General features: G+C 39.3%; 1 protein-coding gene and 1 pseudogene across 5 annotated transcripts; both read left to right on the plus strand.

Moving 5' to 3' along the window:
- The first annotated feature begins 3826 nt into the window (after positions 1-3826).
- ReepB (Receptor expression enhancing protein B) lies at positions 3827-196891 on the plus strand. Of its 5 annotated transcripts, XM_067145669.2 has the most exons (5): positions 3838-4137; positions 4288-4441; positions 83426-83658; positions 124671-124806; positions 196217-196889. In XM_067145669.2, the coding sequence occupies exons 2-5, from the start codon at positions 4312-4314 to the stop codon at positions 196258-196260; spliced, it is 543 nt and encodes a 180-aa protein (XP_067001770.1). In that variant the 5' UTR covers positions 3838-4137; positions 4288-4311; the 3' UTR covers positions 196261-196889. The 5 variants fall into 5 exon arrangements, with proteins under 5 accessions (XP_067001771.1, XP_067001770.1, XP_067001773.1 ...); XM_067145670.2 differs by having other exon boundaries at positions 3827-4441; positions 124671-124811; positions 196217-196891; XM_067145672.2 differs by lacking the exons at positions 3838-4137; positions 4288-4441 and adding an exon at positions 48585-48632 and having other exon boundaries at positions 196217-196891.
- On the plus strand, positions 187030-188518 carry LOC137500581 (uncharacterized; annotated as a pseudogene).
- Positions 196892-278149: the final 81258 nt, after the last annotated feature.

A 278149-nucleotide genomic window follows, 5' to 3' on the forward strand; every position in this document is an offset into this window, starting at 1 on the left:
GATTTCAATATAAATCTAAAATGCTCTGTCGGCAAACACACATTTTTGTAAAACACTTGAACTGTAAAAGAAGTGGAAACCTTAAAGCTCACTGAAATGAATGGAACGTAGTAAATGACTCATCATCCACCTTCACAAACAACACGTAATCTTCCTTCACTATTGCAGTGAATGGTTTAACACATTTTTTCTCGACTTCACAGATGAATGTGTTAAAATCAGTAATTTTGTCATTTTCGCACCACTTATTAAAATTCTCCTCATCTCTCCTAATAAGCTCTTGGACCCTGTCTTCGGGATTTGTCCTTTGTTTTGAAACACTAACAGTGTGATAAGAGGGCTGATTAGGAAATCAGAAATCAGAAGTCAGTTTTGGTATTTTTCTGGGCACTCTAATGGGATCACCGTTGAGCACAAGAAAAACATCTTCGCTTATAATAAACTTAGGGTCAAAATGTTTAATGCATACCGAAGTATTATCAGTAACCTCAAAATGGTCACGATGAATATTCCTAACCCATTTGTCTCGTAAATCTTTGTCCTTAGGAAACCTAAAAGTTGTAGTATTGGAAGACCCATAATTTGATCGACAACCAGGCACAGAACATTTACGACCCATTGTACTTATCTAACACATTTATACACTCCACCAGACCAAAATCACCGAAGCAGCAGCAAATAATATACGGCACTAATAACCTCTAAAATACTAAAACTAATTCCACTCCACCAGATCAAACTCACTGAATCACCAACACATTACATACGGCCGTAATAACCCTTGAATACAACTAAAAACATCACTAGCACTTTAAAAAATAACTAGATAACAAATAAAAGGACACTGAAACATTACTTAACACACAAACATATTCGGTGGATAATTAATTTGCGAATTCCAGTAGCAAGATAACCTCAACGAACTAGACACGTGCTGAGCTTACACCAAACTGAATGTAAACATGGCCCTACATGCCGGATATGCGTAGCCCAATGCGGCGGCCATTTTGTGACGTATCGATATGTGCCTTCAGGTCTGATAATATTGTAGTTGGTCTTGATCGGGTGCTACCAACACCTCCTAGATAATAAGGCCTAACAACAGCGTAGTGACGTCACGCTACGGAGGCGATGGCAATGCAGAGAAACGCGGAACATAGTTAAACACAGACATGAATTTAATATTTTTTGCTAATGGAATAATTTATTTACTAACAAATAGCGTTTCAAATTTGAAGGGTATTGAATTATACTGTCGTTATTACCGTATTTTAGTGACTCTGCCATTAAAGATAAACAGCAGACAGTTGTAAAACACGACAGCATTTTGCAATGTTAACTCACTTAGGCCGAATTGCTAACATCACAACAGAATGTTACAAACATATTTCAATTTAAATAGGTATTACGTGATCTTAAAAGAAAACTAGCATGTATAATATTAGCATAGGCCTAACATCTAAGCTGATGTAGCATCACTGGCAGTATTTGCACATGAGCCTACAATGTTTCCTCTCTTGAAGTTCATGTATGGTTTAATGAGAATTTCACCTGCCATCGATGTTACTAATTTGTAATTCTGTTCGAAACCTTTATGTATTCCAGAAAGTATGTAAGTTTCTAACCTAATATTGGACTACCATTCGGACTGGAGCCTACTCTTTTAAAAGTATTGACATATTGTGGCAACATTAAATTGCTACTGTCTCATAAATTTGTCAAAAATCGCACGGCGCAGCAGCCCTGGCCTTGATCCTGCTCAGCCCGAAGGCCTGCAGGTTACGAGGTGTCTTGGGTTCCGCATGACGAATCCTTTCAGCCGTTATTCTTGGCTTTCTAGACCTGGGCCGCTATCTCACCGTCAGATAGCTCGCAAATGTAAACACGCAGGCTAAGTGGACCTCAAACCAGCCCTCAGATCTAGGTAAAAATCCCTGACTTGGCTTGGAATCGAACCGGGGCCTCCGGGTAAGAGGCATTATATACCCTCACCACGGGGTCGGCCATAAATTTGTAAACATGAGGAGATATCAGACAGAAGGTTGAACAAATAACAAGAAAATCATGCACATACTCCTTTATGAACTAAGAAATGTTTTAACTATGGCTATTAAATTAACTGTGGGGACATCATCCTCGGTGTCCAATTCACCAACTAGGACTAGAATTAACTTATTTATTGAATCTTTCTACACATTGTTACACTCATTCCTTGTGATGCAGCTATGATGTTTTGTAACTAAAGAATATACCGCATTTATATTAGTAATTTTGTCCACATATACATTAGAAATATTTTTACTTTAATAAAACCCGTTTAGAATAAAGGCCATGTCTTATAAGATGATTACATATGCCATGCAGTATGGTTGCCTTGATGTATCGACGTACAGAAAAATTACTTACGTTCCCTTCATCACAGTACAACAACCATCAGGTAACAACGTGTTTATTGTACTTTTCAGCTGTGTTGAAATTCTGGGTATGAGATATGTACTATCTTCAATGGCTCTGTTTATTGCTCCTTTCTATTCTACATTTTTGCCTGGTTCTTTTAACTACTCCTCTTCCAAGACCATGATTGTCAGAGACAGCAGTGGCTTATATCTTTTAACTGCCCTTCATATTTATAGTCACATTCTGGCAGGATCAGTACCAGTTACTTCCCATAAAATATCACCGACTTTGAAATGTCTGTGGCATACCTGTAAAATAATGTATCACCGTGAGCGAAATTCGTGCATTTACAGAGTGAATCGGCCTACACCAGCAGCTCCTCTAGGTGGTATGTTTTAATGCGTATAATAATAATAATAATAATAATAATAATAATAATAATAATAATAATAATAATAATAATAATAATAATAATAATAATAATAATAATAATAATAATACCGTTGAAATAATGTATCCCATGATTGTGATCTAACATAACCTTGTATCATTAAAGAGTAAATATGCCTACATATCACCAGCTGTTGCGTGTAGTTAAATACGTCAAAGGCCTATACTCATTATGATTGTGTGAGAATGTAATAATAATAGTTACTCACCATTGAGTTATTAGTAAATCTGTAGTCTTGTCTTGGAATTGCACGTAAACATATCTGCCGCATAACCTCGTCTTTCGTAAACTTAATGCATGCACTTCGTTATCACTGCCGGAATTCTCCTTAAAGTTGAGTACGCAACACACCAGTACCATTACGTACAACGGTATTAACAATTGGCACCATTAAACGAATTAAAACTCTTCTAATTTCAGCGTTACATGGCCAAACTCATTACTGTGTTATTACTGAAAAGGTTCAAGCTTGCCTCCCGATTTTGACGTCACAGTATATTCCCAGAACAGTTGTGAGGCCTTATATATCTAGGAGGTGTTGGTGCTACGAACAGCTAAAAGAGTAAGGCTGATGACACACGGAGCGGTTTTTGCCGAGTCGGCAGCCGCGTCGGCCGCCGCCTGTGATTGATACACAGAGCGGTTTTTTCCGACTGTGACGAAACCACTGCCTGCTCGAACTGCATCTGCTAGCTAAAATTACCGAAAAATAAAGGATTGTTCTTATTCTTATTCTATATGTCCTTTTACGTGTATATTATTGAATTTCAAAGATACTTACGGAGCGGTTTTCGCGGAGTCGGCTATCTTCGGCTTTGCGTGACGTCATGCCGGTGCTAGATGGCAGTGAATCTTAGGCTTCCCATTAGTTGTTGGCAACATTGTATATATATCATGGAATTTTAATAGTATGCATGGGGAGAAAATGGGCAACGTACTACTATTCTTGCATTAATTTATGCATTAATTAATGGTGTTATAATCTCTAAATTATTTCATTATAGTTGATCTTCTTTCCGAAATGCATCGAAAAATTTGATCATGATTTTATCTGCACTCTGATATACTTATACTCCTGGATAAGAGTAATGTATATTTGAAGACACTTTGCTGCTATTTGCTCCTATGTGGTTCTAATACCAGTTGTTATTACGTTTATGACTTGCAGCTTGCGGTTGTTCAAGGTTATATAATAATCGTCCCGTTCTGGCTCCCCGTAAGAAAATTCATAGCAGTGTAGCAGAATAACTAAATCAGTGCAGGTCTTGATGTCTTTCTGTTCGTTTTAGGTAATGCCCCTGTGGTTTTATGTTCCGATTCATTATTTTTGGTATTTAAAGGGCTATCGTTACGATTTGTAAAGGGAGCAACTGTCTGAGTAACCGTTTTTGAAACCGTCTTATCGATTTCAGTGTATCAGTTCAGAGTTACTGTTTTAGGGTCAACAAAAAACACCGTCCGATATGGGGTCCAGAATTACCGGCTGTAAGGAATCTTTAGATAAAGCTCTTCATGATGATAGTCATCCGTGGACTTTCGTATTTGCATGGATGGAAGAGAAGACTGGTGTTAAAAGACTGTACATTTTTCTTGGTGAGTTCTTGGCCTCCTTTTTATTGTCTATCCCCCCCGTGGAAACTATTTCAGACACCCTTGTGTATTGTAGTTTTATAAGATTTATTAGTAGACTAGTTTCGTACTAATTTGATCAAGCATTCTATCTTCGATGGAAAAAGAACCTGCCAACCTTTGTCTCGTGTGATTTAAGGGACGAGTAAATTATATTAACGTTACTCATGCTTAAATATCATAAATGCACGCGTTCCTAATCATCATTTGGTTCGAACCCCACTGTCGGCAGCCCTGAAGATGGTTTCCCGTGGTTTCCCATTTTCACACCAGGCAAATGCTGGGGCTGTACCTTAATGCCACGGCCGCTTCCTTCCCACTCCTAGCCCTTCGCTGTCCCATCGTCGCCATAAGACCTATCTGTGTCCATGCGACGTAAAGCACCTAACCCAAAAAAAAAAAAAAAAAAAAAAAAAAACTTCATTTCAGGCTGTTTGGCGCAAGTGTTCATTGTATTATACAAACTTCTGAGGATTGGTTCCACAAGCCAGTCATTCATACTTATCCTTCTATTCTGCACTTTCATTTTCCTCCATCTTACCTTAAATATATTTAAGTTCTTGGTCTTACCATTGTCTTGGGACTCTTCTTCATTTTTTGCCTTTGTTTTGTTTGTTTTACTGTCAGCCTGAGTGTATAGACCTTGAGATATTGCATTCTCAGTTGTGAGGTACTGTTATTTAAAGTTGTATTCGTTTATTTATGAAGGTTGTGTGTTTCAAGGCTGTTTGTTGTTTTCATCATATTAGAGTTTGAAGTTTATTTCCATTGTTCATACTCTGAACTTCCCAGATATATCTTGTTAGTTCCTTGTTGACTGAAGTTTTGCTATTGATGCCAAGATATTGAGATATGCTGTTGAATGGCACCACACCCTTTAATATTCTTAGCTGTAGAATTTTCTGTCGGCTATGCAAACTTAACATTATATGGGAGTTCAAATTCCTTTTACAGGGGAGATGTGTTCATTACAATGGGCAGGCATCCACCAACCTGCCCCCAGAAATACTTTTATAACCTAATTAAAATGTAGCATGCACCATTCTCCATTACTTGAGCAGTTACTAACGTTGTCATTGGCTGACTTGTAAGTTAATCGTATACAACGTAATTCCCAGCAATCAAGAGAAATACATTCTGTTACCAATCCCTGCAGAATAAAAACACAAGTAAATACAACCTTTAAAGGAAAGGGTTAGTATGAAGAACATCATTTTCTTATGAAAGTTATTCTTAATTACTTCAGCTTTTCACCACTGTCCAACATAGAATGTGCTGCTATCACCCTACAGACTGCTTGAGGCCTAACAGCCACTTTTCTGCCCTTACGCCCCAAGATCCCTTTGCTTTACCCCAGTCCAATGGTTTTGTCACTAGCCAGACCTAACCAATCCAGACCAATGATTTTGTCACTAGCTGCACTAAATCAATTGTCTTGTCCCCAATTCTTAAATTAGCAGCCTTGTGCACTATGCTATTACAGCATCCGCAAGAAACAAACAAACAACTGTCATACAATGCCTAGATGCTGTGCTGCAAGTGGTGACTACTAATGTTGCATAGCTGTTGCCTATGTGATATACAAGTCTTGGAAATGTTGGTCAGTTGATGGGGTTGCGGAGAGTTTCAGAATTCACCGCTAGATGTCATCTTTATGGGATGATCTATACAGTGCTATTAAATGGAAAATAACACACCTGATAAACTCATAAAAATGGTATAAGGATGGGAAAATTTACAATAAATGATACTTATTCCATATCTGCCAGTCTGTAATATTTTGAAGAATCGTTCAAATTTCCACATGTTCCAGTCTCTCGATTAGTGTAGCCAATGTAATTTTTTAATGTATTCCGTGTGGAAGTTTTAGGCAACCCATTGATCTAATCAAACTAATCAAACTGTAACCATTAGGTGCTTTTCTGTGCCACAAAAGTCGGGCTCGGCTAAATGGTTAGCGCGCTGGCCTTTGGTCACAGGGGTCCCGGGTTCAACTCCTGGCAGGGACGGTCATTTTAACCATAATTAGTTAATTTTGTTCACTCGGGGGCTGGGTGTATGGTCGTCTTCATCATTTCATCTTCATCACTACGCGCAGGTCGACTTCGGGAGTCAATTACATAAAATCAGCTTCATGGTCCGTATCGCACTTCAATAGATTCACAATTAAGTATTTATTTTCCACCTAGTCGATACAATGATTGCTTAAGGCAATTTTTAATGGTCAAAAGTGGTACATGTTTCGTATATTATCAACATCTTCAGCCACATAACACTGTTTAGATGAAAAATGTATAAAATTGACAAAGTAATGCTTTAGAGGAAGTGTCCTTAAAATTAACATAATATTAACAATCGTTCAAATTTCTGTCCACATAGTTCACAGATGCACTCTAAGGCTGGCTCGTGGAAGGCTTTGATTTTACACACTCGAAAGTGGAATCCGTGTACTGAGAAACGAGTTATCATATGTCGAAGTTGATAGTTGGGCGCTTTGCTGTCTGAAGATGTCATGGCTTCAGTTGTGTAGAACTCGGACCATATTTCTTTCTTGTTGGCTTGTAGCTCTATTAGCAGGTCTTGGTAGGTAGTTGTGGATGGTAGGCACATCTGTAGTATTATATCTATATATATAAAATTGGATGTTGGTATATTTGACGTTAATAGACTCAAAAACTACTGGACCGATTTCGCTGAAATTTTCACAATTTGTTCTTATTACATCTGAAAGGGATTATGAAGTGGTTTGAACAAAATCGGTAAGGTAGTTTTATTATTATGAGTAATTTTATTAAATTGCAAAGCCGCACCAAGATTGGATCGACTTGATGGGCAGATTGTTGCTAGGCGACAGCAGCTTACGCTATACCATGATAGTCCGCTAAATGAAACGGCGTATGGTTTTTAGTGCCGGGAGTGCCCGAGGAGATGTTCGGCTCGCCACGTGCAGGTCTTGTGATTTGACGTCCGCAGGCGACCTGAGCGTCGTGATGAGGATAATATTTGCTGTATATAGGAAGATGAAAACACGCCGCATTGATTAACAAAGTACCTTTCTTGATAGGAGGTGCATTCTGATGCCTATTATTTTGAAATAGCAATCTAACATGCCGTGATCGAGATGTGCTTTCATGTCATAGTACCAACATTGATAGGTCTGCCCATTTTGAAGAATGTAGCTGTGTATTAGACGTGTAAAATATTTAAGAAACTGTTAAAAATATAGAATATCAACAATGGAATGACAAGAGTAATCACCCACCCTCCTAACGAAGAGCATCTGGGGGTTCCCAACGAGCAAAGGCGAGTCTATGTAATCTATAGGTCTATAGGTGGGTATGTAGGTGTGTATGTATTGCATCTCCTCCTATACCACTCGAGCGTTTTCAACCAAACTTGGTACACTTATGACTTAGTATCAGGAAACAAACCTCGTGGGGGAAAGACACCACAAGCACCCTTAAAGGGGGGGGGGGGGGCTTGGGGGACGAGTTACAAAAATAATCAAAAATAGTGTTGAATTCATAGTTTTCAGGGTCGCTGAAATAAATAGTGACACTCCGGATTTTAAAGTCCAATTTCAGTCCCCTTCGGGGCGGGAGTGAGGGGGAGTGAGAAATAATAATAAGAAGAGAAAATAGAGCCGAATTCATCATTTTCAGGGTGCCTGTGATGAATACTGACACTCCGGAATTTGTTGAAGTTAAAGTTCATCACACTTTGGGGTGGTAGGGACGAGGGGGGAATGATATATAAAAATAATCGGAAATAGTGTCGAATCCATAGTTTTCGAGGTCGCTGAGATGTATAGTGACACCCGCGATTTTTTTAAGTCCTTTGGGATAGGGGACGAGGGGAGAGTGAGATATAAAAATAATCGGTAATAGTGCCAAATCCACAATTTTTGGGGTCGCTGAAATGTATAGTGACGCTCCGAATTTTTTAAAGTCCTAGTTCATCACCCTTTGGGGTGAGGGACGAGGGGACAGTGAGATATAAAAATAATCGGAAATAGTATCGAATCCTTGGTTTTCGGTGTCGCTGAGATAAATAATGACACTCCGGATATTTTAGTGTCCATGTTCAGCACCCTTAGTGGGGGTGACGAGGCGGGAGTGAGATATAATAATTACAGTAATAGAAAATATAAGTCGAATCCATAGTTTTCGGGGTCGCTGAGATGAATAGTGGCACTCCGGAATTTTTTAAGTTCAAAGTTCATCACCCTTTGGGGTGGGGGCGAGGGGTAATGAGATATAAAATTAATCAAAAAGAGTGACGAATCTATAGTTTTCGGTGTCGCTGAGATGTATAGTGACACTCCAGATTTTTAAAAGTCCATGCTCAGCATTAAGAGATAAGAATTTCGTAGTTTTCCCTATTGAAATGAGTTCAGCGACCTTGGGAGGGGGGGGGGGAGGTGAGACATAAAATTAATCGAAAATAGTGTCGAATCCATACTTTTCGGGATGGCTGAAATGAATAGTGACACTCCGGATGTCGTTTAAGTCCAAGTTGAGTCCCAGTAAGCAGGGTTGTGAGAAGGGGTGAAGAAAAGAAAATGTGCAAATGACGGAGATTTTGGGTGTTTGTATGCATGTTCCAGCATAGGTGTCAACTAAACTTGGTACATATATTATCTACTATCTGTAAAATATACTGTGGGGGCAAGACACCCCTAGAAGCCCTAGGGAAGGGGGCAAAATATAATTATAACTAAAAATGACCGATATTAGTGTTGAATCCATAGTTTTTTTGGACTACGGGAGAGATTTCAGCCAAACTTGGTATACTTATGGCTTACTATCGTGAGACAAACTGCGAGGAGGTATGGTAGACCTAGCACGCGAGGGGTGGGGTGGGAAGGGCTGAGATGTAAAAATAATCGAAAATAGTGTGGAGTAGTGAGACGAATATTGATACTCCGGGCGTCATTCTGTGTATGTTTCTTCCAACATTGCCCTCATACAAAATTGGTAGACATATGACTTACTATCTGAAAAAAATACTATTGGGTAAAACACCAGTAGCACTCCTCGTGGAGGTGGTGAAATATATAAATAAATGAAAATGACTGATAGTAATGTTTATGAGTTCGCTGAGTTGAACTGTGACACTCTGGATGGATAAGCCATACTTCACTGCAATTGGTATGGAGGTTGAGAAGGGATGAAAATGAATGTAAAAATAGTCAAAAATGGGTGTATGTGGATATATTCCAAAATAGCTCTCAACAAATCTTGGTACATATATGACTTAACATCTAGAAAAAAATACTATGGAGATAAAACATCAATCCCTGCTCGGGGTGGGAAATGGGAGGGCATGACATTTTCCATTATTTAAAAATAATAGGAATTAACCAATATTAATGTCGAATTCATTGTTGTGACTCCCTGAATATAGTTCAAGTCGACGTTCAGCCCCCATTGGAACGGTACACTGAAAGGGGTTTTGTAGTGAATAGTATAAAATGACCGAGATTAGCGTTGAATCCACTGCTTTTGGGGTCTCAAGGCTGATTGGTGAGAGTCTCAATGACAGTTGAAATCGTGTAGACCATATCTATACCGTGACTGATAAATACATGAAGTTATCACTTATTATCTTTTTGAAACTATCACATACTTCCCAATCAATTCGAGCTTCCACAAGGATAAAATTTTACTCAAAAATGAAATCATTTAAAACTTGAAATCAAACACATCTAAATAACTAAAACTGTATAATAGACTGTAAAAATCTATATCCCAGAAAGGAATTCTATAAAAATTCATTAACATAACTAACTCGTGATATTAATCTTAAAAGTAAACATCCAAAACCAACCGGGCTACGCCGGGTAGTACAGCTAGTCCTCTATATAAAAGGATTCTCTAGCTAATTCACAAGTTAGTTTGGATAAGGTGTATCGTGACAGACACAAAATGTTCTTCAGAAAAGTTGCCTTTGTTTTCTCAATTTCTTTTAAGTTGCTTTTGGAGAGATAGGGCCAAATGATTTGTATCACACAGGTGGTGATGGGGCTTATTTTATTAAAGATGATCTCATGGTCATGTCAATTGATAGTCTTCGTAGAAGTTTGATATTGCTCATCTCATTTACAGCTACTGTTGTCCTCTCTTTATTACATGTTTCGTGAAGGAGGTTCCGGACGTCTGCAAGGTTACCCTGAGATAGTTGAAATCATTTACAATTTTTTAGGGAGACTTGTTCAAATGGTTCATTCCACGTTAAGAAAATAGTATTGCTCTTATGACAACAGTGTTGCCATATCAAACGGTTGTGCGCAGCACAATCACGGGGAAATGGAGGCACATAAATCTGTAAAATTCAGTATTTAACTTCAAGATAATAAGTGGAATAAACTAAGCTGCAAATTATTTGTATGAACTAAAGCGGATGGGGAGTTTACAGGGGCTATTTTTGGTTTGTACAGAATCAGAGGTAAACTACGGCACATAAAAAACCTCAGCATTGAAGTGTAAGGTAAATCGACAGAGAAAATAGACAAATAATATTTTTTATGGGCTCGAAGGGTGAAGGATGCATTTAATTGAATCGTTTGTTTCAAAAACGACGCTTCTCCAACGTACCAAATTGTTCAGAAAACAGGAAAAACTGTCTGTAGTGTGTAATGTCATTTCTATCCTTCTGATATTTATTATGCTTATTCTACTGTTGAAATGACTATGACAGATAGGTTGTTTGTATGAATTAGTCCAATACGTTCCTTTACAGACTTTGTTGAAAATGGTGGAGACATGCTGTTTCTGCAACAAACACCATTAATGAGGATATAAGGAAGTGTAACATTGATTTTAACGTGATTTCAGTTTCAAAAGGAACTTTATTAAATAAAGTACAAATTTTGTGCTGAGGAAATACAGTGTTTAAACCCATTATTTAATAGTTATTTGTAAGACTTACTTACTTGCACATATTATGGTTATACCACATTGTATAGAAAAATGAACAGAAGAATACTCCTTTTATGCCCCTTTCCAAAGTTCAAAATAACACAACACAATATAATACAAATAACATGTAAGTCTCTTATCTTTGAACAATGCTTCTCACTTATATTGCGCTGATGTTGTCCATGCAAACAGTTCATTATAAAACTCATCAGGTATATAAGATTCCAACTTCTTTATGTCTGCTAATTTCTTTTCATTTAATGGAACACAGCCTTGTGGATAAGCAAGTCTAGTTGGTAACACAGGGAGACGGGTTGCAGAAATAAGCAACTTGAAAGTATGAACGCACAGTCCATCAATACAGTATTTTCCTGAGACATGATTTGCCTCATACTGAAACTCCATAAATTGATTTATATGAAACGCAACTTTTGCATCTCTTTTCACACCTCTTCCTAGTGACTCAAGTGAAGTAAATACAACACCTCTCCAGGATAAGTGTTCTTTCTGCATAAAACGGAAACTTTCATTCGCGACTGACATGCAGAGATATATGGTAGAAGTGTTTTTTCTGCACAAAAAGGTAGCCCTTCGTGCATTAATCATGACAGTATTAATAACTCATATAGTGTCAAAAAGTGGAGAAGTGCTGTTTCTGCAACAAACGATTCAATTGCATTTAATACATTTTCCCAGGTGGGCTGAGTGATTCAGACTGTTGAGGCGCTGGCCTTCTGACCCCAATTTGCCAGGTTCGATCCTGGTTCAGTCCGGTGGTATATGAAGGTGCTCAAATACTACATCTTCGTGTCGGTAGATTTACTGGCACGTAAAAGAACTCCGGCACCTCGGCGTCTCCGAAATCCGTAAAAGTAGTTAATCGGACGTAAAGCAATTATTATTATTATTATTATTATTATTATTATTATTATTAAATTTTCTCAGGCAACGCGGGGTACTGCTGTGCTGTCGTGTCACTTAACAAAAGGCAATAGTAAAAATTAAATGCGGTCTTACAGAAAACAATGGTAATTAAAATGCGCTTAAGAAATAACAGCTAAATAACAAAACGAAGCACAAACAAAACACATGTATCAGTATAAGTTATACCATGACTTATCGCTGCACTCCACAGCATTAAAATCTTCAGTAAAAACTTCTGTACAGTACAAAAATAATAGAACACACACAAATACTATGCAATATACAACCAAAGTAAAATATCTGCCATTAGACAAGAACTTAGTGGTACTCATCAAATGTTACTTTCTTGCCGCTGCAGGCTGAAGTCCTCTATCATTCTGAATCAAATGAAGATTCACTGCCTACAGCAATGATGAAGGGCTCCATTTCGTCTTGGATCAAATCAGATTTCCACATGTTTGCCTCAATATCTTTCACGTGTTTCACGTAGTTTGCCCAGTTTTTCAGTAGATACCCGTAGGAAACCTTAGATGAATTTTTCCATCTTCCTGGTTTTCAATGTGGTGTTGTTCATAGCAACATAGTGCTTCACTTGCGCCCAAACAAGTTCAATAGGGTTCAGCTCACGGTGGTATGGTGGTAAGCGAAGAACCGTGACACTACTTTCTCTTGCCATTTCATCGATTCTTGTATTTCCATCGCACACTGTTCACGAGGGTCATCAAGTCTGTTTTCAGAAAGTTCTCATCGTACACTACACCACGTTCTCGAAGCCATGACCGCATTTTCTCTTTTTTTCCATGCCCTTATAGGCAGAGCTTCTTTCTTGCGGCTGTGGTAGGAGGCATTGTTAAGAACTATGACAGAGTTTAGTGGCTGGTTCGGTAGTAGACGTTCTTTAAAATACTCCTCATAACAATTACCGTCTATTTCGTCGTGAGCATCTGTGGTATTCTTCTTGCACTGAAACACGTACTTCGCCCCTGGCACAAACCCATTCTCGTTACCGGTATGAACTAACGCGAACCGTGGACCACGACCTGTAGGTTACTTAAGACCGCAAGAGAGTCCTAACAGAAAAACATCCCATGGAGTTGAAATGGTCTTATCTTTCCATTCTTTCCCAACAGTGTGCCCTGTGTTAACCCATGACTCATCAGTGTAAAAGATGTTCCTTCCCTCGTCTCAATATTTTTTTACTGTTGACAGATACTTGTGATGCCAAGATAAACGGTAATGTCCTCTCTTTCCGTCAAACAAGCTGAATTCCCTTTCTTTTAGTACTGGAAGCTCATGTCTCTCAAAAAACGATACAAAGTTGTTCTTTTGAACTCGGGGAGTCTTTATCATTATTCACAGACTGTAGGACTTGCTGCAAGGTTGGTGGTTGGTTTTTAAGGAAAAACTTGTGCACCTTACCTCTTACACCACTGCGAACAAAATATCGAACTTGACTGACCTGCTGTCTTTCCGTGGTGCTTTATGTTCTCTTGTTTTAATCGGAGAAGCCAAAGGTCCTGTGGTGGCTGCTGATCGCACTTTAGAAACAGTCCTCGCAGAAATGCCTGTTGCTTCAGCAGTTTTTTAAACCACCCAGCAGAGACTTTTATCTGGATTCTTTCGAGAAAGGTAATTAAGTACGTTAAGCACAGTTTGCTTTTGTTTCTTTCTAAGTATCTCTCCCTGCTTATTTTTTATGGACGTTCTCACCCATACTGCAAATAAGTCACTATTAATGATCACTATTAATGTTAAAAGAAAGAGTTCACACACAAAGGCTAATCGTATAACACTCGCTCTACAGAACACAATTAGGCCTCTACTCTGATATAAACGACATCTATACAAAAGAAATCACGGTATTAATGTTAAAAGAAAGAAATCACACAAGTAGGCTAATTAATCACATAACACTCACTCACCACAAGACAAGTTCACACTGATATGAAGGCCAGAAAACAGACGCAACAAATGAATACGGTAGATGACTCTACAAAAGATCACAGTATTAATGTTAAAGAAAGAAATCACACACATAGGTTTATTCCATAACTGTCACTCAATACAAGACAAGTACAGCCTGAAAACACACATGCAATAAAGAAACATTGCACGTGACTTCACTACAGTAGTGAGCTGCCCGCAGTTCACAGATGCTTGTACCAAAGCGACATAGAAGGCAAATGAAGCAAGGCAACGAAGCGATGGCTGTTCCCGCCATTGTACTTCCTCCCTACGAATGTATTTATGAAAAATAAAATGTTATATAGTTATTTTAATATCTGATGGGCAAAAATGCCTCATCCTTTTTATCTATCTTTCATAATACATTACAAAGTACAGTATAATATCCCTTAATCACGAGGAATTATTGGTGTCTCAGAGGGGGTATGTTCACCCATAGGCCCGTAGGAGCAATACTGTTCTCTTAACGTGGAATGAGCCATAGGATAAGTATTCTGTGATGGCAACTCTGCCACCCCTTTTGAATTTCATGTGAACTGGTTCAGACCATGTTTAACTAGAATTTGTTTCTTTTTGCCCAGGATACCAGTAGATCGCAGCATTTCTGTAAGTCTTCTAAATTGGAAGAGCCAAGGGCCATACCATGTGCATAGGTTTGTAGAGGGATTTGTCTTTCAAATCTCTTCAGTATTTCCACGACGTCTGCAGTAATCAGGTTGAAAAAGAGCGGACTAATTGGGTCACCCAGTAGAACACCCCTCATCTAGATGATAGGTTGTGAGGACTGTGTGAGGTCGTGAGGACTGTGTGGAGTAACAACACCATGTTTATTACAAGCTAGTCCTTTTATTAACAATGCCCCAGACACAGACTCTACATAAATACATATACAGACGTTACAACAACCGCTAGATAACGTGTGGTATCGCCTTGAGTCTGTCACATCTCCTCCCCACCCTTTATTAATACTTTAATACTTTATTAACGGTAATACCATTTTATATAACAGAGAAGAATAAACAAAACAAAACACACTAAAAAGAAAGTTCAATGGAGTATAAGTAGAAAAATATGTACAGATATATACACAGGTTATATTACAAGCAATCACAGGAAAGTAATAGTCAAATTTGGAGATTATGTAAGTGATTTCTCAATTTTGACAATGAGCAGTTATATCAATATCCAGTTTGTTTAGAGATCTTGACATTCGTTCAATTGGCCCATTGAATGCATAGTTAGTTCTATGCCAATTTGTAGACAATGTATTCTTGAACCTTGTGCGTCTGTCTGGTACATGTACGTTAATTCTTGCAAGGAGTTCTGGACAATTCACCAAGGAATGAAGCAATTTAAAAATGAAGAGTGTATCCAATAATTCACGGCGTTGTGACAGGCTATGCATATTTAAGGACTGTTGTAAGGATGTATAATCAACATTATCATATGAGAATCCTGCTCTAAATGAATATAAATGAATTTATGTTGTACTGAATCTAATCTATGGATAGAGGTCTGATGAGAAGGCTTCCAAACAGTTGTACAGTATTCTAGTATAGGGCGTGCCATAGACACATACAGCAGTCGATAGGTAGCTAAGTTTGAAAATTCTCTAGAATATCTAGTAATGCAACGCAGTCTTCGAAATGCTTTCTTTCTTGGCTTTCCTTTTCCTACATACCATTATCTGCGTCTTCCATACATTTATTCTAAGTGCCTATCTTCTAGTATATTCCACAACCTCTTCTAGCCCTCTTTGCAATCCACTTGCTGTTAGTGCCAAGATCAATAAATCGTCTGCAAATAACAGTCCCGGTATCTCCCGTTTCCCTATTCAAGGACATTGCCATCCCTCACCTCCATATCTAATATATTATTTATAAACAATAAAAATAATATCGGTGACAGCTTACAACCTTGTCTCACACCCCTCTTCGATTCAATACACTTACTCAACCCACCCCCCCCTGTAATTTAATCATCACCATTACTTTCTCATATATTCCTTCTACTGCCATCCTCATTTTCTTCGATAACCCAATATCCCTTAATCTAGTAAATAACGCCTCCCTATTTACTGCATCGAAGGCTTTCTCTAAATCTATTGTTGCTACATATAATCTCATCCCTGCCATTTTCACATACTTCGTAATTAAAGTATCCAAAATCCATACATTATCCACCGTATTTCTCTCTTTTCTAAACCCATTTTGATACTCCGATATCTTTCCATACTTCTCTGCCCAATTTTTAATCCTATTGGCTAGAATTCCTGTATATACCTTCAACAACGAGTCAAGGAGTGTTATTCCTCTATAATTATTTGGATCACTTCCACTCCCTTTATTCTTGTCTTGTATATAGGACATAATACTCCTTTTCTCCACTTGCTAGGAAACTTTGCTGTTTCCCATATCTTGTTAAAAGATATCACCCTCAACATCGATTCATTTGCCCCTACTTCCTTCCATACCCTGTTAATAATACCGTTCGCCCCACCCGCTACTTTAGTTTTTGCTTTACTTAACACCTTAATTACTTCCTGTCTTTTCAATATGTTCATTAAACGATAGGTTATAACTGAATAAAACACCAAGGTCATTAACTTGTGAAACAGGAGTTAGAATGTTATTACTAAATTTGTACGGAAATGATATTTTCTTCTTGTTTTTAAAAAACGATATTATTTTACATTTCTCATGATTAAGTTTCAACCCATTTTGAATGCAATACTTTTCCAGATGATGTAAATCTTCTTGAAGTTTTAAACAATCAAGTGGACAATTAATTTGCATAAATTTTTTTGCATCGTCAGCAAACAAAAGCAATTCAGAATTCTTAAGTATATTTTTAATGTCATTTATGTAGAGAGTAAAAAGTAAGGGCACAAGGTGAGACCCTTGAGGAACTCCACTGGTAACAATAATTGGTGCAGAAAAATGATTCCTTATTTTAACAATCTGCAGGCGATTTTTAAGATACGATTCAAACCATGAGAGGAGAGGCCCATTAATTCCGTAGCCTGTTAGTTTTTGCAGCAAGATATCGTGGTCGACTGTCAAAAGCTTTTGAGAAGTCTGTATAAATGCAGTCCACTTGGGAGTGGTTCTCTATTGCATCCAAGAGGAACTGATAGAATAAAAGAAGATTGCTACAGGTTGACCGTCCTGAAAAGAATCCATGTTGCTCAGCAATGATGATGTTTCTAAAGAGAGGTGTGATTTTGTCAAGAATTATTGAGTCAAAAATTTTGGAAATATGAGAAGAAATTATAACTGGTCTATATTGTTTTATGTCAGTTTTATCACCATTTTTGAAAACTGGACTAACAAATCCTTTCTTCCATTCCACTGGAAAAACGCCTTGGTTTAATGATAAGTTGAACAGATAAGAGTGCTTCACATAAAATAAATGAGTAGTACTTGAGCAGGTATGTTGAAACACCATCAGGTCCGACAGTTTCCTTTAATTCCAGAGACCGGGCGAGTTGGCCGTGCGCGTAGAGGCGCGCGGCTGTGAGCTTGCATCCGGGAGATAGGGGGTTCGAATCCCACTGTCGGCAGCCCTGAAGATGGTTTTCCGTGGTTTCCCATTTTCACACCAGGCAAATGCTGGGGCTGTACCTTAACGAAGGCCACGGCCGCTCCCTTCCAACTCCTAGGCCTATCCTATCCCATCGTCGACATGAGACCTATCTGTGTCGGTGCGACGTTAAGCCCCTAGCAAAAAAATAATAATAATAATTCCAGAGATATCAGTTTGTTGTATATTTCTGCCTTACTAATGTTTATAACTGATAGATTGACAGAGAAAGTATAATCATGTGACATACTACTACTATTCTGATAAGAAGAATAAACGGATGAAAAGTGGTTAGCAAAAAGACTGACAATATTTTCTCCAGTATTGGCTGTAACTTCATTAAGATGCATTGTTGAAGGAATATTATTACATGACCTTTTAGAACTTAGATATTGCCAGAATTTCTGTGGATTGGAAGTAATACTTCGTTCACAGTTTGAGACATACATTGTATAGCAAGATTTAGATTCAGACTTGCATTCATTTAATTTCGAGAAATGCTGATAATCACTATTGAGACCTGATATTTTGTATCGCTTGTGTGCTTTCTTCTTTTCAATAATCAGGGACTTCAATTTATGATTAAACCACTTCGGGAATTTGGGAGTCTTAAAATTCCGTATAGGGATGTAAAGTTCCATGCCATAATGTAGTACTGAATAGAAGATTTCTACTGCTTTATCAATTGATACATTTTGAAACATCTCCTCCCAGCTGAACTGTGACAGATAATAATTTAGTCCATTATAGTCACCATTTAAAAAGTCAAAATAAAAACTATCAGCAGGCAAGGAATTGTATAGCTCATTTATAGGTAAAGAAATCTCTAATGCTGGATGGTGTCTATCGAGGGGGACAATGCTTTCATTACTAGATTTTACTTCAATGGAACTGGAGTTACTGAAAACCAAATCAAGAAAGTGATTTAGAAAATTTGGGATAGCATTAAACTGATTTAAACAGAGATAAGAAAAAGTGTCTATAACTAAACTGGACTGCATGATGTGGTTACCTACTGACATAAGGCCAGAAGATGTTTCTTCATTTACTATCCAATTAAGATGTGGAAGATTGTAGTTACCAACAATGAGCAATAAATGATTGTCAAGATTTGACATAATTTTTTCAACAGCACTGCAATGTTCGAAATATTTTTGGACAGGAGACTTGGGTGGAATGTATACAGCACCAATGATTAATTTTGTGGTGTTAAAAGTCAGGGACACAATCAACTGTTCAACTGTGTTAATGCATGGTATCAGAGTAGGTTTAAACCTCTTGTTAATACAGATTATTACCCCCCCCCCCCCCGTGGGATGCCTTCGTACTCGTTAAAGAAGACCTATCACATCTGAAAATTGAATACGTTTCGAGTCCGAGTTCCACATCACTAATTTCATCATTTAAGTTTGTTTCGGTTAATACCATGAAGTCATAGTCAGCTAAACATGAAGAAATTTTGAGTTCAGTTAGTTTGCTTCGAAGTCCATTTACATTTTGATAGTATCCTCTAAAGTGTTCAACTAACCTTGGTGCTTTCTTAGTATCTTGGATGTCATTTTTCACAATAGGCCTACTAGTAGATATTTATTGTTTCTACAGGTTCATTAATTTTAGTGATCTGTTAAGAATCTAACCTAGTCTGTGTACCTTGCACATTAACACTATTCCCCAATACAGTTTTAAAAGAACCTAACCTATATAGACTACCAGGAGTTTTAAAAGAACCTAGCCTATATAGACTACCATGAGTATTAATACCATTCCTCGATTCTAGCATGACAGACCGACCTATATCAGTCACTTTATCTAGTTTTTTAGAGGAATGGGATCAGGTACACATTCCACATCTTGAATTAAATTAGCAAACTCTATTATACTATTTACAACATACCTTTTCCCCAACCTATTTAGGTGCAGACCATGCCAGGTATAAAATCTTCTGGTCGATCTCCAGAGGAACAACCAGCTGCATCAGTCAACTGATTCTGGAGCCGTGTGGCTGGCATAGGATGATTGTTCAGATCTTTCCATCTCTCCCTGGGAGAAGCTCCTCTATTCTCACTTGTTTCCATACGTGTCGTGGCCTAGAGTCCTCCTGGAGGAGGGCAACGTCTCCGATCCTTAGCGAACCCCGTTGATTGTGTGGTATTTTCACCTCGTGGTAGCTTCGCAGCTAGAGAAGATACTCTGCTTTCCAACGTTTCCAAAAATCTTGAAGAACTCGCTGCCTCCTTTTAAATTCCGATGTCAAATTTTTCCGTATGGTGGGTTCTACTCCAAACGGTAATTTTTTTCCGACTAGAAAGTGAGGTGGGATTAAACATCGCCAGTGTTTGTGTCCTCGGTGATCGGTCTGCTGTTAAGGGCGGCTTGTATGCTGACAAGCGTTGTGTATAAGCCTTCCTCGTCCTGCTGTGAGCGCCCTAGAACCTTCCTCTCTCAGAATCCTCCCCATCAAGCCACCCGTGGTGCGATGAATTTCCATTGGACTCCTTGGTGAGCACAGTAATGATGCCACTGGGGTCGACCAAGACGTCTTCGAGGGTCACGAGTTCCTTATTCGCTGCAGAGAAAGTGCGTGTGTTGTCAGAGTATATGGTGTGGGGTATACCTCGTCGGGTAATGAATCTTTGCAAAGTCATCAGAAACTTTTCTGTTGACATATCGGTTGATAGTTCCAGATAGTGCGTGAGTGGAGGCACAAGTGAACAGAACTGTGCACGATTTCTAAACTTCTCTGCCCCATTTAACATAAATGGGGCAGCGAAGTCCACACCTGTTACAGAAAATGGCTCTGCAGGTTTTACACGATCAAGTGGTAGGGGGGCCTCTATCTCGCTAAAGCGAGTGTTTTGAACTATCTTGCATGGTAGGCATGAATGGAGTACTTTCTTAATTGTTCACCTAGCTTGGAGAATCCAGTATTCTTGTCATAGATCTTCTAATACGATACGAACTCCCTAAGTGGTGCAGTCGTATGTGGGTGTGTCTAATTTAGCAATTTTGTGAAGTGGTGTTCACCATGCAGTATAATTGGGTGTTTCTGCTCGTTGGTCAACTCTGCACATTGGAGTCTCCCACCTAGTCGGATTACACCTTGGTCCATGAAGGGGTTGAAGCATGCAAGCTTAGATGTATTGGGTAGCTGTACACCTCGCTGCAGTGCGCTTATCTCGGCAGGAAATTTTACTCGCTGGACGTTTTTGATCCAGTATGTTCGGGCGGTTTGCAATTCTGCGGCTGTCAATGCGTTAGAACGGGTTGTTTTATCTTTGAGAGCTTGGATGAATCGAAATACCCACGCTGTGACATGTAGTAGTTTTCAGTAAGCGCTGAACCTTAGTACATCTAGGACGGGTTCAGTAGTGGTGATTATGAACACATTTGGCAGCTTTCTGAACTCTGGTAGTGGCAGATGTTCCGTTGGTATGTCAGGTGGCCAAATGTCACTGTGAGTAAGCCAGCAGGGACCACACCACCCCATTTCTAAGGATAGTAGCTGGTCTGCGTCTATACCTCGCATGAGATAATCTGCAGGGTTTTGGTCTCCAGGACAGTGTCGCCACTGTCTGGGAGTTGTATGGCTAATTATCTCTGTTACACAATTGGCAGCGAAGGTCTTCCGTTTGTTTGGGTCATATTTTATCCATCCTAACGTCACTGTAGAGTCGCTCCACAGGGTGGCCCTGTTGAGGTCAAAACCTGTTTCTTCACAAAAATAGCGCAGGAGGTGAGTGCCTATAAGTGCGGCGAGCAACTCTAATCTTGGAAGCGTCACTTTCTTCATTGGGGCTAGTCTGCTTTTGCTGCAAACTATGCGAGCGGGTGTGGTATAGTCCTGTGTTGATGTCACATAAATAACTGCTCCGTATGCCCTCTCAGAGGTATCACAGAATACGTGCACATATGATTCGTGATTTGTCTACCCCATCCCGATCCATATGGGGATGTTTATAGATGGCAGGAAGTGAAGTTTGCTAATCCATGAATGCCAATCCTGTGCTATATCCGGAGGTAGTAACTCTGCCCAAGTTAAACCTCTAAGCCAGGTGTCATGAAAGATTAATTCAGCAACAATTCCTACTGGTGCGAAAAGACCAAGAGGCAAAAAACAATCAGATGTAAGGCTTTTCAGGCGTTTGCTATATTAACCAGCGTTTTGTCTTAGGTCTGACACTAGACTCATCAGAGTGGGATGTGTCTGGTAACTGCATATGGGAATTCGGAGAGGGAGTAGCAAGGAAGGGTGCAAGGAGAAGTGGCAGTGACGTAGAGGAGAGCGATATTACGGAAGTGAGCGAAGTCCACATCATATCAGATGCAGGAAGTAGAGAACTGCTGAACAGCAGTGCCAGCAACTAGATGGTCGGGAATGCAGAGACCTTGAAGAGCCAGCACAACGCAGAGGTGGAGGAAGCAAGTAATATGTCACGAGTGGTACGGAGTGAAGTGAAAGGTGTGAATGAAAGTAATAAGAGACAGGGTAATGATTCCTCTCCGAGTAAAAGGAACACAGAAAGTAAAATGGAGAGAAGACAGGTGCTAAATAAGGAAAGATCATTAAGTTTGAAAGATTTATGGGGAAAGAGAAAAGACGTAGGTACAGAGAAAGGGAAGGAGGACGAGAGAAAGGAAGAAGAGGAGAGAGATGGAGAAGACTTGCAAGGAAGAGTGACAAGGAGTAGGGGTGGAAATGGAGAAGCACAGAAGCAGAGAGGGGGAGGGAATAAATAACTAGATATGGCGATAGGGTTGTGGAATATTGAGGGGTTGATGGGGAAGAAATCGAGAAATTAGTAAATGAGGGGTAGAAATTGAATGGGATGGGTATAGAGTAGTCAACGTGATAAAGAAAAAAATGGGGAGGATGGGAAGAAACCCTGGTGGGATAACAGTTTTAATAAAAATGAGATAGTAGGGAGGGTAGAGAGAATACAGAATGAGGTAGAAGGGGTGGGGTGGTTTAGAATTAAAATGGGAAGTGACACAAAGGAGGCAATTTGTCTGGCTCTATTATACAATCATCCTAAGGATTCAGTTTATGCACATAACATTTTTTTTGAAGAACTGATTGAAGAAATAAACACAGTTAAAGGCTTGTATGTGGAAGATGGAATGATATTAATAGGGGATTGGAATGCAAGAGTGAGTAATAGGGTACCAGATTATGGGAGGGAGGATACAGAAGTGAGAGGGTACAGAAGAAGCAATGAAGACAAAGATATAAATAGTTATGGTGTAAGGTTGTTAGAGCTATGTGCTATAGAAAAATTATATATTTTAAACGGATGGATGAAGGGAGATAGTAAGGGGGAATTGACATTCATCACATCGAAGGGAGGGAATGTGGTAGATATAGGAGTAAGCATGGAAACAGCTTTAAGGAAAATAATTTTTGAGGTGACAGAATGTGGGACAACAGAACACATGCCCATTAAGATAAAATTAAGAGATGATAATGATGAAGTGAAGTGAGTGGTAGGAAAAAGGGTGAGGTGTAAGGAGGGATGGAAGTATATCTGGAATGATACTACGATTGAGAAATTGAGATCAGAGTTAAAAGAGAGAGGAGATAGTATAAGGGTAGAAACTGAAAGGGTGCTGGAAGGAGAGGACATGGATAAAGTTTTAAAATTAATAGAACTCCCAGTATGGAAGGTGGGAAAGAAAGTGAAGAGAAGATAAGAGAAGAGGGAGACAAAAACAGTCATGGGGTGGTTTGATGAAGACTGTAAGAGGAAAAGAGAGGTTGTAATGACAGCTCTAGCAGAGTTTAAGAAGGGAGGGAAACAAGAAAAACAAAGGGAGGAATATTGTAAATTAAGAAGAGTTTACAAGAAGTTACTGAACGAGAAAAAGAAATGCTGGAAAGAGGCGGAAACTGAAGAGTGAACAGATATTGCAAAGAGAAAAGATTTGAGAGGATTTGGGAAGCTATAAATAAGATGGAGAGAACTAGGCCTACGGGGAAGGGAACAATTATGGAGGAAAATGAGTGGGTAGGATATTTTACAGGTCTTTTGGGTGGGAGGAGAGACTGGTATGGGGATGTGGGCAAGACTTATATTGTAAGAGAATTACAAGTAGGAGTACAGTTACTAGATGAGGAGATAACAAGACAGGAAGTAATTAGGGTGTTAAGTAAAGCAAAAACTAAAGTAGCGGGTGGGGCGAACGGTATTATTAACAGGGTATGGAAGGAAGTAGGGGCAAATGAATCGATGTTGAGGGTGATATCTTTTAACAAGATATGGGAAACAGCAAAGTTTCCTAGCGAGTGGAGAAAAGGAGTATTATGTCCTATATACAAGACAAGAATAAAGGGAGTGGAAGTGATCCAAATAATTATAGAGGAATAACACTCCTTGACTCGTTGTTGAAGGTATATACAGGAATTCTAGCCAATAGGATTAAAAATTGGGCAGAGAAGTATGGAAAGATATCGGAGTATCAAAATGGGTTTAGAAAAGAGAGAAATACGGTGGATAATGTATGGATTTTGGATACTTTAATTACGAAGTATGTGAAAATGGCAGGGATGAGATTATATGTAGCAACAATAGATTTAGAGAAAGCCTTCGATGCAGTAAATAGGGAGGCGTTATTTACTAGATTAAGGGATATTGGGTTATCGAAGAAAATGAGGATGGCAGTAGAAGGAATATATGAGAAAGTAATGGTGATGATTAAATTACAGGGGGGGTGGGTTGAGCAAGTGTATTGAATCGAAGAGGGGTGTGAGACAAGGTTGTAAGCTGTCACCGATATTATTTTTATTGTTTATAAATAATATATTAGACAGACATGGAGGTGAGGGATGGCAATGTCCTTGAATAGGGAAACGGGAGATACCGGGACTGTTATTTGCAGACGATTTATTGATCTTGGCACTAACAGCAAGTGGATTGCAAAGAGGGCTAGAAGAGGTTGTGGAATATACTAGAAGATAGGCACTTAGAATAAATGTATGGAAGACGCAGATAATGGTATGTAGGAAAAGGAAAGCCAAGAAAGAAAAGAAATTTTGGATAGTAGAGCAGGAAGAAATCAGACCAGGAAAAAAAAAATTGAGTATTTAGGAGTAATAATTAGTAGTAACAGATCTTGGAAGGATCAGAACAGAAGGGCCAAATTTAAGGAGAGGGGAGCACTTGCAGCAGTGGGGGTATTAGAAAATAAATTCCCGGATATAAAGTGTACCGGGTGGTACACCTCCACGCCGCTAATTCAAACTTTGCGCCAGTTGAAACTCCTCTACTGGAGGAAGTCTGAACTTTATCTACAGTGTTAATTCTCAAGTTTCTCAGAAGATGTCCCTACTTGTAAATTTTGAAGTTTCTGAACTGGGTCGTTTTCGATGTATTTTTGTTTTGCCTGTAGTAAGAAGTGTGGACATTCTCTTCCAGGTGGCACTACTGAAGGACTACAATTATGCACCCTAGTGCGAAGTGAAAGAACTGTGTTTTTGGAGAAATTTTGGGTTCATAAGTTTGTTCTTTGTTAAATTTCTTTCAGTTATTGTGTAAGTTGGCAATATTAACCCTTTCTTTCCGCCAGTTTTGAATTCGACCAATAAGGAATTTCTGTAATTAATTTTCCACCAATAATGTGTTTCTTCTTCATCTAGTGTAGGGGTTTTCGTTGTTAGCCAATAAAATGATTGTGGGTGGGTGTTCTCATTCTTGAAACGCCTCGAACTTTCCACAAGGGTATATAAACTGCTGATTTTCGGGTCTCCGCGCCACTTCAGTAACATCTCTCAAAGTGTAAAGTACGTAGCAGGGGGCGGGAAGCACCTCTTTCTTCAGGCAGCAGTTCAACCACCAGGTAATGGCCTTTTAATAACTTCTTTTCTTGCTAGCTCAGCAGTTTAACTCTCGGGGCAGGTCCGAAGCCTTTTTACCATGTAACTTTCCCCTAAAATGTAAAGACACTTGGTATCAATTCTATCTTTTTAAACTACATATTGGGATAGAGAGTGCTTAACCCTCTCGAGCTCCCACTCATATTGCGTTGAGGTGAACTTATTTTCTCAACCGTTTCTTCCTTAATGTAATGTAAATTGTCTCCTTTTATAAGTCACCTCTTTAGTATGGGATTAGCCCTTGCATTAGAGGCCTTGCGCCTAGTAGGTTTTAATAAGGCGTTTTTGGAGTGCTGTTTCGCCTCCTCTCAAGTTGGTATTGTGGAGGCCATGTAATATTTCTGTTTCTTCATTGAATAGGCCTCAGTAGGTTGGGTATTTTTACCCCTGTGTATATGTCCTTGGAGGACAGCTTGAAGGTGGAATTTGGTGTGGCCTTTGATGGGCTGGAACTTTGAGAGCAGGTTGCTCTTCCAAAAAAATTTTGATTTCTGTGTGCCTCGAGGCGGCTTTACTGTGTAATTGGGAGCAAGAGCTCCTGGGCATGATTGGGGTCTTCTGCCCCTTTGTTGAATCTTGTATATCGTAATGTTGAGCTTATAGCGCAAGAATTGTGTGTCTGGCTCTCGGAGCCCAAATCCTGTAACACTGTAATTGTACACTCTCGAATTGGTTGCTTTGCTACTCTGTACCTGCCATTCTTGTTATTTCTTGATTTTGCAAAGAAAATATAACCTTGTTAAATTTTATCTTAACTTTAATTTCGTATTTTGAGACCTGTTCACCCCCGCACCTTCTTTCACCTCTGCACATCCACAATACTCCGTAACATAAAGTATAAAATTCAGAGAATTGTGTTCCAATCACTGGTTAAAGGTAAAATGTTATATGGGGTAGAAGTGTGGGGATTGGAGGAGAGTAGAAAGGAACTAAACCAGGTGGTGGCAAAATTTAGTAAGATTATGATGGGGGTTCCAGACTGTACTGCAAATGTGGGGACTAGATTAGTATGTAAAGAATCAATAGACATTACAATAGCTAAGAGGGTGATGAAGTATTGGATGAGATTGGAAGAAGGGAAGGGAGGGGATTTATTACAAGAGGTGTATAGGTTCCAGGAAAGTGTGGAGAATGAAGGGTGCTGGGTGAATAAGTGTAAAAATAAATTACAAAATTTGGGGCTAGGAGATCTAACGTGGGAGATGGGGAGAGAGGAAAGAATGAGTATGGAGAAGGGTTAATACGATCAATGCGGATCACGCGCTTGGCACGTGACGCTCCTTTATAAGCAGGTGTGGAGCACGCGCCTAGTGCGTCATGGGGCGGTTGCTAGGAAATGTAAATCACAGGTTTCCCGCATGGCAAGAAAGGCTCTAATTGTCATCCCGCACATCGTGTAAGTCCAGTCTACTTGCAGATTCATCCGTAGCCATATCTGTGCATGCGTATTCCGTTTCCCGCGTATTTCCTCTCTAGACTTGTCGTCATACTTCATCATTCATTTATGGGATCTCTGAGCAGCAAGACCACTTCAATTTGAGCTAAGACACTGCATTTTCTGTTTATTAATTCTTCAGGAGAATTACGAGTGGTTCTGCCTTTGAAATAAATTAATTTCACTACTGCAATATGTTCAGTAAAAGAACTGAACTCGTAATTGTTGTTTATTCTTGCATTATATATGTGTATAACACGAAAGAACTTCTAATTGTCATTTATTCCTCATAACATTTATAAGTAACTTGAAACAACGTGCAGTAATCATTTTTGACTGCGTCGTGATGCTTATGTTATCATTTTATTTATATTTTTTTCTGATGGCCGACAATGTGGTTCCTTCAACATCACGAGACCTACCCCATTAGCCAAAGTATTTCATTTTTGTTTGTCAAATTCTGTAATAGAGAAGTGTAAATATGAATATAAATATATATATTTATATATATATATATATATATATATAAAAAGCAAGATGTCCTGACTGACTGATAATCAACGCACAGCAAAACCACTTATTCACCCAGCACCCTTCATTCTCCACACTTTTCTGGAACCTATACACCTCTTGTAATAAACTGCATGAAACTTTGAGGACGTGTTCCTACCGTAGCTTAGATGCGCACTAAGAAAGGATTTTTTGAAATTCTTATTTTAACGGAGTGAAAAGGGGTGAAATGTGGTTTTTCTTTTTTGTTGAATTTCTCAGTTTCTGTGAAAAATATTGTACTTTTATTCATTCAGATATTTATTTTCATATATCATAAATAATATTTTAAAAGAAATTTTAACAATTCTGATTTTAAAGGGATGAAATGGGGTGATATGTGGTTTTACATTTGTGTCCAATATCTCCGTTTTTTAATAATATTGTACATACATATTCATTCAGTCTTCCAAATCATCTCAATAGTACAGCAAAAATCTTGCATTTCTTGAAAAGTCAATGGAAATATATTAATTTTTCAAGATTTTCCGGATGAAATACTTCCCTTGCGCGTAGGAATGTTTGGTTTTTGCCAATTAAAATTGGCCGCTGCGCTTTTCAATATATAAGTTCACGCACCAATTCACTCCGCTTCTGTGTATTTTAAGACGGTAATAAACCAAATACTTAAAGGAAATGAAATACAATTAACAGTATATAGGCCTACATATACGAATGTTTGTAAGTGAATTAATGAGATGTTTTTTTACGCTGCGCTGATAGTGCAACGGTTAAGTCAACGGACTGCAGACTGCCAAGAATGCAGGTTCGAAACTGCCTGTTGGCGGCCTTTTTTTAACACAGGAATATTGTTTTATCAAGGAGATTTATTACAGTTTTATATTTTGTTAGTGAGTTATGCAGCCGCTTACAGTTTAAATGAATTGTTTCATCCGTACAACTGGTAAAACAGGCTAGGCGAAAGCAGTACCAGTTCGGCGCGTGCATGCGTCATTAGCAAAGCTGTCTATTGTTCGAAGATACGTCACTCATGTTGACGAAGGAGAGACTGGAGGTAAGTTGCATAATATTGTCGACCAGTAATGACGTGAGTGTGATAGAACTCTTGAGCAATAAGGGTTTGAACATTGGCAATCATTGCTAATAACTATTCCTCCTCAGAAGAGTACCAACATTTCATATCAGAAGATTCAACGAAATGGTGTGTGACATTTCAAGGAGACAGCTAAATAACAGACTGCAGCGCTATAACGTCTTTTTCATGCAAGCAGCGTAATGGCAGTAACTTATCTAAACATTAATGGTGAAGTGATGCCACATAACATTGTTTCTATTGTAGGTGACGGTGCGTGTCTATTTAGATCTTTCTTACATTTTATATTCTACTCAGTTATGGCATAAAGAAGTTCGTCAAGCTATTGTTTCGTAAGCTGTCTCCATGTCCGCCTCTGTGGTGTATTGGTTAGTGTAATTAGCTGCCACCCCCGAAGGCCCGGATTCGATTCCCGGCTCTGCCACAAGACAATTCAAATGCGAAATGAGCAACATCACCCTGGGGTCCGAAAAGAAAGGAGATTGCGTCCATGTAAAATTAAGTTCTGTTCTGGGATGTCTTACGATCCTGAAATTAATTAAGAAGATAACAGCTTGATAACCACTGGTACAATGATCCATAAATGCCAATTCTGCAATGCACTCAAGTGGAAAGATGAAACACCAGGCATGTGTTACGATTCTGGCAAGGTTCAGCTGTCACCACTCTAATCTTCACCTGAGCCATTGTACAGTTACTAATGGGTGCCCATCCCAGACCATGGTCATTCTTTTGATCGAATTAGAATATATAGCAGCTGTTTTCAAATGGCATCTTTCGGTACTAAGCAAGTCATTCAACCCGGCTTTATGTCAACTTTCAAAGTACAAGGTCAAATTTAGCATTCCATAGGCAGTCTTTTGCCAAATGCTCATCAAGATCCAGGATTTTTGCAGATTTACTTTAATGAGACGGCTAATGAAATAAATGAAGCATTGCTTACATAGTTTGATGCAGAAGAAATAGAGTATAAATCGGTCGACATGGTATTACAAACGGACGGTGCTGTCAATTATCCTCTAGAATTCCTAAATCCTCCAGGATTCCCATCTCACAAACTTCGTTTGAAAGTAGGAGCACCTGTAATTTTGCTACGTAACCTCAAACCACCTAAGTTGTGCAATAGCACTAGATTATGCGTGACGGGGTTAAAATAATAATAGAAGCTACTGTTATTACAGGGTGTTCTCCAGGAGAATTTCATTTAACAGTGAACTCGAAATACACGTGCAACTTTTCAATTCCGGCCGAAGCCGTGAAGGGAAAACACACCATTTATGTTCATGTCTTATATTTCTTACGAAAGTCGATGAACGCGTAAGGTTGGTTCGGTGACCTTCTAAAGAAAATGGAAAATAAAATAATAAAATGGGACATAACTATGACGCGGGCAAAGCGCTAGTATGAATATATTTATGTCTGTAATATACTTTATGCATTTGTTTGCTCTCTGAGGTAAATAATGCACAGTAATCTACCGACGCGTGTGGCGCGTGATCCGTCTGGTGACCAGGATAACTTATCAGTTTCAACCACCGTGCGGGTCACGCACCAGGCGTGTGAGTGGGATAAGTCCACGAGTTCGATAGAACTCGTCCTACCAATGCACAAAACTTCAATAATTACAACTTTTAAAGAGTCCCACACAAATATTTTGCTCAGGTTGGCAGGTATGTCACGCACTGCTAATACGCAGTGAACGTGTTAAAGGGAGAGTGGCAGATATAGAAAGACAGAGTTTAATAATGGAATGTAGGGAAAGAGACTCGCTGTCAGTATTAAACAAATTAGTGGAAACTACGAACCCGAGAACTGAATTTGAGGGCAGGAGGGGTAAAAGAGGTTTATGCTGGTGAGTTATAGGAGTTCCAAAAAATAGGGGATGGGTAGGTCGAGAAAATAAGGTTAGATGTATTTTATGTGGGGAGGAATGGGCGGACCTGCATATATTTAATCAATGTAGTGTGTTAGAGGAGATTAAAAAGAAAGTGTTGAATAAGAAAGAGATAGAAAAAGTAGAAAAGGGTTGTAAGATGACATGGCTGTGCAGAGAATGTGAAAGAGGAACAAATATATCAAAATATTTAAATTTGGTTAGAGCTAGATTTTTAAAGAAATTAAGGGAATAATAGGTAGAATGGTGTTTCAGAGGAATGGGAGTAAACATGTAGACGAAACTGTTAGATTATATCTAGCATGCTCGGGCAAAAGAGTATAAGTCAAAAAATTGCCAAAATGAGATAAGTCCAGATTCTGTGAGGTAGAGTCGTCACACAGCTATGGTAAAAGTAATATAAGTCTGAAGAGAAGCCATGAGCTGTAAGGGGCACATGATAGAAATAGTATAACTGAGAAAGGAATTTATTTGCTTGGTCAGAACAGTATATGTCAACATGTGCTGTTTATACCACTGCCCCTTCCTAAAAGACAAACGGAGTAAAAGAGTACAAGTCATTTCTCTCCTTGATTACGATTGTTGGATATAATTCTGTGCACATATTGATGCATTAACAACACCAAATAACAATTCCGGTTATTTTTGTTATTCTTTACAGTGTTTAAAATTATCAGAAGGATTAGTTCAGCTGTGACTTGCTGCGGCAAATAAAGTAGTTTTTCCTGCTGTATGGATGGATGTTGTGTGATGCAACATGGTATCAAGAGCTAAGAAGATACTGGAGTTGGTATCTGTTCCTTTTTTAATTTTACAAATTCTTTGCCTTACATTATATGTTTAGTGACAGAATGTTGGTTGTTCTTGTCACTTCAGTTCAACATGAATCCAGTGGAGTTTTCATACCTGAACTCAGAGAAGTCAGTTCATGGTCTTCCTCGGAACTTAACTATGAACAGATGGAAATAGCAGAAGAAGTTGAGAAGCTCCTGAACAGTGACAGTGACGAACAGTGTGTCATAGAATTCAGTTCACTGACTTCGACCACTCCTAAAAAATGCCATCAATTTTTGTACAGACCTGGTTAAAAATTCTAATGAAAATCACAGTGAAATATCCGACTTCGACGATTCTAATCGTGACAAGACCTATATACACCCGAAAGCAGTGATTCAGGCAGTCCGCAAAACGAAGGCATTTCTAGCTCGCAAATTCATACAAAAAGTGAGAAATTGTGTTGCAGTGTTTTCCAGAATGCTCAGAGCTGAGAGAAAATTGAGTAGAAATACAGGAAAGGAATATGTAACCGCAAAGGGTAATGTTATAACAGCTAAGAGGTCAAAGCCACTTAAGAACTGTCGGATGAAGTGCAAGAAGTTTCTGGAGGCGATCCACAGGGAGAAACTTATCAGGGAAGAGCTGTTTGATGAATTTTGGTCTTTGGGTGACAGAAACAAAAGAGCTAATTACATCGCTCAACTCGTAGAAACGAAACAGCCGGCTACATTGCGGAAACGCACAAAGGATCCATATAGACAAAAAACTAGGAAAGCGACTCACCTGTTTCATTTCAGAGTTGATGGTGAGAGATTTAGGGTTTGTAGAGACTGCTTCATGCGGACACTTGATGTGTCACAAATGTTCGTTACAGTTGTTATCGCAAATCAAAAGGCTAGTGTGTCCGGTGTAATCCAACCAGATCGGAGGGGGCGACACCCACCAGCTAACAAACACGATGACAGTAAATTAAAAGAAGTTTAGCAGTACATCTCATCTTTCCCAGCGTACGAATCGCACTACACGAGGCGGAAAACCAGTCGTCTATATCTACCACCCCAACCTAAATATGCAAATAATGTATAAGTTGTATTGTGAGAACACATGGGACCCTGTATCCCGTCCAATGTACGAAAAAGAGTTCCATAAAATGAACGTTTCTTTCAAGAAACCCATAGTAGACACGTGCCACAAATGTGATGTTTTAAACACTCACAAAAAAAGACTTGAGGAAGACCAAGAAGAGAAATTAAAACTGGAAGATGAACTTGCACTTCATCATAAAGGAGATGCACCTTATTTAGCAAAGGACGAAGACAAACATCCGTGCAAAGAAGACCGTATAGCCTGGTGCTACTCATTCAATATGCAACAGTGTTTACCAACACCATTTCTTCAGACATCTGTTTCTTTTTATAAACTACGATTGTGGATCTTTAATCTCACTATGTACGAAACAAGCAAGAAAGATGTAACATGCTACTTGTGGAATGAGACTGAGGGAGGACGAGGGGCAAATCAGGTGGCAACCTGCACTTGTGAACAATTTATAGGCCTTCCATCAGAGGTTAAGAAGGTTACCATGTACTCGGACACATGCAGGGGGCAAAATAAGAACTCTCTTGTTTCCGCTATGTTTTTCTGTGCACTGAACGATAACAAAAACTTAGAATTGATAGATCATAAATTCATGGTTAGTGCCATAGCCACTTAGGTTGTGATGTTGACCACGGGCTCATAGAGAAGCAGAAGAAGAGCCTGCAATTTCCTATCTATCATCGCCATGACTGGAGCCAGCTGATACGTTCTGTGGGAGAGAATGAAGTTTCAGGTCATTGAACTTTCCCACAAAGACTTTCTGGATTTTGGAGGCCTGTAAAGAACTTCATTTATGCACTGCAAAAAGGATACTGATGGTATAATCCTTTCAGCTTGTGTAATGTAAAGTGGATAGGCTACGCTATACCAGGGATTGGGGTGTAGTTTACCTACTTCAGAACTACACTGAAAAAAGAGGACTCTTTTAGAACTTTGGACCTCAAAAGAAGACGGCGCATAGAAGTGCTTAGACAAGTAGGTTCTACAACGGCAAACTTCCCACTTCTAAGGAGAAGAGAAAGGCTATTTTAGACTTGCTTCCTCTTATTCCAAGTACTTTCCATCGGTTCTATAAAGATATGCAAACATCCAATATTACAGACATTTATCCAGATGGGGATGAAACGAGGATGAAGTAGCTAGAAACAAACATTATGCAGTAATACAGTGATAGCTGATGAAGGAAAGCCAGTTTATAGATCGAGTTCGCCGAATGTCTCAGAACGGTTACGGACAGCATTTTTAGCATCATGTTAGTGCTTTTAATTTCGTGACACTTTTTATATCTCTTGCTTGAAATTAGTGTAATTTCATAATTTTTATATATAGGCCTACAATTTTATGTACTTTTAGCTAGTCTGAACCTGAAAACATGAATGGTCCAAACTAGTATAAGTGAGAAACTGTAGGTAGTAAAACTAGTCTAAGTCAACAGTTTTCTAGAATGTTTCATTGAAATCAATTTTCATTTATTTTACAGCATTTAGACTAAGAACCTAACATTTTTAAACACTTACATACTTTGGAGTAGGTATAGTACTTGAATAAAGAAAATAAAATGCTTCTACTGTAAAGTTACAGTTTTTGACTTATACTCTTTTGCCCGAGCATGCTAGATATATAATGTAAATATAATAAGAGGAGATCTGAATATGCTGGAAAAGAATGTATTATAAAAGAAAATTGTAGATATTGCAAGAAGATCGTATTATGTTGTTGAATGTGTTATGTTTTAGTTAATGTAGTGACAAAAAGAAGAGATTGTACATATTAGTATTAAGAAACGAGTTTGTAATAGCTAGACAGGGACAAGAATGAGTGGATAAATGTGTTATATGATAGATAATCTAGTCACAATAGAAGAAGCCTGTAAATATTGGTAAAAGCTTCTAGTAAGTGATGAGTAGGTAATTGCTAGATAAGGGTGAGGTAGGAAAACCTTGTTATAAAGAAATTAGTTGATGGTAAGTTGAGAGAGGACCGGTAAAGAGATGGTATAATAATTGAATTGGTAATGTAAAGAAATGTGCCATAAGTGACTGGTTTTTTAGACTAAGAGACGTAAATAAGATGAAAGAACTGTGAGGAATAAGGAAATTGTAGAACTGTTGGCAAGTTCAGTGTTGTTAAAAGTGTTTAAGTATTAACTCTAGGACATAGTGGATGAAAATAAGCAAGCAGGGTGTAAATTACAGTGGATAAGTTACTATAAGGTAGATGAACAGGTGTAAGTGAGAAAGAGAGATTGAAAGATTAGGAAAAGGGAAGGGGGAAGGGGGTATAAGAGGTGGAAGGGTGGGGTGTGACAGACCCATCCCAAGGTGAAAAAAATAAGCATGTCCACACATGGAGGAACAGGAGAGTCAAAGATGGGAGCAGGCAATAGGTATGTAAGACAATTCGGATTAGCAGGCGGGACAGTAGATAAGAGCGTGACGGGTCGCACGATGGACTGGTTTCTGCCTCTGTGATTCGCCACGCAAAGAATGGGAGGGATGCACATTGCCAACGAGGTGTAGGTGGGGGAAGACATCTGACCCACAGGGTGTGGCTGATAGTGGTATCACGGGCGGGGCGGGCTCTCTCCTTACCAGGGTGATACCGCAATCAGCCAGTTGTTTTTTTTCTTTTTCTTTTTCTGTTAGTTGTAGGTAGTAGAATAAAGAGTTAGCACGTTAGAGTTGATGTAGGGGGTGCCCTAACATGCGGTTAGGAGATCCCATGTTAGAGGCAGCTCAGTAGTTCTAGTGAAGGGTGGTGCAGTGCATGGTCTGGTATTCCGCCTGTGCGGGCGCCACTAAGTTAGTTAGAGTATGTAGTTAAGTAGTTTTAAGAGATATATAGTAGATATTGTTTGTTTATTTTTTGTTCTGTGTGTTTCGCTGTCTTTATTGCCTGTAAGCCGATGATGTATACTAGAGTGGGCAATAAAGAGAGGTTCTATTCTACAAATTTTAGTGAAAAATGGAAGAGTATGTATGAGTACTTTAAGGCAGAAACAGGCTCCAAGAAGGATATTCCAGGAATCATTAATGAACAAGGGGAGTGTGTATGCGAGGATCTTAAAAGGCAGAAGTATTCAGTCAGTAGTATGTAAAGATTGTTGGTTACAAGGATAATGTCCAGATAGGGGAGATGAGTAATACTAAAGAAGTATTAAAATTTACCTATGATGACAATGACATTTACAGTAAGATACAAAAGTTGAAAACTAGAAAAGCAGCTGGAATTGATAAGATTTCTGGGGATGTACTAAAGGCAATGGGTTGGGATATAGTACTATATATGAAATACTTATTTGATTATTGTTTGGTTGAAGGAGCTATACCAAATTAATGGAGAGTTGCTATAGTAGCCCCTGTGTATAAAGGAAAGGGTGATAGACATAAAGTTGAAAATTACAGGCCAGTCGGTTTGACATGCATTGCATGTAAGCTTTGGGAAAGCATTCTTTCTGATTATATTAGACATGTTTGCAAAATTAATAACTGGTTTGACAGAAGGCAGTTTGGGTTTAGGAAAGGTTATTCCACTGAAGCTCAGCTTGTAGGATTTCAGCAAGATATAGCAGATATCCTGGATTCTGGAGGCCAAATGGACTGTATTGCTATTGACTATCTAAGGCATTTGATAGGGTAGATCATGAAAGACTACTGGCAAAAATGAGTGCAATTGGACTAGAAAAAAGAGTGACTGAATGGGTGGCTATATTTCTAGAAAATAGAACTCAGAGAATTAGAGTAGGCGAAGCTTTATCTGTCCCTGTAATAATTAAGAGGAGAATTCCTCAAGGCAGTGTTATTGGAACTTTGTTTTCTTTATATATATATATATATATCTATCAATGTTATGTGTAAAGAAGTGGAATCAGAAATAAGGTTTTTTGCAGATGATGTTATTCTGTATAGAGTAATAAATGAGTTACAAGATTGTGAATAACTGCAAAATGGCCTCGATAATGTTGTGAAATGGACGGTAGGCAATGGTATGATGATAAATAGGGTTAAAAGTCAGGTTGTGAGTTTCACAAATAGGAAAAGTCCTCTCATTTTAATTACTGCGTTTATGGGGTAAAAGTTCCCTTTGGGGATCATTGTAAGTATTTAGGTGTTAATATGAGGAAAGATTTGGGGGTAATCACATAAATGAGATTGTAAATAAAGGGTAGAGGTCTCTGCACATGGTTATGAGGGTGTTTAGGGGTTGTAGTAAGGATGTAAATCAGAGGGCATATAAGTCTCTGCTAAGACCCCAACTGGAGTATGGTTCCAGTGTATTGGACCCTCACCAGGATTACTTTATTTAGGAACTGGAAAAAATCCGAAGAAAAGCAGCTCGATTTGTTCCGGGTGATTTCCGACAAAAGAGTAGCATTACAAAAATGTTGCAAAATTTGGGCTGGGAAGACTTGGGAGAAAGGAGACGAGCTGCTCGACTAAGTAATATGTTACAAGTAACAACTCTCATTATTGTTCCGTATTGAAGATGTTAGGCATAAAATCTCAAGGATAATTTAATAAAACCACCTATTCAATACTTTCCACGTTTAATGTGGTTTCAATCTACATGAATTTACGTAGACTTATCGGGTACCTGTTTCACCCTTTATTTGGACATCTTCAGCCTGAACCTTTAGGTCAAGGTCTGGGACCTTTTTACTCTCTTAAGACTAACATGCCAGGATAATAATATAAAAAATGTGAACAATACATAATTGTGAGTAACATGGATTGATGGTTTTTAACACAATTAAAACTTGTCAGTCCTGTTCTATCTAACTTAAAAATATTTCCAAAACTAAAATGGATCTCCTCTAACATAAGTCTTGGGTAAAGAGGTTATTCATACCGTGGCTTATTTGACCCACGTATGTCATTTTCATGTTCTTGACATAACTAATGTTGAAATGTGTTGTCAACCACAAGTGGAGATATAGAACTGATTGTTATATGTGGACAGGTCAAGATTGTTGTGAAAGAAAATATAAATTAACGGTGTTTTTACACAGTCAAAACTTGTCAGTCCTTGTTGTATGTAGACTGGTCAAGATTGTTGCTGTGAATGAAACTATACGCATCTTAAACTTCGGGTCTTATGCAACGACAAGGAATTGTAGAGTACAATCTTAGGCTGTATCTTAGTTTTAGGCTGTTGCGTAATTGGTAAGGAACATCCTAGACATTTAATACAGTCAAGTATGAATATCATTCCCATTGATGTGTTGCTTGGCCTTTGGAAGGGATCTTAAGATTATTTGTTCAATTCATACTAGGTGGACCTGTCTGTTCTGGCGGCTTGCATCTGGGAGATAGTTGGTTCGAACCCCACTGTTGGCAGCCCTGAAGATGGTTCTCCGTGGTTTTCCACTTTCACATCAGGCAAATGCTGGGGCTGTACCTTAAGGCCACGGCCGCTTCCTTCCCATTCCTAGGCTATTCCTGTTCCATCGTCGCCATAAGACCTGTCTGTGTTGGTGCAACATAAAAAATAAAATAAAAAAAAAACAACAAAAAAACACAATAGTTGAGAAGCCTGTAAGCCATTAATTCTGTAATAAGTCATCTGTCAGTCATTTATTGTTTAAGAAACACAGGTGGTGTGTTCATTGTTTGATAATCCATAATACTTTCATAGCATTCTTAATTTATATTCTTCATATGAGTAGTCCAGTTAAACATGGCCACCTCAGTTTCTTAAAATTTTTCAGGAGAGGCAAAAAACTGTTTAATACATTTCTTATTTGCCTTTTGAATTACTTTTTTGACTACAGATTCTCAGCATCGTCAGAATCATATTTACATCCATATTTTCATATGCTATTCCATAGTTAAGTAGAAAATCACTGTTCAAACATGGAGTTGGCCATGTTTGTAAGTAAACAATGGAGTTGGCTATCTTTGTAACTGAACTCCACGCCTAATGCACTGATTTAACATAGTAAAATGGTTAGTAATGCTAAGATTTATGACTGTTGCATTCAACAAAAATGTAAAACTGTCAATTTTAATGATGAAAATGTGATTGAGACAAATATGAGAAAGTGGATCTTTCATACATTCTACGGTAGTTTGTGGTTTTTGAAACTACACAATCACTTCAACAACTTGAAAATCACCCTTGGTATTCTGAATGAGATATTCACAACAATCAGAATCTGCAGGTACCTCTGGCTTGGTGTCATTTTCGTCGATGATCTTTTGAAACCGTTTGTTTCTCATTTTTGTTCCACTCCTCTCCATAGTGTTTCTCAAGCAAATTTCTCACATCTTGTATCTTCAATGGCTTTACTTTGATTAGCATTAATTATGTAGGATTTACTTTTTTCTTTTCTTTAACCGACAAAGATTGCACAGTCTCAAATTTATAGTAGAGTTCCCCTACTGACAATGACTTGACTTTTTCCTGTGGCTCCTTCAGGAGTATAGGGCTTTGATGAATTTTCACCAGCGGACTCTGCTGCAAGCCATCCGACGTAGTTCTCCCCAGGTCTTTTCTGCCTCACTTGCCTCCTCCAATACGGATCTCTTCCAGGTCTGCCGCGGTCGACCCCGCTTTCGTTGTCCCTGCGGATTCCATTCCAGGGCTTGCTTCTCTATGGCTCCATACTGTTTTCTCAATGTATGTCCTATCCACCTCCACTTCCGCTGTTTGATCTGATTTCCAATGGGTGTTTCCCCAGTCACTTCCCATAGATCTTAGTTACTAATCGTGTCCGGCCAATGAATGTTCAAGATCCTGCGCAGACACCGGTTTACAAAGGTCTGCAGCATCTTAGTAATTCCTGTAGTGACTTTCCAGGTCTCACATGCATAGAGGAGGACTAACTTGACTTTACTCTTGAAGATCCTCAATTTTGTTCGTTGAGATATGGCACGGTTTTTCCACAGTGGATAGAGCTGCACAAGTGCACCATTAGCCTTCCTTATGCGTGACTTAACATCCTCTGTAGTCCCTCCTTGTTTGTCTACCATACTTCCCAGGTAGCAAAATTGGTCTACATTTTCAATTTCCTGTCCAAAACAAAATCGTTCTTGGGTGTTCGAGAACAGCCTCATATCTTTGGTCTTACTGGAATTAATCTTAAGTCATGTTTTTCGTGCCTCAGTTTCTAGCTCAGAGTTTCTCTTTCATATGCTGAAAGGTGTGTGTCAGCAAGCAAATATCGTCTGCATAATCCAGATCTTCCAGTCTCTCTAGCAGTCCCCACTGTAAACCCCTTTTTTTCTGTGTACACTTCATATCATCTATCACCAGAAGGAAGATTATAGGCAACAGAACACACCCTTGCCTAACTCCAGAGGTCATTCCAAATGCCTCTGTTAGCTTGCCTCCATGAACCACCCGACACTCATAGCCATTGTATGTCTCCTTAATCAGGTTGACCATCTTCCATGGAATTCCGTACTTCAGTAACAGGCGCCACATGACATCCCTGTCAACTGAGTTGAAAGCCTTTTCAAAGTCCCCAAAGATCATTTACATATTAGAGTTCCATTCACAACTCTGCTCAGTGATGATCCGAAGAGAGTTAATCAAATCTACACAACTGCGACTCTCCCAGAAGCCAGCCTGCTCCTTTCTTAGCTTCTGCTCAATTGTTGTTTTAGTGTGGTTGAGGATGATGCGGGTGATTACTTACTGGGAATAGATAGTAATGTAATTCCTCTCCAGTTGTTGCAGTTACTTATGTCTCCCTTTTTAGGCAGCTGAACTATGAGTCTGTTCTTCCATTCCTTTGGCATCGTTTCCTCCTGCCAAATTTTCTTAACCCGCGAGTGGTCGCTAGCCAAAATGTAATGCGAGTGGTTGCGCGTGAGACTTTCTCTTGCATTAAAATAAATGTGACATTTTTCACAGTTTTGTGGGGCGTAAGGCTGAAATTTACCACTGAAATCAAACACAAGTTCTACCATATATATTTTAGATAAAAATGAAATAAAGAAAATGAAATGGCGTATGGCTTTTAGTGCCGGGAGTGTCCAAGGACAAGTTCGGCTCGCCAGGTGCAGGTTTTTTGATTTGACTCTCGTAGGCAACCTGCGCATTGTGATGAGGATGAAATGATGATGAAGACGACACATACACTCAGCCCCCGTGCTTGTGAAATTAACCTATTATGGTTAAATTTCCTGACCCTGCCGGGAATCGAACCCGGGACTCCTGTGACCAAAGGCCAGCACACTAAGCATTTAGCCATGGAGCCGGACATAAATATGAAATGATTAGCTGTTTATTAAAGACACAAATTGCTACTTAAAATAACAGATGCAATGTACATAAAAATAACTTCCGTCCTGGAGTTGTAAAAAAATAAAATCTCACACATGCATTATATCTAGTAACATTTACGTAAAAAGCAAGGTTTCTGAACAGAATAACATTTTCAAAAACAAGAAGTGCTCATAATACAAATACTAACGTGTACAACAGGAGTAAGTTTTCCGCTCCACTTCAACGTAACACCAACGCCATTGGTCGTGCGATGAGAGAAACTCTCACACAGCGCGCACGGATACATGGGAACCTTTGTTCTGACTAGGGGACGGGGTGCTTAGCCTTCAAATGTGAATCGCTCTACTCACGCCAGTTATAAACTCAACTAGAAGAGGGAACAGTCACCTCCCTTTCATCACTATGAAGTAATATCACAATAAAAAATAATGTGAGAGAAAATCTCATATAGCGACCACTCGCAGGTTAAATAAGATATATAATGCTGCAGCTGTTACATCTATTTCAACTTTTAAGGCTTCGGGTGGAATGTTTTGTCTAGCCCAGGAGACTTCCCGCTTTTAATCTGTTTAAACGCTTTTCTAATCTCTTCTATCAAAGGCTCATCAACACAGATGCGAGCATCATCGTCCCATTTCTCTTCTTCGACTTCATCTACCTGATCATTTCCTGGTTTGAGTATTTCCTCAAAATGTTCTTTCTATCTAGCTAATTGTTCATGTTCTCCAGTCAGCATAATCCCTCCTTTACTACAAATGGGACACTTCTGCCTGTGACTCCTCTTAGATAATGACCTAGTTATCTGATACAGTTCCTTCACATCACCTCTACTTGTGGCTATTTCAGCTTGGCTTGCGTATTCTTCGACCTGCCTACATCGGTCATTGCGAGCACTCCTCTTTACTTGTCTTACTCACTGTATTTCTTCTCGAGTTCTCTTTTTGTATGCCTTGTCCTAGAGTTGAGGATAAGTTGCTTAGTCTCCCTCCATTGTTTAAACTTCTCCCGTGTCTCTTCTGACATCCAGTCTTTCTTCAGCAACTCTCCATGACCTAATGCCTCTTCGCAGGTCTCTGTTAGTCTTTTTAATGGCTTCCCATGTTTTCTCTACTCCTTCAATTGCTTCTAGGTCTAAAACTTCCAACCAGTTTTTCAACTCTAACTTAAAGTTTTCTACTGTCGGTTCCTTCTTCAGCTTGCAAATGTCATATAGTCTACTTGGCCTCTGGAAAATTCTTGTGTTTGCTGATATCTTAAATTTAAACCAAGCCATCACCAAGTGATGATCAGATCCAACATCTGCTCCTCTTATATTTCTCACTTCGTGAAGCGAGCCCCTCCATTTACGACTTACTGCCACATGATCAGTTTGATTCTCTGTGCGATGATCAGGCGACACCCATGTGACTTTGTGGCACTGTAAAGCGTCCCTCCAACAACCAGATCATGTTCTGCACACAAGTTAATAATTCGCTGTTTTCATTCTGCTCACCAAGCCCATGCTTTCCCATAATGTGTTCCACTCCATTATCTTTTCCCACTTTTGCATTAAATCTCCCATGAGCAGGACCTTTCCATTTTCTTTTCTTTAAAACGCCTGTTAATGCTGAATAGAATTCCTGCTTCACTGTCTCTTCAGACGGCTCGGTTGGGGCATAACACTGCACTACGCAGATGTTGCGTATATTACTCTGAAAACAAGCTATGGTAATTTGCTCTGATACAGGGTGCCATTCCAGGAGTCCCTGCTTTGCTCTCTTGCTCAGCAACAATCCAACACCGTCCCTTGCAACTTCTCCGTGGTCTCGCCCTGAGTATTAGAAGGTCATTCCATTCCGGCACTTCATTTCTCCAAAGTCATCCCACCTCACTTCACTTAAATCAAGAAAATCCAGTTGGTAGTTCTCCACCGGGCGAGTTGACCATGTGGTTAGGACCGCGCAGCTGTGAGCTCGGATCCGGGAGATAGTGGGTTCAAACCCCACTGTCGGCAGCCCTGAAGATGGTTTTCCGTGGTTTCCCATTTTCACACCAGGCAAATGCTGGGGCTGTACCTTAATTAAGGGCACAGATGCTTCCTTCCCATTCCTAGGCCTTTCCTGTCCCATCGTCGCCATAAGACCTATTTGTGTCAGTGCGACTTAAAGCAACTAGTAGGTAGTTCTCTATTTCTCTGATCTGTTTCAGTTTCCCAGGTTCTCTGATTGTATGAACATTCCAACATCCAAATCGTGTTACCTGTTTCGTGCTAAAGGTCGTCAGCTTTTTGTCCGTCCGGCTATTTCTCATCTCTGTTCTTTAATAGGTTTATTTAAGAGCTTACGAGTTATTGGCCCATAAACTCAGAGTGTCTTGGTGGGGCTGCCACCTTAAGGCCAAGGCACTGGCCCTTACATGGATGTTGGTGTATATACTAAGAAAGAGTATTTCCTCTCCTCTTCTTAACAGTGTATACTTCGGTTATACTGCCGGTACCCGGTCGCCATTGACCCAACATGTGATAACAGGGAGCACCACGAGAAGGTTGGGTTTGACATTTGGCTGAGAGAGGCTGTGTATTGTGCATCATCAGCCCTTGCTCCCCCACTAATAGTGACTTTGAATTCCTTGTAAGTCTTTTAATTTGTGAAATGTTAAAGTGAAGTGCTCCAGGATCTTTCACACATGTTTTAGCTTCAGTTTCCCAATCCAAATGATTCCAATGGGTTTTCAGGAGCTTCACCATTCCATGCTTTCTAAAAACTTCATGGTAGTCTTCTAGTTGAACAATTTTCTCCCTTTTCCTTAAATCTCTTTCAGTTGTTCCAAAAGCTCTTATCACTCGGCGTGTAAGAATCACCAGCGACGGAGAAAACCATTTCCATCCTCCGAACGTTTTGCAAGGTATGGGATAACTATGACAGGCACATTGTCAAAATTGTAGTGTTTTTATTTTGTCCTGGGCAGCCATCTGCAACAATATGTAGTGTATACATTATTGAAAGCACCTGAATTTGCTTTATTCTGCAGTTCATTCAACACAGCAGAAGCCACTTCATTAGATGACTTTCTCATTTTGTGCTCTGCCCAAGAATATATCGCAACATTCTATTTATTTAATGCCCATTTCCCAGTAGAATATCGAGAAACACCAGTCAAATTGCACCAGTATAGCTGCTGGGAATAGTATGCAATTTGATTATGCAACGTTGGTATGGTTAAGTTCTTCTACATGTCGAATGATATGATATACACGCTAGGGGTTTTCCGTTTTAGAAGCTTTAAAAATTCTTTAGCCTGCATTGTGTGCAACTTCGAATCAGTCTGTAGTTTCTTCAATATTGCCTCATCTTTTTCATGCTTTATTTTCTCAGTTGGTTGTAGGCAAGTAAAACAAACGTCTGTGGGTGGTGCTTTAAAACAGACATTAATTTAAATGTAACAAAAATTTTCTGGAACAGTGATTGTTTAAATTTAAATCATCAGAGACTGATTCTTGGTACATTTTCCACATTCTAGCTATGCTCAAATTAGAGTCCAAAATAATACAGGCACTTCTTGACCTACATTAATGCCATTCACTTCCTTTAAACTGTTTAATAAAACTTTTCACTGATAGAATTATGCTACTGTAAACGGTAGTCTTCCTGTAACCTCCACGGGTTTCAGTGGATGTAAGGCATCCTTCTTTCTTAAAAGGTTTTAAAACACCTTCAACCCAATGTTTTGTAATGCTAAGTACTCCTAAAAATGTTTTTCTGCAAATCTGGATTCTATTTCCTGTCATGTTCCCAATGGAATATTCAAAAGTGTAGCCTTTCTCACCCCGATCCCCACCACCTGGTCGGTTTCCAGCTGGAGAATTTGATGAACAGTACTTCATTATGAACATATCTTGACTCTGCTTTATCTCTACAGCATAAAATGCTCTCGGGAATTGCATTATGTCCATCATTCTCAGGAGACTGCAGTTCTTCTTTCCTCTATGACTATAGCTTGGAAATACTGGTAATTTCTTTGGTCCATACCTACAACAAAACTGAGTCCCACTCCCATTTGACAGGCAAGGGACTCATTGGAAACAACTTGGCGAACAAAATGGAATTCGATGGGGAGCTATCAATATTAATGGGCTCATGGAAGAAAGTAGAACTGGCCGAGTCGGCAAAGAGGATGAATCTGAATGTGCTAGGACTAAGTGATATTCGGATAAGGCGAGATAATGAGGAAGAGATAGATTATAAAGTGTACTTGATAGGTGTTAAAAAGGTAAAGCCAGAGTCTGGGGTAGAACTGTTCATCAGGAATACTACTGCATGCAACATAGTTTCCATTAGACACGTAAACGAGTGATAATGTGGGTAGATTTGGCAGTTGGAGGAATTAGGACGAGAATTGTCTCAGTGTATTCACCACGTGAGGGTGCAGATGAGGATGAAATTAACAAATTTTATGAAGCATTGAGTGACATCGTAATCAGGGTCAACAGCAAGGATAGGATAGTGCTAATGGACGATTTCAATGCAAGAGTTGGAAATAGAACAGAAGGATACGAAAGGGTGATTGGTAAATGCGGAGAAGATATGGAAGCTAATAGGAATGGGAAGCATCTGTTGGACTTCTATGTTAGCAGTTACGAATACATTTTTCAAGTAGAAGGCTATTCACCACTACACATGGGAGGGTAGGGGTACCAGATCCATAATAGATTATATCGTAACGGAGTTCAGCAAATTGTTAGGAATATACAGAATTTTGGGGGATTTTTCAATGAAACAAGCCACTATCTGAACTGGAGCGAACTAAGTATCTCTAGGCCTAGGATAGAGAAAGTGAAATTTGTCTGAGAACTAATAAGGGTAGGAAATCTCCAGGACGAGGAAATTAGACAGAAATACATAATTGTGATTAGTTAGAAGTTCCGAACAGTGGACAGTAAGCAGGTTCAGTGTATAGAAAGGGAATAGGTGGCATACAGGGATGCTGTAGTAGCAAAAGCAAGGGAATACCTAGGAACAACTGTGTGTAAGGATGGGAAAAAGCAAACATCTTGGTGGAATGATGAAGTGAGAGCAGCTGCTTGTAAACATGAAAAGAAGGCTATGGCTTGAAACAAGGGCTGATGCAGATAGGGAATTGTACATAGATGAAAGAAACAGAGTGAAACAAATAGTTGTTGAATCCAAAAACAAGTTGTGGGAAGATTTTGGTAATAACCTGGGAATGCTAAGTCAAGCAGCAGGGAAACCTTTCTGGACAGTAATAAAAAATCTTACGAAGGGAGGCAAAAAGGAAATGAACAGTGTTTTTGGGTAATTCAGGTGAATTTGGTAATAGATCCCAGGGAATCACAGGACAGGTAGAGGGAATATTTTGAAAGTCTTCTCAACGTAGAAGAAAGTTTTCATGGTGTTGCGGACAACAGAGCACACGGGGAGAAGGAAAATGATGTTGGTGAAATTCTGCTTGAGGAAGTGGAAAGGATGGTAAATGAACTCCATTGTCATAAAGCAGCAGGAATAGATGAAATTAGACCTGAAATGGTAAAGTATAGTGAGAAGGCAGGGATGAAATGGCTTCATAGAAAAGATTAGCATGGAGTGTTGGTAAGGTACCTTCAGATTGGACAAAAGCAGTAATTGCATCTATCTATAAGCAAGGGAACAGGAAGGATTGCAACAACTATCAAGGTATTTCATTAATATACCAGTCAAAGTATTCACTGACATCTTGGAAGGGAGGGTGCGATCAGTGGTTAAGAGTAAGTTGGATGAAAACCAGTGTGGTTTCAGACCACAGAGGGGCTGTTCAGGATCAGATTTTCAGTATGTGCCAGGTAATTGAAATATGCTGTAAAAGGAATAGGCAGTTCTGTTTGTTTCGTAGATTTAGAGAAAGCATGTGACAGGGTACTGTGGGAAAATATATGCACCATACTGGGGTACTGTGTGATCAAGGGTAGAGTATTACAATCAATGAAAGGCACTTGTGTTGACAATTGGGCTGCAGTGAGAATTGATGGTAGAATGACTTCTTCAGTCAGAATACTTAGAGGGTTTAGACAAGGCTGTAATCTTTCACCCTTGTTGTTTGTAGTTTACATGGATCATCTGCTGAAAGGTAGTATGTGGCAGGGAGGGTGGAAATGTAGTAAAGCAGTCTGGCCTTTGCTAATGACTTGGTCTTAGTGGCAGATTTTGCTGAAAGCCTGCAGTCTAATATCTTGCAACTTGAAAATAGGTGAAATGAGTATGGTATGAAAATTAGCCTTTCGAAGACTAAATTGGTGACAGTTGGTAAGAAATTCAACAGAATTGAATGTCAGATTGGTGATACAAAACTGGAACAGGTATATAATTTCAAGTATTTAGGATATGTGTTCTCCCAGGATGGTGATATAGTGAGAGAGATTGAATCAAGGTGCAGTAAAGGTAATGCTGTGAGCTCACAGTTGCGGTCAACAGTATTCCTTAAGAAGAAAGTCAGCTCCCGGACGAAACTAACTTTACATCGGTTTGTTTTCAGACCAACTTTGCTTTACGGGAGCGAAAGGTGGGTGAACTCAGGATACCTTATTCATAAGTTAGAAGTAACAGACATGAAAGCGGGAATGATTGCTGGTACAAACAGAAGGGAACAATGGCAGGAGGGTACTCGGAATGAGGAGATACAGGCTAAGTTAGGAATTAACTTGATGGAAGAAGCTGTACGCATAAACCGGCTTCAGTGGTGGGGTTATCTGAGGCGAATGGAGGAGGATAGGCTACCTAGGAGGAGAATAATGGACTCTGTTATGGAGGGTAAGAGAAGTGGTGAGAAACCAAGATGACGATGGTTAAACTGTTTTAACGATTTAAAAATAAGAGGTATAGAACTAAATGTCACAGCACTAGTTGCAAATAGAGAATTGTGGTGACATTTAGTAAATTCACAGAGGCTTACAGACTAAATGCTGAAAGTCATAATGGTCTATAATGATGTATGTATGTATATGTATCACAAAGTGACCTTTCGATGTATAATTAATTCCTTTTACCCTACAATAAAACTATTAACAACTGCTTCAAAATTCTAGTACAGCAGTCAGTACAGCAGCCATTCATATCACGCAGCATGAACAACAGCCACTGTTTACTCCCAGTTCCTACAAACACCTGTGCTAGTCACGTGATTAAATTGAAACTTACGATTGGTCGATGTGGAATTGGTCAATTTTGTTGGCAATGCCTTAAGGAGTAGGACGTTTCTGTAACTCAGGTTGATTTTATAGTGCTAAATTGACACTGTTATGGTTGATTTTGATACAAATTTCATAATTAATTTCCCATATATTGTACTATAAGTCAGCTATAACCCCAATTTAAAAACATTGAGTTGGCCGTGTTTGTAACTAGGCCACTCATATGTAGGGGTGTATAAATATTGATTGTTGTAAATGTCCGTAAAATTGTGGAAAGTTGCGATGGATTTCCTTTTATGGAGGTGTAATTTGTCTGTGTTATTCTCCTATGGAATGCATATATTATAAGATTGTCCTTTGTTAAGAATATTGGTGAAATCTGGTGTACTTTTTTTGTATTGCTGTTTTCTAAATCAGAGCTTTCAGATAAGTTTTGATTAATTCTACAATGAGAGCAACATTATATGTAATTAAAGATGAAAGAACTTCAGATTTTGGTGTTCAGTTTGGTGATACCCTGTTTTTAATACAGCTTTCTTGCTTCTAGGTCATGTTTATCAGTTCCTTGTTTGTGGAGAAAAAATATTTGCTCTAGCAGGTTATGTAATCTGTCCCTTGTTAATGGATTTACTCAGTTCAGTAGAGGTCTCTGTCATTGTATGGTGTTCATTATGCATAATTTGTTCATATTATTCTCATGTATGTAAAATTTAGGCAGTTAAAGAAATGTTGGAAAAGATCATAGAAATTTGGAAATGACGGAAATATATTCTTGTGGTTTGTTCAGTAATGCTCCTATGCTTATTTTATGTAGCAATTTTGTTTCAAAGTGAAGTTTTATGTCATTATACCACAGTGTATTACCACAGTGGACTTCTATTTGAAAATTAACTACTGTTCATTTTAAAATCAGAAGTGCAACATTGTTTTACATAGGCTTACTTCGTTTAGCTTCATTGAACTTAATGATAATTTAAGGTCCATGTATGATTCCATATTTCAATAAAAATAATTAAATATACTAAGTGCATATAAATCAGTTTTTGGTTATTACTGAGCTGTTGTCGAGAGAAACCGGTGTATTAGGCTACAATCTATAAAATTAAAGCTGCAGTTAGAATATAAAATACAAAGTATTACATGCATTTCTTCAGTATATGAAATAAGTTCTATATAAAATCTGTGACTATAAAACATTCTAATATTAGATTATTAGGTATATTTTTTTACACTAACTTTTATTTAAAACTTTGTCAGTACATATTAGAACACTATTTTAAAATAAAATGCACAGAAGGGAATAAATTTCTTCACTCCTGATCACAGCAGTCTCCAAAGTACAGACTTCAGGTTGTCTTCACATTGTAATTACAGTACATTTTGAGGAAGAAGTTGTTGGTTATAATGTGTAAATAGCCCAAGAAAGCTCCTTCTGAATCATCATTGTTTATGGGAGTGAAAACGGTTTGTAAGCAGCAAGAAACAAAATTTGGATAGTCTTCATCAAGCATTCCCTTATGAATTTCTTGAACTTCATCTTTCCTCATAAAACAAACATACTGGGCGAGTTGGCCTTGCGGTTAGGGGCGCACACCTATGAGCTTGCATCCGGGAGATCGTGGGTTCCAACCCCACTGTCGGCAGCCCTGAAGATGGTTTTCCATGGTTTCCCATTTTAATTAAGGCCACGGCCGCTTCCTTCCCACTCCTAGTCCTTTCCTATCCCATCATCGCCATAAGACCTATCTGTGTCGGTGTGACGTAAAGCAATTTCTAAAACAAACATTTAAAGTTAAAAACTTCATCACTGATCTGTATTGAACTAATAATTACAATGCCAAAAAGAAAGATGTTCCACCTATTCAATACAATAATGTTGTACGAATTAATGTAGTAACACATTTAATATGTTATGGGACCGGTTTCAACATATGTCCATGTCATCATCAGCCGACACAAAAATGGCAAGAAGTCAACACAATTGTAACACTTGTGACACTTTTCTTGAATTAAAAATAGAAGTTCATGTAGAGGTTCTTGAGCACTCTTCTACAGCACTCTTCCTCTATATGAACTTCTATTTTTAATTCAAGAAAAGTGGCATAAGTGTTACAATTGTGTTGACTTCTTGCCATTTTTGTGTCGGCTGATGATGACTTGGACATATGTCGAAACCGGTCCCATAACATATGAAATGTATTGCTACATTAATTCGTGCAACAATATTATTGTATTGAATAGGTGGAACATCTTTCTTTTTGGCATGTCACCATTCTCATTATTAGCTGAAGTACAAGATTTCATCAGAGTTTGAAATTTCAAGTAGTATTTATTAAATTTGGTGGAATTAATGTGCGTGTTTAAAAAAAAATGGAAAACATACTCATTAAACAGAGAGAAACTTATTGCTGGGTTGGATATTATCATTTCATTTAGTTTGGAGATAGTCTTTTCTGAGAGAGACAAAGTTTGCTTTCTCTTTTACCTGTCATTGTAAAAGCAACTTCGCAGGTCTGTTGGTTTCTTCATGCTGCAGAAATCTTTCAATCACACTGTACGCTTTCCGTATTTGAACCAATTTAGGTACTATAATACCTTGTTGGCAGGAGGAACAGCTATGGTCGACACAAAGTGGTATTTTACGATTGTGGTGTTGCACTCTGCCAGGATTTCATTGAATACCTTATCCCATCAGCATCAAGGTTTTTGAAGTAATGTACCAGGTCACATAAATATATGTTAGTGCAGATGTTACCCATGTCTTCTATCTGCTTAATATCAGAACTAGAAACCATTATGATATACAGTATTAGAACGTTTCCATTTTTTTGGTGGATGCTTCGATGTAGGCCTAAATCATATGGCAGATGCATTCACATTCAGATCCAGTGCATGCATTGTGATGACTGCTTAGTTAAAAATAACTTGTTAGAATGCATTAAACCATTTGAGGATTAATTTGTCTTTAGACAGGATGTTTTCTGTGCACATAATGAGCCATTTTTCCTGGATAAGGCCAAAGCTCTGAGTTGGTGTCTACTCTAGTATGTTTCCCAACAACTGCTACTTTTGAGGTTTTAAAAAGTGAAGTTATAAGAAGTGTATGTATTTTATTTTCAACTGAAGATTATATTCTCCTTGTTAAAGTAGAGGACAAGATGTTGGCCTTGCAGGTTGGGTCGTGCAGCTATGAGCTTGCATTCGGGAGATAGTGAGTTTGAATCCCACTTTTGGCAGCCCTGAAGATGGTTTCCCCATTTTCACTCCATGCAAATGCTGGAGTTGTACCTTAAGGCCACAGCTGGTACGTTTAATAATATCAATAATCAGTGATCTGCATTAGGGCTTTTGCCCAGGTGGCAGTTACAATCATTTGTTTACGTAGCCTTTTCTTAAATGTTTTCAAGGAAATTTATTGAACACTTTCCCTTCATAAATTATTCCAATTCCTTATCCCTCATTCTATCAATGAATAGTTGCCACAATTTGTCCCCTGTCCTCTTTAATTCCAACTTTATCTTCATATTGTGATCATTTTTAAAAATCTCTGCTCAAGCTTATTCGTCTACTGTCGTCATTGCCCACAATCCCTCCACTGACAGCTTGGACCATAACATATAGTTGAGCATCTCGTCCCCTTACTCACAAGTCTTCCCAGCCCAAAGTTTACATCATTTTCATAACACTACTCCTTTGGCTGTAATCACCTAGGACAAATTGTGCTACTTTCCTTTGGATCTTCTCCAGTTCTTGTATTAAACAGTCCTGTTGTGGATCCCATACACTGGAACCATACTCAAATTGGGGTCTAACCAAAGACTTAATTGTCTTCTTTACATCCTTACTATAACCCCTAAATATTTCTAAACCATGTGAAGAGGTCTGTAACCTTTCTTTACAACCTCTTAATGTGATTACCCAATAAAGTTCATTCCTTACATTAACACGTAGGTACTTACTGTGATCACCATGAGGTACTTACTATCACCCCATCAACACAGTAATTAAAACTGAGAGGACTTTTCCTCTTAGTAAAACTTACAACCAGACCTTTCTTCCCATTTATCGTCATACCATTGTCTGCTGTCCATCTCAAAATATATTTTAGGTCTCTTTGTAGTCACTCACAATCCTGTAACTTAATTGCTCCTCTATACAGTATACAGTGAAACCTCGGAATGTGAGTAACTTGGTCTACGAGTGTTTTGCAAGACGAGCAAACATTTTAAGTAAATTGTAACTTGATAAACAAGTGAGGTTCCGCAATATGAGCGTCACGTGTGCCTACGTTTTTCCCTTCCCCTGCCTCTCTCTTTCTTGGGCGAGTGTGTGTAATCATCTCCCGCGCTGGATGTCAGTTGGCAATGGCGTGTACATGTTTTGTTTCTTTCATTAGTGTTATAACTGTTCTGCAACAATGGGCTCAGAGAACGAAAAGAAGGCTAAAGAGGAATTTGGTCGGAAGAAGCAGATGATTACGATGGAAGTTAAGAAGGAAATGATCGAAAAGCATGAATGAGGTACGAGAGTGGCTGATATTGCGAGATTTATAACAAGTCTACATCAACGATTTGCACAGTATTAAAGAAGGGAGAAGAAATAAAAGGGGTAGATGCAGCAAAATGAGTCACAAGAGTATCGTAGCAACGACCACGTGTTCTGGAAAATGTACAAAAGTTGCTTCTCGTTTGGATAAATGATAAGCAACTAGCAGGCAATACTTTGACCGAGAATTTAATCTGCGAGAAGGCAAAGATGATGTACACCGATCTCGTAAGTAAATTACGATGTAGTACAAGTACATCAACAGAAGTCGAAGAAAGCTTCAAGGCCAGCTGGGGATGGTTTGATAACTTTAAGAGGAGAAGTGTCATCCATAGTGTTGTGAGGCATGGGGAGGCTTCCATTTTGGATGCTAAGGCAGCTGAGGCATTCACTGATGAGTTCCAGAAGCTCATTGTTACCGAGTGGTACCTGCCACAGCAAGTTTTTAACAGCGATGAAATGTGACTTTTTGGGGGGGGGGAAGATGCCAAAAGACCTACATAACAGCAGAAGGTAATTCAATGCCCAGTCACAAGCCCATGAAAAGCCGTTTAACCCTGTTATTGTGTGCTAATGTGAGCGGGGATTTAAAATTAAAGCCCCTGCTTGTGTATCATTACGAGAATCCACGAGCCTTCAAGAAATGCAAGGTGCAAAAGAGCCAGTTAAATATTATGTGGAGGTCCAACACTAAGGCTTGGGTCACTCGAATTTTCTTCATTAAATGGATGAACGAGGTCCTTGGTCCTGTAGTGAAGAAATACCTTTCAGAAAATAATTTGCCGCTCAAAGTCTTCCTGGCTGTGGACAGTGCTCCTGCACATTCTCCAGGCCTTGAGGACCCGACTTACTGGAGGAATTGCAAGTTCATTAAGGTTAAATTTGTTCCTCACAACACTACTCCAATTCTCCAGCCTGTGGATCAGCAAGTCGTTTCGAACTTCAAGAAGCTATACACCAAAGCATTATTTCAGCGATGCTTCGAAGTGACTGAAGGAACAAACCTTACCCACCGAGAGTTTTGGAGAAATCATTTCCACATCGTGAACTGCCTGAAGATCATCGATAAAGCCAAAGAACCCAAAGGTCTCACTTCCGCTTGGGAGAAGCTGTGGCCTGACTGTGTTCTTGGATTCTTGGACGTGACTTTGAGGGGATTGTTGGTGACAATGAGCTGCCGATTGTCGATGAAATTGTATCCTTAGGGAAGACCATGAGGCTGGAAGTGAATGACGTGGACATTCAAGAGCTGGTGGAAGAACATAGCCAGGAACTCACCACCAACGAACTGATGGACCGGCATCGCGAACAACAGGAGGAGGTTATGGAGGAGATCTCGTCCAGGGAAGAGGGGGAGGAAATGTCATTGAAATCTCTCACTTCAACTTAGATTCGGGAGAAGTGCAAAATGTGGGAAACGGTGCAAAATTTTGTAGAAAAACAAACACCACCCGAATATATACACAGTAAAACCTCCCTATAACGGACACCTTCGGGACCAAAAAAAATGTCTGTTATGAAGGGGTGTCCGCCCACGAGAGGTTATGAAACCGGCACCATTAAACGTAAGTTGGAACACATGTAATGTATGTGTTAACAATTCTCACAAATGTACCTTTAATTGTATACTGTATACAGTATTGTACAATATACTGCACTGTACTCACATGAGAAAGTTGTAGATGGGTTGCTGCAGCTGCGATGCACTGTATTAGAGACAAAAACACTTCAGTGGAAACCTCTATTGAGCACACTGTACACTATTACCGTGCACCATGTTAAAATTAAGAAGAACGTATGAGTTTTTGAAACTTCAAATCAGTATGTAGATGTAGCAGTATCTAGCACAGTACAGTAAAACATTAGCACTTGAAAAAATCCTTAATGTTCATTTGTTTTGTCCATTTCGGTTTAGCAATGATGTTTTCACTATGTGCAATTAAATCCTGGGTCATATTTACACCTTTTTCATCGTTTTGTTTATAATAGAATTCTTTCAGTCGCTTAACAAAGCCGAGAGCCTCATTGTACGAGGTTATTGGCAGCACATTCATTTCCGTATTTTCTTCAAAGTCGTCATTAGCATCACCTTCACTCCCGCTTTCGTCAGAATCTTCATTTTTGTCTTTCTTCCCTTGGATTGACTGAAGAATCGTTTTTGTGTCTCCACTCTCACACTCTGTTGGAATATCTGAATCAATTTCGATATAGGTGTTCACTTGTACATTGTAATCTGCTGCATTAATCAACTCTTGTGTTGTTTCCATGCTGTCAGGAAGGGTATCCGATTCTATTTCGGGATGTCCACCACTAGCGGGAAACCCAGCTTTCAGAAAGCAGTTACGAATTGTTGAGGTCGTGATGTTTTTCCATACATTGGTTATCCATGAAATTGCTTGGAGAACATTCAGCCCCTTTGTCAGTGTTTGAAGGGTTACTTCATTCCCGTTAAGTTCTGATACTGTGTGCTTCCTCACTAACTGTCTGTACATAACCTTGAAGTTCTGGATCACTCCTTGGTCAAGCGGCTGAGAAACTGATGTTACATTTGGTGGGAGAAAGACGATCTTCACATTTTGCAACTTAATTTTATCCGGATGCGATGCTGCATTATCGAGGAATAATAACACTTTTCACTCCTGGCGTATCATTTTTCTGTCCAATTGTCCTAGCCACTCTGTCATTATTTCTCTGGTCATCCATGCTTTCCTATTCGCTTTCCATTGAGTGCCAAACTTCGTAACATCCATATTTTTAAAACACCTTGGTTTTGCAGCTTTTCCTATCACAAGGGGACTCCTCCCGTTCTCCACTCATACTTGCACATAACAAGACCGTAAGACGTTCTTTTACAACTTTTCCACCAGTACGATTTCCTTGGAAACACAAAGTTTTGTCGGGTAAAGCACGGAAAAATAGTCCAGTTTCATCGGCATTCAAAATGTTTCCCGGAGCATACCCGTCTATGATTGAAGGTATTTTTTCTTGCCAGTTTTCAACAATATCCATATTAACACTGGATGATTCTCCGCAAATCACTCTGAAGTTGATACCATGTCGCTTTCTGAATCTTTCTAGCCAGCCATTCGAGGCTTTGAAATCTCCAATACCTAATTCTGTCGCGAATTCTAACGTTTTTGCTTGTATCATTGGTCCTGACACAGGGACATTCTGACTTCTTATTTTAGCAAACCACTCTAGCGTTGCCTTGTCAATGAGAGCTCCACTACCACTTTGAAACAGTTTTATGCGCTGTTCGTTGCCATTTAAATGCCATTCTTCCACTAGTTCCTCTTGCTTTTTCACAATTTCAGCTGCCTGTGTCTTTCCAATCTTAAACACTTCGGATAGTTTATGCACACCACATTCTCATGTTTATGATAGTCTATTATGCATACTTTTTCTTTTAAAGTTAAAAACTTCCTCGGAGCCATGTTTACACTAACTTACTAACGTAAAATTGAACACATCAAAAGCCCACGAGTCAATGAAAAGTAACCTGACAGTGAAGGTACGAATTCCAGCGCTGTCGAGCATGTCAGATCACACAACTTCCGGAAGTGATAGCGTAGCTTAGTGTTGCCTTCCAAGAATGTGTACAGTCTGGATCAAAAGTTACGGTGTCTGTGATTCTTGGAAGAACCGCCTGTGCAAAAAGTAAGCGAATACCTACTGTACAGGACACAAATACCGAATTTTTTGAAAAAGAAAGTGTCCGTTAAGAGAGGTTTAATTGGAGTTTCTCGTGGCTATGGTGTGTCCGTGTCCGTAATAAAGGGTGTCCGTATAAGAGGGGTAAATTATTCATACACAACATGGCATTTAATTATGGACCTAGAAAATCATCCGCCAATGAGGGGTGTCCGCCGGTGAGAGGTGTCCGTTAAGACAGGTTTTACTGTATATATATATATATATACGTATATTTTTTTTTGCTAGCTGCTTTACGCAGATAGGTCTTAACGGCGACGATGGGACAGGAAAAGGCTAGGAGTGGGAAGGAAACGGCCGTGGCCTTAATTAAGGTACAGCCCCAGCATTTGCCTGGTGTGAAAATGGGAAACCATGGAAAACCATCTTCAGGGCTGCCGATAGTGGGGTTCGAACCTACTATCTCCCGAATACTGAATACTGGCTGCATTTAAGCGACTGCAGCTATCGAGCTCACCACCCGAATAAGGCTGTAGCATTGCGAGCGATGAATCTGTTCATTGACAATACAATGTCACATTTTCGTGGAATCCTCAAAAAGAGGCAAAAGCAACAGTCATTGGACAGGTTCCTTGTTAAGGTTGCACGAAAAGAAAACAATTCCAGTCAGCTAACAGACAGCAGTGATACCGTTAGTGAAATTCGTACTACACAGTAACTCTTCTCATTTCATCTCTCGTCTCCCTCACATCAACAATGTTTCTATTGTAAGGAAAAGTGCAGTTTAATTTGTTTTAGGTTATATTTTGTTTTAGAAATGTTATGCGAATAAATATTTTTGTGTTGTGGACGAATCATCCGTGTTTCAATTGTTTCTTATGGTCAAATTTGCTTTGATATATGAGTGCATTGGATTAGAAGCATGTTGTCGAAACGAATTATGCTCGCAATCCAAGGTTCCACTGTAACATTATCTGCAAATAGCCTTATCTGTGATTCCAGTGTGTGTGTGTGCGTGTGCGTGTGTGTGTGTGCGCGTGCGTGTGTGTGTCTCTCTCTCTCTCTCTCTCTCTGCGTATGACTGCTTACAGTCTGAAACTTCGCCAGCTACGAAACACAAATCGAGACCCAGTTGCTGGAATGGAACCTTGAATATTCTAACACTGACAAATAAAACTGAAGAAATAGCTGATATGACGGAAAGAAGGAAAATTCTTATCATAGAGATGAGTGAAGGCAACAGGAGTAGGACACCTCCATCTAGACTATAAACTATACTGGTCTGGAAATAACTTGGAGTCAAGAAATGGAGTAGGCTTTATACTTCATAAAGATACTGATGTTTGTAGCCAGATTGAATTTATCAGTGATGGAATAATTAGACCGCCTGTTGCCATTTCTTGATGGATGCAGCATTTTTGTATCCGTCTCTTGACACAGGCCAGAACAAAGTGTAGCTTCCACCGAAGTCCTAGTCTCATCTATGGCTGTGACAGTATGGAAGCTGCTGGGATATGGGTGGTGCTGAGTAATGACATTTGGAGCACTAGTATCTGAGTGTTATGACAGGTGTTGCTCATAGGATCAGTCGTGCTGCAGTAGCACTTTTTGGTCCAGTGAGGAAAGCAATGGCAAACTACCTCACTCCTCTTCTAGCCTAGCACACCTCATTTGGGCTCCGCCATTGTTTTTTGTGGTTTCCCTATAACTGCATAGCCTTTGGTGGTGCTATTTGAGAATCCATCCAGCCTCTGGGCTGATGACCTAACAGAATAATTAGAGTGTCAGTAAATTGGAATGGAGACAAATATCACATAATCAGGTCTACGCTCCACAATCCAGATGTTCAAATGAAGAAAAAGAAGCCTTCCTGTCCAACTTGGAAGAACATACGGACTGTGAAAATTTGGTAGTAATGGGAGATTTTAATGCTCAGATTGGATCAGACAGACTGGGCTATGAATCCTTCATGGGTCCTCAAGGAAGGGGGAATAGGATGACAGAGGGCAAACATCATCTACATCTTTGTATGAGGAACAATATGAGTAACACTTAGTTCAAGAAAAGCGACACGCATAACATTACAAGATATAGTTGGGACGATCAATATGGAACTGTGATTGATAATATACTCGCCAACCAAGATGTTTGGAAGATTGTAAATGATGTCAAAGTAATTCCTAATGAAAATTTGGATGGAGACCACAGGCTGTTGGTTGCAGATATCACAAAGAGAAGACATCCTAAAGTCTACAACAAAAGAACACCAAAAATAAAATCTTTGAGACCTTCTGAACCAAGGGTGAAGGAAATGTTTCGAGAAAATGTTACCAAAAGAAGATCTGAGATCTGCAAATGAGGAATGGGATAACCTGAGGAGAGTATTGGTGAAGAGAGCTGAGAGAGTATGTGGAAGGCAGAGCCAAAAATCCAAATTCAAATAAACAGCATGGTGAAATGAGGATGTAAAGGCTGCTGTCAAAGCTAGAAATGGTGCAAGAAGAGCTTTGTACCGTGCCGGAGTGAGAGAAAATCCAAGTGAAATCGAGAATAAACTATCGTTTTACAGAAAAAAAAGATTACAGGTCAAAAGAATAGTTGACACTGAGAAACTGAAATGCAAACAAGATCTTACCAATAGAATAGGGCAAGACAAACACAAGAAGCACATGTACAGCATTGTTAAAAACAAGAAAATGATAATAGTACTATCACCACAGTAGAACTTCCAAACGGAGAGGTAACTAGAAATGAAAATGAAATATTACAGGAGTTCAGTAGATATTTCAATCACTTACTGAACTGTAATACATCTGACGATACAAAAGATGACCCTCTAAACCCTATAAATTATAATGTAGAAAGTTTGAGCTGGATGGAAGTGGAGACAGCAATATGTAAAATGAAAAACAACAAGTCTGCAGGATTGGATGAATTCAGTGTGGACATGACCAAAGCACTTGGAGAACCTGGAATACAATGGTGGTACAGAGTACTAAATAAAATTTGGGAAGAAAATGAAAACCCCAGTGACTGGAGGCAAGGAGTGATTATTCCACAATTTAAGAAAGGTGACCGAAAGAAGTGCAACAACTATAGAGGTGTAACCCTTCTATCTCATGGGTTAAAAATATACAAGACTATCCTGGAGAGAAAAATTAGAAAATTTGTTGAACCTAAACTTGAGGAAGAACAGCATGGATTTAGTGCGATCAGATCAACACTAGACCTCATTTTTCTGACAAGAGTGCTCTTTGAGACATACTGGGATAAGAATGGAACGGTTATAGTTGTATTCTTGGATATTGAGAAGGCATATGATCATGTACCACATAAGCACATATCGTCCCCACTCTGGCAAACTAGCGAAACTGACAAACTAAGGAATCTGTAGTTCTGAAGTTCTGGTCTAGATTTTGTTATTTATATATTGTCTACCTTCTGACAAAGTCTCACATCTGCAGCTCGCTCTGTATGCCTAACACATAAAACCAATAATAAAATATAAAAATTGATTTGACATGAGTAATCACAACTTCTTTCAGCTCTCCTAACCTTTTGACAATTTGCAGATTCGTTAGTTTGCCAGAGCAGGGACGATATGGGAATGTCTGAGACGTAAAGACGTGCCAGATGAGATTATAGCTCGAGTAAAACAACTATATCGAGAGACAAAAAGCTGTGTGCAAATTTAAGGAGGCAGGTCAAACTGTTTTGAAACCAAGGGCAAAGTCCAACAAGGAAGTTATCTATCACCACTTCTCTTCATTTCTATAATGGATGAGGTCATAAAAGCAGTGAAAATGAAGGATCAGACAACAAATGCACTTTTATTTGTTGATGATGTTATGTTATGGAGTGACACAATTAAATTGAAATATGAGACAGAAGCAGAAGTTCAAGCTAAACTAGATCTTTGGCAAGAAGAATTTGAAAGAATGGGAATGATCAACAGCCAAACTAATACCGTCGGTTTAGTGATGAGTCGAAAGCCTGAAGCAGTCCACCTGTGAGTGCAAAATGAAGAAATAGATGACATTATCAATAACTTCAAATACTTAGGGAGCTTAGTTTCTTCTGACAATACCATAAACCATGAAATAGCCAATAGAATACAAGCTGCATCAAAATTTTACCACTCCGTTCGTCAATTACTTTGGGAAGACTCATTTCCACAAGCTTGCAAGATCACACTAACACAAAACATATTTTGTACCAACATTGACTAGATCTGCACAAAGTTGCCTACAGGCCACTGAAATGAAATTCCTTCGGTCATGTCTCCAAAAGATAAGGAGACACAAAATAAGGAATGAAAGCATTCGGCAACAACTTTGATTGGACAGGAGCCTGTTAGAAACCTTAGATTGAAGCAGATTATGTCGGTATGGACATATGAGAAGGATGGCTCCAATTAGGACCCCAAGAGCATACTATGAAAGGAATGTTGTTGGTAAGAGGCCCAGAGGGAGGCCTCATGATAGTTGGGAAAAGCAAATTTTCGAAGAAATGTAAATTGGCAGCAAAAGGTCGAACATCAGCTGTGGATGGACAGGACAAAGTGGAAGAGGCTCGTACCTGGCTTGCTGGAGCGAAAAATCAATTATGATGATGATGACGACTGGAGACATATTAAAGGCAATGGGTTGGTATATAGTGCCATATCTGGAATACTTATTTGATTACTGTATGAAGGAATGGCATCAAATGAATGGAGGGTTGCAACGGTAATCCCAGTGTACAGGAGAAAGGGTGATAAACATAAAACAGAAAATTACAGACCAGTCAGCTTGACATGTCTTGTTTGTAAGCTCTGGGAAAGCATTCTTGGTGATTATATTACGTACGTTTACAAAATTACAAACTGATTTAATACAGGACAAGTTGGGTTTAGGAAAGGTTATTCCAGTGAGACTCAACTTGTAAGATTCCAGCAGGAGTTAGCAAATATTTTAAATTCGGATGGTCTAATGGACTGTATCACTATTGGTCTATTACCGATGAAAATGAGGCTACTGGAGTAGACAAAAGTGTTGTAGAATGGGTAGCTAAATTTCTAGAAAACAGAACTCCGAGAATTAAGATTAGGTGAAGTGAAATCTGATCCTATAGTCTAACGATTAAGAGGGGGTTCCCACAAGACAGTACTACTGGACGTTTGTTTTCTCAGAGAGAGAGAGAGAGAGAGAGAGAGAGAGCAGCTTCTATACTGTCACAGCCATGGATGAGACTAGGACTTCGGTGGAAGCTACACTTTGTTCTGGCCTGTGTCAAGAGATGGATACAAAAATGCTGCATCCATCAAGAAATGGCAACAGGCGGTCTAATTATTCTATCACTGATAAATTCAATCTGGCTACAAACATCAGTATCTTTATGAAGTATAAAGCCTACTCCATTTCTTGACTCCAAGTTATTTCCAGACCAGTATAGTTTATAGTCTAGATGGAGGTGTCCTACTCCTGTTGCCTTCACTCATCTCTATGATAAGAATTTTCCTTCTTTCCGTCATATCAGCTATTTTTTCAGTTTTATTTGTCAGTGTTAGAATATTCAAGGTTCCATTCCAGCAACTGGGTCTCGATTTGTGTTTCGTAGCTGGTGAAGTTTCAGACTGTAAGCAGTCATACGCACCTAGCTGTTGTCGTTGTCTTGAGTTTTTCGATCCGAGGTTCGTATTTGTCTTGAAAGCGATTATGATTACTCTCCAACTGACTTGCTAGGCCTAACGTTAGAGAAGAATTTCTGTCAGGGTTACATCCCTTAGTCTTTAGCAGCCCCTTGCCACATCTGCAAGGCAGCAGTTTCCCATTGAATTTGTGTCATTTCCTACACAAACTTCAACAAGCCTGCCCATAGCCATTGGTTCTCCCTTAGTTTGTCAGGTTTGTTAACGGCCGCCCAACCCTCGGCCAGACAGTCGCAGGTAGTGCCGTCTACTGTCGCATATGGTAGCAGGATGTACCTGACCGGACAACAATTTTGTTTTATGTTTCACCCTTTCTCCTGTACACTGGGGTTACCATTGCAACCCTCCATTCATTCCCCAGTAATTTTATCAATTCCAGCTGCTTTTCAGGCTTTCAACTTTTGTATATTTTTGTAAAGAGCTGACCCGTCCAAAAACACCGATAATTCCATACTTTAGAAACACTACAGACAGGATGGGCAAGACCATCTATAAACCACATCAGAAGTTAACCTGTCATCTGCCACCAGTGAAAGACATAATAAAATTACAGGCTCTTGGAGTCTACCACATTGAATGTTGCTGCAGGAGGTATCTGAAATGTCTGATCTCTACCAGACTTAAAGAACATATCCGTAACACCAAGAACCAAGACACATATTTCAGCTGTAGTCAAGCATTCCTACGAAACAAAGACACAAAATTTCATTTGACAGATCCAAGATCTCTGCAGCTATTCCCTGGAATCTCAAAAGGAAAATCTGTGAGGCTATTGAAATTAAGAAACACCTGAACAATATGAATTTAGACAAAGGATTCAAAATCACCAAGTCTGGATGCCTGTTATACATATATTAAAAGGTGCAGGCCACCACATGAACATACAAGATGAACTTTAAGTTCTAATTACTGCGTTGATGGGGTGAAAGTTTCTTTTGGGGATCATTGTAAGTATCTAGGTGGAAAGATCTTCATTGAATTAATCACATAGCCTAAATGGGATTGTAAATAAAGGGTTCAGATCTCTGCACATGATTATGAGGGTGTTTAGGTGTTGTACTAAGGACGTAAAGGAGCGGGTATATCAGTCTCTGGTAAGACCCCAACTAGAGTATGGTTCCAGTGTATGGGACCCTCACCAGGATTACTTGATTCAAGAACTGGAAAAAATCTAAAGAAAAGCAGCTCCATTTGTTCTGGGTGATTTCCAACAAAAAATAGTGTTATAAAAATGTTGCAAAGTTTGGGCTGGGAAGTCTTGGGAGAAAGAAGACGACCTGCTCGATTAAGTGGTATGTTGTAGGATGCTAAGTGGTATGTTGTGAGCTGTCAGCGGAGAGATGGCGTGGAATGACATTAGTAGACGAATAAGTTTGAGTGGTATCTTTAAGAGTAGGAAAGATCACAATATGAAGATAAGGATGGAATTATTCAAGAGGACAAATTGGGGCAAATATTCATTTATAGGAAGGGGAGTTAGGGATTGGAATAACTTGCCAAGGGAGATGTTCAATAAATTTCCAATTTCTTTGAATTCATTAAAGTCTAGGAAACAACAGATGGGCAATGTGCCACCTGGGCGACTGGCCTAAATGTAGATCAGGATTGATTGATTGATTGATTGATGTGACAATGTCATAATGCTTGAATTTATATTTGCTTTTTTTCCAACAATGAATGTGTAATTAGAGAACAGTTTGAACTGTTGTGTGATAGTAGTCTTAAATACTGTATCTCTTATTTGAAACCACATACATTTTTAATTGCATAGCTGGCTGAACAGATGTAATTAAGCCGTTATTATATCCCTAGTAAATCAAATTTCTTCTCTTAAACAGTATGTTGTTGAAGAAAAGAGCAACAGTTGAAGCTAAATGTTCTTATCTGTGCGACGGTTGGGACAGTTCATTTGTAAAAACATACATGTTGAAACTTGCACCTAGTATATTGAAATAAAGTTCTATATTCTACTTTCATAGAGGGTACAAGAAAGGTCCACTAAATAACTTCTGAAGTTGTGAATGTTCATTGATATAATATAAAGCTGTTTATTATATTCAAGACAGCTCAATTATACTTGTCTGTTAATACTACTGAATTCCTTCAAAACGAATTTCGACTAAATGTTCAGTATTACTGATGTATGGAATTAAACTGTTTGAGCTGTTGTGTGATAGTAGTCTTAAATACTGTAGGCCTATCTCTTATTTGAAACTGCACTCATTTTTAATTGCATAACTGGATGAACAGATGTAATTAAGTCTTTATCATATCGCTAGTGAATCAATGTTTAAATTAAATATTAATAAAAGTGTTAATTTCAGAAATTGGTCAAACTCTGCTTTTCCAGAGGTTACTTTTCCGATAACTTTCTCATCAGATTATTTAAATGCTTGATTACATACAGTCTTGGTCGACTGGTTTTAGTTACTCTAATAATGACGGCCCTTTTAAATTTCAACATAATGTATCTGTTCATAAAACAGGGGCCAAGACCGTGATGTGATGAAATGAGTGATTAAAATAGAATGACCAACCCAAAGCCGTGATATAAACCCATTTGGGCATCTCTGGAATGAATTACTACTCCAGTTAACAGGCAAAACAGACCGCCCCAAAACAACTACAGAACTGCCTATGTTGCAGGAGAAATGGAAGGAAGTACGTTTAGACATCTACGGAAACCTGGTAGAAATTCTTAAAGGGGGCTGATACACCTGGAATATGAATTCGTTTCTTGTTTTTCTTTTATCTCAAATGAAAGAATACACATTTCTTTATCTAAATCTGAAGTTTTATAGCAAAATTTCCAATTTTGACCAAGATAATTTAATTTAAATTCATGCATGTACTGAACTGTCAGCTGTGCGGTGTGGCACTTGTGCGTTCCACCAATTTTCACTGTTTTGGGATTACTGGTTTGGAAAAAAAATGGTTGACTCTTTAAGACATCAGGACAATTTAATAAATTATCCCTTGAATTGGAAATGATAGTCTGGGCTTGTCGTGCTTTGTTATTCTGTGCCTGTAATCTAACCACGAGGTTTTGTTTTGAATCGTGTCAAGTTCATAAGACTCAGACAAAAGAAGATGGCTGCCATAAAATTTGAAAATGGGAAGGGTGTTGGTGGTGCAAGTCGTCTCTCACTGGTGCTGTCATCGACAAGCTGCAGTGTTATTATGGTAATGCCATAAGGGAAAATAAAGACATCTTGGAAGACATGAGGAAGTCCATTTGATGTCTCGACTGTCATTGACCCCAACATTATTGTTGTCCAAAAGGTTTAGGATCATGGTGTGGGTGGCATCAAGCCCAGGCAAATGGAACTGAGAAGGAGTATAAGCACCCTCCCCCAATTCCAATGGCTGTAATGAAGGCAAATAAGCCAATATTCCAAGACATTGCTGGTACCGACCTTCTAAGGAGATCTCTGGAAGGTCGGACCCAAAATGCTAACGAGTTCTTTAACAACAAAGCCCTAAAAACTTAAATTCAGGGAGGATAGTTCTGACAGTTGCAGCTGCTGAAGTTGTTTCTTCTTTTAATGATGGTAATATGAGAAAACTGGAAGTGCTAGAATGTTTAGGCATCAAAGTTGGAAAATATGCAACATCTGCTGTGTTTGAACGTGATGTTCTTTGGGTCAGATTTGCTGAAAAACAGCTTCGAGTCTCTTCAAAGGAGGAATGAAGGACAAGGAGGCTGAGGATGGAAGAACATGGAGATGGAGGGTACTACATATGTAGCAGATGCCTTCTAATGTTGTATGTGTAGGTATATACTTTAATTTTTTCACACAAAAAATGCAATAACTGAAGAACTAATGGTCCAAAATGCATGGAAATTTGGAATTCCATTGGTTGGAACTAAGTTATAGAGGTTGAATCTGTTATTGAACTCCTTTGAAAAATATGTTCAGTGCATCTAAAACATCACGTGAAATTCTTAATTTTTTAAATATTCAAATGAAATAGCTATAAAAGGGTAACTTATTCTTCCAATAAGTTCATTGAGGTCTATCCTGGGTGATTTAGTGTTATCTTTAAGCAAAAAATAGTTTATGCCAATCACATTGATAGTTTTCATGGAATGTTGTTTTTTGTAAAATTCAAGAAATATATTTTAATATCTTAATTGGTAAATTTTATTACACTTGTATATAATGAATTTTAAAACTTTACACATCTAATGAAAACCCAGCATTTGCACTATAAGTGTACAAAGTTTAATTCAAATCCCTGTTATGATTCCATAGATATGGAATAATTTACAAAATGCATACATTCCAGGTGTATCAGCCCCCAAGAGTAGAGGCTGTGTTAGCGGCAAAGGGTGGACTAAGTCGTATTGACACCATAGCAGCTTCAGTTTAGCCAGTACCTATTGATATCTGGTCACAAATGGCAATGTAGTCTAGTTTACAGTCTCCCTTCTCAGGTTTTAGTCAATCATTCAATTTTTGTGAAAGCTTAAATTAAATATTAATAAAGTTGTTAATTTCAGAAACTGGTCAAACACTGCTTTTCCAGAGATTACTGGTAACTTTCTCACCAGAGTATTTAAAATGTTACTGTTTACAACAAAATTATGACAGTTCCTATCTGTGAGGTCCTTTACTATTGAACGGAATGTGTTACACGAATGCCGAGCTCCAGGTATTGTGCCAGTATTGCAGCCAATGTAAACAACAAACAGCAGCACTCCTGCCATTTGTTGATAGAATATTGAACTGCAAGATAATGCCACTGTTGCTGCTGGAAGGAAGACTAATCTGCAATGCTGGAGAGTGCATTAACTCCACATTTGTCCTTTTTGAGTTGTGCTATTATTGCAGCCCATGGGTGATATTTGTTTGTTTCCTATCCCATCGTCGCCATAAGACCTATCTGTGTCGGTGCGACGTAAAACCCCTAGCAAAAAAAATAAAATTATTTGTTTATTTATTTATTTATTTATATAAATAAATAATTTATATGGTTCATGTTTATGGGTTACTGTAGTCACGTCCTAGTTCGTGAACCATGGGCAACGGCTGAGTGGCCTAGTAAGTGGTCCTGAGAATCGGGATACCAGTTGCTATGGAATGGGAGTGGGCATCTCGGACATATTCTGAGTCGTGGCCCTCCTTGTGCTCAGGCGGCTAGGACTATACAATCCACCGGTTGTCCATAACCCGTTAGAGGAGAGATCCTCACTTGGACTATGTGCAAGTAGGGCAGCATCCCGCTTCATGAATCGACCGAACTCAGAACATTTTAAGCAAGCCTTGGACCTATGGGAGTAACGGAGTCCCACTCCCATTTGACAGGCGAGGGACTCCTTGGAAACAACTTGGCGAACGAAATGGAATTCAATGGGGAGCTATCAATATTAATGGGGCTTATGGAAGAAAGAAAGTAGAACTTGCTGAGTCAGCAAAGAGGATGCATCTGGATGTGCTAGGAGTAAGTGATATTCGGGTAAGGGAAGATAACGAGGAAGATATAGGAGATTATAAAGTGTACTTGACGGGTATTAGAAAGGGAAGGGCAGAGTCTGGGGTAGGGCTCTTTATCAGGAATACTATTGCACACAACATAGTTTCTGTTAGGCACGTAAATGAGCGAATGATGTGGGTAGATTTGTCAGTTGTAGGAATTAGGACTAGAATTGTGTCCGTGTATTCACCATGTGAGGGTGCAGATGAGGATGAAGTTGACTAGTTTTATGAAGCATTGAGTGACATCGTAGTCAGGGTAAACAGCAAGGATAGAATAGTGCTAATGGGCGATTTCAATGCGAGAGTTGGGAATAGAACTGAAGGATACAGAAAGGGTGATTGGTAAATGTGGGGAAGATATGGAAGCTAATGGGAATGGGAAGTGTTTGCTGGACTTCTGTGCTAGTATGGGTTTAGCCGTTACGAATACATTCTTCAAGCATAAGGCTATTCACTGCTACACATGGGAGGCTGGGGGTACCAAATCCATAATAGACTATATCTTAACAGACTTCGAATTCAGGAAATCTGTTACGAATGTACGAGTTTTCCAGGGATTTTTCGATGATAAAGACCACTATCTGATCTGTAGTGAACTAAGTATCTCTAGGCCTAAGGTAGAGAAAGTGAAATCTGTCTGCAAACGAATAAGGGTAGAAAATCTCCAGGACGAGGAAATTAGACGGAAGTACATGGATATGATTAGTGAGAAGTTTCGAACAGTAGACATTCAGCAGGTTCAGGATATAGAAAGTGAATGGGTGGCATACAGGGATGCTGTAGTAGAAACAGCCAGGGAATGCCTTGGAATAACTGTGTGTAAAGATGGGAAAAGGCGAACATCTTGGTGGAATGATGAAGTGAGAGCAGCTTGTAAACGTAAAAAGAAGGCTTATAAGAAATGGCTCCAAACAAGGGCCGAGGCAGACAGGGATTGGTACGTAGATGAAAGAAACAGAGCGAAACAAGTAATTGTTGAATCCAAAAAGAAGTCGTGGGAAGATTTTGGTAACAACCTGGAAAGGCTAGGTCAAGCAGCAGGGAAACCTTTCTGGACAGTAATAAAGAATCTTAGGAAGGGAGGGAAAAAGGAAATGAACAGTGTTTTGAGTAATTCAGGTGAACTCATAATAGATCCCAGGGAATCACTGGAGAGGTGGAGGGAATATTTTGAACATCTTCTCAATGTAAAAGGAAATTCTCCTGGTGGTGTTGTGAACAGCAAAGCTCAAGGGGAGGAGGAAAATGATGTTGGTGAAATTATGCTTGAGGAAGTGGAAAGGATGGTAAATAAACTCCCTTGTCATAAGGCAGCAGGAATAGATGAAATTAGACCTGAAATGGTGAAGTATAGTGGGAAGGCAGGGATGAAATGGCTTCATAGAGTTGTAAAATTAGCGTGGAGTGTTGTTAAGGTACCTTCAGATTGGGCAAAAGCAGTAATTGCCCCTATCTATAAGCAAGGGAAGAGGAAGGATTGCAACAACTATCGAGGTATCGCGCTGATTAGTATACCAGGCAAAGTATTCACTGGCATCTTGGAAGGGAGGGTGCGATCAGCCGTTGAAAGGAAGTTGGATGAAAACCAGTGTGGTTTCAGACCACAGAGAGGCTGTCAGGATCAGATTTTCAGTATGCGCCAGGTAATTGAAAAATTCTACGAGAGGAATAGGCAGTTGTGTTTTTGTTTCGTAGATCTAGAGAAAGCATATGACAGGGTACCGAGGGAAAAGATGTTCGCCATACTGGGGGACTATGGAATTAAAGGCAGATTATTAAAATCAATCAAAGGCATTTATGTTGACAATTGGGCTTCAGTGAGAATTGATGGCAGAATGAGTTCTTGGTTCAGGGTACTTACAGGGGTTAGACAAGGCTGTAATCTTTCACCTTTGCTGTTTGTAGTTTACATGGATCATCTGCTGAAAGGTATAAAATGGCAGGGAGGGATTCAATTAGGTGGAAATGTAATAAGCAGTCTGGCCTATGCTGACGACTTGGTCTTAATGGCAGATTGTGCCGAAAGCCTACAGTCTAATATCGTTGAACTTGAAAATAGGTGCAATGAGTATGGTATGAAAATTAGCCTCTCGAAGACTAAATTGATGTCAGTAGGTAAGAAATTCAACAGAATTGAATGTCGGATTGGTGATACAAAGCTAGAACAGGTCGATAATTTCAAGTATTTAGGTTGTGTGTTCTCCCAGGATGGTTATATAGTGAGATTGAATCAAGGTGCCGTAAAGCTAATGCAGTGAGCTTGCAGCTGCGATCGACTGTATTCTGTAAGAAGGAAGTCAGCTCCCAGACGAAACTATCTTTACATCGGTCTGTTTTCAGACCAACTTTGCTTTACGGGAGCGAAAGCTGGGTGGACTCAGGATATCTTTTTCATAAGTTAGAAATAACAGACATGAAAGTAGCAAGAATGATTGCTGGTACAAACAGGTGGGAACAATGGCAGGAGGGTACTCGGAATGAGGAAATAAAGGCTAATTTAGGAATGAACTTGATGGATGTAGCTGTACGCATAAACCGGTTTCGGTGGTGGGGTCATGTGAGGCGAATGGAGGAGGATAGGTTACCTAGGAGAATAATGGACTCTGCTATGGAGGGTAAGAGAAGTAGAGGTAGACCAAGACGACGATGGTTAGACTCGGTTTCTAACGATTTAAAGATAAGAGGTATAGAACTAAACGAGGCCACAACACTAGTTGCAAATCGAGGATTGTGGCGACGTTTAGTAAATTCACAGAGGCTTGCAGACTGAACGCTGAAAGGCATAACAGTCTATAATGATAATGTATTTATTTATTTATTTATTTACTTATTTATTTTATGGCCCATACAATCAAGTTGGGTTCAGAAATAAATTATACACATATTTACATAACAAGAAGACAGTGAACAAGAAAAAGCTCCCTACAACTGAATGTCAAGATCATTGATCCACTGTGTTGCTTCTGGAGTTGCCATCAGGAAATCCACTTTGCTGCCTGTGTATGCCTGCGTTTCACACTCTCTGACAATATGATGTATGGTTTGTCGTGCAGCTCCACAGTCACACGCAGGTGTCGGCAACTTGTTCCATTTAAACATGTCTCTACATCTACCATGGCCTGTTCTTATTCTGTTCAGAACAGACTATGCGTGGTAGTTGGAATCCACTACCGTTGCTGCTTCCCACCGTCTTTTCCACTCTGTAGTTGGGTTGTAGCCCCTAGCAACCATGTCTAAAGCGTTACGTAAAGTTGGATGGCGTGAACCTAATCTGTTTGGTTGATAGTTCATAGATCTTCATGTACAGGTAGATCAGGGTTCCTTAAGATTTTATTGAATTCCTTGATGAGAGCGGTGGATCTGCGTAAGTCAGATGGCATTATTCCAGATAGAAGCGGGAGCCGACGAGTTGGTGTAGATCGAATTGTGCCAGTTATTACGTGCATAGTGGAATTCAATTCAGTATCAATGAGTCTTGTGTGAGGACTCTTCATTCATACTGGAGCACAGTACTCAGCATTTGAATACACCAAGCCTAAAGCTGAAGTCCGTAAAACGCTTGCCGAAGAACCCCCGGTAGTTCCACAAAGCTTATGAATGATGTTACGTGTTTTCAGTTTCTGTGCAGAGCCCAGCAGATGTTGCTTGTAGGATAGTGTTCGGTCCAAGGTTACTCCCAAGATATTTTGGGTTCCAGTTGTGGTGAAGTATCCTGCCACAGGTACCTACATTCAATTTAGTATTTTCTAAGTGATTGTTTAAATGGAAGCAAGACACCTCCGTTTTATTGTTGTTGGGCTTAAGTCTCCAGTTCGTGAAGTAAGTTTCCAAAATGGACAAATCCCTTGTTAACATCTCTTTAGTTCTCTACAGTTCTTTGTGTTGCACAGCTAATGCTATATCATCAGCGTAGCAGAATTTCCGTGATGTAACTCCAGGAAGATCAGATATATATATGCTGAACAGGAGTGGCGATAGGACTGAACCTTGAGGCAAATCATTTTTAAGCTTCCTCTCCTTGCTCACATTGTTCCCGATGATAACCTGAAGCCTCCTATCACTCAACATATTGTTAATAAGTCTTGCTATCTTTATGCATGGTATGACCCGGAGAAGTTTATAGACCATACCTTCCCTCCAAAATGCAGCAGTTAGATCAACAAAAGCAACAGATGTTTTCAATTTTCTTTGGAACCCCATTTCTATGAATGTTGTAAGTGCCAAAACTTGATCACAACAGCTGCGACCTGGTCTGAAGCCTGCCTCATCCATGGGAATGTGCTGTAAAATAGTGCTGCTTATTCTGTTAAATATGAGTCTTTCAAACAGTTTGTAGCAACAGCTAAGGAGGGCTATGGGGCGATAATTTTCTGGCTTGTTGTTGGATTTGCCCCTTTTTAAAATCGCAATTATCTTAGCTTTTTTGAACTCCAAAGGCATGTGTCCAGTTAGTAAGATGTGTGTAAAAAATGTTGCCAGCCATTTCTTCGCATTTTGTCCCAGATTGATCAAGAACTCGGGATGAATTCCATCGAAGCCAGGCATGAATTCAACTATAGGAGAGGTACGTGATCCTAAAGGACATTTCATTATAGGTAGTACTTAGTTTCTATGACATTTTGGCATAATACCAGTGCTAAAGAGCAGGGAGTTCACAAGTCTAGGCATGGATTTAGTTAAAGAAAAGGTGCATGATCCTAAAGGAATTATTATTATTATTATTATTATTATTATTATTATTATTATTATTATTATTATTATTATTATTATTATTATTATTATTATTATTATTGGTGGTATATTAAAAATATATATTTAATACTGATATATGTAGAGTATAGAGGTAATGATAGCTATGTGAAAGGTCCTTCCTTGGGTCAGTAGTACAGTAATGGCCTCCCGATCCCAACTTGTGGGTTCAAACCTGGCAGAGGTGGTCTGATTTTTGAAGGGAGGAAGAAATTTCATTTGGTACTCCATATCATGTGATGTCAGCATGTAAAAGATCTCTGGTGGCACATTTGGTGTTTACTCGAAAAAATTAACTCGGCCATTTATTGCCCATCAGTAATCAATTTCTCCTGCCATCTGGAGAAAAACTACTTTAAAATTGACCTGCTGGCAGCTTCAATAGCATCATATTCAAATTCCTGCTTGTGGTACCTTAGGGCATACAATATTATTATTAGCTGTTAATATAACAGCTTAAGCTTTCACGGCCAGCATCTTGATGAATAAAGGAAATAATTTCTTCCAGCCTTGTAGACTGTGATCAAATTGGGTTAATAGCTCCTGTTTCATCGGAAATTGCATCTGGCATTCTAAAGAAGTCTGCTCTTTCTGCATTCTGAAATTGAAAGACTTCTCACCATATCAGTGCTTGTGGGAATTTTGAAATTAACCCTGTGGATAGAATTTCACACATAACTGTGTTTCTTCTTAGTATCTTTTTTTTTTTTTTTTTTTGCTGAATAAAGTATTAGCAGCAGTACTCTAATTCGGAAGGTTATTTTTGTTGCTAGGATTAAAAATAGGTAGTCCTTAGCTGCCATGACATTTTGGCATGATACCAGCATTAAGAAGCAGGCATGGATTCATCTAAAAAGGAGGGGCATTATCATAAAGGATTTGTTATTGTTATCCTTGCTGGTATTTAAAAATGTGTTTAGTACTAATATGATAACTTAAGACAACAATACTAATATTTGTCTTTCCAGTGGCATATTCTCAGTAAAGTTGAATCAAAACCTGGATTGGTTAATCTTCACCACACAAGTTGTAATCTTTTTGACAGGAGGATGATATTTATTAGAATGCTTTTCTTTCTTTCTTTCTTTCTTTCTTTCTTTCTTTCTCATTCAGCCTTTGCCATTGTTCATTTTTATTTTCTATATTGAATGATTTAGCATTTTTTTTTTTTTATTCTACTGGAATTAAATATTGTGCTTTGGTAATTCTAGCATAGTCAGTGTGCTGCATAATAAAGAGATTGTCTTGATTTTTGTGCCAAAAAGCAGAGTGAATGACCGAAGTGTTCAGTATTGAAGCTTAGCTTACTTCAATGTGTTTAGCAGAATAGTTTTAATGTTATGACTGATTTAAAAAATTCTATTTGAATACTGGTAATAGCAAATAACTTCATAGAGAAGCTTATTTATTATTCAGTTTATTGTGCTTCAAGCACTCAGTATATCTATTGCAAGATATAACAGTAGGTGATGTTTGGGTAAGGTTGTTAAAATAGTGTATACATTTTTTTATATTTCTTCTTCAAACAAATTTTGTTCTGGCAGTCTACTCTCACAAAGTAGTAAGTTTTTTCCATACCAATCATCTGCTCCAAATTGTTAATTAAAATGGATGCTGATATTTTACAAGTTGCTTTTCTTTAACCTTTATTCGCCTTTGATTGTATAAATAATATAGAGTTGCTTTATATTCAATGTAACATAAACTTTTCAGTCTGTCAAAAACACTAGTTAAAACATATATAACACCATAATCTATCTGGAAAAAATGAAATTACATGTCATTAAACAAATAGACATGTTGTTCTACAAGAACATCCTCAGATTCTATCAAATCACTCTAAATCGTGTGCATATATGTAAAATATTGTTTATGTTGTACAAACTGGTCAATGATAATGAATTAGTGATGTTAATGTATAAATACAAACTAGTCCTTCATTCTACTTTAGTAACTCCAGGAGGTTGTTTTGTGTTTAGCTGCTATCGTCCATTACCTTCATCATCTGTGTTTGGACTGTTTATTTTACAGGCATGTTTGTTCGGTTTTCAGCCTGAAGGCAGGTTTGATTCTCATCAGCTCCGTTATCAGCTGTCATCGATGGCCTTGGTGTCACTGAAGAGGCATACTGGGGAAATGAGGAGTGAGGTAGTTTCCCCGCTGTTTTCCTCACTGAGCCAGAAGTTGCTGTTGTGTGTCAGTCAGCCAAACCTACTGAAATGCTTGCACCAACTGACACTATGAACATTTTCACACCATTCATAACAGGGACTGGCTGCATAAGAAATGGCATTACTAGCATCACCCATACCTCAGTCACTTTCATGTTGTCAAAATCTAGGATGAGACTGAGACAGATCAATGAAAGTAACAAATTTAATAAATTTAATCTAGCCCATACCAGAAGACATAGTGCACTGTAAACACTAGATCTCGCCAGCAAAGTCATACAGGTATGTGTGTTACAGTGTTTTTACTAGTGTTTCTGGCAGGCTGAAAAGTTTTCAAGTTACATTAACCAAGTTGACACCGAAAGTATGACTTCCTTCTTAACAAAAATAACACTTTATATTAATATTTTTGTCTTCTTTCATTATTACTAGTTTCTTTTGTAGGTTAGTTGAGTCTTTCTAATCATATTTGCAAGGAAATATAACTATTTTAACCCGATAAAGCTGTCTAAGTTGAAAAACTAGTATATTGGTTGAATCTAGTCAATACATATAAGTTTATTTACAATTCAAAGTTGTAATATAAATATATTAGAACAAGAAATGTTTTGGCCACATTAGGCCATTTTCAGCCATCTAGAAATAACTTCAACTTCAAATATTAATGTATTGAAAGTTGCAAAACATGATTAAAATTTACATTCATATGGTATACTTTTAAATTAAAATAGGTGCATGCTGTAACATCATTAGATGAGTCACTTGATGTGGTAGGATAAGTCAGAATAAGTCTGGCATTGAACAGTTCTATGTAATAAATGACAATGATGAAGTTATTAAAAGTTTCTTCTGTTCCATAAAATTTGTATCACGTAAAAATATTGACAGTTTATTCATTAAAGTTGTTGTTCCACTTCATATAAAAACTTCTAGAACGTTAGAGTTTACAGATGTAGATTAAATTAATTTTAATGCCAGCCCGACCACTGAGTGGAAATGAACTGCCGTCAGGTCATGTTGTGCGATATAAAATCCAGAAAGAAAATTAAAAATTACTATGATGAATATTAAGACAAGTGAAGCTAGATGTAGGGAGAGAACTACATAGATAAAAATATAGAAAAACATATTTAAAACTCGCTTTCAACAGCTCTCTGTTTGCGTCATATCATTTCTGTATGCTGGCTAAGGTGACACTAAGTTGGTAACATGTTCGTTCTTGTGTGAGTGTGAGCAATGTCATCAGCAGAGGGAAGGCGGGAATGTAAACAAAGGGAGCAAGGTGCGGAATGCGTACACGAGACCAAAGTGTAATATGGTGTCGGCAATAAATTGAACTTATTATAAACATGTATGATTTCATCATCTAAGACATTTATTTCTTCAGAAAATTCATTGAAGTTGAAGGCTGCGTTAAATCTTTGATCCAAGTGAATATTTTCTCAGACATTGAGTAATTTGTCCTTTTACAAGATCTTCATTGTGTTTGTCATTTTCATTAGAAGTATAGGAGTGATTGAAATCTTCCAAGTGTTCACTCATGGACGAGAATCTATTGTATCCTTTTGCATTTACATGTTCTCGGTAGTGGATATTAAAATTTCAGCCAGTTTGATAACTTTGAATTATAAATAAATTTATATGCATTGACTAGGTGGAACCAGTATACTTGTTTTTCAACTTACCTGTATATAACATAATTGTCAATATGGATATAAAATGAAATTTATTTCACCAATAATGCTGTGATCCTCCTTGTGCTCAGGTAGCTTGGACTATACAATCCACCAGTGGTCCGTAAACACTTAGTGAAGGCACTTACTTGGAATATGTTATGTAGGTAGCATCCTACTTTTCAGAAATTACCAAGCACAGAACATTTTAAGCAAGCCTTGGACCTACAGGAATGACAGTCCCACTTGCATTTGATAGGCCCGGGACTCCTTGGATACAGCTTGCCAAATGAAGTGGAATTCTATGGGGTGCTTTCAGTATTAATGGGGCTTATGGAAGAAAGAGTGCATTACTGGCTGTGCCAGCAAAACGGGTGCATCTATATATATGAGGCATTCATGTTTGAGTAAGGGGAGATGACAAGAGATAGAAGATTATAAGGTATTCCGAACTTGTGTTAAAACAGGCCAGACAGATTGGAGGTTGGGATTTTTCATCAGGAAAACCAGAGCACACAACATAGTTTCCATTAACCCTTTATAGGGCAGTACTCTGGGGCCTTTCAAAAAATATTTTAGTTTTGCTATTTATCGTCTCCGGGATGTGTTGAATGTAAAATAAAGCCATATGAGATCCTGAAGGTGCCTAGTTTGATGATATGGGGTGGTACGTATATGTACCAGAGACCATTCAGTGACAAATTTACACATAGTGTTCTGTGGTACACATATGTACCACTTTCTCATGGAAGAAACAGTGGAATATAATAACTGCGAAATAATGCGCAACAACATAAAACACTAAACTTCTGTTCATTTCACAATGATCACGTTTTATAACACAATTACATTTTTTATAGAACTTTTACTTCAAGTATACATTTCTGAAACCAGATCTACATATATCATGGTTGGCATAAACAACAGCAAGTGTAAATGAATACAGTGAAGTATACACTTTTGTTTACAACAGTGAATAATTTATGACTTAGGAAAGGTACAAAACATTATAAACATAGCGCTACTTCACAGCTGGCACACGTAATGGTTGGTTTGCTCTTTCTGTGTGCTGCAGAAAGCACACCTTCTCCGTGTCCCTGAGACAGGAAGATGCTCACCAACATTTGTCAGTCTTTTACCATTTGGTAAGGTGGATCTACCATCTGGGTTGTTTCGCTTTCTTCCTCTATCTGTTTGTGACAGCGGACCTTTTTTTTACCCTAGCGCTGTAATTTTCTATTAGTTCGTCGGCTAGCACAGATCAAAATTTCAGACAAGATAATGGTTTATGTTGGGAATTGACAGCATATGACATTGTTTTGTAGAGAATATAAGCATTCACAATGCATGCATCGAGACAGTAGTAAAAGATTTTCAGCCACCACCTCTTGAGATTTCCAGCTCACATTGTAGGCTGAATGAACCTGGTCAGAATTATTCCTGTTATAAGAGTTATAGTCCTTGATTGAAACTGGGCGTGTTACAGGTTCACATTGTTCTCAGAACATGTGCACTCTGACTAGCATTGTGCATGGTACTATTAACACATACACACTTTTTCCCTCCGTCTTTCCACTTAGATATACCTATGTCACCAGTCATGACATAATCACTTTTACCCATTTTTAGATCCGTTGCATGTGTACACTCTTCATATTCTAACATCTTAGCGGCAAATATCCTGCAGGAAAGTACTTTACCACTCAAATCAAAGGTATTCAATGTACTCATATCAAATGAGATATATCAAAATGAACACTCAGTGCAACAATGCCGAACAAATATATGGCACGAAACACGATTTTTCCAAGTACGATAGCAACCTCATAGTAAAATCTCTATTTACCTGCATCCTTTGGTAACAAATCTCTAGATAGTTATGCAGCTAAGTTTATAATGTCTACAGTAATTATAAAGTAACGTACTTTGGCATGAGTTCAATGTAAATGGAGTAAAATGTATTTTAAAATCCAATGTCGGCAATGCACAACTTTCCCGCAAACTAACGCTCTCTGGTACACATGTTTACCACATTTTAAACAGATGAATGTTACAGATGCGTTCTTGCGGGAATTGTGATGATTAATGAAGAAAGCAACTTCAGACCACTAAGTCTCTCATAAAAAGACTGTAATCATGCATGTTTCAAGCACGATATGAGCCATAAAAGCTAACGGTACATATATGTACCAGTAACCTATAAAGGGTTAAGCACCTAAATTAACAAATAATGATTTGGAAGATTTAGAGGTTGGAGGAATTAGGGTGAGAAGGCATGGATGAGATATTAATTAGTAAGTTTTATGAAGCACACTGATATAACAGCACGGATAGGATAATGTTGACAAGCGATTTAAATGTGATAATTGGAAATAAAACAAGGATATGTGAAGGTAATGGGTAAATGTGGGGAAAATATGGAAGCAAATAGTAATGAGAAGCATTTTACTGGACTTATGTGCTAGTATGTAATTGGCAGTTGCAAATTTATTCTTTAAGCAAAAGGCTATTCATTGTTACACACAGGCAATCCATAAAGAACTATATCACAACTCACTTTTTTTAGTTTTTGAAATTCACTTGGCTTCTTGTCTAGTTATCTTCTCTTTTTCATCTTTTAAACATTTTGGAATCGGTGACTTTGGAATCACTGTTTTTACTTTCATTGATATTTTCTCGAGTGTCGTCTTTTTCCGGGAAGTGTTTTGATAGGAAGGTTTCCCAGTGTTAAAAGGAACTCGACAAGCTTCACTGGTGGAATGATTCCAGAAAAGATCATACAAATTCTGCCATTACTCTGCTGTAGGTTTTGAGAAATAAAAATCAAATAATTCTAAGCTATGCACCAATAATATCAGAAACTATGAACTAAACCTATTGCACAAAGTACAGTAGAAGTCAGTGATGTTTCAAATACAATCTTGGTCCTTTTTGACAGAATAATTGGTGGGGGATCTCCAAAAACGGTAAAAAAATGGAATATGAAATCAATAATATTAATTGTAGTGGAAGTGGTTTAAAGGTATTGGGAAACTAATAAATAAATTCTCTACCAGTAGTTGTGAAAAGATTACTTGAATTACTTTGTCGGATGGTTTCAAACTGAGTTTGGGTCCTTAATACGATATTTATGTTTCAGAAAAATTGACAAAAAAAAAAAAAAAAAAATGCTCTACTGCTCTTCGGTAATTGTCTGTTGAAGTCCTGATATCGAAAATGAGAAGATCACTTACTATACAGCAGTGTTCATGCCAAAGGACACAACTACATTGATTCAGTCACTTAACCAAGAGATGATTCAAGCCTTCAAAGTATATTATCATAGTAGACTCCTCAGGGCTGTGATCAATTCTGAATTACTAGTGTCGGGTTGAGTGGCTCAGACGGTTGATGTGCTGGCCTCCTGACCCCAACTAGGTAGTGTAATCTTTCCACCCCACGCCATTTGCCCCACAGAACCAAATGACTGCATGAAAATCCCTAAAATATCAGGATACCATCATATAGCACCATATGCCAAGGCGTTCGTTGGAAAGGGACCTTTTTAGCCTAGAGTCAAATGCCACCTCATCTGGAAAAAGAAAATTTTCAGAATGATGGGTGAGCAAAAGCTCTTCCGACCGTGCAAGGATCTACTGCACCCTTCCGTTCCATAGAATCGAACCACCGACCTCCCAGGGCCATGGTGCGTTTGCGGCAAAAGATCAAAGAAAATAACACCTAACTAGCTTAAAGGCATAAATGAACGGAAGGAAACTTGGGTTACAATGTTTTTCGGCAAAATGACAGGCAAACAAAAGTTTAATTAACCTATTTATTAATCCTTGATAAATCAAATTAATTAAAATTGACTCTGAATACTTATAATATAATCTTAATATAATATGCAATGTCCAATGGACTAAATACAAAATTGTGAAAAGTCAAAGTTGATTTCTCCTTTCCCTCTTTCCTCTTCCCGACATGACGATAAATATTACATTAAATTTGTATAGACGATAAATATTACATTAAAATTTGTATAACTTTTTTTTTTTTTAAATCAGAAATATCCTTATAAATGCGACGGTTATCATTAAGAACTTCCTTCACTATCAGAAGAAACAATTATCTATACAACAACAAAAAATTGAAGATAACTTGAAGTGGTCACCTAGCTAAATTAATTATATTACATATAAGTAAACAAAAGAGTAAGCGAATACTAGTCAATAAAATCATAATCATAAAAAAATAATGACCGATGTCGGGTCCAGAAGTCGAACCCACATCCCAATGAATCTAATGACAAAATAACGAAATAGAGCTCGTTTTGTCATCCAAATAAAAATGTAAAACACAATTAAAAGAACGTATAAAAGAGGAAAATATGTACACACAATTTAAAAAGAACAATTAACAATATATGCATGCAATTGGCTGCATAACAAAAAAGAAAAATAAATCATGTGACAACAAAAATCCATGGTTGCCTCAGAACTCGAACCGATGATATCCAGGATGGCATCGACAAACAGGTCTATAAAAACTCCCTTTCTTAATTAATCATAGGGTCAACAAATAAATAATAATATTGGCGTTCCAGTTATGTTATTTCATTATAAAATTAAACATGCAAAAGTTAAAAGAATCCTTTAAACTACAATCGGTTTTCTGCAGAATTCCCTGCCTCCATTCTAAGTGGAATAGCTCGAACAATAGAGTAGACAGTAACCCTTTTACAAGGGACAAGTTCTCTCGTTCCCCTTCAAGTTGTAAATCTTTCGATGTCATGCTATAACAAGTAATGGCCTGGTGTGGCAGAAAATATTTTGTTAACAGCTCAAGGCGAGACCAAGTCATCTCCCTTAGAATCCATCATTGTCAAATAATCTCATTTCAATACATATTCTCATATCATATTTCCAAAGCTCCACTGGCTTATTAGTTCACTGCCTTATCACAATTCTTTAACTCAATATCAAGCCACCTTTTATCTTCTCATATTCACATCCTTAAAGTTAGAATGACCGGGTTCGTATCCATCCGATTACAGAGGTACACAGCCTAGGTTTTCCTACATTTTAAACTCAGACAAATAAAATCAAATATGGATTTTAAACATATCCATAATGTTATTCTCATATACAGAAAGGGGAAATATTTGACATAAAAGGAAAACACTAACCTCAATGGGAGGGAGTTTGTTCGTTGTCCAGGCTTGTCACAAGTTACGCAAATAATTAATACAGCCATCTACAAATTTTATCATGCAAATTACGTGAAAATAAGAGTGCCTTCCTATCTTGATATAATGAACCGATAGTCCATTTTTGAAGAGATAATCACCATGCATTATCACAATAAGCTAGGATATCTCGTAAATAAATTATACATATCACGGTTTGGGATCAGTACAAATACAAATCTGCATATTTTTAAAAAATCTAATCTAAGCACTCTCAGACTAACTAATATTTTTCATCAAATCATGGACATGCATTACATTAAATATATATTGAAGCCTATGTAGTAGACTATTAATTCTATCTAGATGAATATAAAAGATATGAAGACCACTCATAAGTTCTCTCTCTAATTCAAGAATACATGCAATTTACATTTCTAATCTAATTTATGTGATCTACATGTTGAATAACCGCGCATTTATTTAGGAAAATTATTACATTTTAGTACTTATCATGTCGTGAAATCCAAGGCTAGAGCCCAGGAAAAGGCCCTCATTTTCTTTTTAAGCTTCCATGGCACTGACGTTGGTCACAGGTTCGTGTCCACTGCTACTCCTGCTGAGCGCGTTCATAATCCTTGGTCCTCTTCTACACTTATCGCAACTTTGATGATGTTATCATATGTTGCATCACTTTAACAAAAAAAAAAAAAAAAATACTGTAACACTTTAATGATATTAACATATATTGCATCACTTAAAAAAAAAAAAAAATACAACAAAACTGTTCTTGCTGTCACATTACATCAACCCTTTTAATACTATCATTTGTAGATAATTATAATAGTTTCGAAGATGTAAAATGTATATTTCCAGTCTGAAATACTAATAAAATCAGAACACCAGCAAACCGTGGTTCTGCCTTGAATCCTTCGCGTCAAGTAGATACTGGTGTCATCACCGCCATCCCTTTTAAAAGATTTCCCCTACTCACGCCACAGACAATGGCAAATCCCCACTACTTTTTTAAATTAATAGTTCAACATGTCGTATGACATCGGTAATGCGTTCAAACGTGTGACTCAGATTTTTAAGTAGTCTAATGGTGAGATAGCGAGTCCTCTAGAGGTTACGTTCAGTCTCTCAATCAAAGGAACAAGCATATTCATAACTCTCGCTTTACTAAAACGAAAACTTCTTTAAATTGTTGGACACATTACATTTCGACAAGATTTTCCATCTCTACTGTGTGCACAGAAAGTATCCTGTGAATGAAATGCAACATACTCTTATTCAGCAAAATCATCCTCCATCTTGCTGCAACATAAGTGAGTCACTTAAGTGTGTGTGTGGGAGGTCCACTTATAGCAATAAGTGGGACACTTAAGTAGGTCATACGAAATGAAATCTAGCTTATAAGGGGCACTTATGTATAAGTGCTGTCTATGAATTCGGCCCTTAAACTTATGCACATGTTCAATAATTTCTCCCCCTATCTTGATTGTCACTTTTTCACCTTTACCTCCAAGTATCATTTCATCAACACAGCAATTAAAACTCAGGGGACCTTTATTCTTGGTGAAGTGTACAATCTGACTTTTCACCCTGTTTATCAGCATAATATTGTCTGCTGTCTATTATTATTATTATTATTATTATTATTATTATTATTATTATTATTATTATTATTATTATTATTATTATTATTATTATTATCGTTGTTTAATACCAGTTCTAATATTCACTCTGTGAGGAATAAGAGTCTACAATATAAAACTGGGAATAGATTAGGCCTGTATGACCGGGCGAGGTGGCCATGCGGTTAGGGGCGCGCAGCTGTGAGCTTTCATCCGGGAGATAGTGGGTTCGAATCCTACTGTTGGCAGTCCTGAAGATGGTTTTCTGTGGTTTCCCATTTTTACACCAGGCAAATGCTTGGGCTGTACCTTAATTGAGGCCACAGCTGCTTCCCCCACACTCCTAGCCTTTTCCTATCCCATCGTCCCCATAAGACCTGCCTGTGTCGGTGCGACGTAAAGCCACTAGCAAAAGGCCTACATGAGCAAGAATACTGTGATGAGTAATAAAAAGAAAGTAAATTTTTCATAAATTCATTATAGTAAAACTGACTTGCCTATTTGCCAAGTGCATCTTCTGGTGTTGAGGTCAAAGGGTGTTTGCTACATTGTGCAAGGTAACTTTGTTAGGATATGCTTGTCTCTTGTACTAAATTTTGGTCGAATCCAAAAGGTTTGTTTCCTCATTTTTCTTTCCAGCAAATTATGTTTTGAATGTACTTGTATATTCTACTTAAGTTGTTCTTTGATATTTTTGTTTTATATACAAATATTGTACTTCGTTTTTCAGCTGCTATTGTCTTCACTGCCATCTATATGGTATTTGGATATGCAGCACAACTCTTCTGTGGCGTGATTGGCTTTGTCTATCCAGCTTATTGTTCCATAAAAGCACTTGAAAGTCCAGGCAAAGATGATGACACCAAGTGGCTTACATATTGGGTAGTGTTTGCTGCATTCTCCATTGTTGAATATTTCTCTGACTTCTTACTTCACTGGTTCCCATTCTATTGGCTTGCAAAGGTAAGTAATTGGTTGTTCAACCATACTTTGTGTATGGTTTAATTAGTTTAACTTTGTGAAAAGGGTTCAGGCATTTGAAGTCTGCATTCTCTATACAGTTAATATGTTAATCAGGCAATTGCAGTACTAGTATCTCTGCTAATCACTTGACAAGAAAATGTTGTTGATAGTGCTTCTGCAAAACCATTTATATGGAACGTGTGCAAATTTCTGACAGTACATACTGTTGGCCAAAAAGAGAGCAACTTGGATGTTTAAAATATATGAATTTAATGAACACAAAATTAAGTTTACTTACATTTATTAAAACATAAAGATAATAGGTTTATTGTAACTTGAATTTGAGGGAAGGATTATTTTTTATGTAAATGTTTACTTTGAAATGAAAATGAATGAGATTCATACAATTGTATGATTTTAGGGAAATTTTAATTTACAGAAGTAACATCCCTGCATATTCGGTTAACACTCTACCACACCTAACTCTAATCTTGGTTTGCGTGATTGAAATTTGGGTATGAATGTCAACTTGTTGAACTGCTTCCATTTCTCAATGACAGCTTCCTGAAGTTCATTCAGATTGTAGAGCGCTTACCATCAAACACAATGTTCAGCCATATCCCTCACATGCTCAATGGAATTGAGGTTGGAGTTCAATGTAGGCCAATCCAAACTGACAATTCCACCTCCTCCAGGAAGTCAGGTACACACTGAGCAGCATAAAGTGAAGTGTTGTCATGCATAAACATAAACATAAAATTCTTGCCAATGTGAGGAGCGTAAGGAATTGCATGTTGACTGAGAACTTACTCAATGCAGCATAACACTCTCATGATGTTGTCCAAACCCTTTCTCTCCCATCTACACTAGTGTCCAAAAGTTCAGCATAATCACTAAACGAGGCCATACCGCCTGATAGGAATGTCAGACACATTGCTGAACAAACGGAAGCTGAATTACACACCATATGTCACACAACGTGTCCAAAAAAAAAAACACACACAGCGTCAGAAAGGTTCTGATAACTAAGGTACACTTTTGACAACAACTAACAAAACTTGGCAATGTCTTCCACAACAAAATATGCTGTTAATAGGGTGTGTGGTTACCCGTAACGGCCACACATGCTTCGCAGCAACGTGGCATGATCTCTATTGGATGGTCCAAGAGCCCTTGTGGCAGTCAATCCCATTCCTCCGAAAGGGCAGTGCAAAGGTCTTGGAGGGTCCTTGGTGAAGGCTGAGGGGATGAAATTCACCTCCCCAATGCATCCCAGGCATGTTCTATAGGATTCAGATCTGCAGACCTCGCTGGCCAGTCCATGCAATGAATGTCTTCCCCAGCTAGGAATTCATCTACCAGAACAGCGCGGTGTGGTTGGGCATTATTGTCCATTAAGAAGAAGTCTGGACCAACTGCACCTCTGAAGATTCGAACATGTGGTCTCAGTACCTCATCCCTGTATCTCCGAGCATTAGCAGTGTTCCTCAGACCACCCATGAATATGTGCAGGTCTGTACGGCAATTCAACATGATGCCGCTCCACACCATGATGCCATCACCACCATCATTCTGGTCCTGTTCCATGATGTTCCTGTGGTTGTATTGGCTACCCGGTTCTCTCCAGATTAATGTGTGACGGGAATCATTCTGCAAACGGAAGCGGGATTCATCTATGAAGAGCACATACCTCCATTCATTCATGGTCCAGTTTTGATGTGTCTGTGCTAGAGTCAGGGGGTCGATGTGGTGGTGGCGTGCAGCGCAAGAGAGTATTGTGCAAAGCATAAAAGATCGATCGCTTATTTGTGAACTTAATGCCTTTAAAGACTTTTATTAAAAAATCAAAAAGGATGTTAGGTTTTTCCAAAATTTCACTAAGGTTTAGATTGGGGTTGAAAAATTGGTCCAGATGAATAAAACAAGTTTTCTGTAACATCGAGTATGGGGCCTTTGTATTCTGAAGTATTTCTAAGTCCTGATCTATAGCGCTGAAACTATGTTTTGAGTCATGAATATGTTGGCCTGTTGCCAAAAAACTGTTATACTTGATGGCATTGACGTGCTCCATATATCTAATTTTAAAGCTTCTTCCGGTCTGCCCAATATATGAAGAAAAACTGTTATTGCATTTAAAGAGATATGCGCCTTACTTTGCAAAGGTGTCAGTTTTATTTATTGACTTGGAGTTATGCACGATTTCCATATTTCTATTGTTGGTTCTGTATGAAATTTTGATGTTGTGTTTCTTGAAGACATTGACTATACTGTATATGTTTTTGTTAAAGGTGAAGGTGGAATATACGGCAGGGTTAGGTCTTTCTTTTGTTAATGTTGACTTTGGTCAATAATTTGTTCTATGAATAAGGAGTTGTATTTGTTGTATTCGGCAATGAAGCGAATGTATTAAATTCTTTCTCTCGGTTTTCTTTAGATAGCGGTATTTTTAACACTCGGTCTACCATACTGTAATAGGTGGCGCTCTTATGTATATGCGGATGAATAGAGTCCTTTCTGATGGTTGTCGTTTTTTGCGTTGGTTTTCTATAAATTTTGTATTCTAGAGAGGAAGGTAGTCTGTTTATTGTGAGGTCTAAAAAGTTTATTGATTTACTAGCAGATGTACCCGTGCTTCGCAACGGTACTCTACATTGTATACGGATATCTAAGTAAATTACTGTACATGAAGTGAATAAGATTTTTGAAATTGCATGTCTCTTGGAGTTGTCCGAGAAACAGCATTGTGAAGTCCACAGACGTTTCCATTGCACAATGTGACTTCAGGAATTGCGATGATAACGGCAGGTCCACTTGTCTACTGCAATTCACAATTCCTGATCTTCCTGACCTAATGTTGCCAAGTTTATTGAAACTTCCTCTGGGTTAGGATTGTGACTTAAGGCATCTGCCAGTACATTCATTTTACCTAGGCAGTGCTCGAAGGTTAAATCGAATTGCTGGGCATACATTGCCCATCAGGTTACACGTACACTTGTCAAATTAGTTGTTAGTACAAAGATAAGAACCTTATGATCGGTCCTGATTGTGACTGGAAATCCATAGATGTATTTCCTCCAATGATTTAAGGCTGTTGCTAGAGACATTTCCAATTCTGTTGTATATTTAACTTCATGGGACCGTAATTTCTGGCTCATGAAGGAGAGATATGTAATTTTCTTTTCTTTCTCAAGAATCTCCTGGTATAGTACCGCTCTATCCCTATCTCTGAGGCATCTGTTTGGATAATAAATTTGTGATTATAGTCTGGGTATCCTGGCTTAACAGAGTTTGCTAACAGTCTTTTAGTATTCTGAAAGGCCTGATCATGTGTTGCATCCCATTTCCACCTATTATTCACCCTCAGAAGATCTTGGAACGGTGCAACGGTCTCAGTATAAACTGGACAGTGGTCTGTGAAGAACTGGCACAGACCGAGGAACTGTCGAATATGCTTCACACGACTAGGTGTGGGAAAATTCTGAATAGCTGCAATTTTTGTGGGGTTAGGTTTTATGCCTTCCCATCAACTACATGGCCTAAAAATAATACACTTCTTTGACAGAAATGGAACTTTTCTAAGTTTGTTTTAAAGTTACTTCTGTTAAGGTCTTTCAGCAACATGTCTACCTTTCTCAAGTGTTCATCCAAGGTTTTTGAATTTATTATCAAGTTATCGACATACCGGGCAGTGAAGTCCTTTCCCTCTGGGCTCAGGTTCATTTCCAGACCACGTATAAGGGCTGAACTCGATTTCTTGACACCAGAAGGGAGCTGATTAAAAAGATACGTTTGGTTGTCGAACATGAAGCCTGTTAGCATGCTGGTTCCAGGGTCCAGAATGATATGATGGAATGACGAAGTCAAATCGACTGTGCTAAAGTACTCCATATCACCAAACTTCTTTAAAAGGTCTGTAGTAGCTGGGATGTACTCATATTCGGGTACCAGTCTACTGTCAAGGGCTCTAGCATCTAGGCAAACTCGAACCAAACCATTGGCCTTAGGCAGAGTACATAGAGGGTTTACGAAAGGGGTAGCAGTCTTAGAAATAATCCCATTCCGTTCCATGTCCTCAGTTACTTCTTTGACCTGTGGGAAAAGTTTTTCTGGAATTCGGTACGGTCTCTATTTATACGGTTCCCAATTAGTTACATTCAGATGGTACAGGAAGTTGGGGATCTTGCCAGGCTTTGATCTGAAAACGCTCATGATGTTCTAATCTACTTTGTAATTTCTTATCTTCCTCTCCAATCTTAGCCTCGGCTACTTTCTGTGGCAGTAATGTTTCAAAATTTTCTCTCTCCTCTTCATCTAATTTGGATAACATAATTTCACATTCCTTAAAGGTTTCCTCATAATTTTCTAGTCCGCATAGTGACGTTACGTCATAGTCCTTTTCTTCTTCCTCCTACATAGTTAGCGATATCCTTTCTTCAGGATGGTAATCTGTATTTTCATTCAATTTAATTTCCTCTTGTGCCTGACTGTAGTGTAACTTAATGGTATTATTTCCCATGTCTATTAGCTTGATGTTCTTGCAGAAAATCTGCTCCTAGGAGAAGATCATACTCCATCTTCGGGAGTACTACACATGGATGAGAGATGATAAAATTGCCTATTTCGATATCAGTACGAATCTGCTCCTTGCATATGGTTGTCTTGTCTGGAACCATCCCTCTAACTTTGAGCTTGGAAATTGGAATAGATGAGATTCTAGCTTTGGTCTTCAGTTTGGAGAATAATGCCTGTGAAATAAAGCTGATAGACACTCCGGTATCAATGAGGGTCCTCACGTTAAAATTATTTAGACGGACGTATATTGCAGGTAATTCTTTTGTCATCTTGACATCTATTTTAATGGGGTCCTCAATCAGATCTTCCGGCCTAATTACCCAACTATCTATAGTTACAACAGTCCACTCCTCCTCTCTGGCTCTCCCCTCGGGATTCAGGCTATCTTCTCTTGTGGACCTCTTTTTTTTTAAGCGCCCACCCCATTTGATGAATAGGCTGGCACCTGGGGGTCCAAGGTATGTTCCCCGCTCTGGTTATCGTGCCGCTGGAGTTCTAAGCTCTCAGCACCCCTACACTGTTGTCCTGTCTGTTGTATGGCATGTCTCCAAACCTCTGTGTTATCGCGCCTTTGCTCCAGTTCACTCAAATATCGGCGAGATTCTTGATTTCTTTCATCCTCACATGGTCTATAATTATTTCCCAGTTGTTGCAAGTCCTGGCTGGCCCCGTGGTGTAGGGGTAGTGCGCCTGCCTCTTACCCGGAGGCCCCGGGTTCGATTCCCGGCCAAGTCAGGAATTTTTACCTGCACCTGCGGGCTGGTTCGAGGTCCACTCAGCCTACGTGATTAGAATTGAGGAGGTATCGGACAGTGAGATAGCGACCCCGGTTTAGAAAGCCAAGAATAACGGCTGAGAAGATTCGTCATGCTGACCACATGGCACATCGTAATCTGCAGGCCTTCGGGCTGAGCAGCGGTCGCTTGGTAGGCCAAGGCCCTTCAAGGGCTGTAGTGCCATGGGGTTTGGGTTTTTGTTGGAAGTCCTGCCTTCTATTATCTCTCCACTGCAGGTACGGTCTTCGGGACTCATTTCTTGCTTTGTACCGATTTCTGTACGGCCTCCCCGATGGTCCTGGGTTGTAGCCAGGCGTGCGTCCCTCTCTTCTCTTCTTGTCATTCGTGTACCTATGCCGGTTCTACTGTCCTTGTCTTTGCTTTGATCCTGTCTGGTAACCATACCATACCAGGCTTCATCTCTGTTTTTGACTGATGTCTGTGTCCTGAGTCTTGGCTCTCCCCTCTTCTCTTCCTCCCAGGTGAACGCTCTTCCGGCATCAGTTCGATCATATGTACGGCCTCCGCATGGCGAATTCTAGGAAGATTTTGACTGGTGGTTTGATCTTTCTCAGCGTTGCCTCTACTTAGACAGCGGTATGTACGTTTGCGTCGATTAAAGTCCGCTGTACCTCAACTGGTAGTTGTTCGATGATAGTGGCAATTACCTCGTTTTCAGTTGGGGGGGGGGGGGATTGTGATCTAACTCGCGGAGCTTAATAAGCTGGGTATTGGCAGGCATCTATCGGAACATCTTCTGACCTCTTTTTAATATGGTGTGCGATGGAAGATGGATTAAGTTCAGTTCTGGAAATCGACAGTGGTGTTGCTGCTCCAAGTTTTCTAAGAAATGACCAACCTTTGTGACTGGAGTGAGTAAAATCAAGACGTTGTGTTGCTTTAGCAAGCTCTTCAGTCTATTCATTCCAGCAAGGAATGTAGTTCCTTCTATACCCACGAGGTATGTTACGTTTTGCTGTTCCAATAATTGTTCCAACAAACCGTTTATAATTCTCTAGTTTAGTTGGAATCCAGCGAAGATGAGAATCAACCTCACGAGAATACTTCATCCATTGCGCTTTCTTGAAGTTCCATCTGGGTTTCTGTTTTGTTGTAATTAATGGGGCTTGTAAACTGATGGTTAAAATAATTGGACGATGCTGGCTGCGTGGAAAACCTGATAGTAAATATCTTGTGTGAGGTAAATCAATATGGTTAGCATCCATTGTTATTAGGCAGAGATCAGAATTGGTGTCTTTACGCCATCTAGCAGAATGGAAAGATTTCTTTTGTCTTTTGCATCGTAGGATAGATGAAGTTGGTTCTGGTCCATCCAATCTGATAGCTTTTCACCGTTTTCATCATTTTTGTCTACCCCATGAAGTGTGATGACTGTTGAAATCACCGAGGTAAACACCTGGATGACTTACGTTTGGAAGTGGGGGATCTGGCCAGCGTTTCTGTGGTGGTTTGTACACTGCAGATATTGAAGTTCCCATTACATTGACAGAGATGATTTCAGTATTACTTTGTCGGTAGCAAGAAGTAACACTGTAGTCGGATATGTCCTGGCAAATGTACATGATAGAACCATAAATATCTGAACAAAGCATGCGTACAATTTTATAACCAGGTATTCTTGCTCTGGAATCTGATAGTCTTTTAGACGGGTTTCTTGTAGGGCGATGAGATCAATTTTATGTTCTTTAGATAATTTACTCCGGTATTCGCATTTATCTTTGGATATGCCTTCAATGTTCAGTTGTAGGACACGGGCACAAGGTCCAATGCATTTTGAGTTCTGTGTGAATTAGCTCTTAAAGGAGCCGTTGGGATAAGTTTGTAGATCATAAAAACAGGGAGAGATACGAGATCTAGTTCGGTTACCGTTTGTGTAGACTTTCTGCCGTCCTGCTCTTGCAGTCCGTTGCCCAGGGTACACCATTTGGAGGTTGTTTACACGTCGTACCAAAAATTTGCCTATTCTTAAGATGGCTGACAAGATGGGCAGGCTCTGTGACCTAGGCAACCGCGTCAGAAGAGAGTAGAGCGCACATCTTTGTGATCTCCATGGTAGTGATGGCAGATGAAACAAAATGGGTGCCAGTTAGGGCAAAATGTTTAAAATAGATATAACGAGTTTCCCTCTAAGTAGTGATATCTGTGGAACGATTGTAGCAGTGAACAAGATGCCAGATATTTAGGGCACAAAACCGATAATAAATATGACCCTAAAACACTATTAAATGAACGTGGACCCACTAGATAACACTAACATAAACTCAGCATCCAAAATAAAATCACAAATACCCACTGGAAATCACAAACGAAGCGCAGTTCTTCTTTACAGATGGATATCAGACGCACTACAACTACACATCTTATTCACTGGTGGCTCCGAGCTAAGCTGGGTATCAATGATCAGCTGGATGATAACCCATTTTATTCCTCTTTTTTTACGAATGCTGAACTCAATCAAGCAATTCGATCTTTGAAATCTGGAAAAACAGCTGGTCTGGATGGTATATTCCCAGAATTTGTAACTCGCTTAGGAAGTAATGGCAGGAAGTGCCTCAGGAATTTCTTCTCAGATATCCTCGCCAAAGGACAAACACCACCAGAGTTCAAAATTGCAAAAATCATCGCAATCCTTAAACCTGGGAAACCAGCAGACGACCCAGCAAGCTACCGTCCAATTTCACTCCTCAGCGTTTGCTATAAAATTCTGGAATGCCTAATCTACAACTGAATATACTGCACATTAGACAGCAGAATACCACCAGAACAGCATACCTGCCAACCCTTCCGATTTACCCGGAAACTTTCCTGTTTCTAACTCGTCTTCCGGTTTTCCGATTTATTTTTACTTCTTCCGATTTTTGACTAATATAACCTCTAGTACTGCCAATACCCTTACCCTAGAATAAAGGGTAAATTCTTATGTGCTTGTGTAATTTACGAAACCTAATTTTCAAGCGTATTTGATGCTTTATTTCGTGAGTGTTTCGTCCGTCGCCTTCGTGTATCGTGTTTGCCGCTCACCACAGCAGCGTGTGCGCTTCATACAGCTGGGGATTCGGGGCGGCAGTCGTCCTGCAAGCGAGAGGCTAGCGCGCGCTAACGACTCAGTTAATCGGGACGAAAGAATGAGTTTGTTATTGTGTTGTTCGTGCGCTGTTAACATCGTTTCTGTGCGTTTTGTCGGAGTTGTAGGCCACGTGTTTTTCCTTGCATTTCTATGCTTCCCCCCCTGTATCAAAGTCGTATGTTAATAATGTATGGGACATATTGAATTGTTTTGTATGTGGTAGTTTCGCGTATTAAAGTGCATAATTTTAATGTTTTGAATGTTTTTAAGGGGGTTGTGTCGGTGACAGTTTCTGGTATTTTCTTTTCTCGTTATGGCCAAAAAATATGACAAACGTTATCTCCAATTGTTCAGAGTTGCCTATAAATTTCCGTTCATTTTATCGGCTATTAAAGGAAACTACCGTATTTTCTCGCGTACCGTAATCGACGCCCTTGCATAATTTACACATCCCAATATTTTTGGGTCCAAAGTGGAATTTGACGCACCCGCAACTTCGAACATCCATCACTCAGCTTCGAATGCGTTTCGAAATAAAGATGCCAACTACTCAGGTAGCAGGCTTTCTATTGCAAAAGTGGGCATTCCAAATACAGGGCAACGTGCTGTATTAGCCGGCAGGAAATCCCACTGCACTAGTTTTACGAGTGTTTCGCGTACGGGACATTCTGTTATCTCAAAATTGTCAGTCCACAGTCCTCGATTAATACTGCATCATACGAACTTGCGGTGATCAGTTATGCTGAAACATACGGGAATAGAGCAGCGGGCAGCAAGTTTTCAGTGTCCAAATGAAACATGCACTACCGCGGTAACAGAAGTGCACTTCAAGCGGCCAACAAGTATCGCAAAGCATATTGCGGGCCAAAAAGCGGCAAGTTTCCGCAAGTAGAGGATTATCTGCTTAACTATATGATTTTGTTACACAATGTTGGATAAGCCGTTTCTCACAAAATGCTGCATTTTAAAGAACGAGAAATAGCCGTGGCACGCAGAATTGTTGTCTCGTATTTGAAGGTTAGCCGAGGCTGAATTAATTTTATGAAGAGAAATGGACTTTCTCTTCGACGAAGAACAACATTATGCCAAAAAGTTACGATTGATTTCAACCATTTTCATCGCTTTGTGATTGAGAAGCGTAAAGTGAAAGAATATTTGATCTCCCTTATAGGAACCGCAGGTCAGACGCCAGTCAGTTTCCATATACCACAAAGTCGAACAATCGATAAGAAAGGAACATACAGTGTAAACGCACGTGCTACTGGGAGCAAAAAACGACGATGTACTGCAATGCTTGCTGTAACAGCTGATGGCAGAGAGCTTGTACCTTACATTGTTCTAAAACGAAAACAATGCCTAAAGCAAAATTTCCGCGAGTGATCCACGTTCGTGTTCAAGAAAAAGGGTGGATGGACACGTCACTTGTACAAGATTGGATACGAACGGTTTGGGGTAATGTAACAGCTTCCCTCCTTCGATGCCCGGCCCTTCTCGTGTTGGACAGTTTTATTTTATTTTTTTATTTTTATTTTTTTTAAATTTTTTAAATATTTTTTATTTTTATTTTTTTATTTGCCGGTATGTCTTTCAGGTCATATTGTCAGCTTGTAATGGGAAGAATATTTTCCAGTGTCGGTACTTCAAACCCACGTGTCCAACTTATCTGATGTACCCTATTTGACTTTTCAGAAAAATCTCACGCCGGAGTTTTACGCCAAATGACGATAACTGCAAATGAGTTGAACCAATTGTGTTTGTATTGCATTTGATGTATCTTTTAAATGTAAATGAATTGTAAAATCAGAATTTCTTGAATCGCATCCCATTATTCATACCGGTATTTGTCATAAATGAGCGATTAGGTACATTTTCATGTAACCATTTTTATGTTTTCTTAGTTTAAGAATTTAAATTTAATGGTCAGTTCGCATTGTAACTACACCTGCTGAACTAAATTCTGTTCTACAAAGGCTTGGTGCAGAGATGAACTGATTAGTCCACAATGGCTGTATTATACCATAGTTATCTTAGGATAGGTTTATATTATAGGGCGTGTGCCTCAGTTCAGTTAATTTTTATGTGTGTGTGGTTGAGTGCAAGTATAAGTTGGCAATACATATATAGAGATATGAAACAGCACAGCTCGATAGTGCAACTGCTTGTTATGAATAAGTGTTTTTGTAAGTGTATTATGTGTGCGTCTGTGTGTGTGTCAGTGGTAGTCAGTGTAAGCATTTATCAGGATGTCGAGGTAAGTTGCATGATATTATTGTTATACTATTTCGTCAACATTCCGTTATTCAGCTGATCCAGAGCTCTGCACCTGACACTGACCTTGCCAACATCCCCCCTCTCACCCCGTCTCCACTCACCACCGGCTTGCTCCTCAAACAAGCATTATCTCCCTCTACCAACTGTTTACAGTGCTGCCATGTCAACGCACTCTCCTTGGTAGCGCACTTCGACGAAGTTCAAGCCATAGTGAGGGAAAATAATATCCATATTTTTGCTATTAGCGAAAGCTGGCTTACACCGAGCATACCCTCTGGTATGGTACAACTTGACCGGTATTCCCTCTTACGGCATGATAGATCCGATGGCAGAAGAGGAGGTGGGGTGGCCTTGTACTGCAGAAACGACTTAAAAAGCCGGGTGATATGTGTATCTAACAATGCACAGCTAGGGCCAGAATTCATGTTTGTTGAAGTCATTATTAACCAACAGAAACTCCTTATAGTTATTGTATACAAGCCGCCCAAAATAACAAATATGACTGAATTCGAAGTTCGTTTACTTGACCTACTGCCTAGTTACGAGCATGTTATTGCCATAGGTGACTTCAACATTAACCTACTTACTAAAACGCACGAAACTAAACAATTTATTGACATGTTTTCTTCCTGTGATATGACCATCCTCCATTTAGAGCCTACTAATCACATTTACACAGAAAACTACGAAACACACACGCTCATTGACCACATAGTGACAAATAACCCAAACAAAGTTATAACTCATGGCCAGTTACCAGTCCCAGCCATCTCCACTCATGACCTTATCTACCTATCCTACTCCCTTCGAATGCCAAAATATAAACCTAAGTATGTTATTTACAGAAACACAAAAGACATTGATATGGACGAGTTAAGACATGACGCTTACAATCTACCCTGGAATGACATACTCTTATTGGACGATATAGACGCGAAAGTAGACAAGTTTAACTCCCTTGTAATCACTCTGTACGATAAACACGCCCCTAAGCGACAGATAAAAGTTACTCGCCCACCTTGTCCCTGGCTAAATAATGAAATTAAAAACATGATGGCCCACCGCGATGCACTTTACCGCCGCTTTAAACGAACTCGTGACCAAAGTGACTTCGAAAATTATCGGGTCCTTAGAAATAGAGTTAAACAGTTCGTTAGAAACCGTAAATTTACTTACTTGCAAAACATGACTGCAAACATGAATTCTGGCAGTGCTTGGAACACGCTTCGTTCCCTAGGCATAGGGAAACCTCAGCAACAACCTCATGTGCCTGACATACCACTCGATAAGTTAAATGAATTTTTTACTGAAGAAAGAACACCACCTAATGTACTAAATTCCCCAAACTCAGTACCCGACTCCGTTATGAACCCTTTACCTGACCAAGAACATTTTACATTTCGCCCCGTTACTGCTAATAAAGTTAAAAAGGTATTATATTCTATCAAATCAAAAGCCAGAGGAGTGGATGATATCCCTATAACTTTCTTACACAACATTATTGGTGCTGTTTTACCCATTATTACCCACATTTTTAACTACTGCCTTAAAAATGGAACCTTTCCTTCACTATGGAAACTAGCCAATGTTATCCCTGTGCCTAAGAAGCCTGACCCCTCCCTACCATCCGACTACAGACTAATTTCTATCTTACCTGCGATTTCCAAAGCACTCGAGCGTCTGGTTCATGAGCAGGTGTTGGAATACCTAAACAACCATTCTCTGCTAGACCAATTGCAATCTGGCTTCAAGAAGGGACACAGCACAGCAACTGCCCTGCTTAAAGTGACTGATGACATACGACACGCAATGGACCAAAGACTGCTGACAGTACTTACTCTCCTCGATTTCAGTAGCGCATTTGATACTATAAACATCCAGACTCTACTAAATAAGATGCAATCTTACTACTTCGATCAACGAACTATTAATTTCTTTTCATCGTACCTCAAAAATCGCGCGCAACGAATCATAACCCTTGATAAAACCTCTCACTGGCTAACCAGGAAGGAAGGCACGCCGCAGGGTAGTGTTTTAGGCCCATTGCTCTTTATTTTGTACATAAACGACATTTCATCCAATTTAAAGAATTGTAGCTACCATCTTTATGCGGACGATTTACAAATTTATTGTCACTGTAAGACCTCTGACTTGCCTCATGCCATAACAGGCATCAATGCTGACCTTCAGCGACTTAATGCTTACTCCTTGAAAAATTCCCTCCTTCTTAACCCCTCCAAGACACAAGCAATCATTATTGGCTCTCAAAAATTGTTAGCCACACTACGGTACGAAACTATTCCTCCAGTTATACTGAATGGTAGAGTTATTCCATTCAGCCAAACTGTGAGAAATCTTGGAGTGACAATGAACGAAACATTAAATTGGACTGAATATATTAAGAATGTGTGTAAAAAAATATTTTCGATACTCCATTCGGTTAAAAGAAACAGCGATATTCTACCTTGTAATGTGAGAGTCAAACTCATGCAAACGCTAGTGCTTCCCGTCCTCGACTACTGTGACGTCATTCTGGTAGACGCAACAAAAGAGCAGACTTTGAAACTTCAGCGAGCGCTTAATTCTTGCCTTAGATTTATATACAGTCTGAGTTATGATACGCATGTCACCCCATACTATCACACTATTTCATGGCTGAAACCTGACAAACGACGAACGTATCACATACTGATACAGATATACAGACTGCTCTCTGAAGACAAACCACTATACATTTCTTCCCAGCTTAAGTATTTGTCCTCCTTTCACAGCAGTAATACCCGCTCTGGTTCCTCCCTTTCTATTCCTGTCCACCGATCCTCTATGTACAACAATTCCTTTGTTGTGGCGGGTTCTAGACTTTGGAATTCCCTGCCAGTCAGTGTCAGAAATTCCACCTCATTACCTAAATTCAAGTCTGCTTGCCGAGACTACCTGCTAAATGCAGCTGACTAACTTGTATGACTGGAAGATCGAATGAATGTGAGTTAGAAAAGTGTAATGTATTTTTGTGTAGGTTATTATTTACTGTATAATATGATGTACTCAGACTGTATTCACTACAGTGGTTAAGTGTAAGAGAGGGCCAAGAGCCCTAACTTCGCCACCTACAAAGGCATAATAAATAAATAAATAAATAAATATGCATGCCTTTTATCCTGACCTTTTTTCACGTAGACCGTGGTGAAATATATGTGATGAAATCCAAGAATTAAAAAATCTTCCTATTTTTGGTTTCTAAAAGTTGGCAGGTATGGAACAGGCTGGATTCAGGGAAAAATGAAGCTGTTGTGAGCAAATCTTAGCTTTAACATCTTTTATACAATCAGGTTTCCAAAGAGGATTGAAAACATCCGTGGATTTCGTCTACTTAACTGCTGCGTATGATACAGTGTGGATTAATGTTGAAGATAAAACAAGCACTACCGTGTAGAATACTCACAGCCCTGTTATCTACCATGTTAAGGAATCGTTATTTCAGAGTATATTCAGTGACAAGATGAGAAAGTCGTACACCATCAAGAATGGCCTTCCTCAAGGATCTGTCTTAGCCCCATTGTTCTTCAACCTATATACAAGTGATGTACCAGAAACAATGTCCCATAAGTTCTGTTATGTTGATGATTCTGCCATAGCAATTCAAACTAACCATCTTGAAGAAGAAATCCTGACACAGGATCTACAAAAACTAGAAAACTATTTCAAACAATGGAGGCTTTGCCCAAACCTGTTACAAACTGAGGTCACAGCTTTTCACCTTAACAATAGAATCTCCAAACAAGAGCTGAACGTTACATTCTGCGGAAAAAGGGTGAGAAACAATCCTAACCCCAAATACCTGGGAGTTGCTCTGGACCACTCTCTGACTTACAGAAAACACCTCGAGAATACTGCAGGAAAACTTAGGACCAGGAATAACATCATTCGCAAACTAGCCGGCACAACATGGGGTGCTGATGCAAGTACTCTTCAAATGGCAAGCCTTGCAATGGTCTACTCTGTTGCTGAATACTGTGCACCGGTATGGTATAGAAGTGCCCATGTCCACAGAGTGGATACTCAGCTCAATGAGACCTTAAGGATCCTAACGGGCACATTACGATCAACCCCTGTGCCATGGTTGCACGTACTGGCAAGTATACCTCCTCCACAACTGAGAAGACAAGCTGCTGCCCAAACTTGGAAAACTTGCATCTGTCCTGACTTTAAACACCTTCCGATTCACTCAATGCTGTGTAATCCACCAACCATGCGCCTGAAATCCAGGAAGCCTATTTGGGATGATAACATTATTAAGCAGCCAGGGCCTTTCAACATCAACAAAGTCTGGAAGAAAGGGTGGAGAGATTTTTCATCATCTCGTTAAATCCAATTAGATGACCCTTCCCAGCATGTTCCAGGTACTGATCTACCAAGAGCTTCGTGGTGCCAACTAAACCGCGTGCGAACTCGTCATGGTACACATAAAATAAAGTACAAAGGTTTAACCCACCTACTCAATACATTTACAGTAATTGCGATGTTTATAAGAACATTACAATATATTACGAGGTACTAGTTTGGACCCTGTGTGGGTCATCATCAGCCTAGCCAAGATGCATAAGGATATACTAAAGTCCCAAAGCAGAATTACATGGTGCAATGAATATAAAAGAATGAACTGAATATGTGATGGAATGATGTACATATAAAATCGTGAACAATGAACTGTTGAGGATGTGATATGTGTTATGTTTATCAGTGACAAACAAAATTTTGGATTTATGTCACATACAATTAAACTATAAGAATATTTATCATACAATTATTGCAAAGTGAGTAAAATAAGCTCTGTTGGCGAACACTCAAAAAATTGCACATTTAAAAATCTAATACGTCGGTTTTAAAGCAAAATCCAAATGCTTCTATTGAGTTTCTAGAATTTGGATTGTGTCTTCAGGTGGAGATATAAAGTTCAGCATTGGCGCAGAGGGAATCTTTCTTGCATAATATCCAATAAATCCAAAACAGAAGTTAAAGGTTGTTAAAGATTGTTCGACATTCTTGTAATATAATGAGTCTTGCTGTGCTATGAGGAATACTCCCAATTCAAGTAGGAACCAATAGAACCTTGCGTGCAATGTGAACAACCTTCCCGGTTGAGTGCAAGTAACTTGTGTCAGATAATGTAGATCATTTGTTCCATACGAAATATATATATATAAGCTGGGTTATGACATAGTCTGCGAAGCGCGTGGGCAGCGTCGCAGCATACTTCCTAGAATATAATTCCAGGCGCTAACCCTGTTGAGTAGCCAGATCCCAATAGTTATTTAGAAATGCATCCCTGAACTCTTCATACGTCTGGAAGGTATACTTAAAAGCAGTCATCCACTGTGATACTGTCCCAGTTAGAAATTTTTCAACTGTCCAGAGACGTTTCTCCTTGGAAACACGGCAGTCGTCCATATATTCTTCGATCTCCCTTAGGAATGACCTGGGCCTAATCTCTCCATTTGCGGTGAATTTCTTTGGCTTGCCTTCATTTGATCCCATTAAGTTGTATACTGGGATGGAATTAATTATCTCAGGCGTCGAACTCCGTGCCCCTGATCTCTGCACAATAGTGTGTTCATTCACAGGTATCGACTCACTCAAGTGGCCATCATCTAGCCTGTCTTTCGTAAATGTGTCTGCCTCATTACATTTTCAATTTAAGATTATCAAAATTTTATTAGTCAACCTATTCAATACAAATGATATTTGCACCATATTTCTTCAATAGTCAATCCACATTCAAAACTACAGCCAACACGTAAGAATGTTCCCATTTAACCATCGGTATACGAGCTGACAAAATCTGTACAGCGGCACTTATTAGTTAACTTCTCACAACTCCTTCAACAAAAATACTGAGACCGCGATCCCACTTCGTAAAATATGAAATTAATGGATTGATTGGACACAACTTTATAATCTACATGTGCCATACTACAGTTTCATTACGACTTTTCAACGAGAGAGGTTTTATCTTGTCTTGAGTGGCCATTGGATTCTAATTTGCTCTCCATTTAAAATCAGGTTGCTTCCAGCCGAATTTCACGCACCTTGATACGGCAACTTTAGCCATAGACTTTCTTATTATTTATTTGGTCAAGGCCTAGTTTGTACAGTTTTATAAGATCATTTTAAGATTGCTGATGTAATTACCATACCAACTCTTATTCCTTCACAAACATTTTAAATGATTTTTAATTGTCAATTGTCATTTAAGAACTCATGATTGCACATATTGTATAATATTCATTCTAATTTTTATTCTCATTTTATATACTTTTTCTTATATCGACAATCAGGATCCTGATTTTTACCTTTAGCATGAGTGTAAAGGGCGAAACAATGACCCTTTAGACCTTAGTTTAATAGGATGTAAGTCCTAACTTTGCAAATATCATTTGTATTGAATAGGTTGACTAATAAAATTTTGATAATCTTAAATTGATGTACATTTTCAATCCGGACCAAATATGAAGTTTGTAACATGTATCATTACATTTTGTCGTTACCCTTTCTTTCTTCCCTTCAGTTTCATATGAACCTCTCCGTTCCAGTTGCTGTTTCATCTGTCCGACTTGAAGGTCTAAGCTTTGGTTTTCGTCTTTTCTTTGACCCTTTCCATTTTATCGGCCATCTTTCCTTTAACAATTCTAACTTCGATTTGACCTTCTTCTCCAATAGTATAAGACCTGAGCTATTTTCATCTATTTCTTTCATTACTTCATTCAGGTCATTTGCAAATGTCTGCAGTTTCTTCTCTACCATAGCTTCATTATTACTCTTCTTTTCTTCTAGCACCTCTACTGTGCTCTTGAGAGTGACAATCTGCTCTTGTGTCTCAAATTTCATATTTGCCATTTGTTTCCTTAAATTAAAAATTTCTTAAAATTGTCTGCACTTTTCATGCAACATATGCGCACATTCTCAATCTTCTCATCTAATTCTACTAATCTCAGCTGTGTCTGGCGATTATCGTCCACTAGCTGATCTAACTTGGTGTTAGTATGTTCCTCTAATGCAGTTAGTTGCTCCTTTGTGCGAGCTTCTAAATCTGTTAATTGTTTGGTCTTGCAGGTTTTTAAGCCTGTTGTTAATTGTTCTTTCTTTTCTATTAATTGTTTTTTGCTAACTTCCGCGACCTGCGTCTTTACACCTGCTAATTCTGCCATCTGTCTCGCAGACCTTCACTAAGTCATCCTTGATCTGTTTTATTATTATTATTATTATTATTATTATTATTATTATTATTATGATCATCGTATGGCATTTACAAGCATAATGTGTAAAAATATACAATGAACATATAAATTAAATTATAGAAGTAATTATGTCTAGCTTCAACAACCAGTCAACTGCACTTGGTGTCCATTCATGCAGAGCCTGTAAACCATCCTTAAATGCTAACAGTGGGCAGCCCTCAACAACATGAAGCAATGTCTGCTTCTCAGCGCCACACTCACACGCAGCACTTTCACAATATCCCCACTTTTTCATCATATATCGGCACCTGCCGTGGCCTGTTCTGAAACTGTTGAGTTTTGACAACTCATGTCGAGGAAGATCGAAACGTGGCACTTTCTTCGTTGGGTCTTTAATCAGAAAGACGTTGGTGGGTGGACATTGTTCCCATCGCTGTCTCCATTCTGCTGTTACACTGAATTTTTCTAATTGATTATCCCTCTCTTTTGCCAATTCCTCTTTCGTGTCCTCTCTCATATTAGACATCTCCTTCATTCTTTCCCACAGTCCTTCCAAAGTTAATGCCATTCTACTATTATAGATACGCCAGTCCCTCCTGCGGAAACTCGGATCTATGTTGAAGCAACATTACGACTCGGATCTCAACGAAAATTTACCATGCAGCTTATGCTAACTTACGTTGCCTCCCGAAAAATCAATTTCATTTACAATCATCCTAAAAGCTGCATTAAAAATATTTACTTGTGCTTTTGTATTACCAGATATAATCCACAAATAATACGGAAATTCGGAAAAGATATTACTTAGCCCCAAGATTTAAATTACAGAAGTTGCTAGGCTTCTACCTCTATCACTGGGCTCGAATTTTGCTGCTAAAATACATAGCTGATGTCACACATTACTCTCAATACCAACGCTTTGAGCTATCATACTCAAGGTATTGTAAAGTGTTGGCGGGGTAAATAAGTAAATAAATGAGTACAGAACCTGGTAGCATCCTATTTCTACGATTTATTAACTAAACACTACAATTACAGATTTACACACACGATTGGCGAGCTTACTCAAGTACACGGTTACACACTTACGCGGTTTGTGCTCTCTCTCTTCCTTAGTTTCTCATGTTCCATCTACGATGACACACACAGAGAGTCTTTCATTATTTACACTACACTCACTCAGACACACTCGTTAGCGCTGTCACGGCCCACAGCCTACACGTCAGTCTTATAGCTCGGGGTAGTTTACGCTGGTCATTCAATCCGTCGAACTCCGCAGTCTGCACACGTCAGCACCCAGTGTTCTCTTCGCGCTGCTCCAGAACACCCGAGGTTCTTCTCCAACAGCCGGCCTCAAGGGTCACACACACACACACACACACACACACACACACACACACACACACACACACACACACACACACACACACACACACACACACACACACACACACACACACACACACACACACACACACACACACACACACACACACACACACACACACACACACACACACACACACACACACACACACACACACACACACACACACACACACACACACACACACACACACACACACACACACACACACACACACACACACACACACACACACACACACACACACACACACACACACACACACACACACACACACACACACACACACACACACACACACACACACACACACACACACACACACACACACACACACACACACACACACACACACACACACACACACACACACACACACACACACACACACACACGAGATCAGGGAAACAGGAACGAGCCCTCGGCTGCAACAGGCAGATGCTCCATCAGGCTGCACTCTCCCAGGCCATCACTGACTGCGCTCCAGCGAACTCAATCTCGCTCTTACTCACTAACTCTGTCTCTCACTCTGTCACTCCAAGTTACTCCTCTCCTTATATACCTGCTCTGGGCCTTCCAGAACAGTCCAGATGCTAGATGTATCCAGGAACCTCGCGAGATAGAAGACACCAGATTAATAGTCGAGTAATTTCCGTCGTCCCATGCGGCGCGTGCACGGATAGAAGAAAGAAGGGCCAGCCCAGCGCTTATGTGTTGCTCGCGATTGGTGCTGTCGAGTGTAAGGGGGGTGGGGCGATGGGTGACGAGCTCGGCCAGTAGCAAGTTGGCATGGCGGACACTATAACCATTACAGTATAATTTATCCAGCCACAGACCGCTAATATCAGTCGCAATATTAACTTTCCCTACTGTCAGAGACTGTGGTCATCTTGACATTACCAATATTTATCCTAAGACAAGGGGGTGATAAATTAATGGCTTAGTTCGTGATTATGACTTCTGAAGGAAGTCACTCTCACTACCTCATAACTGGGAAGACATTCTATTGTTCCCGACATCGATTAGATGTACTAATATTTGCCATTGCCAAATAACCTAACTAAGTTGTACAGATCAATTACCAAACTATTGGTTCCTCTGTTCTAGTCCTTATTTACTAAAGAAAATGCATGCAATGCAATTCATCGGGTTACTCGACTATTGGTCACAAAAAATATCCCGAATTGCTACAAATAGCAGTCCATTCACATTCGGGCGCAACAAATATCCTACAGTGGATATGATTAGCGTCCCCATTCGACTCAAGCCACACCCATTGGGCGCCAATAACTATACCCTATAAGGGTGTAAGTGAATGGATAAGTCGAGCAAATATAGGGGGTTCAATATCTTACCTATTATTCCTGTCCAGAATGCTCCGCCTAGCAGCCGTAGAACATGAGTAAGGGTCCGGTGGCCTCCAATTAATAACTAAAAGGGTCTATAGATCTAAATAAACAGGAATTGTGCGTTGTATTTGTGTGTAAATGAGGAACAACTTAAAATCAATCTATTTAATAAACAAAAGCACAATAAAAGGAATATTAAAATCTCGATATAATGTAAGCCAATGCACTAAAAAGCAGTGCGATGAATGCCACGAAGTAGCAATGACACAAGCAAAACATTGAATCTTCGTGATAATTACAAAACATTAATTCCTTGTGATTAAACAAACCTTGAGTCTTTGAAATATACAAAACGTTGAGTCTTTGAATTATACAAAACTTTGAGTCTTCATAATGTTACTACATTATTTGAATTTTAAGCTGGTTGTGGACATGCCCTTGATGTACAACATCATGGCATAGAAAAAAGAAATTGTAGTGTTAGGACTAGTAACGCTTTGCAGAATCTTCTCATCTAATTCTACTAATCTCAGCTGTGTCTGGCGATTATCGTCCACTGGCATTAGTATGTTCCTCTAATGCAGTTAGTTAGAAAAATCCCTTACATATGGGAATTATATACAACTGTACAAAAACACAGGACTAATTTACATCTACGAAAACACAGAATTTAATGTGGACACGGTTCCACCAAGAAGGGTAACGAACTCTTGACCCTTGGTAACTTGTGTGTTACATCACTTATTACATGGCGCACCTGAACATCACAAATAAACATACACACAGATGCCAGCAACAGACATGAAAGTAATCACCTGGAATAAACACAACAGGAACAGAACAAAATAATTCACATGCAGACATCCAAGGCGAAAAGTTCCCATGGCTGGGTGTGGGTTGTGTCGTTGACCTGCAGGGTGGTGTGAGTAGCTCTCCCCTACGACCAGAAAAAAATCTTAAATATGCCTCCTCGACCTAGGTCCACTCAGCTGATGTGAACTTGACAGGACAAGGACTTTGTCTACCGCTTTTCAAAGCGGGCATATAGGCTCTTGGCCATTCCCTGACAAATACCAGGGATCATTTACTTTCACAAACACAAAAGGCTCAATCGGCTGACTGCATCTAGGGTCTACCTCATTAAATCAGAGTACCCTCGCATACTAATTCATCTCAAACGCTAGGGTGCATCTTTCATACGACACAACATTTCATCCTGGGGTCCCAAGTTCAAGTCAAGTGCATAGTGAAGGAAACTTCGTGGGAAATTTCGCTAATCTCACTATTACGACGTTGCTACAGCTTATATGCAGCCTCACACAAATCACTGCAATTCATGCAAATAGAACATGCAGATCCCGACATAAAATTAACTAACATTTTGCTATCTTCCCAGACACCCTCTTAGATTATCAGAACTTTCCTTTGAAGACATTTACGTTGCAACAGATTATGTTAACATGCATAAAGAATAACTGGAATATATCACTAAGAACAATCCTATGTTACACCTAGCTCCCACCTTTCCCATAAACTATAACCAACTATACAAATACACCACGCAATTGTCCTGTGTAAATTACTTGCTTGCCATAAGGGCTTGCGCAAACTCATGATTATAGCATCAGGTTGCCTAATGGGCTCACATAACCTTGTAACTGTATTACACAGCAGCCTGAAGAGCTTAACTATCATAACTATATTATATGATTGCCAAAAGGGCTTAACTGAATGTTTCTAATTTAACAAATATCTATTTGTGAAAACCTTACTATCCCTAACACATGCCAAAACACTTGTCCACTTAGCTCATTACTGATGACCTCCTCGCTTCCGCCTTCGGGCCGTGGCTACTCCTGCCTAGTCCATCATCGTGAAGCTGTTGTCCTGGGTCGATCCTCTTGGTCAAGTCTCCATGGATGGCTTGTTCATATGGCCGTCTTCTTGAGGTATTGCTCGTTCATGCCACTAGGTTCTTGAAACACAGTACAGGTCTTCACTGGAATGAAATGCCTAATTATTTAACAGTACGGCACTACAGTCACTTCTGTTTACATTCACAGGCATAAATGAGTTACTGGCGATCTGCGATGTTAAAAATCATCGTTCCCCTTTAGCTGCTTAACCATGCACGAATGTGCAGGCTAATGTACCTGCAATCTGAAATTAGCAGCCTAATCTGTTAAACAAATTGTCATTATATCATATTCAACTGATTCGGACACATAAGTCTAGCGGAAATAACCCAAATGGCTTTAGTTTATACTTGCACTTCTTCCGCACTTATCTATTTGTGCGGTTACCCGTACCGCTTTGACATGAAGTCTGTGTAAGATAGGAAACTTAAAAGGGTCCACCTTTTCAATACAAATAAATGTTATAAGTTTATTTACAACATGTATTTACACTTGGAACTAGTTTCGACGCTGTTTGGCGGCATCTTCAGCCAAAATGTGGGAAATAGGCATAGGTGTAAGCATGCAGACATTTGCATTATACAAGATGTTAAATCAGTGTGATTAAATAAGAGACATGAAATAGTGAATTGCACTGTCAGTTTACAAAATGGTCATGAAGGGTGAGTCAAAATTATATAAACATGAGTTAGGGCTCAAAAACATAATCACTTAAAAAACATACAAACTGCAACAAAACCACGCGGAAGTTCGAGATGAAGTTGATCTTGGCTTTCTAGACTGGAGCTGCTATCTCACCATCAGATAGTTCCTCAATTCTAATCACATAGGCTGAGTGGACCTCAAGCCAGCCCTCAGATCCAGGTAAAAATCCCTGACCTAGCCGATTAAAAGGCAGGTACGCTACCCCTACACAATGGGGCTGGCACCTTCTAGTTTTATCTCGTCATTTTACCATCCATACCTCTGAGGAGCTTCTTTTTTACTGTCTGTGTTCTGCTCTCTTATATACAGGGTGTCCTGGGAGGAAGGGCCATACGTTAATAGGTGATAGCATTGGTCGTTCTAAAGCAAAAACGTTATATGAACATATGCTTTATTTTCAAAAGTTTGAGGTACAGACTTTATTGGGTAATTGTACTAAAGTGACCATGGCAGCCAAGCCGGTCTCCATGGTGATGTTTGTTGATAAAATTGTATGTCTAACGTAGTTGGCTTAGCGGAAAGTATCGTATTTCACAGTTTGTGCATTTCATTTGTTGCTGTGGTACAGTATCTGTCTAATTTATTCTGGACATTGTGTTTGGTGTGATGTTGCATGATCATCAATGTCACGCTGCTAGATTATTGTTTTTGGGGTTGGTTAAACAATGAAGTCTACAGAGAAAAGTGCAAACCAGGGAGGACTTGCTTGTTCACATATTAAATGCTTGTGTGCACATTGAAGAGACATCAGCTTCGTTAGCAACACAGCATCTGTCTGCACGAGTTGCAAAATCCATTGAACTTGGTGGGAGGTATTTTTGAGAATAAGTTGTAAAGGGAAATGGACAATTACACAATAATTAAACATCAGTTGCAAAGGGAAATTGACAGTAACATAATACGGTCTGTATCTCGGAAATTATTGAAAATATTATTTCGCTTTAGATTGACCGATACTATTACCTCTTAATGTATGGTCCCTTCCTCCCGGGACATCCTGTATACCTACCCTGTTCAAAAGGATGTTATTAATAGGGAGAAATGTATACTCTAAATGTATTTTGAGGAAAATAATTACAGAATCATCGTTACTTTAACCCTCTTAGTGGCATGCTGTTATGATGAGAATGTGCCAAGAATGCTAGGTTGATTAGTAGCATTTTGAAAGTCCATATTTAAAGCACCCCATAATTTACAGTTCTGAATATTTTGACTTAAAACTTGCAGGTAATGTTGAGGATGGTATGTAATTAGTAATTACTTCTGACAGTGACAATGACAAGTTTCAAAGTACATTTAACCCTCTCGTGCACGCATTTTCAATTTGAAGTGAAAAACATTTTCTTGATTTTTTTTGTTCATTGGAAGGTTACAAAATACAATCACATTAAAAAAAAGAAATAATAGTTCATTTTCTTTGAAAATTACACGGGCCTCATATGAGGCCTATGTGCACGAAGGGAGTCCCAAACACACTGCAGCACAACTGAACCAAAGAATAATTTTCTTGGGAGATACTGTGTGCTGGATGTCGGTTTTACCTGCATGTTTTACCAAACTAAATTTTGCATTAAGGAGTTGTTATTTACTGCTATGGAATTCCTCAAAACAGTCTGGGCAAAGGGATTCTTGGCAGCGACGACAAACATACCTGGTTTTCCTTGAACAACAGTTAAGGTGGCACTTTGATGTATAATCTTTGTTTTTTTTGGGGGGGGGGATAGTGAGCCCTCCCATCCTTCCTCAGCTCATCGGGAGCCTTCACTTTCAATCTTTTTTTGGTTGCTGGTGGTGTCTGTGAAGCAGGTCTTCCTTCCTTGGGTTGATGGCTGCTTCCCATGTAAATGAGAGAAGTAGCTACTGAGGACTTGAATTTTAACAGATCCAGCTTCTTACAATCTGCGTCCATCCTCGAGAGGATGCAACAGTTTACAATGGTCACATTCAGTAGATGATGGAATACTCTGAAGTACCACCTTTTGTGCCTTATGGTGTGCCAATAAAGACCAACGAGCAAGTCCATTAGATCTATGCCACCCATGTGGGAATTGTAAATGCTGATGGAATATGGTCACAGAATTTCAATGATTGCTTGCAGTTTTCGACACCATCTCTTAGCAACACCTACAGGTTCTGCTCTAGCAAATGTAGATGCTACATGTACAAAATAATTATCATGCCAGCGGGTTATTGTGATGTTGGACTGCAACGTCGTAACAGTGATTCACAACTAAGTATTTATTTATTTTCCACCTAGTCGATAGAATGATTGCTTAAGGGAATGTAATGGTTAAAAGAGGTACATGTTTCGTATATTATCAACATCTTTAGCCACATAACACTGTTTAGATGACAAATACATAAATTGACAAAGTAATGCTGTAGAGGAAGTGTCCTTAAAATTAACATAAGATTGACAACATTAAAACAAACAAAAATCTCAAGAGAAAATATATATATTATTTCTACAATTGAAAGCAGTCCTGGTTCTCCATCCATTTTTTCTAAAAGCATACGAATGTGCCGTGAAACACCAGCAGTTTGTCTTGTTTTGCATCAAAACTTCCATCAAAACACTACAAAATGGCGTGGTTTCAATTGAGGTTATGACTGTGAACCATAACCTCTTGTACATTTAGACCTCATATGAGGCCCCTATATTTTTACACATGGTAATAAATTGCATTTACAATAAAAATACTAATACCATTGGAAAGAGCATACTTTTCTACTATATAAAACATTTTTACTTACCAATTGCATATATTTTTGAAGGACGTATAAATTTCAATAATGTAGTCTGCATATGATACACACAAATAACAACAGCGCCTCAATTGCCTACATCTTCGCAACTGCAAGGAAGTGCTGCCATCTCATAGATATAGTTGTAACTAATATCACACCTCACATGAGGTCTAAAGTGAAGTGCAGAGTCATAATTTTCCACAAATTCATAACAATATTAAATAAATGGCGCACTAAACGAAAGCTAATTTAGGGACCTCATATGAGGCTTGTGCGCATGAGAGGGTTAAAAATATATATTCTCTGAATGATTTGAAAACAAAAAAAATCAAATTTCTAAATTGGCAATAAAGTAATTAAAAATTAAAATCATAGATAAAATGTGATAATCCCCCAGCGATGCAGCCATCCAAGTGAATAACCACAGAAAATATGAAAAGTATGCGGTAATAACCATTACATAACTGCCCATTGTCGCATGACCAGAAGAAACGCATAAAATTCAAAAATCCACTATGCATAAATAAATGTACAAATGAGTCTCTTAGTAATAAAATTAGAAACTACGTTTTTTACTCTATAGAAATAAAACTTAAGATATTGCCGTCTGCCTCGTTTTCATTTCCCCTTGTTCAGCTCCTGCCAGGTTGGGATGTTGATGGTAATTCTCCACCATTGCCTCTCCTTTTTGGAGGCTGATATTTACCATCACTCATTTTTAGGCTATTGTTACACTGGGGTCGTCACCCCCAAAGGCATTTTAGAGCAATTATTCGGGCCACACTTTACTTATAAAGCTTCAATATGGTTAGGTTATGAATGATGCTGTTCATAATCATGCTAAATGCAGATAGTAAGGACCATTTTCTCCAGAAAATCAACATTTATGTGAATTTCAAGTAAACAAATTCCAGGCATGCTCGAAATGTATATCCTATTAAAATCCATCACCCTCGGTTTGGATCAATCTCGCAAACCTCGGATCCAGTAGACAGACCCATGAGGATGTATTATTTGGAGATGTATTACTTGATTCTATACTCGTTTATAACATAACCTAGTTTGCGGTATGTAGTACTGTATGCATAATACTCTTCTCCCCATAGCATTAATATTTCTATTGCTGATATGCTGGCAAGAGTTAGGATGAAACATTCTTAACTATAATTTATTTTATTACTAGTTTACTAGCAAGCATGAAACACTTAATTATTTTTCTGATCCCATAAATATTAATTGATGTACAGTATATATGGTAGTATGAGTGGCTGAGTGGCTCAGACGGTTGAGACGCTGGTCTTCTGAACCCAACTTGGTAGGTTTGATCTTGGCTGAGTCTGGTGGTGTTTGAAGGTGCTCAAATACATCAGCATTGTGTCTATAGATTTACTGGCACGTAAAAGAACTCGTGCGGTACAAAATCCTGGCACCTCGGCGTCTCCGTAAACTGTCTAAATTAGTTAGTGGGACATAGAAACTATTATTTTTATTATTATTATTATGAATGGGGTGGGTAAACCCCAGTGTCGACATAGCCTATTGCTATTCGAATAGCACCCAAGGGCTCTACTCAGGGCTTAGCGTCGCCATCCGATGGACAAATTGCCAACAGCAGCATCAATGCCCTCACTCCATATAGACACGGCAGAGAGGATCGGGATTGAATCCAGGCTTTTGGCACGCAATATAGCCATTAGAAATTGTATACCACCACCTCTCCTATTGTGCTGGCCAACATTCTGATGGATTCGAACCATCTAATTACGGTTTCGGATGATGCTGACCTAACACTTTAACGACCACAGCCATCAGTCACCGCACGTAGAGCGGACATATTACACCACTTACGTACGAATATTTTTATGCTTCACATTACGGTATTCATGCCACCAGCAGTATTTTATATAATATTATAAAGAGACTACAATTTAAGGTCTGTGGTCCTCATTGTTAATGAGAAAAATGCCTGCTGCATAATATCTTAAAGCAACCAGAATCATTGTTTCTAGCAAAATAGCATTATTTCGTGCAGTTGAAGTTTTAAATAAATCCTCCTTTAATACAAGACAATCCTTGCTGTTTGCTTATGAATTATAAATCCATCAAAAAACTCTGTTACATCCGATTTTCCAAAATTGTAAACTTTTGTTGGAATGCGGTTTCTTAACCTCACTTGCATAACAGATTATTTCCTATTTAATCATAGACTTCAATAAATTCCTCCATTTTCTAATGCTAGTATTACGTTCTAATTTTAGTACGTTTTCTATTTAAGTACTGCAGTACCGGTAGTCAAAACTAACTATTCTACTAGGAAAATCACAGATACGTTAATATAATGTCAAGAAAGCTGAATATAAACAGCGGTTTAAACCTACAATATAGAAGGTTTAACTTTGAACCAAGTTTAAACTTAGTACAAAGTTTTAACCAATGCGGGGAAAATGAATGTTAGTTTAAACTCAGACTTAAACCAGATTAAAATAAACCTAGTTTAAACTCATTTGGCCCTAAGGCATGCTTTTCAAACCATGATATATTGTTGCTGGCACTTTATGCACAAGTACCAAACAACGATATATCGTCTGGCATTCTGAAGGTTATGAGTGGAGAAACTACTATTACCTTGATTATTCATAATCTGATGATTACTAATGCCCATTAATTTGAAATGTGAAAGAGATTAAAGCACACATTTCCCATGATATAATCTAGAACAGAGGTGCTCACACTGGGCATTCTGTTCCGCGGACGCCCAGCTCTGTTAGTGGGCGGGCTGGCAGGCGTTGAGCACAGCGTATCCTGTTCAACCACAGTGACGTGACTACGTCACAGGCTGTAAAGGCTCGGCGAAGTTCTCCCCGTCACTCTCGAACACTGCAGCGAGACCAGAGTTTGAAATGGAGGCCGTAAATAGTGAAAGAAAGAGGGCAGAAATCCATGTCATTTTCAATTTACGTTGTAAGAAATAAGTTATATGTTAATTACAGTTAATGTATTTTGACCAGACTAAAGAGTTGGGCCTACAACCTCAGATATTTTTATAATGTACGTAATGAATTACAATTTTTACTATTACATTCAAGAAGTGCTTCAGAAACAGTTCTAATATGATACAAAGTTACAGTGGATAAGTTGTGGCTTGTGCTTGTTTGGGTTTAAATTATCTGATAAACTTACCAACAATCCAATCATGCTTACTGGGAATAAAATTAATGAGGTTATTTATTTGAAGGCATACTGTACATCTATCTGGTAGATACCTTTTCGTTGTTGTCGTTGTACTTCAATCTTGGATAGTAAATATCCTCACTTGTGATAAAACTCCATCTTGCCATTTAGAGGCTAGCTATTATCACTGGACACCTGTTAAATTTTAAATACTATTTGAGAATTATTTATTTATCGTATGGCATACATACAGAAACAAGAAAGCAAGTACATTATATTTTAATGTCCAAAGTTGTTATCCATTCTAAAGCCTCTGTATTGGCCTCTAGAAAATCAAACCAATCTCCAGGGTAGGCTTCACGTCCGTAGGTTAAACCTTATAAAGCCCTACATGTGACCCCTGGGTGGTGCTAAGGAAGCAACAACATTGGCTGCTGCACCTATCTTCTAAAAATCTCGCAGCAAATATGCAAACTGTGTGAAGTATTTTCAGAAATTCAGTGAACTGTGTCCTACAACACTAGAACACTGTGCAAAATCATAGTTGCATTATCTGATTATATTACTTTTTGCTTAATGAATACTTCTTTAAAAAAAATTAAAATACTGTCATTCCCATCCAAGGACTTGCAATTCTTAGCTTGTATGCTTAAACCCTGTACTTTTGTAGATTATAACACAAATTATAACGTGTCGGGTTCCTTTGAATGAATAAGTATAAGAAAACTGACTTTTTATATCGAGCGCAGTATAAATCGAACTGGAATATCTTGAAGAGGTCAGTTTTTTGTTGCGATTAGAGTTTTATTTTAAATAGGCTAGCATTGATGGGCGCCCAGCTGAGCACTTCTGATCAAGTATGATCCAAGCTATCATTAGACTGAGTGGCTCAGATGAAAGAAGTGCTGGCCGTGTAAGAGAATAGGAATGTTAACCAATTTCTTTGACTAGGTAACTCTCCAAATGCAGGTATATAATAGGATAGCTGATGTACCGTTGCTTTGCTACGGAATTTTACATTGCGTACAGACTTCTAAAGTAGTAGTGTACACGTTATGAATAAGATTTTATTAAATTACATAGCTCTTAGCATTACTGGAGAAACACAACAGGATGGTCATCATACATCATTTCTAATGTGAAGACCACTTTAGCGAGTTTTCATTGTATTGGTAGGCCCTCTTGCCTTTTGCCAGTCACAGTTGAGTTGAACATTTTTCATTATAATGGCACAAAGAGCATTTTTCATTATAATGGCTTAAAGATAATTATTAGAGGCAACAGAATTGAAGAAGAGAACAAAAGACAATACACAAAGGCTTATTCCAACTAAAATAAAACAATATCAGTATTCATGTTAGAATCCAATATTAACAGACTGAAATATTGCAGTTTAAAGCAATGCTCTCATGCAAAATTAATACATACATACATACATACATACATACATACATACATACATACATACATACATCATTATAGACTGTTATGCCTTTCAGCATTCAGTCTGCAAGCCCCTGTGAATTTACTAAACATCGCCACAATCCTCTGTGTGCAGCTAGTGCTGTGGCCTCGATTAGTTCTATACATCGTACCTTTAAATCGTTAAACAGAGTCTAACCATCGTCGTCTCGGTCTCACTCTACTTCTCGTACCCTCCATAACAGAGTCCACCAAAGAGCCAGTTTATGCATACAGCTTCATCCATAGAGTTCATTCCTAACTTAGCTTTTTTCTTCTCATTCCAAGTACCCTCCTGCCAATGTTCCCACCTGTTTGTACCAGCAAACATTCTTGCTACTTTCATGTCTGTTACTTCTAACTTAAGAATAAGATATCCTGAGTCCACCCAGCTCTCGCTCCCATAAATAAAGTTGGTCTGAAAACAGACCGATGTAAAGATAGTTTCATCCAGCAGCTGACTTCCTTCTTACAGAATACTGTTCATCACAACTGCGAGCTCATTGTATTGGCTGTACAGCACCTTGATTCATTCTCACTTCCTGTATTACCATCCTGGGAGAACACACATTCTAAATACTTGAAATTATCTACCTGTTCCAGCTTTGTATCACCAATCTGACATTCATTTCTCTTGGTTTTCTTACCTACTGACATCAATTTAGTTTTGGAAAGACTAATTTTCATTCCATACTCATTGCACGAATTTTGAAGTTCCTAGGTATTAGATTGCCGGATGATTTCGGCACAATCTGCCATTAAGACCAAGTTGTCAGCATAGGCCAGAGTACTTACTACATTTCCACCTAACTGAATCCCTCCCTGCCACTGCATACCTCTCAACAGATGATCCTTGTAATCTACAAACAACAAAGGTGAAAGATTACAGCCTTGTCTAACCACTGTAAGTACGCCGAACCAAGAAATCGCTCTACCATCAATTCTTGCTACAGTCCAATTATCAACATAAATGCCTTTGATTGATTTTAATACTCTACCCTTGATCACATAGTCCCCCAGTATGGTGAACATATTTTCCCTTGGTACCCTGTCATTTGCTTTCTCTAGATCTATGAAACAAACATAACTGCCAGGCAAATTATTCACTGGCATCTTTATAGCATTTTTCAGTTACCTAGTGCATACAGAAAATCTGATCCTGCCAGCCCCTCTATGATCTAAAACCACACTGGTTTTCATCAAACTTCTTCTCAACCACTGATCACACCCTCCCTTCCAAGATGCCAGTGAATACTTTGCCTGGTATACTAATCAATGAGATACTTTGTTAGTTCTTGCAATCCTTCCTGTTCCCTTGCTTATAGACAGGTGCAATTACTGTTTATGTCCAATCGGAAGGTACCTTACCAACACTCCATGCTAATCTTGTCGCTCTATGAAGCCATTTCATCCCTGCCTTCCCACTATACTTAACCATTTCAGGTCCAATTTTTTCATCTATTCCTGCTACTTTATGATTATGGAATTTCTTACCACCTTTCCCAATTCCTAATCCTAATTTCACCACAATCATTTTCCTTCTCCCCATGAGCTCGGTTGTTTGCTACACCCACGGGAAGATCTCCTCCAGCAAGTCAGTGCTCGTTCTACATCAGACATTAGAGATTTACTACTTTGCCTGAGGTCCTAAGTCAACTTAAAGAAATCATATTATAACAAGATCATAAAGATAATTTTTGTTATTATATGTATTTTAATGTTATAATTATTCCAGCAACATTGCCTTCGTCTAGTCTACATATGTTTTAGTTATCACATAATCTGTTTAGTTTTTATTTGACTGAAGATGGCCACTAAGTGACTGAAACTGGTCCCAAGACTGATGTAATATTATTTACTTGAAATGTTGTATTGAAAAAGTGGACCCTTTTGTTAATTTGTGTTGTTGTTTGAGTCATCAGTCTATAAACTGGTTTGATGCAGCCCTCCATGCCACCCTATATTGTGCTAACCTTTTCATTTCTACGTAACTATTGCATCCTACATCTGCTCTAATCTGCTTGTCATATTCATACCTTGGTCTACCCCTACCGTTCTTACCACCTACACTTCCTTCAAAAACCAACTGAACAAGTCCTGGGTGTCTTAAGATGTGTCCTGTCATTCTATCTCTTCTTCTCGTCAAATTTAGCCAAATCGATCTCTTCTCAAAAATTCGATTCAGTATCTCTTCATTCGTGATTCGATCTATCCATCTCACCTTCAGCATTCTTCTGTAACACCACATTTCAAAAGCTTCTATTCTCTTTCTTTCTGAGCTAGTTATCATTCATGTTTCACTTCCATACAATGCCACGCTCCACACGAAAGTCTTCAAAAACATCTTTCTAATTCCGATATCAATATTTGAAGAGAGCAAATTTCTTTTCTTAAGAAAGCTCTTCCTTGCTTGTGCTAGTCTGCATTTTATGTCCTCTTTACTTCTGCCATCATTAGTTATTTTACTACCCAAGTAACAATATTCATCTACTTCTTTTAAGACTTCGTATCCTAATCTAATATTTCCTGCATCATCTGCCTTCATTCGACTGCACTCCATTACTTTTGTTTTGGACTTATTTATTTTCATGTTGTACTCCTTACCCGAGACTTCATCCATACCATTCAGCAACTTCTCGAGATCTTCTGCAGTCTCAGATAAAATAACAATATCATCGGCAAATCTCAAGGTTTTGATTTCCTCTCCTTGGACTGTGATTCCCTTTCCAAATTTCTCTTTGATTTCCTTTACTGCCTGTTCTATGTAAACATTGAAAAGGAGAGGGGACAAACTGCAGCCTTGCCTCACTCCTTTCTGGATTGCTGCTTCTTTTTCAAAGCCCTCGATTCTTATCACTGCAGACTGATTTTTATACAGATTGTAGACAATTCTTCGTTCTCGGTATCTGATCCCTATCATCTTCAGAATCATAAATAGCTTGGTCCAATCAACATTATCGAATGCCTTCTCTAGATCTACGAATGCCATGTACATGGGCTTGTCCTTCTTGATTCGATCCTCTAAGATCAGGCGTAAAGTCATGATTGCTTCACGTGTTCCTACATTTCTTCTGAAGCCAAATTGATCTTCTCCCAACTCAGCTTCAACTTGTTTTTCCATTCTTCTGTAAATAGTACGTGTTAAAATTTTGCAGGCATGAGATACTAAACTAATAGTGCGGTAGTTTTCACACCTGTTAGCACCGGCTTTCTTGGGAATAGGTATAACAACATTCTTCCGAAAATCAGATGGGACTTCTCCTGTCTCATACATCTTGCACACTAAATGAAATAACCTTGCCATGCTGGTTTCTCCTAAGGCAGTCAGTAATTCAGAGGGAATGTCATCAATTCCAGGTGCCTTGTTCCTATTGAGGTCACTCACAGCTCTGTCAAACTCTGACCTCAAAATTGGGTCTCCCATTTCATCAGCATCAACAGCCTCTTCATGTTCCAGAACCAAATTATCTACATCTTTACCTTCATACAACTGTTGGATATGCTCCTTCCATCTTTCTGCTTTGTCTTCTTTCCCTAGAAGTGGCTTTCCATCTGAGCTCTTAATATTCATACACCTAGATTTCCTTTCTCCAAAGGTTTCCTTGATTTTCCTGTATGCAGCATCTACCTTTCCTAGGACCATACAGCCTTCAACATCCTTGCACTTCTCCTTCATCCATTCTTCCTTAGCTATGCACTTTCTATCCACTTGATTCTTTAATCGCCTGTATTCTTTTCTGCCCTCTTCATTTCTAGCATTCTTGTATTTTCTTCGTTCATCAATCAGGTCTAGTATCTCCTGAGTTATCCACTGATTCTTAGTTGATCTTTTCTTCCTTCCTAACATTTCTTCAGCAGCCCTACTGGCTTCATTTTTCATGACCACTCTTCCTCTATAGTGTTTCCTTCAGCCTTTTTCATTTAGTCCTTGTGCAACATGTTCCTTGAAACAATCCCTCACACTCTTTTCTTTCAACTTGTCTAGATCCCATCTTTGTGCATTCTTTCCTTTCTTCAATTTCTTCAACTTCAGATGTCATTTCATGACCAACAAGTTGTGGTCAGAGTCCACGTCTGCTCCTGGGAAAGTTTTGCAATCCAACACCTGATTTCTGAATCTCTGCCTAATCATAATGAAGTCTATTTGATACCTTCCAGTGTCTCCAGGTCTCATCCACGTATACAGCCGTCGTTTGTGGTGTTTGAACCAAGTATTGGCAAGGACTAAATTATGATCAGTGCAGAATTCAACCAGCCGACTTCCTCTTTCGTTCCTTTGTCCCAATCCAAATTCTTCTACTGTACTACCTTCTCTTCCTTGGCCTACCACTACATTCCAGTCTCCCATAACAATCAGATTCTCGTCACCTTTTACATATTGTATTAAATCTTTTATCTCCTCATATATTCTTTCAATTTCTTCATCATCCGCTGAACTAGTAGGCATATAGACCTGCACTATTGTGGTGGGCATTGGTTTGGTGTCTATCTTAACGACAATAATTCTTTCACTATGCTGGTCGTTGTAGCTTACCCGCTGCCCTATTTTCTTATTCATTATTAAACCAACTCCTGCATTTCCCCTGTTTGATTTTGTGTTGATAATTCAGTAGTTGCCTGACCAAAAATCTTGTTCTTCCTGCCAACGTACTTCACTTATACCAACTACATCTAACTTTAGCCTATCCATCTCCCTTTTCAGATGCTCTAACCTACCACAACGATTCAAACTTCTAACATTCCACGCTCCGACTCGCAGAATGTCAGTATCCATCTTCCTGATGATCGCCCCCTCTCGTGTAGTCCCCACCCGGAGATCTGAATGGGGGACTAGTTTACCTTCAGAATATTTTACCCAGGAGGAAACCATCATCAGTACATCATTCATACAGAGAGAGCTGCATGTCCTCAGGAGTTAGTTACGGCTGTAGTTTCCCATTGCTTTCAGCCGTGTAGCAGTATCAACATAGCTAAGCCATGTTGAGTATTATTACAAGGCCGTATCAGTCAATCATCTAGACTGCCGCCCTTGCAACTACCGAAAGGCTGCTACCCCCCTTTCGATGAACCATTCGTTAGTCTGGTCTCTCAACAGATACCCATCCGATATGGTTGCACCTGTGGCTCGGCTATCTGCATCATTGGGACACGCAAGCCTCCCCACCGCGGCAATGTCACATGGTTCGCAGAGGAGGTTTGTTAATTTATTTCTTATAATTGCACGTCAATAAGGAACAAAAATGAAATTTATAACTTATAATAAGGCTGTTCTACTCTAGTAGCTAACTTCCTTAGCTCACGCAGCACGCAGAAATAATGTCATCTATCGGACATATGAGTGGCAGCAGTAGAAACGAAGCACATCACAACAAACAATTGCCATTGCAGTGTTATTGTCAAGTTTTATGGGCTTCCAATATTGTAGGCCTTCACATTTAGTTTTCTTTCAACTCTCTGAAATGAGGACATCCAATATAAAGGGAGTCCTTCTTCCTCTCATGACTTCCTCTTGTCTTATTCTTCAAGAAATCATTTCTTCGTGACTTTTTTCCTCATTTTCATAGTCATCCTCACAATTATTCTTATAGATATATTCTGATGACCACACAGCTTTTAACCATAAGAGAATCATGGCAGAAACCACCACCATTGCCAGTTAACATGATTGAACATCATCTCTGTGTTAACAGTACAAAGGGCACTAGGAAAGTTTTGCAAGATGCAAAAACGGTTGGCTGGACACCCCTGTTATGGTGAGGGATGAAGAGAGGGGTGAAAACCGGTCTACAAGACAGCAAGGCGCGACCTTCACACCGGTTACATAATCTTGTCAATCTTATGTTAATTTTAAGGACACTTCCTCTAAAGCATTACTTTGTCAATTTTATACATTTTTCATCTAAACAGTGTTATGTGGCTGAAGATGTTGATAATATACGAAACATGTACCACTTTTGACCATTAAAAATTGCCTTAAGCAATCATTGTATCGACTAGGTGGAAAATAAATACTTAATTGTGAATCTTCACACCGGTTGTTACCAAGCAGTGGGATTGAAAGCAAGTTAAGATGTCATTGTGGTCTAAAGTTGAATATTGTTCAATTATCCACTACAATTTTGCTCGTGGATTAACTGTTGACCAGCGCCTGGAGGAAATGACATCTGTGCTGGGAAACGACTGTCCATTGGACAACAATTTTCCGCTGGTACAAACAGTTCCAGAGGAGAAATTTTGGGCTTGAAGGCGATCCTCGTTCTGGGCAACCGTCTGAATCAGTGATTGAGGAAAACATTGAAGCTGTGAGGAAAATGTTGCAGCAAGAGAGGCGGTTGACGTATCAGCAGGTAGAAGAGACCCTCCACATTCCTGCACCAGCTATTCATTCAGTTCTACATGACCATCTCCATGTTAGAAAGGTTTGTTCCCTTTTGATGCCCCATTCACTTTCAGAGGAACAAAGGGCACATCGAGTAAAATGGTGCCGGAAAATGCTAAAACAGTTTGAAAATGGGACTTCGCGCGTAACGTCAATAGCATTGTTACGGGTGACGAAACTTGGCTTTATTATTACGATGTCCCAACAAAATCCCAGAACAAGGTGTGGCTGTTTGAAGATGAGAGTACTCCTGTGACTATGCAAAAGTCAAGGTCAGTGAAGAATAGAATAGATTTATTTATCATCAACAGGTTATTTTCCCAATTAAAGTTGATTCAATAACACATAATACAACAAATACACCTTAAGTAAATAACACTAATTCCTAAAATAATAACGAAGTTCAAACTAAATCTAGTGACCTTTTTATATGCATATTTACAAAACCTTAAATTAAATAAATAAATTAATCTCCTTAAATAATTGACATTATTAAACTACATGTAGTAACTTTTACATGTTTACGTACCTTAGAGATAGGATGATTGCAGTATTCTTCACTAAACGGGGCATCCTGACTTGGGTTGTGCTAGAAACACAAAGGACAGTTACTGCGAAGTGGTACAGTAAGACTTGTCTGCTTCAGGTCATCCAGGCTCTCGAGCAGCTCCATCCAAGGTCACGGATCAACACTTGGCTCTTGCATCATGACAATGCTCCAACACATCGTGCTAATTTAACAATGGATTTTCTTGCCAGATCAGGGTTGACTGTGCTAGATCACCCTCCATACTGTGACGTTTCACGCATCTCTAAGTTCAGGGTTCTTGATGTTAAAGTTACGCCTTGGCCGGTGTCGCGCGGAGATACAAGAGGTTCCACTTAAGGGACGTGAAGGTTCATTGAGTTGGGTCATAGAACTGTATGGTTGGATTTAAGTTGATTCGACTGACGTGAGAAGACTATTGCTAATTAATATCTTAATCTAGGCTATCGTCTTGACTTACCTTACACTATCAAATGAAAACACCGAAACTATAACTTTTCATGGAAGGATTTTCCATTTAATGACTTTTAAAAAATGTTTATAATATCAGCTACAATGCTAAGAAAAATAAAAAGCGACACAAATGGATGTTGGAAATTATTGAATGTTACGTTAACTAAAAAGAAACTGTAACCGGTTAACTTCAGCGGCTACAACAAACACAGTAAAGGGAGGAAAGTAAGTGCAATTACATGGTCCCTAAGACACTACACACACAAGAAAACAGCTGATGAACTACGCGGAACTGCGCCGATAACAGCACTGGTAAATATCAGTAGGGGCAACTTGACAATAAAAACTCAGGAACGTGAAAGGAGCTGTGAACCTACCAAGGGCATGGAGATGGCTTAGGTTGCAGATTCCGGAAAATCAACCCCTGATCCTTGGTTTTCAAAATATATTATTTACCAAAATATTATTTACAAAGGACTTTACAAACTAATTCCGAACAATTTCAGTCATACCGAACTTGTGAAATACAAATTACATGTTCCTTGAGACACACAAATTGGACGTTCCTTGACAATAGCTTCCTGTAAGTTCAAAGAGTCAAGCAAATACCATACATCTAATTACAACACAAGTCGTACAATACATTTTAGAATGAAGTTAAACGTACCTTTCAAAATATCTGAAAAACATAATTGAAAAAGGGTAAAATCAGAACTATCTAAACTTGGCGCAGAGGCCATTTCAACTTGGTCCCACACCCAAAAACACTTCTGATGCGGGGCAGAGGAAAAACTAGCGTACGTCAAGTGACACGGAACTACAAGACGCAAAACCCCAAGGTAAATACATAAACTAAAATTTACATGTTTAGTGAAATAAGGAAAGGGGAAAGCCTCGGAAACAAACAGGCAAGCCCAGCTGAAAAGCGAAAGCATCCGAAATAATTGAGTGGCGAGTCTGGGTGAGGTTAGAGCAAACTCTATATGAAAAAGCAAGCGAACATTAAATGAAATTTAAGGTGGAATGGAAATCGAGAGTGCTTACCCCAAAGTGGCCCATCCCGGTAGCGAGACGACGTCAAAACTTTGGACAGTCAAGAGATAGAAGACGGACAGCCAGACAGACCACGAAATGCTGCCTCGCTCTCTTTAAAAAGGAAACCCTGGCCTTGGAGTAGCCAATCAGAACGCAGGAATGCACTTATCGTCACCCAGATTCACCAATCACAACTCCTACTTCAGTCGCGAAGTTTAAATAATTTTTTTCGAATACGCACGATCGCAAATCTTTCATTTCCAGAACAGTTGGAACATACTCTCTAGAATACATAACTAACAAACGCCAATAAACCCTGTTCCAATATTCAAGGTAGAACTTTTTGGATAGTTCCAGTAAATATAGAAATGAAATCTAGTTGTTACAAATACCATATTTTACCAAAATATTTACACTGTACAGGTTAGGTAGTTACATGGAATACAAATAAAATATTTTATCACCACACTTCAGATCAATCTTAACTTCTGACTCTTGTCAATATTTCATTCACAACATCAATGGCAACTTCAAATTAATCAGAAAAATCAAAGTAAAATCAATATCACAATGCTGAAGGCTTGAAATTTAAAATGAGTCCATCATTCCACACATTCATCTTCAAACTGATGATTAAAAATCATTGATTTTTGTTGGCTTGGCACACCTATTCACTGACTCATATGGCTCAACATCCCATTATTATGTTTAAATCATCGCTTATTTTGTCAAAAATCTATCAAACAACTTGAACGCACCGGTAACCTCTGCTCATCATTATCGTTTATGTCAAGAAAATGATCGAATAACATAAGACAACATCGTAATTCTTCAAATAATAACACTGGCTATAAATAATTTTCTCGTAAGAAAGAGCCAATGCTAGCTCAGTAGATGTGTATGAGTTGCCCACAACAACATGGCACCTTTTCCAGAATATATTTTCTAAGTAGTAGTGTACTGTATTCCTTGTTTAATGATTTTTTTTTTTTTTTTTTTTTTACAGGTATGTTATAGTGTAATATTTATATTTAACTTGTGTGTTCGACAGACTGAAAAGCTGAAGTAATATAGCGTATTCAGAAGTTACTAAATTAAATCGTTTAGATAAGTTTTTTTGTACTCGCTAGTGTTTCATCATTGCCGAGGGTTTTTTCAGGCAAGTACCGGGCGAGTTGGCCGTGCGCGTAGAGGCGCGTGGCTGTGAGCTTGCATCCGGGAGATCGTGGGTTCGCTCCCCACTGTCGGCAGCCCTGAAGATGGTTTTCCGTGGTTTCCCATTTTCACACCAGGCAAATGCTGGGGCTGTACCTTAATTAAGGCCACGGCAGCTTCCTTCCAACTCCTAGGTCTTTCCTATCCCTTCGTCGCCATAAGACCTATCTGTGTCGGTGCGACATAAAGCAAATAGCAAAAAAAAAAAAAAAATCAGGCAAGTACCGTAATATCTTAGGATTTGTAATGAAATGATCAATTGCAGGTCTAATTCTGAACAGATCATAATATTCTTCTTTTCCTGTTTTTACTGGAGGTATTGTCAACTAAATGAAAAATCTGTTTATTAGCTAAACATATCATGTTTTGTCACCTAAAATAAGATCTATCCTATCCAGGATTCTGGGCATATCAGTCTATAGCAGTATTTTTCTTCTTTATCAGACTTGTACCATATTGAGGACAAGTTCAATGTAACATTTTTGCCTGTGTGTACCTATTTGTCACACCTTACAATACATTTACTAAATCAGTTTTGTTTGTAATTTTAAATGGAGGATTTCTATTTAGCTTATTAATAAATTATGACAAAATCATGGATTTGGAGATTATAACTTTGTGAAATGTGAACTTAATTATTGATTATACATTATTACAGACATATTTTAGTTCAAGTTGTAATGCAATATTTTCTTAATTTTCAGTGCCTGTTCCATATTTGGTGCTTTGTTCCCCTGGAGAGCAATGGTTCAATGGTAATATATCACCGTATCATACGACCAAAGTTCCTTAAGCATCAAGAGCAAGTGGATAACACCCTACGAGACCTGGCTGGCTCTGGTATAGTAAGCAATCTAACAGTCACAACAAGGCTGAATCAACTGACTTGTCTCATTCATTACAGTATTTCTCCTTTGTTGATATTTTCCATTTCCCCTTCCTCTGTACACTGGCATTTTACCAAATTATAGTGGTTTTTTATTAAACATGCAGAGATAGTGGGTTTGTATCCCAGTGACGGCAGCCCTGAAGATAGTTTGCCATGGTTTTCTGTTTTCACACCAGGCAAGTGCTGGGGCTGTACCTTAATTAAGGCCATGGTTCCTTTCTCACTCCTAGCCCTTTCCTATCCAATTATTGCCGTAAGACCATTTGTGTCGTGATGTAAAGCAAATTGGAAAAAAAGTATCATATGAATTATCACATCCTCAAGATTGAGTCCTGGGCAGGGTTTGTAGATCTGTACATACCTGCCAACTTTCCTGATTTAGGCGGGAGACTCCCGATTTTTGACATTTTTCCCGCCTCCTGATTATTCTATTATTTCTCATGATTTTAGCTTATTTTTTGGTGAACTTCAAACATTTGTTTTCAAATCCCACCATTTCAGCTTTGTACGCTTGTGGCCAGAAGTCCTTCACTCATTGGGCACTTTCAGATGAAATCTGGACGTTTATTAATACGAGAAATGCATGCGAATGTACGATGTTAATAAAACCTGTATATCCCAACGCGTATATCAATTGTCAATCTCTTGTTCTCGGGTGTTGTGCACAGAGCACCAATATATATGTTCGTGTTCATTCACATCAGTCTAGTCAATTCTAGACTAGCCGCTAGATTTGGAGTCTATTTTAGTAATTTAATGATAGAATTTCAAAAATAGTGGCTAGAGATTTTAGGAGCCATTTGGAGACGATTCTGACGAATTTTAATGTATTGCATTGCACTTCGCATAATCATGCGGGCGCATGATGCAATATATTAATCTATGCATATGCTAACTAATGGCATCTATTATGTTTTTCATTTGTAGTAATAATTTTAAATTGTGTTCTGCTTATTAGTTTTCTTCTTTTACTTCCTGCTATTATTGTTACTATTATTATTTTTGTTTGATGTATTTAAAGATAGTGTATATGTCATGAAGAACGTAATTGGGCTCAGCCTGTGTACCTTCGTACTATCAGATACATAAATAAATAAATTACTAAGTGCATGACTGATTCACATGTGTGGAGCATGAGTTCATACTATTTTCGGAAGGCTTATCTGAGATCGATCACCTCACTTATATAGTTCCTGTAAGCGAATAGAGATGTGTAATTTTTAGCCTTGTAGCCTCGTATAGCAACAATCGGGTTTTGAGAGAAGTGTTATAATTATGTACAATAGTACTGCTGTATTGCACAAGATATGTAGAATAAGCGGTTTTGACCAATTGTATCTCCTGATTTCTACTGATTTTCATATCAAGATCTCCTGATTTTTTTTGGTTTTGTAAAGTTAGCGGGTATGTGTGTATAGACCATTAGGAATGCAAACACTAACATTACTAGGGCGTGACATTAGGGAGACCAGAATATTGAAACTGAAATCATAGAGCTTGTCATACGTGAATCCATGGCTTTTATCATTTATTTATATTACGAATTTACCTGACCATAAGGATCCAGAATACTACAGCATATTTATAAATGAATAGCCACTGCCAGTGGCAAACTTAATGAATGAAATATAAATACCAAAGAAATTGCTATAAGCATAGTGTTAATGTGAGGTTGAATATAGATGGTGTGACATCTTGATGTATCCCTGCAGTGTTATGAGGGCAGTGGCTTGGGTAATATCTTTGCTGATTGAGTCTATTGCCTCTGGTTCCAACCAGAAATACTGTGACTTTGAAGGTTTTTAGATTACATTTATTTAGATAGTAGGTGATATGCAAGTTTTATCTTCACACTTTACCAACATTTATTTGCTCTTTTGCATCAGTGTCAGATCTGACAGTTGGATCAGTTATATACTTTTTCCATACAGAATGAGGTCTAATGAAGAGTGCTGCCAGTGGTGCAGATGCCATGAAATTCATTATTATTATTCTTTTGGCTAATGATTAGACTATTCAAAACCTACATAAATACATCATTGATATTTGGAACACGGAGAAGCATCCCGAGGAATGGAATACAGCGATAATCCACCTGCTGCATAAGAAAGGTGATCGCTCCGATCCAAATAATTATCGGGGGACATCCTTGCTTGATATTACATACAAGATTTTATCCAAGATTATATACACAAGAATCCAAGAACAACTCGACCAAGAACTTGGAGAATATCAGGGAGGATTTCGACTAGGTAGAAGCTGTCCAGATCAAATCATTAGTTCAACATGGATAATGAAGCACCAAAGAGTTCAAAGTAACGGTCTAGTCATCACGTTTGTAGATTTAAAAAAAAGCATACGACAGTATTCATCGTGAATCATTATTAAAAAGCCTTAAAGAATTTGGCTTACACCAAAAACTTGTTAACCTCATTAGTATAACTTTTAAAAATACGAAGGCAAAAGTTAAATTTAGAGGTGAATTATCAGAGTCATTCACTATAAGAACTGGACTTTGACAAGGAGACGGACTTTCACCATTGTTATTTAATTGTGCATTGGAGAAGGTTATGCATGAATGGAACAAGAAATGCCAACCATCAAGATCGGTAGAAATATTAAACTCAACTGCCTTGCTTTTGTGGACGATTTAGCATTACTTGCAAATACAATAGAAGAAGCTAAATTTCAAATTGAACAACTAGAAATTATAGCTAAAAAAATGGGATTACAAATTTCATTTGAAAAAACAGAAATGATGCCAACTTTTAAAGTTGATTTACCAGTTTTTCAACTGAACAGTAATAAAGAGATTAAAATTGTTCAGAAATTTAAATATCTTGGGGAAATAATAACATGGAACACAAATGAAAAAGAAGCAATAGAACACAGAACTAAATTTAAACAAGCACAAAGACTTACCTGGCCAACCTATTAAAAAAAAAAATCTCTTTCGTTAAACGGTAAGCTGAAACACTATAATTCCATAGTTAAACCAGAGGCAACGTATGCTAGTGAAATTTTATTCAAATTAAATGTAAAATCTACAACAGACAAATTACAGAAAACTGAGGGAAGAATTCTTAGAACAATTATTAATAAAAAACACCAAGTTGATGGACAGTGGAGATTGTTGCCTAACAACATTGCCTATCGTGAATGTGAATCAATAATATCTACAATGCGTAAAAGAAGAATTTCCTTTTTCTGTCACATATCAAGATTACCAGACACCAGGATATTGAAACAACTATTTGATTACTTTTTGAAGAATAAAATCAATAATATGGTTCAAAGAAGTTCAGGATGATTTGGAAGAATTGGGTATAACTTGGCAACAAATCAAAGACAGAAAAGGGAAGAGGATTTTGAAGAACAAAAGCATAAGTCTCAAACTAAAAACAGTTGAACAGAAACAATATACTATATCGGACACACAAAGGGCTTCCAGGTCGGAGAGGATGAGAAAGTTCTGGGAGAAGAAATTAACTCAAATGTATTGATTTCAGTGTTCCAATGTGGGCGTAAAATATGTAAATAATAAATAATAATAATAATTATTATTATTATTATTATTATTATTATTATTATTATTATTATTATTATTATTATTATTATCATCAGGGTCTGATGGTTCTAAGTAAGCTGAGCTAAATGGAGATTATCTTGCTTTTCCATCTTTCATGACTCCTTCCTTTTTAGAAGTTCAGCCTTATCTCTTCCTCCATTTAATAGTTAAGAGTAAGAGGGAATGATCTTGTTTCCCCTCCTTTCAAGCAGCAATCACCATCACAGTTTCTAAGTCCGACTTTGTAGTTGATGTGGGGTAAAATATTTGAGTGATAATTGATGGAACACACACAACAACTGTTCAGTATCAGATGTTATTTATGCCATGTTATTCATGCATGTTGGTAGCTATGTTGTTGTTTGAGTCATCAGTCCATAGACTGGTTTGATGCAGCTCTCCATGCCACCCTATCCTGTGCTAACCTTTTCATTTCTACGTAACTATTGCATCCTACATCTGCTCTAATCTGTTTGTCATATTCATACCTTGGTCTACCCCTACCGTTCTTGCCACCTACACTTCCTTCAAAAACCAACCGAACAAGTCCTGGGTGTCTTAAGATGTGTCCTATCATTCTATCTCTTCTTCTCGTCAAATTTAGCCAAATCGCTCTCCTCTCACCAATTCGATTCAGTATCTCTTCATTCGTGATTCGATCTATCCATCTCACCTTCAGCATTCTTCTATAACACCACATTTCAAAAGCTTCTATTCTCTTTCTTTCTGAGCTAGTTATCGTCCATGTTTCACTTCCATACAATGCCACGCTCCACACAAAAGTCTTCAAAAACATCTTTCTAATTCCGATATCAATGTTTGAAGTGAGCAAATTTCTTTTCTTAAGAAAGCTCTTCCTTGCTTGTGCTAGTCTGCATTTTATCTCCTCCTTACTTCTGCCATCGTTGGTTATTTTACTACCCAAGTAACAATATTCATCTACTTCCTTTAAGACTTCATTTCCTAATCTAATATTTCCTACATCACCTGCCTTCGTTCGACTGCACTCCATTACTTTTGTTTTGGACTTATTTATTTTCATCTTGTACTCCTTACCTAAGACTTCATCCATACCATTCAGCAACTTCTCGAGATCTTCTGCAGTCTCAGATAAAATAACAATATCATCGGCAAATCTCAAGGTTTGGATTTCCTCTCCTTGGACTGTGATTCCCTTTCCAAATTTCTCTTTGATTTCCTTTACTGCCTGTTCTATGTAAACATTGAAAAGGAGAGGGGACAAACTGCAGCCTTGCCTCACTCCTTTCTGGATTGCTGCTTCTTTTTCAAAGCCCTCGATTCTTATCACTGCAGACTGATTTTTATACAGGTTGTAGATAATTCTTCGTTCTCGGTATCTGATCCCTATCATCTTCAGAATCATAAACAGCCTGGTCCAATCAACATTATCGAATGCCTTTTCTAGATCTACGAATGCCATGTACGTGGGTTTGTCCTTCTTGATTCGATCCTCTAAGATCAGACGTAAAGTCAGGATTGCTTCACGTGTTCCTACATTTCTTCTGAAGCCAAATTGATCTTCCCCCAACTCAGCTTCAACTTGTTTTTCCATTCTTCTGTAAATAATACGTGTTAAAATTTTGCAGGCATGAGATACTAAACTAATAGTGCGGTAGTTTTCACACCTGTCAGCACCGGCTTTCTTGGGAATAGGTATAACAACATTCTGCCGAAAATCGGATGGGACTTCTCCTGTCTCATACATCTTGCACACTAAATGAAATAACCTTACCATGCTGGTTTCTCCTAAGGCATCCAGTAATTCAGAGGGAATATTATCAATTCCAGGTGCCTTGTTCCTATTTAGGTCACTCACAGCTCTGTCAAATTCTGACCTCAAAATTGGGTCTCCCATTTCATCAGCATCAACAGCCTCTTCATGTTCCAGAACTAAATTATCTACATCGTTACCTTGATACAACTGTTGGATATGCTCCTGCCATCTTTCTGCTTTGTCTTCTTTCCCTAGAAGTGGCTTTCCATCTAAGCTCTTAATATTCATGCACCTAGATTTCCTTTCTCCAAAGGTTTCCTTGATTTTCCTGTATGCAGCATCTACCTTTCCCAGGACCATACAGCCTTCGACATCCTTGCACTTCTCCTTCAGCCATTCTTCCTTAGCTACCTCGCACTTTCTATCCACTTGATTCTTTAATCGCCTGTATTCTTTTCTGCCCTCTTCATTTCTAGCATTCTTGTATTTTCGTCGTTCATCAATCAGGTCTAGTATCTCCTGAGTTATCCACTGATTCTTAGTTGATCTTTTCTTCCTTCCTAACATTTCTTCAGCAGCCCTACTGACTTCATTTTTCATGACTCTCCACTCTTCCTCTACTGTGTTTCTTTCGGCCTTTTCATTTAGTCCTTGTGCAACATGTTCCTTGAAACGATCCATCACACTCTTTTCTTTCAACTTGTCTAGATCCCATCTTTTTGCATTCTTTCCCCTCTTCAATTTCTTCAACTTCAGATGGCATTTCATGACCAACAAGTTGTGGTCAGAGTCCACGTCTGCTCCTGGGAAAGTTTTGCAATCCAACACCTGGTTTCTGAATCTCTGCCTAATCATAATGAAGTCTATTTGATACCTTCCAGTGTCTCCAGGTCTCGTCCACGTATACAGCCGTCGTTTGTGGTGTTTGAACCAAGTATTGGCGAGGACTAAATTATGGTCAGTGCAGAATTCAACCAGCAGACTTCCTCTTTCGTTCCTTTGTCCCAATCCAAATTCTCCTACTGTGCTACCTTCTCTTCCTTGGCCTACCACTGCGTTCCAGTCTCCCATCACAATTAGATTCTCGTCACCTTTGACATATTGTATTAAATCTTCTATCTCCTCATATATTCTTTCAATTTCTGCATCATCCGCTGAACTAGTAGGCATATAGACCTGCACTATTGTGGTGGGCATTGGTTTGGTGTCTATCTTGGCGACAATAATTCTTTCACTATGCTGGTCGTAGTAGCTTATCCGCTGCCCTATTTTTTTATTCATTATTAAACCAACTCCTGCATTACCCCTGTTTGATTTCGTGTTGATAATTCGGTAGTCGCCTGACCAAAAATCCTGTTCTTCCTGCCAACGTACTTCACTTATACCAACTACATCTAACTTTAGCCTATCCATCTCCCTTTTCAGATTCTCTAACCTACCACAACGATTCATAGTTCTAACATTCCACGCTCCGACTCGCAGAATGTCAGTATCCATCTTCCTGATGATCGCCCCCTCTCGTGTAGTCCCCACCCGGAGATCCGAATGGGGGACTAGTTTACCTCCGGAATATTTTACCCGGGAGGAAGCCATCATCAGTACATCTTTCATACAGAGAGAGCTGCATGTCCTCGGGAGGTGGTTACGGCTGTAGTTTCCCGTTGCTTTCAGCCGTGTAGCAGTATCAACACAGCTAAGCCATGTAGCTATATTACTTCTTATTAATTGTTGGAATACATGTTGTCACAGTCGTTGAGTATTAGTGTGAAGCCATGGCAGATGTGAGCAGTAAGAGTTACACAATTCAGGAGCGGTTAATGGCAAGTGTGTGGGTACGTGAATGACAACACACGGAGCAGACAATGAGACAGATTATGGGAGCATTCTAGGAAAGATTTAATAAAGCTCCTCCGCAAAAAGCAACTCTTATCGATTGCGACAGACGTGCTTTTGCCTCGGGCAGTGTTAAAGACAGACCGTGAAGAAGAAGAAGAAGGACAAGAAGAAGAAGAGGAAGAAGGACAAGAAGAAGAGGAAGAAGGACAAGAAGAAGAAGAAGAGGAAGAAGAAGAAATAGAAGATACAAGAAGAAACTTGTGCTGGAGTCGGTGCTTCGATTGAACAATCTATGAAGTCGACACGTAAACTTGCTTCAGAACTTGATATACCAAGGACAACAATGCAAAATTACATTAAAAAAGACCTTAAGTTCAGACCTTTTCGACTGACGTTTGTAAACGAGTTAGCAAATAGAGATCGGAATGAGCGGGTTTTAGCATGCCGTGCTTTAACTAAATTCCCAAATGCAATGAGCCGTGCCAAGATTGTTTTCAGATGAATGTGCTATTTATCGCAAGTCGCATGCTAGAAATGTTGTCATGTGGGCCAAAGAGAATCCTCATTACAGATTTGGAAAGGAACCTGCTTCACATGATTTGGGCAATTTAATACGCTTTTACTCACATGTACACTACTTATCCTAGAATTCTGTATACAATGTAGAATTCTGTAGCAAAGCATGGGTACATCAGCTAGTGAAGTATGAGATATGCACTTACTAATTTTCATTAATAAATTATTATAAACGTGCCAATGCTTATGACATCTGTCTATATATATAAATGTAAGTCAGTTTTGAAAATAGACATGAATTAATGAGGCACTTCGAGGCATCTTAGAAACTTAAAAACTCGCTGGGGGGGGCGGCAACTTTGGGGCTCAGCATAAGAATACATACGTAAGCATTTCTTTCACCCTGTGGGGTATATTTTTACAAAGCGATGACCTATAGGTCTCATGGGTTTAAGTTTCCTGGAAGTTCTCGTTTTTTTACTCCCCTCCCCCCCAAATCAAGATAGCGGCACAATCTGCCAGATGAGCTAGAAAATTGCAATTTAGCAAAATTATAGCTTTTAGCGTGTAACTGATGGAAAAATTCCAAGTTGTTTAAAGTTTTCACTTTTTAAGCCCGGAATATTGAAATATGGAAGCAATTTTAATGACAATACAGACCTTCGTTTCAATGTATTGGGTGGCTAAACAGTAAATCGTATCACAAAACAGATGGCACAGTCTTGGTTCAATTTGGAGTGATCTACAACTTTGGTCCTATGACTTTTTGTCATATTTCTATCCCTTATGCATTACATTTGGCTGTATTTCTCGATTTTATTTAGATTTTATACTTTTTACACATATATTTCGTATCTTAGAATCATCAAATTCGGCACAAATATCGGCCCACCCAGTGGCCATATGTGCGCCAAATTCTATGTTTGTAGCTGTCACATAAGTATCCGAAAAGTAATACAGTGTGTGAAAACTGTACCCAAATTTGCTCCTATTCTTCGTTGCTAACTCAATTTAACCCATAATTAGAGAAGATAAGAGAAAATCCCAATTTTCAAGAAAGGTGATAAGAAAGTTTTGAAGAACTACAGGGGAATTACTCTAATATCCCATGTTGCTAAGATAATGGAAAGGATACTGGAAAGTAGAATAAGGTTGAGGGTTGAGAATCAGATACAGGAAAATCATTTTGGTTTCAGAAGTGGAAGGTCAACAATAGAGCCCATTTTCATTATGAGACAACTAATGGAAAAGCATTGGGAGTACGGGAATGATATGCTTGTTGTTTAAAGCTTGTTGTTTAAAGGGGCCTAACATCGAAGGTCATCGGCCCGTGAATGCTATGGTGATGACATTCATTGACATTGAAAAGGCATATGACAGTGTCCCCAGGACGAAAGTTTGGGACAGTCTCGTGCAAAAAGGAATTTGACAGGAGAATTTAAAAAAAATGATCATGGCATTGTATAAGGAATGTTGTAGTTGCGTGTAAACACAAGTGGCAGGACAAGTTGGTTCAAAGTAACTAGTGGGCTGAGACAGGGAAGTGTTCTATCACCAATCCTGTTTACAATAGTAATGGATGATCATGAGAACAGCAAAAGCAGCATATGGAGGAAGAGAAATGAACATGATGTTATTTGCAGATGATATTGTCATTTGGGGAGAAGACAACAGGAAGGTTCAAGAACAGTTGAATGTGGTGAATGGGAAGACCGAAGAATGTGGATTGAAAATAAGTGTAGAAAAGAGTAAAACTCTTGTTATGACTAGAGGGGAGAAAGAAGGGAAAGGTCAGATTAGACTTGCAGACAAGCCCCTGGAAGTAGTGGAAACGTTTAAATACCTGGGGAGTGAATTAATGGAGAATGCTCGACTGGATGCTGAGATTAGTAAAAGGATTCAAGCTGGAAGTTGTTTCTATCATAGTGTAAGAAACATGTTATGGGACAAAGATGTGCCAACGGAAGCAAAGGATACTATGTACCAGATTTATTATGTACCCATAACAACTTAGGGAGCAGAAACTTGGACAATGACAAAGAAGGATGAGAGTCAAATACAGGCAGCCGAAATGAAGTTCTTGAGGAGCATGATACAGAAGAGTAGAAGAGACAAAATAAGGAATGAGAAAATCCAGGAAGAAATTGAAGTGGAAAAAATGAATGATAGAATAGCGAAGAGCCGACTAAGATGGTTTGGGCACATAAAGCGAATGAGCGACGAAAGAATGCCAAAAAAAGTTATGGAAATGCAAATCCAAGGAAGGAGAGGCCGTGGACGACCACGATTGAGATGGAAGGATACCATCCAACGCAGCATTATAGAAAGAAACCTGGACTGGGAGACAGTGTTGGAGGAGGAGTGGTGGAAAGACCGAAGAAAGTGGAGAGGAACCTTATTTGCCCCTACCCGGTTACAGCTGGATAAAGGGAAATGATGATGATGATGATGATGATGATGATGATGATGATGAAGAGAAAATGTCACAGGATCAACTGTGTAGATCACTAAAAGATGTGTCTTATTGTGGAATCCGTTTGTCGATATTATGTACTGTTTAGCAGCAGTTAATCTGTAAATGAAGGTCTGCAATATTGTAAACGTGCAGATACTTTCCTATATCGGTCTTATATTCATTGAAGTCGATTTGTAGTGATCTAGAAAAGGGGTGCCTGCTGTTATAATTGTTTACAAATCCATAGTAACTGTCAACAGTTGTAAACAATACTCCCCACACATCGCCTTTGACTGGCAGTAGGAAGGGGAGCCTTCTCCAACTCCTGTGTAATTGTAAGGAGGGCCTATCATTGTAATGAATAATTCCCTTCTCGATTTGACTAGCAGAAGGCAAGGGAAAGGGAGAATGCAATTTTGTTGATGCTGATGACATGGTGTCCCAATTTTGAGGTCAGAATTTGACAGCTTTGGGAGACCAAAGTAGGAACAAGGCACCTGGAATTTGATGACATATCGTCAGGATTACAAACTGCCTTAGGAGAAACCAACATTGTGAGGTTATTCCATTTAGTGTGTAAGATGTATGAGACAGGAGAAGTGCCATCCAGTTTTTGGCAGAATGTTATATCTATTCCCAAGAAAACTGATGCCGTCAAGTGTGAAACTACCACACCATTAATTTAGTATCTTGTGCTTGCAAAATTTTGACATGTTATTTACAGAAGAATGGTAAGTCTAGTTAAAACTGATTTGGGAGAAAATCACTTTAGCAGAAGCACGTAAAACAATCCTGACTTTACATCTGATCTTAAGAGAACTGAATAAAGGAGGACTAGCCCACATACATGGCGTTCGTAGGTCTGGAAAAAGCATTTGATAATGTGGATTAGACAAAGCTATTTGAGATTCCGAAGGTGATCGGGATCAGATACAGAGAACGAAGAATTATCTACAATATAAAAATCAGTCTGCACTGATAAGAATCGAGGGCTTTGAAAAAGAAGCAGCAATCCAGAAAGGAGTGTGGCAAAGCTGCAGTTTGTCCCCCCTCCTTTTCAGTGTTTATACAGAACAGGCAGTAAAGGAAATCAATAAGTAATTTGGAAAGGGAATCACAATCCAGGGAGAGGAAATCAAAACCCTGAGATTTGCCAATGATATTATTTTACCTGAGACTGCAGAAGATCTGGCGAAATTGCTAAATGGTATTGAACGGAGTCTTGGGTAAAGAGTACAAGATGAAAATTAATAAGTCCGAAACAGAAGTATTGGAGTGCAGTGAACGAATTCAAGTGATGCAGGTAATATTAGTTGAGGAAATTAAGGGTGGCGTGCACCAACCAAGAGTAAGTTCTACTTCCGAAGTAAAGTACTGTTGAAGTCAGCATTCGGCGACTTCCATACGAGAGTAAATTACTTCCGAAATATTTTAGTCCTTTCAGATACTCCTGGACTAAATTACTACAAGAGTAAAATGTTGAAGAACACCATCTTGTAGTATATTACTAAAGAAGTAAATAACGTACAAATATAGGTTAGAATTTACTCTCACGTCGTGCATGGAGTAAGCTAAGTTTAGACTTGTTGACTAATGATAATATCGTGCAATATCTGAGAGGAAAGATGTTTCAAACGTGTTTATGAATTACTTAGATTATATTGACGATCTCCACGCAGTAAACGATGGGAAATGTAATAGTGTGTAGGCCTACAGTGCGTGAAAGCCGAGAGCCGTGTAATGTAAACAAGGCGAGTTTCAGGAACGTTTTTGGTCTTAGGAAGGAATCCTTTACTTTCCTTCTAAATCTGTGACTTCCCCTCTCGGAGAACAATCATTGAACGAGAAATGCAACCATTCAAGCTAAGGGCGCCAATCTTTAAGTTGAGGATTTAAAGATAAAAATTTATAATCAAGCTTGGACGGACTCTTATCACAGGGGTGGGGTGATAGTGCACTAATCATTAAGCAGGAGAATTAGAAATCAAAAGGCTAATTAAGGCAGATTGATTAAAGTGAACTAGAAAAATACTATTTATTATATTTAATATAAATGACGACGGTTTAACGAGAACTGAATTTAAAATAGAAAATGAATTTAACAAAAAATTGAATGCCTCTACTTCGCGAAAACTTGCAATATCTTTAACTCGCTTGCTCACCATGTAGTCTTGTTCTGCTGGTCCTTGGAAAGCTTCCATCCTTGTAGCGGGAACATCACCGGTCGTCTTTGAGATCTCTTCATCTGCAGCTAAGTACCATTCCTGCCTTGCAAATTGCACCCACCACTAATTGGAAGATGACTTCAAAACTAACACTCCCTATTATGCTTTAGCCCATATATTGGAGATAAGCCCTAAGTCATAGTTAGAAGAACCACCTTGGGTTATATGGAGAGGATACTCAATTAAGAATCCTTCCAACTTTACTGAAAATGTTCTCTGAAGTTTCATTTCTATCTAGATTAATACTACCTATTGACTTAGACTGGTTCAAACCGGTCTTGTAGCCGAGCTGTACGTACTTCCTGATGAGAGTGGCTATACTCCCTTCATTCAGAATTTCTAAGTATCGAGACGAAGAATCAAGTAGAGAATCAAGTAGAATAATGTAGAATAATATCGATCAGAATCACGTAGAAGTCTCGTAGAAGATCCGTAGAAGAATATCGATCAGAAGAACGATGCCAAGAGCTCCAACACGCCCTTTTATAACCTTCTCTCGCGCTAATTACAGGTCGCTACACGTGGTCCAATCAGATGACACGTCTCTCCCCACTCTAGATATTAGAGTTGACGGGTCTTAACCCTGATATCAACTGTTCTTCTATTAGTCCTTTCACTCAGTATCCATGGCAACATGACGCTCCTTTGAAAATATAGGCGGTGATCAGTTTGAATAATTCTGGTCGAAATACGGTAGCTTACGTTAGAACGCTTGAACACGTGCTCGCTTTTCCCAGAACTTGGTGTCTAAATTTGTCCTTCCTTCTTCCTCGGTGATATGGCAAGATAGAGGAAATCTACTGCAAGTTAATTTTAAACGAATGTCGCAAGAATCTAAGTGAATATTAGGATATTCAGCCCTCGTTTACAAGTCGTAGTTACAAAGTAATGAAATGATAGTGAGCAAATGATTAAACATGAATTATAATACAATTACATACCAAGATAAATATTATGACGTTAAATTCCTGAATTAATTACACATAATAAAATTAACATAATTACACTGTAACGTCTGGAACGTTACAAATCTACTTGGAGATCACTTACAGCTGAATTCTTGTCTTAATTTTGTTGTGTCTCTCAAATTACAGTTGCTGTGTGCCCTACGAGTGTTTCGTACCGGAACATTTTGGTACAATTGCCGTTGATCTAATTAACGTTTACCGCACAACTGCTAGCCGTATCTTTCATCGCGTGGTTAAAGCACTAGTTGAGGCAAATGATGATGATCGTTTGAAAAATAAAAAGATATTCTTCACGTTGGCAGGTTTCCACACATCGTGGGTGCAATTGACTGTGACTGCGCGCATATTCCCATTTATTGCTCTCTGTGACAACGGTGAACTTTTCAGAAATCGGAAGAGGTATTTATTTTTATTTTTTCATTTTGCTTAACGTCGCACCGGCACAGATGGGTCTTATGGCAACGATAGGGCAGGAAAGGCCTAGGGATTGGGAAGCGGCCATGGCCTTAAGGTAGGGCCTACAGACCCAGTATTTGCCTGGTGTGAAAATGGGAAAATTTCGCTGTGGATGTAGGCCATCTGTATGAAGAAACCGCCATCAGTTTTAATTTTTCCCGCGTGTCCATGACTTTCTGCTTTGCTTCCGTCTTCGCTTTTAAGTCCTTCTACAGAATCTTAACCTGCTTTTCACTGCGTTTTCCGTCACTCGAAGCATTGAATTCTTTCGTCACGACTTTCCATGAATTTCTTTTCTTATCCAGCATCTTTAACGAACGCTACTTCTATAGTAGTAACTAAAAGAGTAAATTGCACTTCAATTCTCCGACTTTACTTCCGGAGTAAATAACTCCCGTAGTAATTTACTTCTGCAGTATGGACTTCTTTAGTAAACGCTACTTCCGTAGTAATTTACTCCAAGATGGTGCACGCCAACCTAAAAGGAAGTAGATGAATATTGTTACTTGGGTAGTAAAATAACGTTGGCAGAAGTAAGGAAGACATAAAATGCAGACTAGCAGAAGCAAGGAAGAGCTTTCTTAACCTCTCAGCATGGGAGGAATTTCACTACCTGGCTACCCTTTGCTGCGGGAGGAGAATAGCTATGAGTGCAGGCTTTTAGTTAATCGAGCATAACTGACGACAAATGCTTCAGTGAATTTTTCCAATATATTCAATTTGTTGTTAATGCATGAACGCACATACAACAAAAGTTACCAGAATTACCTAAGGTCAGTGGAGTGGAGGAATCTTTTAATGCTTTCAAATCGAACGAAGGAAATGGCTGAATCAAATATAGGATTAGCTAGTTCCCAGTTTTTTGAGAAATAAAAACCCAATACAGGTTTATGTACTTAACATATAAACTGCAAAATTCACATTCATTTCCTACACGGTAACTCGTACCCATTAATTTACAGTCGATCGGAACAAAAATAACATACCATGTGACCACATGTGATGTTGAGTATAAATATCTGCCTGTTCTAGTATCTTTACGAACTTGACAGTAAAAAAACAACTGAAAATTTTTCACAGGATATAAGCAGTAAATCTTTGCAGTATTGAGGCCTATAATCTGTCTTGAATATTTCCCTTTGCCCTCTGTATTTATTCATGTCTTCCCAAATAAACCCATCATCGATAACATTATGTACGTCAAATTCCCGCATATCACAAGGAACATCGCTGTCATGATCACTACTTTCACTGTAATTTTATATCCTAGTCCTCATTTAACAAATCAAAACTTTCTGTATAATCATTTGCTAAAACACCGTTAATTTTTTAATCTGCGATCACAGAAAATGTTTGGCTGCTATGGTGTCAACAACAGAACTTTTTGCTTTTTCAGACGCAATACATCATACATAATCGATAAAAACTCGATAGATATACACATCGAATGAAACATAAGTGCTTTTTCTTCAGATATATCTCATTACATTTGTAAAAATTCAAGAACTGTTTGCTAGATAGAAGCACAAAGCAGAAGCTTCTACGCATGTGCAATGCACTTCATTCCGCGACAGAGAGCGTTACGGAGTTGGTGTGCAGTGTACGGCACTCCACGTTGAGCAGTTAAGTAAATGAATTTGCTCAGTTTGAAAATTGATATAGAAATTAGAAATGTTTCTGAAGACTTTCGTCTGAGCATGGCTTTGTATGGAAATGAAACATGGGCAATGGAGGATGGATGCCTTTGAAATGTGTGTTACAGAAGAATGCTGAACATGAGATGGATACTGAATCGAATTGGTGGGAGGAAATCAATTTGGCTAAATTTACCGAGAGGAGATGGATTGGTGGGGCATCTTAAGACACCCAGGACTTGTTCAGTTGGTTTTTGAGGGAAGTGTAGGCGGTAAGAACAGTAGGGATAGATCAAGATATGAATGTGATAAACAGATTAGAGCAGATGTAGAATGCAGTAGTTGCGTAGAAATGAAAAGGTTAGCATAGCATAGGCTGGCGTGGAGTGTTGCAACAAACCAGTCTATGGGCTGATGACTCAACAACACCACATTGCACAACTCCTTACTAAACTGTGAAACTGTTGAAGCAACAGTAGGTAGCAAGCATTGAACTGCAGCTTTCTTTGATGAATGCTCAAGGACACAAGCATATGCTTCTTGTGACCAGAAATCTTATCAATTCCAGCTGATTTTCTAGTTTTCAACTTTAGTATATTACTGTAAATGTCATTATCATATGTAAATTTTAATACTTCTTAAGCATTAGTCACCTCCTCTATCTGGACATTATCCTCATAACGAACAATTCCTATATACTGCTGACTGAATATTTCTGCGTTTTGAAGATCCTTGCATACACACTCCACTTGTTCATTAATGATTCCTGGAATGTCCTTTTTGGAACCAGTATGCTGCATAACGCTAAACTGTCTTTCAGCAGATACTTTGGTTTTGCACAGCTTACAATATAGTATGCTTCCATCAGTAGAAAACACACTATCACCAAACTTGGCTACTATTTGTTTTATATGGACTGACACACGTGGTTTAATTTTGGGCATTTTCAAATTGGTACTTGAATGGTTCCAAGTACTGCACACTGTGAACTGTGTGAAATTCACGCAAGATGAGGAACTGGTAACTGTTGCTGGGATGTGTGGAAGTACGAGGAAAGGAAAAGGTAGGAAAGGGAAATGTAGAGTAAAGGATAGGAAAAGACAGGTGGAACGGGGTCATGGGGGGGAGAAAAGAGAGGAGGAAGTAGCTTCTGCAGCTGTCAGGAAATGTAGGGCTGACTGGGAGGGGAGGCAATACTGTTCAAGGAAAATCCACATCTTCCCCTTTCACCCTAACCTTTACAACTGTAAGTGTCAGAGAGGTCTTGGTGACTCCAGATAACACTCCAGACATTTCAGTCCCCCAATAACTTGTTTCCTGGAAAAGCAAGTATATAAAGTCTCTATCATGAAGGAACGGTGACAGCTGCCATCCGCTCGTGGGTGCGAAATGATTGCTCCACTCACCTCATTGTCACACCACAGACATTTTAGGCTTGTACTGGTGCACTAATTTACTGTAACCTTCTGCACCGTAAAACATTTCTACCGACAGTTACGATGTTAGCAAAATAATAATAATAATAATCATATGGCCTTAGCTACCGTGTGCTGACATTTCAACTTGACGCCATCTGGCTGTCTGCCCGTCAATTTCGACGTTCCGTTTTACTCTAGGCCCCCACTAGATGGCAGACCGAGTAAACCGAAACTCTCTTGGGCGTCTATGGCTGAGATTTAATTAATTTTGTCGGGTAAACACCAAATGTGTCACCAGAGATCTTTTACATGCCGACATCGTACGACATGGAGTGTCGAATGGACTTTTTTCCGCCCTTCAAAAATCCGACTACCTCTGCCGGGTTTGAACCCGCTATCTTGGGATTCGGAGGCCGACACTCTACCACTGATCCACAGAGGCAGCTAGCAAAATAATGATATGGTGACATTTTAATATTTGTATAACTACTAGTTAAGGCTTTCAGGTGTAATTTTGTAAAATAATATGGTAACATGACAAAAGGGACAAAATGACCTAAAGACACAAATTTCTCCAAAATATGACCGAACAATTCTCAAAAATCAAAGAAAAAGCTCTTAAAATTAAAAAAAAAAGTTTAAATAATGCAAAATGAAAAGGATATATTTCCAATCTAGGTGCCATGAACAGAGTTCGTATTTATTGGAACATTGCACCTGACCATTCAATAAAATGATATGTCACAGACATCTGGGCCCTACTTATAATTTTAGTGACTGTTTGATTGTTTTTCAGGTGTCATGATTTTTTTTAAATATACGCTGCACAAAGAGTAGAATATCAAAGATGCAATGCAATAACAAAATTAGAATGTGTTGTTTACTCTATCACAATAATAATGATATTGGCTTCACGTCGCACTAAATACTTCTACGGTTTTTGGAGATGCAGAGATGCCGGAATGTAGTCCCACAGGAGTTCTTTTAAATGCTAATTAATCTAACAACACACGGTTGACGTATTTGAGCACCTTCAATACTCCAGGACTGAGCCAGGAAGGAATCTGCCAAATTGGGGTAAGACGGTCAGTGCCTCAACAGTCTGATCCACCCGTATGCTATTGTATCACAGAGAAGCACAATGCAGAAATGTAAACTTTTACACACTTCAATGCTTTTTTTTTTTTTTTTTCATTATTTAATGCTAATAACCAGTATAGTGAAAAATTTGCCTTTGTGATTTTTAAAAAGTGAATTTTGTCCCATCTCCTTCACTCTGCCTTAGCTCAGCGTATGCCCTTCTCTGTCATTGTTCAGGTTTCTGCCATGCTGTGGCATGCTTGCAATTGCTACATTGACGTCACCTAAGGAGGTCCCATTCCATCTGGGTAACTCTAATGATGTCCGAGTGTGTCTGTAGAGAATATGGACGATCAAAAATAGCCATTTTCAATCTGTTTTTCACTGACTCACCTTCAGTGAGGATGAGTATAGTTTAAACATAGGAATTTCATTTTGTCCGTATTGAACTGAGAAAGGATGTTAGGAAAAACTTAAAACGGTCCACCTTTTCAATACAAAAATGAGTATAGTTGTCGATGAAAATGAATTCACCGTATTCATCCCAAGAATTGTATACAGTAGAACCTCGATAATTCGAAATCGGTTAATTCAAAATCCCATCTAATTCGAAGCAGCTCTCGTTCCCGGAAACATGAGATAGAGTTTTGCATGTTATTTAAATTGTTTAATTCGAAATACCGATAATTCGTAATTCGAAGTACAATGTCGGCACCATTACCGAAATTCAGACTTATAATTCGAAACTGCCTTTACATTTTAAAACAATAGTATGTTACAGAGTAATTTCAACTCAAAATTTATCCGCGTCATAATAGAACGCGTGTTCCGAAATGTGGACGGGTAGCTTTCTGCTCTTACTCACTTCATTGGCTCTACAGTGCGCTTCATGATTGCTAAGTTGAATGAAATCGGAATTCTTTTGTATTCAACCTTTTAAGGAACGCCATAATACCACGCAACAGGCAGTGTGCGGAAAAATAGAATCCGGGAACACTGGCGATGCCGACAGTTGATGAAAAACGTGCCTCATATAATAAATTCGTAGGCACCAAACAATATTGTCATTGCCAATGAAACTACATTGTTTTCTTTTAATGCAAGCCCAAACGGTCTTATGGCTTTAAAGGAGAAAGTGCCAGCCGGAAAATCGTACAAGGGTCGGGATGGGGGTCATTGTAGTGCGTTGCAAGTTGCAGTGCACATGGAAGTGAGCAACTTTATCCTCCCGTCATAGGAAAGTCTGATAAGCCACAATGTTTTAAGGGCGTCGGGCACTTTCTATGCCAGTACAAAGCATCTAAAAATGCAAATAGTACAGAAATCCAAAGAATAATGCATTTGCACAAGGGAACCAGCCTAATTTATCCTCGTCTTTGAATTGTATGATTGTTTTTCTTTCGTTGCGTGAGTTTATGTTTGTCATTGGTTTTTCCAAGTGCATTATTTGAACATTGTAAATGCACCTTGTTGGATACATTTTGGAAATAGTTTTTTCCATGGCATTTGAAAGGTTTAAACTGTGAATTGAGGTGATTGCATGTATTAATGGGTCTTAGAATACTTCGTTACACGGCAAGTGTTTACATTTCTGAAGTAAGAGAGAAGTACCATGGCAGGAAATCGTACAGGGATAAGAGAGAAGTACCATGGCGGGAAATCGTACAATGATAGAGTCATAGCAAAGTTCGATTTTAAGGGCATCGGGTACTTTCTGCGTAAATACAAGGCATCTAAAATGGATACAGTATAGCAATCCAATGAATAAAGCACATGGGAGCCAGCATAGATTTCTCCTCGCCTTTGAATCGTGCTTTTTTTTTTTTTTCGCTGCGTGAGGTTATGTTTGCCAGTGCATTATTTGAATACTGTAAAAGCACCTTCATGGATACATTTTGGAAATAGTTCTTTTCTCATGGCATTTGAAAGGTATAAAAAGGTATAAACTGAATGAAGGTTAACTGCATGCAGGAACGGGCCTTAGAATATTTTGTAACATGGCAAGGGTTGGTGCTTCTGAATTGCGAATTGGCGGTTAATTCGAAAATCACGTAATTCGAAGTCTGATTTTTGAGTCCCAACGACTTCGAATTAACAAGGTTTTACTGTAAATTGTTGAATTTCATGAGCATACCAGTTAAAAGCTGACAGAAAATGGAAGACTGGATAACAGTACTGGGGAGTGAGTGCATTTTACCACCAGGTACGGAGATTAATATGGAATAAAGATGGACCGATGAAGGCTGAAGAAATAATGTACAAGGGATATTACTTGGCTATAACGACATATGCAACAGAAAGCTGGACAATTACTCGGAGAGATGAGAGTAGAGTACAGGCAGCTGAAATGAAATTCCTGAGGATTATGGTACAGAAGACAAAGATGAATAGAGTGAGAAATGAAGACATACGAAGGGACCTAAATGTGCAAAAATTGAATGACAACCTGGAACAGAACATATGGAGGTCGTTTGGGCATGTCAAGTGAGTGAAAGAAGAAAGACTGCCAAGATAAGCAGTGGGAACACCAATGACAGGCAAGAAAGGATGAGAGAGACAAAGATTACAATGGATGGACTCTGTGAGGAACAGCATATGGCACCGTAACCTGGACTGGAACTCTGTGGAATGAGGAATTGTGGAGAGACATGATTAAGTAGAGAGGAACCCTATATGCCCCCACCCTGTGTCAGCTGGAACAGGGGAAATGATGGTGATGTCCATTTAAAAGTCATTCAAATTGGTATCAACAGCCGTGCATAATCCCAGCCTGAAACATATTACCACCGCCAAGTACAAGCACCTTTTGAACATGCTGGTTTTTTCCACAGCGTCCTTGTCTCCACACCCTTTAATCATTGTGTATCTAGCCTAAGTGATATACGTTTCATCTGCAAATACAACGTTACACCTTCTTCCATCTAACCTCCTATCAAGATGTTGAGTGGCCCCTGTTCTCTTCTCAATACGATGACGATTCTCTAGTGGAACACATCCAATCGGTCAATATGACCTTAATTAGGCAATATGAAGCTAACTGCATACAGTTTGTGCAAATTCAGACAATGGGTTGGGATATAGTACCCTATCTGAAGTACTTACTTGATTATTGTTTGCTAGATGGAGCTATACCAAATGAATGGAGAGTTGCTATAGTAGCCCCTGTGTATAAAGGAAAGAGTGATAAGACATAAAGCTGAAAATTACAGGCCAGTAAGTTTGACATGCATTGCATGTGAGCTTTGGAAAGACATTCTGTCTCATTATATTAGACATGTTTGCAAAATTAATAACTGATTTGATAGAAGGCAGATTGTTGTTAGGAAAGGTTATTCCACTGAAACTCAATTTGTAGGATTCCAGCAAGATATAGCAGATATCTTGGATTCAGGAGGTCAAATGGACTGTATTGCGATTGACCTGTCTAAAGCATTTGATAGGGTGGATCATGGGAGACTACTGGCAAAAATGAGTACAATTGGACTAGACAAAAGAGTGACTGAATGGGTTGCTATATTTCTAGAAAATGGATCTCAGACAATATTCTATAATTCTTGGAATGAATACGGTGCATTCATTTTGATCGACAACGATGCTCGCCCTCGTTGAGGTTCATCAGTGAAAAACAGGTTGAAAATGGCCATTTTTGATCGTCCATAACCTCCACAGACATTCCCAGACATCATTAGATTTACCCAGATGAAATGGGACCTCCTTCCTTACGGTGACGTCAATGTTATGATCGCAAGCATGCCACAGCATGGCAGAAACCTGAACAATGCCAGAGAAGGCCATACTTTGTGCTAAGGCAGAGTGAAGAAGATGGGACAAAATTCACTTTTTAAAAAATCACAAATGGCAAATTTTTCACTATACTGTTTATTTGCATTAAATAATGAAAAAAAAAAAAACATTAAAGTTTATAAAAATTACACTTCTCCATTGTGTCTCTCTGTGATACAATAGCATATGGGTGCATCAGACTGTTGAGGCGCTGGCCTTCTTACCCCAATTTGGCAGGTTCCATCCTAGCTCAGTCCGGGAGTATTGAAGGTGTTCAAATACGTTGGCCTCGTGTTGTTAGATTTACTATCATGTAAAAGAACTCCTGTGGGACTACATTCTGGCACTTATGCATCTCCAAAAACCGTAGAAATAGTTAGTGCGACGTAAAGCACTATTATTGTGATACAGTAAACAGCTGCAGAAGCTACTTTCTCCTTCCTTTTCTCCTTCCTATGACCCTGTTCCACCTGTCTTTTCCTATCCTCTACTCTACATTTCCCTTTCCTATGTTTTGCCTTCCTCCTACTTCCACACATCTCAGCAACAGCTCCCTGTTCCTCATCTTCCCTCTGTTGTTCTACCTGCAGTAACTCGTACCGATTTCTCACAGGCACCTGTGCTGAATTCTGATCCTGAATAGAGCCCTTAGCCTGCCATCTCCTTTCCCTTAAAACGTTAGATCACCTGTCTTCTACAATTTCCCCCTTTCCTTCCCATCCCTCTTTTACACCTACTGTATCCTGTACATTGAGGGAGGCCTACTTTCATTCCTCTCTTCTGAGAGAATCCTAATTATCTCCCTCAAACTCTCCAACTCTTCCCTCATACTCCTCAGTGCCTCGCCACACTCACAGTTCCTATACTTGCACTCCTTAACCATTCTTTAGGGAAAAATGAAAAGAAAAGAAAAAATAAAATAACTTGTTATGTGCAAAAAAATGAAAGGAAAGAAATATAGTCTATGATAGTACACAAAGATCACACGACAATAAGGTGATTGATATACTACTACACTACAATACTACTTAGTCATACTCTATTTTTATCCTAAAACACCATAGGAGGATAAGAACTGCCGTTAGTTACTGAATACCAAAAGGAATATACAAGAATTACACAATATTAAACTGCAGTTAAGCCTATCCTAATTACAACTACAGAATTCTAGTAAGAGAATTTCTACGGGTACCTCTACTATACTACAGAAATATTTTACAATAATAAAATAAGCACGCTAATTTCTAATGAGATATTACTCTTATACTACTGTACAGTACACTATAATAATTTTAACCTACGTAAAGACTTATCCTAATTACAATAATGTATGTTACTAATAAACACAAACAGAAATGAAAATTGCAAGTTTGAAATTTGCAAGAACTACTCGAAGATTACCAACAAAGTGAAATGCTTAGACAGATTATTATTAGTACTGTGCTCTAATAGATACAAGCGAAGGATACACACACAAAGATACACTATAGTTCTCAACTGAAATGTGGTTATATGATTTTTACCACTGGTGGATTATTATTATTTTCCCTACTATGCCGGACAGAGAATAAAAGTGTCCTAAATGCTGGAAAATAAGAGGTTGTCTACAATAATTTCTGTCAAAAGTACGCCGGCGGCTTGAACTGCAATATTATTAGGATATAGGAATTTGATTATTAACTTTTACTCGATGAATAAACGAAGGTGCAAAGTACAAAGTATGCCGAGAACTTGCACTACAAATTATCGGAATAAAGTAATCGTCTGGTTTTTTGTATTTGTTTGCACAGCTATCACGTGCATGTACTCGTTGATCTCGTCGGAATGCAGCAACAATCGTCAACAATCCAAAGACTGTTGAATACCGTAATTATCCAGTGAAATACCATGTATTCTCTTTAACTTCTTTTTCAATCGAAGTTTACAGGTGTATGTTGTTATTTAATTTAATAAATTATTACCTTCGTGATAGTTTGAACGGATATCTATACGGAATACTGGTACCGGAAAAGTTGCAGAAGTTACATGTCCTTATGATGATCTGCCTTTGTAAGTATTATACCAACGAACCAACAGATATTTTTAAAAAATTGTTTTTAAATTTAATAATATTATTATTATTCTTTTCAGCATTCAGTCTCCAAGCCTCTGTGAATTTACTAAACGCCACTACAATCCTCTTTTTGCAACTAGTGCTGTGACCTCATTTAGTTCTATACCTGTTATCTTTAAATCATTAAAAACTGAGTCTAACCATTGTTGTCTTAGTCTCTCTCTACTTTTCTTACCCTCCAAAACAGAGTCCATTATTGTCCTAGGTAACCTATTCTCCTCCATTTGCCTCACATGACCCCACCACCGAAGCTGGTTTATGCGTACAGCTTCATCCATAGAGTTAATTCGTAACTTTGCCTTTATCCCCTCATTCCGAGTACCCTCCTGCCATTGTTCCCACCTCTTTTTACCAGAACTCATTCTCGCTACTTTCATGTCTGCTACTTCTAATTTATGAATAAGATATCCTGAGTCCACCCAACTTTCGCTTTCGTAAAGCAAACTTGGTCCAAAAACAGACCTATGTAAAGATAGTTTCGTCCGGGAGCTGACTTCCTTCTTACAGAATACAGTCGATCGCAGCTGCGAGCTCACTGCATTAGCTTTACGGCACCTTGATTCAATCTCATTATATTACCATCCTGGGAGAACACACATCCTAAATTCTTAAAATTATCTACCTGTTCCAGCTTTGAATCACCAGTCTGACATTCAATTCTGTTGAATTTCGTACCTACTGACATCAATTTAGTCTTCGAAAGGCTAATTTTCATACCATACTCATTGCACCTATTTTCAAGTTCCAAGATATTAGACGGCAGGCTTTCGGCACAATCTGCCATTAAGACCAAGTCGTCAGCATAGGCCAGACTGCTTACTTCATTTTCACCTAACTGAATCCCTCCCTGCCACTTTATATCTTTCAGCAGATGATCCATGTAAACTACGAACAGCAAAGGTGAAAGATTACAGCTTTGTCTAACCCCTGTAAGTACCCTGAACCAAAAACTCATTTTACCATCAATTCTTACTGCAGTCCAATTGTCAACATAAATGCCTTTGATTTTAATAATCTACCCTTAATTCCATAGTCCCCCAATATGGCAAACACCTTTTTTCTTGGTACCCTGTCATATGCTTTCTCTAGGTCCACGAAACATAAACATAACTGTCTTTTTCTCTCACAACATTTTTCAGTTACCTGGCGCATACTGAAAATCTGATGCTGACAGCCCCTCGTTGGTCTGAAATTACACTGGTTTTCATCCAACTTCCTCTCAACTACTGATCGCACCCTCCCAATATGCCAGTGAATCCTTTGCCTGGTGTCTTAATCAATGAGATACCTTGATAGTTGTTGCAGTTCTTCCTGTTCCCTTGCTTATAGATAGGTGCAGTTACTGCCTTTGTCCAATCTGAAGGTACCTTACCAACACTCCATGCTAATATCTTACTACTCTATGAAGCCATTTCATCCCTGCCTTCCCACTATTCTTCACCATTTCAGGTCTGATTTCATCTGTTCTTGCTGCAGCTTGCAGACTGAACGCTGAAAGGCATAACGGTCTGTAATGATTATGTTTGTATGTTTAATATTATTACCTAAAGTATTTCCTAAACCTGAATTCGAGACAAGGTACACCTAGCTAGCCTGCTTAACCTAGAAACCGTAATCTACTGAACACCAACTGAACTACTCGTTATAAAATTCAAATAAATATCACTACTCCCAATTTCTACAAACAAGCACTAAACACATATATATAAGTAGCACTAAATGTATCTCACACGCAAAAAATTAAACAATTTCAATAGGTTTTAACTACTTTATCACTACAGTAACGTAAAGAGCACTCTGAACTGCCGACAATTCACAAGCGGCGTCCAACAATTGATCTGTGATTATTGATGGGCAGAATTGAATATAATGCATTAGAGAACTTTTGAGAATCGATACTTACATTCAAAACCATATTCTCTAGTTCAACATAACCTTTAAAAGACGATGTAGGCCTAATTTACGTGGTACAAGATTTCCATAAACTGACTACAAACAGTAAACCGGTGACCAAATTTCAATGGCAGATTAAAAAAAGGAATCTTGCCATCATTTTCGGTGCTTTTGTATCTAATGTGCTTTATTTTATTAGATTAGAGAATTAAAAACAACTTGTGGGCGATTGTTGTTTGGCTTGGCGTTACCGGTATTAGATTTTCCGAAGAGTTTGGCTGATCAGTGTGTTGAACTGAAAGAAATTTTCACGGGAAACTGACGAAGTTCTTCGGTAAAACTGAATGTAAAGTTTCAAGATTTTTAAGTCGCATTCCGGTAATTAATGTTTGAAGCCGGCCCTGCGGTCTATCTTGCCTGCCTCTTATCCGGAGGGCCCGGGTTTGATTCCCAGCCAGGTCAGGCATTTTTACTTGGATATGTGGGCTGGTTCCAGATCCACTCAACCTACGAGATTACCTTTATTTGAGGAGTTATTTAATGGTGAAATGGCGACCCTGGTCTAGAGAGCCAGGAATAATGGCAGAAATAACGTCACACTTGACCATATGTCACCTCGTAATCTACAGGCCTTCGGGCTGAGCAGCGGTCGCTTGATAGGTGGAAGGCCCATTGGGGCTGTGGTTTGGTTTGGTTTGGTTTGGTTTGGTTTGAGTATGTTTGTAAGATTATAATTATACATATTTCATTTTTATAATGTTTAGCCAAATTGAGGATGGTTCATTCGTTCCCGGATTCTCAGTGTTCCTGTGTTGTACTTTTTCCTTCCATGGTCCCTCCAACAACGGAGAATTGAGGTTCCACTGTATAGAAATATCACATTGTGTTGTTCAGTTGTTGAAGATTTGGATCCTTCTCTGCCTTCCATTACCTCCTATCACTGTGATTATATGTTCCTTACCAAATACTGTAATTGGAAATGAATATTCTTCCTTAGTTCTAAAGTAAACTTTTAGCTGAGTTACATGTATTCATTATTATTTATGCAGCGCAATCTGTAATTTACTAAATAAAGTATATTTAAATATGTTCAGTTGAATTAGCCTCTTGTTGTGTTATGGCCTGTACCTCTTCTAAGAATAAATTGTAAGAAATACGTGGTTTCCAGTTTAATAGGAAATCCTTAATACAACTGCGTAGGTGGGAGGAAGAAAAGGGGGGAGAGAGAGAGAGAGAGAGAGAGAGAGAGAGAGAGAGAGAGAGAGTGTGTGTGTGTGTGTGTGTGTGTGTGGTTGGTCGTCCTGGTTTATGCTATGTGAAGCTAGACAACGCCCTCATAAAGTTGAAAACATTGCTTTGTTTCAAAAACCCGAAGACACTCCTCTTTTTTTATATTAAACTATCGAAATTTGTTGATAAATTCATATAGTTTTTTATGTATTTTGAACCAATTACCCTATTAAATTTGGTAGGTGTAAAGTATCAACATCTTTGCATAATTAACATTTATTTTGTAACTTAGAAGAAAAAAAATTGTTTTGTTTATATGAAAGTATTCTTCTCACTGCATAGCTTTTCTTGCTACAGTAGAACCACTATTTAACATTTTTACAGGAACCTGATTTTTTAACCTTAAATGGGGGTTTACCTTAAATCTTTTCCAGATATCTTTGCCTGTATTAACATAAATTGTACCATCATATATATTTACACAGTGACAGCAATAAAACAAGGAGATATCTACCCTACACACTGTACTGTAGTTACAGTTCGTGCTTCATTTTGACAATTTTTTGTTGGTGAATGCAAAACTGCTTCAGTTTAAGGTGGTTTTATAACTAGAGCCTGTATTTCCATGCCCTATCAAATCTCAAAATATGTATGCATTCATGCACTATCAAATTATGGAACATGCACAATAAACTGGAAAATATGCACTATCAAAATTCAGTTCAACATTGTTATATTTTCACTTCCTTTTCACTTCTCAGCATCAAGTTCATTTGTTTATCTGACAGAACATCCCTGAACACAGAAAATGATCTTTCTACGTCACCAAAAGTAACAGGTTCAGACTTAAATGAAGACATTTAGGACAAAGTTTATCTGAAGTTATCTCGTTTTGAAAATTAACCTGGAAATTCCTTACCTCAGTCCTTTTAAACACGAGGTCTCTTCGTAGACTTGTAACAGATGGCATGACACCAACACTTCACAGCACAGTCCAACGCTAAATTACAATTTGAAGCATGTAAGCGTGCTGATTTCCAACTCCCTTCTTTTCTCAATTACTTTGGCCACAGATGTGTGAACAAGGAGAGTTTGGAGTTCGGGGTAGGAAATTCCAGGAAAACAAAACAGGATTTAGTGCAAAACTAAGGTTCGTAAGCTGCTGTCTCAGTAACGCGGCGTAACAGTAGTGTGATTCAAGTTTTGATTTCTTCGCCTAACATAGGCAAAAAAAACAATTATCATTTAGTAATGCAAAATTTAGGCCTGAGTTTTTTTCCTATTTGTTTTATGTCGCACAGACAGAGATAGGTCTTATGGCGACGATGGTATAGGAAAGCTTTAGGAATGGGAAGGAGACTGACATGGCCTTAATTAAGGTACGGCCCCAACATTTGCCTGGTGTGAAAATGGGAAACTACGGAAAACCATCTTCAGGGCTGCCGACTGGGGTTCGAACCCACTATCTCCCAGATGCAAGCTCACAGCTGAGCGCCCGTAATCACACGGCCAACTTGCCCGGTGTGGTTCAGTTTTTACTGGGACACCTTATTTCTAAGGATTAGAGCACTTGTCGCAGGATCTTCCCGCTTATGTCAATGTTTACTCAAGCACCAGACAAGAAAGTGCTTGGCTAACTGGATATAGGACCTCTCTGCATCTAACTTTGGTTGTCAAGTAGTACGCCAGGAATACATTTTCTTTCTCTTTCATTAATATGCAAATAACTTGGATGTACGGTCCCAAATTCTGCAAACCCATGTCAAAAAAAGGCACTATCATGCAAGTTAATTTAATATATGCGTCAAATTTAGAAGAAAAGTCATATGATCCACTGTTTCGATTACAGTGCAGTGGTGAAAATTCAATATTCATAAATGTCTGATTATTCGCTATTAAATCCAAACTTTTTAAAATAATATGCATTATGCATGAGTACGGTTGTTTGTAATTGATCAGTCACAAAATGAATATTTGCAAAGTTTCGAAACTTTAACCAGTTTATTTACGAACATGCATTTGCATGCAAGTTTATAACATTATAAATGATTTTCCATAAAATTTGGGAAAGCTACCAAACTTGCACAAAAACACGTTAAAATCGGTGTGAAACAACAATCGGTTTCTTTAAACAATTTCGTAGATATTTTCCCAGCAGCGGCTTACTCATTAGCGCGTAGTTTCTAATTCAGATTGTCTGAATACGCATATTCCGTTTCATTCTTAAGAATTGTAATAGCATCAGTCCAGAGGATTGTGGCAAACATTTCCATTTTCTTATTTCAGACGGCGTCACCTAACGTAGGTTTACCGCGCATGTATTATGAAAACATATTTCAAGTTCTCTGTAGAATAATAACATTTCCATTATAAATTTACACGAGAACAGCCTTTCTGAAATTTAACAAGGCACAAAAATGCACCTAACCTCTGAATTTAGTTATGCACACCACTGTATCTTGAGAAGGAGAAGACCGGTGTGGTTCAGTTTTTACTGAGACACCTTATTTCTAAGGATTAGAGCACTTGTCGCAGGATCTTCCCGCTTATGTCAATGTTTACTCAAGCACCAGACAAGAAAGTGCTTGGCTAACTGGACATAGGACCTCTCTGCATCTAACTTTGGTTGTCAACGGAATCTTTAACGGAGAAGATGGACTTCGGAACGGTGGAGACTGCGGAAGAGGCAGCCCTGTACTTGGGGATTAATACGAGTACAGCCTGCTGCCTTGCAGGTTGATAGGGGACTATCAAAGGCTAAGGGAGAAAACCCCGACAGAAATATCCTCTCTCGCCTTAATTGGCTCTTAAGGGGCACTCTTTTGTCCTTGAGTTGGGAAACTGGCTTTAAAGGCGGAGGAACCACAAAGGTGGTCAACGGCATAAGGATGTAGAACGCACTGGACAACGACTACGTTAAAGGCCTGATGGCAAGTCCTAGTAATCATTATGGCTATGCTCATGACGAAATTATCATCATCCGGAGTAAGTTCCTCAGTCGGATCTCCGGGAGGAACAGTAGTGAGTACAGGCATGAAGAAAATCAAGTGGCAACCTGGAATGTGAGAACAATGAGCCAAGGAGGAAAAATACATAATACGATTAAAGAAATGGATAGGATGGAGTTAGATATACTTGGTGTAAGTGAGATGCGATGGCCGAATACGGGAGATGTTTCCATAAATAAACAGAGTGCTATATTCGGGTAGAGCTGATGGAACGCATGAACATGGAGTTGGTGTAATACTTTCAGCGGAAGTAGCAAGGTGTCTCAAAAGTTTCACACCCGTATCAGCCAGAGTAATGATGTTACAGCTGAGTGCTAGGCCTATTGACATAAACATAATACAAGTGTATGCGCCTACAATGGACAAGGAAGATGAAGAGGTAGAAGAATTCTACGAAAGCATAAATGGGATTTTGAAAAACCTTAACAAACATGATCTGACAATTGTGATGGGAGATTTCAATGCGAAAGTGGGGGAAGGTAGGACATCAGACATTGTAGGACCGTTTGGACTAGGAGAGAGGAATTCCAGAGGGGATGATCTTGAAAGTTTTGCGATGTCAAATGATTTAGTGATCATGAACACTTGGTTTAAACTCCCACCTAGAAGACTATATACATGGAAGTCTCCAATGGACAAACCCGGGAAATGTGTGAGAAACCAGATTGATTTCATATTGGTAAATAAACGTTTCAGGAACAGTTGCACCGCAGTGAAAACCTACCCTGGTGCAGATGTCAACTCAGATCACACACCACTTGTTGGAGTTTTCAAAGTCAAAATGAAGAAAGTGAAGAGGAAGAACAGGCAAAACTACAATTTGAGGAAAATCAAAGACCCAATAATGAAAGAGAACATGCAAGTAGAACTTAACTTGAAGATTATTACAGAGGAAAACATCACCAGCAATAATGTCAAATTAGAATTAACTAAAGTACAAAACGCCGTTCAGCAAATAAAAGAGAAGTACATGAAACCAGAGGAGAAAAAGAGAAAGTCATGGATGACAGATGAAATACTGAACCTAATGGAGAAAAGAAGAGTCAATAAAGGAAAACCTGCAGAATACAGAAAGATAAATGCAGACATCAGAAGAAACATCAGGGAGGCAAAAGAAAAAGAAAAAGTGGAGCAATGTTAGGAGATTGAGTTATATCAAAGTAGGTATGACAGCTTCAATGTACACAGGAAAGTAAGAGAAGTAACAGGGAAATACAGGAATGGCACTGGTGGAAAGTTAATGGATGAAGCCGGAAACTTGATGGTGGATTTAGAAGACAAGAAAAAATCTGCAAAAAATATATAGAAGATTTATTTTATGACACTAGATATGCTTTTACACAAAATACAAATGAAATAAGTGGCACAGATATATTAGAAGAAGAAGTTCAAACAGCCATCAATCAGATGAAGGACGGAAAGGCAGTGGGACCAGATAAAGTAGAAGCAGAGTTCTTAAAACTGATGGATGAACATCATGTAAAATGGTTGACCAAAATTTTCAATCGAATTTATGTATCTGGGAATATTCCATCGGAATGGCTCAAATCAGAGTTCATCACCTTGCCAAAAAAGCAAAACGCAAACCAATGTGGAGATTACCGCACAATAAGCTTGATCAGTCATCTCTTGAAAGTGTTCTTGAGAGTGATACACAGAAGAATATACAGACTGTGTGAAGATCAGATAGCCCCTAATCAATTTGGGTTATTAAAGCAGTAGGTACGAGAGAAGCCTTGTTCAGTGTGCAGGTCCTCTTTCAGAGATGTAGAGATGTAAATAAGAATGTATTTGCTTGTTTAATAGACTACCAGAAAGCCTTTGACTGTGTAAAACATGAAAAATTGATGGATATATGAGAGATATTGGAATGGAGGAAAGAGATCAGCGAATCATCAAGACGCTGTACTGGAATCAAACAGCGGTGTTGCGTGTTGAAGGAGAACACACCGAAGCAGTCAAAATCCTGAGAGGAGTGAGGCAAGGATGTATCTTGTCACCTATACTATTTAATTTGTATTCAGAATACATATTTAGAGAAGCCTTGGAAGATATAGAAGAAGGAATTTTTATAAATGGAGTGAGATTAAACAACATCCGGTATGCTGATGATACAATTGTATTTGCTGATACTATCCAAGTGCTACAATCACTAATGGATAGAATTGTAAGAGTCAGCAGCCAATACGGGCTTGAAATAAACACCGCAAAGACAAAACTCTGGTTATAAGTAAGGAAAATATTTCCGGAATAAACTTGGTTATAAATCAAAAGAGTATAGAAAGGGTAAAACAATATACATACCTTGGAACCATAATAAATGAAGACTGGGATTGCTCACAAGAAGTCAAGGTACGCATTGGAAAAGCAAGAAGTGTGTTCCAGAAAATGAGTAATGTGTTTAAAAGCCACAATCTAACTTTAGGGACTAAAATCAGACTTCTGCACTGTTATGTATTTTCTGTTCTTTTATATGGTGTAGAGACATGGACCTTAAATAAAAACACAGAGAAGAAGCTGGAGGCCTTTGAAACATGGCTTTATAGGCGGATCCTGAGAATATCTTGGACCCAGAGAATTACAAACGTGGAAGTAATGAGAAGGATGAACACAACACCTCAGTTGATCAAGATAGTGAAATGCCGAAAGCTGCAGTATCTGGGACATATAATGCGCAACACAGATAGATACAACCTACTCCAAAAAATACTCCAGGGGAAAATCAACAGCAAAAGAGGTCCTGGAAGAAGAAGAATATCCTGGCTTGACAATCTTAAAGGCTGGTGTAATATGTCATCAGTTGAACTGTTCCGCTCTGCCACAAACAAGACGAAAATAGCCATCATGATCGCCAACATCCGAAACGGATAGGCACCGAAAGAAGAAGAAGAAGAATTTTATTTCAGTAGCCTACATAGTATTGATATTAAGCAATTGTTTACTTCAGTTTTAGCAACTGCTGGCATTGCACTTATTGCGAAAACACATTATCCCAATGTTTGTTTACATCACTAGGAGTAGTGATGGGTCGTTCATGAATGAACTGACTCTTTTAACACGTTCGCTGCTATTGTTACACTGTTGACATTAAACGTAAGTGCGTCACTGATGTCTCGTACCGTACTTCGCTGGTGTGCGTCATGAGGCACATGTGACTTGTCCTACGGAAGTAGTTTGCGGGCTGCCGGTAGATGGCGAAAGTATATTACTTCGAAATTGTACCAGTTGGTACACCTATACGCCGCACATTTGAATTTTCCGCCTTAAAGTACTCCTCTACAGCTAAAACTCTGAACTTTAAAACAATTCATTCAACCGTTTATCAGAAGATGCCACTGTGTTAATTTCGAATTGTTTTTGTTTACTAATTATCAAGATGTGTGGACATTCTCTCACAGATGTCTACCAAAAACTATGATCATGCACCCTGGTGCGAAGTGACGGAACTTTTCTTGAAGATATTTTATACTCGTAAGTTTTCCTATAACTAAATTTCGTTCTTTCATTTGTGGGTTGGCAATATAAATCTTTTCTTTCTGCCAGTTTTGAAGTTAGCCAATCAATAATTTCTGTCATTAATTTTCAGCCAATTGTGTCCTTCTTCCTCAATTTTTGATGTGTAAATTTTAGTTAGCCAATAAACGCATGTGGGTGTGTCTTAATTATTCATGAAAGGTCTCGAATCTTCCCCGAGAGTATAAAAACTGCTGATTTTCTTGTCTCTCGGCCACTCGTACAACATCTAGCTTAGTGTGTGGAAGTATATCAGGAGGCGGGTAGTGCCTCTTTCATCCGACAGCAGCTCTTCTACAAGGTAATGGCCTTTTAACATCTTTATTTCTTGCTAGCTCAGCAGTTTAGCCCTCAGGGAAGGTCCAAAACTTTTTCAGTGTAACCTACCTTTCGAAAAATGTAACTTAGTGCCGGCTTATGTAAAGGTTTCTTATTATTTAACTGTAAATCGGGGATAGAGAGAGCTTTACCCTCTCGAGCTCCCCTTCATTTTGAGTTGAGGTGACTACATTTTCATAACCAATTTTCTACTCTTAATGTATTAAAATTTTCTTATACGAGTCACCTTCCTAGTTTGGGAATAGCCCCTGTGTCATCGGCCTAGTGCCCCTTAGGTTTTATAAGGTTTCTTGTAGGAGCACAAGCAACACCTCCATTCCCATTGGTATTTTGGGCCATTTAATTAACCTATTATTGTTCCGTTAAGGCCCTGTAGGCTGGGTACGAGATACCCCTGTTTAATTCTTGTAAGTGGCGCCTCGATGACAAGTGATTGTAAAGCATTGTATTGCCTTTAATAGGCTTGAAAGATTGAGAGTGGGTCAGCTCTTTCTTGTGTTTGAAAAGTGCCTCTGGGAGGCTTGAGGTTAAAAGTTGGGAGCAGGTGCTCCATGTAATGAGGGGTTTTCTGCCCTTTTGGTAATATGTGGTTGTGAGCTGAGAGCTCAGGAATTGTAAAAATTAGGGCTTGTGGCCCAGATTGTTAAAGTCTCTATAAATCTCGGTTTTTTTGGTCTTGTACTTGATTTGACTTGTTGTTATTTGTTAAAATCTGAAGTTTTATGTGAAAATTGTTAAGTTTTGAAAATATAACCTTTATTGAAATTTTAATTCATCTTTCGGCCTTGTAGTTAGACCCATTCCAGCCCGCACCTTCTTTCACCTCTGCTGATCCACCAAAACATGGTAACAGAAATAATTAGATTGACAGCTGCAAGTCATGTCAAGTTCTCACATTCCTCAGCAGGAGGATCCACCAGGGCTCGGTTTAGCGGCAATAATTATTAAAGTCCACGCGTCACCAGTGCCTCGCGTAGCACAGAACAGTGTGTTAACATCCCTTTCTGCATGTTGGTAAAGGTTGCTTTACATGAGTATAAATGCATTTTTACACATTCAGTAAATGAACATATTTATTTGCTTTATAATAAAGGCACTGCATATAAAATTTAAAATAATATTTTTTTTAAAATAACACGGTTCGCTATTTGTACTCAGTTGTCTATTTCTTTTTACTGATCTCGAAATTCCCTAAACTATTTACACTCATGATCTCACTAGTTTTGTTATTATACAAGGGCAGTTTTTATTTTGAACACTAGTGATGCAAATTCCAGTACCTCTGCTAACACTGGTGTGCACAGTGTCAGTGCCAAGCGTGTCACCGTGCCAAGACACCGGTGCCGTGAGTGCCACGATGACTACTTTATTCATAGGACTCATATAAAAACTTTTATGCTTCATGTATTGAAAAAAAAAAAAAAAGGAACTACGCATAGATATACCGTAATTTATATTAATATTTACATGCAAAATACTACAAAATAACCCTCAAATAAGTTTTCCATTCACATTCAAGAAAAGCATTTTTTTCACTTTATTCGCTGATAGTCTGTTTCACCTGTTAGTCAAAATTTGCATGTAGAATACTACAAAATAACCCTCAAATAAATTTTTCCGTTCACATTCAAGAAGAGGTTTTTTTTTTTTTTTTTTCACTTTATTTGCTGACAGTCTGTTAGTGAAAATTGACCAGTTGTAGAAAACACACCTTCGGCAAGCACGGATGTTGCTACAACACACAACTTCCGGACACTGTACATAGTAAATGTTGGGATAATGAAGCTTTCTTCCCAACCACCATTTTAACGGATCTGCCTGCCTAGCTATTAAGGGGTCTTCCAGGTACAACAAAGCATATGCCGTTTTAAACATGTTATCGTCGATTTGAATGATATACAAGATTTACAAATATCTCGCTCCGCTATGTACTGGTTTTTATCTTAGTGTGAAATAGCTCCACAAAGGGCTAGATTTTTGTCTGTCTGCCAATGACATGGAATTCAAGACAATCGATAATATAACGAAAGAGAATAAAGCATTGTGTGGCACGGTCCGGCAGCACCTGATAAGACGGGGTGACCAGTAGGTGCTGTAGAAGCGATCTCTCCTGGCACCGCCACTGACACCGGCACGGATCTGAGAAGCACTGGCCCGTACGTGCTGTGCCGTTGGCACGAGGCAGTCACGTGGTTACACACAGTAGTGCTTCGTTCGGCAACAGTGCCAGCTGCTAGTGCCCACCATACTGTTCGATGTACTCATGGAAAAGCAGACTTGATTGGTGGTTCTTGTCCTTACTACCAGTATAAATAAGGTCAATATTCACATCACAAACATTTTTATTCTTGTAAATGTTTCACAGATTTATTTTTATGACATGCCACTGGCACCGGTTCATTCTAAATCGTAGCACCGTGCCTACCGTTCCGTCTCTGGCACCGGTGTCAAAGCACGGTGCCAGTGCCTTGCTTACATCACTATTGAACACAGTAAGTTCAATTTCAGCATTAATGAACCTTATAAAAACATCCAGTGCACATGACTGGTTTGTTTGGGCATTCCTCACAGTACGTTGTCACCTGCTTTGTTTTCTTGTCAGCGTCTTTCGATGTGCCACATTCTCCCTGAGATTTATAGCAAACCACACATAGTCTTAAAACTTTTCTGGCTGGTCCTTCCATCTTTGAGAGAGTGTGCGCACGTCTCCTCCCAGGACTGATGACAGGTTCTGTCTGTGGTCCAACTAGACTTCTTGCGACCTTCTCTTGAAATTGCAGTAGTGGCATTTATTTCATAGACGTCATGGTGTGAAGTATCCAAGCATTAACCAAGGCTGTTCCAATGATAAGTTCTAGGGCTACTTTCCTGTACCATTTTAAACCTTTCCATAGACCTCAATAATAGGAAGACATCTGATTGCTGAAATCGACCCCCTTTCTAGCTCCATTGTAATCAAGAATAGAGAGAGGCTTCCTGACAAGTTCACTGTCTCTGTTTTTCTTTCCAGAGTCTACCAGACAGTCACTATGGCTCGGCAGTGTTGGAAGCATTAGAACAGGTCGCTTGTCAACCCACTTGATAACTTAAGTACCGTGCTGACACATCTTACCCACCACCTCTCCCTTCTTCATTTTCTGTTTCACTAGCATCGGTAGTCTACATCTATTGCTACGAAAGGTCTCACACACAAATGTTTCGTTCCTCAGAAGTTTTTCTGCCAGAGGTACACTGGTGTAGAAATTATCGGCATATAGGATACGTCCTTCATTCAAGAATCTACATAGAAGCTCCATTACAACAGAATGAACATGACCTACTCTGCTTTCACTCTCATTGGCTTTTCCTGCCTAGATCTTCGTTCCAACAGTGTAGCCTTCTTTCGTACAGAGTTTATACACCTTAACTCCATATTTGTGAGTTTTGTTAGGAATATACATTCTGAAAACTAAACGGCCTCTCCAAGGAACCATAGTTTCATCTACAACCATTTCCTTCCCCATTGTCAAGGCATTCTCAAAATTTTGGTTTAATTTATCAAGGAGGGGTTAAATTCGATAAAGACGATCACCTGTTTGTTGATTAGCTTCATTGTCTGCGAAGTGCCAGAATCTCAAGAGAAGAAGGAAACAGTCCTGTGGCATTGCCCGTCTAATAAGGCGCACATCATATAAGTCATTCTTAGACCAGTATGAGTTAATAGGTGGGTGAGGAACAATGATAAGATGATGAACAATGAAAGATGATGAACTTGACAAAATTGGGATCCTCAATATCACTTCATCTTCATCTCCCAAAAGATCCTCAATATCCAACTCCTCTAATGGTTTTTCTAATCGAGATCTCCTGGCTCGTTGTGAAGAGTCCGAAATCCTCTAATGGTTTCTCTAATCGAGATCTCCTGGCTCGTTGTGAAGAGTCCGAACTGGAACACCCTTTGGATAGCTGGAAGTCTGCTAATTTAGGTTTCATCTGAAACAATTCACACAGATTCCTTAGCTTTCTATGCTTATATACCCCTCACGGCCTTACTTCTAAATTGAAGTTTCGCAAAACAAATGAGCGTCACCTTTCCTCTGTTGCCAGCGCGCTACGCCCGCAAGAACAGCTAATGCAATACCACCGCAGTAAACAGCCCTTGTAAAATGTAATACCGTACTCAGAAAAATGAATGATTGTGAATTGAAAACAAATTCACAAAAACTACACTTACTAACAACATCTGACACTAATAAGAGAATATATTATTAAGAATAAAAGAGAATGAGGAAATAAAACATCACTCACTGCTAATGGCTGGCACAGGAAGGAGGGGTTATGGGCTACAAAGGGAACACTCCACTGATCTTAAAGTCCCTAGAACCCTCCAACAATATGAAAAATGCACTAATTACTGAAGGAAAATGCAAAGGATTGCGAAGCATACCGAATACCATACACGCTGAGCGAGATAGGTTAACCACGTGGCGAATGTAAATATTACAGTTTCAAGATAGTGATCTGCCGATATAAATCGATGTGAATGGCAGATTGGGATTGGCTGGATGTCTATGCTTCAGTACATAACCACCAGACAGAGCCAAAATCTGACAAAACGTCAATTTAGAAGTAGAGGCATGTGGAGTATAGTTGAGAATAAGATGATGAAATATGTATATAAGTAACATTCTTACTGTGATGCTGCAAAGAAAAGATGCCCAATTGTATATCCTGTAGTTACCTCACACAATGACAAGGGTATTGACACGCTGTCAACAGATTTCCACCCGCCTACAGTGACGGCTACAGCACGATAATACTCTATCAACAATGTATAGCCCCTGTTGTCCACCACAGTTGAGCGGGACGTCTAGTAAAAATGCGAGACACTGGTGACTTGTATAGCAAATAGTTAAAGCTGCATTACATCCATGCATCACGAGTCACCCATGCCTCGTGATGTAAAGTAGTTGTTAAACGTACACCTATGCCATAGAACAACATAGATACCACATGTGACTCACTGCCGTACTTTTACGCAAAATTATCACCATAGAAACATAGGAATAACGTGTATTTTTGTCCAGCACCACATTTTTGTGCTGTACGAGTCACATGTGACTCGCAAAGCAGGGAACGTGTTAAACGACTCATTGGAGAGAGCTAGCTCAGAGCTGTCTCTCTCATTGAGAGCTGGTCATTCAAATACGAGTCGACTCTTGTATGAGCTAGCTCCCTCCTTGTTCCTTCAGAAGTAGTCATTCAATCACGAGTCGACTCTTGTGTGAGCTATCTTCCTTCTTGCTTCTTGAGAGCTAGTTGTTTATTTATGAGCAGACTCTATCAACGAGCGGACTGCACCATCAACCTCGACTCCAAGAAAGAGCTAGCTTGTCACATCGACTCTCGTTCATTTCCAGTCAGTACAATGCTTCAGATAATCACATGTCATACAGATGCTGCTTTCTTAACTACAGTGTCTAGCCTCTTACCGCACTCAGTGCACCAGGGGTTGTGATCTGTCTGCCATGTACGTTATTTGCGCCATAGTTCTGGTAGCCTACTATCTAACAAAACAATAAAATGAAATAAACAACATGTTATTGAACAATTCTTACCAATTCACTTCCTGTATGCACTCATAATCTATGAAGGATGTACTGTAGATCCAGTAGGTTAAGAGCAAATAAACAACACCAAGTTCGGGTTAACTATCCTAAACTAAGCACGAACAACAGGCACTATCCAGAATACTGAATATACCACCCGGCAAGTAGAAATGGCGTATTTTTATTTTGTCTGAAGTAATTAAGAAATGACAAATACTCACCTATTTCTTGAAGGCGGTCATAGTTATGAATCAACATATTGCCAACATCATTTGGTTTTACGGTACAGTGAATAAAATGATATACCATAGTTTTAAATTGAATGAAGGAAAATAACGCTAGTTGTGATTTTAAAATATAGGCTAAATAACTTGTGCCAAAGTGTATATTGTTGGGAGATCAGAAGAATGCACACGCCCGGAGAGGCACGGGGCAAAGGGGTTTCCACCAGCAGAGCCAGTGACACAATGGTTACCATAGCAACTCCGCTACTACCCAGACGACTTACATTATCTTCTACTGGCAACTCTTCGCTCTTGTCAGTTGTAATCCAGCAATCTGCAAAGTGTGAGTCTATGTTTTCGTGTAGCATATAAGAGCAAATAAGAGCCGATCTGTCTGTGCTTGCAGGCCACATTCCTCATTCTTGCATTCTTCTCATCTCTACACAGTACTGCAGTATATTTTCAAATAATTATTTATTGACATGTAGTCATGTAAGGAGTCAGACTCCTTAGCTGTGTACCGGTTACTACCTGTACATGCGTATTTTTTGATAGTTAATTGCATTTAATCATCACGCATAATATTCCGAACAAGCCAGGTTTGTTTACATTCGGTGGAACGAGCGAGCGAGTCGAGGACAGCTGTATGTGTGACGTAGCGGCAGGGGCAAGATAGATCACCTGCCTGACACGCCAAGTGTAGCTGGCCTGACCTGGTATGTTCTGGATTCAAGCGTCACACCTTCACGAACATTCAATTAAGAAAATTTGAAAACTCCTCTAATAATTATGGTAGCGACTTGAGCGACATGTCATTTTGAAGGGAATCACATAAACGTCACAAAGCGTGAATCTCAAGTAAATTCATGGGATAACCAGCTTCAAGGGATCACGCTATATGATGACGTAGAAGCCCCCAAACCGAATATAAGGAGGGCTCACTTTAGCCTGATCAGTCAGTCACAGCTGAGTATTCAGCCTGGCTCTACACGCTGCCATAGTTGTCAGAGGCTATCTTCGAGTAGTTACAGTCTTCATGCGAAACTTAAACCATCACGGCCATATGGGACTTATCAATTGTGCGCGCGTGAACTCTAAAATTATTCAAAGTCTTTCTGAACATGGACTTGTAATATTTGCGAGTGTTTAGGAACTATTTATTCAAAGTTTTTACAGACAGTGACTTGTAATTTTCGCCAAGTGATGAACTCTAAAATTATTCAAAGTCTTTATGAACATGGACTTGTCATTTTCGCAAGTGTTAAGGAACGAATTCTTTTAAGTCTTTATGGACAGTGACTTGTAATTTCGCCAGTGGTGAGAAACCAATTATTCAAGGTCTTTATGAACTTTGACTTGTAAATTCTGCGAGTGACGAAGAACACATTTTCGAAGTCTCTGTGGATATTGAGTCCATCAGCCACATTGGACTTAGGTGATGAGTGATTACCTGCAACATCATCAGAGACCATCGGAGATCATCCAGAACATCGGAAGTTCGAGACTTACTCATACACGACCAACCTGGGTGTTCCGGCCTCATCTTAACAGAGTATTTGGCATCTTCCGGAACGTGTTCCAGCCTGTTCGGCCTGGTGAGCTGGAGATCCGGACCATTAAAAGGACGATGTTGAAGACAACCCCTGTCTACAATGAGGTGATGTGCAATTTGATATGCATTTCATGAATAAACTCGTATTCAATTTGATTAAAATTTTTGTTGTAGATAGGACCCTGCCTCCTGTACCAAGCCCTAGCTAGTGTCTATCCAGTTTCGCCCTGAGAACTATTTCATGCTTACGTTAAAATTAAAATCTTAAAGTCGGGCTCTTTTGCTGGTACAGAGAGGAGGGTAATATACGTGGCGCCCAACGTGGGGCACGATAGCTAGGTTAACAGTGCTAGCAATTAATAGACAATCACAACGCCCTGGACGTAGTGTTGGTATTTGCAAAGTGGAACTTATGCCCTGGACGTGGCAAGTAATTTGTGTTTTATGTGTTCTTATCATATGGTTGATTTCTATGTGTTGATATATGCTGAACTGAGTGCTTTTGAACTTTTAAAGCCACTGATATTTCAATTTATGATTGGAAATTTCTAAGTGTCACATTTTGAGGTATTAAAACTTGCCATAAATATGGATAATATGAATGAGGTTAACGCAAATTTAGAGACTAGGCTTACCGCAACATGTGCTAACTTAGAGCGACGCCTCACTGAAAATAATAGCAGTCTTTCTAGCTTAGCTGAGGCTAATGTTCAAACTAATGCTAACCTTGCCAATGAAGACCAACGTTTAAATGACTTAGCCCAAACAAATGTTGAATCTAATGCCAACCTAGATAGGCGATTAGCTGAAGTAAGTGCCGAAGCTAAAGCTAATTATACCAACGTAGATAAGCGTTTAAACAATATAGCTGAATCAAATACCAAATTAGAACAGCGCTCTACTGAAATGAATGCGAACTTAGAATCTCGTTTTGATCAAGCAAGTGTTAGGATAGAAGAAAGATTCTTTGAGTCCAATAATAAAATTGATGACCGATTCACTGAAATTAATTCTCAGCTTACTCGTACCATCGAGGAGATGAGAAAAACTGTTAAAAACCAAGTCATAGAAATTGTTAAGGAGGATTTGAAGAAGGTTCTTCCTTCAGTCCAACAGCTTTCGCAGGACATTGAGGATTTCAAGGCCGAATTTCAGGAGTCACATGGTCAGCTCTCGCAAATGCAGGCTAAAAGTGTTTCTGTCCAAGATACTCTTAGGGACAGTGTTAAGAATGACATTTCCAGAGTTGGAAACGAAGTTGCTTTATTAAAAGCTAAGCAGGGCGAGTTTGACAAACGGTTCACTCAGCAAGCCGACAATACGACCACACAAATTAGTTGTATTTGCAAAGATGTTGGTGAACTTAAAACTGAATTAAAGAATGATTTCAAACAAGTTGAAGGAATAGTCCAACTCCAGTTGGGGATGTCAAGAATAATTTCGAACAACTAGCCACTAAAGTTGTTAATCTTGAATCTCGAGATACATCCAGACCTATTCATAGTTCGATAGAGGGAGTCGGAGAAACAACATACCAGACGACTGTCGTTAAAATCCAAGAGGGAAAACCTCCTAAATTCTCCGGTAAAGAAGATTATACGGCTAAAGAGTTTCTGATCAATGTAGCGGAATATTTTCAAGAGCACAAGATTAGTGAAGATAGAAAGCTAAGAACAGTTGCCCGATTATTAGAAGGCAAGGCTCTTTCCTGGTACTCCATATTCAAATCTAATTTCAAGACATACTCTGACTTTGAGAAAGCTTTAATTGAATGTTTTTGGAACGCAGAAACTAAATACCTTATCAAACTTCAACTATATTCGAGAAGGTATAACACCTCCATTAACACCTCTCGATATGCAGATTTTTTATCTCAGTTGAAGAAGATGCAGTACTTAGACCCTCCTTTGCCTGAGAAGGAACTCATACAGGTCATTACGTTACAGTATCCTTCTCACGTTCAAGAGATCTCAGTAGCAGCAAACATTAAGAACATGGACCAATTCCATGCCGTATTACGACGTCTTGATACTGCTCATGCGCAGGGAACTTTGAAACCGAGCAAGAGTAAGGACGTAGCCGCCCATCCAGTTCAGGTTAATACTTCTGAACAACCGCGACAAAGTGCTGAATGAGCGGATAGAAGGGAAGAGAGAGATACGCAATCTTCAGCTCCGCGGTATAGAGGGTTTAGGAGACGCCCATACCGTGGCCAGACGCCGTACCAAACCAAACCTACCTGGTTAAAACAAGAGAGAAGGCAAGGAGAGAGTAGAGACTCAAACAGTTCTGACTTGCACCAACGATGGAAGGAAACGCAGGACTACCTCCATCAGAAGATACAAGAGGGTCATCAACCTGGAACGACTTCTCTTGAATACCAAGAATACCCTAAAAGAAACAACACCTTTGGTCAAAATCCAGAGTCCACAGCTGCTGTTCCAAAAAAAAAAAAATTAATTTTTTTTGGAAATAAGATTGCCTGAAAATGAGGAATGAGGAGGTCGGGTCATTCCATGTAGATATAATAAATTATTGGCACATCGATGATGACTTAGTATTTGAAGACGAATTACCCATTCGTCAACATGTCCAACGAAGTTTACCGATAATCAGTATTACCATTGGGGAATTTCAAGTATCATCACTAGTGGACTCGGGAGCGCAAGTTTCCCTAATCCCTGACAAATTGTTAACATTAATCAAGGATAGATATAACATTCTCATTTTGCCGGTAGCACAAGTTAAGATCAAGGGTATTATTCCTGACAAGAATATCAAATGTAAGCAGCAAGTCTTCCTTGAGTTTGCTATCAATGAAGAAGTGTGTGAGCATGTCTTTCTGATAGTTTCGCCTATGAAATTTTACCTTATCTTGGGTTCAGACTTTCTGTCTGAATATAAGGCTACCATTGACTACTCTGCCAACACTATTCACCTATGTACAATTGGATCTGTAGAGTTGCAGCTGGTAGACGGTGAAGATCTTGGACTTCAAGGGATTGATTTACCCCGTACTCAAGTCGATGGTGTGATTGGCGATGCTGCCGCAGTCGACCAGGTACAGAAACAAGAGGGTGACCCCGAAGAAGAAGAGGGACCCATGTCAATAGAAGATGGTGATCCCAATGAGGAGGGACCCATCAATGAAATTTTGAATGACAAAGGGCCTGATTTTCTCACCTACATCTCCAGTGTAACTGAAGCCCCAGATTACCACCCTAACATAGCAGCGGCGGAGGAAGAGATATATCAGACCTATCCGGACGTCTTCGATGAAAAGCCCGGAGAGATTAAGAATTTTAAACACCACTTCAACATCAAGGATACTTTGCCCTATAAACGCAAGCCATACCCGGTGCCTATAAGATCACAAGACTAGATGGCAGCCTTGAAGGCACCTACAATGCTTCCAATCTCAAAAAATACTTTGAGTGAGATTAGACCAAAAGAAATTCCTCATAGTATTTTCTTTTCCCTGAGAGGGAGGGATATGTACCGGTTACGACCTGTACATGTGTATTTTTTGATAGTTAATTGCATTTAATCATCACGCGTAATATTCTGAACAAGCCAGGTTTGTTTACATTCGGTGGAACGAGCGAGCGAGTCGAGGACAGCTGTATGTGTGACGTAGCGGCAGGGGCAAGATAGATCACCTGCCTACGCGCCAAGTGTAGCTGGCCTGACCTGGTATGTTCTGGATTCAAGCGTCACACCTTCACGAACATTCAATTAAGAAAATTTTAAAACTCCTCTAATAATTATGGTAGCGACTTGAGCGACATGTCATTTTGAAGGGAATCACATAAACGTCGCAAAGCGTGAATCTCAAGTAAATCCGTTGAGGGATTCACGGGATAACCAGCTTCAAGGGATCACGCTATATGATGACGTAGAAGCCCCCAAACCGAATATAAGGAGGGCTCACTTTAGCCTGATCAGTCAGTCACAGCTAAGTATTCAGCCTGGCTCTACACGCTGCCGTAGTCGTCAGATGCTATCTTCGAGTAGTTACAGTCTTCATGGGAAACTTAAACCATCACGGCCATATGGGACTTATCAATTGTGCGCGCGTGAACTCTAAAATTATTCAAAGTCTTTCTGAACATGGACTTGTAATATCTGTCAGTGTTAAGGAACAAATTATTCTAAGTCTTTATAAACAGTGACTTGTAATTTTCGCCAGTGATGAACTTTAAAATTATTCATAGTCTTTATGAACATGGACTTGTCATTTTCGCGAGTGTTAAGGAACGAATTCTTTTAAGTCTTTATGGACAGTGACTTGTAATTTCGCCAGTGGTGAGAAACCAATTATTCAAAGTCTTTATGAACTTTGACCTGTAAATTCTGCGAGTGACGAAGAACACATTTTCGAAGTCTTTGTGGATATTGAGGCCATCAGCCACATTGGACTTAGGTGATGAGTGATTACCTGCAACATCGTCAGAGACCATCGGAGATCATCCAGAACATCGGAAGTTCGAGACTTACTCATACACGACCAACCTGGTTGTTTAAATCTAAGAATTTCATTTTTGTCCGTATTGAACTGAGAATGGAAGATAGGAAACTTAAAAGGGTCCACCTTTTCAATACAAAAATGTTATAGTTTATTTACAACATATATTTACACTTGGAACTAGTTTCAACGCTGTTTGGCGTCATCTTCAGCCAAAATGTGGGAAATAGGCTAGCATGTAGACATTTATATTACACAAGGCGTTACATTAAACAATACACATCTTACGAGGAGATAAAAACGGACGAAAGTAGAAACAAATGAATCATTGAGAAAGCAAAAGTTATAAATATTAAAAATAACCTTAACCACACATCTTGCAGTGCGAAAATATTTGCCTTGAATGATTCCTGAATACAAAACACATGCGCACACATTTCTGAAGAGCCAGCAGGCAGGAAGAAGTAAAGTGAAACCTTAAGAGTTCTTCTGAGAAGAGTTCATCATTTTTTCTATGTTCCGACTAACTAATGAAGTCTCCCTTGAGTTCCTGATAAACATACACAACAGGAAATTCTCCTTCACTCTCAACAATAGCTATAAAGACCAACGGTAAATTGCATTTTAAATATTGTGCAGAGACGTGAAAGCATGATCTTGAACATGATATAACTTCTTCATTTAACCCAATTTTTTAAACAAGGTGTTACATTAAACAATACACATCTTACGAGGAGATAGAAACAGGGACGAATATAGAAACAAATGAATCGTTGATAAAGCAAAAGTTATACATGTTAAAAATAACCTTAACCACACATCTTGCAGTGCGAAAATATTTGCCTTGAATGATTCCTGAATACAAAACGCACGCGCACACACTTCTGAAGAGCCAGCAGGCAGGAAAAAGTAAGGTGAAACATTAAGAGTTCTTCTGAGAAGAGTTCATCATTTTTTCTATGTTCCGACTAACTAATGAAGTCTCCCTTGAGTTCCTGATAAACATACACAACAGGAAATTCTCCTTCACTCTCAACAATAGCGATAAAGACCAACGGTAAATTGTATTTTAAATACTGTGCAGAGACGTGAAAGCATGATCTTGAACATGATATAACTTCTTCATTTAACCACCTTTTGAAAGTCTCTCTCTATATTACATAGCTTCATTAACACCACCATTCTGTAGATGCACAAAATAATCTTGTAATCTTCACAGGTCCGGTATTCAGCTCGACAAGAATATAAAATTGGTATTAAGGAATACGTTTTCTGAGAGTTTGGAGGTTGACTGTGCCAGTATTTGTGGTGTATTGTTGCAGCGTTACGTGTAGGGTGGGGGCAGGTTTCTATGTTGTTTATTGCGGGACATAAGGCGGTAAAGCTATGGCGCGAGATGAAGAGGAACAGAGCGTGTTGGATAGTTTAGGTCTGGGGAGCGGCCATTGTTGGATTAGGAGGGAAGAGGGAAGGAGCGGTAGGGGAGGAGGAGTGGAAGGAGGGGAAATATGGAGGGTGATGTTGTGAAAGTGTGTGGCGTGACAAAGTATTATGCATAATGTGAAAGACAGATCTGTTTTTCGGGATATTCATGTTTTTGAAAAATTCAATGAGAAAGTCGAATAGGATTTTTGGTTTCTCTGAGATATCATTTAAGTTTAGGTTGGGATTGAAATATTGGTCTAAATGAATATAGAGGTTTTCAGTGACGTCTAGGAAAGAACCTTTGTTTAGAATATTTAATACCTCAAGATCTTGATTTATTTCAGTAAAGTTGTGCTTAAACCTGTGAAGATTACAAGATTATTTTGTGCATCTACAGAATGGTGGTGTTAATGAAGCTATGTAATATAGAGAGAGACTTTCAAAAGGTGGTTAAATGAAGAAGTTATATCATGTTCAAGATCATGCTTTCACGTCTCTGCACAGTATTTAAAATACAATTTACCGTTGGTCTTTATAGCTATTGTTGAGAGTGAAGGAGAATTTCCTGTTGTGTATGTTTATCAGGAACTCAAGGGAGACTTCATTAGTTAGTCGGAACATAGAAAAAATGATGAACTCTTCTCAGAAGAACTCTTAAGATTTCACTTTACTTCTTCATGCCTGCTGGCTCTTCAGAAATGTGTGCGCGTGTGTTTTGTATTCAGGAATCATTCAAGGCGAATATTTTCGCACTGCAAGATGTGTGGTTAAGGTTATTTTTAATATTTATAACTTTTGCTTTCTCAATGATTCATTTGTTTCTACATTCGTCCCTGTTTTTATCTCCTCGTAAGATGTGTATTGTTTAATGTAACACCTTGTGTAATATAAATGTCTACATGCTAGCCTATTTCCCACATTTTGGCTGAAGATGACGCCAAACAGCGTTGAAACTAGTTCCAATTGTAAATATATGTTGTAAATAAACTATAACATTTTTGTATTGAAAAGGTGGACCCTTTTAAGTTTCCTATCTTCCAACCTGGTTGTTCCGGCCTCATCTTAACGGAGTATTTGGCATCTTCCGGAACGTGTTCCAGCCTGTTCGGCCCGGTGAGCTGGAGATCCGGACCATTAAAAGGATGATGTTGAAGACAACACCTGTCTACAATGAGGTGAGGTGCAATTTGATATGCATTTTATGAATAAACTCTTAATCAATCTGATTAAAATTTTTCTTGTAGATAGGACCCTGCATCCTGTACCAAGCCCTAGCTAGTGTCTATCCAGTTTCGCCCTGAGAACTATTTCATGCTTACGTTAAAATTAAAATCTTAGTCGGGCTCTTTTACTGGTACAGCTGGAATGTCAGCGTTGCGGCCTTCAAAGCAGAGGGTCCCGGATTTGATTCCCGGCAGAGTCGGGGATTTTAATCTCTTCTGGTTAATTCTTCAGGCCTGGGAACTGGGTGTTCGTGTTTTCCCCAACACTCTCCTCTTCGTATTCAGAAAACACGCCACACTGCCAATCAATCACCACAGAAACACGCAATAGTGATTACATCCCTCCTCATAGGGTTGGGGCCAGGAAGGGCATTGGGCCGTAAAATACGGTCAAATCCACATGTTCGAAGCAGTTCCCACAAGTGTGGAAAAAGCGGTAGAAGGAGAAGTAGTGTAATCGTGTAAGGAGTGCCAATATATCGAACATATACGTCTCCTATGGTGTAATCGTGCTTGAAAAAAATAAATAGAAGAGTGTATGACATACTGCAGAAAAAGAAAAAATACAGTATATAGTAAAAGTTGCTATACATGGTTATATGTACATTCGTGCTGATAGTATTTTCCATTATTTTAGTTAAAGATTGCATTTAATCAGTTATGTTTCCTACACTGCATTATTGAATGAATGAAAGAATCTCTTGTTCCAGCGCGGAGAGTGGAACGAAGAACTTTCTGTATCTCCAGTCAAAACATAATATTCTGATGAAATCTGTTGAGAGAAATATAAACTACTTGAACAGAAATGGGTACTCGTCTCGTGCTCATCTGGAAAAAAATTCCTGTAGACTGCCACAGCCGAATGGAAGTAGTGCCAATATCTCGAACATAACGTCTCGTGTTGTGCATTCAGTCTTGAAAGACATCATTTTAAGAAGAATGGAACTTACGCAGAGTAATATTAGATGTTATCCATACTGTATATTTGTGATGAGTTTCTTCGTTACTGTATATAAAGCTTTATCATTGGATTATTTGTCAATGTTGCCAGCAGTGCATATATTAATTGTTCATTTGTTTTATTCCACGACTAGCGTGCCAAGCTGAACATTGTGTTGCCATCTGTTGTGGGAAATGTATAAACTATTTGCACTATTTCATTAGTTCCTGGAAGTCATAAAGAGCGGCTGGATGAACGAACGAACAAACGAACCTGGACGCAGAGAGCAGCCTGATTTCCTCGGCTCGCTCCAACCTTTCCGCTTGCAACAGTCGATTCTTTTGTACGATTCTCAACTGGGAGCGGGAGCGAATGAGCTAGCTCCCTCGAAAGAGCTAGTTCGACCCATCTCTAGTGAGGAGACCTCAGGCTCGCTCAAGATCGACTTGCTCGCGCGGAATACCAATGTAGTTGGTCCGTTATTGGACATTATAAATTTTCCAGCTAACTCATTCCTGGTTGTCAGCGTTTCACCCCAGTGTGCTAAGTTGGGCTCATCAGTTGGTACATAGCACACCCACGAAGACGCATGGTTAGTGTATACCGTGGAGGCCACTGCGTAGGCTACTTAAGTGCCCGAGCTCTAATTTCCTTTACTGCCTTGAATCATCCTTAGCAAGGTTATGGCGTCTTTTTCATAGCTTCTTAATGTCCCATAACCAAAACAAATAGAAGTAAATATTTGAGCATTTTTAAAATTTCCTTAACGCTCTATGCGGATTTTGCCCATTTGTGAATTACATTAAATCGAATATAAAAATAGCATTGCTCTTATGGAATCATTTTCGGGACTGAAAATTTCTTCTGTTAAATACGGGTTTATGTTAAATCGAGGTCACTCAAAATTGGGGTTATACTGTATTTACTAGGACTCGTTTGAATTATGAGTCATACTGTACAAGATTGAAAAATTAAATTGTTTATGGCAGTGAAATACAAAAAGTGAGCTTGTGACACGCAGATCTCGTTTAGTTCTATATCTCTTATCTTTAAATCATTGTAAACTGAGTCTAACCATCGTCATCTTGATCTCTCTCTACCTTCTTACCCTCCATAACAAGAGTTCATTATTTTCCTAGGTAACCTATCCTCCTTCATTTGCCTAACATATTAATGAAAAAATAGTGTCCCAGACTTTCTTAAAAAAATCCAATGTTTTCCTCCAGTTTAGCAGCATTTTATTGGTGTTCATTACTGTTACGTTGCAATTGCAAGACAACCTCTGATTTTTGAAATGAAATTTTTAGAGAAAAAACTTCATCTTTGATTTGGAGAAATATGGTATTTGTTTATGCAGATCCTGATCATACTTCTTTCAATTTTGACTATTCCGTTTATTTATGCAGTGTCAGTTGTTTTGAAAATGGTTTCACTTGCGTATGTTATTTCTGGTTGTGTAACTGTTTTAGTGTTTTATTTTTGTGGCTAGTGAGAGGCCTTTTTGTAATGTATGTATTCTTAGAGATACAGTAAAACACCTATTTAGAGTTTTTACAGGGACCTGATTTTTTTTTTTTTCACCTTAGATTGGGGTTTTACCTTAAATCGAGGTTTCAGTAGAAAGCACTCCTTTTCCACAAACTTTGCCTGTATTAACTTAAATAGCATCACCATACATTATTTACATAATGACAGCAATCAAACAAGGAGATGTCTACCCTACACACTATACTCTATTTACAACTGTGTACCATTTATGGTGATGATTACTCTTGTATTCAACTGCCCCTGCTATTTAAGAAAGAGACCTGTACTGCACCATTACTAGCTTTGGCTTACATTGTTCTTTGAAAATAAATAACTTGAATAAATAAAAAAAGGCTTTGGTACAGCGTTAACAAATTTGTTCCTTTGCACTATCATCAGATTAACAGACCTGGAAGGCTATAGATGATGATCCTCAGCATATACACAGGGAACTGCTGTTCCTACATGATAGATCTCATACATACATACATACATACATACATACATACATGCATACATACATACATCTTCATTATACACTGTTATGCCTTTTAGTATTCAGTCTGCAAGTCCCTGTGAATTAACTAAGTCCTACCATAATCCTATATTTGTAACCAGCTCCATAGCCTCTTAGTTCCACACCTCTTTAAACTGATCACTTTGGCCGCCTTCTACATCTCTTAGTTGGTTAAATTGTTTGGTTCAACCCCCATTGTCAGCAGTCCTGAGGATTATTTTCCATGGTTTCTTTTTTTTACACCAGGCAAATGTTGGGGCAGTTCCTTAAAGGACACAGTCGCTTCTTTCCTGCTCTTAGCCCTTTCCTATCCTATTGTGACATAAAGCAAATGTTTTCAAAGTTATTTAGGAATATGTTCGCTATTATTTCTGATAATGGTTAATGTTAACCCTTTCTTTCAGCAGTAGTAGATTTTGTCACTGAATGTAAAACTGTTTTTGGTTAATGTTTTGCTTAGGTTATATCCAATTTTCTGTAAATTCAGAAAAGGTACTCCTTTCTCACAAAATACATTAAAATCTCTACAAAACAGCATTCAGTTTGTTCAAAACTTTTCACGGACATTTTCATACAGCGGCTTACACGTTATATTAAAAACAACCGGTATTTGACTTTTTCCAATACCTGCAAGCATGCATCTTCGGTTTCATTCTTAAAAATTCAAACAGCATCACTGCAGATATATTATGAAAAACTATTTCAAGCCCCTTGTAGAGTAATGATAACCTTTTCACTATAAATTTATGTGACAACAGCTTTTCTGGAATTTAACTAGACATGCAAGTACATAACCTAATCTCTGAAATCATTGATACATACCGCTCTATCTTGAACAGGAAAAGTATCACATTTTTATTTTATTTCAGTACCTAGTATTAAAAATTAAGCAGTCATTTACTTCGGCCTTTATTTCTAAGGAGTTAACAACAGCTGTTGGCCATGTTATTTATGCACTTATTGCATATATGTTTTCTGAACGTTTATTTACACCAGTCGGCTTTGTTGGGTATTGTTATCATAAATAGGCCAGCAGCACCTTCGAATGTCAGGGAGAGCTTACTTGTGCAAGTAGCGAGGAATCGATACAGGAGGTGATGAATGGTATTAATTATAAATGCTGGAGCAAGACAAACTACAATCTATCAGACCTTAATGCAGAATCCAACATAGCAAAAACATTCGGCCACACTGCTGCGAGACGCAGCCGGACATTAATTCCTAACTAATATAATTAACGTCGATAACGTTCATAATATTCATAAAGAAGAATCATATTTCCATAGTTTGAAAACACAAAATGGTTTAAAATTATATACCAAAATCAAAGTTAATATTCGACCAACGTACATAACCTTACACCAGTACATTTGACAATGACAAAATGTAAGTAATTAATATTCGTTGGTAAAACAACACCACACAACACATTACAAGAAAAACACACATAACAGTGAAATGACATACCACACTCAGTAGATAAGATATTCTCTAACCAAGGCTACTTTAAATATGTACATGACTTGCTAACATAACCCTACAACACCTGAATATGCCAAAATGTAACCAACATTCATTGGTAAAACAGAACAATGTACATACATCACATTACAAGAAAATCACCCCTAGCACTGAAATGGCATAAAGAAATTCAGCAACCAAGGCTCTTCAAATATGCACGTCTCAACTAACGTAACCCTACAGCAAGTACACTTGACTATGACAAGATTAAACCAACATTTGATTGTTAAACCACATAAATACAAAACATATTACAAGAAAAATGTAAATTACCCAGGACAGTGGAATAACATTCCCAACAAATATATATTCACCAGCCTACTTGAAATATACAATTAAAGGTGTATTTATAAGAAAATTAGGTTATTCTCAGTGACAATCCTCAAGATTAGAGACAGAAGTACAATATACAGTAACTAAACTGACAAGTTACCTTTTGAAGAGGATCATTTATTGCTAAGTTTCAACATGCTGCGTCCATTTGCCTTTTGCCTTCGTTCTTCATTTGCAGCATCACAGATACCTTTTTTGAAGTTTTTAGATTGAAGTTTCTTTGCAAGTTGTTTTGAGACTTCTTTCCTCAAGAACTTTACTATAAGTGTTGATGAAAACATTTGCTATCACACCCCCTGTGGGTGGGGGACGCCCCTGCCTGTTGTAAGAGGCAATTAAAAGAGGCGAGCAAAAGATGACATTAGAAGCATGAGAATACTTGTGATCATTACCATTACTTGTGGAACACCATGGGTCGACATTACTTGCAACTAGTACCCCCCTGCTAGAAAAATCATGGGTCTATGTTACATAGGAACAGTACCATAATGCGCAACACTATGGGTTTGGGCGTTTGTGTTAATGGTCATCGTGTATTCCACCGGTCGGTTCCACTGCGTTCAGAACGGGACTGTGTTACCTATGATTAGTACCACTTTATGAGAAACTCCATGGGTCTGAGTTGCCTGTGATTAGTGCCACTAAGTGAGAAACACCACGGTTTTGGCTGGTGCCCGTGATTAGTACCAGTATGTGAGTAAAACCATGGTTTGCTTTGCCTGGGAGCAGTAGTACCATTATGTGAGGAACACTATGGGTTTATGTTACCTGTGGGCATTGCCATAATGTGTGATACACCGTGGGTTTATGTTGCCTATGATTAGTACCACTATGTGAGCGACACCATGAGTGTACATGGCCTGTGATTAGTTCCACTAAGTGAGGAACACTGTGGGAATACCGGCGCCCATGATTAATCTCACTATGTAATGAGCACCACGGGTCTGCATTGTTTGTGAGTAGTGCCCTTATGTGTGAAACACCATAGTTTTGTGTTACCTGTGAGTGTTGACATTGTGTGTGTCATACCATGGGTCTACATTTCCTGTGATTAGTACCATCTTGCGAAAAACACCATGAGTCTATGTTACTTGTGCTTAGTACCACCATAGGAAGCACACCATGTTTCTGCTTTACCAGTGATTAGTGCCATTATGAGGGGCTGATGACCTGGATTTTGGATCTCTTTAGATAATACGTATCATGCCATTAAGACATTGTGAACTGGTTTCACTGATTGTTTTTGTTTCACAATAATTTTTTCATCACCATTCGTTTTATATTCTAGTCAGTGGATTCATTATGAAGTTTTAATTTTAATTTTGTTGCACCTCGTACCATTCGGGGCCGATGACCTAGCTGTTAGGCCCCTTGAAACAGCAAACATCATTATCAAAATCATCATTTGCTATCCTAACACTACCAGTGCCTCTCTTTGCTTCTGTAACTTAAATTCAGGTTCGTAACTGTCACTAATTAACACTCGGAAACTTGTGAACACGTTACAACACAAGGACATGGCCATCAATGATGGACACTTCAAACCACATCTGTTCACTAGATTAAAATACATCATTTCCCTGTCACTATCCACAAGCAATTCATTTGCAGCATGCAGCATTTTAACCCAGTCATCACACTTTTTACATAATATTTCAGTCACTTGCTAACTGGCAATACAGACCAAAATCTGTAGTGTTTCGAAGGGAACTGTGGTGTGGACTACTTCTTCTAATGTGCAGGCTGTAATGCATCTAAATGATCAATAATTCCATCATGGCTCTTGTTATGGACATTTTGGGCAAAGACTTCAACAAAAATTCACTACGTTTCACAGACCTCATCTTCAATAAAACTAACACTGGGAGCTTTGTTTCAAACTCAAGAATTTGTTCCACAGAAACATAAGTGCAACCACTCAATCTTCTGTAAGCACCAAATCTTCCCTCTAAACTGTCTGTCTGTAATTTTACAGTTAGCACATAAGACTAGTGGTACTTACTGAAAATATATTTACATTTCTATCACTGTGTTGGTTATTTTTCCCTCACTTGTCAATCTTCCTTCTTTTTGTAACATGTGCCATATATGTGTGTCTTTTTAAACATTTAAGGACCGAGTTTGATAGCTGCAGTCGCTTAAGTGCGGCCAGTATCCAGTATTCGGGAGATAATGGGTTTGAACTCCACTGTCGGCAGCCCTGAAGATGGTTTTCCGTGGTTTCTCATTTTCACACCAGGCAAATTAATTAAGGCCATGACCGCTTCCTTCCCAGTCCTAGCCTTTTCCTGTCCCATAGTCGCCATGAGACCTGTCAGTGTCGGTGCGACGTAAAGCCAATAGCAAAGCAAACATGTAAGGCTTCTTTTATAGTTACATGCCACATGTCAAGCATGTGAATTAACATTGTTTAAATGGGACCATTTTATACTTACCTGCTCACGTCTCGCGGTCCCTGGCCACCACGCCTGACATGTCATGCCACACGGGCGGGACCAAAGCGTAATGGGAATGTTTATAGTTGACGTGTCATGCTGGGCTGTTCAATACAGTTTGTGGTCTAGTGCTGACCAGGACAATGGATACTGGGTTAGATACGGAAGTGCTCATTAGCGAAGTGCAGTGTGGATCGGTATTATGGGATTGAGATAACGAAGACTACAAAAACAGAGATCTTTGGAATAAGGCATGGGAGTAAATCTGCAGAGTTATCATCCGTACATATAAGGAAAAATTCACATAATGTATACTCTCAAAACCAAACAGATTCTTGTCAGTCCCAAGTGAGTTATGTCCTCCCAAACCAACCTTCTACATCTTTGTCTGATTCAGGTCAATCCCAAATTCACTATAATCATCCACATCAGTGCCAGTCATCATCTATTTGCCTAGATGAATCTACACTTTCTTGGGAATAAGCAAGTACCAGATAGTTTTAAATATGAAGTGGCAAGTCAGCGATATACATGAATCGACAAAGGACAGTGAACATTACTTAAAGCTTATGTTACATACATAATGTTAGAAATAATTTACATTTAGTTGTTTATATGGTATTTTGTATTATGTATTTAATAAATCTGTAGATTGAAGAATTCAATTCTACTGTGTATGCCGAATGAAAAATATACATACCTCAGAGTTACACAGAGCCGCTCCATTGGATGAATGGGCATGAATTGGTTTCTTGTAATATAGAACAGACATTCTATTTTTCCAAGTAATTCTTCAGAGGATTTTGGGGTCATCTGAAAATAATTAAAAACTTTGTTTAGTCTTCTTTTAGGACAGTGTAGAGGGTTTAGAAAGCTCCTATCATGTCTCTTTGAATGTTCAGAGGATGAACACTAAAACGCCTTTTCCTCTTCTTTTCTCTCGCCATTATCTCATAGTTATGCAGCTGTGAATACTTTAGTTGTAAACTCTGCCATTGTACCTGCTCGACTATTTATTTATTTATTTATTTATTTATTTATTTATTTATTTATTTATTTATTTATTTATTTATTTATTTATTTATTTATTTATTTATTTATTTATTTATTTATTTATTTATTTATTTATTTATTTATTTATTTATTTATTTATTTATTTATTTATTTATTTATTTATTTATTTATTTATTTATTTATTTATTTATTTATTTATTTATTTATTTATTTATTTATTTATTTATTTATTTATTTATTTATTTATTTATTTATTTATTTATTTATTTATTTATTTATTTATTTATTTATTTATTTATTTATTTATTTATTTATTTATTTATTTATTTATTTATTTATTTATTTATTTATTTATTTATTTATTTATTTATTTATTTATTTATTTATTTATTTATTTATTTATTTATTTATTTATTTATTTATTTATTTATTTATTTATTTATTTATTTATTTATTTATTTATTTATTTATTTATTTATTTATTTATTTATTTATTTATTTATTTATTTATTTATTTATTTATTTATTTATTTATTTATTTATTTATTTATTTATTTATTTATTTATTTATTTATTTATTTATTTATTTATTTATTTATTTATTTATTTATTTATTTATTTATTTATTTATTTATTTATTTATTTATTTATTTATTTATTTATTTATTTATTTATTTATTTATTTATTTATTTATTTATTTATTTATTTATTTATTTATTTATTTATTTATTTATTTATTTATTTATTTATTTATTTATTTATTTATTTATTTATTTATTTATTTATTTATTTATTTATTTATTTATTATTTATTTATTTATTTATTTATTTATTTATTTATTTATTTATTTATTTATTTATTTATTTATTTATTTATTTATTTATTTATTTATTTATTTATTTATTTATTTATTTATTTATTTATTTATTTATTTATTTATTTATTTATTTATTTATTTATTTATTTATTTATTTATTTATTTATTTATTTATTTATTTATTTATTTATTTATTTATTTATTTATTTATTTATTTATTTATTTATTTATTTATTTATTTATTTATTTATTTATTTATTTATTTATTTATTTATTTATTTATTTATTTATTTATTTATTTATTTATTGTATGGCAATCTACAAAAGAAGAAAATTTATAATATATACAAAGACAAGAATGTTGGTAGCGTTCACATTTACAAATCAATGTCCAGTTGCTGTAGCCATTCTAAGAAGGAGGTGTAGCACTGATAACATCTTGGGCTGGTCCATCATACTTCTTCACCTCAATAATGTGCTGCACTGACTGGAAAGGGGCTCCGCAGGTCACAGGCAGGGGGGATTCTCGAAGTCCCCACTTATGTAGCATAGCATTACATCTAGCGTGGCCTGTTCTTAAACGGTGGAGTTTAGACCATTGGCATCTCTTCAGGTGAAATCCTAGGTGTCCAGTTGTGGGGTCTTGGATGCCTTGGTGTTTCACACATGCAGAGCTCCAGCGTTGATGCCATTTTTCCTGGATATTGAAGCCAGTTATGTCATGCATATTGGGTTCCTTGATTTAAGACGAGATGGGGGTAGGTCACTAAGGACCTCACGGATTGAGAGATTCCGTGGAGTGGTATGTTACTGATGGTATGGAGCCATGGGATTGGGATGGATTTTAGTGTGCCTGTTATGGTTCTCATACATTCGTTCAAATGGACGTCGATCTTCCTACTATGAGCGCTACGTTGCCACACCGGGGCACAATATTCAACCACTGAATAAATCATGGTGAGGGCAGTAGTGCGTAGTGAGGATGCAACAGCTCCCCATGATGTAGCACCTAGTTTCTTCATGATGTTTCTCGACTTAAGTTTCTGACTTGTATTTTCCAGGTGTTTTTTGTATGTTAAAGAACAGTCTAAGGTGATGCCAAGGTACTTGGGGTTGAAATTGTTTAATTCTTTGTTGTTCTCTTTTTAGCCAAGACACTGTCTCATTTATCTTTGTGTAATTTGCCCCGTATTTTGTATTTATAATGATAGTAATAAAGCACGTGAGAGGTCCAGTGTGATACTGGATCAATATTGGCCTTCCCACTGGGTTTAGGGAGTTCCCACTGGAAAGGTACAGTCGAATTTGGCCTCGGGGGGACCTTCTCTCTCCGGCCATCCACGGCTCTCACGTTTCTCCCTGGCCTATATAAGCCCCGGGGGAGCATGGCCGGACGAGCAGTTTGCTGGTGGCAGGAGGGAGAGGTCTCCCTCCGGCCGTATCAGTCCCATACGCTGACACGCCCGTAGGACCACCCGCATACTTCACCGAGGAGTCCATCTGCCCAAGCCTCCGGATGCACCTACTATCTTCTGAGTGACGAGGCTCTCTGATCTCATAGACCAAGTGGTGGAGGATCTTCTCTCATCTGGTATCATCAAACGGGGTGAGTGCACGTCGGCCTTTCCCCTGTCCCTCGTCCCCAAGGAAACGGGCTGCGCAGGTCATATGACCTTAGCACCTGGACGCCCTTTATTGTTCACCTTTCATTTTCTCTCCAAGGCCCAGCACAGGCTCTAACCTACATTCCGTCCAACCACCTGGCTTGCAAATTAGACTTGAAGTCAGGATTCTTTCAGATCCCGATTTCCCGCAATACCCGGCACCCTTACGGTATCTTATACCACGGGCGCCGCTATCGCTGGACCCGCCTGCCGATGGGGCACAGCCTGGCCCCATCAGTCATGCAACACTAGGCCACTGCTTTGCAGGAGCTTCTATCCCAAAAGTTCGGCATCCAGATGGTTCCCTATTTGGACGACTAGCTCATCCACAGCCCTGATCTGATCTCAGCTATCATGCTGCAGATCGACGCCTACCTGACTCGTGTCCTCAGCATTACTCCTAACTATGCCAAGTCGATCCTGCACCCGACGCCCATTTTCATCTGTCTAGGTGTAACCATAGATATTCCGAGTCAGGAGGTCACTATGCATCATGTGACGCAACAGCATGCCCTCTCCCTCGTGCACGCGCTCTCTGACCTGTCCCCGTATCAGCTCCAACAGGTGGCCGGTTACCTATCGTGGCTCAGCTGGGTCATGGGGTGGCCGCCCTTCCTGTCTCGTCACATTTTAGCAGGCGAATTCTTCTGGGTCCGACGGCTTCTCACTCTCGATTTTGTCGCATCACCTCATCATATGTACATTGGTCGGCACAGCCTTAAGATCTTCACAGATGCAACTCCACGTTCCATTGCCACCGTGTTTTCTCAACTCCAGCAGGCGTGGGAGAAGGCGTTCCAGCTCCCCTATCGAATCAACGTTGCAGTGACGGCTGCCGCCGTCGTGAGACTGCACCACCTACTTCAGGACATGGCCATGTGGCCATACGACCATTTGATTGTGTATACAGACAGCTCCGTGGCCCGGTACACCCTCCAGTCTAGCCGCGGAGGTGTTGTGCATGATAATGCCTTCTTGTTAGATTTGTATGTACAAGTAATTAATAAAGTTGCACGGAGGGGCATTCACCTCTCGTGGTGTCCCATCGCTTTGGCCGACAATCCAGCTGACGCGCCCTCCTGGGTTGTGCTGGCTTCAGTACACGAGTCTCGATTCTCTATAAAAGCGAGGCTCACCCCGGGAGGGTCGTCACTTGCGGCTGTTGGTCCTAAATGGGGCCAAACCATTCCCTCCTGCTGTGCTCCCCCAAGGCTGATAGAGGCCAGGGGGGAACGCGAGTACCGGGCGTGACCGGCCCTCTGGCCGAGCACGCGCAACACTGGCGAGAGCCGTGGGCGGCCGGAGAGAGAAGCGAGCAGGTCCCCCCCGAGGTCAAATCCGACCTTACCTTCCTGGTGGAAACTCCCTAAACCCAGTGGAAAGGCCAATATGGTGCAACGTGTAGATAACCTCCTCATGGTGTACCCTGGGCAACGGACTGCTTATGCAGGACGGCTGATAGTCTACACAAATAGGCGACCAAACTAGATTCTGGATCTCTCACGGTCAATCAAAGTTACATCAGAAGATGAAATCTGCTCAACTGTTACAAAACTATAACAGGGTCCTTTCCAAGGGCGCACACCACCTGCCTAGCTTCAAGCATGTGGCATGTAAGTATAAAAGGAGCTTAAGGAATGAAAGTTTCATGTCATCGGGCCCAGTAATTGGACTAGCATCCTCATTACTGGTATAGTTCATGGGATGCTGTACATTACAGACTGACAACCACTTTTGAATTGATTTTAGAAATTCAGTTGTGCAGCAAACTTCCACACCTTGACTTTTAAGCAATTCCAAATCAGTAACATTCTTAGGATCAAAGATCTTTACTGCTAAGGATACATTCTGTCTCTCTATTGATGTTCGATACTGAGCCTTCCTAGATAATGTGCGAAGTTGAGGTGTACCTCCCGGTACAAATAAAATTGTTTATAGCTTAGACTGTAGTTTCTTATTCCCCGACTCTATATACCGATTCTGTTAACCAATTTTCTCGTGGCTCAGCGTCGATATGGACTTGGCAACAAAAATACAAATTCATGAATATCTGTGTTATCATAGCCGGTACGGTAAAAATGTATAAGACATAAATGGTCGGAAATTTAATTCTATATAACTTTGGTTATGTAGTATTTATCGATACGACCACTACTAATATAAATATTTGAGAATTAAATTTTACGCCTTCCCCTAAACTACTATTTCATTCAGCATGAATAAAATTATTTATAGCCTAGATTTAGTGGCTCATTCTCCGACTTTGTATACCAGTTTTCAATGAGATGGAACCACTATTGACGTAATATTTAAGAATTAAATTTTAGGCCTTCCCCTAAACTACCATTTCGCTCAGTGTGAATAAAATTATTTATACCCTAGATTGTAGCGACTTATTCCCTGACTTTGCATACCGATTTTCATTAAATTCTTTTTAGCCGTTTTCTAGTGATGTGTGTACATACATACATACAAGACAAACAGAAATTACAGAAAAGTAAAAAGGGCATTTCCTTGTTACTGTGGACATAACCGATACAGAAATACCATTCTTTTCAAATTCTGAGCAATGTACAGACAAAACTCTTATATATATAGATGATACGAGTAAAGAAGGGGAATCGTAGATAAGGCTTTTTGCGGATGTTGTTATTCTGTATAGAGTAATAAATAGGGAGCGGATTTCTATGACCAGTCATATTTTTTCCCTTAACATTATATCTTATAGTCTTGTATTTTCAACACGTTTCCAAGCATGATAATCAAAATTAAACAGGTTTTATTGGGCATATAAATGCATATTTTGGCTTTCTTAAGTTTTATGGCATATTTTCAACAAAATATCATTATAACGGCATATTTTGGTAATTTTCATTTTAATTTCGTATTATAAAAATCAGAATAAGCTCTAGAAACTATTTTTCAGGATAGACTGGAATATACTACTGAAGAACCATTATAAAGTAGTGTATGGAATGTTTCTAACAGGTAGGAGCTATTGTTTGCTTGCTGGGTCAATTCCTGGAAACCGGGCTATTGTAATTCTGCAGTTATTTGTCGTTGTTCTTATCTCTCCCCTTCCCCTTCCCTCTTCCACCTTCAACACACTGAATGACCTTGGTCATTAGGGAGCTTCAGTCATTCACTTCCTTTTAATATGCCTAAAACGAAAGTCTCAATTTGTGGAAAATTGCGAAGTTTTGTTCGCGAGTTCGGTGAAAACATATTCAGAACGGATGGAGTGAAATTATTCTGTAAATTGTGTGAGGTAAAAGTTACTGCCAAAAAACGCTTCTCTGTGCAACAACACTGTAATACTGTAAAACATAAGAATTGTGTAACTAGATATTCTGCACTCGAAAATAGGCAACGTCTGCTATTCGAAACCCCGACATCAAGTTCACAGTGTTTACAATTTTCACAAGATCTCTGCAAGATGATGGTTCCGTCTAATATCCCTTTAAAGAGACTTAACAGCCGAAGCTTCAGACAGTTTCTTGAAAAATACGCAAAGCATTCTGTTCCCGACGAATCTACTCTCAGGAAGGACTATCTGACCCCTTGTTATGAAGAGATATTGGATATAATAAGGCGTGGCGTGGGAGACAGTAAGATATGGGTTTCAATAGACGAGACCACAGATGTGGATGGAAGATATGTAGCAAATGTGATCGTTGGCACGCTGAAGGAAGACCGGCCTGGAGATACGTTCCTCCTGACATGTGAAGTGCTAGAGAAGACAAACCATTCCACCATTGCAGTTCTCTTCGACAATTCAATGAATCTGTTGTGGCCAAACGGGGCAAAGAGAGAGCACATTTTTCTACTTGTAACTGACGCTGCTTCGTATATGGTGAAGGCAGCCAAGGGACTTAAAATGCTATACCCGAAAATGATACATGTGACATGTCTTGCACATGCCTTGCATAGGGCAGCTGAAGAAGTTAGAAGTAGCTACCCTGAAGTTGATAAATTAATATCGAACTGTAAGAAAGTGTTTGTCAAAGCTCCACTTCGCGTTCAGAAATTTCAATAAGAATCACCTTCACTACCTCTACCTTCCAAGCCAGTTATAATGCGATGGGGGACTTGGCTTGATGCCGCAGTGTACTATAGCAACAACCTAGATGTCGTGGAGAAGATCGTGAAGACTTTTGATCCTGCAGAACCGTCCTCCATAAAAACCACTCAAGATTTATTTTCAAGCACTACATTAAAAGCGGACCTGGCTTACATAAAGTCCGATTTTAATTCTTTATCTGGAGCAATCACGCAACTGGAAGTTTCAGATGCAGAACTAAGCGATGCACTGGATGTTGTAAAGTGCATTGAACAGGAATTAAAGAATGCAAAAGGGACAATAGCATCTAGGGTGTGTAGAAAATTAGAACATGTACTGGAAAAAAATAGTGGACTTGTGTACCTGCGTGGAATAAGTGACATTCTTTGTGGAAACCCTTCATCTGCAGATTTCCAGAAATTTTCTCCAAGTGATTTAACTCTATTCAAGTACGCTCCCGTTACATCATGTGATGTCGAAAGAAGTTTTTCTCGCTACAAGACCTTACTCAGCGACAACAGGAGGGGATTCTCATTCAACAATGCATGTGGTCATAAATTGCAACAATTCTGATAATGGAGACTAGATCAGGTATGAAAGTTCCATTCAAATAACATATGTTTTGTGTATAAATTAAAACTGATTGAATATTGAACAGTAAAACTGACTGTGGTGTTTGTCTTCCACAGAGTCCGTCCTTGCCTAGGAGTATGCAGTGTAATCTTAACGAGTTCATGAAATATTCATCATTTTAGTTGATTTTGGGTTCGAGATTTCGAAGAATTAAACATTTTTTAAACTGTAAATTAATTGCAGCCTGTAGCAATCGTAATAAAAGTGCTTCTATGTAACGTAGATGCTATTCATTAAGTCATATTTGGAATTTTATAGGTCATATTTTTATGTTTTTTAGGTCATAAGTGCATACATATTTCATACATTTTTAGGTCATATAAATCCACCCCCTAGTAATAAATAAGTTACAAGATTGTGAGAAACTGCAAAATGACCTCGATTATGTTGTGAGATGAACTTTAGGCAATGGTATGATGATAAATGGAGTTAAAAGTAAAGTTGTAAGTTTAACAAATAGGAAAAGTCCTCTCAGTTTAATTACTGCATTGATGGAGTGAAAGTTCCATTTGAGGATCTTTGCAAGTACCTAGGTGTTAATATAATGTAAGATCTTCATTGGGGTAAACACATAAATGGGATTGTAAATAAAGGGTACAGGTCTCTGCAGCAGCCCTGCGGTGTATGGGGTAGTGTGCCTGCCCCTTATCCGGAAGCCCCGGGTTCGATTCCCAGCCAGGTCAGGAATTTTTACCTACATCTGAGGGCTGGTTTGAGGTCCACTCAGCCTACGTGATTACAATTGAGGAGGTATCTGAGGGTGAGTTGGCGGTCCCAGTCTTGAAAGCCAAGAATAACTGGTGAGAGTATCCATCGTGCTGTCCACACGACACCTCATAATCTGCAAGCCTTCGGGCTGAGCAGCATTCGCTTGGTAGGTCATGTCCCTTTGGGGCTGTTGCGTCCTGGGGTTTGGTTTGGTTTTGATCTCTGCACATGGTTGTGAGGATGTTCAGGGGTTGTAGTAAGGATGTAAAGGAGAGGGCATAATATGTCTGTGGTAAGACCCTAACTAGAATATGGTTCCAGTGTATGGGACCCTCACTAGGCTTACTTGATTCAAGTACTGGAAAATGATCCAAAGAAAAGCAGCTCGATTTGTTCTGGGTGACTTCTAACAAAGTTTTACAAAAGTGTTGTAAAGTTTGGGCTGGAAAGACTTGGGAGTAAGGAGATGAGCTACTCGACTAAGTGGTATGTTACACTTTACAAACTTCATCATATAGATCCGTATTGATACAGTTTAAATTTTTAAAAAAGTCTATGTTAAAATTTGAATGACATTTCTTGAAAATATGACATGCATTGCTGGTAGCTGGTAGCTTCAGTGTACTGACTGAGAGAGATTTGAATTCTTGTCTCAGAATAGGAAAATGGGACCACATCCACACCAGAATACTTGAAAGCTTTAATTCTTATAAAAATTCCTTTCAAAAAGTAAGCTATTTCTGGTAGAAGGAATCTAATGCTTCTGAGATAGCCTGTTGTATGGCAAAGATCTGCACTGCGTGACCACCATATTGATAGCTTACTTCTTATGAATATTCCTTTCAAAAGGCAAGGTCTGGAAAGAAAGAGATACATATAATTAATAGGTTTAAAACCCTCAGAAATTTAAGAATCGAGTTTGTCACGAATGCATGATGTAAAAGCTTACCATCAAAGTTGAAATGATGAAACTGCCTATAGCTGTTTCACATCTGAGCCTCGCCCAGCGGAACTTGGCTAGGGCCAGTAGGAGGGGGAGCGATGCTATTAGCAGGGGAAGGGGAAATGGCTCTGCCTATAGGTAGAACGGGAGGGTGTATGTTTGTTTTAGAGGAGGTAACTTCAAATTATTAATTTTTCATGATAAGAGAGCAACGGTATCTGTTCATATAACAGATTTTTGTTCTATTGTTCGTCATTCAAATTTTTGTTTGCGTTAATACTCTGGTCCAAACTCATATAGTATATTGTTGTATTCATGACGAGATAGGAATGGGAAGGAAATGGCGTGGCCTTAATTAAGGTACAGCCACAGCATTTGCCTGGTGTGTAAATGGGAAATCACGGAATATCATTTTCAGGGCTGCCGACAATGAGGTTTGAACCCACTATCCCCCGAATGCAAACTGATAGTACAAAATGTATCTCCCCTAAGGATTCATAGATGGATGTCGACTCTGAAAATCACATTATTCATTTTTCTGAAGAGTTTCACACACAAACTTAAAATTTTACATGAAGGTTGGTCTTCCATGTCCTAGGCATTTAAATAAGAAATATTTTTAAAATATTCTGTACCCAAAACCAAACATTCATTCCTCCTTTACTTTTCGACGTAGAAAGTCAAAATTCCACTGGTTGATCACATCTTTGCCTTAGATTTTAAATAACATTGGGTTCTAAAACATTCCAATTGTATGGAGTTCAAATGAGTGTTATATTCGAAAATAATCATTCCTTCAAAATCATGTGACGTATGAACTGAGGGTGTATTTTATAGGCTAGTTGACATTGGACTTTCCAAAATGTAAAACTTCGTACTGTGTAAGAGAAAACTGGGGGAAAAAAAGTTTGAACCAGGACATCTACATATCTGTTAAGAAGGAAGTCATACTTTCCAGTGTCGACTTAATTAAATGCAACTTGAAAGCTCTTCATTCTGTCGAATATACAAGTTTAATATAAATATTATACCACAACTTACCTGTAGAAAAGAAACACACATTTTGGAGAATCCACTGTCAAATAGCCTTTAAAATGCACTCTCAGTTTGTACGTCAAATGATTTTGGAGGTATTGTTTATTTCTTTTCAGATCTAACACTCATTTGAACTCCATACAATTGTTTAAGAACATGTATTTTTATCCCTAGTTTGATGAGTTTTTTAACAGGTATGTTCTAGTATAATACTTATATTTAACTTGTGTGTTTGACACTGAAAAGCTTTTAGTTACCCCTGTGTGTATATATATCTCTAATTTGGGAAAATTAGAATCAAATCAAAATTGTCATAACTCCCCTTAATATATTTCACTGGAGTGAATTCAGATTTATTTACTGAAAGAGTAAAAGTAATGTCCTCGTCCTGAGGTGGTACAGCTCTTTTCAGGCAATGGAGGTGACCCGCATGTACCATTTTAACCACATACCAGCCCACCTGCCATTCTTAAATTTCTGACAGTACCGGGAATCTAACCCAGGCGACCATTGACAGCAGCTAATATTGCTGACCATTACGCTACGGAGGTGGACTACTGAATGAGTGAACTCTGGAACTAGTACAAACTTTATTATCGGATTATATTAATTTAGCGTTGTGATAAACAAGGACAAAGAACTTACGAGACTTTATTAATGTCTGTTTTAATAATGACTTTCACCACTGTCATTCTGTCCGACTCGTTGGCTGAATGGTCAGCGTACTGGCCTTCGGTTCAGAGGGTCCCGGGTTCGATTCCCGGCCGGGTCGGGGATTTTAACCTTAATTGGTTAATTCCAATGGCCTGGGGGCTGAGTGTTTGTGCTGTCCCCAACATTCCTGCAACTCACACACCACACTTAACACTATCCTCCACCACAATAACACGCAGTTACCTACACATGGCAGATGCCGCCCACCCTCATCGGAGGGTCTGCCTAACAAGGGCTGCACTCGGCTAGAAATAGCCACATGAAATTATTATTACTGTCATTCTCAAGGGGCATTGAACGCCATGTGTACGTTTGTCCGTCAGAGGTCAGCACTAATCAGACTGCGACATCCCCGGTGGAAGTGGAGACGGAGTGACGCGTCTCCCCGGCGTCAGTGAGTTACAAGACTTGAACTAACGTGGGTAATGGTGTTGAGTTTGGTGTGCTACATTATGGATCACAGCGTCCTATGTGTATATTTTGTACATTGTAATTAGTTTTGTGAATAAATTGAGGAGTTGGATGCAATAACAGCGTAAGTAGACTTACGTTATTTTGAGAAACAGAAGCTTGAAGTTTATAAATGTTCTAAGTTAAAAGTAATATTAGGAATCAACCTGAATTTCATTTAAGGAAATTTAAAAGAGCCAGGAAATGTATTTCCCTAAGAATTTGTATTGATCTGTTAGCTAATAAGAAAGACTGAGTTATTTAAAATGTCCTTTTATATGCTGTTATTGCATGAAGAGCAGGAATATTATATTTTGCCATACACCAGTGTTGATCAGGGAGTTAGGAAAGCATGATTGCCCACTATAGAGGAACAAATGTGGTAGTTTATCTCACCTCAGTTCTCCAAAATGTCTAAACTTACTAAAATTAAGAACAAATTCCTAAAAAACCAAAAATTTGTTAGCTAGAAAGGTAAAACCATTAAGTTTATTCTTTATTTAATATTCACATTTTTCGTTCTTTTTGCATAAAGGGTCGAGAGAATTTTATTACAGTGCCCTCCCCAACAAATAGTTGAAATGTTATAAAATTAGTAACATTCCTTTCTGAACAACATTTATTCCTATTTTTATTTAAAAAATGATTCTCTAAGCCTAAAAGAAAAGGAAAAAAAACAGATCACAAAGTATATAATTGGGATTTAGACATTGTGTCTCTTACTTGTTTGAATTAATACAGACATGACTTTCACATAGCACTCAACATTTTCAGTTTTTAAGTATTTCATTAGTGAAATAACATCAACCCTTTTGTCTGCTTTTACACCACACTTTCTTGCATTAAAATAATTAAAACTGAGAAAGCTATAATTCCTCTTTAAGAAGGTAAATTGCACATAGTTAAGAGTGTAGGACTATGATTCTGATACAACACCATTATGGTAATAAAGTCACACAAACTTCTGTATCATGAATCTGTTGCTTTAAGCAGGGGGCATTCTTAGAAACATAGGTCAAAGTGCTGATACCCAGTCTTTTATTAAATGCGACGCCACTAAACCTTCTCTTCCACTCGCTGACATCTTCTCCAGCCAGAGAACTGGCGGCAACTGAATGTGCCACTCGTGAAGCATGCCTCATGCAATAACAGCGTAGCGCATGGTACCAGTTGTAGTGAACTCCTGACCTTTAGGGGCATCTTAGCGAACTAAGACCTGGACTGGGTTGTAGTGAAGGGACCAGGAAATCTAAAAACAGTATTCATGCAATAACAGCATAAGTAGACTTACGCTGTTATTGCATCTAGCTCCTCAATTAAGTATGTGATGTGCGTTACGTTGGCCTTCCCTTTGCACTTAATGATGATGAAGTACATTTCGTGGACTGTGGGAAGAGCTAGGCCTCGTTCAGCATGAATGATCCACTCGAACACAAGAACAAACATGGGGGTCAATTATGTATTTCTGGTTTATTTCATGATATTCGGGTTCACTGTATATGTCCCCTTCTGAATTATGGCAGTTCACAACACAACGGTATTGTTTAGCATGGCGAGGACATTCCATATTGACTCTATATGTAAATTACATGTTACAGTATGCTGTTATACAAAATAACAATTAAATCTTCCCCTCAATTAACACCACAGTTGTGCGTTAGTTCAGCTAGCATAGACTGCACACTACCTTACCTTTTTTTTTTTTCTACCTTACTGTTTCGCTATGTTTAGCGCTAGTAGTTACTTGAACGTGCCCCATTCCTATGGCTTAGGCGTTGGGTGATTGTGCCGTCTTGAGCATTAGAATTCATTTCAAATAGGGCCTCACTCTCACAGACACTCCAGTCGCCTATACAGCATCAAATCAAAGGACCTGCACCAGTCCTCTCCACAGGCCACGTGCCATTATTATTATTATTATTATTATTATTATTATTATTATTATTATTATTATTATTATTATTATTATTATTATTATTATTATCGTTTCGGTCTTTTATGGACCATGTTATTTCAACTGCTTTCTCCTATCTTTCACGTTTGCCCAGTGTTCCCACATTCTCCTTCAGTGAGCATCCCTCTGTTCTGCAGTCCACTTCTTGTCAGTTTTCATTTTGAGTTTTGGCTGAAAACTCTGTACTTCCCCAAGTTTCTTCTTCAAAGAGTCACGTTCCAAGATGTCCTCATGTGAGATCCCCAGTTCTTGTAGATCTGTTTCCACCTCTGTAAACCAATCTCTTTGGTTTTCTTTCCCATAAAGAAGGCACAGATTCAATTGGATAATCTTCCAGAGCTCATTCATATCAAGTAGCTATGCCTTTGTTGTTGTTGTTGTTGTTGTTGTTGTTGTTTTTGTTATTATTAATTCTGACTGGGTTTTTCCTTTTTAATGAAGCATCAGTGGTTTATTCTTGATGTGTACCATTAACATTTGGCATTTAATAATAAAACTATCAATCTATTCTGTATGACAACATAACTTCCTTATGACTGACTGATGGATGTAAATTATGCCATGACTGCAATTTTTTGTATGTTGTGCATTTGTGATGTTATCGGCAGTTATTGATTATATTGTTACTGTTTATTGAGATTTAGTATTTATTGGCATAAACACTTAGCCTGTATTAAAGGATGATGTGTGGTACAGTACCAGCCCCGCAGTGTAAGGATAGCATGTCTGACTCTTACCCGGAGGCTCCGGGTTCGATTCCCGGCCAGGTCAGGGATTTTTACCTGCATCTGAGGGCTAGTTCGAGGTCCACTCAGCCTACGTGATTGCAGTTGAGAAGCTATCTGAAGGTGAGATGTGGCCCTGGTCTTGGAAGCCAAGAATATTGACCGAGAGGATCAGACGTGCTGACCACACGACGCTTTGTAATCTGCAGCCCATTGGGCTGAGCAGCGGTCACTTGGTAGGCCATGGCCCTTCGGGACTGTTTGGTTTGTCATGGTACTGTAGGTGGAGATAACTATGGCAGTGCAACACACATTGTAGGTACTGTTTTTGCTGTTCAAAATATCAGACTCCCACTCTGATGGGCCCTCTTGTAGGTAATCCATTTCTCTAGCATTTTATTGTATAGGCATTTTATTTGAAACTGACTATAATTTACATTTTTCTGCCAAGGTGTTTAAGCCAGATTATGAAAGGCTGATGAAACTTGGGGAGTCTTTGTTTTCTCTGAGCAGTTCTCTCTTCCATAAACTTTATAAACTAACAGTAATAATGGATACAATAATTAAGGTGGTAATATCAGTTGTATGCAAGAGACGTGCACTACTTGCTGAAAGATAACCTGCTAATGGTGTAGTCAGCATATTTTGAGTCGATTAATATAAAAATATTAGACTTTTTCAAAATATCTAATTAGTTTATAGAAATAATTAAAATATTTATCCACAATAAATAGTTTATAGAAATAATTCTTATGGAATGAAAATTTTAATATGAAAGCCTGTGAGGATGGAGGTACATAATTCGGTACACCTGAACCCGAGGATTTTACGTGGAATTATTTTAAATGTCTCCTTTTTATTTTCAAGCCATTGTTTTGAGTCATATTGACTTCTCTGATCTTACTCTCCTCTTCTGATCTAAAAATTTATTAATCTTGCCATAATTATTCAACAGGTCTTTAAGGTTAAATGCCATTGTGTAGGTAGTGGGAATTTCATTTTTGGACATGATACCAAAATACCCTGACATGATCTCTTGTTTCATTGTAATTCTGCTGTTCATTCTGTTTTTTGTGTAAATTGATTAAAGCTGAAATAATTATTTAAATTCTCTCTTTTCAGCAACCAAGTTAGCTGCAGAGAATCTGTTCAAGAAATCCAGTTAAATTATTCGTGTTGCAGATATCAGGGATAACTCTTCATTATTTTGGATATCACAGTAATCTACAAGTGATTACCATCTCTTGCTACAGATAGCTTATCTTCAGCCAAATTCAATGGAGTGCACAATGATGTAATTTGCTCTTATTTAAATTCCGATGAAATTATTTATATAAAATGGGTTCTGAATGAGGGATACTTACACATGTTACAAGGAAAATTTATTAATTCCAGGGGATTTCATACTCAAGCCTTCAACTGTGAACCCTGTTTTTGGTATCTCTTTTTAGCAGATGCATATTGTGGGTACTTTCTTGAGTATTATTTTGTTGTTGAATCATCGTATTGCAAGGATTTTTGTCATGCCATTTTAAGTGTACTTTTTTTCATTGTTTTGCATTTATTGCGTTTTTTCTTTGTTCATTTCCAATTCATTGTATACATACAACATTTGTAATTTAATATGAAGTGTTTTTTGATACACCTTTTATTTTATTTTTAAACCTTTCTTTGTATCAAAAGTACTCTGAATAAGATCTTTGTTATGGTTATTACTTAACTATAATTCTTATAGAATTTGTACTTACAACAGTATTTTGGCATCACAATAAAAAGAATGAAATTGAAATTGATTTTTCTCCTTCTCCTCTTCCTCTTTTTGTTCCAGACTTGGTTTTTTTTGATTTTGAATGAAAAAATATTGGTTTATAAACCTGCCTCTCATTCTCTCTGTTTTAATCCCCAATTACTGTCATAAGTGTTGCCTTTCGTATTGAATTTTGTGTACCAAAGACACTAAAAGAGAGAAGGCATTTATCAATTAGCAAAACGAAGCTAGGTTTTGAACAATTTATGTGCATGAAAGGCTTAGACATACTTGGATGGGTGGAGAGGTACTAGAGCAGAGACCTGTAGCTTACGTTGCATGCATACGCCACAGTGAAGCAAGAGAGCAAACACATTTGGCAGGGAAGTGAACCAGTGTATTTTGATTGTGACCACAAAGCTCTCCTCCACTACCCAGGGAAATGTTGATTTTGGTACAGTATTTAAAAAATGCTATAATCTCAAGAAAACAGACATTTATTTTGGTTTGATTTATACTATGCTTGATATAAAACAGTCGATTTTCTCTTCTTATATTTATACCAGGTGCATCAAATATAAATAGGAATTTAAAATTAGCAGCTGTGGTAGCAAATGGAAATGGGTGGAGCTTTGAGAGGATGTTTGTCGGAATGTCCAGAGTAGGGGTCTTGGTGCGTCGCACAAAACAGAACTACCACTTGCTTCAGTACACCATGAGCAAGGAAGAGGTACACACTTTCATTACACAGCACATCATCAATTTTCTGGCAGTAGAAGGCACCAAAGCTTTGCAGATTTTGAGAAGGCTCTGTGCTGAGTTTGGAGATGCCACACTTTCAAAGACCCATATGTATGAATGGCAAAAACAATTTTTGTCAGGACATTAAGAAGAGGATGCATCAGAAAGTTACCAATTCGGTGGCAAATTTGTGTGTGTCAAATTCAGGAGACTATGTAGAAAAATGAGGTACTTGTTTTGTATTTGTTAGTGGATTCAATAAAATTGTAAAATGTTATTCCAGTTCGTATTTGATTCGCCTAGTACATTCAAAGAAAACCGACACGTTATAATTTTTGTGTTACGATTTGCAAAGGTTCGGAGTTTAAGCGTACAAGCTATGATTTACAATTCCTTGAATGGGAATAAAAAATTTCCATTAAAAAAGTAAAATCCCTGTTATTCATTCAGCAAAATCTAATATATTTAGGCCTATATAATTCAACAAGTTTAATGCTTGATCGTGCAGTGTTGCGACTTTCCCTCTTCACTGAATTTCTGAAAATAGTATTTAAAACTTATCAGGTGTTCGATGATAATAGCTATAGGGAGTTTCATCACGAGTGAGGACATAGATATTTACTATCCAAGATTAAATTGACAAAACAAAGTAAATGCATCTACTAAAATGATATACAGTACGCTTTCAAATAACTCGACATGTTATTCCTGGTAAGCGTTATTGCATTGTCGGTAAGTTGATCAGATAATTTAAACCCATGAAACCACAAGCTGCAGCTTATCCACCTTAGCTCCATATTATATTAGAAATGTTTCTAAAGCACCTCTTAAAATATAACACCGGTATTGAAAATTGTAATTCATTACGTACAGTACTAAAATATTTGAGGTAGTTGGCCTGACTGTTAAATGTATTTGGTCAAAATACATATACTGCAATAAATAAAGAATGGCCGTAGTAGTACATATGATATACTACATTTAGAATTTGACCTATGTAGTACCACATAACCATGTGCCCAAACCAGACCGGATGAGAGCATATTTACATGGTTTTAAGCAGTCATATCACTTCTTGCTATATTCCACTATTTATCTGGTTTGGGGTTTTTTGGTTCCTCCCCCCATTTTTGCTTTGTCACACTGACACAGATAGGTCTTACGGCAGTGATGAGATAGGAAATGTCTAGGAATGGGAAGGAAGCGGCCGTGGCCTTAATTAAGGTACAGCATGTTGTGAAAATGGGAAACCACGATAAACCATCTTCAGAGCTGCCGACAGTGGGATTCGAACCCACTATCTCTTGGATGCAAACTCACAGCTGTGCGCCCCTAACTGCACAGCTAACTCACCCGGATTGGTTTTGGCATGTGGTTATGTGGTAACTTTTTCATAAAGTGGCTTTTTCGGTCTTCTGTCTGGCATCGCATTTGTTGTGTAGAATTCCATTGGTATGTCTCGCTTTTTATTCTGTAGACGATCTTGGAGCAGCTTCTCATAACTTCCTGCAGTCGATAGCAGTAGAATTATCCATAGATCGTCTATTATGAATGTTTCTCTTGCGAGCTCGCATACCAGTCTGGATTTAGTTGTCCGATACACCGAAGGCTATTTTGAGAAATCTGGATTTTGTTTTTTCTGTTTCAATTGCATGTAGTTAAGAAATTCCCATATTAGCCCAAGTCCATATGTCAGAACGGGTAGCACTTTCATTTGAAAAAGTGCCATTGCTGTTTGAAGTGATATGAAATGTATATGTCCAGTGTCGTTCATAGCTTTTATTGTGGCAGCTGTTTTTGATATTATGTACAGTCTAAAGATTCTTCCTATAACCTGTATGGGAATGCCTAAGATTTGAAATTGTTGACAATTTTTAAGTTCCTTACCGTTGCAGGGCACTTGGTCTGAACCTGCTGTCCTACCATCGTTTCGAAAAATTATCATTACTGCCTTGTCCTCATCGATTGTAACTTCACTTTTCTGGGCCCAGTCACTGCCTTTTGCTAGTTTATCTGCTCTGAAATAATTGCCATACCATCTCCACATATGTATAATTTAGCCTTTGCTATTTCTCGAATTCTATCACCAACATTATATGCGAGTACATTAAATAGGGAGGGGCTCAGGGGATTGCTTTGAAGTACTCCTTTTGCATTATCCAGCTTGAGTTTCCAGCTCCGTTGTGGACGAGCCGCTCGATTAAGTGGTATTTTCCGAGCTGTCAGTGGAGAGATGGCGTGGGAGGACATCAGTAGGCGAATAAGTTTTAGTGGTGTCTTTAAAAGTAGGAAAGATCACAATATGAAGATAAAGTTGGAATTCAAGAGGACAAATTGGGGCAAATATTCGTTTATAGAAAGGGGAGTTAGGGATTGGAATAACTTACCAAGGGAGATGTTCAATAATTTTCCAATATCTTTCTGATCATTTAAGAAAAGGCTAGGAAAAGCGACTGTCCTAAATGCAGATCAGTAGTGATTGTTGTTTTTTTGTACATGTAGTAGATTCTCTGCTGCCATGAGTGTTGATCTTTGTTTACGGAAGCCACATTGTTTTTCTGGCAGCATTGGTTCTATAATTACACTAGCTGATGCACCCGTGCTTTGCTACGGAATTCTACATTGTATGCAGAATTGTAGGTTAGGTAGAGCTCACATTGTGAGCAAGACTATTAAATTGCGTAGCTCTTAACGTTACCCTGGAAACGCGACGGAGAAACCACCAAACGTCTTTTCTCATATGAAGACTGCGTTAGGGAATTTTCATTGTAACGGTAGGCCCGACCGAGCTCGATAGCTGCAGTCGCTTAAGTGCGGCCAGTGTCCAGTATTCGGAAGATAGTAAGTTCGAACCCCACTGTCGGCAGCCCTGAAAATGGTTTTCCGTGGTTTCCCATTTTCACACCAGGCAAATGCTGGGGTTGTACCTTAATTAAGGCCACGGCCGCTTCCTTCCCACTCCTAGCCTTTCCCTGTCCCATCGTCGCCGTAAGACCTCTCTGTGTCGGTGCGACGTAAAGCGACTAGCAAAAACTGTAGGCCCGCTTGCCTACCATCAGTCACAATCAGGTTGGAGAATTGCATTATAATGGCAGACACTCCTCTCCACCTGCCTTTTTACATCCTCAGAAAAACTGTCTTGGTAGTTTTCGCAACTGAAATGATCATGGGTCGTTACAATGACGTCAGTGGGAATGGCGCGAGTAAAAGCAATATCACATGAAATACTCAAACAAATGGAAAAAAACCACATTTTATCACTTTTAACGAACAGTACTACGCTGCCGATCTAACAGTCCAAAGTTCCAGAGCTGGAATGACCAGGCCGCAGACCGCTGTGATCCGTGAATACTCTTAAACTTTTTTTTTTTTTTTTTTTTTTTGAGAGGGTTAAATAGTGGAGAGTCCCAGGTAAAAAACTGTGCCCTTTTACTAATCTGTTTCCTAGGAGTATGATACCCGATGAGTCGGAAAAATCTATCTGACTTGGAGGCAATTTTTTCCCTGAAGTCAGAGGAGAAACGCCCCTCTTCACTGCTAATTTTGAATAAAATGAATGTAGAATTTAATAAAAGTAAAGAGGAAGAAACTCTTTTTACGGAACGGCTCTTTTCAGGGTTGAATTTTGTTATTTAGTAGTGATGAGCAACGCTCTTACTCGAGACTCTCGAAACTTATGTCGCAGATCTCGAGACTGATCCTCCTGTAGTGCAAGCGTGCGACGTACCAGTAACTACGACTGTAAACTTATCGTTCCGATATAAAAACGTGTGAATTAATACACTTTGTCAAAAGCCTGGAAAAGTACTGCATGTTTAATTATGAACCCCTTAATACCATTAACGAAAGTGATAACGGAATGACCGAGCTCGATAGCTGCAGTCGCTTAAATGCGGCCAGTATCCAGTAATCGGGAGATAGTGGGTTCGAGCCCCACTGTCAGCAGCCCTGAAGATGGTTTTCCGTGGCTTCCCATTTTCACACTAGGCAAATGCCGGAGCTGTACCTTAAGGCCACGGCCGCTTCCTTCCACTTCCTAGGCCTTTCCTACCCCATCGTCGCCATAAGACCTATCTGTGTCGTTGCGACGTAAAACAAATAGCAAAAAAAAAAGAAAGATAACGGAATGTCAGTATCTTAAACTGTTCACGCCTCATATGAGGTGGACATCTGACCTGAATAACCCTGCATAATTTGTGAATAACTGTAGATAGAGTGTACACCTACTTGGATACTAGAGGCGTGCATTATTCGAACTTGAGACAGGGAAGATGTGCTTTGCTACATATGCAACCCCCATTACATATGAGTGGAACGTGTAATCTAAAATGCCCGACTTTGCTCCAATTCTTTCAGCAGGGATGATGGGCAACGCTCTCGAGAACGATTCTCGTGTGCTGCGAGCTTTGCGACGCGACGTCCCAGTAACTACGAGTGTAAGCTTGGTAGTTATCATCAGCAGTTCTCATATGGAAACGTGTGTGACGATAAATTTTGTCAAAAGCCTAGGAAAGCTCTGCATGCTGAACTATGAGCTCCTTAATACCAGATACATACTAGTATCACAGATCACAGTCCTATTTTTCTGATACATAAACAAACCCAGAAACATCAAATGCCACAAAAGGAAGGAAAAATAATGAACAATGCCAGAATAGATTATGAAGCTTTAAATAAAGCCTTAAAAAAGGAAAATTGGGAATCTGTCCTGAATGAACATGATGTCAACAAAGCGACCAGTAGTTTTATGCAGCTATTAACTCAACATATCTCTGAACACTCTACTAACACAAGACATGTAAGATCAAAATTCAGAAAGATAACACCATGGATCACAACTGGAATCCTAACTTCCATTAGAATAAGGGACAAATTACACCAGACAATTGTAAAGCAAAAGATGAGGTCCTCTAATAATGTCGAGATCACAAACACTATTAAGAAACATAAAACATACCGAAACTGGATAAACAGGCTCATTAAAGTAGCAAAACAGAAGTACTATTCTAATAAAATTATGTCAAGCTCAAACAATACTAAAATCCTATGGAAAAACATAAATGATATAACATGTAGAAAGGAGAAAAGAAATTCAGATATAGACAGCATAAATCTTACAGACTCACAAGAAACAACCCAACCAACTATCATTGCAGACAAATTTGTAGATTATTTCAGTGGTATAGGTTTAGAACTTGCTGACAAAATAATGAATAGCAGCGAAGAACCTAATGACACATGTATGATATTCATGCAATACCTCAACCACAATCAATGTTTTTTCTTCCCATAACAGAAACAGAATTAATGAATTACATAGCTGCACTAAAAGATGACTCAGCCAATGGCTATGACAATATCTCAAGTAAAACACTTAAAACAATTAGTTCACATATTCTACACCCTCTGCAATATATTTTTAATCTTTCACTAATGAAAGGACAATTTCCAGACCCATTCAAAATTGCTATCATAGTCCCAATCCATAAATCAGGCGATAAGAGAGAATTAAACAATTATCGCCCAATTTCTCTCACAACCCACATTTCAAAATTACTAGAGAAATGCATTAAAACCAGATTACTTAATTACCTGAATAAGTATAACATATTGTCTCCAAATCAGTTTGGTTTTAGACCAAAAATTAGTGCTCAAGATGCAATATTCTCCTTAACTGATTATTTGTATAAAACCATTGATAACTCCAAAAGGACTATTTCTATATTTTTGGATTTAACAAAGGCATTTGATACCGTAGATCACAATATACTCCTTAGAAAACTTGAAAAAGTAGGCATTCGTGGAATTCCTCAAAATCTAATTAAAAGCTTTCTTTCTAACAGAATACAAAAGGTAAGAATCAAGGATACTCTAAGTAAAAGTGCTCAAGTAAAAATCGGAGTACCCCAAGGAACAGTATTAGGACCAATTCTTTTTCTGTTATATATCAATGATCTGTGTGAGCTAAACTGTAATGCAAAAATTAACTCATATACTGATGACACGGTAGTCACAGTCACGGGTGAAACTTGGGAGGACACCTTCAACAGAGCTCAAGAAACCCTAGTCATAGTTCAGAAATGGCTAAACAACCACCTACTTACTTTAAATGAAAATAAAACAAAATTCCTCTGCTTCTCACATAATAAAACAATGCAACCCTCAGACAATCTAACACTAAAACTCCACATACCAACTTGCAAAAATACTGAAAGCTGCAACTGTTATACTTTACAGAAATCAATACATGTTTCATACCTAGGGATAATTATAGATAGTTATCTGAAATGGAATTTTCATGCATCAAATTTGATCATTAAACTTCAGAAACTTATTTATATATTTTACAGAATTAGAAATGTTATTTCAACAAAAGCCTTGAAGTCTGTATACTTTGCCTTAGTTCAATCACAACTGCAATATGGAATTAACAGTTGGGGTGGAATACTTGATTCACACTTGGCTCAGGTAAATACATGCCAGAACTACATACTGAAAGTCATGTACAAAAAGCCAGTGATGTTTCCAACATACGAACTGTTCCAGCAAAGCATGGTACTTAACATACGGCAGCTATTTGTACAGTCAGTGACCCTATACATGCATAAAAATTTAAAGCTCTTCTGCAAAGAACACAAGCCAAAAATTTGCACTAGGTTGCAAGACACAACTGGAGTAAGTATACCACGCCGGAACACTTTACTTGGACAAAGAAATCTAAGTTGTCTAGGACCACGGATATACAATGCATTACCTGTGGACGTGATCAGTGGCAATCAGAATACATTGAAGAAAAGGCTATTCACATGGCTCATTAACAATTATTACAAAGTAGATCAACTTATAAATTTCCATTATAATATTTAAATCAACGAGCACACTATTCCTCTCTACTAAGAAACCAACCTTCTCCTTAACCCATGCCCCTCCTTTCCAGCTTCTTGTTTAGGCCTATTACACCAAATACAGAAAAACAGTTCATAAAGTTACTCTAATTTAATATCACCAAAATGTTAATGGAGTAAATGATATTCACTAGATGCCATGATGTACATAATCTAGCTATTGTATTTTTGAAGCCCACACACAAGTTTACCTTATGTGGGATTCACATTGTATCTTATACTACCTTTGTATGTATATGTAATATACTGATTGTGAATAAAAATGTATGTAAATGTATGTAATTTACGAAAGTGAAGGCAGAATGCCAGTATCTTAAACTGTTCACGAGTTACTTTAGGTGAAATTCTTAGCTGAATAACCCGTATAATTTGTTAATAACTGTTATTAGGATGTAAACCTGCCTGGATGCCTCACAATCGTTGTTGGCAGGGAAGCTTCTTGTGATTCAGACCGGGCCGGAGGTGTCCTGTGACTATTCCTCTTCATTTATATGATGTGTTTTTAAGTGTCGGATCATCCCAGAAGTATTTCTGCCGATGTACCGGTATTTTACTTCTTTTGAATAAACAACACAGCGGGCTGTTCTATGTGGCATCTCTTCAAAATAACCGACATCCACGACTTACGTTGCGTTTCGGACATCGTCTTCAAGTTGTCGCGTACACCTAGTACAATTTCACATTGCACCGTCATATATCGAAGTACCGGTACCTAATTATGCCGGGAATACTCTATAACATCGTAAGGAATTACATCCTTCATCACCAAAATATCGGTAAACACAAGCAGTGGTCATATGTTATTGAATGTGGGGTCTGATATCGATGTACACCTATCTGTCGAAAGAATTGGAACAAACTGAAGCACTTTAGATTACACATACCACTCATGCGTAATGGTGGTTGCATACGCATCAAGACGCATCTTGCCTCGTCTCGAGTTCGAATAATGCACGCCTCTAGTATCCAGGTAGGTGTACCTACAGTAGCCGTTAGTTTCTGTACTTGGCCTATTCATTCGTGTACTTACCACTGCGCACAATGCCAGAATGCGTATCCTTTATAATTATGTTATACTGCGTCAAAATAGAACTCGGTAAAAATGAACGCCATAGTCGCTTGTTGACACGTATTTACGACACAAACAACATTCAGCTCCGACTACCTGTACAGTAGGCCTACGACACTCTGCTCGCCGCACAATGCGGGGACAACGCTCTCGAGATCTCTCGAAATTTCTCGCGAGAAATAGTGCCTACGCTAGTCTCGAGAAATCTTGAGACCTAGTCTCAGACTGCCCATCACTATTATTTAGCGAATTGTGGTGCTATATGCCTAAATTGTGATTCTAGACTAGGTCGTACTATTACTACTAAGTAAGCCTCTGCCTTAAGAGTGCACACTGCTCATTCTACAACAGCGCGTCAGAGTAGGGATCGAATAGCTGCAATACTATGATGAACCAGTGAGTTACATACCAGCAGTGAGCTATCAGAAAATGTATGAACCAGACGAATGACAATAAAAGAAGCAAGCTTTCTAACTCCCCAATTATTTCCCGCCAATATTCAGTCAGGCTGTTATACTCGGTACGCAGCAGTAATCCCATCTATCGGAGTTGAACGGCAGCATAAGAGACAAAGAACATCACGCAAACAATGGTCAATGTAATGTTATTGTTGATCAATGTTATGCGGTTTCAATATTGTAGGCCTTCACATTTAGTTTTCTTCCGACTCTGAAATACCACTCTTATCATAGTCGGTACGGTAAAATTGAATAAAACATAAAAATGGTCGGAAATTGTATTCTCTACAACTTTTGTCACTGACATGGCAGCAGTGAGGAAGTGCGTGTGAGAGAGCTCCGTAAACCACCTAGCAAATCAACAAGTTAAACTACAATTTGTGTGTACTATATAGATCAAGTTACATTACTAAATAACACTCAGGGATTAGATACATTCATTCACTATGTCTCTAAAGTCTTTGAACAAGCGGATTTCTTTATTCGAAGAAAAGCTAAACGACATCCGAGCTCTTTCGAGAAGGCAAAGCGCGCCGCCGACAGCAGTGCTACCAACCCCGGCGATGTTTCCCTAGACGCACTCGCCCTTGAGTTCCAGTATTCAGAGCTGCTGTCACCGAGCAGTTCAAGGAGGTGAAGTCCGAATTTACAGAAATACATAACCAGATCTCCAAACAGGACGACCTAATCGACGAAGTAGAGCAGTACAGCAGGAGAAACTGCCTATTACTCCACGGGGTGGCAGAAGCTCAGAACGAGGACGTCTATGATAAGGTGTTCGGTGTTGTGAAATCCCACCTAGGGATAGACTTGACATTGGACAATTTAGATCGCTGTCAGAGGATTGGGAAACCAAGGAGAACAATAGCTGAGGTAGTGACGGGAGGGTAAAGGCCCATCATTATAAAGTTCGCGCGAAATCACGAACGTGACCGTATCTGGCGTGCAAAGAAATCGCTGAAGGAATCGGGTATGCTGATAACGGAATCGCTAACAGCAACGAGAAAGGACATACTAAATGCCGCGCGTGACCACTTCGGTCGGAAATCTGTATGGACTAAGGATGGACGTATCATAATTCGAAGCTCTGATGGGAAAAAAAATCACAAGTGACCACACGAGTTGATCTTAACAATGTTATTCAAGCAGCTAGGGGGTGAAAGAGTGTAGTGAAGTAACGACAATGTGAATTAGTTTAAGTTTGTATTATAGTGTATTATTATTGAGTGTGAATGTGATTGTGTGCCTGAAATGTCGGCGCGATATCAGAGGAGATTCGGAGGTAAAAAGCATGTATTCTTTGTTTTCTGCTTTTGTGCTGTGTTATTTTGGTAGACGAACCTGTCACTTATGTCAACCATCCACATTCCTCGCCTCCCCTCTTAACTCAATCCACACCCCTCCCATACCCTGAGGCAACGGGATCCATTCTGAGGCGACAGCTGATGAATCACCCGAGAGCTCTCCCTTGTTGCCACCTAAATTCACTATCCATTGCAGCTCATCTGGAAGAACTACAGACAATTTTAGAAAATAATTAGGTGCATTGTATTGGCATATCAGAAAGCTGGTTACGTGGAGATTTACCGTCTTGTGCTGTAAATCTCGACGGATACTCGCTCTTACGACATGACCGCACTGACAGACGAAGTGGTGGAGTAGCCTTTTACTACAGGAATGACTTAAAATGCAAGATAATCTGCATCTCAGACCCAAGCCTTCCCCTGCGTCCTGAGTGTATGTTTGTTGAACTTGACTGCAGTAAGAAAATATTAATAGGAATTGTATATAAGCCACCTAATATTAGACAAATGGAGGACTTCGAAGCAGCTTTAACAGATCTTATCTCGGTCTACGAAGATGTCATAGTCATGGGTGACTTTAATACTGACTTGTTAAAACAAACCAGTGAATCGGATAAGTTGCGTCATATATTCCATGCCCTGAACATGGAAATCCTACCACTTACCGCTACGAACCACGTCTACTACCCTGATCACTCGACTCATATAATTGCATATCAACGCCAGAAAGTCATTACGCACGGACAGATCCCAGCTCCTGGGATTTCAACTCACGACTTATTGTATTTTACTCTTTATACAGTATACGTATCTCTAGATACGTTAAATGATTATTTTTCTCAGCCTAAAGTCGGGCCAGTTCCATTACCAGCTAATCCCACAAACTCAACATGCCGTTCCGAGCGCGACCAGTTCTCTTTCCACACCGTGTAAAGCACGCTACGTTATTTTAAGATACATAAAACATATTGAATTAGTTGACTTACGTAATCTTCATGACATTGACTCAAAACTTAACAGATTCAACTTTTTAATGCTGAACTTGTATGACAAACATGCTCCGGAGAGGCAGGTAAGATTTACCCGCCTCCCTTCTCCTTGGCTGATGACCGAGATAAGATCTGCTATGGCCAGCCGTGACCGTTGCTACAGACAATTCAGACGAACACGTGACAAAGATGACTTTGAACAATACAGGAAACTGAGAAACAAAAACAACTAATTAGAAACAGCAAATGCCACTATTTTCAACAGTTAGCGGGAAATAATAATTTAAACCAAACATGGAAGAAGCTATGGTCTTTGGACATAGGCAAAGCCGTAAAAGAGCACATTCCCACCATATCTCTAGATACGTTAAATGATTACTTTTCTCAGCCTAAAGTCGGGCCAGTTCCATTACCAGCTAATCCCACAAACTCAACATGCCGTTCCGAGCGCGACCAGTTCTCTTTCCACACCGTTAGCGCAAAGATGTTAAACGTGTGCTGTACTCGATCACTTCCGATGCGACAGGTAATGACGGTATCTCGATAAAATTAATTAAAAACATCTTCGGGGCTGTACTGCCAATACTGACTCACATATTCGACTACGGCCTGACCAAAGGTGTATTCCCTAATGTTTGGAAAGACGCACTAATGAGGCGAATCCCGAAAAACGCTACCGGTACCTTAGATTCTCCATCAGATTACCGCCCTGTGTCCATCCTACTGCCCCCTTTTTACCGGGCACGCTCAGCCAGAGAGCGAGGGTCTCAGAGGTGGACCGTTCGCTGTCAAACGTTGCTTAATTTTGAGGACAGGGAAAGAAACAAGGACTGGCGACAATCATACAAAAGAATCAAACAACAGGTTTTGACATTTATTATCAACTAGCACTAAATGAAAATAACAAAATAACATCTTGTTATAAATCTTGATGGCACAAAATAAACATCTTTTCAGCCGGTCTCTCTCTCTCTCTCTCTCTCTCTAGATACAGCTCTAAATTTTTCATTCCCATTTCGACGTTAAACAACTCTGTAAATATACAAATTAATATTAGCCCACACCTGGCTTGACAAATACAAAAATAAAATTTTACGTTGGGATAACCTTTCTTTTGGTCACCCTTGAATTATTGTACAAGATGAGAATAAGCAGACCTCAATAGGCTATTTGCTCCGCAAATGATTCTAAGCCTTTAAATTGTCAGATCTCTTCCTGACGATATTTATAACTTCAAATAAAAATTTAAATTATTAAATAATTTGATAAATTACGGCGTGTAAGTCCACTAGAAACAAATACTCAATCACGTTGTTCTATTCATGGGTAAATTTAGGTCACATTATCTTGTTAAATAAGCGTGAAATTATTCAAACTAAGTCGACAAATCTTATTCGGAAAATCGTAATTTCAGAATACTTTAATCGGACTCATTTCCATTGGAAAATCATAATTTCAGAATACTTTAATCGGACTCATTTCCATTGAGCTATATTCAGATAACAATTATTCCCACAAAGTTTCTCTAATATTTAATTGAGCAACACTAAAGTTGACCTTAAACCTCTGACACCTTGGTAAACCTTTGTATCTTAAACTTTAGAACACAATGAATCTTTGTCCAAACGATTGAAATAACCCCTCCTTATTCATTGGCGTTTGAAACAATAAACTTGTCTCAACTTAATTTTTAAATAAAATTTACTAAAGGTTACACTCTAAATAAATTAAATCAGCTCGAACAACGGGCTAACAACCTGGGCCCAACCTGACGAAACACAAGGCCAGGTCAAAATCACATTTCAAAACAAGAAAATATATCGCCAGTCACAGAAATTACTACAACACACACATACCACATTCACACAAAGACACACGCGAAATATCTACACTATTTACAACGAACTCTAGTTCTTGATTTTTATGATTTTGATTATTAACCCTGGACATACGAATCCTCGTGTGGACGATATCGGCTAAAGAAATATTTTGCTTTCGACTCCCAGATATGTGACGAAACTTCAATGGTCACTTGGTTAAAGATGATGCAGATTCCACAACGATGGTTATAACAGCATTAACAGTGAATCTCTGGAAAATTGGTCATCTACAGACGCGCACATAATACAGGTCAAATGTAGCATTCACATTTATGGCTCATGAGTCACTAATATATTATTATTACTACATTCTACATTTACAAATTAACATGGGCTCAGCAACTGAAGAAAATAAGTTTACCACGCATACATTCTTCAATAAAAATTCAATGAATGGATTTCAACCATTCAACCAATACATTAACTGATCCGTCAGGATTCTGCCATATTCCAGGCCTATCTTCACTACAATTGAGCACACATGAACATCGACACAAAATCGAGCAATATTTACACTCATGGGCCCTTTTATCCATTCATTTAACCCGAAATGAAATTATTATTATTATTATTATTATTATTATTATTATTATTATTATTATTATTATTATTATTATTATTATTATTATTATATGCGCGAGATATTACGTGAATCAAAGCTTGACAATAAGCCAAATGACTCTAACACGTGTCAAATCCAACAAGAAGGAATTTATGTAGGAAATTCGGCATGCAAGAAGAATGCCGGAAATCTGTCCCACATTGTTTCCTTATTTAAAATATTCCAAAACCAAATTATTAGTTATCGTCGTGGACAATGATTTTTAGTTAATACTAAACTATTAAATGGGACCTTTAGATTAATCTCAGAAGACACACACATATCCTATCTACACTAATAGGGATTACTAGTCATTTACAATCGACATGACAACACTACCATATCCCAATAAAAGAAGAAAGGAAACATCAATTACTACTGCAAAAGTAGAAGAAGTATCAACGCTAATGAATAAGAAAGCATTACTTCTACAACGATGAACAGAGAAATATTTTTTTAAAGAAAGGTACTTAAATGCATGATGGAGCTGGATATCTGCCGGTGATATGGAATTTCTGGATCACATGGTGTGGGATGGCTGCTTCTGTCGTTATCTCCCCATGTTAGATTTCGTCTTCACTTAGAACACCATGGCAGTAGCAAAGTTCAATGCAGAAATTCTGTACGGGTCCTCTTCAATTCGTGGAAGCATCTTGAGGTACTGCAGTAGCCACGTGGTAATCCTCTTCCTTCTTCTTAGTGACGAATATAAGCTGAAACTAACACAAGTCTTTAAGAAATATTCACACACAAATACGCTGAGTTTAGATGATAACCGACACTTAACTTAGCCTGTGAAGTTCGTCGGAATCGTAGGTTATTGTACGTGAAAGGATAATATTTCAAGTCCAACCACAGAATGCTCGTTCAGAATGTTCTGTAGAATAATGGAGAGCGTCGATTCCGTCATTCAGCAGGAGAACAAGATCGCAGAATAGCCAGAGCAAAGTAGCAAAAACGAAGTAGCAAGAGAGAGTATTTCTTCGCAAAACTAAGGTATTTATCAACTTCTCGAGGTAGGTGTGGCTCCACGTCGTCTTATAATTGGCTGCCGTCTTCCTCCTGATAGGTTATTAAATGCTGGAAAGTGCTCTCATTTGTAGGCACCTGTCATGCGTGTCGTGTTTCGTCTCGCAGCGGCCTTGAGAGCCCGCACTGGGTCACGAGGCCTCAGCTGATCGCTCGCTCGGGGAATCAAGACTTCTTCCCTGGCTGGCTAAAACCGGTTCCCAACATATGAACACGTCTCTGTAACTCGGGCTGGAAATATCTCGCCCGTACGAAATAAATGATAGCCTGTTAGTTGACTGCACTACAAAATATTCATTATAGGCCAAATTTGACGGGGACACTACCACCCCTCGCAAAAGCACTCGAACGTCTGATTCATGCACAAATCACTGTATACGTGACCAAGAATTCCCTCCTTGACCCTTTTCAATCCGGCTTCAAAAAAGGACACAGTACTGCGACAGGATTACTGCGGGTTACGGACGATATCAGACATGCAATAGACCAACGACAAGTGACTGTAGCAACACTACTAGACCTAAGCAGCGCCTTTGACACAGTTAGCCCTGGGTTACTACTGCTAAAAATCCGTAGTCTCAACTTTAATGAGACATCTCTTAATCTCTTTAACTCCTACCTTACTGACGGTCGGCAACGAGTATCAGTGGGAACAATGTACTCAGGATGGCATAACAAGTCAATAGGTGTCCCGCAGGGGTCGGTTTTGGACCCACTTTTATTTGTTGTTAGTGAGAACGGCATAGGAGACGCGTTGAATTATAGCAAGTACCATATCTATGCAGATGATCTTCAGATTTATTATCACTCATATCCACAAGATATAGATGTAAATTTTGACTTACGACGACTGAATTACTATGCCAAAAATAACAACTTGTTAATAAATCCTAACAAAACTCAGACCATTATATTTCGTACCGGTACCAAAAGAAACCTTAACTTGTTAAAAAGTAGACATGTACCCCCAATTATTTTAAATAATACTGTCGTGCCCTATTGTACGTCAGTAAGAAACACTTATGTGTTATAACGACTAAGACACTAAACTGGACTGAACAAGTGACAGATACATGCCGTAAAGTACAGAAATCTCTTTTCCCTCTCAAACGCTACTCTTCCGTATGTCCAAAACATCTTAAAATACAACTGGTAAAATCCCTAATCTTACCAATTCTGGACTACTGCGACACTGTACTTACGGACATAACTCAAGACAGTAACAAGATGCTCGAACGGAGTTTAAACACCTGTATTCGATTTATATTTAAGCTGCGATATACATCTCACATTTCACCTTATTATAGGGAGTTGTCATGGGTTTGTGTTCATGAGCGTCGCAGTCTCCACATGTTGTCCCTTCTGCATGGAGTTCTAAACTCAGGTGTACCGAATTATCTCTCATCAAACTTTAATTACCTCTTCTATCACAACCACGATACACGATCTGCCTCCAGTTTAACAATATCTCTCAGTCACTCCAGGACTTACAACCACTCTTTGTAGTCACTGCCTCTAGGCTGTGGAATACCCTCCCTGCTACCATTAGGGATTTACGTTCTCATAGGTGATTTAAAATCGATTGCCGAAATCACTTGCTGAATACCTCTAGCTGACTTGTTCGATGTGCGTAGTGTGAATGAGTGCGTGAATGAGCTTATTTTCATAAAAATTAGAAATGTATTTGCTAGTTATAGGTTTTTTACTGTGTTTCCTTCTTTTATTATAACTAGTGTTAGTTTTAAAATGATTATCATGTCCATTTATATTGTACATTTTATAATTATTTCTTTTATTACTATCCACATTTTCTATTACTATTATAGCATTTAAAAATGATTTGTTGTATTTATAAAATATATGTACAGCACGTAAGTGAATTATTTTAAATGTTGTGGTTAAGTGTAAGAGAGGGCCTCGAGCACTAACTTCGCCACGAATAAAGACGGCTTGCTTGCTTGCTTGCTTGCTTGCTTGCTTGCTTGCTTGCTTGCTTGCTTGCTTGCTCATGAAAAATACTAGTGGCATTTCCCTACGCTGTATTTACAATAAACACAAAATAAGCAAATTATCTCACATATCTACATCGGATAAAGAAAGGGAAACTTACATACTACGCTTAATCGACGTGAAACGCGGTTCAACAAAGGATCTAGTGAGAACTAGATTGACCATCTATATTACTCAGCACTCGGGCTGTTCTCCATTAAACAACCAGACAACGTTTCCAAACAACATGAAATATCACAAAACACCATCCTGTAAGAGAAAACATATTATTATCCTTCATTAATCATGTGGGAAGCGATGGGCAACATCGCCTTCTTCTGCTTCATTTTCGCACCCAGACGCGCTCATCTGACACATATTTCCTGCTATGCTGTGGGCTGAAAGGAAATGTTATAATTCAATACTGTACTGAGGCTTGGATTCTGTTCGCCAAGATTGTATCACGGAAATACCATCTCATTCACGCTGTCTATGTAAACACAACTAACAAGTAAGCTTGTGAGGCAATATCATCTTTCTTCGGCTGCACGGAAACTCGCGTACAATCGTACTTCTTACTGGCATGCTTTGATAATTTATTACACACATCAGACTCCTTGGTCTGGAATCAATTTCCGTCAATTCTGATAATTAATATTCTCTCAGAAGACAATAGCAGGGACACATTCACTGCACATCCTTCTTTTCATTTCATCAGGCATGCAATCGGCCTGCATAATATACTTCATAAATTAGCATGCATTAACACCTGGGCCGATGACCTTCGATGTTAGGCCCCTTAAAACAACAAGCATCATCATCATCATTAACACCTCTTATATTTCTTACAATTCTCATCAGCCTTTTCCATTATGAATCTAGGGTCGATTCCCGTACAAATCATTGGGCAAAACAGTTTCCAACCTACATTTGAAGATCCTATTTCTTCAACGTTGTTATGCAGCTTCACACGTGTCAGCTTCTTAATACCATGCGTCATGCAATCTAACTGTTACTAACATTCTAAGTGACAAAAATTAAATTGAATTTACTCTCAACGTAGCAAGGGTTTAACTTGGAAATTGGATGATCTTGTCAATCTAACCCTCCAATCACTAATATACAAGGAAATGTCGCAATAATACTAAGCTAATGTCATTCATAATATAACAACAAAGTAATCCTAACAACTCCCTCTTTATCCCATCTAACTAATCGTAAATTAAAACAAAAATATAGAGATCATGCATTCCTCTCTTATCCGTATCTACAACATTACAAAGGTGAAATAAACACATGTCGTCAGGCTTAATTTACGTTACAGAAAATCCCCACACTAAACTGCACTAGTATTTTAACATAACCCATATAACATTCCATAATTAAAACATTCGTCTTATCTTGGACGACTCTCAAGACACTGGCAACGGCTCACATCCCTGCTGCGTTATGCGGTTACTCCACGTTGATCACTGCTTCCACACATAGAAACAATCTTCCTTCTTCCGTGGGTGGTGCCATCTTCTTGCTGAAAGTTACTGAAATTTGCAACACAGAAGGCTTTGGATGAATATCTCTTCACCGCTCAATTCTGCACGTGCCGTACAAATCCTTGTTAGCTATAAACTCAGCCAACACACTGACACACAAATACACTTGAAATTTAACAAATTAGGGTTTCTATATACGGTTATTGAGAGCGGCTCGCGGTACGGATCGAGAGTTCCTCGCGAAACGCGACCGACACGAAAATATGAAACAACTCAGCGTCTCTTCTTCACTTTCCAGTATGCGGCTAATTATAACCGTCTATTTATCTGTAATGAACTTTGCGCCATCATATAATCTGCAATTTAACACTGCACCAGTTAATGTATTCAACTGCACGACTGAAAACACTGTTTATCGGTCTTAAAAACCATACACTGTTATTGATATATTTACGTGGCAACTTTCACGTACAGTATCGGAGCACTACCGAACAACGTTCACATCACATCGGCTTCCACGATCAGAGTGACGCTCTGCAGAGCTTGTGACGCTAAGGAAGCGGGGCTAACGCCGTTGTAGCTATGGGATTCCCGCATGTTTAAACAAACCACCAATCAGCGTGCTTGCCATTCATAATGACTTAATAGTAATTATAACATACCATAAGACACACTTCAAATAACATCAAATTTCTTCAGATTATTTCTATCGCGTACTCCTGATTATATTTCATTTGTAGACCTGTGGAAATTCGTCAAATAACAGAACTGATATCAAGCAACTGTCCATGTTTGTTAACCTGGGACTATGACTTCGCGCGATCCGGACTCCATATTTGCCACCCCCACGCGTTCTCCTTGGCTGAATATTACTCTTGGCCAACATCATGTACACGTGCCGAGATGTGCTAACTTCTGGTGACGCTAAGCCTTTCTCACGGTCCTGAGGAAGTATCGCGCAATATCCAGCTACTTGATGTCTCCATGGGCTTCCGGTCTCCGCTCTCCTGCGATTCATTACTCTTACCAAATATGACTGAAATTTATTCAAATAAATTATACATATGTAAAATAATAATCTGAGTATCTCTTATGGGCCGTCAGGATATGGCTCAATATGGATTATATTTGAATGATGAGTTAAGGGTAGAGTGTGGTTCTTAATGGCATTTGAGAGGAATAGTGAATAGTGTTGAGAAGAGGGATTATGAATAAGAGGTGAGTGAGAGGTCTGAGATTGGAAAATATGATGTATAAGAGATGGAATTGGCGGTATGTGACTGGAAAGTTTGATGGTAATTTTACGCTATTTGTATGAAGAAGAGATTGAGGAGGCGGTGGCATGCTGATGGTAATTTTGATTTGGAAGTATATTTGAATGGTGAGTTAATGCTATTTGTATGAAGAAGAGATTGAGAAGGCGGTATGAGATTGGCAAGTTGATGGTAATTTTATGTTATCTGTATGTTAATTGTTTTTGTTATGAATAGTGAATTTAATACGAGGTGATATATAAAGATTGATTGTCTTTACTATATAGACAAGGTTGATAAATTTTGGTATGGTAGACGTGATGGCAAAATTTAATGTGGAAAATGGCTTGGTATTTAAATGAGATTAAGCTTGGTTAAATATGATGAGTAGTATCAGAGTAGTAGTATAAGGATGAAGTTGCAACGAGAGCAGAATGAGGTACACATACGCGGCTGGTGATGTAACGTCAGTCTGGACTCAGCAAGCCAGAGTGGGTCAAGTAGAAGGATGGTAGGAGGAATGAAATGTGCAAAGGTTTGGGTGCCTAGTCAGGAGTGACAAGAAGGTCTTTGACATTCATAATGCCGTTTATTTTATTTCAACTTAATTATGTCTTTTAATTCTATTTTGTTTAAATTGCACATATGAATATCCAGGGGAGACGTTGGACCTGGCATGCAGGGGCTGAGGATGACTACTGTGGTGACCCTCTCTTTGGGGTCACGATTCCGGAGCATCCGATGGACCTCATGCCATGTCCAAGGAGTAACGTGTTTCCTTTCATTTTATTATTATTATTATTATTATTATTATTATTATTATTATTATTATTATTATTATTATTATTATTGTTTTGTTCATTTTTCTGTTTATTTGTCCTTTTATTTGCGTGTATTCTTTTCCTTTCCATTTTCTATAGTATGTGGAGTTGGAAAGATTGAGCTTGTTTAGGTCGACATGTTATTTTTCTCAATTATTGGGTCACTACATATAATGAAGATCTGAAGGAAAATACACTTTATTTAGACATGATACTGTATAGGCATTTGGGCTTATCCCGTGTCAAGAAAATATGGTGAAATTCTTTACGTTTCGCAGAGAACTGTGCTCTGCGTCATCAGAAGAAAATATCGACTCTCCACGAGAAACGCTTCTTAAACAATGATGTTTTGTCATTTAGACGTTATAACAGAAGTGGAAATGGTACGTTCATTCGTCATCAGATAGCTCCCCGGATGTGGCACAGCGCTAGCGCTCGAAGTGGAAGCTGACCGAACCATTAAAATCAGTCTAAGAGTGGCACATATCATTCGTATGTAACATATGACATTGACAGGTGTGTGACATTGTCACAAGCCCGGAATGAAACATCTGGCGACGAGGAACGTACGAGCTTGGAAAATACCGAGACGAAATAACAAAAGTGAAGGGACAGGGAAGGGAACTACCTACGTAAGTCCTTAATAGCTGACAACCAAGTACTACTTAATTGATAGCCTGCTTCCCTATTGAAATTGTTATGATTTTTACGTATTTCCAGAGCTTCCCGTATAATCCTGGACCTGTAGTGTCTAGCGTGGGTAAGAGCTCGAATATCTTGGAACATGACATCGTGACCCGAGGATAGAGCGTGCTCAGCTATTGCCGATTTGTCTGGCTGGTTGAAACGAATGTTACGTTCATGTTCCTTGATACGGGTACCAATGGACCGGCATGTTTGGCCAATGTATACCTTACCGCAAGTACAGGGAATTTCGTACACCCCAGGATGTAAAAGTGGGGACAATTTCTCCTTGGTTTTATTCAGACTGTGAGCAACTTTAGTGGCGGCACCAAACACGGGTTTTATGTTGTGTTTGCGGAGGACCTTGGCAATTCCATCTGTGGTGTTGTGAATGTAAAGCAAACTGGTTCAAATAATTTTAAGGGATAGAAAACAAATTGTTGAAATATCATATACCGCTACTGATTTCAACAAGAATTAAATTAATAATGTGTATTCCTGTACCAGAAACGTAGATAATGGTGTTCGCATGGTCAGTCTTAGGACCATTATTATTTTTGGCATTTATCAATGGTATAGTCCAAATTGTAGATGATATGCAAAAGGTGCAATCAACTTTGTTTGCAGATGATATTACTGTTTTTGTGCCTGATGGGAGTTCTGAAGCGTTAGAATTAAAGGCAGGCAATATAGTGAGTAATATCTTGAGGTGGTTTGAAGATAGTAAACTAATCTTAAGTAAACAGGAGAATTTCTGTGATTAGATTTCACGATAAGATTAATCTAAATATTGAAATTTGTCCAATATCATTTGGAGAGGCCGTAGTTGTGTACACATCATCAACAAAATTTCTTTACTTGTAGATGGAGGAATCATAACCCTGGGAGAAACATACAGAGTTTATAGGGAACTTAGTAGAATTTATTTCATGATAATACACTGACTGACAGAGCAAATGCAACACCAAGAAGGAGTGGTTCGAAAGGGATGAAAGTTGGGGAAAAAACAGAGACGGCACGGACGAATAATTGATGTTTATTTCAAACCGATATGCAGGTTACACAATGCGCACGGCATCGACTCAGTAGGATGTAGGACCACCGCGAGCGGCGATGCACGCAGAAACACGTCGAGGTACAGAGTCAATAAGAGTGCGGATGGTGTCCTGAGGGATGGTTCTCCATTCTCTGTCAACCATTTGCCACAGTTGGTCGTCCGTACGAGGCTGGGGCAGAGTTTGCAAACGGCGTCCAATGAGATCCCACACGTGTTCGTTTGGTGAGAGATCCGGAGAGTACGCTGGCCACGGAAGCATCTGTACACCTCGTAGAGCCTGTTGGGAGATGCGAGCAGTGTTTGGGCGGGCATTATCCTGCTGAAACAGAGCATTGGGCAGCCCCTGAAGGTACGGGAGTGCCACCGGCCGCAGCACATGCTGCACGTAGCGGTGGGCATTTAACGTGCCTTGAATACGCACTAGAGGAGACGTGGAATCATACGCAATAGCGCCCCAAACCATGATGCCGCGTTGTCTAGCGGTAGGGCGCTCCACAGTTACTGCCGGATTTGACCTTTCTCCACGCCGACGCCACACTCGTCTGCGGTGACTATCACTGACAGAACAGAAGCGTGACTCATCGGAGAACACGACGTTCCGCCATTCCCTCATCCAAGTCGATCTAGCCCGGCACCATGCCAGGCGTGCACGTCTATGCTGTGGAGTCAATGGTAGTCTTCTGAGCGGACGCCGGGAGTGCAGGCCTCCTTCAACCAATCGACGGGAAATTGTTCTGGTCGATATTGGAACAGCCAGGGTGTCTTGCACATGCTGAAGACGTGGCGTGCGGGGCTGCCACCGCTTGGCGGCGGATGCGCCGATCCTCGCGTGCTGACGTCACTCGGGCTGCTCCTGGACCCCTCGCACGTGCCACATGTCCCTGCGCCAACCATCTTCGCCACAGGCGCTGCACCGTGGACACATCCCTATGGGTATCGGCTGCGATTTGACGAAGCGACCAACCTGCCCTTCTCAGCCCGATCACCATACCCCTCGTAAAGTCGTCTGTCTGCTGGAAATGCCTCCGTTGACGGCGGCCTGGCATTCTTAGCTATACACGTGTCCTGTGGCACACGACAACACGTTCTACAATGACTGTCGGCTGAGAAATCACGGTACGAAGTGGGCCATTCGCCAACGCCGTGTCCCATTTATCGTTCGCTACGTGCGCAGCACAGCGGCGCATTTCTCATCATGAGCATACCTCAGTGACGTCAGTCTACCCTGCAATTGGCATAAAGTTCTGACCACTCCTTCTTGGTGTTGCATTTGCTCTGTCAGTCAGTGTATCTTTGAAAAATAGTTTCAATTTAGAGGCTTGTTGAATAATGTATTTTGCATACGTCCAACCCATACTAACCTATGGAATCATTTACTGGGGGAATTCAAGATATAGATAAGTCATTTTTAAGTTACAAGAGAAAATAATTAGAGGAATGGCTGGTGTCGTCAGGAGGACAAGCTGCAAGAAATATTTAAAAACTTAGTCGACTATTGCCCAGCCTCTATGTCTTCCAAACACTTGTATATATGAAATATTGTAATCAGTTTCACCATAAACTCAGATGTACATAGGTATAATACTAAAAACAGACACAGTCTGCACATAGAACCACACAAAACTAAGCTTTATGAATCAAGTTTGAGTTATGCAGGAGTACATTTGTTTAATGAATTGCCAGATTTCATTAAGCATTGAAGATTTTAAAGAATTATTCAAATTTCTTTCTAACCATTGTTTTTATTTTATTGAAGAATACTTAGCTCTTCAACATAATATTATGTATCATCTTTTTTGCTTATCTGGGCTTCTTTACTAATTTGTATATTTCTCTTTATTTCTCATGGCGTGTATATTAATATTTTATCCTTTGTTACTGTAAATACTGTAAATAGCAGTTCGACTGTCCCACCTATCACGAAGGTAGCAACTTCTTCAAATAACGCGATACTGTTGTAAATTTTGTTTAAAGAAGGGATTTCAACAGAATATACAGAATTTCAATGGCAAAATATTGAACAGTCGTTGTATTGTTATTGATTATTGTCGCTCTTCATATTCAAATATTGCATTGTTGGCTACAGTCGTGAACAAAGTGTGCACCGGTAGTGAAGTCAAGTAAATAAAAATAAAAATCAGCTGATCTTGTATTCCGATCATTTGTAGTTCTCAGTAAGTAGTTTAAGTATCCGTAATTTATATTTCGCTCCCTAGATCTTTCAGTATTTATGAGCGGTTAGGTAGCTAATAATAAGGTTCATATATCCCAGTAATTACAGTTCATGTCCCTGGAGTAGTAGGAGTAGTTTTGACAGAAATATTTTTGAGAAATTATTGTAGGCATCCTCGTATTTTTCAGTTATTAAGGACACATTTATTCTCCAACCCTTGGAGTAGGGAAAATAATAGTAATACACCAGCTGTAATAATCACATAATCACATAATCACATTTCAGTTGGGAATCGTAGTGAAGATACGGCATATTAGATAGTATCTTGCCTGTTATATTCGTGTTTTTCTTTGTGTACGGCAATCCTTTCGATACTTAAGCATTTAATCAAACACAAGGTTTCATTTCTACTAGAGTATAGTAGGATAAAGTAATGCTAAAGAAATATTCTTCTGTCTACGCGTTTAACTTTGTTGGTAATCCTTGAGTACGGTAGATCTTGCGAATTTCAAACTTTAGGCCTAATTGCAATTTTCATGTCTATTTGTGCCTAATAATAACCTATTGTAATTAGAATACTTCTGAACGTAGTTTAAAAACAGTTGTAGTGTATTTTAGTGACTTATTAGAGTGCTTATTCTATTATTTTGAGTAGTCTTATGAAATTCAAACCTTAATTGTAATTTTCATTTCAGTTTCTGCTTAGTAAGAACCCGCTGTATTATATTTGGATACGCCTGAACGTAGTTTAAAATCATTGTAGTGTATTATAGTAGGTATCTTCTTATAAATTAGTGTGTTTACTGTATTACTGTGAAATATTTGTGTAGTATAGCATCTGTAGTATCTATAGTATCTGTGGTATCTGTATTAACTCTCTTATTAGAATTCTGTTGCAGTAATTAGGGTAGACTTAACTGCAGTTAAGAATTGTGTAGGCCTAATTCTTGTGTATTACTTTCGGTTTTCAGTAATTAAGAGCAATTTTCATTCTGTCAGTTAGTTGTAGAAAAAAATCGTAAAACTAAGTATTATTCTGTATTAGTAGCTTATATTAATTACCTTGTTGTTGTGTGATCTTTGTGAACTATCCTAGACAATATTTCTTGCCTTTAATTTTTATAGGCAATATTTCTTTTCTTTCATATTTATTTTTCACAGAGTAAGTTATTTTATTTTTCCTTTTCTTCCCATTATTCCGAAAATAATGGCTAAGGACTGCAAGTGTAGAAACTGTGGGTGTAGCCAGGCATTAAGGAGTATGAGGGAGGAGTTGGAGAGGTTGAGGGAGACAATTAGGATTCTCTCAGAGGACAAGAAGGAAGTAGTCCTCCCTCAAGTAATGTACAGGATACAGTAGTTGTGAAAGTGGGATGGGAAGGAAATTGGGGAATTGTAGAAGACAGGTGGTCTAATGTTTTAACGGAAGGAGACTGCAGGCTAAGAGCTCTGTTCAGAATCAGAATTCAGGACAGGTGTGTGTGAGAAATCGGTACGAGTCACTGCAGGTAGAACAACCGAGGGAAGATGAGGAACAGGGAACTATTTCTGACATGTATGGAAGTAGGAAGAAGGGAAAAGGTAGGAAAGGGAAATGGATTGTAGTGGTAAGGAAAATACAGGTGGAACAGGGTCGTGGGAGAGAGAAAAGGGAGGAGGAAGTAGCTTCTGCAGCGGTGAGACAAGATAGGGCAGACCATGAGGGGAGGGGATCAAATGAGGTGCGTAGGGTTGAGGCTCTGGCCATGGAGGATTCCATCGTTAGACATGTGGGGAAAGTGAGTGGAGGAAAGGGAACCAGGGTAGAATGCTATCCAGGAATTAGGTTGAGGCAGATGCTGAGGAAAGTAGAAGAGAAGGAAGAGGGAAAGGAGAAGGTGGTAGTGTTTCACGTTGGTACTAACACCGCAAGACAAGCAGGTATACGTACCAATATAGTTGGGAATGTGTGGGATCTGGTAAATGCAGCATGGATGACGTTTGATAAAGCGGAGATTGTTATCAGTGGAATACTGTGTAGGAGGGATACTGACTGGAATGTGATTGGGGATTTAAATGAGACTATGGAGTGGGTATGTAGGAAACTGGGAGTGAGATTTCTACAATGAGTGGGTAGGAGACAGGGATCTGCGCTCAGATAGCCTTCACATAAACCGCAGTGGTACATGTAAGTTAGGAAACTTGCTTAGAAGGGTTATAGGCTGGTACATTCAGGGAAAAGTGGTGGCCTAGGGAGCGGTGATAAGGGAACAGGGAACTGGAAATCAAGTAGGGATGAGATAAAAATGTTAGTCGTCAATTGTAGAAGTATTGTAAACAAAGGAATCGAATTAATTTAATATATATATATTTACCAGATATTGTAATAAGAGTTGAATCTTGGCTGAGAAGTGATATAATGGGTGCAGAAGTATTCTCACGGAACTGGAGTGTGTATCGTAGGAATAGGATAGGAATGTTAGGTGGACGAGTATTCATTCTGGTGAAAGAAGACTTTGTAAGCTACGAAAAAGTTAAGGATGAAAAACATGAAATTCTGTGTGTAGGGCTCATCTCTAAAGATAATAGGCAACTTGATGTCTTTGGAGTGTACAGACCGTGAAAGGGTAACGCTGAAGCTGATTCAGAATTATTTGATAAGATAATCAGCTATGTGGGAAACGATAAGGTAAGGAACGTGATAGTAGAAGGTGATCTCAATTTACCAAATGTCAGTTGGGAAGGTAATGCGAACGACAGGAAGAATGAACAACAAATGGCAAATAAGTTAATATGGGAGGGGCAGCTGATTCAGAAAGTGATGGGACCAACTAGAGGGAAGAATATTTTATGTGTTGCTGATAAAACCAGATGAGCTCTATAGAGAAACCGAAGTAATAGATGGTATTAGTGATCACGAAGCCGTTTTTGCCGTCGTTAAAAATAAATGTGAAAGAAAGGAAGGTATTAAAATTAGGACTATTGGGCTGTACCATATGGCTGATAAAACAGCCATGAGGGAGTCTTTAATAAGTAACTATGATCGCTAGAGGATGGTAAATAAAAATGTAAACAGACTCTGAGATGGGTTTAAAGCAATTGTTGAGGAATGTGAAAATAGGTTTGTACCATTAAAAGTGGTAAGGAATGATAAAGATACACTATATTATAACAGAGAAGTAAGGAGACTAAGAAGGAGGTGCAGGTTGGAAAGAAATAGAGTTAGAAATGGCTGTGGAACTAAGGAGAAATTGAAGGAACTTACTAGGAAATTGAATCTAGCAAAGAAGTCAGCTAAGGATAACATAGTGGCAAGCATAATGGTCATACAAATTTTTAGTGAAACATGGAAGGGTACGTATAGGTACTTTAAGGCAGAAACAGGTTCAAAGAAGGATATTCCAGGAATCATTAATGAACACGGGGAATGTGTATGCGAGGATCTTCAAAAGGCAGAAGTATTCAGTCAGCAGTATGTAAGATTGCTCGTTACAAGGATAATGTCCATATAGGGGAAGTGAGAAATACTAAAGGAGTATTAAAAATTTACCTATGATAACAATGACATTTACAGTAAGATACAAAAGTTGAAAACTAGAGAAGCAGCTGGAATTGATAAGAATTCTGGGGATATAATAAAGGCAATGGGTTGGGATATACTACCATATCTGTCATACTTATTTGATTATTGTTTAGGTGAAGGAGCTACACCAAATAAATAGAGAGTCGCTATAGTACCCCTGTGTATAAAGGAAAGGGTGATAGACATAAAGCTGAAAATGACAGGCCAGTCAGTTTGACATGCATTGCATGTAAGCTTTGGGAAAGCATCTTTCTGATTATATTAGACATGTTTGCGAAATTAATAACTGGTTTAACAGAAGACAGTTTGGGCTTAGGAAAGATTATTCCACTGAAGCTCAGCTTGTAGGATTTCAGAGAGATATAGCATATATCCTGGATTCAGGAGGCCAAATGCACTGTATTGCGATTGACCTATCCAAGGCATTTGATAGGGTAGATCATGGAAGACTACTGGCAAAAATGAGTGCTATTGGACTAGAGAAAAAGAGTGACTGAATGGGTGGCTATATTTCTAGAAAATTGACCTCAGAGAATTAGAGTAGGTGAAGCTTTATCTGACCCTGTAATAATTAAGGGCGAATTCCTCAAGGCATAATTATTGGACCTTTATGTTTTCTTACATATATCGATATGTGTAAAGAAGTGGAATCAGAGATAGGGTTGTTTGTAGATGATGTTATTCTGTACAGAGTAATAAATAAGTGAGCGTCTTCAGGGTGACCTCTGTAGTGTCGTGTGGTGGACGGTGGGCAATGGTATGATGTTAAACTGGGTTAAAAGTCAGGTTGTGAGTTTCACAAATAGGAAAAGTCCTCTCAGTTTTAATTACTGCTTTGATGGGGTGAAAGTTCCTTTTGGGGATCATTTTATGTACCTAGGTGTTAATATAAGAAAATATCTTCATTGGGGTAATCACATAAATATGATTGTTAATAAAGGGTACAGCCCTCTGCACATGTTTATGAGGGTATTAAGAGGCTGTAATAAGGATGTAAAGGAGAAGGCATATAAGTCTCTGGTAAGACCTCAACTAGAGTATGGTTCCAGTGTATAGGAACCTCACCAGGATTACTTGATTCAAGAACTGGAAAGAATCCAAAGAAAAGCAGCTCGATTTGTTCTGGGTGATTTCCGACAAAAGAGTAGCTTTACAAGAATGTTGCAAAGTTTGGGCTGCGAAGACTAGGGAGAAAGGAGACGAGCTGCTTGATTAAGTGGTATGTTTCGAGCTGTCAGTGGAGAAATGGCGTGGGAGGACATCAGTAGACGAATGTTTGAGTGGTGTCTTTAAAAGTAAGAAAGATCACAATATGAAGATTAAGTTGGAATTCAAGAGGACAAATTGGGGCAAATATTCGTTTATAGGAAGAGGAGTTAGGGATTGGAATAACTTACCAAGGGAGATGTTCAATAATTTTCCAATTTCTTTGTGATCATTTAATAGAAGGCAAGGAAAACAACAGCGACTGCCCTAAATGCAGATCAGTAGTGATTGATTGATTGATTGATTGATTGATTGATTGATTGATTGATTGATTGATTGATTGATTGATTGATTGATTGATTGATTGATTGATTGATTGATTGATTGACGAGTCCCATATGACTGTATTTACAGTTGAACGAAATAAAATACAATAAAATACAATCATATGATTTTAGCAAATATTAAATTGAGAATGTATATTGCTGTGCCAAAAACATATATCATGGTGATTCACAGGGGTCATTTTTAGGACAATTATTATTTTTAGTATTTATAAATGTTATAATCCAAATTTTCGATAATATGCAAGGAGTGCAATTAACTTTGTTTGCATATGATATTACTGTTTTTGTAGCTGTTCTGAAGTGTTAGAATTAAAGGCAGGCAATGTCGCGATTAATATCCTGAGCTGGCTTGAATATAATAAATTAATCTTAAGTAAACAGAAAACAGGGGATGGCACAGGAGGAGGGATCAAATAGGGAAGACTTGAGAGATCAATCCAGATGAGCCTGAGCAAGCACACTACAGTCTTTCAAACGGAAGTGATGGCTATCGCAACATGTTTTGAAGAAAATCTTAAAATGAACTATATAAGTAAGAGCATTTTCATTTTTACGGACAGCCAATCGGTCATTAAGGCACTAGAAGCAGTCCGGATAATATCCAGAATTGTCTGGTATTGCCATTCACTTCTCCTGAAGCTCTCAAAGTACAACATTGTCAAAATAATATGGGTACCCCAGGACATGCAGGTATAGAATTAAATGAAAAGGTAGACAAACTGGCCAGGAAAGGGGCAGAAACACAATTTGTAGGCCCAGAATCTGTATGCGTGATTTCCTATGGAAAAGCCCGACACTACATAGGAAAATGGGTACAAAAGAAACAAATGGAAACCTGGAAATATAGTTCATGATGCAGGCTTGAAAAGGAACTGATAAAAGGATCAAACAAGAAGCATACTAAAGAACTGTTGAAACTTAGCAGAGAAAGTATAAGATGGGCAGTAGGACTGTTAACAGAACACTGCCATTTGAAAAAAGCACCTGCATAGAATTGGAGTAATAAGAGAAAATATATGTAGGAAATGCAATGAAGCAGAGTAATCAGCTGAACACATACTTTTCGAATGTGAGGCGCTGGGTAGAATCAGACTCTTCACTCTAGGACTACCAGCTGAAGAGAGAGATAAAATCCGAGAAGACCCAATAAGAACAATCTGCAGCTTTGTGAAGGGAGCAGGTATATCTAGGTGGCAATGAAGGAAAAACATGGTAGCAAAAGATCTTAGAGGTCGACGCTAGTTAGAAACTAATATTTAGGTGTCCCGTGAAAACTAGAATAATAATAATAATAAGAAGAAGAAGACAATAAAATTCGTGGACTTTAAAAGAAGCATACGTCTGTATCCATAGATCTTCAATGTTAAAAATCTTTAAAAAATTCGGGCTCCATCCAAAATTAATCAAATTGTTAGTACTCAACTTAACCAACACTAAATCAAAAGTCAATTTCAGAGGGGAATTTTCTGAGCCATTCATCATAAAACAGGTTTAAGACAAGGAGATTTCTTTTCACCACTACTGTTTATGTGTGCCTTGAATACAATATAATGAGACTGGTACAATTGTAGGAATAAGACTAAGACTTGAAAAATATCGATTATTCTCAACTGTGCTGTGTGTTCAGAATTTCTTTGGATTGAGTGTTTTTGTTGTTGTTGTTGTTGTTGTTGTTGTTGTTGTTGTTCGCAAGATGTCTTCCATGTGTGTGTGTTAAAATAAATGTGTTCGATTATTGAGGAATTGTACCAGCGTTTGATCGTTTTTGAAGTGCATTCCCAACATTTGGCGACCGAGGCAGGACATTAGACAGTTATATAATCATTGAAATAGTTTCATAAGTAGTATCTTAAACATGGAAGTGAATGTAGCAGTGACAAAGAAATCAAGAGCGGTTATTACTGCGATCAATAACCAATATCTACAATGAGCTCGACGGGTTACTACAGATGCTGCAAAAATATATGGAAAGCATTAGTGCACATATGGATCCATTAGAAACGAAATATGAAATAGCAGGTATGGATACTCTTATCTTCACTAATATGATTGAGAACGTGGAGGTTAGGGATGAAGAGAGAGACAAAAAGTCACTATGGCTGACGAGTATAAGTTCAAATTTTATAAGGTTAAGACTGTTGTTCCGAATTTATTATATGAATATCGGAACTCAGAAGCTACTGCAGTATCAGTTATTTCTAACTCGTCACTCCAACTTAAGCGTTCAATCAAACTGCCTTTGTTGGAATTGAAGAAGTTCGGAGGTGAACTAAAAGATTGGCTTCCTTTCTGGTCGCAATTTAAGAAAATTGACGAGGACCCTCTTTTAGATTCTATTGATAAATTCTAGTACTCCAAACAGGCCAACGTTTCTGGATCCAGAGCAAAAGATTTAGTTGACAGCATTCCTGCTACCGGAGAAAATTATTGTGAAGCAACATCAAGTCTCAAAGCACGCTATGTGAAGGATGATTTGCTTGTAGAAGCGTACATTAGAGAGTTGTTAAGTTTAACCTTACATAATGCTGTGAGCTCTAATAAGGTGTGTTTATCATCTTTCTACGATAACCTTCAGAGCCACATAGGAGCCGTACGAGTCTTGAGTTACACAACGGACAAGTGTAATTCCATGCTTTTACCTCTAGTAGAGTCATGTTTGCCCGAAGACAATCTAAAAACTCGGGAAAGAATTTCTTCAATGCACTCACTGGCCAGTCTTCTTCAAGTTGTTCAGCTGTTGAACTAGAGGGCAATGGTTTCAGTGACCAGTGTGTGAATTCCAAGAATCGTTTAGACAGCTTGATGCAATTTCTTAGATGTGATGTAGAACAGGAACAGAAGACTGCTTTGGCTTTGTAAGGGTTTGGTGTTTTGCCTTCGGTACCTGTCAAGAGAGGTCTAAGGAAGAAGGTGCTTGTTGCTTGCTTGTTGTTTTAAGGGGCCTAACATCGAAGGTCATCGGACCTATGGAAGAAGGAAAAGAGCTTGAATTACTGCACTAATCCGAATGAGAACATTCCTACAGGGGCAAGTCTCCTTACTGCATTTAACGGAGAAACAACAGGTTGGTATTTTGTTCGTCTAATCACAAGTCTCAAGAATGTATTAAGGCCCAGAAGATGACTTTGCAAGAACGTCGTTTTGCACTTGAGACTAAAAGATGCTGTTTTTCTTGTCTCTAGGTCGGACATCCAGCGAAGAAATGTAGAAATAGGCCTAGGTGCATCATTTGTGTTCGAAGACATTTTGTGGTTTTGTGTGATAAGTTGCCACAATCCCAGGTAGACTCAGCCGTAGAGAGACCGAACTCAGCAGGAGACAAAATGGCTTCTACTGCACAAGTCCAGAAGGATGAGGCTTTAGCTGGTTTCTCGAACCATTGTGGGGTGTTACTGCGAACACTAGTTGTCAAAGTTCGGGGACAAGGTGTTGAGTGGACTGTAAGAGCATTGATTGATTCAGCATCGCAACGTTCCTTCATTTTGAAGAGTACAGCCACGGATATGCGATATAAAACTGGCAGACAGGAAAATATCCAACACTCGCTGTTTGGAGGTATAACCACTGGAGTAAACCAGCATTGTGTGTACACTATTCATCTCTCTAGTCTGGATGGTAGCTACAACTGTCACTTCGAATCATTAGACCAAACAAAAGATTGTGTTGCCTTAGATTTTGTACATCAAGTTCCATGGAATGAGGAACTAAGTAGTCAGGACATTGTTTTGAGTGACTTCGAATCATATGGACCAACAGAAATCAGTGGCGGCTGGTGGTTTAAAAGTTCAGTGGTGCACAAATTTTACCATTGATATAATATGATTACAGACTAATTTTCAAATCCAGTTACATCAACAATACTTTTTATTATTAAGAATAAAACAAACATTTTACATTTCTATTTTCAGGAATATTACTACAACCCAGTAAAATTTTTCATTTAAAAACTCTTTTACCATATTGAAATGAAACACTAATTCCGGTATTGTATCTGGTTTCGAAATTAAACGTCGCGTGGGCCTACCCATTCGTTTCACCTCGGATTTTTCTTAGGCAGTCCGTTGCGGAAACAAAGACAAAGACTGCACCGAATTCATGATCTGGCAAAATACCACTAACATAAAAACGCACAATAATAAAAACACACACGCTGACACTAATGTTTACACAGTGAAATCAATAAGCTACTTAGCTTGTACGCACATAACAACGCTCACAACTATACTGAAAGAAACAGCGGTTTTTATTTTCAAATTTAAAGCCATTAGTTATATATCCAAACACGGCCGACTTGATGCGTCGCTCTAGCTAGCTCCTTGGGAGCGCAGCGAGGGATCCAGTCGGCCGTGATCCAGCAGATGAACTTCCATCCAATGTCGCTATGTGACATGCTTGTTATGTAACAGACTTTGACATTGAGCGCCAACGGTCTCTAGCGACTTTTCCTCTCCCCGCGCACCCCTCTAGCAGCTTATAAGCACCCCTCGATCAGCCCCGCGCACCCGTCTAGCAGCCCAGGTTTCATCCTACCTCAGGTTGACTCTCTGCTGCAAACTTTTCGATTCCTGCAGTGAACATCTGAGAGTACCGCCTTGTAGTCTCCTGTAGTCAATATTTGCTCTTTCAAGCTCTTGAAAGGTTTGTCTTGTTGAATGAAAATATAGCAATTGAGTAATCCAAATTATAAAATTACCTAAAGTAAACAAATAATTAATGGGGGTAGCACAAACCTGCAACCTTATGGAGAAACCACCCCTGATAGAAATAATAATTGGACCTGATGTTGCAGGAAAATTGTTTGCAAGAGGCCACAGGATAAAAAGTACTGGCCTAGTGGCCATGGAAACTCGTTTGGGATGAATATGAATCGGCAAAGGTACCCTCAGAACATAATAATGAGGAAAGTATGGCTATGGTGGTGACAGCTATGCTAACAAGAGAATCACTTGTATCAGATTAGTGGACTCTGGATGCCCTTCTTTTAATGGACCCTGCTGAGAAGAAGAGTAAATTAGAACTTCAAGAAGCTGCTCATCAATATTTCTTGGATACAGTAAGGGTCAATAAGGATGGTAGATCTGAGTGCTGCCTACCCTGTATAGAAAATCACCCTCCACTACCTAACAACTACAATATTCTTGAAAAGGGAGTCCCTTACACAGTTAAAAGATTAAAATCCGAAAGCTACTACGATGCGTATCAGTCTGTACTGGACGAGTGGATACTGGAAGGTGTAATTGAAGAGTTACCTGAAGAAACAATGGATTCTCCCTGTAATTATTTACCGCATCGTCACGTCGTGAAACAGAATCCTATGTTTGATGCATCGAAATGTGAAACCAAGTATCTCAGTGGTTACAGTTGTGTTGAAAAGGGACCGAATCTCATAGAACTACTTCCTTCAGTATTGGCTCGTTTCCGGTTGAGGAGAATTGAAATAATGGCCGACATCCGGTGTGCTTTCCTGCAGATCAGCATCTCTAAAGGAGACCGGCCATTTTTGAGATCCTTGTGGATCGACCGTCAGGGTACCTTGAAGATCTATCGACACTGTCGTGCAGTGTTTGGAGGGACATGTAGCCCATATTTTCTTGGAGCTGTAATCAAGTACCTGTACTAGACCAGTATAAAGAAGGTACATCATCTTATTCTCAAGTCTTGGTAGAACTGTTAGCACAGAGTTTTCATGTTGACAATTGTTTGATCAGTGTAGATTATATAAACCAGTTGCAGCATTTCATTGACGAAGGAACTTCCATAATGAGTGAGAGAAATTTCAAGCTTCGAGCGTGTGAGTTTACAAACCCTTCTTTACAATCAGCAAAGCCTACCAAAGTCTTAGGGTTGCTTTGGGATAAATCAGAAGATATCTTATACATAAATGTAGAAAATGTAAATTCCCTTCGCCTGGACAAAATCACCAGGGAGATTATTCTCTCAGAAGCACATCGAATTTTTGACCCCATTGGAGTAGCTAGTAGCGTCGCCTTGCTTCCCAAAATTCTCTTGGAGCAGACTTGGGAATCAGGTATAGGTTGGGATCGGGTAGTGAATGAGAACCTTGAATCACAATTCTTGACCTGGATGAGGTATTTGCCATACTTAGAAGAAATCCAAATGCCCAGATGGCTACCGGAATCAGATTCGCATGATAACTGGATCTTTCTTATCTTCTGCGACTAAAATCAAATCTCGTACGCAGCTGTGGCTTACCTACGTGTTGAACATCAGGATCAGGTTCATGTTCAGCTCATACTCGCTAAAGCAAGAGTCTCTACAATTAGTAAACCTAACAAAAGAAAATGACAATCCCGAGGTTGGAGTTGTTAGCTCCAACAATAGCTTCTAGGATGTACTAACATTGTTCATGATTTCAACATCCCTGGCGTTAAGACAATATTTTGGAGTGACGTAACTGCGGTCTTAGCATGTATTCAAACAGAAGATCAATGGAATGTGTTCATATCCAACCGAGCTAAAGAAATAAGGGAACTGACTGAAGGACAAGAATGGAGGCACGTTCCAGACACCATGAATCCCGCAGACCTGCCGTCTCGTGGCGCTACTGCTAAGAAGTTGTTAGAATTATGATGGTGGAAGGGACCTAACTGGCAACGAGAACAACAAAGTACATGGCCCAAGGTAGACGTACAGTATGATGAAGAAGAGATTGCCCGCGGTAAGAGTGGTGGTGGTGGTGGTGATTATTGTTTCTGTTACGGAGCTTTCCGTGGTAGGTAGAGGTGAAAGAAGGTGCGGGTGTGAATAGGTCTCCAGCTACGAAAGTAAAATTAATTTAAAATTTAACAAGGTTATATTTTCTTTTCAAAATAAGGAGATAACAAGCATGGCAGGTACAAAGTAGCAAGTCAAAAGGGTAGTTACAATATTTACAGGATTTGGGCTTCGCGCCCTGACTTCACAATGCTTGGGCAACCAGCTCAGTTTTACCCCAAACACAAGTTTCAACAGAGGGGCAGAAAACCCCATTCATGCCTAGGAGCCCTTGCTCCAAATTACACTGAAAAGCCTCCACGAGGCATACAACACTCAATTTTCAAAAAGAGCCACTCGCTCTCAACTCTAAGCCTCTCCCAGGCCACACCAAACTCCACCTTCAAGTTGTCCTCACTGGACATAGACACAGGGGTAAAATACCCAACCTACTGAGGTCTATTAAATGAAAAGAAGGTTGATTACATGACCTCCAAAATAACAATTTGAGAGGAGGCGATTTGCACTCCTAATACACTTTGTTTTTAAAACCTACTTGGCACTAGGCCATTAATACAAGGGCTAATCCCATACTACAGAGGTGACTTCAGAAAAGAACAATTTACATTATATTAAAGAAGAATAGGTTGAGAAAAATAAGTTCACCTCAAAACATTATGATTGGGAGCTTGAGAGGGTTAAGCACTCTCTATCCCGATATGCGGTTCAAAAGATGAAATAGATACAAGTTTCTTTACATTTTAAGGAGGGTTACATAATGGAAAAAGCTTCGGACCCGCCCCGAGAGTTAAACTGCTGAGCAAGCAAGAAAATAAGTAATTAATCGGCCATTACCTTGTTGTTGACCGCCGCCGAAGAAAGAGGCGCTACCCGCCCCCTGCTATGTACTTTACACACTGAAAGATGGAACAGAAGTGGCTCAGAGACCCTAAAATCAGCAGTTTATATATTCTCGCGGAAGGTTCTAGGCGTTAGGGGAATGAAAACACCCGCCCACAATCACTTTATTGGAGAAAAAAGAGAAACCCCTACACAAGATGAAGAAGAAACACATTATTGGTGGAAAATTAATTTCAGAAATTCGGGATTGGCTAGATTTAAAACAAGGGGAAAGAAAGGGGTAATATTGCCAACTTAACCAATGACTGAAAGAAATTTAACAAAGAACAAACTTTTGAAATAAAATTTTCTCCAAAGAACAGTTCTTTTTCTTCGCACTAGGGTGCACTATTGTAGTTCTTCAGTAGTGTCCTCTAGAAGAGAAAGTTCACACTTCTTACTTCAAGCAAAACAAAAACACATCAAAAATGACACAGTTCTAAAACTCCAAAATTTACAGGTAGTGACATCTTCTGAGAAAGTAGAAAATTAATACCGTCAATCAAGTTCAGACTTCCTCCAGCAGAGGAGTTTCAACTGGCGCACCTTTTGAATTAGCGGCGTGGAGGTGTACCGCCCGGTACAGTTTCAAGAGGAAGTACAACTAGGCAACCATCCTCTATATAACACTAATCAGATGGAAAATATGGAAGGGGTCCGACACTTCGAAAAATGAAGATATCGGCCAAAGGAAGACAAGGGCCACGAAGGGCGTGAAAATGAAAGACTCCCTAGCCCTCGCAAACCTAATAGCGTCGGGGTCGGAAAAGAACAAGAGTTGACCAAGAGAGGTCGGATAGAATAGATGAAAGTGAGGAGCCTGGCACAAGTAAGTGGAAGCAATGCCATGACTCAGCTGAGGACCCCGTGGTCGCTAACCCACGCTCCAAAGTTCAGAGCCCTTGGGGCCCCTTTTAGTCGCCTCTTACGACAGGCAGGGTTTACCGTGGGTGTTATTCTACCGCCCCACCCACAGGGGGACGCGGTAAGAAGAAATGTATTGTTTCATCCACGCTCTCGGCTACAGTTGAAATCTGATTGTTTTTTGCCCGCTTTTCTACTTTTAGGCAAATCATGCGTTTAATTTGTTGGTTTTATCGCTTCGCGAAAAATTGTCGAACGAAAGTACATGACAGATTCCATGGTAACTTGGGCAACAGAAGAATTAGTGGTGGCTGAGCGTAAAGATATAAATATGGTTCAGAAACAGGCATTCTCTGGAGTGAATGGCCCAAACTTGTCGAATTTGGTCCCATTCATTGATAGTAATGAAATTCTACGCCTAATGACAAAAGTCTCGCATAGGAAGGATCTAAACGATTTTTGTCAACCAGCTGTTCTGCGTAAATGCGAACATCCTGTTGCATTTCGTCTGATAATGTATTTACATAAGAAATCGTGTCATGCAGCTATATAGATGAGGATGATGATGCTCCTTAGAGAAATATTTTGGATTCTTCGCTGAAGACTAACTGTTCGACTAGTTCTGGATAAATGTCTTCAATGTAAGAAGCAAACAGTCAAGCATTTAGAAGTTAATCCAGTCTAGCTAGAGCAAGCGGAGAGTGAAGATGTGCTGCGTAATGCGTGCCGTGAAGTATAGTGGGAGCAGAGTAGTATCGGGCTGCGATTGGGAGGTGGCAATGGAGGCTGGGGAAGAATACAAAGAAATGTTTAGAGAAGAATGATCTGGGAAACATGGGAGAGGTTGTTTTGGTGGCGGTGGTGTTAGCTGTGGTTCTGGTCATTGGGGGCGGGGAAAATTGAACCCCAGACCAAGTACCAGTGGCAAATTAAGCTGGGAAGACTTGAAGGTGATTAAGGCGATGGTGAGAGAGGTGAATAAGAAACCTGCCCATGGGACCAGATCAAGGAAATGATGAGAGAAAAATCGAAGGAGATTGGCAATATGAGGCAACGGTTTCAAGAAAAGACTGATGAAACTATGACCAAAGCGTTTAGCAACGATAAAGAATTAGGGTAGCTGAGAGTGAAAGTAAAATATCTAGAAGAGTAGGTGCTAAAGTTGAAGAAAGAAGCGGAAGTTAGCAATCAGGAGAGGATGAAGAAATGCATGTTTTTGTACGGTGTTCAGAAAGATACGAGAAAGCAAAGTGGACGTAATATGTAAAGTGGTTGCGGTCATACAGAACAAGATGAAAATAAATTTTAGTGAAGTGGACATAGATGTTGTAGAACGAGTGGGTAAAGCGAAAGGTCGTAGACCAATCAAGGTGAAGGTAATATCTTCCTTAATGGCAGAAATAATGCTAAGGAACACTAGCAATTTACACGGTCACAACATTTTGGTGAGCAGATACATGGGTAGAGAAGGAAATGCGAATCTGAAAACTTTGAAGAGGCATCAAGGGAGGGCCAGACACCGGGGCTGAAAGCTCAAATAACGGGGGAACAACTAGTGGTTTGAAATGTCAAATGGAACATGGGTTCGAATGTGACCTGTGTCAAAACTGCAAGCTATGGATGAGAATTTCAAGAGGGAGGAGGAGGGAGGACCTGAAAACTACAGACCAGTCCGTTTGACACGCTTTGCATGTAAGCTTTGGGAACGCATTATTTCTGATTATATAAAACATGTTTGCGAAATGAATAACTGGTTTGATAGAAGGCAGTTTGTGTTTAGGAAAGGTTATTCCACTGAAGCTGACTTGTAGGATTTCAGCAAGATATGGCAGATATCCTTGATTCATTAGGTCACTTGGACTGTATCGCGATTGTCCTGTCTAAGGGTTTTGATAGGGTAGATCATGGGAGACTACTAGCAAAAATGAGTGCAATTGGACTAGACAAAAGAGTGACTGAATGGGTGGCTATATTTCTAGGAAATAGATATCAGAGAATTAGAGTAGGCGAAGTTTTTTCTGACCCTGTAAAAATTAAGAGGGGAATTCCTCAAGGCCGTATTATTGGACCTTTATGGGACAAATTGGGGCAAATATTCGTTTATGGGAAGGAGAGTTAGGGATTGGAATAAAAAATATATATATATATATATCAATGATATGAGTAAAGAAGTAGAATCAGAGATACGGTAAGGTTTTTTCAGATGATGTTATACTGCACAGAGTAATAAATAAGTTACAAGACTGTGAACAACTGCAAAATGACTTCGATAATGTTGTAAGATGGACAGCATGGAATGGTATGATGATAAACGGGGTTTAAAGTCAGGTTGTGAGTTTCACAAATAGGAAAAGTCCTCTCGGTTTTAATTACTGCGTTGATGGGGTGAAAGTTCCTTTTGGGGATTACTGTAGGTACCTAGATGTGAATATAAGGAAAGATCTTCATTGGAGTACTCATATAAATATGATTGTAAATAAAGGGTACAGATCTCTGCACATGGTTATGTGGGTATTAAGGAGTTGTAGTAAGAATTTTAAAGGAGATGACATATAAGTCTCTGGTGAGACCCCAACTAGAGTATGGTTCCGTTATGTGGGACCCTCACCAGTATTACTCGATTCAAGAACTGGAAAATCCAAAGAAAAGCAGCCCGATGTGTTCTGGGTGATTTCCGAAAAAAGAGTAGCGTTATAAAAATGTTGCAAAGTTTGGGTTGGGAAGACTTGGTTAAAGGAGACGAGCTTCTCGACTAAGTGGTATGTTCCGAGCTGTCAGTAGAGAGATGGCGTTGAATGACATCAGTAGACGAATATATTTGAGTGATGTCTTTAAAAGTAAGAAAGATCACAATATGAAGATAAAGTTGTAATTCAACGGGACAAATTGGGGAAAATATTCGTTTATGGGAAGGAGAGTTAGGGATTGGAATAAAATAAGGGAGATTTTCAATAAATTTTCATTTCCTTTGCGATCATTTAAGACAAGGCTAGGAAAACAACAGATAGGGAATCTGCCACCTGGGCGACTGCCCTAAATGCAGATCAGTAGTGATTGATTATGGTTGATGATGATTGACGTGATGACAAGGCAAGATGGAAGGAATGAGGTAGAGAGTGTGGGGAAAGGGTGGAGGTAAGAAAGGAGATTAACATAGTGGAAAGTGGACAGAGTTGTGCGGAAATAGAAATGAGGATCCGGGAAGTGTTTGGTGAGGTGGTATCTCAAGAAACTTCAAGTGCTGAGTGCAGTGGACAAGTGAATATTGTAGGTGGTGGTTCAAGAGACGAACAAAAAGGAAGAGAAACTATGAGTAAACAGAGGAGTATGAGTTTAAGGACTTGTGGGCTGAATGGAATAAAGATTCTGAGGAAAAAGGGAGGGTCAAGAAATGTTAAGAAAAAATGGAAGAGAGTTCGAATAAGAGAGGCCTATGGTAACGTGAAACAAGATTAAGGGAGGAAATGTAGAAGGGGAGAGTATGTTATAGCAATATTGGATGATACGGTCTGTCAATATTGAGGGGCTGTTAGGTAAATTAGGTAATAAAAAGATTAAAGAAGTAGAGGAAAGCTTCCATATTGTGGCACTCTTAGAGACGTGGCTTGAAGTAGTGAAATAGATAATATGGGAAGGTTTGTGGTTAAGCATGAATCAAAAAGGAAGGTGCGGAATAAGGGGAGAACGCCGGGAGGCATAGTGGTCCTAATTAGGGAAGAGATAAGTGAACAAATAGAGGATATCGATACCGAGATGGATGAAGTGATTTTGATTAGGTTCAATATGGGTGGGGAGATGAAGGGAGGGTTAAGAAGGAAGGTTTAGATTTTGCATACTGCCCACCCAGGAACTCATTATACGCAATTAATAAATACTTTGAGGAATTATTGTTGGAAATTAGTATTTTAAGAGGGAAGCTTGAAGAAGACGGTATGTCGCTATTTGGGGATTGGAACGCGAGGCTAGGGTTGCAGAGTTCAGTGTATAGTAAAGAAGGCGGAAGAGTAGTGAGGAAGATTAAAAGAAGTAAAGATACGGTAATAAATAATTATAGAGACAAACTTTTAGAAATGTCTGCAGCGGAAATATTCCGAACGGGTGGTACGAGGGTGACAGGAATGGAAAGCTGACTTATGTTACAGCGCAGGGAGGAAGTGTAATTGATATAGTAATCAGCTCAGAAGAAATATTAGAGGAAATCAAAGGGATGGAGGTAGGAGAATGTGTTGAATCATATCACTTTCCAGTATGGGTGTTGATAGAAAGCAGGGCAGGGGTGGTTAAGGAGAGAGAGATAAAGAAGGGTGAAGAGTTTGGGAGAGGGTACGTTAAATATAAAGCAAACCGGGACACTCTAGGACTACCAGGTGAAGAGAGAGAAAAATCCAAGAAGACCCAATAAGAACAATCTGCAGCTTTGTGAAGGGAGCAGGTAAATCTAGGTGCGAATGAAGGGAAAGCATAGTAGCAAAATATCTCTGAGGTGGACGCTAATTAGGAATTAATATTTAGAGGCCCGATGAAGAAAAGAAGTAGAAGAAGAAGAAGCAATGCGGGAAATGGATTCCATAATAAAAGAAGAGTTAAATTTATTAATGTATGGTTGGGAGATTGCAGTGGAGGAAAACAGCATAGATAGACCATTGGGATTCATTACATACCCAATAAAAAGGGTAGGTCAGATAGACAGAGGTAGGACTAGAAGGCAAATAGAGGAAGAACGGTGGTACATTAAGGATTGTGAGGAATTACGAAGAAGGGTTATGGGTGCGTTAAAAGAGTACAGAATAATGGTGGGAATGAAGAAATAGAAGCTTTCTGTAATTTAAGGAAAGGTTACAAAAGGGACATTATTGAGAGGAAGAAATTACGGATGAACGAACAAACGGAAGCTATAAATAAGGATTGTAGGATGAACCAAATAGAGAAAGTGTGGGAGAGAGTAAACATATAATTTTTGTTAGTGGCTTTACGTCGCACCGACACAGATAGGTCTTATGGCGACGATGGGATAGGGAAGGCCTAGGAGTTGGAAGGAAGCGGCCTTGGTCTTAATTAAGGTACAGCCCGAGCATTTGCCTGGAGTGAAAATGGGAAACGACGGAAAACCATCTTCAGGGCTGCCGACAGTGGGATTCGAACCTACTATCTCCCGGATGCAAGCTCACAGCCGCGCGCCTCTAACTGCACGGCCAACTCGCCCGGTGTAAACAAAATTGACGGGGGTGGAAGGAGATAAGAGGAACCAAGTATCGAGTATGAACAGTGAGTAAACTATTTTCAATACCTACTTGGAGGAGAGGAGAAATGGTTTAGACGGGAAAAGTTATATGGAAAGATATAGGAGTATAGATATTTTAATTGGATAAAGGAATTTCAAAATAAGAATTACTAGAAGTGATAGGCAAAGTTAGGTGTAGGTCACCGGGGGTATATAACGTTATTAAAAATAGGTTTTGGAAAGAATCAAGTAAAGTTGGTCAGATGATAGAAGGCATACTGAAGCGGAAAATACCCAAAAGAAGAAAGGTAATAAAAACTTTCCAAGTAATTATAGAGGGATAGCTCTCTTAGATTCACTAAGTAATATTTGTACAGGAGTTTTAGCAAACAGATTAAGAGACTGGGCAGAAGAGAATTCGGTTTTTTCAGGCTTCCAGTGGGGTTTTAGGAAGGGGAAAAGAACGACAGACAATATGATGATAGTGAAAATGGTTCTAGAAAAATATATGAATATGGGAAGAAGAAAAGTGTATGTTGCGGCGATAGGTTTGGAAAAAGCATTTGATACGGTAAGCAGAAGAGCGCTAGTAGAAAATTTTGGTAGGTTGGGGGTTTCGGGGAAGATGATCCGTGTAGTGGAAGCAATATATAAGAAAGTCAGATGCTGTATTAAACTAGAGGAAAATATGTTATGTAGGCCGTTAGTTTACCCGTCCTCCGGAAAAGGTTGGACGTAGGGCTGACACCCCGCTCTGTGTAAAAAGTCAAGTTGCGAAACTTCAACGAAAGAAAGTTGGACTGATTAATGGAGACAAACTTGGCGTGGAAAAGGACAGTGATAATCGGCCATCAGTGCATGAAAGGAAGAAAAGAAATATAAAGCATAAGTCAGATTTATATATTGGAACCTGGAATGTGAGATCTTTGCATCGCCCAGGAGCCCTGAAGTTGCTGCTGAACCAAACAATGAAGCTGAGACAGAGTATCATAGCTCTACAAGATGTAAGTTGGACCGGAAGTGGAATTCTAGGAAAGCGAGAAGTTAGTATATTGTATAGCTGTAGCGAGGAGGAGCACGAGTTCGGCACAGGATTTGTGGTACACCACCAGCTAAAGCACGTTGTAATTGGGTTTACACCTATTAGTCCAAGAATGGTCAGTACTCAGGATAAAGGGTAAATTCTTTAATTACTCTATAATTAATGCCCATGCGCCAACAGAAGATTCTGAGGAAGAAGAGAAAGAATTGTTCTATGAACTATGATGGTTGTTCAGGCCATGACATTAAAATAGTTGCTGGTGATCTAAATGCTCAGGTGGGAAGGGAACAGACATATAAGCCAACAATTGGTCCCCACAGCAAACATACTGCAAGTAATGATAATGGAACGAGACTTATATTATTTGAAGCATCTAGAAATATGGTTGTGGGCTCCTCATTGTTCCCACAAAAAGATATACATAAAGGAACGTGGACATCGCGGGATGGAAACATAGTTAACCAGATTGATCATGTGTTGATAGATGAAAGGCACAAGTCAGATCTCTTAGTTGGGAGGAGTCTCAGATACCCAAATATAGACTTACACCACTTCCTGGTACGTGCGCGAATTGGGGCTAGGTTCTATAGTGCATTCAAAGGAACCCGAACCAACATACCTAAATAAAATATAACAGCTCTAGAATCATCTGAAGTTAAAAAGCAATACCAGGAGAGGATAATAAAAACAGATCCTTGAAAATACTGAAGAATGCAACGACATTGAGTATAAGTGGGAATAAATCTCTTTGGTTTGATACTGAGTGTCAAATAGCAACAGAAGAGAAGAACATGGCATACAGAAGGACATTACAATCAAATTGTACAAGAGGAATGAAGAAAGCCTATAAAGAAAAACAGAGGATTGAAAGGAAGATACATCAGAGGAAAAAGAGAGAGTGGATGAAGGCAAATATCGAAGAAATTTTACAGAGATATAAATGCTGCACGGAAACCCTTCTGTGGCAAAACTAGCCTGATAAAGGATGAAACAGAAAAAATTGTTAGCGAGGGGAAAGTGATATGTGAAAGATGGCGGCGACATTTTGATAGACCCCTGAATTTCAGAATGATAACGAGACACTCAATTGATGCGCAAGGAGAAAATGACCCTGACGAAAATATAGGTCCACCAACATTAGAAGAGGTAATAACTGCCATGAAATTGAAGAATAACAAGGCAACGGGAACAGATTATATTCCAGAGGAACTGCTCAAGCAAGGTGGCAATGAATTGGAACGCACTTTCTTAAAAAAACTACCTCAGTGGGAGATGAGGAGAAAATGCCTCAGCAAATGGAAGAAGGAATTATATGTCCTATATATAAGAAAGGGGATCAGCTTGAGTGGGACAGATATAGAGGAATTATGCTATTTAACTTGGGATATAAAGTATTTTCCAACATTCTATTCTTTGACCGTCATCTCCCAATTGTTCAGAGAGAGACTGGGATTTATTAGTGTGGATTTATCCCAGGAAAGTCCACTATAGATCAGATTTTCACCTCAAGGCAAATTTTAGAGAAGACAATCGAATTTGGGATTGGCACGCATCACCTCTTCATTGATTACAAAGGAGCGTATGAGAGTATAGACAGAGACCAATTGTACCATGCTCTGATTGAACTGGGAATTCCTGAAAAATTGGTAAGGCTGGTGAGAATGACAATGAGCGGGACACAAAGTAGTATAAGAACGGGGGGAATGATATATGATACATTAAATATTCAAAATGGGGTACGGCAGGGAGATGCGCTGGCATGTCTCCTTTTTAATGTTGCCTTGGATAAGGTGACGAGAGATTCAAACCTGAATAGGGGGACAATTTTCTATAGATCAGTGCAGATACTTGCTTATGTGGATGATGAAGATATAGCGGCAAAAACTCGAAAAGCAATGGAAAAGACATTCACCGCCATTGAACAGGCCAGTGGGAAAATGGGACTGAACATCAACCAGCAGAAAACTAAATATATGGTTGCTGGGAAAGCACGTAAGGAGAACATGCCGTCTTCAATAACCGTGGGCAATTACATCTTTGAGAGAGCTGAGCATTTTATATATTTGGGATCGACAGTCACCTACTCAAATGACACCTCTCATGAAATTAAACAGAATTAATAGCAGCCAACAGAGCCTATTTTGTCAATCACTACTGATCTGCATTTAGCGCAGTCGCCCAGGTGGAAGATTCCCTATCTGTGGTTTTCCTAGCCTTTTCTTAAATGATTGCAAAGAAATTGGAAATTGATTGAACATCTCCCTCCGTAAGTTATTCCAATCACTAACTCCACTTCCTATAGACGAATATTTGCACCAATTTGTCCTCTTGAATTCCAACTTTATCCTCATACTGTGAAAATTCCTACTTTTAAAGATATCACTCAAACGTATTCGTCTACTGATGTCCTCCCACACCATCTCTCCACTGACAGCTCGGAACATACCACTTAGTCGAGCAGCTCGTCTCTTTTCTTCCAAGAATTCCCAGTCCAAACTTTGAAACATTTTTGTAACGCTACTCTTTTGTCGGAAATCGCCAAGAACAAACCGAGCTGCTTTTCTTTGGATTGTTTCCAGTTCCTCAATCAAGTAATCCTGGTGAGGGTCACTACACTGGAACCATACTCTAGTTGGGGTCTCACCAGCGATAAATATGCTATCTCGTTTACATCCTTACTACAACCCCTAAATACCCTCATAACCATGTGCAGAAATCTTTACCCTTTATTTACAATCATATTTATGTGATCACCCCAATGATGATCATTCCTTATATTAATACCTAGATATTTACAATGATCCCAAAAAGGGAACTTTCACCCCATCAACGCAGTAATTAAAACTGAGAGGACTTTTCTTATTTGTGAATCTCACAACCTGACCTTTATCCCCGTTTTATCATCATACCATTGCCTACTGTCCATCTCACAACATTATCAAGGTCATTTTGCAGTTTCTCACAATCTAGTAACTTATTTATTACTCTGTACAAAATAACATCATCTAAAAAAAGCCTTATCTCTGATTCCACTTCTTTACACATATTATTGACATATATATAAGAAAACACAAAGGTCCGATAATACTGCCTTGAGGAACTCCCCTCTTAATTATTACAGGGACAGAAAAAACTTCACCTACTCTAATTCTCGGAGTTCAATTTTCTAGAAACAGAGCCACCCATTCAGTCACTCTTTTGTTAAGTCCAATTGCACTCATTTTTGCCAGTAGTCTTCCATGATATACCCTATCAAATCCCTTAGACAGGTCAAGTGACCTAATGAATCAAGGATATCTGCCATATCTTGCTGAAATCCTACAAGTCAGCTTCAGTGGAATAACCTTTCCTAAACACAAACTCCCTTCTATCAAACCAGTTATTCATTTCGCAAACATGTTTTATATAATCAGAAAGAATGCTTTCCCAAAGCTTACATGCAATGCATGTCAAACTGACTGGCCTGCATTTCTCAGCTTTATGTCTATCACCCTTTCCTTTATAGACAGGGACTACTATAGCAACTCTCCATTCATTTGGTAAAGTTCCTTCATGTAAACAATAATCAAGCAAGTGCTTCAGATATGGTACTACACTGACTGACAGAGCAAATGCAACACCAAGAAGAAGTGGTCAGATCTTTATGCCAATTGCAGGGTAGACTGACGTCACTGAGGTATGCTCATGATGTGAAATGCGCCGCTGTGCTGCGCACGTAGCGAACGATAAATGGGACACGGCGTTGGCGAATGGCCCACTTCGTACCGTGATTTCTCAGCCGACAGTCATTGTAGAACGTGTTGTCGTGTGCCACAGGACACGTGTATAGCTAAGAATGCCAGGCCGCCGTCAACGGAGGCATTTCCAGCAGACAGACGACTTTACGAGGGGTATGGTGATCGGGCTGAGAAGGGCAGGTTGGTCGCTTCGTCAAATCGCAGCCGATACCCATAGGGATGTGTCCACGGTGCAGCGCCTGTGGCGAAGATGGTTGGCGCAGGGACATGTGGCACGTGCGAGGGGTCCAGGCGCAGCCCGAGTGACGTCAGCACGCGAGGATCGGCGCATCCGCCCCCAAGCGGTGGCAGCCCCACACGCCACGTCAACCGCCATTCTTCAGCATGTGCAAGACACCCTGGCTGTTCCAATATCGACCAGAACAATTTCCCGTCCCGTCGATTGGTTGAAGGAGGCCTGCACTCCCGGCGTCCGCTCAGAAGACTACCATTGACTCCACAGCATAGACGTGCACGCCTGGCATGGTGCCGGGCTAGAGCGACTTGGATGATGGAATGGTGGAACGTCGTGTTCTCCGATGAGTCACGCTTCTGTTCTGTCAGTGATAGTCACCGCAGACGAGTGTGGCGTCGGCGTGGAGAAAGGTCAAATCCGGCAGTAACTGTGGAGCGCCCTACCGCTAGACAACGCGGCATCATGGTTTGGGGCGCTATTGCGTATGATTCCACGTCACCTCTAGTGCGTATTCAAGGCACGTTAAATGCCCACCGCTACATGCAGCATGTGCTGCGGCCGGTGGCACTCCCGTACCTTCAGGGGCTGCCCAATGCTCTGTTTCAGCAGGATAATACCCGCCCACACACTGCTCGCATCTCCCAACAGGCTCTACGAGGTGTACAGATGCTTCCGTGGCCAGCGTACTCTCCGGATCTCTCACCAATCGAACACGTGTGGGATCTCATTGGACGCCGTTTGCAAACTCTGCCCCAGCCTCGTACGGACGACCAACTGTGGCAAATGGTTGACAGAGAATGGAGAACCATCCCTCAGGACACCATCCGCACTCTTATTGACTCTGTACCTCGACGTGTTTTTGCGTGCATCGCCGCTCGCGGTGGTCCTACATCCTACTGAGTCGATGCCATGCGCATTGTGTAACCTGCATATCGGTTTGAAATAAACATCAATTATTCGTCCGTGCCGTCTCTGTTTTCCCCCAACTTTCATCCCTTTCGAACCACTCCTTCTTGGTGTTGCATTTGCTCTGTCAGTCAGTGTATATCCCAACCCATTGTCTTTAGTATATCCTTCGAAACCTTATCAATTCCAGCTGCTTTTCTAGTTTTCATCTTTTGTATCTTACTGTAAATGTCATTGCTATCATAGGTAAATTTTAATCCTTCTTTAGTATTAGTCACCTCCTCTGTCTGGACATTATCCTTGTAACGAACAATCTTTACATACTGCAAACTGCATACCTCTGCCTTTAGAAGATCCTCGCATACACACTCCCCTTGTTCATTAAGGATTGTGGAGTGTCCTTTTTGGAACCTGTTTCTGCCTTAAGGTACCTATACATACTCTTCCAGTTTTCACTAAAATTTGTATGACCGCTAATTATGCTTGTCGTCGTGTAATCCTTGACTGATTTCTTTGCTAGGTTCAATTTCCTAGTAAGTTCCTTCAGTTTCTCCTTACATCCATTTCTAACTCTATTTCTTTCCAACATGCACCTCCTTTTTAGTCTCTTTATTTCTCTGTTATAATATAGTGGATCTTTACCATTCCTTATCACCTTTAAAGGTACAAGCCTATTTTCACATTCCTCAACAATTGCTTTAAACCCACCTCAGAGTCTGTTTACATTTTTATTTACCATACTCTAGTGATCATAGTTACTTATTAAAGACTCCCTCATGGCTGTTTTATCATCCATATGGTACTGCCTAATAGTTCTAATTTTAATATCTTCCTTTCTTTCACATCTATTTTTAATTACCACAAAAACAGCTTCGTGATCACTAATACCATCTATTACTTCGGTTTCTCTATAGAGGTCATCTGGTTTTACCAGCACCACATCCAGAATATTTCTCCCTCTAGTTGGGTCCATCACTTTCTGAAGCAGGTGTCCTTCCCATATTTACATATTTGTCATTTGTTTGTCATGCTTCCTGTCGTTCGCATTACCGTCCCAATTGACATTTCGTAAAATGAGATCACCCGCTACAATCACGTTCCTTTCCTTATCGTTTCCCACATAGCTGATTATCTTATCAAATAATTCTGGACCATCATTTACGCTACCCTTTCCTGGTCTGTACACTCCAAAGACATCAAGTTTCCTATTATCTTTAGAGATGAGACTTACCCCTAGAATTTCGTCTTTGTCATCTTTAACTTTTTCGTAGCTTACAAATTCTTCTTTCACCAGAATGAATACTCCCCCTCCTACCATTCCTATCCTATCTCTACGATACGTACTCCAGTGCCGTGAGAAAATGTCTGCATCCTTTATATCATTTCTCAGCCATGATTCAACTCCTATTACAATATCTGGTAAGTATATATCTATTAACTTATTTAATTCTATTCCTTTCTTTACAATACTTCTACAGTTCAGCACTAACTTTTTTATGTCATCCCTACTGAACTGAGGTGGGATAGGAATGTGGACGAGTTTAATTGAGTGAGTTAGGATATGTGCAAGGTTTAGGTAGGATAGCACGAGGAATGTAGTGGACTGTAGGTATAGGACACGAGGCAGTTAGCCGTTTCATATCACTGGATTCCTGTGGAATTATTAACAAGATATATTTACACACTTAATTACACAATGCAAGAACAGTCGCTACACATATTTAAATTCACATAAACTCCGAATGTGCTAGTTGCATTGACTACTATGTCATTGTCATCGTCCTCACTACGCGACAGCCTGTCCGTACCCTCTTCATCTCACTGAATCCCCCCGTCTCGTCCCCGGAATTGGCAGGTAGTCTACCGCATCCTGGTGACAATACAAATAGCACTGTCCATCTGAACTCTGGCGAGGGATTGCTAAATTAGGGTTAAATTAGCGTGGAAGCGAACAGGAAATTTGAGTCGGGTGATCAAACACCTACTTTATTTCCAGTTCCCTGTTTCCTTTTACACCGCTCCCTAAGCCACCCTGTTTCCCTGAATTCTCTCCTCAAGGCTCTTCACCTCTACCACTAAATTAACCATCTATAAAACACTTATAAGACCTGTGCTTACATATATCTCGGAAACTTGGCCATTAACAGCAAAAGATACTGGAATGCTGGATGCCTTGGAAAGAAAGATACTTTGAAGAATCATCGGCCAAGTCTGTGAAAGAGGAACATGGAGTAGAAGGTACAATTATGAATTGTACAACATTTATACAGACCCACCTATCAGAAGAATAGTGAAATCAGCCAGATTGAGGTGGGCCGGGCATGTAGCACGGTTGAGTGATACGGAGTACCTAAAAATATATTAAATGGAAATCCAGGGGGACAGAGAGGACGAGGTCGACCGAGAACCAGATGGATGGATGGATGGATGGAGATACTGAAGATCTTCGGGAAATGGGCTATAGGAACTGGAAAGTTTTAGCGTTGAATCGAGATAAATGGCGGAAGATTGTTGAAGAGGCCAAGGTTCACAATGAACTGTAAAGCCATACAAAAGAAGAAGAGATTTTCAAAGACAGAGAATGTTGGAGGAATGCAGGGTTAGAGGATCTCTTATTGTTTTTAATAAGGTAATGGAAGTGACAGTGTTAAATATTCGGAATGTAGATAGATTGAAGGGAGGAGATTTACAGTGATGGCTTATTTATACTAATATTATAAAGAGGAAAAATTATATTTGTTTGCAAGGGATAGACTCAAAAACTACTTACCTGTACCCGATTTTGAAAATTACTTCACCTATAGAAAGCTTCATTTCAGCGAGTAACATGGGCTGTATTTTATTTTCAAAACAATTCCTAGTGGGGAGGGACGGGGAGAGATATAAAAATATTAGGTTAATACAGGAAAAATATCGAATTTGTCGTACAAGTACGAAACAAAGCTCAATTTAATCCCCTTGACGCAAAGAGCAAAACTCGGCAAGCCCTACGGGCCCGAAAACCATTTTTAAGTCCCTAAAATCAACCGTTACGGAGATATTGGCACCACACTTCTCCTGCTCTAGGAATCGGATAAAGTAATAAACTGCCGTAACCATGGCAACGTCAGCTCCAGATTTTTTAAAATTAATTAATTGGCTTTAGGTGCCAGACCAAACAGCCAGCTAGATATACATTAGATAACAAAGCATATACATTAAATATACACTTAGAATACATATACACCTATGAATCTTCCATAGTATTATAATGGTATTACGTTCCGAGCCCGTACAGAATGCGCGCACACACATACGAAGAGAAAAAAACAAAATAACAAATTGGGACACTGCAACTGTAGTATGTTTACGTAGTTTTTCTGAAGTAGTATCACATCAAACTTTATAATCTTAAATCGGTGTCTTTTAAGAATATGGCGATTGCATTATACGCTTCTGGTTGTTGGGATGATAAAATGCACTGGATGTTGAGTGGTAGTTGGAAGTTCAATGAAAGTAAAGTTGTTATACATTTTTCCTGGTGTACATTATAAAGATGGCACGAGAAGAAGATGTGGTTGAGGTCAGCGATTGCTTGGCGGTCACAGGAACAGTAGGGCGAGTTTAGGACTCCTATCCGATAGAGATGATTTGCAAAACTGCCGTGGTTGAACCTCATGCGAATAAGAGAAGTGATGTATCGATATCGGCGACAAGCATTCCATTTGGAGAACCAAGGTGAGTGAGGAGGGTATGGTTGGACTGCAGCGTATTGTTTTCCCCGTTGCCCTTTTGTAATATACCATTCTTCTTCAATTTGCGTCCAGGAACGCTGCTTGATACGTGGCACGTAGTCTCGAATAGACACTGATGAAACTAACCGTTCGTCCAAATGCGTTGCTGCTCTAGCGAGCCGGTCAACATACTCGTTGTGTTTGATACCTTTATGACTAGGTATCCAAAGAAAGTGTACAACAATATTGAGACGAGTAAGTTGTCGAATTCTCTGAATGATCTGAATTTGATGAACCGTTAGTTTGTATGCAGCAGGTGACTGTAAAGTCTTCAAGACACTGAGAGAATCAGTAATTATAAGAACTGCAGAAGGTTTAACTCTTAAACTGTATGCTAGAGCTTCGGAAATAGCGACAGCTTCTGCTGTAAAAATAGACCAGTCATTTGGTAAAGTGAATAAACGAGATTCTTCAGTTGCGGGACAGTAAAAAGCGCATCCCACTGCAGGTGGTGAGGGTATTTTTGAGCCATCAGTGAAGATTTGAAGAGCATTGGGCCACTGTCTTTGAGTATATTCCACAAAGAAGACTGAACTGTGGTTAGAGGAAGTAAGTCTGTTGTAAAAAGATGTATTGGAACAGAAAACAATAAGTAGGAGTACGGAATCTCAAAAGCAAGGCAAGACATGTGGGGTGTTGACGATGGAAGTATGGGGCGTAGAAACTGAAGACTGTTCAGAAGGCATATATTTTTCATCCATTTTCGGTGTCCGTGTTCTCTCATAACTGTTTCTAAATCATCCAGACTGCTGCAGATTGGTGGTTCATTGTTGTACATCCTGGATAATACAAATTTGTCTGCTAAATATTGTCGACGTACAGCAAGAGGACGTTCGACGCACTCTAGTAACAACGCATTTGTTGGGGTCGAAGCCATTGCTCCAATGCAGGTTCTGACACAGCTATATTGTATTCTGTCCAGCTTGCGCAAAGCGATTTTGCTTCCGTTATGATAAAACATACTCCCATAATCCATTTTGTATCGGATCAAACTGCGATATAGGAGAAGGAGAACACAGGGATCAGCCCCCCACCATGTTCGGGTGAGAGCACGAAGAATATTCATAGATCTTTCCAGTTTTGGTGTAAGCTCAGATATATGTGGCGACCATGTCAGTCGAGTGTCATATGTGAGACCTAAAAACCTTGCCTGAGGTTTGACTCTGATGTTGTATGGACCCAAGTTCAAGGTTAAGGGTAGGACTCTCAAGTATTTTCGCGTAAATATCACTACTTGAGACTTGGAAGGCGATAGGGATAAATTATTTTCAAGGAGCCAAGGGCCTAATTGATATACAGCTAAAGCCATGTGGGCTTCTACAGTCTGGAGAGAGCTTGCACTAGTATATACACACACATCGTCAGCATATTGTAATATTTTAATCCTGGGTGAAAATATGGTCTCTAGATCACTGGTGTAAATGGTGTAGAGCAGGGGACTAAGCACAGCACCTTGAGGCAGACCTTGTGAGACTTTCCGTGGGCCAAGTAGTTTGTCATGATAACGCACATATATCCATCTGGTGTGTAGAAGATTGTAAATGCCCTTGATGAGCGGATGAGGAAGGCCGAGGTCCATCAATTTAGATAATAATCTTGAGATATCAACATTGTCGTATGCAGCAGAAATATCCAGAAAAAGGGCAAGCATATAACTGTTCGAAGCAAATGTCTTATATATGTCCGTAGTGAGCAGTGCATGACTATCATAGGTACTTCTTCCTTTTCGAAAACCATTCTGAGTTCGTGGTAGAAGATTGTGAAATTCTAGCCACCATTCGAGTCGAAGTTTAATCATACGCTCGAGGGTTTTCAGTATACATGAAGACAAGGCGATAGGACGGTAAGCGTTCGGATCCTCTGGTTCCTTTCCGAATTTGAAGATGGGTATTACATTCTGTATTAGCCAGGATAATGGAAATTCTCCTTAAGACCATATTTCGTTTATGATCCGAAGCAGCCACTGTAGAGCATGGATTGATAAATGGGCCAGCATCGGGTAACGAATATTATCGAAACCTGGTGCAGTACTGGAGGACTGTTTTATTGCATTTTGCAGCTCAGCCAATGTGAAGGGAGAGCATAAAAATGAGTACTCGGGTTCGTGTTGAACTGAAGGGGTTGAGAATCAACAAACGGTGGAGCTATTTTGTCAAAGAATCCCTCTATACAGGCTGGTGAGATCGTATGGGATCGTGGACTATGATCTTTGTGGCGGAAGGCTTTGATTTTGATCCAGACGTCGGAGATGTTGGCATTCCTATCTAATGATGCACAGAATTCCTTCCAGCTGTGTCTTTTCCTTTCTTTCAAAAATCTCCTTACTTGAGCTGTAGTGTGCAGACATTGCTGGTACCTCTCAAAAGTGGGTTGTTCCCGGTATTGCCGAAGCGCTGTCCGTCGTCGTGCAACAGCTCGAGAGCAGTCTGGGATCCACCAGACAGCTGGTTTTCCTGTGTGTATAGATCCAACTTTCTTCAGGGGAATCGAATCGGATGCAGCTTTCTCCATAGCGGAGATATAGAGGTTGTAGCTGACGCCACTAGGATTTTGCAGTGGAAGGCGTAATATCTCTTCATCCATATTGGCTGTAAATACTGGCCAATTTGCTTTAGAGCAGTTCCATTTTCCAGTTGACACTTTCTGCTGATGAGGTGGAGGAGAAGTCTCTATTGTGATCAAAATGGGAAAGTGGTTGGAACCCCGAGAATCAGTAAGGACGGACCAGTTGGTGGACAAGGATAAAGAGGGGTTGGCAATAGTGAGGACAACTACAGCAGCGAAATTTTCTACAATACCTATATCACAAAAACCTAACATGTAACAGACTTGAAAATTGGTATTTGGAATCCCCTTTAAAATCTATTTAGTGGGGGTGGGAGTGGTGTGGGGTGGTAGGTGAAAAGAAGTGAGGAAGGAGTTAAATTATTTATATGAGGATACACATATCTCAGAAAATGATGTTACAGACGTTAAAATTGGTACAATGAATCTCCTTTAAAAATGTGCACACTTTTAATGAAAAATCCACTTAAGTGGGTAAAAGAATAAAAATGCGTGTGAATTTTTAAAATGAGTATCTTCTTTTTCTACCGCTTTACCCACACCTGTGGGTTTATGGGTGCGAACTACGTCGTACATGTGAATTTGACCCTGTTTTGCGGCTGGATGCCCTTCCTGATTGCAACCGTGTGTGTAGGCATGTAGTTACTGTTTGTTCCTCGTGTGGTTGGTAAAGTGGTGTGTTGAGTGAATATGAAGAGGAGAATGTTGGGACAAACACAAACAACCTGTTTCCGAGCCAGAAGAATTAATCACACGCGAATAAAAGCCCCGACCGTGCCCGGAATCGAAGCCGGAACCCTGTGAACCGAAGACTTCAACGCTGACCACTCAACCAAGGAGCGGGGCAGTTTTTATAATAAGAATATCTACATCATATCTCATAAACGTAACATGTTACAGACGTAAAAACTAGTATTGTAGTCTTTAAAAATAAAGAAACACGTGCTTTTATCGGAAAATCACTTAAGCTGGAGATCGAAGATAAGTGAAGGAGTTGAATTCTATTTATGGGGATACTTATACACTGACTGACAGAGCAAATGCAACACCAAGAAGGAGTGGTTCGAAAGGGATGAAAGTTGGGGAAAAAACAGAGACGGCACGGACGAATAATTGATGTTTATTTCAAACCGATATGCAGGTTACACAATGTGCACGGCATCGAATCAGTAGGATGTAGGACCACCGCGAGCGGCGATGCACGCAGAAACACGTCGAGGTACAGAGTCAATAAGAGTGCGGATGGTGTCCTGAGGGATGGTTCTCCATTCTCTGTCAACCATTTGCCACAGTTGGTCGTCCGTACGAGGCTGGGGCAGAGTTTGCAAACGGCGTCCAATGAGATCCCACACGTGTTCGATTGGTGAGAGATCCGGAGAGTACGCTGGCCACGGAAGCATCTGTACACCTCGTAGAGCCTGTTGGGAGATGCGAGCAGTGTGTGGGCGGGCATTATCCTGCTGAAACAGAGCATTGGGCAGCCCCTGAAGGTACGGGAGTGCCACCGGCCGCAGCACATGCTGCACGTAGCGGTGGGCATTTAACGTGCCTTGAATACGCACTAGAGGTGACGTGGAATCATACGCAATACCGCCCAAAACCATGATGCAGCGTTGTCTAGCGGTAGGGCGCTCCACAGTTACTGCCGGATTTGACCTTTCTCCACGCCGACGCCACACTCGTCTGCGGTGACTATCACTGACAGAACAGAAGCGTGACTCATCGGAGAACACGACGTTCCGCCATTCCCTCATCCAAGTCGCTCTAGCCCGGTACCATGCCAGGCGTGCACGTCTATGCTGTGGAGTCAATGGTAGTCTTCTGAGCGGACGCCGGGAGTGCAGGCCTCCTTCAACCAATCGACGGGACGGGAAATTGTTCTGGTCGATATTGGAACAGCCAGGGTGTCTTGCACATGCTGAAGAATGGCGGTTGACGTGGCGTGTGGGGCTGCCACCGCTTGGGGGCGGATGCGCCGATCCTCGCGTGCTGACGTCACTCGGGCTGCGCCTGGACCCCTCGCACGTGCCACATGTCCCTGCGCCAACCATCTTCGCCACAGGCGCTGCACCGTGGACACATCCCTATGGGTATCGGCTGCGATTTGACGAAGCGACCAACCTGCCCTTCTCAGCCCGATCACCATACCCCTCGTAAAGTCGTCTGTCTGCTAGAAATGCCTCCGTTGACGGCGGCCTGGCATTCTTAGCTATACACGTGTCCTGTGGCACACGACAACACGTTCTACAATGACTGTCGGCTGAGAAATCACGGTACGAAGTGGGCCATTCGCCAACGCCGTGTCCCATTTATCGTCCGCTACGTGCGCAGCACTGCGGCGCATTTCACATCATGAGCATACCTCAGTGACGTCAGTCTACCCTGCAATTGGCATAAAGTTCTGACCACTCCTTCTTGGTGTTGCATTTGCTCTGTCAGTCAGTGTATATCAAAAACTAAGATGTTAAAGACGTGAAAATAGGTGTTTGGTATCTCCTTTAGAAAAAAATACTTTTTCCGATATAAAAGAGGACTGTTTCTTACATATAGAGTTCCATATCCCGTGTTCCAGATTTAGGTCTGCCAGTAGCCTTATCATCTTAGACCCAAAATGCAATGCCATAAACGTGCTTTGCAAAGAGGTTCTGGGGTAAATGAAATGCAAATTTTCGGCGAGTTTTTATACTTTAGGGATTTACAGATAAAGCCTTAGTGCAGTACGGTACTGAAGATCAAGTAATTTTTATCAAAGTACGAAATCATCGCGAGTGAAGCCGTGAGTAACAGCTAGTGGTGTTATATAAGGATGAGGGATGGATAAATGGCAAGTACAAGTCATTATGCATATTATATGGGATAAAGTGTAATGATCTACACTTAACAAGTAATTTTAAAAACACGGGGCAAGTAAGAAATAAACTTTTGAGTCCCAACAAGCGGGAGTTATTAGAACAAGAGGATGAAAAATATCTTAGGGTGGGTGGCCGAAGAATAGTAAAAAGGAGGCGAATTAAACAGGAATCAATCAATCAATATTGATCTGCATTAAGGGCCGTCGCCCAGGTGGCAAATTCCCTATCTGTTGCTTTCTTAGCCTTTTCCTAAATTATTTCAAAGAAATTGGAAATTTATTGAACGTCTCCCTTGGTAAGTTATTCCAATCCCTAACTCCCCTTCCTATAAATGAATATTTGCCCCAGTTTGTCCTCTTGAATTCCAACATAATCTTCATATTGTGATCTTTCCTACTTTTATAAACGCCACTCAAACTTATTCGTCTACTAGTGTCAATCCACGCAATCTCTCCGCTGACAGCTTAAAACATACCACTTAGTCGAGCAGCTTTCCTTCTTTCTCTCAATTCTTCCCAATCCAAACTTTGCAACATTTTTGTAACGCTACTCTTTTGTCGGAAATCACCCAGAACAAATCGAGCTGCTTTTCTTTGGATTTTTTCCAGTTCTTGAATCAGGTAATCCTGGTGAGGGTCCTATACACTGGAACCATACTCTAGTTGGGGTCTTACCAGAGACTTATATGCCCTCTTCTTCACATCCTCACAATATTTTCGAGGTCACGTTGCAGTTGCTCACAATCTTGTAAGTTGTCTCTGTGGATGCGTGGTAGAGTGTCGGCCTCCGGATCCCAAGATAGCGCGTTCAAACCCGGCAGAGCTAGTCGGATTTTTGAAGGGCGGAAAAAAGTCCATTCGACACTAAATATCGTACGATGTCGGCATGTAAAAGATCTCTGGTGATACATTTGGTATTTACCCGACAAAATTAATTAAATCTCAGCCATAGACGCCCAAGAGAGATCCGGTTTACTCTGCCATCTAGCGGACATAGAATAAAACGGAACGTCGAAATTGACGAGCAGACAACCAGATGGCGTCAAATCGAAATGTCTGCAAACGATAGGTGAGGCCATACGATTATTATTATTATTATTATTATTATTATTATTATTATTATTACAATCTTGTAACTCTTTTATCACTCTATACATAATAACATCATCCGCTAAAAGCCTTACCTCCGATTCCACTCCTTTACTCATATCATTTATATATATAAGAAAACATAAAGGTCCGATAATACTGCCTTGAGGAATTCCCCCTCTTAATTATTACAGGGTCAGGTAAAGCTTCACCAACTCTAATTGTCTGAGATCTATTTTCTAGAAATATAGCAACCCATTCAGTCATTCTTTTGTCTACTCCAATTGCACTCCTTTTTGCCAGTAGTCTCCCATGACCCACCCTATCAAACGCTTTAACAGGTCAGTCGCGATACAGTCCATTTGACCTCTAGAATCCAAGATATCTGCTATATCTTGCTGGAATCCTACAAGTTGAGCTTCAGTGGAATAACCTTCTCTAAAACCGAATTGACTTCTATCGAAACAGTTATTAATTTCACAAACATGTCTAATATAATCAGAAAGAATGCCTTCCTAAAGCTTACATACAACGCATGTCAAACCTACTGGCCTCTAATTTTCAGTTTTATGTCTATCACCCTTTCCTTTATACACATGGGCTACAATAGCAGCTCTCCATTCATCTGGTATAGTTCCTCCGACCAAACAATAATCAAATAAGTACCTCAGACATGGTACTATATCCCAACCCATTGTCTTCAGTATATCTCCAGAAATCTGATCAATTCCAGCCGCTTTTCTAGTTTTCAACTTTTGTATCTTATTGTAAATGTCATTTTTATCATATGTAATTAAAATTACTTCTTTGGACTTAGTCTCCTCCTCTATCTCGACTACCCTTGTAACCAACAATCTTTACATACTGCTGACTGAATACTTCTGCCTTTTGAAGATCCTCACATACACACTCCCCCTGTTCATTAATTATTCCTGGAATGTCCTTCTTGGAACCTGTTTCTGCCTTAAAATACCTATACATACCCTTCCATTTTTCACTAAAATTTGTATGACTGCCAATTATGCTTGCCATCATGTTATCCTTAGCTGGCTTCTTTGCTAGATTTAATTTTCTAGTAAGTTCCTTCAATTTCTCCTTACTTCCACAGTCATTTCTAACTCTATTTCTTTCCAGTCTGCACCTCCTTCTTAGTCTCTTTATTTCTCTATTATAATAAGGTGGGTCTTTACCATTCCTTACCACCCTTAAATGTACAAACCTGTTTTCGCATTCCTCAACAATTTCTTTAAACCCATCCCAGAGTCTGTTTACATTTTTATTTACCGTTTTCCGCCGATCATAGTTACTATTTAGAAACTGCCTCATGCCAGCTTTATCAGCCATATGGTACTGCCTAATAGTCCTACTTTTAAGACCTTCCTTTCTATCACATTTGTTTTTAACTATCACAAAAACTGCTTCTTGATCATTAATACCATGTGTTACTTCAGTTTCCCTATAGAGCTCATCTGTTTTTTTCAGCATTACATCCAGGATATTTTTCCCTCTGGTTGGTTCCCTCACTTTCTGAATCAGCTGTCCTTCCCATATTAACTTATTTGCCATTTGTTTGTCATGCTTCCTGTCGTTTGCATTACCTTCCCAATTGACATCTGGCAAATTCAGATCTCCCGCTACAATCACATTTCTTTCCATGTCGTTTCCCATATAGCTGACTGACCTATCAAATAATTCCGAATCCGCGTCAGTGCTACCCTTTCCCGATCTGTACACTCCAACTATATCAAGTTTAGAAATGAGCCTTACCTCTAGAATTTCATGTGTCTCATCTTTAACTTTTTCGTAGCTTACAAAATCTTCTTTCACGAGAATGAACACTCCCCCTCCTACCATTCCTATCCTATCTCTACGATACACACTCCAGTGCCGTGAGAAAATTTCTGCATCCATTATATCATTTCTCAGCCATGATTCAACTCCTATTACAATATCTGGTAAATATATATCTATTAAATTACTTAATTCTATTCCTTTCTTTACAATACTTCTACAGTTCAACACTAACAATTTTTTGTCATCCCTACTTGATTTCCAGTTCCCTATTCCCTTATCACCTCTCCCTAGGCCATCCCATTTCCCTGAATGTACCTCCCTATTACCCTTCCAAACAAATTTCGTAACTTATACGTACCACTGCGGTTTAAATGAAGGCCATCTGAGCGCATATCCCTATCTCCTACCCACCCATTCGGATCTAGAAATTTCACTCCTAGTTTCCCACATACCCACTCCATAATCTCATTTAAATCCCCAATCACCCTCCAGTCAGTATCCCTCCTACACAGTATTCCACTAATAACAATCTCCGCTTTCTTAAACTTCACCCGTGCTGCATTTACCAGATCCCACACATCTCCAACTATGCTGGTACTTATATCAGCTTGCCTTACGTTGTTAGTACCAACGTGAAACACAACCACCTTCCCCTCCTCCATCTCTTCTACTTTTCTCAACATCTGCCTCAACCTAATTCCTGGATAACATTCTACCCTGGTTCCCTTTCCTCCACACACTTTCCCCACGTGTCTAACGATGGAATCCCCCATGACCAGAGCCTCAACCCTACCCACCTCATTTGATCCCCTCACCTCCTGGTCAGCCCTATCTTTCCTGATAGCTGCAGAAGCTACTTCCTCCTCCTTTTTCTCCTTCCCATGACCCTGTTGCACCTGTCTTTTCCTACCCTCTACTCTACATTTCCCTTTCCTACCTTTCCCCTTCCTCTTACTTCAACACATCTCACTATCAGTTCCCTGTCCCTCATCTTCCCTCTGTTGTTCTACCTGGAATGACCCGTACCGATTTCTCACAGACACCGGTCCTGAATTCTGATCCTGAATAAAGCCCTTAGCCTGCAATCTCCTTCCCCTTAGAACATTAGACCACCTGTCTTCTACAACTCCCCCCTTTCCTTCCCCTCCCACTTTTGCGCCTACTGTAACCTGTACATTGTTTGAGGGAGTCCTATCTTCCTTCCTGTCTTCTGTGAGAATCCTAATTATCTCCCTCAAACTTGCCAACTCCTCCCTCATACCCCTCAATGCCTCGTCACACCCACAGTTCATACACTCGCGCTCCTTAGCCATTCTTTACGGAAAAAAATGAAATTAAAAAGAAAATAGCTTATTTTCATTTATGTGCGGTAAGGAGAATATGTGAATTGAATTTAAAAGAAGGAAGTACATAAACTTATAAGGTTGTGTTAAAGCTAAATGACGGTGTGCGGTCTTATGTGTGGTCATGTATATAAAAGGCTAGCAAGTTGAGATTTGCTAATATTCTTCTTCTTCTTCTTGAAAGGTGTGGTTGGACTCATGTGTTATCGTCCAGTCACGAAAACATTAATTACTTAACACTGACACATGTATCACTCGTATTGTACTTTAAAAAGTAATTGATAGAAAAAAAGGAAAAAAAATAAAATAAAAAACATTCCATAGGAGTCACACAAGAAACGATGATAACATATAGACAGAGGGTAAAGAGATTTATATCCTACCAAAATTATGATAAACATTTTGCAATGGAAGAGAGAGCATAAAGAGACTGTCAGAGGATTATAATATAATATGTGCTTCATCAAGAAACTGATTTATGCTGTTCACAAGAGTAGGAGTTAGAGAGGATAATAAACACGAAATACTTGTGGGGAAGGGGATGCCCATGTTAAGCAAAGAAGATAGGAAGCGCTGACGGGGAACATCAAAAGCAGGACATTGTAACAGAAGATGATTACTGTCAGTATCAGACAAGCCACAAGCACAGGAAGTAGGGGGAGGAAGATGAAAACGATTTTTATATTGGGGAGTAAGGGCATGATTAAAACGTAGACGTATAATAGATGTGATATGGCGTCGAGAGTACGTACCATAATAAAACCACGGTTTAAGAGGAATAACAGGTTGTAATTGATGATAAAAACATCCCTTTTCTCGTGACGTTTCATTCCAATCGGACTGCCAATGTTGATATGCTATATCCCGCACTTCATGAATGAGATCAGAAGGGGGGATCGCAAGAAAAAGAGAGGGGGATTGTTGTGATGCTCGTTTAGCTGCCTGATCAGCAGTCTCATTCCCCATAATACCAGAGTGACTGGGAACCCAAACTAGAGTTATATAAACACCAGAACGAGTAAGGATATATGAGAGATACTTAACGCTATATAAGTACCAATTAGGGGAAGAGAGAGGCGAGCATAAGGCATGCAGAACATTTTGTGCATCCGTGAAAATCGTAACCTTATCATAAGCATGTGACCTGATGGTAATGAGGGCTTGTCGAATAGCAAACAATTCGGCGGTAAAAACAGAAAAGGCAGAAGGGAGGGAAAACTCAGAGAGAGTATATGGTTGGGGGATATAAAAGGCTGCTCCAACGCCGTGTGCTGATTTTGATCCGTCAGTAAAAATGCTTACTTCCCTTATGTAGAGGGAAAGTCGAATACGTTTAGTTGCAAGAGGGGAAAGAGGAGTAGAATGTGTTAGACAAGAAAATGATTCAGAAGAAGATATAATTACTTGAGGACAAAAGGACTGACTGTCATAAGGGATAGAGTATAAAGGCAATGTGGGTAAACGGAGGAGCTCATCTTCTCTTGGTATAAGAGAACGAAATGCGGTATATAAAGCAGGGACACGGTTTCCACGGGGATATTTGGAAGAATAATAAGAATGTAAAAGTCGTAGCTTGGGGATAAGCTGAGACCGGGTGACAGTAAAATGTTTGAGGACATACTTAGCGGCTATAGTCTGTCGCCGAATCTTTAAAGGCTGTTCACCGGCTTCTATTAATAAGGCATTGGTTGGTGTAGTTTTAAGTGCTCCTAAACAGACACGTAGTGCGCGGTATTGTATTGTATTTAAACGTGCAAGGGTAGTAGCAGAAGCGGTGTCGATAAAAAGAGCACAATAATCTAGTAAGGATCGAATAGTTGCTCTGTAAAGGAGAATAGCTGTAACGGGGTCAGCGCCCCAACTTCGACGGGTGATCGTACGTAAAATAGAAATAAAACGATCAGTTTTACGTTGAAGAGAGACCACATAAGGAGTCCATGATAATTTGTGGTCCAATATGACTCCAAGGTAGGGATGCTGATTAACAAAGGGGATAGTAAGACGATCAAGAAGGAGAGGAGAACGGTTAGGTGCGCGAGTATGGGTAAATAGGATTGCAGCACATTTGGAAGGCGAGAGTGAGAAACCATGTTCATGTAACCAGAGAGCAACCTCATGAAGGACACATTCTATTTTTCTCCTACACACATCAACACTATCATGTGATACGTATAAAACATAGTCGTCTGCGTAAGCTAAAACTCGTGCGTTCTTTGTAATTATACGTTCTAAATCTCGCATATAAAGCGCAAAGAGGATACCGCTTAGTATATCACCCTGTGGGACTCCATGCGAAACGTGTCTTCCTGCAAACGGGGGGAAGGGGGATTTGAGAATGAGGGTGCGAGAAGTATATAGGCGTTCTAATAGAGAAATAAAAGCAGAGGGAAAGCCAAGCGAATCAAGGCACGACCATAATAGATGTAAAGGAACGGAATCATAAGCTCCTTGAATATCAAGAAAAACAGTAATAGTGCTATGTTTACGATGTCTAGCTAGTAGGAGATCAGTCAACAAAATATTGAGTGGATCTTGTGTGCTACGTCCTTTAAAAAAGGCATACTGATATTTAGGAAGGATTTGATGTTTCTCCATAACCCAGAGAAGACGCCGTAGTAGAATTTTTTGAAAGAGTTTCCTAACACAGGAACTTAAAACAATGCCACGATAACTTAAAGGAGAAGAGGGATCTTTTCCAGGTTTAAGAATTGGGACTAAATGAAAGTTGTTCCACTGTGCCGGTACCTGTAAGGTGAGAAGGATATTATTAAAAAGAGAAAGTAAGACAAGAAGACCGGTATGGGGTAAAAGTCGGAGCATAGTGTAAGTGATACTATCAGGACCAGGAGTTGAACTACGAACTACTTGTAAAACGGACTGTAATTCGGACAGTTGGATGGGTTGAAGTAAAACAGAAAATTGGGGGGATATGGGACGGAAAGAAGAAAAGGGAGGCGGAATTGTGAAGTCAGGTGTTATAGTATATAGAAAAGAAAGAAGGACACTAGGCAGAATAATCGAATGCGCAGGGTGTACAGAAGTAACACGGGTAAGTGCGCGAATGGCGTTCCAAAGGGATGTTGCAGATACGCGATGATTAAGAGAGGAGATGAAGGCCTTCCAAGACTCGCGTCTCTTTGCATTAAATATGCGTTTGATACATGCATTATGACGTTTCAATGTTAAATAATTAGCTAGTGTCATATTCTTACGATACAATTTAAATAAAGCTGTTCGCCGCAGTATTAACTTGTGACATTCGTCGTCCCACCAATGTATTTTCTGATAAGGACGGGGTCAGAGGGAGGGGATAAATTTGAATGGATGGAAAGTCTCAACATATGAGGAGAGAATGCGTAGAAGGGTAGGATAGTCTAAGGTATTGGGCGTGTATTGAAGGAAATGGGTGTGAAGGAAACTACAATACGATTGTTTATCAAAATTTCGGAAAGACCGAATATTACTGATCTGAGAGGGTGGGGATGAGGAAAAGGGTGGTTTACAAACACCAAAAGAAATAATAATAGGGAAATGATCACTCAGATGAGTGTCACTGAGTATATGCCACACGGTATTAGGAGTCATGTGGTCATGGCAGAGCGAAAGATCAACAGAACTAGGGGGTGAACCAGGAGGGGTGAGTCGAGTTGGGGACCCGTCATTTAAAAGGGTAAAGTGATGGGATTGAGTTGCCGTAAGAAAATTTGTCCCTTTAGATGTATCTTTAGAACTACCCCAGGCAGTATGGGAACAATTAAAATCACCAAAGAGAAAAACATTGTCTATGGAATCAAATTGGGTAAGGAAGTGGGACCAGTGAGAGGTAGAGATATAAATATCAGGAGGACAATACACATTGATGAAATATATATTTCGCACGATAATACCTAAAGCAAGAGTATTTGGAATGCAATGCGTCAGAGGAAAGGGGGCATATGGAATAGACTTATGAATAAAAATGGCAAGGCCTTCACTTCCATTAGTATCAAGGCGTTCGACTCGAAAATCAGGAAGATGAAAAAGGGTGTTTGCATAAAACCACGTTTCTTGTATTATAATGATGTTAGCACATGTTTCCTGAATTAACAGTTGAAGTTCATGTTTTTTATGAAAAAGACTTCTAGCGTTCCACTGCAAAACGCGTATCATATAGGGTAAGGATATGAGCGATGCGATCTCGTAGTTGATAAATTACCGGTGAAATGGGAGACTCTCCTCCCACATTCTGAAGAAGCAAGAATAAGATTTGTTGGATTTCTTGATGTACTTGGTTTCTTTGTATTAACAGTTGAGAGTCGTGGGATCGGGGCGGGTAACTAGGACCCGAAGTAGAGGGAGGTGATGCTGTGGGAAGAGAAGATGGTGTTGTAGCAGGCGGAGGAGAAGAAAATGGAACCCGGCCCGTAGAACCAGGGTCAGGGTGTACCAAGGCAAGATAACCAGTTCTATCATAACCCGGAGTCAAAGGCGGAGGGGCAGATTTCTGGATTACTTGTGTAAATTTACGTTTTCTAGAAAAATCTTGAACAGGGGAAGAAGAGACTTGTTCTGGTACCAGGGGGGGAAAATCCTGGGGGTGTTGAGACGGATGATAATGAGGGAGGGAAGTCTTGTTCTTAGCATCTTGAAATGAGATATGTTCCGTGCTCATGACCTTCTTTATCTCTTGTTGGTATTTGTGTTCCGGACAAGTTATTGCTCCCGTTGGATGTGGGCCTTTGCAATACACACATTTTGCAATTTGAGATGTACAATGATCGGTGGCGTGCTCCATTGAGCACTTTCCGCAGCGTGCTACCTGTGCACGACATTGGGCCTGTGTATGACCATATCGGAGGCATTTTCTGCAAAGAACAGGGGAAAAAATGAAAGGCTCAACATGCAAGTAGACTTGGAAAAGAGACACTTGTGTAGGCAACTTTTGGGCTCGAAAAGTAATTTTAATTGACCCAGTGGGGACATAACCAACACCATCATTGGAAACAATGCGACGATTGAGACGTTGTACTGCTTTAACCGGTACGGTTGAAGTAAGATAAAGTCGAATGTCGTCTTCAGAAAGGTTCTTATCCACATCTCGAATAATCCCCACACGAAAAATATTAGATGACGGGATGTATGCCTTAAGATGTAGAGATGTGAGCAGAGGGTGGCACAGAAAATCGTTGGCTTGGCCCGCATTATTAAAAATTATTTGTAGGCGACTACGACCTTTACGGGAGATAGACTGGACGGGAATATTACGTTCATAAAAATGTCTCCCAAGGGCCATAGGATGGAGTTGCCCTAAATTTTTGTTTTCCAGAGATTCAACGTACACAATATAAGGTCCAAGGTGTGAATGGGAATACTGTTCACGTTCCATAGGCGGCAGTACATTGACACCATTAGAATTAGAATTTTGTGATAATTGTGAGTCTGTCAAAATTGATTGAGTTGCCAGGTTTCCAGAAGATTCGTCTTGCATCCGAACTTCTTCCTCCTGCGCAACAACTAACTTATCTCCTAACAAAAGGCTTTCACCTCCACTGGAGGCAGCCATAATAACACACGGCACTAGCACTTAAACAAGAAAAAAGAATCCTCACAACCAAATACTGAAAACACGTAGCACACGACTAAGCGTATCGTAATGTGTAAGTATTAGGTAGCGACTGGAGGCACAAAGTTCTTCAAAATATACCAGTAAATAAACTTCAAACTATTTGCTGAAGTTCAAACAACACCTCTCACGGTTGCCAAGGAAAACAATGTGAGATTTGCTAATATAGTGAATTGTAAGAACGTATGTGCTCTTGTTGTTGTTGTTATTTTTCTTCTTCTTCATGAAATATTGTGTTTGGCTTCTTGTGATTTTCGCCCAGTCAATATTCTTATGGGATTTATAAAACACCACATAGTTATCTGTATAAATATAAATAAATAAACAAATAGGAGCACTGTATTATACACACGACAGTAAACACAGGGTGTTCGTGTTGACTGTGTAAGTTGTGAAACAAGAAGTATGTGATCATGCTAATGGAAACAATAGGTCAGTCATGGCTGAGTCAGCCGACATAGGAGAGTAGGTCAGTCAGGAAGTGTTTTTAGTATGTATGTATGTATCAGGGTGCCAGCTGACTCAGCCAGGCTGGAGATAATAGTGACGGTGGCCTTATTAGGAGTCGTGTATGGATGCACACGACCCTAAAGGCTAACTCAAGTTGGAAAGAGAGGGATGGAAGCCTAGACTTCTTTTAGTAATGTGGGCCGATGGCGTGAGAGCGGTTGTTAATTAGTAATTAAGTAGGGTCAGGGGACGGGGCAGAAACGGGAGGTAGGGGGCAGTACGTAACCGAGGGAGGACGGGCCTATCCGAAATGAATGGGGTAGATTCTCAGTAAATGCAGCAGGGAAAATGTCGAGATAGAACAGAGGGAGGGGGCACGTGGTGAGCAGGATTTCCGCTTACATGTGCCCTGCTGAAAAATGGAATGTGAGAAATTAGCGTTTGACAGCTGCTAGTGTAGGTTGGGCCTTCCTTTTGGGCCTCATGAGAAAGGGTTGGGCGTATTATCTCTGGAAGTGTGGCTCATTTTCTCACCCGGGGGATAACACGACCGGGCAATAGTTGTAGGCGTGGCCCGTGCATGTGGACTGGTTTTCCGCCCGTGTAAAGAGTCACAATTTAAGTTAGATTATAGAGTTAAGTTACATGTAGGGGCGGGCTTACATGTGGTCCAGCTTTCCGCTCATGTAAGAGGCCGCACAGTAGTATTAGTTTGTTAAGGTGGGTGACGTCTGGTATGTAGTCTGGTTTTTATAAATCTTTATTGCAACCAATGGTCAAATAAAAGAATAGAATACATAGCACTATTCACTACAGAGACTTTTCAGAGAGTAGGCTCTCTTTGGACACTCCAAAGCGTGGTAACGGCCACAAAGTCTATTGCACCATCGACATACACAGTCACTATTCGGATCGTGAAAGCGGAGAGTAGCACAAGCCTTGTGGTGAAATCCGTGGACCGCTGCACGGGTCACCGCGTGTCTCAGTTCAAAACAACTTTGTTGCCAGTCAGTTGTAGTCATTGCGTCGGTTGTGTAGAAGTCACTCCATATTTCGGTCTTTTTAAATTTCAAATTACGCAGGAAGTCTTGGTATTCTGTCGTCGATTGCAGGGTCATAGAAAACCGTAGGTCTTCGATGAAAAACAGTTCTCTTGTCAGTTCGTAAACAAGTCTCGAAGGCGTGTATTTAGACACACAAAGGATTCGTTTAAGGAAGGTAGCTTTAACCCTTTCTAATTCCTTTAGGTCTTTCTTTTTCAAGAAGGTCCATATTAGTTCTAAACCGTAAGTTGCAATTGGAGTAATCTTTAGATGAAACAGTTTCATTGCTGTCTCAATTGATAATTGATCGATGTGCTCTATATCATTTATTGCTATTATTGCTGCAAGAGATCTTTCTTTCACGTGAGCTGAGAATGTTTTGCCGTTCATTTGGAGAGTTATTCCAAGGTATTTGAAAGAGTTCACAGAATTTAGAAGAGAATCTTCAAAATAGAAAGTATCTGCAGCCGCTCGTTTTCCTCCTCTTCTAAAAACCATCACTACTGTTTTCTCTTTGTTAACTTCCAAACCGGCCTCTTCACACCATTTTGACAGTCTATCAAGTGCTGTTTGTAGCTCTTCTCTACAAGACGCGACAATAACCATGTCGTCTGCGTATAGATAGATACTTGTCTGCTCTGTAACGATGGCTTTCGTTATGTCGTATGTTGCGACATTAAAAAGTAGTGGACTCAAAGGATCTCCTTGAAGAACTCCTATAGTCTGTAGGATTGGCTTAGACTTTGTTAAGTCATCATCAATTCTTACATAATTTTCCGATAATATATTTTTTATCAATTTTATGTAACAGTTTTCACCGCAAATCTCTCTTAATTTCTGGAGGATCAATTTCCTACTTGTAGAATCGAATGCTTTGCGAAAGTCAACAAACACTGCATACAATTTTCCTTTCTGTACTTTAAGTGCCTCTTGAATGTCTTCCATCAAACAATGTACTGCCTGCAAAGTTGAACGACCTCTTCTGAACCCGAATTGTTCTTCCGGTAATTTGTCATCTAGTAGATCATTCAGACGGTTTGCTAGAGCCTTCGTTAATATCTTCAAAAGTGTACACTCTAAAGCAATTCCTCGGTATGAATCTGGGTTGTTCACATCTCCTTTGCCTTTATACATCACCTTTATAGTTGATTCTCTCCACTTATCTGGAATTTTCCCTTGTCTGAGACACTGATTCAAGAGTTCTGTAATTGAGTCCTTTAGTATAGCCCAGCTGTCTTTAATATGTTCGTGAAATATATTATCAGGTCCCCCTGCTTTACCGTTTTTACTGTTCCGGACGATGTCTTCTAATTCATCTGTCGTAAAAAGTTTGATTGGAGCTCTGTCATTGCCGTCTTCGTCGATCAAGTCTCGCGTCTCTTTTGCTTGGAGTAGTGAGGTGAAGTGATCTTCCCAGACTTCCAATGGGATATGTCTTGTGAATTTCGGCTGCCTCTGCTTCAGAATTGAAAAAGGCTCTTCTTCTGCTTTCTTTAGTAGATTTTCCTCAGATATTTTCTGGAACTGTTTCTTTGCTTCTTTAACTACTCTTTTGTATTCTTTTCTTCTTTCTGCATATTCTGTGAGTCTTTCCTGAGTTTGGCTTTCCATTACTTGATGAAGGGCCTGTAACGTTTCTTTCCTTTTAATGTAGCAAGTTCGGTTAAACCAGGGCTTAGCTTTCCTTTCCTGCAAACTTCTTGGTATAACAGAATCCTTGATTATATCTTCTATAGCTCGAAGGGATCCATTCAGGTCGCCGAGATGTATTATTTCCATAATCGCTTTCACCGAATCAGAGTAAGCCTCCAGTTTGAACAAATCCAGTTTCCGCACCGGTGGTTTCAGGGGGGCGATGATGATAGGTGGGTCGATGAAGCCCGAGAGAGTAATTTCTACAGGCAGGTGTTTCCTAATTGCCACATCTCTTAATACTGAGGGTCTTATTGTTCTTGGTCCAATCCTGTTACTGAAAATCAGGTCGATCGTGCTACTTCCACTGGGGCAAAAGTATGTTTTCTCGGTCCGTTCATTGAGTAGTGAGAAACCTTCCGACTCCAAATAGGATATTACAGCATCTGCTTTTTTATTTGAGATATCAATCCGACAGTTGAGATCGCCAGCAAGAATAAGATGATCTGTTTTCCTTATTTTGGATAGCCCTGACATCAGCTCACTAATAATGTCATAGTCTTTCCACTCAGGTTGAAAATACACACACATAACTGCGAGAAGCACTGTTTGGATGATTAACACATTGTCCGACTTATATAATAGCTTAAAAGGAGACATTCTCGTTGACAATAGGCAAGAAAGACCACCCTTTGGCCTCCCCAAATCACCCTCTGTAGCTAGCACATGAACTGCGTATCTCATATTAATACATGGATCCTTGATTGCAAGAGTCTCTGAAAGCAACACTATATCATACATAGAAAAAATGTCGAATGGCAGTGCTCCAAGTACACTTTCCAGTCCTTCTACGTTCCATACTAAACATTTTATGTCAGATCCTGCATCATTTGTCTTGCTTGTTGTCATGTCTTTTATTATTGTTCCATGTCTTCTATCTTTAGTAGAATCTATAGGGACGAAAAGTCACTCCTTCTGGCCAAAAATCTTCATTATCGAGCTTATCCTTGTCGGAAAACGGAATTCCAATTCGGAAAGCTTTCGTTGTTGTAGACCTGGAGTTCAGGAGTGTGCATTCCCTGATGTCTGCAATTCTGTTTTCTTCTAGGTAGGATATTAAGTCTTCTCTTGTTGCAGCCGTGTTCACTTTTCCGACATAGAACCATGCCAGACGTTCTGCTGCACATAATTTCCCAACATTCTTTTTGGTACCTATACCATGTCTCTTTTCCCTCAGTTGTTGCTGTTCCCCGCCTTGATCATACCTTTTCTCGGACGGTGTATGTTCGTATCCTCTATTTTGAAAACTACCTTCTGAATGTTGTATTCGCTCCTTATGTTTTATTACTACTGTTTCGGTATCTACCGATCTATCTGTTCTTGACGAAAGCTGCCTGCGACTTTTCATCTCAGGTTGGATTTGGGCTGTCTGGGTAGAGGTAAGATTTGCGTAAGTTATTTCTTTCCTGTGAGTTGATAGACATTCGGTTTGTTGGAGTTGTGCCTCGAGGATAAGGGACATTTTTGACATAAGGACTTCACTCAGTTCTTCCAACTTCCCTTTCAAGGAGTCTGGTTTTTCCGCCCGTGTAAGGGGTCACACAGTAGGTATACAGCGGTGGCGGCTCTCATGTGAGATTGGTTATCCGCTCATGTGAGAGAGGTCACACTTCAATGTTTGTGTTCGTATCCTGGTTAAAATTGTTCTGTTTATTGGTTTTGGGAACATGTAATTTGGGCGAAAAGCCTGTAAAGTTCAATGTTTATAAATAAATAAATAAGTAAATAAATAAATAAATAAATAAATAAATAAATAAATAAATAAGAGTTAATCCGGTACCGCTTCCTGAAGATAGAGTGCGAAACACTAAGGTATTTGAAGTTACTGATGTTGATTTAGCAGGTCCGCTATACCTTAAGGTGGAGAAGGGCAATATTAAAAAGGCATGGGTGTGTTTGTATACTTGTACAGTGTATCGAGCAGTACATTTGGAGCTTATATCATCCCTCTCAACTGACAGCTTCATTCAGAGTTTTAGGAGATTCATTAGTAAATTAGGTCGACAATCTCTTGTCTATAGTGACAATGCTACTAACTTTTTTGGTACGGATAATGCATGTAAGAATTTGAACTGGGATGCTATTAACCTTTACAGCACTGTGCTTCTTTACAGGACTGTATATTTTTCTTTATTTGTCATGGCATGTATATTACTCCTTTATCCTTTGTTGCTATAAATATGACTATTGACGTGTCGCATCAGTGTATGATCAGTTAGATAAAATAAAATACCATACAATCAACACCTCCTAGATAGTCCTAGGAGGTGTTGATACAATAGAATCCGGTTAAAATACTTAATTCTATTCCTTTCATTACAATACTCCTACAGTTCAACGCTAACATTTTTAAGTCATCCCTAGTTGACTTCTAGATCTCTGTACCCTTATCACCGCTCCCTAGACCATCCTATTTTCTGAATGAAATTGTATCCTTGTGGTTCTAGTGAAGGTCATTTGAGCGTTGATCCCTATCTCGTACCCATCCATTAGGATCTAGAAGTCTCACTCCCAATTTCCCGCATACCCACTCCATAGTCTCATTTAAATCCCCAGCTACCCTAATTTCAATATTCCACTTATAACAATATCATATTCGTTAAAGTTCTTCCGTGCTACTGTAACCAGGTCCCAAACCTCCCAATTCCTGCTTGTCTTACGTTGTTGGTACCAACGTGAAACACTACCACGTTCTTCTTTCCCTCCTCCTCTTCCACTTTCCTCACCATCTGCCTTAACCTAATTCCTGGATAGCACTCTACCCTGTTTCCCTTTCCACCACACACTTTCCCCACATGTCTAACAAAGGATTCCTCCATGACCAGAGCCTCAACTTTATCCTCCTCATTTGATTCCCTCCCCTTTTTTCAGTCCTATTTTTCCTGACGGCTGAAGAAGCTACTACCTCCTCCTTTTTCTCCTTACCTTGACCCTGTTCCACCTGTCTTTTACTATCCTCTACTCTACATTTCCCTTTCCACCTTTGCTTTCCTCCTACTTCCACACTTCTCGGGAACATTTCTTTGTTCTTAATCATCCCTGTTTGTTCTACCTGAAGTGATAGTTCCTCTGTATAAACCGCCGTGATGGATCACACCGGCATGAAATGTAGTGTCCTGTATCTTTTTCACAAACTCATACATAACTATTATTATATAAATTTGAAATAATAATAATAATAATAATAATAATAATAATAATAATAATAATAATAATAATAATAATAATAATAATAATAATTGTACCGGGCGGTACACCTCTACACCGTTTATTTAAAAGTTGCGCCAGTTGAAACTCCTCTTCTGGAGGAAGGTTGAACTTTATCTATTCTATTAATTCTCTACTTTCTCAGAAGATGTCACCACGTGGAAAATTTTGAGTTTTTGAACTGTGTCACTTTTGATGTGTTTTTGTTTCGCTTGAAGTAAGAAGTGTGAACTTTCTCTTCTAGAGGACACTACTGAAGAATTACAATAGTGCAACCTAGTGCGAAATCAAAGAACTATTTTGTTGGAGAAATTTTTATTTCAAGAGTTTGTTCTTTGTTTTCTTTCTGTCATGGTTTAAGTTGGCTGTATACCCCTCTTTTTCCCCTTATTTTGGATCTAGCCAATCCCGAATTTCTTTAATTAATTTTCCACCAATAATGTGTTTCTTCTTCCTCTATGTAGGGGTTTCTTTTCCCTAGCCAATAAACATTTTGTGGGAGGGTGTTTTCTTTCCCCTAACGCCTAGAAACTTCCGCGAGAGTGTATAAACTGCTGATTTTGGGGTCTCCGGGCCACTTCTGTTCCATCTTTCAGTGTATTAAGTACATAGCAGGAGGCGGGAAGCGCCTCTTTCTTCTTCAGCCGTTCAACACCAGGTAATGGCCTATTAATAACTTCTTTTCTTGCTAGGTCGGCAGTTTAACACTCGCGGCGGGTTCGAAGCATTTCCATCCTGTAACCTTTTCCTAAAATGTAATTACTCTTTTCATCTTTTTCTTGTAAAGCTACATATTGGGATAGAGAGTGCTAACCCTCTCGAGCTCCCACTCACATTTGTTTTGAGGTGAACTTATTTTCTCAAACTACTCTTCGTTTATGTAATGTAAAGTGTTCTTCTCTAAGTCACCTCTGTAGTATGGGATTAGCCCTTGTAATAACGGCCTAGTGCCAAAGTAGGTTTTAAAAAATCAATGTGTATCAGGAGTGCGGTTAGCCTCCTCTCAAATTGTTATTTTAGAGGTCATGTAATCAACCTCCCTTTCATGTAATAGACCTCAGTAGGTTGGGTATTTTACCCCTGTGAATACGTCCTTAGAGGACAGCTTGAAGGTAGAGTTTGGTGTGGCCTTTGAGAGGCTTAAATTTTAAGAGCGGATCGCTCTTTTGAAATGGAGTGTCATATGCCTCGTGGAGGCTTTTCTGTGTAATTCGGAGCCAGGGGCTCCTAGGGATGAATGGGGTTTTCTGCCCCTCTGTTAAAACTTGTGTTTGTGGTAAAACTGAGCTGATCGCAGAAGTCAGGGCGTGAAGCCCAAAACCTGTAAATATTGTAACTCCCCTTGTTTTGCTACATTGTACCTGCCATGTCTGTTATTGCTTTGTTTTTGAAAAGAAAATATAACCTAGTTAAATTTTAAATTACTTTTACATTAACTTTGATTCCGTAGTTTGAAACCCATTCACGCCCGCACCTTCTTACGCCTCTACCTACCGCTAAAACACGGTAACAAGTGGTAGCAGAGCGTGGTTGAATGGGTCTCAATTTAGCCCCTTTTGACGGCTAAACATTGCTTTGATTCGAACTCTAACAATTGTCTCAGTTGCTGGAATTTTTGAGTTTTTCAAAATTGTTCTGTCATCATGCCCGGCCCTCGCGATGTTCTCCTCCTTAACTATTTGCGCAAAGAGGAGTTGATATACGAGTTAACTATCAGAAATGTGCAATCTGGAGGCACGGTTGCAATCGACACCAACAAGCTTAGAGAGTCCCTTGATTTGCCCATTTCCATCCCCAATTTGGGAGAGAAAGAAATTGATGACTCTCTTTCCACGATCGTCGAGAATATTACTGGGCTAGCATCGGTAGTCAGCTTTTTTGATGAAAACGATCCCTCTCCTAATCAAATTAAGCGTGTGCAAGGCAGGCTGTATCACTTTGCAAATAGAGTTAATGATCTGTTGTCTCTAAAGGTGAATGACGTTCAGAGGAAGCAAGCTAATACGCTCCTTGAAACTATTTCTGAATTGTCTAATAAGGTCACTCAATTGCTAACCGGCGAAGCTCCTCCCAAAACTGATCAACCCGCCACGGTGAATGTAGGTAACGAGGAAGAGCCTCCTCAGGGAGAAGTCAATAGGATAACCGTTGCTGCTCAAACTATCTCTGCCCCATCGAACAACGAATCTGAACGCCGTGCGTCATTGAGTAACATCCGCTCTGAATTAACTTCTTTGCCATTGAAACCTTTAACGACTATGTCACCTGGGTTCAGCAGCTTGCCTCATCCATTGGCAATGTTGCTTAGAGGTATCTCTAAGTTTTCCGTCAACACCACCAGTGACGTAATTTCATTTTTAAGATTTCTAGTGGAATTTCAGGATCATGCCCTTGTGTTTTCTCTTTCCCCATGTCAAATTTTGCAAATTATCTATCCTTATGCTATTGGTGTTCTGACAAAATAGTTAGAGCCATCGCTGAGCAATCTTCTATTGAGGATTTCCATGCCCATTTGCTAGCTAACTTCATCCCGGCTAGGGCCAGGTCCTCCCTTATTCAGAAATACTATTATCGGGTACAGCGCTTGGATGAAAACCTGGCAGACTTCATCCAAGATATTAAGTTTTATACTAGGGTGTTTGCTCTTCACTTCCCTGAGGATCAAATTGTACAAGCTATTGTGGAAGGTATTTCACCATCCTATAGGTCATATTTGTGTTTCGCGGCGTGCCCGCAAACGTTCTCGTAACTTGAAGCATTGGCAGTCTCAGCGGAAGGAGTTAGATACGCCGATTCTTTGCGTGTCGCGAAAGAACCCCCGCCTTCCTTTAGTAACACTCGGCCTCCACCTCGCCGACCAGTCAATCCCCGTAAATGTTATGCTTGTGGGTCGCCTGACCATCTGCGGAATAAGTGTCCTCTGATCAAGTCAAGTGGGACAAGGAATGGAGCAGGGTCATCACAAGGCTGTTTTAAGTGTGGGGCCTTCTCACATATCGCCAAGAATTGCCCAAACTCAAATAGCACCCCCTCCTGCTCAACTTCTGGTGCAAATTCCAGCTATGCCAATAATAAAAAGTGACTAGTGGCGTCGGCTGAGCCGACTAATCCATCTTCCCGAGACTCAGCCCCTAGTAAACAGGTTGTAAATGCAGAGATCGACCAGCCTTCAAATTCATCTTTTGAATGCCCTAAAGAGTGTCTTAGGATTGCGGCGGATACCCCCGCACCTGTTCCTTTTCTTAAGATTGAGTTAAATAACGAGCCTATAACAGCTCTCTTAGATTCAGGCAGTGTTTGTTCCATTATTTCGGCTGATTGGTATTCTAAATTGAAATCTGTTTGTAAACTCCCTGACTATGACTCATCTCCTGTTAAATATGTTTCGGCTAATTCATCTCCATTAGAAATTCTAGGTTCCTTACATGTCAAAATTCGGGTTTTTAAATTTACATGGAAGATCAAATTGTTTGTGGCCAAGCGTTTGTCTTGCCCCATCATATTGGGAGCGGACTTCATTTCTCACACTGGTCTTGTGCTCGATCTCCAGAGTAGGTCGTGCACATTCAAATTTGCGTCCAATTGTAGAATTCCCTTGTTAAAGTGTAATTCTGTATCATGTTCATCTATTTCGCCTACCCAGGATGAGATGTTGTTAGACCTTAGACATCTACCTGAGGAGCAGGCTGATAGTATTCGGAAATTGTGTCAGTCGTTTCCCGAGGTGTTCTCTGATACTCTTGGTGTTACTGACCTTATTGAATACAAAATTGAGGTCACGGATTCGATTCCTGTCCGTTTTCCACCGTATAGGCTATCTCCACCTAAAATGAAGGCTCTGAAAGAAATCATCGATCAGATGTTGAAGGACGGTATTATTAGGCCCTCTAAGTCAGCGTATTCTTCGCCTATTTTTCTAGTACCGAAACCCCAAGGAGGCTTCAGGCCTGTCATTGATTACAGGGCTCTCAATCGGAAGGTGGTGTTGCAATCTGTGCCCCTTCCCGACCTTCATTCTTGCTTTTCATGGTTTCGTAAGGCCAAGTTCTTCACCATCTTGGACTTGAATCAGGCCTATAATCAAATTCCCCTTGCCGAAGAGTCTAAACATCTTACAGCGTTTGCCACGGACTGGAATTTATATGAATACAACCGCGTGCCTTTCGGGCTCCCCACGGGGGCAGCTGTGCTCACTAGGCTACTAGATAGGGTCTTTTCCGACATCAAATTTGAGTACTTATATCACTACTTGGATGATGTCGTCGTATTTTCCGAAACCTTTGAAGAACATCTAGATCATCTGCGAGAAGTTCTCGATCGCCTTCGTAAGGCTGGGTTAACTGTTAAGTTGTCCAAGGTTGCCTTTGCTAAGCCCTCAATGTCATTCCTAGGGCATATTGTGTCACCCGATGGTGTAGCTGTCGATCATTCTAGAACACAGGCCATCCGTGATTTTAAACCTCCTAAGGACATCAAAGGTATCGCTAGATTCATTGGTATGGTGAATTTCTTCAGGAAGTTCATTCCTAACTTTGCTAATAGAGCGGCGCCCTTAAACCTTCTTCGTAGGAAAGGCATCAAATTCGAGTGGGGACCTTCTCAACAAGCCGCTTTTGAAGACCTTAAATTAGCTCTTTGTAATGCCCCTGTACTTGCTATGCCTGATTTCTCGAAGAAATTCATCGTCCAAACCGACGCGTCGTCGTCAGCAGTAGCTGCAGTTCTTCTTCAAGAGACTGAACTAGGGAGGCGACCCATCGCCTATGCGTCTAGGACATTGTCAGCTCAAGAAGCAAAGTACTCCATATATGAGCTTGAAGGTTTGGCAGTCTTATTCGCCTTAGAAAAGTTCCGTCTCTATCTGGAACACGTCAAATTCGATCTGGAGACAGATAATCAAGCCTTAAGCTGGGTCTTAGGTAGGCCGCGTCGTACAGGTCGTATAGCCCGTTGGGCCATCCGTATTTCTGCCTTCCAATTCGATGTACGGCATATCAGAGGTACTGAAAATGTTGTTGCCGATGGACTCAGCCGTATGTTTCATAACGACGTAGAGACCCACGAACCGGTCGACAGTTCATCACCTTCCGAGTCCATACTATCTGGTGTTAATGCCATCTTAACAGATGCTCCCATGCTTTTTAGGGATATTGAAAAATACCAACGTGAAGATCCGACGCTGGCTCCGATAATGGAAACCCTTTCTTCTGGGGAACATGCTGTCCCTTATGTTCTGAGGAATGGTGTTCTATGTTGCCCTTCGAGGCATGATAAGTTGATGAAAGTTGTTGTTCCAGCGGTTCTTGTACCTATGATCTTCAAATACTATCATGAGACCCCATTGGGGGGGCATCTTGGAATCTTTAAGACTCGTGAAAAGATTCGTGAAATGTTCATATGGAAAGGTATGGACGGTGAAATTCGGGAACTTGTAAAAGCTTGTAAATCTTGTTTGATCAGTAAACCCACCATGTCCACTAAAGTAGGCCTTTTGTCTTCTCATCAAGCGTCGCGCCCCATGGAACGCCTGTATATTGATTATGTAGGACCCTTCCCCCAGTCGAAGGGAAATGCCAACAAATTCATCTTTGTATGTGTAGATGGTTTTACCAGATTTTCTTGGTTATTTCCGACTAAGCTGGCTACCGCTCAGTCCACCATTACCTGTCTAAATTCTATTTTTGCTTCTTTTGGTCCGTGCCAATATATTGTATCTGATAATGCTAAAGCTTTTACATCAAATCTGTTTCGTAAATTCTGTTTTGACTTGTCCATCTCTCATGTAACTACATCTGCTTATTACCCTCAACCATCTCTGGCTGAACGGGTTAACCGTAATCTCAGGTCCGCACTTATTGCCTATCATCATGAAGATCATTCTAGGTGGGACACGTCCCTGCATTGGTTAGCTTTTGCTTTGAATTCGGCGGTTCATGAATCTCACAAATTTACTCCAGCTTCTTTGATGTTTAAGTTCGTTCCCAACACGCCGCTCTCTAACCTCTGGTCTCTGAATGACATTCTGCCCGAGACAATAGATCCGGACAACATTAAAGATCTTTGGAAGAAGGCTAAAGCTAATCTTAAAGTGTCTCATGAAAAGGTTAGGGAAAGGTATGATCGTGGACGGAGACCCACCACTTTGAAGGTAGGTGACCAGGTTATGGTCAAAAATTTTGTTCCCGCGGGCAAGCTTGCCCCCAGATTTCATGGACCTTGTATCATTCTCGATTTTCTTACGCCGGTTACCTTATTGCTAAGTAATCCAGCCACCGAGAGGATATTTAGAGTTCACCTGTCCCAGGTGAAACCGGTGTAATTTCTGTGTTAACTTGCTCCATATTATTTTGAAAGGATATGAAGGTTATATTTTTTCTTTTTTTGAGTTTCACTTTTAAGGCATTCTGCCCCTTCTGTAATATTTTGGTTTTAGATGTAAGCCTTGTGTAAAACCTGCCCCGACCCATTAAACTGCCATCCTGTTCTTGCCACGGCCATTACCACGCTCCCGTCTCCTGCTCCACCTTACACTGTGGCTTCATAATAGTAAATGCCATGGATATCTACACGCCGCTGGCCCCTCAACCTCTCCACAAGCCTGTACCCTCAAAGAAAATGATTGTCCAACACAATTCTGCCGCCTAGCTTTAATGTTTCAGCGCCCCCGCAGCCGCGCAGCGCAGTGCAGCGACTGGGGAGGGGGATGGGCCCCCTCCTCTCCA

Source organism: Anabrus simplex, chromosome 4 (genome assembly GCF_040414725.1).
Source record: "Anabrus simplex isolate iqAnaSimp1 chromosome 4, ASM4041472v1, whole genome shotgun sequence".
In the NCBI taxonomy this organism is placed as follows: domain Eukaryota; kingdom Metazoa; phylum Arthropoda; class Insecta; order Orthoptera; family Tettigoniidae; genus Anabrus; species Anabrus simplex.

Excerpts from the sequence above, each read along its gene's own strand:
- ReepB (XM_067145669.2), top strand. The coding sequence starts at position 4,312 with ATGGGGTCCAGAATTACCGGCTGTAAGGAATCTTTAGATAAAGCTCTT. Across the intron at positions 4,442-83,425 it reads AAGACTGTACATTTTTCTTG|CTGCTATTGTCTTCACTGCC; the intron begins GTGAGTTCTTGG and ends TTCGTTTTTCAG. Across the intron at positions 83,659-124,670 it reads CATTCTATTGGCTTGCAAAG|TGCCTGTTCCATATTTGGTG; the intron begins GTAAGTAATTGG and ends CTTAATTTTCAG.